At 40.2% G+C, this 271,566-nt stretch overlaps 6 protein-coding genes across 22 annotated transcripts; 3 read left to right on the forward strand and 3 right to left on the reverse strand.

Annotated features, from left to right (window-relative positions):
- Positions 1-1,866: 1,866 nt before the first annotated feature.
- OCIAD2 (OCIA domain containing 2) lies at positions 1,867-23,316 on the reverse strand. Its single transcript, XM_071807482.1, has 8 exons — positions 23,074-23,316; positions 14,531-14,666; positions 11,920-12,013; positions 11,022-11,075; positions 8,912-8,959; positions 7,833-7,938; positions 6,523-6,610; positions 1,867-4,079 (listed from the first exon to the last, which is right to left on the reverse strand). The coding sequence occupies exons 2-7, from the start codon at positions 14,588-14,590 to the stop codon at positions 6,529-6,531; spliced, it is 444 nt and encodes a 147-aa protein (XP_071663583.1). The 5' UTR covers positions 14,591-14,666; positions 23,074-23,316; the 3' UTR covers positions 1,867-4,079; positions 6,523-6,528.
- A 130-nt stretch (positions 23,317-23,446) lies between these two features.
- On the forward strand, positions 23,447-55,339 carry CWH43 (cell wall biogenesis 43 C-terminal homolog). Of its 2 annotated transcripts, XM_065837209.2 has the most exons (17): positions 23,447-23,679; positions 24,465-24,656; positions 28,706-28,826; positions 28,976-29,130; positions 30,482-30,683; positions 31,613-31,701; positions 33,599-33,853; positions 37,520-37,645; positions 40,112-40,191; positions 41,421-41,526; positions 43,799-43,934; positions 45,111-45,260; positions 47,516-47,660; positions 48,326-48,387; positions 49,431-49,586; positions 51,103-51,228; positions 54,119-55,339. In XM_065837209.2, exons 1-16 carry the CDS (start codon positions 23,637-23,639, stop codon positions 51,224-51,226), a joined length of 2,142 nt encoding a protein of 713 aa, XP_065693281.1. In that variant the 5' UTR covers positions 23,447-23,636; the 3' UTR covers positions 51,227-51,228; positions 54,119-55,339. The 2 variants fall into 2 exon arrangements, with proteins under 2 accessions (XP_065693281.1, XP_071663581.1); XM_071807480.1 differs by lacking the exon at positions 54,119-55,339 and having other exon boundaries at positions 51,103-52,069.
- Positions 55,340-58,674: 3,335 nt separating this feature from the next.
- DCUN1D4 (defective in cullin neddylation 1 domain containing 4) lies at positions 58,675-119,322 on the forward strand. 11 transcript variants are annotated; one of them, XM_071807486.1, is made up of 12 exons: positions 58,675-58,774; positions 68,672-68,742; positions 69,615-69,654; positions 75,527-75,556; positions 76,818-76,932; positions 86,562-86,653; positions 89,062-89,132; positions 90,652-90,743; positions 91,613-91,721; positions 95,628-95,732; positions 96,187-96,289; positions 113,479-119,322. In XM_071807486.1, the coding sequence occupies exons 1-12, from the start codon at positions 58,750-58,752 to the stop codon at positions 113,520-113,522; spliced, it is 897 nt and encodes a 298-aa protein (XP_071663587.1). In that variant the 5' UTR covers positions 58,675-58,749; the 3' UTR covers positions 113,523-119,322. The 11 variants fall into 11 exon arrangements, with proteins under 11 accessions (XP_071663587.1, XP_065693142.1, XP_065693143.1 ...); XM_065837070.2 differs by lacking the exon at positions 113,479-119,322 and adding an exon at positions 96,400-100,702; XM_065837076.2 differs by lacking the exons at positions 58,675-58,774; positions 113,479-119,322 and adding exons at positions 58,833-58,974; positions 96,400-100,702.
- On the reverse strand, positions 103,496-113,592 carry LRRC66 (leucine rich repeat containing 66). The gene is made up of 4 exons (XM_065836964.2): positions 112,729-113,592; positions 110,189-110,358; positions 109,300-109,630; positions 103,496-107,997 (listed from the first exon to the last, which is right to left on the reverse strand). Exons 1-4 carry the CDS (start codon positions 113,222-113,224, stop codon positions 105,575-105,577), a joined length of 3,420 nt encoding a protein of 1,139 aa, XP_065693036.1. The 5' UTR covers positions 113,225-113,592; the 3' UTR covers positions 103,496-105,574.
- Positions 113,728-122,678, reverse strand: SGCB (sarcoglycan beta). The gene is made up of 6 exons (XM_065836140.2): positions 122,524-122,678; positions 120,227-120,436; positions 119,137-119,322; positions 118,833-119,024; positions 117,444-117,575; positions 113,728-116,561 (listed from the first exon to the last, which is right to left on the reverse strand). The coding sequence occupies exons 1-6, from the start codon at positions 122,548-122,550 to the stop codon at positions 116,358-116,360; spliced, it is 951 nt and encodes a 316-aa protein (XP_065692212.1). The 5' UTR covers positions 122,551-122,678; the 3' UTR covers positions 113,728-116,357.
- Positions 122,679-122,739: 61 nt separating this feature from the next.
- SPATA18 (spermatogenesis associated 18) lies at positions 122,740-145,175 on the forward strand. Of its 6 annotated transcripts, XM_065836135.2 has the most exons (13): positions 122,740-123,105; positions 125,611-125,716; positions 125,831-125,946; positions 126,532-126,650; positions 129,365-129,460; positions 133,919-134,053; positions 134,712-134,949; positions 135,944-136,102; positions 136,693-136,868; positions 138,696-138,819; positions 139,161-139,235; positions 140,002-140,047; positions 140,526-145,175. In XM_065836135.2, exons 1-13 carry the CDS (start codon positions 123,019-123,021, stop codon positions 140,531-140,533), a joined length of 1,485 nt encoding a protein of 494 aa, XP_065692207.1. In that variant the 5' UTR covers positions 122,740-123,018; the 3' UTR covers positions 140,534-145,175. The 6 variants fall into 6 exon arrangements, with proteins under 6 accessions (XP_065692207.1, XP_071663585.1, XP_071663586.1 ...); XM_071807484.1 differs by lacking the exon at positions 139,161-139,235; XM_071807485.1 differs by lacking the exon at positions 133,919-134,053.
- The last annotated feature ends 126,391 nt before the right edge of the window (positions 145,176-271,566 follow it).

The raw sequence follows: 271,566 nt of genomic DNA on the forward strand, positions 1-271,566 counted from the left end.
AAAAGCCACCTTGCGCGCACAAGTCACGCACGGCACCAGCAGGAGCCTCTTCAGCCCGCGGAGGAGAGGGCACTGATCTCACGTCTCGCAGCTACACAAAACTATGCAGAATGACTCCCGGATCTCAGTACTGAGAATGTCAGAGTAATTTAAAGCCAACTGTGTGATGCAGTTAGTATTTTTCACTATGACAATGAAGCTTATTATTCATACTCTCAGTACTGAGATATTTTCCTTGCTCTATCATTTTGTCTTCAAGAAACTTAGTCATGTTTTCCTTTGTCAGAGTATCTGTTAATGTGTTGACCGGATTTCCCCTAGCATGTCCCCAGAAGACCTCTCAAGCTTTCTAGATTTTCAGCTGGCCTTGAGAAGAGTGTCATTTATTCCTCAAGGACCTCGTTTTCTTGGGAGCCCTATCAGAAAAAAAAAAATAAAAAACCAAGGCAAAAAACCCCAAACCCCTACCAAAGCATGTGCACAGTATGGAGTAGATCCCATTGTTCCCATGCCCACTCTTCCAGAAAAACATTAATAGATTTGTAAGGCAAAACATCCTGCTGTGAAAGCTGTAATGATTCTTCATAATATGTCATAGATATACGTATGGCACTATAGGACTCTATAAATCCACCTATTTTAGAGGTGATTCATCAAATGAAGTACACACTTGGGAAAACAGTACACTTTTGAAAAGCCAGCTTTCTAAGTAAAAAAGTGGTTTAGTATTTCCAAGATGCAAAACTACAGCAATACTGATGTCAGAAGCTGGATCCTTTTTTTTTGTCTCTCTCAAATGGAGCTCCTGTGTGCAACGCCAAAAACGACTCGGGTGCGTGGGACAAGTGACCAGCGGCTCTTTCACTGGTAGAAACAGGAGGAAGAAGCTGCTGCTCCCAAATCAGCGTTTCTGTGGGAGGGACCAGAGCGGTGCCAGATCCAGCTGCCCCTTCGTATATGGACTTCAACTAAGCTGTGATAATTCCTAAGCACACAGTTAAACTCCCTCATCTCTGAGTGAAGACAGTAAGCTCTACTTTCCAGATACAAATGATTACTAAGAAGCTGCGTACCATCACTGGATTTTTTTTTAGCTTTTTTGTAAGACCTTCCTGCCAAAAGGGAATGTATATCCTATTATTAGTACAAGAAACTACTAAGAAAAATTTTGGCACTATATAAACAATGCTTGATCCTTTGTAAGGTGAACTATTTTTCCTTCTGGGGATCTTTTCCCCTCTTATTCAAGACTGAAATAAAGATTATGGAAGCAGCTGATTACCTCAAATCATTCCCAATTTTTTCAATAGGTCAGCCTTAAATTCAATGTATTCAACTTCTGCTTCAATTAAAAACAAATTCTTTAACTGACTTGCATGGAATGCATCATCGTAATTCTCAACATAGGTTAGCTCATTAAATTGTGCATGATTACTACAAAACAGCTGTACTAACTTCTAGTTTTTAGAGGAGTCTTTGTTAATCATCAGAAGCTTGTCTTCCCAAGTAAAAAAATCATAAGGGTCTGGCCATGAGAGTACATGAAGATTTGTCCAGCTCTTCCTGTCTCCCTTTTGCATAAAGTAATAATGTAAAATAATCAGTATGCATTTAAATGTTCCTTTCTGCATCATGCAGCACAACTGCTAATACCCCAACACCTGATTTCTTCTGGAAATTCTCCTGTGAACTAGAAGGCGCTTTTTTGTATTTCTTCGTGAAATCTTAAGAAGCTTAAAAGTTTAATTAAGTCCTATAAACCATCCAATTCTAAAAAATCCAGCATCTGTCTGACTCCGCCCCTAGAACACACATCCAGCCACCAGGAATATTCCAACACGCCTGTAAGTCACAGCACAATGAAAGTCAGTTGACTCCAATTTTATTAAATTAGGTAACATGGTACAGAATGTGTTGTGAGTCTTCCCTGTCCTTTCACAGCTGGTGCTTTTGGGAGAGACAGTTAACTTAAATTTTACATTATTTAAAAATGTTTAAGTTATATTTAAGAAATATAACAACATCATTACTACCACATGATAAAGGTTTGTAGCCCAGGGTGTACATTTGACTAGACTGTTGGTTTAGGAATGCAGGAGAAATTGTATTTTAACAAAATTAAATAACAACCTTGCCAAAACATACCTGTTATTCCTCAAATCAAGGAGTATTACGTGGAGCCTAACACCTGTCAGGCTTATAAGTTATTTGGCCATAAATCCTCCAAAGTACAGGAAAATGCTTTTAAAGATGCTCTAAAGAACGGCTTGCCCATAAGCTGTGCTTATTTGTCCTTTGTTATGCACAAATTTAGTGTTAGTACAGCTTAGATTCACAAACAACCTTTTTTTCACAACAGTATCACAGTAACTCATGATCTCAGATGCACACAATTAGCTAAGCACAGTATTGCCTCTTGCAAAGTATGGAAAAAATTAGGAAAAAGAAAAAGATACGATAATTTTTTTATACCAGCACATTTATTACAGGTAAGTAATAGGAAGCCTGAACAAAATCACATTTAAAGCAAAGTTAAGCAGCTAAGTGGTAACCTCAGGAGGTAACACTGACCACAAGAAAAACCTCTGTGGGTCTGACATAAAGGGTTCTGTCACACACATGGTTCTCCTCAGCACCACATGGATGTGATGACCTGCCCCAGACAGCCCAGGTGTGACTAACCCTGGTGCACGTGGTTGTTGTTACCTTGAGAGCAGGTGTCAGGTGAAGGGAAAGTAGCTAAGACATAGCACCACACAAACACACCTGTGATAATGATGTTATATTCAAAAGGAGGCTGACTTCTCCGTGGCTGTGTAACCCTCCTGCCTTGTAGCCCCTGCTGAAGGTTGCCCTGCCTGGACATCAAGCATCAGCTCTGATTCTGCACAGCTCAGACTGCTGATAAACAGCTGTGGAAATGGTCTGCAGAAAGATAAAATCTGTAAAATTAAAGCCCCTGTTGAGACAGTGGTTCTCAGTAGCTCCAGAATTTAAGAGGGCAAACACCGGCTTGGAAAGGTATAAAATCTTAAAGGAAAAAAACAAGGTAGTTAGTCTCACCCTTCTCCTCCAGCCTAGCTAGGAAAGCCTCTCCAAATGCCTTATTGAGGTGGTGTACATTTAGCCTAACAGCTTCTTTAACCCAGGATGTCTTTTGTGTGTAGTAACCAACCAATAGTTACTTTGTACTTCTACATTTTACCTATCCTGCCTGCAGAACCTCTTTGTGCCCAGGTAAATATGCCCAAAGAAGCCGGTTCAAAGAGGGGGGCTAACAGTAGGCAGAGTATAAAAGCAAACAAAAAGCCCCCGCAAAAAACAGACTCCATTGAAGGCAGTGAAGCCCAAATTTTTCAGTAGCTGTATGCTTGCTTTCCATGTGAACACCATCACTGTGTTCAGGGGAAGCATCTGCTTTTGATTTCCTGAGATACTTCATGGAAGTCTGCATGTCATGCTGTTCATAAAGAGAATGGGCCACCTAGCTTTTTCTCAATACGTACTGTATCTTCTTGTCCATTATGAATGTGGCATGTGCTTTTGATAACCCTGACAACGTGGACTTCTATGTAAACCCGGCCTATCAAAAGTTGGCTTAGCACAGTAACTGCAGTGTGACAACACCATAATGGACTTCTAGCTTTGTGCTCCTAAAACAGTCCATAAACAATGAGGCAGCACACAGATGGAATAGCTGCCTAACTCTGCAAAGTCATTTAAACATCCTTGCAGTCTTTCATTTTGACATGGAAGACAAACATTCCAGTGTATGCCTTTTGCCTTGCTACACAAAGTATTGCCAGCACCCAACTACAATAGACAAATTTATTTTTTCAGCACTAAGAGCTAAATTGCACTGAAGGGATGAAAATAAACCAAAACATGCTGAGAAGAAAGAAGAGGAAAGGAGTGCATTACAAGAAATTGGTATTTACTATGAACAGAACTAAGTAACATTATGCAACTACTTCAAATAAGCAGATTTACACCAACCCAAAGTAATTATTTCTTCTTTACAGAACAAAACCTTGAACGAAGAAGCTGATCCGTAAGATTTTTTATCATCTTCACCGCATCTGTAAATGCAATGAAAGGACCTGTTATTTAGCTGAGTGGCACCTTGTTTTCGATTTGAAATGTGCAGCTTCTTGGTGATTTCTCTGAGAGCTTTGCAAAGCCCCTGAGGATAAAAGACATTACCTTTGGACTCATAAACATCAGTATAATTTTATCTGGGTGGTCCTCCTGGGCAATGCCAGATCTGGCAATGTATGCTTGGCATGGATAGTGGTGAGATGCACTCAGTAGGGTCTCTGTACATTTTTAGAGCGTATCATGCTAAATGAATAATTTTTATTAAAACATAAAAGAGGTTATGAGGTTATTATTTTCACTGCTTAACAACACAGAAAACAACACAATGCTTACAGTATTTGTTTTCCTATGTTTCTAAAACCTGGCCATCAAAACTGACTTCTGGCTAATTCCAAATATCACACTGGTCTGAATATAAAGGCTTTTTCTTTCCAGCAATTAAAATTTGAAAGAAATACACTTGTCTTCCATTTGTTTTTAGACTATATTTCTGACTAAGCTTTTTAGCCCTTCCAGAAAACAAACAGGACCTAAGTGGCTGGTAGAAAGCGCAGCAATCAAGGTCTTTGATGAACAAGTGAGCTGGAACAGGGAAGAGGTTCCACAGCAGAAATTCCAGGACATGCCGCAGGAGGCAAAACACCAGAAGGGCCTGTGGCACCCTGCATTCTCCCCTTCAGACAGCTACGAGACTCCTTAGTATTTGGGACAATTTGGAATTTATTTAAAAGTGAATTGGTATTTATACACCAGAAAAAATATTGTCATCTCACAGAGGAAGGCTGAAAAAGGGAATGTGTTTGTACTTAAGGTTCAGCAAGCTCCAGTTCTGACAAACAGTGGAGGTAAATCCCACCATCGACATTTGATTCCATGACACAGGTAATTGCTAGTAAGTGACCATCCTCAATTAAATATGCTTTGGAGTCCTTATTTGAACAGGTGAGGATACTGGCCTACATAAGGAAACACTTATTTAAGAGAAAATCTTTAAAAGCACTTAATTAGTACAGCAATGAAAGGGCATCATTAAGATCACAACTGCTAATGGATTTAGGGTGTCATTCACTCACAGCCATCAAAGCTTGGCTCACTGCCTCCTTCCTGCTGGCACTAGCAAGTTACCCTTCAGAAAGGCTGGATTTCCCCCGTCCCGCTTTCCTCAGGGGTCTGGTACTCAGCCAGAGCAGCAAGATCACCTGGAGGGCCACAGTGCTTCATGAAGATCTGCTGCCCATTTTGGCAGCTACCCTTTTAGGCGAGCCTAACCCAAAGTGTGTTTTCTGCTAGTGGCTGAGCACTTGCAGCTCCTGATATAAAATCCTCAAGTGGTGACAAAGTTGATCAGAACCGGGAATTTATTCTAATGGCTTCTTTCAGGACAACCCTTACTGCCATAATGTATTGTTGCATCATAAAAATCCACGCAAATCCGTCTTCTGGGTAAGCAAACAGGTTCTGCTAGGATATCCCCCCTTGTAGACTGTCTGCAGCCATGCACTTCAGAGCAAGAAAGGGACCATTATCAGTATCTGTGTTTAAATTCCAACATACTATACGCCAAAGAGACTCAATCCAAGAATTTCTGCATCAGGGTTTTGTTCCAAGCTACAGTCTGAGCCACAACAAACTCACAGGGCAGGATTTCAAACAGGCCCTTTGCTCCCCTCTCTTGCAGGCAGCCAAGCTATTTGCAAACACTTTCACACATTCTCCTGCCTGGGAGAAATGTAGGCCACAGCTTACCACAAGCAGAATGTGTGAAAATGCTTTCTAAAAGCCCAGCTGCTGGCCTGTTTTTCACAAAGAGTGAAAGTGCTTTTAAATACCCTCTGCCTTCCACCCTGTAAAATCTCCTTTTTCGCGAAGGGGACTTTCCCCTTTTTGGAGTGAAAACATCCCACAGTCTGTCGCCCCTGCCCCGGCTTCAGCACCACTCCTGTGCTGCCCTCGCCAAGGCTCTGGCCAAACCACAGCACTGGATGAACCTGTCCCTCCCCAATAAACAAACAAACCCACCCCCTAATGTGTCTGCTTTTAGATTCTCGATATTTTGGTGTATTTTTAAATATCAACACTATCTATAATTATTTTATTAAGTAAAAAAGTTGGAAATTTAGAAGAGTTAGATTTGTTTTCACACAAGTAGTCAATCCAAATTAATTCCAATTGGGTGAATAAACAATACTCTGCTACAGCTACAGCAGAAATTTCTAAGAAATGCGGGATTTAAAACTAGCATAAAGGTATATAAAATAAAAATGAAGAAACAAACCGAACTACAAACTACAGATAAAGAATATTTCCTTGAATAATGCTCAGATTTTAATCCATCATTAAAATCCATGTTTTTCACAGGTTTCAAACACAAACACCACTTAACATGGAAAATAAAATGAGAATTTATATTTCAAGGTTGCCTACCTGGGACTAAGATGCTGAAGGAACTGAACCTTCTTTGTTATTTGATCTCTGTTTTGCTTCACATTCTTTGCAAGTATGATGACAATGCCTAGAATATTGAAAGCAGAAAAAATGGGCAAGAATTTTGCTGGATTTCTTTTAGTACCACCATATAGCATGCTGGCAAACGTTCTTTAAGAAGTAATCTCTTGTCTATGTTCTCCAATTATTGTAACTGCTTTCTGGGACATAAACTGCAGAAAATGAAATCTAAATAGCTCAATCAATAAACCACCATTAATCATTATTCTTAACGACCATTTCCTGCAATCACCAGAATAGAATAGGATTTTCTAAAACAGAAAAGACAGTTCTTACCATTGTACCTATTAATAATGAGCAAACAGAGTTAGGAGCAAGGTGTATAATACAAGCGAGTGACAAACAGCCACTTTGTGTAACACCAAGTGAGGAAAGTAATAGCTTTGTTATGCGGGGGAAGAATAGAAACAGAGAGAGATGTGAATAATGAAGAACCTTCCCATTATCAGTCAGGCATTTTCATGGGTGTAAGAGCTCACATTGGTCTGGAGGAAAGATGTGGAAAGACAGAGGAGAATGATTTTGTGGGAAGGATTTTTGGAAATGTGTCTTGCATGTGAAAGGTGCACATGAGAAGCCATACTGGTAATTAAAAGTGAAGAGTATGATTTGACAGGAAAAAGTACTTTATATGAAGTTTAGAAAACAAGGACTAAAACATGCAGGTGACAGGAGGCAACGACTGAGATCTATTGTATGGTTAGAGTTGCAAGGTGGAAAAAATCCCCTTGCAGTTTGTGCTCTTCATGGCTTGGCATAACAGTACGAGGTTGGGCAAAGCCACAGAGGAGGAGGCTGGGATGTGAGTTGAGACAGAAATCGTTGTTAAAATATGGGGATAGTGTAAAAACAAATCTGCAGTACATTTGGCTGGATGTATGGTACAATGGAGGACTGAAAGGGCTGAGCAGTAACATAGAAGATTGTGAGACACTCAGAAGCACAATACTAGATGAAAAGAGAACTAGTAACTATTGTTCCATCACACTTAAAAGTATGATAATTTTATTTAAATAATGGATTTCCTAATGACAGATATTACACTGTGTTTAATTAGCATTTTCTGAGGAATATTTAGTGGTTTCTAATACTGTCATATATAGGCTAAGAATATGAGTAGTAACTCATGACCTGATCACAAAATTTAAGTTCATAGTTCTGCTGTGTGTTATTTTTACTATTGTAAAGACAATTTTGATCTAGGATTAATGCTTTAAATAAGCACAAACCTTTTTTGTTGCGGACCAAATGGTACAATACCAATTTTCTGGAACTTTTTTCTGCATTCTCCTATGTATGACATCTTTCCAATGGCAAAACCTAAGACACCAGCAACTATAAAGACAGATAACAAAACATTGTCAATACAAGAGCCTAAATCAAGAGTCTTGGCTCCATACTAATCGTATGACAAATTGTATGTAGCATATCTTCTCAAAACATGTCACAAACACATGTGAAGTTACACAGGATTACAGGGATGATTTCAATAACTACTGAAAACCAGCCACATATTGTGAGACATAGCAACTGCAGGAAAAAGATACTGCATTCAACTGGGATGATAAGATTTCAGATTTGGAGGAGGAGATTATGGAGAAAGCCCACAGCAAAATTAAATCACAATGCCAGCACTGATTTCTCTTGCCCTTTTATGTGCACCATGGTATTTCTGATGATTGCACTTTTAACACTTATCTTCTCAGGGATTTTGGGAAGCTTGACCATCAGTCTGCCACACTATCATACTGAGGCTTTCACTCATTATAGGGTCAGAAAAAAAATATTATTTCAACATTCTCCATTTTCTCTTGAACTTCTTCTGAAGAAGGAATCAACTTAAATTCTTGCAATTTAAGAGCCATACTTCTGTACAGTTTCTGTGCTTTTATTTGGTTTCTTTATCAACATGGTCATGAACTGGACAGTTAAGATAAATCAAATGAACATATGAAAAGGAAGATACTATTTTATATATACTGTGATGGGCCCTTGATACCATAAACTATGTGATTTGCTAAGCATGGCTGATCAATAAGGTTGACATTATTTATAAAACAAAGGTGAGACTCGATTTTTTTACCAGTTCCAGAGAATATATTAAATAAACATAAGCTGCTTTATGTTAAAAGAACCTTATTTCATACATTTATCTTTAAACACAGCAGAATTCTGATTTCCTAAAGCACTGCAGTACATCTCATAAATTCCAAAAACAGAAAGAAAGAGATTCAAAGACATGCATCTAAAGTCTGCAGATTGCCTGTAAATAACCCTTCTTTTCCTTTTAGAATAGGGTACAACTTACTTGCCATCTTAGGTAATGCACCAAATCTTGGGCTTGCTGAGAAAATGCCTAAAATAAAAGGGAATATTAAGAAAGCTTGAGGAACTCACCAGCACTCAAAACCAAGACAGTATTTTTTCTACAAGCTTTTGCATTTCTGAAGGTGAACACTGTACAAAAACCATAAAAGTTCATTAACTCAAGGCACTTTCTATTCCACTAGTTCTTAGTGAATCTGGTTTTGGGCAGTCCTAAGCCATAGGAGAAAAGCCTGGACTTTGCAGGATTCAGTTCAGGGGTTCTGAGTGTAAATCCACATGAAAGCAGCACAGCTGCCACTGGTGACACCCACGGCACTGCAGGCCCAAACTATTCTTCAGTATTTTTCTGTGGCTATTGATTAAACTCCTGTTAAACTACACCACTGGTATCCAGCCTCCTCCTCTGGAGATGAGAGAGCAAACATTTTGGCCTTTAACAGGAGAATATAGTGTGCTGAACAAGAAAACCAAAATGTTATCTTTAGCCAAAATCTGCCTTCCCAGAGTTAACACCAGCAGGTGGAACCAGTACCCTGCGAGCACGTGTCTGTGGCAGAGGAGCACTATGCTGCAGAAGAAGGCTCCGCATAGCAAGATGAGCACGGCGAAGGGAGCACTGTTTGCACCATTACATGCATTCAGTGTGAATGACGGGCAGAAGCTCCAGCTTCTTCCAGAGCCCATGTACTGTGCAGTGAGCAGAGAGTTCAGACAGAACAGCACTCTGTCTATGCTAATGGCAAGGGCCTTTGCCTACTGGCATCTATGCAATTTTACAACGGGGAGGGAGGAAGAAAATTGGTTTTGTTCCTAAGCAGCCCCCCCTTCTTCCAAGGGTTGACTCACAGCAATTATTATTTAATACGGGCATTTGTTATTTCACAGATGACAAGAAACGTCCAAGTGCAATGGAGAGAAACTGAGAAGAGTACCCAGTGCCAGAGGGTGGGATGTGAGCTACTGAAACCCTGCCCGGTGCCCTTCCTACCATTGCTCGCCCTTTTCCAACTGTGAAATCCTTTGCTGTCTCTCACACACTCTCCTGTGCTCCTTCCCTCCACATCTGCCTACAAGCTCCTACATCAAGGATGCAAAAGGGAACCCACACCAGCCTCTTGAGGTATAGCACACCTTTTAGGTTTTCTACTATAGTCCTCCTGATCATCTTAGTAGGAAAAAAAAATTGATGAGGAGGAAATCTGGTAATAGCTGCTTGAACAAAACAAGGGGCTCGCAACCATACGCAGTGAGAAAAGGCTGAGCCATTTCCACCTCCTCCATTTGCTGTCTCCCATCACCCACCTCTTATAGCCCCAGAATTCTTTTCTGCTTCTTGCTTCAGGTCCTTTGATTTTTCTCTTCTCCTACCCGCCCTTGCTGTAACTGGCTGCTGCTGCCAGCTGAAGGACTGTCTGATTTGCTCCTGTGGGACACTACCATCTTAGCGGTCTTCAGGGTGGATGCCTTTCACTCTTTACCCAAAACACAACCTCAGCCTCATTATTAAGGACCCTCAGAAGGGAAACTCCACATTGCAAAGTGCAATGTGGAGAACCAGGCTCATCCACCACATAAACAGAATACAATTCTCTTTTGTGTTAGCCTGCAGATTGCAAGACATCTCTATGAAAAGCTCTCTGTCTCCTCACTTGGCAGCGTTCCTTGTCTCTTTGCACCAAAGCTGCATTCATACTGAGACGTGGTCACTGTGAAAACATTGCCAGCATTTTTTCAAATAAACCAAGAGAGCTACAGTACCTGATGCTGATGCCCCTGCTCAGGTTGTATGATGCTCTGCCTTACAAGCAGCCCCAGTGAAGACTCTACTCAAAGACATGTGACCGTGGTGACAGAATCCAGTCAGCCACCACTCTTTAAATCCATTAATTCTCTTTTCAGTTCATGTTATTTTAAAAGAATGACTGTGGCAATGGATACATAAGGATCAAATCATTATAACAATGATAGTGATGAGTGAGAGAAATATTGATCTTGAAAAACACCAGGCTTTAGGGAAACTTGCATTTCAGTAGTAATTCCAGAGTCTCAACTTCATAATTTGGGACCATCCTGTATTTTTTTATTTTTACCTTTTGAGATTAGCCCCTGGGTGACAAGCATGCTCCCAAGAGACAGAGGAAGAGCTGTAAAAATAAAAAGTAGTACCTGGTATTAGCCAGAATTTTTTACCTATTTGTTAAACACATTACTCTTTTTTATGTTAGATGTTTTATATGTTTATAATGTTGAATGCATTACTCATCTTCTGAACATTAACTTTGCATATTGTCTTAATCACCTACTCCATCTGCTCATTCAGATTATTATCTCTTCAAAGTGAGGATGTGCTCACACAGCAACAGACATCAGATGTGCTGTAGCATCTGGAGCTAATGAATTATATACATTTATTAAACAACAGCTTCCATAATCTGAATATCTCCTCTCATCCTGCAACACTAATAATGACAGCAGCTCCAATTAAATGCTGAAACCCTTCTCAACCTTCTTCTTTCAGAAAATGTCTGATTTTGGAAGAGATTGATGTGATGGACTTGAAAGGCACTAGAACACTGAGTAAGTGATCTTTTAGACATCCTAACAGCTAAAGAATTTCACAAAACCAAGACATATAGCCATGCCTGCCTTTCATTGAAAGGCAAGAATAAGTATGTAATAAACTAAAACAATACTAAGGTTGTTTTAATAATGGATTTCAAGACTAGAACAAGAACTAGAACTAGAAAACTAGATTGTTAAATTAAGTTCGTATTAACAAAGCGCTTAATTCTGCCTTTACCTACAATTCAATTAACCCTATAATAACATATTGCTCAACTTAAAATAAGGTGACAGAGTTAACCCACAATAATATTTCAACAAAACCCAATGTATTACAATAAACAACACAGCATTTTGCAGCCAGTTTTGCATAATCATATCAAGAAGTCATTCTCAGTGTGATACAAACAAGTTTGGATCACTTACCTCTGTACCAGAAACTTTCCTTTTTGCATTCTTTACGGATCCTTGCAACTGCTCCAGAATCATTAGTATGTGAGATCGGACAATAGAACATTGGCTGAAAGGATAAACCTGGGCTAGCTTATTGAAGTTAATCTCACAAAAAGAAAACAAATCAATTAAAGAAATTATTTAAAACCAAATAAAATACAATGCAAAAAACCACAACCAAACAAGCAAAATTCCTTCTTCTGTTGATAGCAGTGTTACGAAATACTCGATGCCCCGATAGAGAAAGAACTACAAAGGTCTTAAGTTAAAACCACTCATCTTTTTAGTCTGTACTTTCCTAAAACAGTTCAGCTGCTGCTTACCCCAAAAGTATATTGCTTTATTTCTGTCAGCCATTTCATTCTCGTGAGCTACATAAGCTTTCTGCAAAATAAATGTCAGGAAATAAAGGCAGAGTGGTAGCTTCTAAAAATGAAGTTCTGCCCCTTACAGAGGTCAAGTTAAACTCATTAAGGGCAGATCTTGCAAGTATCCAGAAGAGGGTCACCATAAACGCTGTTGGATTCCCCCAAGTAGCCTAACTTTCTCTCTAAGCAGTTTAAATATATTCACGACATTAACTGAACTCAACCATACTGGCTTCACCTTCATAATAATTAGCTTGTAGACAGGCTTCTTTTAGGCTAATGGTAGCTCTTTTTTTTTTTTTTTTCCATTTTGACTGTGAAGAAAAAAAGACAGTAGTCTCTCTTGCATTCTGCTATCCAGGGTATTGACACGATTATAAACAGATTATTTTTCTTCCTTTAAGAGACAACTGTTATCAGTGTTAGCATTTGTGGTCTCATTATTGGACATATGAAATATACAGGTGTGCTGGTTTTGACTGGGAAAGAGTTTATTTTCTTCATAGTAGCTGGCATGGTGCTGCGTTTCGGATTTGTGATCAAACCAGTGTTGATGACACAGGGATGTTTTAGTTATTGGTGAATTGTGCTTGCACCACGTCAAGGCCTTCTCTGTTTCTCAGGCTGCCCGGCCAGCGCAGAGCTGGTGGGGGGGCACAAGAAGTTGGGAGAGGACACAACTGGGACAGCTGGCTGCAAGTTACCCAAGGGGTACCCCACACTATGTGATGTTGTGTTCAGCAATAAAACCCAGGGGAAAGAAGGAATCATCTCAAAGTTAAAATTAATTGAAATGTTCCCATTTTTCTGTAAAAACATAACATCTAAAAACACACTTATTCTTGAAAGCAAAACCAGAATTCATAGAGCAAGTAGTGTCTCGGGAGAAAAAAAAAAAAGCACATTAGTCTATCACAGGATTCTATCTCATTTTATGCCCGACTGATCCATGATTTTGTAACTGTAATAATGAAATACATTTATTGGCTGCAGCCACACATTTCACATTTTAGCTAATTAATATCTCCATCCTCCTTCAAGCACTGGCTCCCACTAAAGTGAATGGCGGTGCTGCTTGGGTAAACCGGAGAGAACTGACTCCACTCCAGGCCCTAGAGAACCGCTCCAAACCGGTTTCACAGCAAGGTCAGAGCAAATACAATAAAATCCAAACAAGCTGAGTGAAAGATAAGGAAATGAGTGTCAGGGCCCTAAGTGCACCGACAGGCTTTGCAACTGTTCTGCCCTTATACACACCCCGCCAGAGCTTTAGCTGCCTGGACTCAAAGTCAGCTCTAGCATGGCACAGTTGTATAACACATTAATAGATTGCTGTGAAAACAGCAAAGCTGGGAGCAAGAAGCTTTGCCCAGTGCCTTTGTTCCTGGGCTCAGGAGCTGCATTTAAGCTCAGGCCCTCACCTTAGCTGTGTGGCAGGTATGCCTGTACCTGGCCTCTTACCACAATGATCCCTACCGACCCTCGCTAACTTGACGTCCTGGCGGACCATCAGACTGGCCTTATTCCTATGGACTCGCCCAGCAATCACTGTACTGACTGTTGGCTTAGCCTGGTTAATGTCACTGCATCTGCTCTGCTCCTCTTTTTGCAGTACTGTGGGACTGTTCTCCTTGTCCCTGACACCACAACCCCTGCCTGCCTTGCTGTCACTCATGGCTCCTGGGTCACCTTTCCTTGCACATCAGCCCACTTAAACTGCTCTCTGGCAGTGACTGGAGGCAACAAGGTCAGACCACATTTAAATTCCTTGCGGTTAATTACATGCTTATATCATAAAACGGTAAAATCTGCACCCCTATGGGTAGCAGAGGAGAATGCTCAGCAGCTGTAGAGCTGGAAGGCAGGTTCTTGTGCAGTATTGTTCCTCTCTCCCCTTCTGAATACACACACACACACGTGCACACGTGCAGCTTGACAGGGACAGGTTATACTGGACTAGTACTCAGACACTAGGGCTCTACCAGTTCATAACTAGTTTAACCAGCATAGCATAATTCAGAGCCCACTATCTTAAAACCCAAAAGCTCCTAGCCTCTGAATGTAGTGAATTAGGCAGAATAACACATAGCACTTTCTTCTCTCCATTTATATGGTTAACAGATATCTGTTTCTGTCTTCAGTAAGCATGACCAATGTAAAATCACAGTTATTCACTAGCAGTAGCATCAAAAAAAGAGGGAGGAAAAACAGCTTACCCATCCAGTTTGCTTTAATGGATATGTCTGACTTTCCCGTTGGGTTGTTTCGGAAGACATTGTCTCTTTCCTTGTATTCTGCTGCTGATCTCGGTCAGCAGAAATTGTGTTTCATGCCCAGCTATTTCTCTTTCGCCTAAGGACAAAGGTAAAAAAGCCAAAGTATCATATTGAGACTGTAAGTTCAGTGATAGCATCCAGTTAGCTAATGATTCACAGTTTATAGCACAGCGTATCACTTATTAGCAATACAAAGGTGTTTATTTTTCAAACAGGGAAGTAAGTAAGTATAATTAGATGCTGGATCACGACCAAGCACAACACACCCAATCATAAAGAAATGAGAACAAATGTGAACAAGTAATCTAAAACCTTTCTAATTTTTACTGTACTGCAGATCAAAAACTTGGTTTCTTGAGCATGCTGTCCAGAATCACTGTACTACTGTCCTCATTCCTGTCATTTGAAGCTTTGACTCCACAGGACCCACAATGCAAGCCTACCACAAACCATGTCTGCGTTTCCAATAAATACAATCCAGTTACAAACATGCTTAAAAAAACAAAATCAAAACAAGCAAAAAACAAACTAACCCACTATAAGAATAAATAGATTACAAAGAGTTTTAGAATTGTAGTCTTCCATGCCTGAGAATCACATTGCTAGGGAAAAGCAAGAAGGAATCCCATTTCTTTCTGGAGTAATTCAAATATCTAAACTATGGTTTTTACTTAGCACTTTGCTGCATGGTCTGACACTTTAATTATCAACATACAGGGCACTGCAGCTTTTAAAAAGGTACCTTCTGAGAATGGTGGCACTGAGCAATACTAATGTCACTGTGAAGGACAGAGTTAACAGGAAACATATGCAACAAGTTAATAACCTGAATGCTTTTCTGCATTAATAATATTACTATGTAAACCACTTCCTGTACTTATCTGGGGGTCAGTTACACAGCTATAAAGTTCAAGCAAAGTCTGCTCCATCGACACTAGATATTCAGACACCAATGCTTTTTAAATGATGGAACAGAAGCAACACAACCTCCTCTACCCTTGGTAAAAAGACCCGAGCACTGCATTCACACCAATCTGCACTTTATTCTCAGTCACTCTCAAAAATGACAATGGGATTTGAAAAAAAAAGTTTGAAAATCCACATAATGTTGGGAAAGCCCACAGCTCCTCACTGCCTGACTCACCCTAAGAGCAATTTAATTTTCCATCAGTCTTTTGTCACTTAATGCAAAAAATGAGATAAAATATGAGAAAAAAAGCATAAAACTTTAAACATGTTTACCTCAATCAAAGACAAAGATCTGTTTAAAAAAGCATCACTGGGAAGTACTACTGACTGATATGTTTCCTAACTGCTGCAACAGATTTTACGTGCTCATCTTTTTCATGAGGATAAAAAAGTTGAGTCACTGGCAAAAAACAAATTAACAGAAAAAAAATTTAAAGAGTATAAATTAGGTTATAAAAATTTGCAGCTAGCCATTAACCTCCTGTATTGTCTTCAGCATACATTTCTCCAGAATCATAAATTATTCAACTACACTTCCGCTGCAACATAACAAAGAATCCCCAAAACATGCAGCCCTTTAAGCAGCTTCGTGGTACCCCTCCCACTTGGAATGAAAGCTGAAAGCTATGCTGGCAGGAATGAAGCAGAGAGACAGAGGTGAAGTCATCAAAGTATTATTTAATCTAATTATTAATATTAGTACGTAGCACACATGCTGCCTCCTGAGGACATAAAAGGGTTCACATACTTTGGGGCATTGTGTCTTGGAATGACAACCGTCATCCCAAAAAATAACTTTATTTGCACTGACCTATTGAAGGAACATATTTTTTACTTTAACACTGATTGCTGTTTTCTCAACCTATGTAACTGTTAGTGTAACAGTTAACTGTATATTTTCTTAGCTGCCTTTGGAAGAATTCCTCAATTATGTTATTCTGTTTAACTGAAATACCTATACATACAATCAATGTGGTTTGCAAGGATCAAATATTCAAAAATCTTCTTCCTATTCTACAAGAACTGTTCTGCATCACTTACTTATTTACAGAAGAAAAGGCTTATACAAGACTCCTGAAAGATCTCATGGTTTTGATTTGTCTAAGGGGTTGATAAGGAACCAACAGGCAAGAAGATAGCTAAGTTTTTAGTATGTGAAAATTACCAACTTCGTATGTTATTTCCAATAAGAAGCCTCCTTCCAAATAGGAATGGTGACCTTATAATTTCTAAGATTACTTGGGGAAGAAGGTGGGAGCCAAATCAGCACGTCATAGCTGGTATATACAGTTGACTGTGATCTACAGTGGAGATACTGTGCGTTTGCCCAGGGCAGGTGTGACTGAAGTACCATGATCCATATGAACCCTAAAACAACTCCTTAGGACTTTGGAGAGGTCCTTCGAGAACTGAATGTCCACTATGAGGAAGAGGGGAAGGCTCGCTAAGATGTTTCACACCTATATTCTGAGCTGTTGCTTTATTTTAAATCCAGGCTCTTATTTCGCAGTAGAGTCAGCAGAGCAGCTGCACCAGGTGTTGGCTGAAAGCTCCTCACCAACAGCTGGGTGGACACCACCTGCTCAGACACCTGCTGACAGTCCGTCACCCAGCGACAACAGCGTGTTACTTCGCGCTCGCTGCTTGCTCTAATGACTAACGATGTGGCTGGGGCCATGCAAAACGCCGGGAGCTTTGCGTTTTGTAGGAGGGGAGAGTGGCTGAGGGGACACTCCCCATGAACCGCCGCCTGCCCCCGTGTCCCGGGCCGGCCGCCGAGAGCTGCGCCAGCCCCGGTCTTCCTACCGACAAAAATACCCGGCCCCGCGGAGCTCAGCCCCTCCGGCACGGAAAGGAGGGACCGACGCTCCCCGGGCGCGGCGCGGAAGGTGACTGGCGGCGGGCCAAGTCGCCGGGCAGCGCTCACCCTGCCGGGCCCCGGAGGAAAGGGACGGCCCAGCCCATCAGCGGCGGGGCCCGCACTGCCCAGCCCCGGCAGGCCGTGAAGAGCGGGAGCCTGGCCGCACCACAGCGCTGGCAGGGGGGGCACCTGTTCTGTCCCACCGCTCCAGCCCTCGAGGGCGGAGCTGCTGCCGGGGCCGGGTGTCCGCCCGCTGCCCCCACCACGGGGCTCCACCGCCACCTCCTGGCGGCTGGCGACAGGGCCGGGGGTCAGCCAGCCCGGAGCGGCCCGGCAGCGAAGGCGAAAGGCCGCCCTGGCCGGGGGAGGGTGCGGCAGCACCGGGCAGCTCCCCTCACCCCCTGGCTTCCCGGTCCCACGCGTGTCTGTCACGAATTGAGCAGTTCACAGCTCCTAGTGGGCTGTTCCGGGAGAAAAACAAACAGCGAACGTGCTAAGCAGGCTCCTTCTGGGTTCTCTTATTGCCCCCAAAACATTCATAATATTGGTTTTCAGGTTAACAGTCACCTAACAGTGTATGACATTCGGTGCTGGTTGGGTGTCCTACTAACTGAAAGAAAAATATTTTGTAGAACCACAGAACGGGTGGGGTTGGAAGGGACCTCTGGAGATCATCTATTCCAACCCACCTGCTATAGCAGGTTCACCCAGAGCAGATTGCACAGGAATGTGTCCAGAGGAGACTCCACGGCCCCTCCGAGCAGCCTGTTCCAGTGCTCTGGTACCCTCAAAGTAAAGAAGTTTCTCCTCATATTCAGATGGAACCTCCTGTTCTTCAGTCTGTGCCCACTGACTCTCATCCTATCACTGGGCACCACTGAAAAGAGTCTGGTCCCATCCTCTTGACACCCACAGAAATGTAAATGAAGTGTAATGGAATAATGTTCTTTAAAAAAGAAGTGACAGATTCAATTTTGATCATTTTGAAATGAAAAAGCACAGCTTACCTACTTTGATTTTAATACTATGATGCCTATGTACACAAATCAATACATTTTGATATCAGTATTACCAAGAAGTAAATAAAAAGTAAATAAATAAGAAAAATACTTTGATCAATCAAAAATAATCTTGCAAGAAAAAATTATTCTGAAAATGTCAGTTCGGGGGGTGGGCGATTGTTCCTCCAGGAATACTGAAAAAAAAAACTTGTGCCACTTTCCCTGAAATGAGAAATGCAATGCCTTTCTTTAATGATAAACTTCATAAAACAAAGCGTGTAAACCTGAGGTTTACTTTTGCATTTCATCTTTACTCTTTTTTTTTTTTTTTTTTTTTAGTGAAACGTAGTTTTCAGTAGGGTATGGTAAATGGTAATATGACACTTTAGTGCTTATCTTGAAATGAACAGCTTGTGAGATCAGCATTATACTTCCTCCTCTTGCATGACCTTGGCATCTCAATTTCATAATGAACATTATATAAGTCATAGTTCATTTTCTTAAGTCCGAAAAGGCTTTTACGTTCCATAAGTCTTGGCTGCTTGAAGCCCCTTTCCCCAGAGTATTCGCTCACTCTTGCCAGCCAAACCAGACCATTGGGCTTTGCTGCTGCAAAATGTGCTCTTCACATGGAGGTTTGGCAGAAATCATGTCCTAAAACAGCTCTCAAAAGTGTACCTATATCTCCTGTAATCCAAGATCTATCCTTGAAATCATATCTAAAAAAAGATTCAATAGACACTGGCTATATGCTATTTTGAAAGCTACAATATACAAGAAAATGCCACATGAGGGGAGTCCCTAATAAGCCATTATTTCTTAATTGTTTCATCTTAAACTGGTCATAAAATGAGAGAACACCGGAATGACAATTTCTTCATGGGGCATATGCATGCCTGGGTATAGTGGTTGCTTGGATTTTTGCACCTTCCTGGGCAAAAGTGTCCATTAAAAAGAGGTTAAGACTTCTTTTTAATTTTAGCTTTAAAGGTAAAGTTGGTTATCACCATTGAATATGTTCCTCAAACACTCTTTGTTCTTGAGATTTACCTGAAAGTACTTCAGACCTATGAAAATGGCGATAAGTTGGTGGACAGAAACCAATAAATGTTATTGCTTCAGAAAAATAAACACAAACCAAAAGAAAGATCTTTAACCCTCCCAGAATAAAATCAAACTTACACATCAAAGAAAAACAAACAAACAAATAAAAGATACCAAGAATAAAATAACCAATCAGCTGCTAAGGATAATAACCAAAATAACCAATCCTGCTAAGGATTTTTCTACTGTCAGAGTAGAAAGAGGTCAAGGATTTGAGACCTCAGAAACTCAGGGAATGTTTACAGGCTCTGGCTTGCTTGTCACAAGAACTTTTAGAAAATGCTGCAGGGTTGCCAGGATCCTGAGGTTCACCACATTCACCAAAGACAAAGCCTTCCCAGTGTGCGTATTTAACAGAAGCACGCCATGTATGCATACAGCACGAGAAGGAGGAACTGTTACCAAGTATGATACATATGGTTTGTTTGTCCATTATAAAATTACAAAGACTGTTAATGGCTTAAAAATTCCCCAAGAAACAAAGACATGGAATAATGGAAGAACAGTGTGGTTACAAAAAATGTATCAGTAATAAAAACACTTAGAACATGGAAAACCACACAAGAATTGCACTGTAGGGCACTGTTCTCATGCTAATGGGAGTAGGAGTTAAGGGTGAGTGAAAAGGCATGAAAAGTCACAGCGGGAAACAGTCAACATACTTCTGAGTAAAACATTAAGCTGTCCTCACTATGTACAAGAAATCATGTAATAGTTTTCTATGTCCTGCCTGATTCTTGGATGTACTTATTTCTATTTTACACTTGGCCTGGCCTATTGTTTAGAAGAAATGAGTGCCTGACAATTATCAGATGTGCAGGGTTTAGGATTTCTGCTTCTCAGCAGGAAGAAGCCAGTTAAATGTCTGCAGAGTTTTCTCTTAGGCTGCACAGCTATATGCATAATTTCTACAGTAAAGACCTGCAACACTAGCTGATTTCAGTGGGGTGACAGGTGCTTAGATCCTGTAATCAGACTTGAGTGTACCTGCCATTTCTAATACATATTGAAATGAATCAAGAGCTATTATATGGAGGACATTAGTGGAATTACTCTGGGGCAATGTTTTCGTACTATGTCCCACAGAACATTTTACTGAACAAGGTCTTCAGCCAGTCTCAACATTTACTTGTCCTATGTGTTAGGGCTAATTTACAAGAGATGAGGTTACACTCCAGCCCAGGTGTAAAAAATGAACAGTATTTTCAGCCAACATACTGTAACCTTGAGAAAAGAACCACCAAATTAATGTTGAGTATGAATATGCATATAGAGTTTTGTGTAACGGGTATAAAGGTAATGATTAAGAAGCTTACACTGTTGTGCAAACAGAATAGACATTTAATGACCTGCAAATCTCTGTTTTCACTGTGACTGTGGCATGTACCTAACTAAACACAACAACCTCAGCTTTCAGAGTTGCTTTCCTAATGCTAATTTGTGCTTGTATTTCTGTGCTTTTATTCTCTGTTTCTTTGGCACTTTCTTTTGCTTCTTAGCTATGCCCATTCAGGCACATCTCTACTGGGCAATAAGCAACGACAACTTCTCCCAGGTGTCTTGACAGTTCTTCTAAATTCCATGTGTTTATTTTGGGTTTCAAAACATGCTGGTATTATAGTCTGACCCCAAATAAAACATTGTTTTTTACAATCACTACCTTTGGAGAGATTTACCCGTGTCAATGCAAATATAATTGTGGGGCTGCAATTTATTTTCTGTTAAATTCAGATAATTTTTTATGTCTGCCTTAGATTATGGGTATATTAAACACTATTCTAAAATGAAGATGCTCCTTTTTCTGTGAGTGGAAACTCCTACTGTAGTATGCGATCTTGGTTTTGCTGCTTCGCCAACATTGTATTCTTGTACAGATCAAATACCACTGCTTTATTTTTTATCAGATACACATGTGGCACTCAAAGAATTAAACAAATATAGTGAAAGCCACTCCTACACATATGTGTAAGAAAGCATCTTGTAAGCCTCGACTTTTGTATTTAAGGCATGTTTGTTTTCATTTCAAAACACACTACACCTGAAAACTCCCTCCTCTTGTGCCCAGATGCTTATCTGTGTGCCAGGTCTATGGAGACAACTAGAATGTAACCTTGTTATGTTTGAAGCCAAACTTGGTGGTTAGTAAGAATCTCAGAGAGCATACCCAGAATGCAATGGCTAAATCTGTCAGGAATTGCATTATGAGTTTAATGGAAGCCACACAAGCAAGTCAGGTTCATTATTCCAGTCGTGTCTAGTTTTACTGGAACTCCACCTCTCAACCATGAAGCAAGATACTGTAGCTACAAAAGTGTTGCAAAATCGTTTAAAATATTTATGGTTGAATACATCCTGTGAGCCTCACACTCCTGCTATGCAGCTACAGAAGCAGCCATGTTCCAAGTTTACTCTCGCCAAGGATCGCATCTTACAAGTTCCATTTGCGTCACACTACAGCAAGATGAAATGGTGTCATCACTTGCGTAATCCTAAACCATAAGTGAACTTGGTGATTAATCTGGGATGGCTTTTCTTAAATGAAGAAAACAAAACATGCCTTTAGTTACATGTAACTTGGAGAAAAGAGAAAGAAAGTCATTAAACCTGTGAGTCTCATTCTTCCTCCCTGAGAGAGGTCGACGTTTCCATCAAAATACTTCAATTATTTCACGGACATTTGAAAAACATATGTGTTCTCAAATACCAATCAAAATTCAACAGAGTTTCTGTAGGTAGCCAAACACCATTATGCTGCAGGGTTAATTAATTACTGGATTGTGAAACTACTGGGACAAACTTGTCCTTAGTACTCTGCCTCTCAAATAATATATTGTGTTAGGAATGTATTGCTACTAATAGGTCATATTTATCAGGTGTCAGGGGTTTACTCCTATGAATGTGGAGTTTCATAGGTGGAAGGGAAAGAAAATGCAGATCATAAGGTTTATTTAGGATGGGGTAGCAGGTTTAACGCAAATGAGAAAATATAGCTGGCAGTTTCATAGGGGGGATGTATAAGGATTGACAAAACTTAAGAAGATGACACATTCCAAGAGCAAAAGGGCTTTTTAGTTCTTAGTTACAAATTCACTTTTCATGCCAAAACCAAAATTCTAAAATTCAGATTTTGCTTATGTAGTCCTTGTGCAAGAACTTGGCAGTTGTGATCATGGTTGGGTTCATATACCTCAATTCTAAAATTAACAAATTAAGCAGCTTAAGTCTCAACACAGGAATCTCAGCAAACAAAATGTTGCTTTTGGAGCTTTTTGCACACAGGATTGCTTATCACAAGTCTTTAGTCTGCTATAAAGCATTATGATGAGCACAGCAACAATCTGAACACCCCCCTCTCAACCCTCTAAAAAGACAGGTAATAGCAGTTAACCAACCATGTATTTATGTAACCAGAGAGTGGGTCAGCTCCTCCGTTTCCCGTCAGTCTGCAGGATGACAACCCTTCGTTTCTGTTTAGCTACTTGGTGTGACTATCCAGTGGATAAACACTCCTTTGCCAACACAGCAGTGAAGAGGCAAGATCTACTTACCCTTCCTGGTCACAGGGCTGTGAAGAATAAACTCCAACACGCCTGGTTTAACTGGATGTCTCTTCACTGCCACCTCCCGACACGCCATCCTCCATAGCTGTGGAGCCATCTCGGCATTGGCTTTGCCACTGTGACCACCTCTGGACTCGATGATCCTTGTGGGTCCCTTCCAACTCAGGACATTCTATGATTCTCTGTGACCGCACAGCCACCGGCGCTGTGTGGCCCTGCTGGGGCTCAGCCGGCTCCCCAGCCACCCTCCATGCTCGGCCAGAGCATCAGTCTTCTCCCTCGCCGGCCAGGGCACAGGGATGAAAGGGACAATTGCCCCTCAGCAGCCAGAAGCCTAAGGGAGTCACCATTTCTGTCAGCGAGGGCAGGCGGGCCAAGGCCGGTGTGTTGAGTGGCGGTGACCTGGAGACGTCCCTCGCACCGTAGCGCTCCGCCAGGCGGCGCTGCGGCGGGCGGGGTGAGGCGGGACGGGCGGCAGCGCCTTCCCCGCACGCGGGCGTCGGCTCCGGGCGAAGTGCCCACCGAGCCGGGACGGACGGTGCCGCGGGGCGATGTTCCCCCTGTGGAGGGCCGTTCTCTCGGAGACCTTGCTGGGTAGGTAGCGGCGCTGCTGGGGCCGGCGGGCTGTGCGGGATCGCGGTGGAGGTGCCGGTCAGCCTCCCTCAGCCCCGCCTGGGAGCCCTGCGGGGGGCTCTCCTGGGAATGCCGTAGCGGGGCGTCCCCGGCAGCGTGTCCTGGGGCTCGCCGTCCGCGGGGAGAGACGACGGAAAGCTCCTCCGCTGAAAGTGAGCGAACAGCGGTCACTGCTGAGGGTTCTTTTTGCTCTCCTAGCGGGGAGAGCGGGGTCCCAGCGCCGAAGGGCCTCCTGGAGCCCGGTCCCCGCGGGCGCTGGCGGCATCTCCTGCAGCGCGGAGGGGTGAGCACAGCTGGTGTGCCCGGACAGGTGTCCTGAGGGGAGAGCCGCGCTCCGGTTTGCTGGAATGAAGCGGTTAGACACTGATCTGGCTTCGGGGAGCCCTGAGACTGTAGGTGGACTACTTATGTAGCCAGCGTTGTTCCCTCTGAACCCCAGCCCTTTCCTAGCTGGAGCGCTCCTGCGCTGAGCATCCAAGTAGGAACCACTACCTGAGCAAATGAAGAGCTGTTTTCTTCTCTTCATTCTGATCCCGGGAAAATGTGTTTATTTAACTTGAAATAGCAAGTGTTTATTCAGAGAAAGTGGCTACTGTTACTTGAACTACTTCCAAATACATTTGCTAATCAACATTTGATATTCTACTTTGGAAGTATAAATTAGTATATTTTAAAGTAATCTCCAGGAAACCATGCTGTTGAAGACCTATGATTTTTTTCTTTCTTCCTCTTTTTTTTTTTTTTAGGCTACATTTCTTGGTCTCTTTACCATGCACTGCCACCAATGATCTATTACTTCCCTCTTCAGACACTAGCACTCACGGGCCTAGAATTATTTGCTGTTGCCTTCTTTTCTCCAGTATTATTGATATTTGCCCCTTTTTGGACGTTGGCTAACAACAAGTACATCCTAGCCTTTCTGAGACTAACTATGGTTGGTAAGTATGCACCATAGTGAGTTATAGATTCCATCTGGGCATCAAAGCATAAGCATAAAGATTTCAAATGGCCTCAAAATTAAGATGATTCTGAAAAGAGACAGGAATAAGAAGTTTTTGCTCTCCTCGAAGTCATGCTTTTCTTTTTCTCTCAAGCTTTTAGATATGGTCAAAGGAATATTGTTTCCATCCATTGTGTTGGTTTTTAGACCAGTACTGCATAATTAAAGTAAAATCTCATTTCACTATTATTTCTAGAAGCTTTTAAATTAATACAAATCGTGCCCAATAGGAAAATAGTTTTTGACACTGCACAGAGATAGGCAGAGTGGGTGTCTTTTGTATAGCAGTTTTGTATCCGTGGCAATGAGCAGAGACAAGACATTACAGAACAGCTTGGGGCTATTATAAAAGTAATCTGCGGTGAGCAATATGTTCTTTTTGGTAGACTTACTTTCTGAACCAGGTTTTTATTTTGTTAAAGCATATGTTTTTGTTGTTGTTGTTAAATATGTCTATATGCCTGTAGCATATTGATGAGATTGCAGGCTCATCCTGTCTGTGAGATGACTTTCATATTGTCAGTTGCACAGGAAGAAAGTTTGATCTTATATTCAAGATAAAACTGCCTCACTACCCATTCCACATGCTCCCCTGTAAACCAAGACTTGCTGGGATTCCCTCTTTGGTCTTCAGCTGACTGTTGCAAGTCTTGGTTTTTGTTGATTTTCTGGAAGTTTGTTGGGAAAAGGTTGGGCAGCTACAGCCACATTCAGAATCAAGTTATTACTAATGAGTTTGCAACACCTGGATGAACTCAGAGGAGACAAAGGTCTTTGTCCTGCGATCAGGGCAAATGCTGCTGGTAACTGATGTCTTTCAGAAGCAGCAGCTTTTGGCTTCTGTTTCAAAAGCAGCAGTTCCTGGCTCTTCATTTATCAATATAAGCAGAGAATCACTTTCCATATAATCATCTTCTTTTATTGGAAGAAGACAGAACAGTATCTTCTGACTTACTTTCACTACATGACTTTAGTTTTAAAAATAATTCTTGTTTTTTATCTCTAAAAGATATTAGAACTGAACACAGCTCATTGGTTTCACCAGTTTAGATGAAGCATGTTTTTACCATGTTCTTTTATTTTTCTACTCTTTCTGTCATAACCGTCCTAATGCTTTTTTGGTTGGCTTTCAATAAGGTTTTCAGTGAGGAGGCTTCTACTTCAGCTTTCTGCATCAGTGCTCAGTGCATTGTTTTCTACAAGATCTGTTAATTTAGAAACTAGTAATGAGTGTAAGCATTTCAAATTGCACCCTGCATTCCTTCAGATATCACAGTCACAAAAAATCCTTCAGATTACCTTGCTATGTTTACTAGTTCACTTTGCCAGAAGAGATGGAGATTGCTTAAATGTGTGTGATTTTTGTTCTGCTAAGTACAAGAGCGATGACAGTCCTATAATGGTATGTAAAATCTGTTGGTTTATGCTTGTTTGCTTCACCTGAATCACAAGCTCCTGAAGATATTAACTACAAACAGAAAGCCAGCACCTTCAGTAGTAATCTGGGGAAGGGGTGTGTTAGTGGAGGTGCTCAGAGAAGGACCCCAGAGCATGGGGAAACTGAAGCTGTGCTCACCCTCACTTTTGGGCTAACCTGAGCATTGCTGTATGTAGGTATCACAGAATCACAGAATGTTAGGGATTGGAAGGGACCTCAAAAGATCATCTAGTCCAGTCCCCCTGGCAGAGCAGGAACACCTAGATGAGGTTACACAGGAATGTGTCCAGGCGCATTTTGAATGTCTCCAGAGTAGGAGACTCCACAACCTCCCTGGGCAGCCTATTCCAGTGCTCTGTTACCCTCACTGAGAAGAAGTTTCTTCTCAAATTTAAGTGGAACCTCTTGTGTTCCAGTTTGTACCCATTACCCCTTGTCCTAGCATTGGTTGTCACCGAGAAGAGCCTGGCTCCATCCTCCTGACACTCACCCTTTACGTATTTGTAAACATTAATAAGGTCACCCCTCAGTCTCCTCTTCTCCAAACGAAAGAGACCCAGCTTCCCTCAGCCTTTCCTAGGTATGACCTCCCCTTCGTTCCTGCCAGAGCAGGAATTGTTCCCATAGTCACCATATTGCTTTGCTGTTTCCATCTCCCAGACACTCCAAGTATTGTCCACCCCTTGACAAGTCTACATAGTGTTCTCTACTATACTTTCTATTCTCCTTACCTGTTGCCCTATAGCGAGCATTAGCATTTGGGCAAGATGTAAGAGCATGTTCCTCACCCTCTTTGTCTCCAGCAAGATGTTTAGCAGCCAGTGGTAAATCTCACTCTTTACTTGCCTCCCTACTGCGGGTTCTCAAATTATCCAGATGCCCTTGCACAGGCAGCACCGGGCTTTATGACTTCCCATTCACTTGGTTCTTATTGCTTCATCCTATCTTCTAAATTATTTCTGTCCTATTATGCTGTGCTCCTGTGTCTCCTGTTCCTCAATTTTTTGTGCTTTCTTTCCTTCTTTATACCTCGACCTTTGAGGCTTGTTGAACAAAATCAGGCAGAACAATCTATGCCATGTGTGCTCCACCTCATTCCACTGGGAATATTCAGTCTTCAATTTCACAATAAAAAAATCTGGGAATTCTTCATGCTTAGCTAAAACCAGAATATTTTGAGGGTTGTTTGTTTGTTTGTTCATTTTGAAAGAAAGACTATTCCTTTAGTCATCACTGTCTTTCTTTTTGCCTTTTCAGGAAGTTTTATTTTCTCTGAAACCTTTGTTTTAATTTCTGCATCCATTCATACTACTTGATTTTGTGTTCTATTAAAAAAACAAACAAACAACAAACAACAAATCAGCAACAATGAACTACCCCTGTGTTAGTGTCCATTCAAATCTATGTCTTCAGACAATACACAGTAAATTTGGATAGGTGTGTTCACATTTTGGGTGTACTTGCGCAGCAGCAAAAGGTGTGTCTGCTGTTAGCAGGCAAACCCACGCAAGCTTTAATCTGGCTAGCACAAGTGATGAAAGATTTGAAGAGGCAGAGTTGCAGATTTCAGCACAATTGAGCAACAGAAATCAGTGTGCATTGTACGTGCAATCTCTGCTGAAGTCCTTACCCAAACATCTTCACTACATCTTGATTTCATGTTACCATCTTTCCTCTAAGTTTTCCACCTTTTACTTTGAGCAGAATGAGCAAATAGACAGTTGGAGGGTTCCTAGCATGCATTGCGAAAATCAGTGGCTCCTTCTCTGGCCTCCCTTGCTTAATGTCTCTTCAGGTTTGACTCACGCTCACTTAGCAAATGGCTGGTAGCAAAATGATGTTGCTTCTCCTGCTGTTTGTCCCTGTTTCTGGGTCAGAATTTGCCACACTGACTGAAGTTAAAAGAATGTGTGTGACCCATTGTCACTTGAATTGCAAACCTGCTAGCAGTGTTTAAAACTGGTGATAAAAGCAAGATCACTGTGCCCTGGAAAATGACAGAGATGCATGTGCACGGTCTCTTCCAGTGACTGGGGGAGTGACACAGGCTGCTAATGACTCCTCTGACTCCAAATGCTGGGCCAGAGGAAACCTTGTTCACACACACCAAGGCAATTGCCTTGTGCAATGTATGGTGACTGCTTCTTTCTAAAACAACATGGCTCTTGCCCCAGTGCACTTTCACAGCTTTTGAGTTATGTAGATGTGCTGTTGAGGACTATCTGTATGCTTAGATATTTTATCCATGTGTCCTGTTTATGGAGTCAATGACCATAAATACTCAAATTGAGGCAATCACTGGGATAATTGCTTCCTGTTATTTTTTTTTCCTAAAAATGGTAGCTGCTATAATGTTGTATATACCCAGTTTCTATCCATACCTACATTTCTTTGGTTTGTTTAAAAATGTCTAGTGTCCTGTGTTTTCAGATGAATGGTGCAGCCATCCAAATTACAGACAAGATTGAACTAATGCATAGAAAATCCTTATTACCTGATGTCTATTGCCCATTAAAGCAACCTCTGTATGTGTGTGTGTTTGTTTGTAGGAAGCTTAGCATCATACCAGGCACCAAATGCTTCAATCAGACTATTCATCTTGGCTGCAGGTGTTTCTACCTCACTGCTGGTTCAAACAGTAACGTGGTGGTCAGGAAACAGTTTACAAAGGTATTTTTTTCATACTGATAGGATGTCAACTGGCACTTCCTTATATTAAAAAAGTTGTGTGTTTTGGTTTTTTTTTCCTTCCCACGAATTTAAGATTTTTTTTTTTTTTCTCTCAAATGCACCAGTATTTCTAAAACTAATTCTTACAGGTTCATCAGGATATGGGGCTTCATGCTAGGCAAGATAATGCTCCTTGTTCTTCGCATCTGGTACACATCACTAAACCCAGTCTGGAGCTCACAAGCTGCCAATACTGTCATACTGATAATTGGTTTTATAGCAGCAATGGAGCAAATTTATTCAGGTAAGCATATTACAGCAAAGATGGCAGTTAGGAAAACATACTAAGGTATACTTATCTATATCTCACTAGGTTTTTCTGATTCTTTCCCCACCCCATCCACACTCCCTCTGGTACAGTCTGTTTTCAGACCTGATGCATGAGCATTACAGACTTCAGAAACCACGGGGTTTCTACCATCTACTGTGGGAGAAACCATCTATCCCTAACGTGGCGGAATCGATAGCACAACTCATACAAGCTGTAGTAAGATGGTGTTGGAACTGCCATCTAATTGTGGTATCTATAATGTGACAGTAAACCAAAGGCATAACCTAGACCAATAAAACCAGACTGGGTTGTCCTCATTCCAACATGAAAAGTCTGTGGTATTTGTTATTTTCTTAATTCAGCCTGCTCTTTGAGTTTCTTTGCCAGTGCATATTCTTTGACAGAGAACGGGCAACAGGACAAAACTGGGGATGTGGCAAAATAAACAGAAAGAATAAGAAGAGTAGACAAGCTGTCCTGGTCAAAATTTGTCTGAGTTCTTGGAGAGTCTGGACAGAGTACACAGCAGTGTGGGTGGCACAGGCTGAGCACACTGGGAAACTCTGAGGGTAGTATTGCCAATGAAGACTATGAGGTTGGCTTAGTTAGCTAAGGCAGCTCATGTTAAGTTCTCAGAAGTTCCTTCCTTCTCAGTATAACCTGAATGAATTAACTGAAAGACAAGACCTTATCTGCGTGTAAGTAGGTATGAATTGGTATCATGTGTATTGTTTGTAGACTTGCATTGCGTGACATAAATTAAACCCAAGCTTTCATCATAATTTGGAAAGGGAATCTACCGCAGGGCATTAGGAAGGGAATCTGTCTTCTTCCCAGATAACAAAGCAATATATCTGTGCAATTAAAGGCACTGTTTTCTCCTTAGATGAGAGAGGATCTAAAGTGCACGGAAAAAGGAGAAGGAAGGGAGTTTATTTTTGGCTTCTTTCAAAGTGTTGGGTTTTGTTCTTATCAGAGTTTAGAGTTACAGAGAACAGAATCCTCTGAACAAATTCTAATAACTTTTCTGCTGATTTTCAAAGCCAATTTAATTATTTAAATTCCAGTACTATGAAGAATAATCATATGGGCAGGTTTCCATTTTTGTACACTTAAGGTGAGTAGCTTTTCCTGACAGACATAGGAATGTTATCAGAGACTTTTTTTGTCTTATCGATTTCCACAAATGATCAGATAAGCTAGTGTTTGTCTGAGCCAGTAATTTATTCTGGTAATTTAGTGATCTTGGCTGTTTCTTTTTCACATTAACCCTTTCTAATAGGATTTGACAGTTTTCTCAACTACATTTCTATTCTTATTCTAGGTGGAGATGAGAGGAAGCAAGAAGCAAACAAAACTGGTAATGCCGTTAAAGAGACTGTTTCCCACCCTCGTTGGCTTTTGTCAGGGGTTGCTTTTGGCAGCCTCCTGTTCCTCACCCTGTGGATATTTGGGGAAGTCTCTTTAATTTCTAGATGGGCAGTAAGTGGTCATCCCCATACAGGTCCGGATCCTAATCCATATGGGTAAGTATCTTTTAATTATTATTATGATAATTTAAACAAAACAGTAATCAAAAGCTACTGCTCTTTCAGTGACAAATTAAAACTCAACCAGATGATGGTATAGGTACTTTACATAGAATAAAGTGGGTACAAGGTACTTCACACAGAGGACTTGTGGATTCATTCTTGATTTCAGATACCTCTGGGCATTGTGTCTAAACCAATAAATCTTAAAATTTTCTAATGCAGCATGATTTTTATTTCAGCAATGAAAAACTTGATTTGCCACATTGCAAACCCATTTTTAAATTAGGACTGAGGTTTAAGGACTTGTAAAGGAATTTCTTCTTTGACCATCCAGATGGTCATGTTAGAATTGATCTTCCTTTATCATCTGCATGGCTGGAGCCACACATCCTGCCTTTCCCACAGTCTTAATGCTGTGTGTTGCTCACCTGGAATCCAAAAATCTAGAAAGAGACCAGGTTAGTTATTCTGAGTCAGCTACCTGTAGCACCAGGTGAGGTAGTTAATAATTTGGAAGTAGTGTAGACAAGAGCTACCCAATACCAATAGCAATGTTAGATGCTGTAAGATCCCCTATTTGACGTGAAGAAAATATTTCTTTTGGGGATGGATTCCTCCTTCTCGTTTTCTCTGAGTTATTTTTGCGTTTTGTGCCTAGTATTTCAGTGGAGTGAATATGGCTCACTCATTCATTATGATGAACTGCCATTATTTTCAATTGGATATTATGTCCAGTAAAGGGGAGAAAATTTAGCAGAGTGTGAAGTAAAGACAGTTTGTGCTCAAATTGAGCTCTGTTTAAAATAAAAGGAATATAAAATATTGCCAAGCATCCTTGTCTGTACGTCTAGAAGGTTCTTTTTCAATGCCAAGTGTTTAAAAAATTGCATTAAAGTATGATTTGTTTTTCCTCATTGTATTAGAGGTACAGTTCTGTTGGGTCTGGCTCATGGACTGATGCTTTCATTTTGGAGCTGGTCTTCTGTCACCACTTTTGCCTGGTTTCTTGTAGGTAGGTGCAAATCCTGAGCAGAATTTTCATTTCTGTTATCCTATTCCCTTTACTCAAGCCCTGTGACCCTACACCACATCTCAGAAAATTCAATTGCTAATCAAAGCAACCTTTTCTCTGTCACTAACTGCAGTATGCATGTCTGACCAGTGGACTAAAGGTTACAGGCCAAATGTCCAGGCCGTTGCAGAGCACCATTGTTCCCTTCACAGCCCCTGTTGAGGTTCTCTTCACATGAGTAGCCTCTCAGTTCTCACTGTCTGCATTGTGTAAGGCTACATCTGGGGTTATGGGGCTGAGATGACACAAGCTCCTCGATTGTGCAATAGGTACAATACCTTGTAATTTAATGAGCAGTTCACCCAGAGGCAAGCTCACTTCCTGTCTCCTTAGGTGTCAGGAACCTCTGGCAGTAAAATAACATGAACATCAAAGCAGTTCTGCTGGATCAATATATCCATGAATCAATCTGCATACAGTGAATCTTGGGTGCTGGGAAGAGGGATTAAAGTGCTGAAACTGGACATCCATTTTCAGGAGAATGGTATATCTATGCTGTGGAGCAAGTAGGAGGAGATGGAAATAATTCTGCTATTGAACTGTGGAGACATGTTTTCCATACCTTCTCAGAATGGATGGATGGATGGATGCAGCTTGCTTTAATTTGTTGGCCCATCTGAGTGAAATTTAGTGGTGTAAATGCTGTTTAATAAAAACATAAATCTGCTTAATTTTTTGCCTTATCTAATTGTTTGCAGATGTTTATATCAAGAAGACAAAGCAGTACTTCCTACAAATGTTTAATAATAAATTGAGACATATCAAAATGCAGAAACCAAAGGAAATGATGAGTTATGTTTGTCCGTGCTCTTGTTCACCTTCTCTTTTGGAGCACTTAAGAGCCAACAGTTTCAAATAATTTTCCACGACCTTGAAGAAAAGATACTTAGTGCAAACTGAGTTTCTACTAATCAGGAACCAAAATATAATACCAAATATCAGGAAAGTCACAATAAAGGCACAAGAGGTGGCAATGTTTAAACCATCAGTTACCCAAATAATTTACCTTTTGCTGCAGATGTTAGTTTTAAGAAATTTGTGTGCAAACTGTAATGTGAGTATGAGCATTTCATTTGTGATGTACGTACATTGCTAATTTGAAGCAAGTACAGAATGGTTCTTCAGCTGATTCAAGCATTGTATTCCAAAATGCTCAGAATCTTGCTGCAGAAGAGTAATTTAAAATGTTTCTATACATTTGCTATCATAATGTGAAAGTAAATAAACATTTTCTTACCTACAATAAAGTTTTAAAACAAAGTTATCCTGTTATAGAAAGTTTCTGTAGTTGTTAATTTTCTGTTTGGGGTCAAATCCCATCACAGTCAAAGACAGTGTGGTAAATCAAGGATCTTACAGTCAGTAGAAGAATAATAGTTGTTTTCTTGGCCATTATATGGTTATCTAAAGGAGACAAGATTGGGGAAAGATACCTTCTCTTCACGTTAATATGTCTGGTTCTTTCTATATTATATTAAAGGAAGTTCATGACAGGCAGACCTGTTAACCTCTTAAAAACTGCATCATCCCTCTGTTGTGCTGGGAGAGGTCTGTGTAAGAAAAACTGTTCAGTTTTGGCTCTTGATAATGTTTCTTTGCTGTCTTTTTGCTGCAGTGTTTTCAGCTGAATATGCAATCTTTAAGACAGTAAGATATTGGGAAAAGTAAATCTTTGGCTACTGGGAATAACTGTGCTTCTAGTGATGCGGTTCTCAGGGCTGCAAAGCACAGTTACCTTTCCCAGACTCTCTTTTTTTCCTAGTCACAATGTGAAAAAGAAGGTGGCGGATAATATACTTGACTGTAACTTAACCTATTATCTTCTATCCCTGCACAGGTTTAGCGTCTTCGGCTGGGCTCCTTTATTTACACACCTGGAGTGCTGCTGTTGCAGGCAACATTCTCGCTGCCTTTACTATGTGTGTGTGGCCTCAGCTGGCTGGACGCTTTATCAGTTGTCTGGATCCAGGGAAAGCCATGAGTACAGCCGTGTTTACCTACGTTCTTGAATTATTCTTCTGTGTATGGTGTACAGCTTATAAATTTGTACCTGGAGGAATTTACGTTAGAGAAAGCTCTCATCTTCTTTTAGGTACATTTGTGACTATGAACAAATACAAATATGTTTGCTTGAGACTCAAACAGATGCTTAAAATGTATCTAGTTTATAAATAGTCTTTCTGAATGCGCAGCTCCTGTTTGATTTCCTATGATAAGAGTTTCTACAAGAAAATAAGTGAGACATCAAAAAAATAATCTACTTGTTTCTTTACTGTTAGAAATAGTTTTACATGTGGGCAGAAAATGGAATTATTCGAGGGAAGATGACAAAAGGCAGAAGTCTGATAACTCAGTACACAACTGAGAAAGAGATCTATTAATCAGTCACCCTAAGAATACGGCTGCACTGTGGTCCAGGGTGTGACTGCACCTGTGTGTTGGCTGCCTGAGATAACAGTATGATACTGCAGATGGCAATGTAGCTTCTGGAAACTCAGGGGCTTCTGAAGGCTGTGTTACTACAACTGTAACACACTTCAGTGCGTTATTTAGCCCTACTCTGAAGAGCAAAGCACAGCACCCTGCTGATCTAGCTAATCTGCACTTGAGACTTGAGCTTCATTTCCATGTGGCTCTACCTTCTGCTTTGTGGACACCACTGTGTTTTGAGAAATGTTGATAAGCCTACGGTGTCAAAAACATGCAAGCAGGAGAGGAAGATAAGAAATTGTCAGGTATTTGACAACGAGGAAGAATTGAGGTGAGCAAATACAAAAGTTTTAGCAAAATGATCCCTTGATGAAGGTGGAGAGGTGGAAATGAACCCAACCCTTTCTGGTTTTGTCTCCACAATTATTTTCTTAATAGGTACTAATGTGTTTCAATACCATATTTCAGTAATTATATTTAAACAATGCCAAACATTGTCTTGGGCCAAGTATGTGGCACACTTTAAAATATGAGGCATTATCCTTTATTTTGTTTGAAAAAAATTAATGAATGCTGTGCTTGACTTGTTGCTCCAATGGTTTTAGATTTCCTAAATGTCTTTGCAATCAGTTTCTTAGTCTCCACATGTGTTCCACATATTACACCAATTACGTGCAGGATTTCAGTTTATCATGTTTTGAGGAGAGTTCCTGTAATGTCTTGCACTTTTCTTTGTTCTGAAAGCATTCGGGAAGTCCGCAGAAACAGTAATCTCAGCTATTTTAATTTGATTTTTTGAAGTTATATGAAGAAAGCATGTGGTAGAGGACTGTCAATTGCTTTCTTGAGTAATGCTTTGACAAAAGACAAGCTGTTACATCAAATTCTTTTCTCACTTCCTTTGAAATACACGCTTGTGATTAATTCACTGACGTGATCACTGGATAGTAACACAGAGATGGCCCTGAGTTTCTCCTTGGTGGAAAGAGAACTGTGACCTGAACCCATCTCAGCTGATGGTGCTATATGAGTTTATATTCCATCTGAGAATCCAGCTTCTCTCTTTTTGATGGCTGCCCCATTGCTTATCAAAGATTTGCAAATTATACCATGAGATTGTGTATTTGTTGCTGTGCTTCTTCCCTTACAGCTTGGCTTTCTGGCAAACTGCTTGTTTTCTTCTGGTTTATTTCAGGTGCAAGTGCTATTTCTTGCTTTCTCCTCCTGTCCAATATCCTGCCTTTCTCTTGCCACAGTTTGGGTAGGGAACCGCACCAGGGAAAGTGACAATGAAAGTAAGATCATTATATTCAAAACTTCTGTGCCGCTTCACTGTGATGTAACATGATGCTGAGGGGTCAGATCCCTGGTCTTCCATCAGCTTTCACAGTTTTAATCAGTCTGCCTTTGAGAAGGGTTTTGTGTGTTCTTCCTTCTCCATTGCGCTAGACCCAGCTTCCTGGTTTGGAAAACTTCACTACAACTAGTGTAACAAGTAAGGGCAATAAGAAGATACTGAGTAACGGTTATTTTATCCTCAGCTATACCTCTGAAATAAAGCTTGACTTCTATAGTTTATTAACTATGCCACAGAGATATTAAGGACATACACCTTCTCCAGCAAAGCTCTAATCCAATTAATTATGTTTTCTTTGTGGGTGATTGGATCTTTTAGCTCATAAGGGTTGGGAAAAGAGCTTGTATTGTTAGTCTGAACTACCTATTGAAAAGATACCCTCACAGTGCAGTGCAACAGTAAGCTGAAGTCATTTACTAGCTTTTAGAATATATCTACAGGCATGCTTAGTTGCCTCTTCTTAAGAAGCACAGCTGGTTCTGTTGGCTCTGGAGCTCAAGAGTATAAGATGCTACCACATTAAACCAGCCTCCCAGCCTGCTGCAGTGTGCTTACACTGTTTTTAAAACAAACTGTTGAGCAATTACTTTTGTAGTTCCTGTATAAAAACGTGTTACTTCTATCTTGGTGACAGAGCAGGTCATCTGCAAAGATAATAGACATCTACAACCAACAATGTATTTTTTCATCAAGCTGTTATTTTAAGGTTCTGTAGTATGTAGGTGTAACTTAATTGCTCTTGTCTAAATTAATTCCACTGAACTTTGAAAGCACTGGGCTGAGCTGAGAGTCATAGCCCTCAATAGAAGCCTGGAAGCATTTTAGCATAGTTCTCCTACGGTGTGCTAGCCGTTTTGATATAATATCCTGAAACTCCACTGCAAATCAGTCTTTGCTTGAGAGTGCTGGCTAAGTGTGCTCTAGGTTCTGTGGAAGTTGGTGTTGGGATACACAGAGGTGAGGGGGTCTGCTGCAAGATTTGCTACTTTGTCCCAGATGAAAGGATTAAAATATTTTGGGTTTTATTGTTCTCCCAATCAGTACATGAATGGAGGAGGGGCAAACATGGCTTTAAGCAAATATTTCAGTGACAGAAGAAACCTGATAAAATGTGCAGTAGTGGAACCCAGTAGTACCAGCAGAGTTAAAATATCTCTGTGTTTCCATAGTGAATAATGAGACAGGTTCTGAGGGTTGCTTGATTGGCAGCCTGATGCTGGGGACCAGGAAAGTGTCTGGTAATGTCACGATCCTTTGGCTGCTGGGTTGCAAGGGAAGAGCAAGAGCAGCCTTAGTGGCAGCAGCCCCCATTGTGAAAGACCCAAAGGTGGCCTGTATTTTGGAGCTCACCACAGTCTGGAGTAGAGAACCTAATGTGAAGGGGTCTTTGGCTGGATACTTTTACTATTAGTTCTGCTCTTCAGTCATCAGCACAAAACAGGCTTATTAAGGCTGTTTCAGGTGTATTAAATCTTAGCAGCAGCTTATTTGAAAAAACAAAACACAACAAACAATACAATATTGAGCTTCATTATTTTTGTGTGAAAAAGGCATTTAGTGGCATTCTAATTAGCCTTTTAGTTTTTAATTCTTATTGTAATACTCCTAACTTGAATTTTTTTAAAATATCCTTAGTGGCATGTTTAGCGTTACTAGCTCTTTTTGTTGGAAGCAATGCTTATGTCAGCAAACACAACAATGTAAATTAAAAATTTTTGAAGTGCTGCAGACATAGGTGAGGTGAATACTGTGACCATGATAAGTAGAAACTTCTCTGTCAAGAAAATCTCATATTGCCTGCTTTACTACATTGAGTATGGGATTTATCTGTGTTTGTGCTTTGAATTGTCTTTGTTGGAGCCATAAGGTTGAATGTAACACAACAGCTGAGAGTTTAGAGATGGTGCATTTCTGAGCAATGTTTAATATGTTAAAGCTCTATGAAAAAGCTAATGACTTATATTTTTACAGGGTTTATCATGTTATGTATTGGGGTAGACTTTCTAACAGGACCCAAGAAGGACCTTAGCTCTGTCTTTGAAGTGAAAAGCAACCAAAAGGCACTATTCAAAAAGAGTAAAAACTATATTAAACTACGTAAGTATAATTTTATTTCCTTTCTTCCCTGACTCTATTAATAGTGTCTGAGGAAAAAGAGTAACACAGTGGAGTGTTTTGCTCAGGTATATTAGAAATGGTTGTTTGGTGCTAGTTTTAGAGCTAGGCTTGTAGTCGGTATTGCCCTAGTTCCAGTTTTAATTATGACATAGTCTTACTGAGGAGCGGCTTCATTATGATTACAGTTGAGAGAGAGGCTATTTCTCATGGAATGAGTTAAATGGAAACCAAAAAAATGAACCAGGGAAAAAAGAAAACGTAAAAATGGATTTGGCATCATTTGTGATTTCATTTTGGCAGTTGAGGGGGAGCTGTCTCTGGATCTTGGGATTTATTAGAAGTGTATACAAAAGATATGAATGATTTTTCAGCCCATTTGGTATGTTGATTTTGAAGCCATTCAGTGTGACACTCTTTACCAGGCCGCATCAGCTGGCTGGCCCAGGAGCTGCTGTATAACGTGACACTTCTCCTGTGTGAGGGGGCAGTCCTGCAAAATCTTCTGTGCTGACATCTCTGCACAATCGTGCCACACGTTCAGACCAGGCCTGTCCTCAGGAAACCTTTTTCATCTCCTCCCTGTGAGCTGTGCCTGGAGATCTCAGCTTTCCTGATGATATGTATGAGGCCTACTTTTTTCCTTAGGCTTTGAAGAGAAATTAAAATGTTTGAGGTTTTACTGCTTTTTGGCTTTTTAACCTCTGGAATCCATCCAATTCAAGTATTTCTCTACAATCACAGAATCATAGAATAGTTTGGGTTGGAAGGGACCTTCAAAGGTCATCTAGTCCAACCCCCCTGCAATAAGCAGAGACATCTTCAACTAGATCAGGTTGCTCAGAGCCCCGTCCAGCCTGGCCTTGAATGTCTCCAGGGATGGGGCATCGACCACCTCTCTGGGCAACCTGGGCCAGTGTTTCACCACCCTCATTGTGAAAAAGTTTCTACCTCATGTCTTGCCTGGATCTCCCCTCCTTTAGTTTAAAACCATTACCCCTTGTCCTGTTGCAACAGGCCCTGCTAAAAAGTCTGTCCCCATCTTTCTTATATTTGAGCTTCAGGTTTGTTTCCATTGTTAGATTACTTTTGCTAAGGAAAAAGTCTGCCAGTATTGTGAATTTTGGTAAAGGAAATAGGCATACTAACCCCATAGAGATCAGGACGCTGAAGGTTCAAATTCCTGCATCTTCTTTTTTTCCCTGTGACTCTGGATCAAATCACTTACCTGCATATCTCATTTTGGCACATTTGAAAACTGAAGACAATAGTGCTTCACCACTTTTTAGGGCTGTTTCTGAAATCTTTATTAAGGTCTTCACCCTACACACTCAGGGGCCAGAGGAACTTGGCCCCTGAGAGTTTGTATGTTAGAGGCAATGTGAGCACCAGTGCAAGTGGTTTAAATATTACTACTCAAAAACATTTCACAGGAGTAAATACTTCAAAATTCTGTCTGTCAGAAAGCACAGTAAAGCTCAGCTGATTTTGTGACATTACAACAGTAACTCTTGTATTTCTTCATCATGCCCAGAATTGTATTGTTTCTCAGCTTCCCCTTCAAGCACCTTTGCATCTTGCAGAGTATGAAATTGCTTGACATTTACTAACGTAAAGAGCATGTATTTTCTTCTGACATAATCCATGATAAAATTTATTTAAAGTTTACACAAAATTATTCTAGAGAACTTGCATAAAAGTAATTACATATCTGTTTAAAGATTTTATGAAATAATAAACTGGAGTTCCTGAAATCATTGTAGATACCTTACGCCACGTTGTAAATGAAATAACTGCAGAGGGGTTTGATCATCAAATTACAAAGTGCCAAATCCTGAGAGCTCTCAAGTGTCCACTGTAGTTATTTGGAAGGCTACAGGAGCAATGGGAGAGCTGGACTGGGATTCTCTGAAGCTACAGTGCCTTTCCAATAATGTGTCAAAGGACTGCTCTGGAGGTCTGGCAGGGATTACGTCTTTCTGACATCTAAAGGCTTGTGAAGTAAACAAAATTTTCTTGCACACATTGTATTAATACAAAATAAAAATTATAGGCTACAAATGCATACCTGGAACACAGAGAGGAAAACACTGGAATGTTTACATGATGCTCTTACTTATCTCCCATAGTGAATGCTTCAGTAGGCATCATTTTTACATAAATATTCCAAGGAGTTTTGGTATATTTTATCTGCTCAGTCTGTTATGTTTTGGAGAATGTAAGTGTATCTGCATACATGTAGGTATTCTGCATGTGCATAGACTCTCTTCAGTACACTGCTCTGAAACGGTGTTATCACTGGCATAGATGGAAATTTAAATATATTAATTTCCCATTATATGAATAGTATATCTTACAATGACGGTTTACCCAGTTCTGTTTGACTGCAATAATAACATTATTTTCTCTTGCTTTAAAAACAACTTTTCTGTATTCTTCTGTTTCAAGTATTGTGGCTGTTTGTTGGTGTTGGTTTGCTTGGATTGGGTCTACGTTATAAAACTTACCAGAAGAAGTTAGGGCAAGGGGTGAGTAGTGCGTTTGTGAAAGTGATAACTTTCAAATATGCAGTAAAATGTGCGTATGGTATTCTAGGTGTGTTGGTTGGTGCTGAAGAACTCTTTGTACCAGTATCCTAGTCTTCAGCAAAATAAATGCAGAAATGGAGATGCAAAAACTTTAATTTGTAAATTCACATTGAACATGGGAAGTGTCTGGGTCTTTGGAGATTTATTGTGCTGCTATGAAGGAAAAAAAAAAACATTCTGAAAACTTGAGAGATGCTTGCCTCATATATTCAATTTGAATGTTACTTTTATAAATGAGTTTACTTGAATTTTATTCAAAACTTAACTGGACAATGCTGTTAGCAGCCTGAGGTTCATTCCAGCTGAAGGATGCTATGTTTTTATATTTATAGCTCTCCATTTGACCTCTCTGAAAACTTGGTTGACTTAGACTAGTTATGGAAATTAGATAAAAATTGTAAGATTCCAGTTTTCTGTCTGGCAAAAAATTAGGTATTGCAATGATAACAATTAAGATTAAGATGCTTAATGCTTGCAAAGTTTAGCATTTAGATGACTTACAAGTTGTCCAAGTGTGTTGCTTGCTTATGTAGTAATTTTTATTTAATATTAGATCTGTTTTGATCAGATATAAATTAACATTTTTTCTGTTCAATGATTTAATTTAATTGATGCAGTTGGTTGCAATTATGAATTAGGCTTTTTTCTTTTGGTGGCAGTTCCGAAAAAGTCCTTTGAAACTTGCTTTTGATATGTATTCCTGTTGGTAATTTTTTTTTTTGTTGTTAGAGAATTCACTCACGACAAATGCAGGAAAAGAGGCAGAGAAGGTGATGAGAGCTAAGTGGAAATTGTGTGTGTGTGTGTGTATGCACCCCACGCATGTGTGTATTCACACGTGCACACAGACATACACAGTTGGCTTTCTTTTCAGAACTCATCTGGGTTTCTATTACCTTATAATGTGGAAAAAAGTGGGTAGTCCCTCTTAGATGAAAAAGTTAGTAATCTCTTTCATGTTCACTTATTTACTGTTCCTTGTACAAATTCATTTTAACTATGATGACTTTTCTCCTCTTGTTAATAGCAGGTTTTCATTAGGAAAATGTGTTGGTTAAACATCTCTTCTTGCGTGTCTTTTATGGCACCATGTATCCAGTGTTGTTGACTGCGAAAGTATAATACCTGAAAGTCAAATTGTACCTTTTTTTTCCATTCATTTTTTTGAGGTTCCAAAAAGAGACTTCTCTGCTATGATCTGGCCTTTTAGATTTGGATATGACAATGACGGATGGTCTAATTTGGAAGGATCAGCCGATTTGCTTAATCAGACAGGTAACAATTTTTTTTCCCACTTCATTTATATTTGAGAAGGTTCATCTGAAGAGACACAAACAAGAACACCTGCTGGGTAACTGAGTACCCGTTAACATAAGAATTAACACATTAACACAAAAACCTGTGTTTAGTGGCTTTGTCCTGAATTTGTGAGCTGTTCCAATACAATAACTTCTGTTAAAAATCCATTTGCAGAGATGATAATTTTTTCATGTATTTTAGAGAGTTTTCTGGTTGGAGGAAGCATTTTGTTTCTTATTTGGATTTTTTTTCCTCATATTGCTGCTGAGTTCCTTGTCTATAGAGAAATTCTTTACATAAATGAAATAATGATAAATATACTTTTAGATAAAATTTAATGCTTTATAACTGGTCTTTTTTTTCAGATGTGAAGCATTATATAATTCCTAAAGGGTCTGAAATTAAGATGCCCTAAACAAGGTGTACAGGGGAGAAAGACAAGTGTGTTCCCATCACTGAGCCAGAGCAATTTATGAAAGAAAATGAGTGACCGTAGCCTAGTTGAGTTGTCACGATTGTACTGTAAAGAAGAGTCTCTAACGTGTTGCTCATGGCTATGATTTTCATTGGAAAATTAGCTATAGGAAATGAAGAATTTGGACCAAAGACTAGTGCTGCTGCAGGGTGCATTGAAAGGGATTGATCAGTGGTCAATACCCACGTCTGGGTATTTGTTTAATCTTTGCGTATTTATTTTTTAACTGTAATGAATGCATTTATTTCTGTTACCTATAGTTTAAATTCATGAATATTAGAAAAAGAGATTACCTGCTGAGCATTTATTTGTGGAAATGAAGTATCACTTCTAAAAGAAGCAATTGGTAAGTCAAAAAGGCAGCAAATTCCAAAATATAAATGAATAAATCTTAATTCCTAATTGCTGGAAACAGTATTCTAGAGTTTCATGTTACATGTATGCTGTTACATAAAATACCACATTATAATTTCCAGGAAATGCATCAATGCATTCAGAGTTAAGCTGGAGATTCTTAAACGGTTTGTTTGCTAAAGAAGAGTAGCTGATTTTGAGAGCCACAAAAGAAGGGCCAGCTTCTTCAGCATAGGGGTTATCTTCAGAGGTGCAGAGGTGTGAGTTCCTTGGGCTGATCTTCTCTCAGCTGGAACAGTGAAGATGCAACATGCCATGGCTTTTGTGACTGGAACTCATGTCTGCCCTGCAGGGAGGCAAGATCAAGCCCTCTTGATGGGTTCAGTCATAGTTTCCGTGGCCAGCTTACATGCTTATGATGTAGAAGCAAAAATCTGGGAATCCACTTAAAAGTACTCTGAGCTACCATTTTCCCTGCTAGCATGGCTTTCACAGTGCTAAATAAGACATTTCAGAGCGGTCTTAATTCCTTACAGAAGGGCTGCGGATGAAGTGGTGACTCCATCTGCCTTCTAGAGTAGGAGAGCAAGAGGGGAGCACTTGCTGCTGCTGCAGCCACATCGACCTGCTGCTGAAGCGGAGCCTGGATGGCTCAGCCACGTGCCCAGCTTGCAGACTCCCACCTTCCGTCAGGCATGGGCAGGTCTTCCTTAGCTGCCAGTTCCTTGAGGGACCACATAGCTCTTCCTATATCCTGCAGCTAAAATACAGGAAGACCTGTCATGTTCCCCTGACAAAACCATACCTCAGCATCTGAACAGGGAGGGACCACAGTGCCCTGAGAAAGTGAGGTGTCAACAATTCACTAGAGCTAGGAACCGTTTTCTTACCATGCCTGGTGGCTGACACTAGGTTGCTATGGGCTGATTAATTGTTTTGGCAGCAGCCACCTGCTCCCTCTTGCATGGGACCCTTTGGAGCAGAATGGGATTTGGTACATGAAGTGCAGATGTGCTGTGTAGTGCTTGTTCATCAAGTTGAAAGCAGTAGACTTGCTACCGTGCTGTTCATCTGTGTATGCACATTATGTCTAATGCTTTTGAAATGCTCTGCACTAGGTATGTGCAGACCAGCTGGACTGTGCCGTCTCACGTGCATCTGGTTATGCACCAGGGAGGTGCTGTGGCATACAGACACTAAGTGTCTGTCCTGCTGAGGCTGTGTAGCCTGCAGTGACTGAGAGTTTGGGCATGATTTTGTTGCCAGTGAAAGATTTGCCCCAATTGACTCCTGAAGGGCTTGTGTCTGTCCCTGTGTAATCAAAAGAGAAATTATTACATTACGTAGTCATTTATAAATCACATGTATAGGTCACAGCTATGAATTTGGAAATATTTTATTTTTTCTTCCCCACTTTAGGTGCAGATTTTATCACTATTATAGAGAGTGATGCCTCTAAACCATTCATTGGAAACAATGATCCAACAATGTGGCTAGGAGAAAGACTAGGATTTTACACAGATTTTGGTCCAAGCACAAGAGATCACACTTGGGGGTGAGTCATCTTTATATGCACAGTGACAGTAAATATATGTAAATACACTACCCAATATTAACTCCATTAGAACACGGGCAAAGAATAACTGGAATAACAACCACCGTAATGACTTGTTAGGGCTTGTCTTTAAGAATGTGCCTTGATTCCCTTTCATTACAGTGCAATGCAGATTAAGTTTTCTCATTGTTAAAAATGATCAGTTTTTGGTGCCTGGTCATACGCTACTTTGGCTGTGGTGATGCAGAGAATGACATCCTGCCCTTTGATGTACAGAGTTGGATGTCTGGCATTCCACGTACTATATCTGATTTGCTTTTCTCATTATTTTAGCCTATGAAAAGTTTAGATTTCAGACTTAAAAACGTGATAGCAGTTCAAAAATGTAACTGCACCTGGAGTTAATAGAAATGTTTAATTAATTAAATCCAGCTTGGGCTGTATAGTGGGAAATGGGCATAGAAAGGTGCATGTCTATTTGACCTGACTTTTTGTGTCTGATTTTACTTCAGTGCTTAACCAACTAGCAGCTGCATGTCTTTGCCCTCTGGAAAATAGTGGCTTATGATGTGGCTTTTTTTCCAGGAGGATATGCAGATCTCTGTGGCAAATGGAACTTCCTAGTGATGTTGCAATGGCTATTTAATTTTTTCCGTATGTGAGGGGAATTTAGTAACTTTCCTCTTCCAAAGCCTTTGTCTTTAAGTGATGCAGAAGAGTCATTCTCAGAAATTTTCTTCAGGAAATATTTTGGAAAAACCTCACCCAAAATCATTTTGATTCCAAACAGAAGCCGAAAGGTTGATAAATCTCCTGGTTTAAAGGTGTATTTATACCTGCTTCTACTTCTAATAAAACACATTTTAATTACTGGTAGTATAAAATTCTGTTTTGTCTGAGGATAGAGATTTTGAAAGGCTCAGTGTAAGAATCCATATACGTGGGATCGTATTTCTTAGTGTAGGAAGGAATTTGACAATACATTTTTAGACATGTACTTAAGTAATATTTTAGAGGAAAACCTAGATTCAGAATAGTCCGCTAGAGATGGTTTGTATTCTGGTCTGATGGTTTGAGTTCAGTGACCATTAGTCTTTTGCTCACATTTAACTGCTTGGTTCACACTTGTCATGCTTGTGAACTATGAAATGTAACTGTTTCCCTTTTCTCATGTAGGATTATGGTGCTATCAAGGTATCCAATTGTAAAATCTGCCCATCACCTCCTTCCATCTCCAGAGGGAGAGATTGCACCTGCCATCTCCATGACTGTCAACTTCACAGGGAAACTGGTTGATTTTGTTGTTGCCCACTTTGGAAATGAAGAGTGTGTATTTTATTTTTTGTCACATTATGTCGTGTAAAGCCATGTAACATAATTGTAATTTGTGAATTTCTGGGATTTCTTTTGTACCTTTTAAAATATGCTTCTGTAATACTGTTCTAAGAAGGCACATTGGAGGAAATTCTATGACATAGCTACTGTTTTAAACTTTTGAATAATTATTTTAAATGGACAAACATGTCACCCAACACTCAGCTGAACCTAATATCTGAGTTACTAGAGATACATAGTTCTGCAAAACCACAGCACGTAATAGGGCTACAGATACATTTCAGTGCAGGATAGCATGCTTCTGACTTTCTGCATGTGGAACAGATCTATTACATTCCACAACTGCAGCTGGTTATAGTTACAGTTAGGTAGCATTAATGGACAATTGATGTTTATTAAAATAAAAAGTAAGAATTCTGAAAACTCCAAGAAAAAATAGTGTTGAAAAAGCAACAAAAATATCTATTCACTGTCCTTCTGACTAGATGAAACTGGAATATCTAAATTGATCCCTGGATTCTGAAAGGAAGAAATATACCAATAACTCAAATATGTGACAGAAAAGATTATGGTGTATATTTCAGTTCTTTGGGACAATGCCTTGATTACTTGTGTGTAATGAATACTAATAAGGGAGAGTTTTGTGATGCTTCATGTAGCTGTATTTTCTGTTTCATTTGCTGCAATATCTAATATTATATTTGTGATTATGTAGTAAGATTTGGACTTTTTGTATGTTGTATAATTGAAGGAGAAGCAAATTTATGGATTGGGTGCAGAATATAATACGCAAAGAAGCTGCTCAGAAAGCAGTAGGAATTCTCATTATGTCATACTGAGCTTCCCTGTTTCCTTCCCCTGTGCAGAAGCTGTGCACCAAGCATGCAAATTGTTCACAGATTTCCCTTTTATCAAACATATATAGTTGTCAGAAACCACTCCTAGGCTGAACTCCAGAAAAGAATTTCATTCTGTGCCTCACACAGATCATTTAGACTTGTTTCTCCAATAAACTGTTTGTTGGCGTAGAAGAAAATAGCTCTGTATTTGCCCCTCAGAGAGATGAGATAAAGATGAAGGAGAAAATAGGTGGAGAAACATGGGAAACAATTACAATTAGATTGTGTTTTGAGATGAGTGAATTTGTAATTAAATGGCACATACAGATGCTTGTTTTTGTTTTGTTTTTCATCTGCTGCTTAGGATGAGATAAGCTATATATACACTGCATGACTAGGGATTTTTTAAAATACTTTTCAAAATGTAACCATGTCTGTGTCATTTAAAAGAACCCAACTTCTAGAAAGGTGTGATTCTAGAAGTAGCAGCTATCTGAGCAGGCAACTTCACCTATACCCAGGTCAGACTTCTGTTTAAATGGTTGGGGTTTTTTGTCTCCTGAGTGTGTGCTTTTTCTCCCCAATGCCTTTGCTTCAGTCAATTTCTGCTATTTAGGAAACACAGTAGCATTTGAATTCTTGTCTTCTTTTGGGATTACAGATTCCAAAATCAGCTCCCTCTCTCAATGGTATTTAGCCCAGTCTATCAAAATACAGAAGAAAACACCCTCTGCACAGCTGTTTAAAGTTATTAACGTGAAGAATTGTAGAAAGAGAACTGTATTTACATTATGTTATGACAAATCCAAGGACAGGGAACAGGATCCAATGCAGTATTTTACCAGGTTCCACTTACACTGTGACTTTTGGTCTCGTTGGAACTGTTGTGTAAATCTTGTTAAAGAGATACAGAATACCTGCCAAATGTTATTAAGTAGTGTTAATGGGATGATGTAGCTCTTAAGTTATGTTTCATCAATTATGTGACCCAGACTTTAAGATTTTTTTCTTTTAACCATGATCTGTCCATTCTAAAAGTTTTGTTAGCATGGGAGCTCTTTGTTATGCACCACTCTGCTCGCACAATTACATTTCAAGTGCAGGCAGAGACAAAGCCTTACATGCACATTTCCTAATGATGAGATCAGTATTAAAAACAAAACCATAATAGAAAAAGTTGTACCTATAATGGTTAGAAAGAGAATCCTAATTACATCTACCATGACCATGTGGCTTTTATCAAACATAGTGATCATTCTGAATCAGTGAGCTTTCTATAAACTTTCATACTCTGTAATACCGAGCAATAAAAAAAGATGTCAGATTCATTTGTGGTTGAATATGTTATAGCAAAAAAGATTCTGAGCTAAAACATACATATGTTAAACTCTTTTCCATTTCTTTCAGAGAGGACTTGGACAGAAAACTCCAGGCTATAGCTGTTTCAAATCTATTGAAGACTAGCAATAAGCAAGTTGTATTTTTAGGATACATCACATCAGCTCCTGGATCCAGAGATTATACTGAACTAATAGAAAACGGAAATGTCCAGGTAATGTAAAAATACTGCTTCTTTTAGCTGTTAAAGATAATGTGTATTTGAAACATTAAGCTTAATATTTCAAATGGATAACTTGGAAAAAGACATTTAAGAAAATACATGCACATTTTCAAATAAAATCTTCAGCTACCTCATGACTTGTTATAGAGAAGGTGGAGTTACACAGTGAAAGGACAAGAGGCAATGAACAGCAGTTGCCACAAGGAAATGTCAGTGAGAATAGAAGAAGAAAAAAATAAACAATCACAGTTAGGGTTGTCAAGCATTAGAACAGAGGCCCAAAGAAGTTGTGAAATCTCCATCCGTGGAGATATTCAGCAATTGGCTGCATAAGACCCTGAGAAACCTTCTTGAAGTTACTCTGAGTGTGGGGTTGATAGTGGGTGACCTCTAGATGTCCCTTCCAACCTCTAATTCTGTTATTATTTTGTTTTAAAAGTGAGTTCTGCAATTCCATTTTCTGTCAGGAAATGTAAAAATGTTGTCTAATTTGTCTGGCAGTGGGGTTTTACCTTTCTACCTTATTACAATGTTTTAGGCAAAATATTTTTCTGTAGCAGGTTTACACATTGGTTCTGATACTGATTTAAAGCCTACCCATAAGGAAAGCTTGCCTTATTTTCTTGATCTTATTTTTTTTCTCCTTTCACTCGTAGGATATTGACAGTACAGATCATGACAGATGGTGTAGCTATATTATGTATCGTGGAGTTATAAGGTATGCTAAAGTGGATCATTATTCATTAGTTTTAAACATCTTTAAGACAATCAGTTTTACACTCTTCTTTAGGTAATTGTGAAAGAGTGTTATATCCGTAAACAATTATGTATGGACAGTTAGATATATCATGAAATAATGTGAAACATCCATCTCAGGATGAATTGGTGTATTTCTGAATATCATTCACAAAGACAGTATTAGAGTTTTCATCCTTCTATGTCAAAAGCCTTCAGATCTAATCTGCTTTGGTAACATAAACCTACTTTTTTCCAAAGCTCTGTCTTTGCAGCTTCATTCTAAAATGTGAAGACTAAGCCGTAATTAGTATGTGACACAGAAGATACAAATTTTGAACCATGATTGTAGGGTTTGTTGAAGCAAAATGCTGATCTAATCCAGCCAAACTTTATGCTGGATTCAGTGGAAACTTTAACTGTGTAAGCCCACACTGAAGCACTTTCCTCTGCTGGAACCTATGCACTCCATATCTTTTAATATCAAGTTGCTGGTAAATCGTTCTCTTGGTGATATATGTACCGAAATGGAATTCAGTTTATTCTGAATAAACTGCAAATTCTGCAGTCTTCACAGAAGTAAACCCAGTAAACTAGATAGCTGTCTTAGGTAACAGTATTGAGTAGGAAAAAAATAAGCAACAACAAAACCCCTGCTTGCAATCTAATTTTTCTCATTACTCATTCCACTGATGCCTGAGTTCCTTTCTTGAATTTCAGAATCTCTTCAATGAAAAAAGTTGGTGATCTTGTACCAGTATGCATATTCTAAAACTAATTTTAAAAATAGGTTTCTACATCTAGAACTTATTTTTGTTGTCAAATTTTCTCAGTTTTTCTACTCATGACATTTTGTTATGAAGCTTGTGTTTACAGAGTGCTTTAAGGTTTTTGAAGGCGAGATTCACATAAATGAAGTTAGGTTGATAGGTTAAATAATAACTCTTGGAAAAAAAGATACATGAATTAAGAATGTGGTGAAATTGCCTTGAGTTATTTTTTCAAACTAACTCTTGTATCCAATAGGTTGGGCTATGCCCGCATATCTCATGCTGGCTTAAGTGATTCAGAAGTCCAGATGGCCAAATTTAGGATCCCAGATGACTTGGATAGCTATATTGATAATGACAGAATTGTCACTGATCCCAGCCAAGTTCCCGAGGACATCCATTTCAATCCCAGGTCAGTGTATCTCATAAGAAATTAAGGGGATTAGGTACATGACATCTTGTAAAAGAGAAGTCTCGGAACAAAAGCGTTCTTGAAGTGGGACACACTGGTCATTACCAGGCTAAGCAGAAGATTAAGAAGCAAGAACTTCTGGTTTGGGATTCAGATTTTTTTCCACTGGGTTGGCATGTGCCTTGGGAAAAATCAGTCTCCTGTGTCATAGCGTAAGTTGAAGGTAATGCTTCTTTCACCCAGGTGATTAATTTCTGAGATTGTTTGATAGGGATATTTGCCAAGTGGTATGGTGACTCATTTTGTAGATGATGAGACATCGCCCATGTTTCTCAGCACTTTTGAAGATCGGGGTCTTAATGTATTATTATTTAGAACATAAAATACAATATATATGTTAAATACTCTTTGCATAAGCATTTGAAAACATACTATGTAACTGGAGCAAAAATTAGGAGAATGCATGAGGCAGTATGTTACATATGTCAAAAAGAAAAAAGGACTAGATTTTTACATAAAAAGTGATTTATTTCTTTAACATGGTCATTTTTTCCATGGGCATTGCACGAGGAAAATAAATATAGAGAAAGGTATTTATTTTATATTGAATATCAGTGGAAGAGTCATGAAGTTTGAGATAGATGTTGCTACACAGGGACAATTTCCATCAATGCTGTATTTACTACTACTAACTTGCATAATACAGAATATCTTAATGTCTTCTATACACCTAACAGTTGAGCTTACTCATTTTTCATTTAGCACTCAGTCACTGGCTTCCTGTTTAAGCAAAAGTTTGCCCAGTGTTTTTCACATGATGAAACTTGCCAAAGTTAGCATTTGCATTCAGATTTTTCTCAATTGATTTCAGCCCAGAACATTTTTGTGATCCTAATTTCTTTCATGTCTGCCTAGAAACAGAAAGAAAATTATACCTTTTAGGAATAAGTTTAACTTTTTCCAATTAACTGTAGCTCTTTTGAAGTATAATGGCACTACTTTTAAATGCTATTTAGCGCTGCTTTTTGAATAAGTACTACATTTTCCTTCTGCAAATCTATCTACTGTAATAGACAGTAGTAAAAACTTTCAGATTTTAATATGGCATGAACAATTACAATTTTTACCATAATTTTCAAAAGAAAGAGGTGCAATATTAACAGTAGGGCTGAGTATTTGGTAGTACGTGGGGTTGAATTCTATCTCCACTGAAATCAGTAGAAAAAACTTACAAGGGCATGGGATTTTACTAGATAAATGCACTGCTCACCTTTGTCGGGTGGAGTTCCATTTATAGAGTGCCTGTAATTAAATGTCTCCATTATACTCAAAGACCTGTAGTCAGATAGTGTATATAGATTATGATTTTTATGTAAGTAGGGTTGCGGCCTGTGTCTGAAATAAACCATCTAGAACATTGGGAAGAAGTGTTAATTATACTGCATCAAGTGTATGATTTAATTGCATGGGTTAAATCATGTTGTAACGGTTTTGCTTTCTTGAATATTTTTCTTAGGTTTGGATCTTATAAAGATGGACATAATTATGAGCATATTCATCACTTTCATATGAGCACTCCTAAATATTTTAAACAGACAAACTCGAATGAGAAACTGATGTATAATTGGGACCAACAATAAAGGTTTGTTCCTTGAAACTGCATTGACAGCCAAAAAGAGGACATTGTGAATGTCTGTGTAATGGCTGGTGACCCTTTTCTTTAATGAGTCGTTATCACTGTGAGAGAGGGAAGACATCTGCATTTTGATAAACCAGTGTCTACCTGAGCCAGGTACCTGCTTTGTCCACAGCTAAGCAAGGGTGGGAACTTGCTTTGCTGGTAACTTCTTCAACTTTTTTGGAAGGTATCCTATATCGTGCTGTTCCAGAGTTTTCTTTAGGGTCCAGATACAAGCCCTTTCCCCCCATAGGAGCTCACTAGAACAATCATGAACCAAGAGTTTCAGCTGACTTCCCCACCTCTGATGACTGAGGCAAAACAAAATAACAGGGTGGTGTAGGTAATCTGGTGATACAAGCTGCACTGATGCTATTGCAATGAAAAGGTTGGCCTTGTGCTTTTTCAAAATAGGGATGGGACTAGTGTGTTTCTTCATAGGGAGATACGGAGTAACTGTGTTTGAAATGGGCGCGTTTTTTACTTACTGAAACATTATTTACATCTGCTGCTAGTCCACATTGTATTCTTAAATGAGTTTTATTGTAACAATTTGCAGATGATTGATATTCATAATATTGGAGAAGACACTGTGACTTTTACAGACTTTTGTTTTACAAGATGTTAGACATTGCAATGCTTTTACAAAGGGAAGGGTAAAGTACCTCCAAGTAGTTATGAGACACTTAAAGTGAACACACTGCAGAAGAATTTAAAAAAAAAAAAATCACACCCAACATGACAAGGGTTCTCAGAAGGGAAAAAAGTCGATTGTAATTTTTATTTAAAATAAACTGTAATAAACCAAACAAAAAATGCCTTGCTCCTCTGCTATGACTACATTTTTTAGCGGGACCAAACAGAAGTGGGGCTCTTTTTTTGGCCTAGGCAGTGAATTACCTACTATGTAACAAACACATAAAACAAGGTAAAATGTTTTTTCTCAGGATCTCTGGGCAATGTCTTTTATATTTAACTCCTGGTCCTTCAGTGTATGTACAGAACTTCCTTTAAACGAGCACATCTTTTGGTGTTGGCCAAAGGAAGTTTTGTGCCTGTGAGAAAAACATTAGATGGTTTATTTAAGTGACCCTCTCGGCTTGGAAACCACAATTGTGGTGTTTGCATTCAGTACTGTATGTCTTCCCAGCAATACCTAAACATACGATAATGGACACATTGTAGGAAAGAGGTGGTGGTGTGTTTTATTTTTTTCCCCCTCCTTCTCATTCTCCACTATCTGCTTTTGAGAACAGCTTAAGCTAACTCAATTTTATTGTTTCTCTATATACGCAAAGACCAGATGTGTGTTTACCCAGGCTTTCTTCTTCTGTGAAGTGAGGTAACTCCTGCCATCACCAAGCTTGTCACTTTATCCTGGTTCTCCCTTGTTTTTAAGACTGTTTTTCTGTGAATAAAACACTTCAGTGATTTTTTTGGGCAGAGGATATTTGAAAGGCACTTGAGGAATACATAGCCACCACAACTTCATCTCAGATGATATTAGAAAGCCTGACTTTATTAGTTATAATTAACCATCCATTGTTGAACTAATTTACTTCTCACCTAGAGGTGTTTGTCTTTATAAGCCCAAGGAAGTCTAATTAAACATTCCAGTTTCGGCATCCCTTAGGAAGGATTTGAAATCCTCTGAACTTGTTCTCTGTGTGACTCTCCAGCAGGACAGGATAAGTCAGGTTTCAGAGTGATGGGAGTGACTTTCTTGCACTTTGAGCAGTTTTCTTCTGCCAACAGCAGTAGCCGCTCGCTCTCCCTTCTCACAGCCTGCAGGAGCAGCTGGCACAGTACCAACATTGCACAGGGGGCTGAGTATCCTTAGTATCCTAGCTCTGATGCACATCCAGCTACAGGTTTGCCTTTCCATGGCCTGTATAAAACACAACATTATCTTCCCACATTCTCCAGAGGCTGTCTCTGCAAATACGTTGTGATATGAGTAGTTTATTCATCTGAGATGCAGGAAATTATACTCATAAAAAGCTTGAAACCACCTTTTTTTTTTCAACTATTTAATAATAGAATGAGGGTATTTTTCAATAAGTCAGACACCAAAGCATGACTTGTGCAACAGATCAGACTATACATCATCCCTGTGTGTAATCTTTGAAGTCTGTGAGCATACTTGGATTCATTTTCACAGAATTTAGAAAGTTTCATCCCATTAGAAATGTTCACATAGACATTGACAAAATCTAAAGTTCAAATATTCTCTTTGTCTGAGTAGCTTGTGTAATTTAATGTTGATGGATCCATACCTGATAATGCCTAATATCAGAAAACACTCGATGTATAATAAATGTAATGAATAGCAAGTATTGGTTGGCATTTGCATTATTTTATCAAAATGACTAAGAGAAACTATGACCACGAACTGTTTGTATACTGCTTCTACTACTGTAGTTATAATTGGGAAAATAAAACTATACTTTATTTGTCCTTGAATCTGCACATTGATCTGATTCCCTGGATCTGACTGGTTTAGAAAAAATGTGCAGTAGATCTCTTGCAATCACTACGTTTCAAACTATGAAAGAAATGTGCTAGAACAGGTCCTGCTGCAGGGGCATGTGACTAATCTTGCTGTTCTCTAATCTTATTCTCTTCATCTCAGCTTTCATAAGACAGTATGTTATGAAATAAAAAGTTTGCGATATCTTTAACTATGCATTCAGAGACAGCATGAGAAGATAAAATGTATTAAAAAAACATGTTTTATTTTCTAAAGGTTTGAACTTTTCCTGGTGGTAAAAGGTCTAAATGATATATATTGGACATCTAAATAATATGTATTCTGTTGTATTTCTGATTCCATCCTCTTTGCCATTCTGTGCAGGTCAGTTAAAGTTTCTGGGAACATACAGGAGGAGACAGCAGCCCATCAGGAGCCCACCAGTTCATATCTCAGAATAAGAAGGAAAGAGACTAGGTGTAAGACAGCAACTTCTGAGGGTAACTGTACAGGATTCTTCAGAAGGGTGGAGACTCAAGTCTCCTCTTACATATACTCCTGCTTTGGGGCTTTGGCTCAGGCATTTCTTGTGTGTGTTGTAAGCTTAGTTTCCGGAGCAGTGGTGTTGTCCCAGAGCACACTCACACCTGGGAGCTGCAGTTCAAACCTCTGAGGCTATGAAGGACCTGAATTTTTTATTTCCCGTTTTCAAAAAGGGTGTCGCAGCTACAAGCTTATTGAACAACAGTTGGGGACACCCTTTGGTTTTGAACTGGAGTTGATGTTACTGAAACAAGTTGGGTGCAGGTTAAGTGTGCAGGTGCCCAGCTCCCACATGTCCCACTAACACAGAACACGAAAACGTTCAGGGAGCTCTGTGGCCATGGACAATGGTGCTGGTTGTTTTGATGCACTTCCAGGGTTTGGGCAGAAATACTGAGCTGCTCTCTTAAGCTTGGCTGCTTAGAGCTTCCTAATTATGAATTAAGCAGATTTTTTTTTTTTTTTTAAATTTCAAACTGAAGCTGAAAACAAGAGCAACAACCTATAAATCCAATTTAAGGATTTAAATATGAGCTACCAACAGCTCTGAAACATTTTTTTCTCATGTATGTAAAATTACATTTGTTTGCAGTGTGTTACAAAAGGACCCTTAAAGTCCTGTGGAGCAAGTGTTACAAAACCAGATGTTTTTACTTAAACAAGGACCATAGTATGAGTCCATGGGACAGGGCAATTGAAATTATCCGACTTACTTGATGAGGAGTGATTGGAAAGCAGTTATATAATCTGTAGCTGTTACTTTCTGCCACCTGAGGTCCTCTTTTATCCCTGATCAGTACTGTTCTGCTGATGCCATGCAACACTATTGAGGTGTTTCTCTTCATGCTGGGGGTGAAAAATGTTTTCAGAAGCATTACATAAAGCTGTTTGAATTGTCTTTGGTATCAGTTACTTTTTCATATCTGCAAAGATTTAGAACTGCAATTGCTGGTAGATAATTTATTTTCTTACAATGCTCTGTACTGTGCTTTGTTGCTGTTTTATCTGCTTTGTTAATGTTCAGCAAATTCTACTTTGCAAATGTTTTTGTTTCAATACAGTTCCCCCTCTGACTTGTCAAACATGTAAATGGTTTGTGATTTGGGTGCCTAAAATTAACTTTCACGCTTGTTTCTAAGCAAAGCAAGATGAACAAAGGTATTTGGAGATGCAGTGGCTTTAGCAATTTGGAGTCTGGATACCCTTTTGAAAGAGAGGGTATCCACTTTCTTAAAATGCCCTCTACACCATGTTTCTGATAGCGAACAAGATAAAACTAAGTAAATGGCTCATCTTGCTCATTATAGTATTTTCCACAGTCTATGGTGGTTTTTTAATGTGGAGGCCATTTTAGCTATCAATTTAAAAAGTGCAAAGTCTTTCTCCTTAAAAAAAAAAAAAAAAGTTTGCAGTTTTAAGTTTGGCCCAGCAGTGTGTAAATTGGCTGAAGCATTTCCTGCCACTCTCCAGTTCTCAATTTATTATTCCTCTCCTGTGTGTTGATAGGAGCATTTGCACGTATGTGAGCCAAATCAGGATATTCATCTCACTGGGGAAACAAGCAAACAGATGAACAAACCCCAAAAATGTTGATTTTTAGGGTTTTTTTGCCTTTTAGGGGTGCTGGGGGCAGTCTTGCTCTTTGATTTGCCTTCCTATCTAGCTGTCCAAATGGTTGCGTTGGCACAAAAGAAAGGATACCAGGACGACTAGGATTAAGAGACTAATGCTGGAACTGCTTAAACTGTCTCTGTCCTTGAGACGGTGCTTGATCAAGCATAACCTGATTGATCTGCTCTATGTAAATGAAGTATTTCTGCATTTTGTAAACTCAGGCTTCAGAAAGAAAATATGGGTGTGAATACATAACATCTGCCAGCCTGGAGACTTGCATAGTGGTTTACAACTAGTGGTAACAAAGGAGATGTATTGGTACCTTCTCAAGGTTGGAATGAAGGTGGGTGTTGCAATGGGCCTTGCTCTTGTGCGGCAGGCCTTTTCTGGCTGAAGCATACATTCCCTGTTTAGCAGGCAAAAACAGAAAACAAAGTCTCTTTTGTGCTTCTTTATGGATTTATTTGCAGATCTAGTTTTTAACGGTCAGAGACTATACTTGCACATTCAACTATTCAAAAATATTTTGAAGTTTTGTTTGTCAAACTTACAGTATTATTTGCTTTACGCATACAGATAGTAGTGCTTACAGAAGCTATAGTCTAAGGAAAGATTTGTAAAGCCACGTAGTAGCTTTCATTATAGACTAATATAAATGGGGGAAAAAATTACAAACCTTTCTTTAGGTCCAAGTGGCTTCAGATACAACCATACAGGGTTTATGTATGCCACCTCTTTTTTTTTAGATCCGTATCAGTTTGCAGCTACTTAATGCATGGGAGAAAATTTCTTTTTTAATACATTTTTATTCTAAACTAGCAGTCTATGTGCTTTTTATGGTCAATGTGAACAAACAGGCACCCCTAAAGGAATTGTTCCTCTCAATCCAGAATTAGAACAGATCAGATGAATTGCAACTCAATGGTGCCCCTACTGGGTATAAGAGTTCGGGATGACACGCACAGATGTGAATGTCTGGCATATGGGATGTTAAAACTACCCAAGAAGTGAAACCTAGCTTGTACTGCTTTACTCTGAGATAGCTTATTATTATTTTTCAAGGTGGTACCGTAAAATACATGACAATTGCTAAGATAAAGAAAAGATGGTGTCAACAGGAAAATACCAGAGATGGAAGCAGGAAGTTCTACAGAAATAATTTCAAGGAGTTAGTGAACAGGCAATAATTTCAAATAATGGGGTCTTTCATTGCTCTGACATGGCCTTTGTACATGCCTATTGAAGAAATAACTTTCTCAAGGACTCCATCTCCTTCTCTGTAAAACAGGCAATTGAAAACACAAGATGTTGCTCTGCAAAATAAATTGGCTGCACTTGCACACTCTGACTGGTGCACCGAATAAGGCACGAATCATAAAAAAAAACTATAGCAGGTATGTGATCAATTAATTCAGGACTGTATACTAATATATTGCTCTAAAGAGACAATTACCTAAAATGTGGCACTTCTTCAATTCTGAGTCCTTGACTTTCTTTTAACTTAACCTCTTAAAGGAAGTGCAGGTTGTGGGTTTTTTTTTGTTTGTTTGTTTTTTTTTAAATACGTAATTTCTGTTTTAATACTCTATTGTGCACAGGTGGTGCTGTAGCTGTCTCTTCTCACCTGTGTTTCAGCACTGAGTAGGGCAAGGAAAGGCTGTTATCTCTGGAAGGAGAGAAGATGCTGAGGTCACATGCTAAGCAGCTATGACCTGAAAGGTGCCTTCCTCCTCTGCACTGCAAGGAGGGGAGTGCAGGGTGGACCCGTGCGCTGGATTTTTAGGAGCAGAACAGTAACTAGGAGGAGTGATGCAGTCTCATCTGCCTGCAAGGAGCAGCCTTTGGCCTGCGTGTTCCCCACCCCCCAGCCCGCTGCTGTTGTGACATTGACCCGACACTCGGGTGCGTTCAGCAGGCGAGGGCAGGCTGCCATTTTTCTCCTTAGCAGAAACAAGTAAATCTTTCTAAAATAGTTGGCGACTTGGCTATACTGAGGGTGGGTATCGCAGAGCAAAGGGAGGAGTTTGTAGCCCAGAAATCCTACTTCCCCGGCGCAGCGACCTGCTGCCGTCCTGAAGACACGGTGCCAGCCCCGGGGCCGCGCCTGACGTACGTGTGCGAGCGCTCGTTGGCCACAGCAGAGCAGGTGAGGTGTGGCCAGCCTTCGGGCACACAGCGGCCTCGGCTGGTCCCCGCAGCGGGGGATTGCGCCGAGGAGGCGGCACTGGGGCCGTGGCTGCCTACCGTACCCTCAGGTCCCCGGGCTGCCGCCAGAGCGCCCTCGGGGCCGAGCGCCGTGTAGCAGTCGCCAGCCTGCGGGCCCGGCGACAACCCGGGACGGCTGCGGCAGAAGGACCCTCCCGCCGCTCTTCAGCCCCGGGCAGCACAGCGCTCCGAGCCCGCCCTTCGGCGGCCCTCTGCGGGGCGGGGCAGCCTGGGCGGCCCGGCCCCGCCCTCTGCCCCGCTTACCCAATCGCATCACGACGTGGGCGCGGCCCTTGGCGTCTCTAGCCAATCAGAGCCACGGGTGACACAAAGTGGTGTTCTTTACACGCGCTTTCAAGGCCAGGAAAAACTGGCACCGGCAAAGCCCAGTCAGAGTGAAGGGGGCGGGGTCGCCTCAGCCTTGAGCCCAATAGGGTATCGGGAGCGGGCGGGGCAGGCGGTGGGGGGCAGGCAGAGAGAGAATGGCAGGTGCCTCATGCAGTAGAACAGCAGAACGTACGGCCTCTCAGGGCAGCCAGAGCCAATGGGTCCCGCCGGTGGGCGGGGCGGGAGGTGTCCGTGCTTGGGCTCTGTGATTGGGAGAGGGGCAGAGGGAGCCGGGCCGGGCAGGGCAGTGCGAGCGCTGCACGAAAATGCACTCGGATGCCGCCGCTGTCAGTGAGTAGCGGCAGGGCCGGGCCGGGCCGCGCGCTCACGCCTGCTCACCGGCGGCACCCGGCGCCACCAGCCTAGTCTTTCCGCCGGCAAGCGCTGCCGCCCCGTGGGGGCAGCTGCTCCTGCCCCTCACCGAGGAGGCTCGGCCGAACGCACCGCCGGGGCTCTCGGTGACAGGGGAGGCCGTCGGGGAGAGAGGCGGTGTGCGTACCTGGGGTCACGGGACCCGTGGGCCGGCGGGTACCCGCGGCTCTCGGCGGGCTCCCCCGGGGGATAGGAGGGGCCGGGGTTGGATAGGGGCGGCCCGTGCGGTGACGGGGGCGGGTGAGGGGCGCAGCAGCGGAGGGGGCTGGGGGCGCTTGGAGGGTGTGACGCAGTTTCCCCGACCCGGCTTGCGAGCGGGTGAGGCCGCGGCCGGCCCTCGTGGCTCCCTGCGAGGGAGCCGGGGCTGCCGAGAGGAGGGCGGGCGCGGCCTGCGCCGCTGCCCGGGGGCTTCGCTGCGTGGGAACGGTGTGTGTGGGGGAGGTGGGGTGGGCGGCGGTTAATTTAGCGGATTCCGCCGGGCCGGTGCGGGAGAAACGGGCTGTGAAGGGGAATGGGGGCCGCGGCGCATTGTGGGAGGTGGAGTCTCCGCTGCGGCTGTTTCGCGCCACGAGGCGCTGGGCGGGAGGCTGGGCGACTATAACTCCCAGCAGACACTGCGGCGGCACGGCGCGCCACCCCCGCGCGGGGGTGCGAGTTGCAGCCCGGCACCCCCGGCCGGCGCGGAGACCCGGGAGGGCCCGGGACCCGCCGCTCCCTGCCCGCGGCCGGGGCCCGGCGAGAGCTGGGGCAAGGCCGTTTGGCCGTGGGGCAGCGGTAGTGGGAGATCGCGCCGCCTGTGCTGGGGGAGCGCAGGGAGGGCTTTGTCTCTGCAGTATAGTTTCTGGCTCTGGTTTCAGAGCAGGCGGGACCGTATGGTGTAGGCAGGTTGCCTGGTGTGGGGGGATTACACACTTGCGTGGGTGTGGGGTAACTGTGGGGTTCGGAATAGATTCCATCCCGTGTGCTGGAGAAATGAGGATGATGTCCCGAGCACAAAGGTATCTTGGCAGAAGGATGTTCCCGATTCCTGTGAAATCTCCCAGGGCTGTGTTCTCACTGTGCAAGGAGCTGCAGCCCTGAGACACTTCATTACTGCAGAATTTGCTTATGGGAGAGATAATCAAAACTAAAGCTTTGATCATATGTGAATGAATGATGGTCTGACTTTTGGACAAAGTCCTGAAAGCAATTATGGAAAGAAATGCTGCCTAAGGCCTGGATTTTCTTGAATCCTTCTGTGTTTCTCAAAATGAGGAATTGGACAGGAACAGCTTGGTAAACACTCTGCCTTGTAAGGTTATATAATTTCTTTAGTGATTATGATTTCTTTTACCTTTATATTTGGGGATCATTATATATCGATGGTTAAGGCTATTATTAAAGCACAAATAACTGCCTCATGTCAGAAATGGAAGCATAATTTTTCTAGAAAATGCCTTCTGTTCAGTCTTTATGTGCCCTGTCCAAAAAAAGGTGTAGGTCTTCATTATACACACGTAAGCTACAGTTACAGATATTCCAGTGCTCCCTTATGTAGGATGTTGAAGACTATTTAGTGCCTTTTAAAAAAAATTCTTATGCAGAAAGCAAGACTGCTGTTTCTCAGCATTCAGCTGTTACTGGCTTCTTCAAAAATATCCCTTGGAATTATTGAATCACCCACCTGAGTATATTTTTGGGGCAGTTCACGGCCTTGTATATGTGTTATTTTAAATAGAAATGTTTTCCTTAATTAGCTAACATCGTTATCTGTAGCTTCATGGTAGCTGTGGGTTTTTTTCCTAATGGATTTAAATGCTTGAGTCAAGAGGTGTTCATGGTATCTTTACAAATTCAGAAGCTGGCTTATGATTGTTTCCTGACTGAACATTTCAACCTTTTGTTTGATCCTTCTTAGATTATTATCTGTTCTTGTGATATAAACTCCATTAATACATTTTTGCTGCATGTCAGTTTTACATTCTGAGACTGAATGTACACTTTTCATATATGAGAGACATCAACTTTTTCCCATTGTAAACATTTGCTTAAAAGCTTCTTGCAATGCCAGTAACTATAATTGAAAATGTCTTTTCTGGCAAGACCATACAATGAATTGAGTTAGATGAAGGAACAGTCTTCCTCTCATTGCTTTTCTTTGTTTATTTGTATCAGGATGCAGTTTCATTTGTGTAATTTCAGCACTTGATTTAGGTTTATTTTTGTCCAAGTAGTTTTTGTGTGAACTTTAAGGGAATTCTTATAATGTATTTTCTTTACCTTTCCCCCTAAATTTGGAGATACTGAAAACAAAGACTTTGTTTTTTTTCCAAAGCATTATTTCCTAGTTTTGTTTGTGCCTTCAAGCAGAAGAGGAAAACTCGCTTAATTTGTCTGTGCTGTGCTTGCCAAAAAGCATCGCACTAGGAAGTACAGTACATCCCATGAAAATGTTTAACTCTTGTATCCAATTTAAATACAGAGCCTTTATTAGTGTGGTTATTTCTTCTACAATAAGTAAGACTACTAACAAGGACTTCAAGCAGAACCCTGATTTTTAAATGTGCCAGCACTTTCCTTACACTGTCCAGTTAAGTTGTTTTATTTAAAATCATAGGTCTGAGGTTAAACAGCATTTCTTCTTTGGGCTTATAAAGAGACAGAAATAACTACTAGTTTGCTCAGTGTTTTATATATAGTAGTGTCTATATCTAAGTATATGTTTATCATTGTTAGAGCTACAAGGCTTCAGGTTGCCCTTGGGAACCAGCTAGTGTGGCACATGTTTTTGTGTCCCTTGGTGCAGATGTGTGGCTGCACAGACTGTGGGACTCTGCTGTAGCTGCTCCTTTCTCCCCATTAGCTGTAGGTTACCACTTCCCTTGCTCTCCTGGTAACGAGGTTTGTAGGAGCACTCTAATCCACTCAGTCAATGTGTCTGGGTTAGGTCTTGCCACTTACATAAATTGTCTAAACTGACAGGGTTGATTTTTGCCTGAAGTGGACTAGGGAATGTGCCCATGACCTGTGCTTCTGGCAGAGCTGTGGGGTCTGTAACTTTTGGCAGAGAGGAGGAAGCAAACACTGGGGCAGCAATGCTTTTGAGTGGCTGTTGCAGGCCCATCGTAATATGTACCAGATCTGCATGGTGCTGGTTACCCTAGTAGTGCATACTTGATAGGGTTGCATTTCTGCTGAATTAGCTAGAGCATGAGATACAAAGTTTTTATTAGCTTTATGCCCTTTGTAGGAAGACAGATGATACCTAATCTGGCATGAAATTAAGAGTAGTACTGGCAAACAACTCTCAGACCATAGTAGCCAACGATGCAAAATTAATTCACTGACACTTTTTGGAATGAATTTGATGGTAGAGTTATGAGTTAGACTGGATCAACACTTTGCATCAAATGGATGTAAAATTGGTCCTATACTAAATGAGTTGTAGCTCAATTTCTTGTGTTTTTGAATTGTAGACTGAAAGAGTGTCTGTTCACAGTCTGAATAACTTGAAATCACTGAAAGGCTGTTTGATTTGGTAGTACATGCTTTAGAAATAGATTTAAATTAGCTCTAATTGTCCACTACTTTTACTCATTCTTTTCCAACTGGCTGGTCACTCCAGCTTTATTATATTCTGGCAAGCATTAGGAATGCTTATCTAATACACAAGTGGTATTTGCAGCAACAGAAACAGCCGTATTGCACCAGAAATGCAGTTAGTGTTAGGTCTTTTCTATTAAAAAAGCCCATTGAACCTACCCCCCAAAAAACCCACCCAACCGAAAAAACCCAAACCCACAAATCTGTAAAACCCTTAGTGAGCCAGTGTGCAGGGTTTTTTAATCTATATGTTAAGATAGCATAAGTTAACATAGCTCTTATTTGTTCTAAGTCAATTTAAAGTAAATGGAAGTGCATTCAAACTGAAGTAGCAGTTACACAACTTTTGCACTGCTTAAATTGCTCTGAAATCCTCAGTGAACTTTAAACTGCACTAGCTCTTTTTGTAAACAGGCCTTCAGATCAGGGTGATTTTTAAATACCTAGGTAGAATAAAGTAGAATAAGGATTTGTTCCGGGGGGTGGGGGGAAGATTAACACTTTTCACTGTCTTCATAACATGCAGTAATTTTAAAATATTATTTTGCAGATAATGTGGGTGACTGCCTACACGTGGTAATAGCAAATGTTACAGTTGACTCTGAAGTCTGACCTTAAAATGATGAGGTTTTAGCGTGTTGTCATTTCAACTGCATTTTGTTGTTTACGTTTGGTGTTTTTTGTAGTTTTTTTTTTTTTTTTAATAGCTTAAATCACTTTTGTGTTTTGCTTCAGAACATTTTAGGCTGTTATGTTTGCAAAATATACACAAATTTGCAACTGTGGATTAGGATACCACTGGTGTCAGCAGTAGCTCTGAGTCTGGTATGGCTCTGCGTGCACGTGTGCAGGAGAAATGTCCTGCGGCGCTGTGTCTCTAGCTCTAATGGCTGGGTCCTGTTGCTCCGCAAGCTAGGTGCATCATCCCACTTTCCATGTAATTGCATGTCCTCACTATCCAGGCTGGAATTAACTTCTGCTTTCCTTACTTTCTGAATCATGCCTTGTGTTTAATCCCACCAAATGAAGGGAGACCCTGCTTTTCAAGCCTGTTCTACTCTGCCTGCCCTTGCCCCTTGCAACCTTGCTGTCACATCTCGGACGGGAAGAGGGCTCTTCTGCAGGTGCCTCTGCTAAAGGTTGTCACTGCCTGTGTGGCTTCAGCTGCAGGCACACTGGAAATGAATTCTTAATCCTGTCTTGGGCAGGAATGCAGAATCGGCTCCTGGCTGCTCTGTACTGTAGTTTCGGAACCTCTGTTTTTAGGTTTGTTGTGAAGTTTTTGAGTAAATGAAAGCAAAAACTGCCGCATGTTTTTCTTTTGTTTTCTGAACTTAGTAAGGAGTATAGAAATTCTGCTTCCTGAACATAAGTATTAAAGGCTTTCACCAAATGTACGTTTCAGATCTGAACTTCCAAGTTCATTAATAATAGAAATTGTCTTACTGTTAGGATAATTATGTAAAGAGACTGTAGAGCATGAAATGGTGTAGTTCACAGAATGTTAAATGATATTTTTTTAGATAAGTAAAGTTTATTTATTGTAAAGCTAATTAAGAAGGCAGTACTTTGAACTGTTATTTCCAGTACTACTACAAGTTTTCTCCAGTTCTATTATTTGAAACCAAGGAAACCAATTAAATAAAAAATAAAAGCATAAACATACAATTTTCATTTTCAGGAATCCGTACCTAGCGTGTGTTTTCTGATTTTTTCTTGAGAAGGTTACACAAAATTACCCACAGTTTTTGTCAGATATACTATGACTATTTCCATACTTAGTTTTTAATACAGAGTTGTATTTATAGTGTTTATCTGGCATGTCTGTCTGGGATAAATATTTTTGGGCCTTCTGTTACTGTGAGATTTTTGCTCAGAAAAATAATATAGAAGCTTGTAAAGGAAATTTGGAGTCAGCTACGTATCTGGTGTAGTACTATTGCTATTTTATTGCTAGGTTTTTAGTAGTGTTTTTAGCTGCACCGTGTAGTTGTGTTTTGTCCAGGCTTTAGAGTGATAGTTCTTTTTTAGGTATTCATTTGTAGTTTCATTTGAATAGTTCCCTCCATTAAAAAAAATGACTTGACCTTTAAAGTTTCTTCATTACAGATAACAAAGCAGAATATTCAAGTTCTGTTCATCCAAATATTTTGCTTATATTTAAGATATACTGAGGTTTTTTGTTTGTTTATTGTATTTCATATGTTTGTCTTAATGAGGGGGTATAGAACAATTTTTGTCTAGTTTGTCAGGGAAGCAGGCCAAGCTATCTGTTGTTTTTTTTTTTTCCTCTGTGTAACTTTCAGGTCCATAATGTAAACCATAATCTATAATATTTTAAAAGGTTTTTAAAAAACTGTTTGTGTTTTACATTTAAATTGTATATGATTGTGAATAATTGACTAACCCAGACTTCAACACTTGATGTTAAGTGTTAATGAGAAACCGCAAACAAGGTTTAATTTCCATGATATTAGGTTGGCTCTGGAATTTCTTCTGGATTTGCAGTCCCTTTACTCAGACTTTTTCTCTCTAGCTGTTACATTCCGAATTATTGCAAAGCGTTTAATACCATTTGGAATTTTCGTTGCTTCAGTCTTTGCTAAAGATAAGCTAACATCTGCATGAAGAATAACTTCATCAAGAAAATATGCATGCTTGTTTGACATACACGTCTTAAAGTCATAGCGAACATTTCAGTGCACCTCTTTTCAGGTCAATAAATTGTGTGGCACTTTGCTATAAAATATTTCTCTGCAGGACAGATGTACACTTGATCTGATTTAACATGTTTCTGCTGCCACAAGAGACTTACTTTGCTCCCACTTGGGAGGACCTTTGCTGTGTCTTGCTTTAACCCTGCTTATCTGGTGTTACATCTCCTTGGTGATCTCATTCAGGCCATGGAGCTGGCAGGATTGGTTTGTAATTTTGGGAGTAGGATTCCAGGGGCAGGGGGTTGACAGGGGATCGGGCGGGCACAGCTGGGAGGCTGAGGCAGCAAGTGAGGAATTTGGGGCAGTTTGGGGAGAGAACACGTCCCTGAAGTGCGCAGTTGCAGCCAGCTGCTCATCGCTGGATTGTCGTGTTGACTATGCCATTGTCCCTTGGGTAATTCTCAAGATGGTGTTATTTGAGCTTTGGAGGTGTTTTTTTTTTTTTATTCTGTTTCTTCAAAAACCTTTTTTTTTTTCCAAATATGCTTTCCAATAGCATAGGACAGTTATTGTAGTTATAGCAAATACTCTGACCAGTTCAGGAGGTGACTGGAGCTATAATTTAACGTACCTAATTCATTGGCTGCTGCTCGTGCTTGTTTTTATGACAGTTATTGTAGAAGAAGCCTGTTCTTGGTGTTGGATAATATCCCTGTTTTGCAAGCTTCCCCTGTGGAAGAGAGAAAACTTTAGGCTCTGGTCCTCTGTATTTGTGTGGATAAACCGTTATTTGTGGAACTAAGGTTTGAAGCTTGTTCTACATTTGTGTAAACCCCCTGAGTCCATCATAATTGTGTAACCTATTTTTGAAGTAACAGTTTAAAATCGTAAGGATATTTCCAGTAGATGTATGAAACATATTGGGATGAATGATGTATTTTGCAGTGCCTAGGAATGTTGTATTTCAGAGACAATACCTAATATATATACAATCCTAACTTTAAAATATTTTTTCTATTGTTTTCAAGAGTACCATCTAAAATTACTGTTTAATATTAGTTTAGAATAAAATATTTGGTCAGTGTTCTCAGCTTGTTACCTCCAGTTATAACTGGTTTCTCTAAAGACTCATGTTCCTCGTAGATTTCAGGCTGAACAACAAGGAAAATGTTAAAATTAATGTTGAAGAAAGCTTAGTCTGGTGCAACAGTTTACAAAATAACTATAACCTTTTAATCTTGCCCTTCTCAGAATGGCTATTATGTCATCCCCCACTGCCCTTTTCTAAAAAAAAATCCTTTAAATGGAAGGTTGACTAAGAAACTTGTGTGTTGCATTGTTTCTTTTCTTTTCTTTTTTTTTTTTTTCCTTCCAGAATGGTTCTACCTAGTATTGTTTGACTAGCAGAAATTGTATTGCTGTAGTGATGGGTTGGGGACAAATACATTAAGAATTAGGTAGCAATTAGTGAAATGATACTCTCTAGCTAAAATAATAAATGAAACATATGATTCCTAAAGGTATCTTTTTTTTAATTCACCATAACAAGGGAATTCCGTAGTGATGTATGTAACAAATACACTTAACAGCAGGTGGTTCCTTCAGATCCACTTTTTAACTTCGTAGCAGATGATCCACTTCAGATGCACTTTTTAACTTCATAGTTCACTGACCTGGGGATCTGTTATTTAAAGATTACTTTGTTTATCCTTAGATTCTGGTTCGTCTTAATTCTATTTTGAGAGCATTCATTTGAAATGCTAGGGATGGGAATACGGGAATTATGTTTTTGACCTTACTTGCATCATGTATCAGCTACTGGGGAAAGCCAACTGAAATGTTTCCCCGTATAAATGCTTTAATGCATTAGCTGGGTGGTAACACTAGGCCTATACAGCTTTTAAGGTATGGAAGAATTGTGCTTGAAACAGTTTACTTGTCATATACTACTTGTCTCTATTTAGAGTGGTTTTGTGCACGAGTTCTAGTGGAGTAGTGTCGAGGGTTAAGATAGCGGGGTGACAATCAAACCCTGGCAGATGTATTGTTAACCTCCTCTCCCCCCCACTTCCCCCTTTTGCCCCTCCCTCTCCCCCCTTCCCACTCAGGACAGGCGATCGGGAGGGAAAGAAGGACAGAGAGAAGAGAGTTGGAAAAGTTAAAGATGTTTTACTAATGCTACTAATAAGAATAGAGAAAATAATATAAAATATACAAAACCAATCTTGTAAGTCTCAGCAACTGCAGAGCCAGCGCCCAAAGTCCTGGATTGGACTCTGTAGCCAACCGGAGCTGGATTCAGTCTGTCACTAGGCCTCAGTTCGCAGGGACGACCAGCAAGGTCCTCTCCTAATGTCAGCCATGAGGAAAAAAGGGAAAAAGGAAAAAAAGGGACAAGATCCTCGTGATCTCCCACTTTTATATGAAGTATTCACGTGAATGGAATGTTATACACAGTTGGTCAGTCTCTCGATCACCAGTTTCTCGTTGCCCCTCTCGCGAGATGTCCATCCGTGCTTATCAATAAGTTTGCATTCCATTGCTAGGTTTAACCAAAACATGTGTTGGGTTCTCCAGGAAAATGCAGCTAATATGAAGGCTTTAGCTGACAGGCAAATTCACTAAAAGAGAAATTTGTTTTTAACAAAACCAGGACAAGTAGCTAGTTTATTTTTAATTTAAATGGGAATATTGTATAGTTGTTGGCTGCCTTTGATCCCTGTCAACTGCTCTGTGTCCAGCTTCTGAGATTCTGGTTGGTTTCCATACTCTTTGGCTGGATCACAGTGGATTTTTTTTGGTAAATTACTTATTTTTCGGTTTTGTCCTGGACACATTTCTAGCAGAAACAGGGTGTTTAAAATTATAGAGAAAAATGACTTTCTCACCTTATTACAACTGAAGCAAACTTGTGTGTTATTATTGGAACACAGAAACAAAGGTAACATCTATGCTGTGGCTTCTTTCATGAACTGTCAGGGTATTTTATTTTTGGTTTTATTTGCTTGGGTCTTAACAGCTGCTGTATTGCGACCTTTGGTTCATTATACAAAAGTCATGTTTCAGCTGTGCAAGTGTATTCCAGTTACTTAGTTTTGCAAGGAAATTAGTATAAAGGCAAGTATGTGTGTATTAATAAAATTATTTTTTAAAATAGCATTCTTAGTAATGATTTTAGAATGTTACATGATACTTAAATTGGTTTTGGAATAGATGGAACAGAAGGGCTGGGTAGCATGGGAACTATAATGATTCCCAGTTTAAATAAAAAGAGTTGTAAATATTTTTTAAAATATAATTTTGTACTTAGCTTATTGTTAGCTATAGGTCTGTTTTGCTAGGGGGTCATCCATGCCTTAGGAAAAATGCATATGTAGGACATATTTTGCAGATTTCACTTACTGATTCCACTTGGTGTTGAAAATGTTGATGCTGAAAAAGTGTTTGACATGGCTTTTATTTCATAGTCATGTGACGGCTTTATTAAACTACTAGAACATATGAAGATCTCTGTTGCTACAGCTGGAAACCAGAGAATTTAAAACTTTTGCTTTTTTTTTTTTTTTTCCCCCTCTAGATTTTCAACTGAATTCTCATCTATCAACACTGGCAAATATTCACAAGATTTACCACACCCTCAATAGGCTGGTAATGACTTGCCATTTTCTCTCAGCAGAATAGCTAGGGCTTTAGTCCAGCATCGTTTGTGACTGAAATCATTAAGAGATTACACTTTAAAAACTATGACTGCTTTTTGTATGAGAGACTGTTGGTTTTGAATCTGTTAAGAGATAAACAGTATTAGTAAAAGGTAAAAGATTAGTCAGAGTGGTGTTTAAGCACTGTTCACTGCAACACTGGATTTAGATGTTTTCTCCATGTAAGAAGCTTTTCTAGATATATCAGATAATGGTAATCATCATCATCATCATAATCCTCCAGTTTCTTACAGTTCTTGTGGAAAGCACATTGAATGAGCAAGCTGTCCTCTTAAAACCATGTGAAGAGTGAAACAAGATTTTTATGAAGACTGCCCCTACTTGTTTGCTATGCATTTACATTTGTTTTATTGCAACTACAGCTGGAAATGCTGATTTTGCTTTGTACACTGCAAATGTAGTTAAAAACACACTGCCTAAAAAAGGGGGTAACTTGTTTCCAAGATTTCAGTTATTTTAAAATAATTTTTCTTTAGAACATACTGTATTTATTAACGGAATTGTTCAAACCAACAATGCAAAATTCCCCATCCAAAGGATAGTTATTTCCACTCTTGAAACGTAATTTGAGATCAAATATATTTTTCAAATCATCTAAAGATTATCCTTGAACTTACTAGATAAATTTGCAAGGGTAGTTTTTTAGATAAATATGATCTGAAAACAAGAGGGCTCTGCAGTCTTAGCTAGCTGCTTCCTAAGTAATTACGATTAATATTAATATCAAATAAAGGTTAAAAACGTGACTGAACAGTGAAGATCACCATCTTGTTTAACTGTATCATTCCTACTCTCTTGCAGAATCTGACAGAGGACGTTGGTCAAGACGATCACCAGACAGGTATTTATAGGGATGTAGCAGAAATCAATTGAAACAAGTTAAATACGCTTCATCAAAGAAGTCTTCCTAACATCGTTGAAAAATATATTTTAGAAAGCTAAAGGAGTTCTAGAAAACAAGTGCCAGGATTTTTTAAAGTTTTCTTCAAAATAGATGTTTGTGCTTTTAATTTATCTGGTTGTGAAGTACTTGCTCAGGTTTCAGCTGTATCTGTCATTTTACTATTTCTTAGTGTAAGTACTTTAGAAGTCTTCAAGAAAAAATTCTCTCACTCCTTGGACTCAACCGATTAGACTAGCAGAATATCCATGTTCTTACAGTGTTTTGACTCTTGGAAGAGCATGAGTGAGAACAGAGCAGAAGCAAGACCAATCTTGTGGCTATTGTGATGCCTGTGACCGAGTTTAAATGCTGTGCTCCAAACAACCCAGCTGTTTTCTTGAGTGGTTTTGATGCAGGCTGTTCCTGTTTCTTGTGCAGATTTTCAGGCAGTGCCTAAGGATTATTTATTATTTCCAAATCTCTTTTCTGTTCAATAAAATGTCATCATTTTTCGAGGCTTTCATCTCAGGTGGCTGGTACTAGCTTGCTGCCATTCTTGATTCATCAGCATTTGTCCTTTCACACTTGTTACTTGTGAGCTGGTGTCTTCCTTGATTTCTTTTTCTTCCTTCCTTTCTGTGTTTCAGGCATGATACCTAAGGAGGAAGGAAAATATCTTACTGGCTTCAAGCCCCTGTCACTCAGGAGAACAGTTCTTTAAAACTGACCATATCTATCCTACTATCTGTCTCAAAGTTTTTCTCTATCCTGAGGTGCTGGCTGTGTTTGCTGATGTTAACCTGAGTGCTTAAGGAAGTGGAGAGAGCTGTCAGCTCCTTCTTGAGATTTCTTGGACACACTGACAAATCTAGCACACTCTTAGCCTAGAGCAGTGAGAAGAGATGCAGAGGACTGCGTTGTTTGGGATCGGACACAGCTCACTTAGGGCTCGTGTGCTTTCCTCCATACTGTGTTATGCTGTTTCATAGTTAAGTATCTTACCCTAGCCACGAAAGGCTTCTAGCAGATGTTTTCCTTCGGTGTGGTCAACCATTTGATACTTGAAATAAGCTGATGATGTAAATGAAAAACCTTGTCAAGAGAGGTTGAGGCAGGTAGTTCAAGACAGTCGGAGGTTTTATCATCCATATGTTAAAAGTGATGTCCTCTCCTATCTCTCAACGAAGGCCTGGAATTTTCTTCTTTGTGATCCAGGTGCTCAAGCTAAACACAGATACATACTGATTTCACGTGTGAAAATACATTCTGTAATCTTTCGTTACTTTTGATCACAAAGAGCCGTTGTGAAGCGTTGAGGTAGTGCCCTTCTGTTACTAACCAATCAATAAGAGTAAGCTTGGTTCAGGTATTGGGAATTTGTCGTATCGCTTTCCTAGCACTTCTGTCATAAAGGTCAGTAGAAGAGATTATCCTCAGAGCTCTCATTATGGAAAGGTGTTTGAGCGTGTTGATTTCAATGAACTGCTTTATTCTGGCAGTCGTGGTTATCCTACTGCCTGCATTGTGTTGGTTGAATTAAATTATTTCAAGAGTTTAAGCATGCCCACTGAATGAATGTGGGCATAAAATCTCAATAAATAATGTAATTTTTTTTTACAACAGTGATAAAAGAACCTTTCAAACTAGAAACAAGTGCGAAATCAGAACTGAAAGTAGAGCTCACTACTGGCAAGCTCCTCATCTTCAGATTTCATTCCAGTATTTCTTATGCTTCTGTCCTGTTGTAGAGGAAGACAAAGCCCTAATGTTTGCGTAACTTCCAGTCTAATTCAGTCAAAATATGTACTTGGTTTTCCTCATATGAGGACAAATATATGTGCAAGGGGCTATTTTGACCATTGTGAATGTAGTACAGTGCAGTCTCCTGTGTGCATTTGGTATGAGACTTGACACTTCTGAAACATCATAACTGGAGAGCCATATGGAAATCTTTAAAATAATTACTTTTGCAAATTGTTTTATTTTGATGTACTTACGTTTTTGGAACTTATATTTTTCAGTATTACTGACCACATAATAAGAAGTGTCAACACCTTTTCATTTTGTTACGCAATTTAAAGTACTGCTTAGATGCTGTGAATTTGATTCTATGTCCAGAACTGATTTGAAAGTTATAACTCTCTTACCAAAGATTCTTTGAGTGTTGCCAGACTCATCTGAAGAGGAATTTTTGGGTTTGAGATTTCTCTCCTTCTCTCCTTCCTCCCTCTCCCCCTTTTTCTCACCAAATTCTCTGGAGCAAACTTCATCCTTAAAGATTACTGTTCATTTTCTGACATAACTATCCTGGTTAATGTTATTACATTGTGAACCCTGCTTTTGGGATGACATAATAAATGCATATCTAAATTTGGTTGAGATCTCTAAAAGCTATTTAGAAAGACTGAGTATTATAGATTAATATTTATAATGAGCTTTTAATGCGTATGGCATTTATTTCAAAGCAGTTGTTTCTGATCTAACGATGAATATACTAGATATCTAAATTACTTTAGGCAAATTGTATCTTTTTGAAGTATTAGCCAGATTTATAATTCTGGAACCAGATCTTAAATATCTGAGAGCTAGAGGGTGCCAGTTTAAAAATGCCTTCAGTTATTTGGGAGCTAAGATGAAGCTCACTTCAAAATTCCAGTCACCTATATGATTACAGTCTCATAAAATATGTTAGCATTCAGTGTGTGTATATATCTGAAAAAGAAGGCAGACTGTAAATGTGTCATGGGACTTTGCCTTTTCAGCTGTTGTAGGGGTAAGAAAAGCAGCTTTTTAGATTCTCTAAAAAATGTCTTTTTTTCCTGGTATGTATATGCATTAAATTGGAAAGCTCTCTCTAGAATTTGGAATAATAGTTCTTGCTATGTCATAACTGGAAATCTATCTACTTTTTAATAGCTTAAAGTCATTATTTGTGTATTAAATTGTGACTTATTTACCTATTCAGACTACAATGTCTTTAAAAGGAAAAGTACACTTCCTTTTGTCACGTGGCTCGTTTAAAATAACGAGGTAATGTCTTCAACAAAAACAAGGCTTTATTGCTGTTTTTGAAGCATGATGGAGGGGGGGGGGGAAATTACTTTTGCCTCTACAATTTTTTGTGTTGTTTTAGAGAAGAAAACCCTCCTGAGTCCAAAGCAATTATGTAGTTTGGAATTCAAGGTAGAGAAGATGGTTTTTCCTTTTACAACAAGATGGCAAGCTGTTTGATGTTTTGATGAGTATCTTCGTTTTCTCATCTTGTATCTGAAAAATTATGATTATTAACTGTGCTTGTGGTGGTCTTGTTGCATCATTAAGTGAGCACCTATATCTTTCCAGTTGCTCCAGCATTCACAGTTTCTAATTATTTTTCTTTTGAAACATCCCTCTATTTAAGCATCCGAAGAGCAGGATTATTCACAGGCATTATCTAGAGAGAAGGTGAAAATTACATGTCTGTAAATCACTTCTATAGGGAAATAGCTTGTAGAATTCTTATTTATTGACCTCTGCTCTTGAGTTGATATTTCCCTTTGGTAGCTTTGTCTTCTGCAAATTGTCTCCTGCAAAGTTGGAAGTGCTGAATAGAACGTTTGGCAAACAACATTTATGCTCGGCAGGCTTTTGGCTGATGGTGGCCTATTCAGCAACCATTTGGAGGTTCTACCTTGCAAATGCTAGCTTCAAATGTCAAAAAAAGTGAGAACTAGGAGGGTTCTGCCAATCTTGAGTTGAGACCCAGGAGTAAGAAACTTTGAAGATAATCACATCAGAGAAGTTGCACTTGGTAAGTAAAGTTCCTGTCAAACTTTGCATGAAGTCAGAGGGAGCTGCATGTTCATTTGCAGATGATCAGACCTTTGAGAAGTAAAATTAGTTATGAAAGGCTAGACCTAGAAGTTACATCTAGAATTAGAAAGCTCCTTGTAGGAAAGGCTACTATTGATGCTACTTAGTGAGCTATACTGTAAAATAAGAAGTTGCAGGAATTTAAACAAAAGCCTCAAACTCTGATAATTTTTAGCTCTAGATGGAAAAAAAAAAAGATAGAAATATTCCTCTGGTTTAACTTTCATATTTTATTACAGGGAAATCATAACTGCACTACAAATCCCATATGCTCATTCTAGTAACAAAAGGAAATACTTTTAAAGTAGCATTCTTGAACTGTGTGTTTTAGTAGTTTAGAGATCATTCAACAATTAAAATACAGTGAAGACTTGGCTCCAAACCTCAGTCATTAAGATGTTAAATCTCTGAAAGCATGTGTAATATATTTGTTCGCCTGGCGTCTGTGTGTATGTGTTTGTGTGTGAGAGGGGTGTAGCTGTGCATTTAATAGCCACTTACCAATTTCTGAGCTACCTTTTCTTCCTTTTCCTGTCGGTTTGAGAGCTGCAACTAGATCCATTCAAACCAAGAAGGGGTACAAGTTTTTCATATGAGTCATTGGAGAAATTTGGTTGTGGTGAATTCTATTGAAGGTTTAAGTTATAAAACAAGTTCAGTGACCTTCCTAAAAATGTCCTATCATTTAATGAGGAAAAGATTTCAAGCAGGAATTCTTGGGTTAAATTATTTGGTTTGTATGGGGTTGCAGATCTGACAAAATTATTTTCCTGTTCTACAGCTGTTGTATTTTTATTTATTCTGTCTTCATCTTTTGCTATGCTTCTCTTTTCACAGAGGCCTTGTGTATTTGTTTTGCCAATCAAATAACCAGTAAACTGGACAAGCCCTGGCGGGGCAGGGGTGGTGGGTGTTCTTGCATTCTACCAGCCTCCAGTGCCTGTGGCCATCATAATTAGATTTTTTTTTTTTTTGATAGAAAGGCATTTAAAAACAATCAAATTGCTCTCAAAGGAATGAGATAGCTACAGGTTGTGTTCAAGTGCATGCATATTTTCTAAAACAAGGTGTTTATTAGCACGTTTTTATTAAGTTTAATGTGTGAGTCTGGCTGCCGCTAGCTGTCTGTTAAGTTCTGGTGTCATCTTAAGTGTTTTTAGTTTCTGTCGGTTTTCAAAAAATACTTACTGGCAAAGTCTTTAAAAACTCAATCTACAAAGCCATAAGGCATCACACTTTCAATAACTTATGGGAGTACAATTTTGCAGTATCATTAATTTGCAAGCATAATCGGGTGGAACAAATGACATTCAGCAGTTCAGGTTCCTTAGTTTCTTTGATCTGGATAGTAAAATGCATCAGGCGTGCTGTGAATTTTTGATGGTTCTGGCTTACCTGTTTCAGATATATCTGATATTGGTGAGGAGTAAATAAATATTCTTGTTGTTAATTTCCTTTTGTAACAGTACTTCTAGAAGTATATTCTTCTGATGCAGCCATTATGATTTTTTCATGTGATAGTTGTTTATGGAGTATAATGCTTGGAAGTTTTTTGAGAACTAGTTAAATTATAATTTGAATTTACAATACTTTTAAAACTTTATTTCTAAAAGATAGTGTAACTATGACCATACTTTCCTGGGAAGATGCTGGGGTGGAGGAACTTCAGGGTTAAAAATGAAAACCATATATATAGGAAGGATTTTTGAACTGGAAAGAGTATTTCCTCAACTAGAGAGATTAATTTTCTTCTTAAAAGAAATGAATATAAAGGCAAGACCAAAGAAGGCTCATTAAGTGAAAAAGCTTTATTAGCTGAAACCAAATCAGTTCATCTTGATGTAAAAATTGGTTTGAGCATCTTGCCTAATTCTAGAAGACTCCATACTTTCATATGCTTAATAGTTTCAGTGCATGTTTACATGTAGCAAAGCCTATGAGGCTGTAAGGTTCCTTACATGTGTTTCTCCTATAACAGGAGAGAGACTTTCAAAGATACGAAGAATAGGTAAGCAAAAGATTGCCGTTAGTGTTTGTTGGGAATTGGGCTCTGATTTCAATCTGCTCCCTTGGTGTCAAAAAGTAGTCAAAGTTGATTGCTTGCTTCTGTGCTATGATTTTAAAATAAAAGATTTTGTGGGCATCTTAGTAAAGCATAGCTAAGAGAAGGTAGTGTAGGCATGCTGGAGTTCTTCATATTTTCTTGCAAGTTTCTTTGGCATTGCTTTGTGTCTGGAATTTTATACCTCACCTTTATCTTCCTTTCCTTTTAAAATTCTCTGCATAAGACTTAGAGCTTTGATAGCTCTTTGAGGTGCTCTTACACACACCTTTCTCAGTTGTCCATGTGGTCTTCAGTATATGAAACTAGGACAAAATTTTGCTTGGAGTGTTGGCTTGCTGTTTTCATGAGACAGTGAAGGCAATTTATCAGCTTGGTGTGGTCAGAAGGGCTGGTCCTCTGCTCTTTCTTGTGCTAATGTACAGAAAATTGATTTTTTTTTTTTTAGCTTAGGTTAATTACCTACAGGTTTGGTGAGCCGGGTTGGCACACTGAAGAGTCACCAGTGCTGACAAAACAGAGACATGGGAGCATGTGGCTGAGAGAATGGGAGGGAAAGTCTACCACTTGATTGGCATCTGTCTAGAACTGGTTGTTTCCCGCTTGGAGACCTTCATTATTTAAGAACTCTCCAGTCCAAATGATACAGCCAGCCACTTATTTTTTCCCATAGTGGTTGCTGAATGTCTCTCCTCCCTGCTCCTGAAAGAAAGAAAAGAAATAAACAAAGAAACAAACAAAACCTTTCCTACCCCTTGCTGTCTGTATCATTAAAAATTTGGGGCTTAAAAAGAAAAAGGTTTTGCTTTCTAGAGGTAGGTGCTCTAGTTTTTGAGTCACATCTGTATTTATAAAAGTAATGAACAACTCTTAGAAGTTCTGATCTGAATAAGTGACTAAAAATGAGGATGCCTTTTTGAAGACTTAAATACTTCTTCAGGATAGTCTCAGTTCTTGACTTTTGTTAGGCTGAGGTAGCACTACTGTATATTTTGGTATAGTACTTTTGGCCTTAACTGAAATCTGGTCATAGAACAGCATGTAAAAGCGAGATGGATTTTGGTATTGAAAGGAGACCATTTCTTCTGTCATTTTTAAATCCACTAACTTCCTCCCTTGCCTTTGTAATATGCCTATTAGTGGACACAGTTTATCTGGTCTGCAACAGTTTCACTTCTTGTACTGGTGTTTTTAATTCCCTCTGTAGGAAGTCTCCGGTCTTGCAGTTCATCAGACTGCTTTAGTAAAGTGATGCCTCCAAGGAAAAAGAGGAGACCTGCAGCAGGAGATGATTTATCTGCTAAGAAAAGTAGACATGATGGGTATGTCATCTTACCATGAGCTAAGATTGATGGAATATCTAAAGTTGAATAGCTGATATGATCATGTTTTTAAATACTAACGGAAGTGTTATTCAAATTTGCTTGGTTTCTCAATGTGGAACCATAGCCTGTGATTGAACTGTGGGATATTGATAAACACATTTAGGTTCAGTTTTTATTTCACCTTTTTCTAGTCATACAAGAAGCTTGTAGGGAACTTCCTCTTGTTTGAGTTGGCCAGCTGTCAAAATAGACATATATTTGTTTGTTCCAAAACAACTTCTAAGAAATACAGTGATATTTTCCTGTATACATGTGTAAGATCTGGATTGGGCATTCTCAATCTACAGTCTGTCAGAAAAGTAAATGTCGTTGTAGCCCACTCAGCTCTTGAAGTCCTGCTAGTCATGTTGTGATTTGAAGCTCATCACGTACAGGGAGGGTGAAGATTGCCCAGGCGCAGTGATAGCCAGTGGTGGAGCAGTGATTTAGGTGGTGCTGCTCAGCTTCCCTCTGGGCAACAGAACTGCAAGTGGGTTATAACTGTGTGCATGAGCACTGTAGTCTTTTGGCCTAAGTGTTGCATAGCTGAGACTTCTGCAAGTGTTGAATTTTCAGGATGTATATGTTCATTCAGTCTCAGTCATTCAGAAACCATCAAATTACTCCTCATGTGCAAGATGGTCACTATTAACATGCACTGAATCAGACCTTGTGGGAGTACAGGACTGTACACTCCTGCATGATAGGTGCAGGACTGTCCTCACGTTGAAAAGTGGGGTATACAGCCAGAAAACTTGGTTGCTACTGCGTCAGTCAGTAGAATAGGAGCTCTATTACATTCATGTATTATTTGTGACTCAGAAAAGACATGCTTCCTTAAGAAGTAACTTCAGGAAGGTAAAATGATGCATTTCTCTCCTAACTGTCAGCCTGAAATCAAGCTGGGTGCTTTCCTTTTTATACTTCAGCATGAGTAAGAAAAATGCTGGTAGCCAAATTAAGCTTCCAGTTATGCCTCTCTAACTCCATTGTGTTTAATAGGGTTGCACAATTGTAGCTGCACTGGAATTTATTAAATGATCTGTTGATGCAGAAGAAGAAAGATTTCAACTCTCCCTTTCACTGCTTTGCATACGTAACACTAGCAAGAACAAAAAAGCAGCACATGTTCTTAATATTTTTTTTGTTGCTGTTTAGGAATAATGAAATATAACAGCTCAGTAGTTTATAGAGAACGTTACAGCTTATTCAAAGATACGCGTACAAGATGGAAGCAAAATGAGGACAGAATGTTTCTAGAGTTGAAATAGGGAGGTTCAGGAAATTTAACTCCATCTCCCTTTGCAGGACCCTGATAATAAAACAAAACAACCCAAAACCCCTAGAAAGTTAGATTGTCTGCAAGTAAGACATACTGATTTATGTAATTCAAATAAGAAAATGATGAGAAACTGATTTCTTACTCTATCAGTAGTATATATATAATAATTTTCAAAAGTTTATTGAAAACAGTTTTTGAAGGATTTTTTTTTTTTTATATCTGGCTTTCAGTTTATAACTACTGGCTCTAGTCTTCATTCTACTGCTGTGTGAGACTTTATTAAAAGGAAGACCTCAGCCTGCTTTTAGAAGTGGAGGTGAAACCAGATCTGCCAGTCATGGGCCACAGGGAAATATCCTTCTCTGATGTGGTTCAAATTTTTATCTGTCTTCCTTCTTTCTCTGCTTCCCAGTGTATAAGTTTCCTTTGTTTTGGTCCTCAAGAAAACAGTTTTTATTTCAGCCTGACTGGCAATATGAAGTCATTTGCTGAACAATCAGCTCAGTCTTGGAGCTCCATTTTCTTTCAAGGAAGGATTTCTTCTGATTTGGCTTATGCCCCTGTAACCTTCTGTGAACAAGTTGGACAAAGAGCAGGCTGTCTCCTGCTTCCATGCTTGTTTGTCAGGCGGAGCTCATGCCTGTCATGTTTGGGCTTTGGAGGTCAGACATCCCAGTTTGTCAAGCAGAAATCAGTCTGAAATCAGGAACCTCTACAGCAGCGTACTCTCGCAGACCTAGTTATTTGCAACACCATTTCCTTTTATACCGGATGCAGAGAATGCTGTATACAATAAAAACAGTATGGATAGTGCAATCAATCCCAGTTTATGGAGTAAGAGGCTTCTAGGCCCTGGTTTTTACCATTCCTTCAATTTTAGAGGCAGACTCCCTAGAAGCTGCATACTAGTAACTCAGGATAAGCCTCCAAGGGACGTTGGCCTTTGTGGATTCTGTATTAAGGAAAAAAGAGTAGTCAGTGTCTGTTCTTGAACGTCTAGTGGAAATGAAAAAATATAGTGTGTGCTCTCCAGAAGAGGCTGCCTTTCCTAACAGAGGTGATTTGCCACTTCAAATACTTACGATATGATGTAAGTTTTGTATGTTTGTCAGTTACAGTGGCAAACTTACAGGAGCAACATTAACAAATAAATTAACTAATTTCAAGTGTCCTATTTGCTTGCAGTGCAAAAATTTTAAGTAGTAGTCTGAAGATGACCAAATGTCTGTCATCATTAATGTCTCAGCTGTGATAACATCTAAATGTTGACGATTCCTCTTGGTTTGTCCACATAAAGGAGTTCTTTTTCTTTAATCCTTATGTGGATAGTTTTGTTGGGCGATATTTTCAGTCTTTGCTATTTGTGATGTGTTCTTATAATATCTTCAACTATGGTAGTAATGTTAAGATACGTATTCTTTCCAGAAAGTTTAGTTCAGCAGGGTTCTGTGCTGAAAGGGAAGATGATTTGTAAAGGCTCTTAAACTCATATGCTTTAACATATCTGATACCAGGGAGCTTGTGATAGTCTTCACCCTCACTTCCAGGCTGTGAGGGATACAGCCTTATCTTGGAAGGATTAGTGGGATAATGAGACTGGCTATTGAGGAAAAAACATTTATAGAAACAAATCTAGTCGTTAGTGAAGTTATCTGGAAATGCTGATCTCATGCGTGGACTGATTATGAAAAAAAAAAAATTCCAAACATGTTCTTTAACATTCTATCCTTATACAAAAAGAACTTGAATTCTGTTAGTGTTCATGACATCACTTTGAACCATGAATACTATATTTTGGTGGGAGGGAATTTTCATACCAGATGATATATAATGTAAAGAACTCAGTGCATTCATTTCTGGATCACAGTAAGATTTATCTTGCCTTGAAAAGCAGCTGTTGGAAATGAACAGTTTAGGACACACTCACTGGAACATAATGACTTGAAGACTTAGTTTGTATTTTCCTCTCGATATCACAGTCTTGACTTTATTGTACTTAGAACTCTCACAATGTAGGGTATTCTCAAATTTGAGTTAAAAATACATTTTCTGTACATTGCTCTTCCATTGCTGTGTTAAGAGTCTTAGGAAAGGTAAAACAAGTTTCCTGTAAAGTTATTTGCTAGGTAAGAGTATAGTCCTCACCGTGTAATTATCTAATGCTGTGTATCTGTTATACAATCTCCAGCCAAATATTGGCTTTTTCCTTATGGAAAAATGAACTGTATAATGTAATCTCTTCTTCCTGATAGTCTCATTAAAAAAAAAAAAAACAAACAAAAAACTATTCCTTATTCCAGAATCATGCTGAGAGCAAAAGTCTTACAGTAGTGGAAATTTTGGCCTTAGAAAGAAGAAAACTAGGAGTATTTATCCACTTCCCTGTTTTCAAGCAATTAGATCTAGAGTCTAATTTATCCTGGATGTGTGTATGGACCACATAAGGGCCTATTAACATGAAAAATAGATTTTCTTTATTCAGTAATAAGCTCTATGCTCTATAGTGGAAAAATGTAAGTTTTGGGAACATAGTCAACACACTGTTAATAACATGGCTAAGTAAACTGGGAGTGTACTAACGTTGGAAGTTTTCAAAACCTTCATTATTAAGAGGTTTGTTCTGTTGTTTACTAGCTGGTTTGGCCATGCTCCATGCAGACAGCCTGTGTTACCAACTGTCATAGATTCCTAGACCTTGTTCCTTGAAGTAGAGATTTTTAAATATGCACAAGTATAATTTTCCCTCTTTCTATATGTTCTCAGTGAATTTCACTTAATGGTTCTTATGAAACTTAAACTGGACTTGTGACTATCAGCATGTATGCTGTTATACATACTGCTCCTTAAGTAAGCCAGACAAAGTTCAAAACACTAATTAAAAGTTTAGAGATGATTGTAAGTCTTTAAATAGGGAGAGATAAGACACATTAATTTGTAAAACCTACCAGTCAAGTAAATCTGTCCTGAGATTTGCTTTAGACAGCCTTTGTCACGCTGTGCAAATCCTAAAATCTCTCTCCCGACCCCCCACCTGTTTCTACTACAGTATTTATGAAACTATTGCTAAAATCATAATTGTGAATGAATAGGTAAGGCCTTAAAAATACTACCATTTTGCTTCACCAATGAAAATTCTCAGCCAAAATTTTAAATTAATGGATCAGAAGTAATAGAAGTAGTAGGGCACATCATCTTCAAATAGAAGTTTGCATCTTTCAAAATATAAATAATCTGAAAGCAATTAGTTACTCAGTTTGAAGCTCAAACAAAATTAGATAAAAGTTTTGAATAAGTTCTGGTTGCATAGAAACAAAGCTGCTGTTGGTAAATTTCTTAATGTTTTCATTCAGTAAACACCATGTGAAATGAGTAGGCTGTAAATCTTTACAAGGGATTAACTTTTGACTTATGTACATTTTTTTTCTTTTCTCAAGTACATTTTTTTCCTTTTCTCCCCTTGAAAGATCTATTATGAGCTTCCACATTCAAGAGAATGTTTTCTGTGACCTAAAGACCATGTTTCACTGATCTCAGTTTGAAAATTCTGGAGCCATGCAGCCCAGAGTTGCTGCTGTGGCTGGTGTAGCTCTAGCACATTCCAGCAGAGCTGAAGCATGTGCAGAGCAGGAGTAGATACCCAACTTTGAAGAAAATTACCATGACCTTGTTCTTTTTGCTGGAAGTGACCATGTACTCTTTGGATCAATTGTCTAGTCACCCCATAACAGCTGGGTGGAATTTTCATGCTTTTGCTTTCCCAGCAAATCAGTTACGAACAGAAGTAGAATAATCTGGAAAAGATATGGATGATTATGTATTTAAAGAAACATCTAAAATTATTTTGTTTACATCTACCTTCCAATTATAAACCACATTGTCTCATCTTTATTGCAGGGATATAACAATCCCCTAGCTAGTAAGATGGATGATATTAGTAATTATTAGGTCATGATGGAGATACAAGTATTTTTGAGAAAAAAAAAACTTCACATAAGTGTGGTCAAGTAATTAATATCACTTTTCCAAAATCTAGGTAGATCAGTCTCATGTTGCTTTTTCCCTGCTCTGTCCCACATTCTTTCCTCTCTCTAGTTAGTAAAATGTAAAAGAGATGCTCCTTAAGGCAATATTGGTTATAATATAAAGAAACAGTTTTTGAAGTCTGCTGTCACTGTCCTGACACTGACAGTGCCATGCTAAACTAATAAAAACTATTGTTTTTCAAGTGAAGATTTTTTTTTTTTCTGAGTCATTGTACCTGCATGTATGAGAGACATGCAGGTATGCATCTGAGAGACAAATATATACTCTTCAGATTTTTTTTCCTTGCTGTTCCTGAGGGGCAGCTTGTCAAGGTTCAGAAATGAAAGGGTAATTTGAAACACAAAGGCTTGGAGTCTGCTGTTGTCCAGTAGTGACTGGTATAGCAGACATTCTGGGAAAAAGTTCTGCACACGCCTTTCTAGCTCTGATGATGGTGAAAAACACCCTTTAGCAATCCTGTTCCAGTGTCAGCATTCTCTGACAGTAGTACAAATTCTGGTACCAAAAGTACCAGGTGTACTCATTGGCCCTTTGTTTTTGTTTTGTTTTTTCTCTTTTCTCTTCTCTCCTCCAGACTCTGAGCAGTATGTTCTTTTCACGTCTGGTACGTAGCTGAAACTCTGCAGGTTCCTTTTATGGACCATCAATGCACAAGCAAATTACCAAACTGTAACATGGTTGGTGTAACGGTTGTCCATCTGTTTCAGGCTACTGGTGCTGGTCATCTTGAGGAAGCTGTGATCTGTTGATGACTTGCTCTTTAAAACTCAGACCTGTTCAGTATATGTTCAGTGCTCCCAAAGTATTCAGATATCTACCCTGTGCACTGTGGCGGTTTGTTTTTGTCTATGTAGCAAGAGATACTGTCCAAAGACAAGACGCATCATTTTGCAGTATGTATAGAGAAATTCCAGAGATATGAGAAATAATCTGATGCCCGATGTCTCTGACAGTTTGTCTTTTTCTCCTGTGCGCATACAGTTCTTGAGACAATAAAATCTCTATTAATGATAACTGAGAGGACACAGTCTTTGGAATCACCTTTTACCCTGTGCTGTCTTGTTGGGCTTGCTGTGATAATTGAACCAAGTTGTCCTAGGCTGTAATCTCAGACACTTCTACTTGCTTGCATGGATCTCCCTGCTCATCTCGCTTCACCAAGCACTTCAGGGATTAGGAGTCTCTCACTAATAGAACTGTCTGGTTTGACTAGACTTGGGGGAGAAACTCAATTGGTGTTTGGAGTAAGCAGGGAGATAACAGGCTTCGTCTACATACATGAGAGGTCACTAACACCAGATCTGCAGTGGTGTTACTTGTTTTTGTTGTATTCCTTTTCAAGTGATCCTTGTCTTGCAGAATATGTGATCTGCTAGAAGGTCCTTTAGGTTGAGAAAAAGGCATCTTGAGATTCATCCAGCCATTTTTGTTGAATGGCTTTATACTTCTGACTGTGTGTAGTCTGTTTTCGTTACAAATGTGATATGATATCACCTGCACTTTTAATGAAAGTCTGGCTAATTAGCTTATAGCAGGGACTGGAATAGCTCAAGAGTATATCCTTTCTGATTTTATTTTCTGAATTTGTGAAGTAATTTATCTTAGCGTCACAGGTTGGAAGTTCTGTAATCAGTTCTGGTTTCTCAAAAATCAAACTCTAGTGGTCAGATATTGAGCTTTTTGAACAAGGATAGGTTTGAGGCCAGAGGGTTTTGCTTGGAGTTACTTGGCCGTATGCTGGACACATGGACTCGCTAATGATTTTGTTTCCTGCGATTTCTAAACAATTACCTTAGCCTTAAGCACGACAAATGACTTTCAGTCTGTATCAGTCCTACGAAAACTTGCTATGAGTAGATGAAGTGAATGTATAAAAAGGGCTGGTTTTCTTTGTTCTTGTTCACCATTCCTTTGACACATAATCTTATAATTGGTATCTTGGTTCAGGCTACAGTATTTAGCTCTGCAACTTGTAGATGGAGAAATCCTTTTTCTGAAATACCCGGATGACCTAGAGCTCTGACAAGAACTCTGTTTCTTGAGGGTTCCTTCCTAAATCTGCTGTTCACATACTGACAGCTGATGTGCTGATGAGTTACGTGCACAAGCAGGGTAAGGCACTTGGTAGTCATCCCTTCATAAGAAAAAACAATGAGTCATGTGATGAATGTCTGTCTTTGGGAACCACATTAGCTTTGCATGCCCTAGGTCCCAGCAGCACTCTTATAGACGAATAGAGATGTTGACTAGCTCCTGGTATAATCAGTTTTCAACTTGTTATTCCAGTTGGTGTTTGTCACATTTGTTTGCTACAAAAAAGGGGATAGTGAATAATTAGAATTTTGCGAAAGTGGCAGAATGCCTCCTTTCTTTATATCAAGAAATTGTTTTGATTCCTCTGAGTTCAGAATAGCCTAAAAAAACATTGGATAGATCTTTCATAATCACAGTTCATTCTGCAAGTATAAGAATGTTAAGTTATCAGACTTGAGGGTTTTTTAAAATAAAATTGATCCAAGTGGCTTACACCTTATGTCTTAGTTGTTTACTTACTGGGCAGTGCTGTCAGCCTGTTCCCTTGCAACTGCAGTAAAGCTTATACAAAGTAGGTAATTCAAATAGAAAAAAGTGTTTTCAAAGTCAAAATAACAACCCTACAAATTATAGGTATATGGCTATCCATGTTTCTGAGATGTGTGGCTGGCGTTCTTGTGCAGTATTGCAGTTTTTTGCAGATCAGTGTGTTTCATTACAGTGTTAATATTCCTTTCCATCTTGAAATTTCTTAAGACCTGGTCAGTATAAGTGTACTACTCCTACATTTATACAGTCCTATAATTACATCCTGCCCTTTGAAGGCAACTGCGATGCTGATGTGGCCCACGGTGAAAATGAGTTTGACACCCCTGCTTTAAAGGGACTATGACAATAAACATTTAGTTCTCTGAATTACTGTCAGAATGATCTGTGTGCTGTTAACTTCTGTAGCTTCTTATAGCTGATAGCTGGGCTAGGTGGGGGACAGTGGGATCACTGTACTCCAAGCTTCTAAATACAGACATTTTTTACTGCATGTCCTTCTAGAAAGACAAAATGGTGATGGAATCAACTCCAAATTAATTTCATCAAGTTGTTTGAGTTCTCCTTGAATCAAGTAGCCGCTGTGTTGTCCTCCCCCAGCAGGGTTTGACCCTGCAATTGGAAGAACTGTGTGTTTGGAATGCTGACAGAGCCATTCTTGGCTGCCTTCTTTAGTCACAGCCACGTGTTGCTCAGCTCTGCTCAGCCTGTGAGTGCAAACTGCTGCAGTGGTGCCAGTGGCTCAGAGAATGCGCATGCAGCACTGAGCAGCTACTTGGCCTGCTGAGTCTCTTTAACAGGCACAAATGGGATAGTCTGTTTCAGAGAAGTCTAAACAGGGTGGAGTAACTCCTGAATTTCTGCTGTGCCTTCTGTACTTTAGGTGTTTCAGATACCAAATTCAGGAGAATGGTACTGAAGTGTTTCCTGAGTGTAGTTAAAATTCTTTACACTTCTTGTCAAAGGGGAGAGCATTACCTTGCTGGTCATCGCTAGGGGGAAGAGGTGTTATCGATTGAGGTTTTCACATTACTGTTTACCCCATGATGAATGAGGCTCCTTGAGTTATTGTCAGTGAGGATCTATAGTGTGTTCTCTGTGTTTCTTTTGTGTTACCAACTTACTGACTATGCAATAATCCAAGTGTGGGTCATATCTATTTTGGCCTTTATGCATTTTATAGGATTTTTTTAAGGAGGCAAAAAGAGTATGTGAACATCTCCTTAGTTAATAATTCAAAGTGTATGAAGTATGTGTGCACCTACAGGTAGGACTTGTGTTGACTGTGACGTTGAATTGCTCTGGGTTTAGACCCACAGCCAAGTTGCAGCCCATCAGTTGACTGTGGTAACTAATGGTGTGCACAAGTCTTAATTGAACTTAAACAAAGCAGCTTGGGGTTGAATTTGAACTAGTCTATATTTGTTTTAAGGAAGGTTCGTGTACATGGATAACAATTATGCATCAGTTGAAGTGTGACAGACTGAGCACACACAATATTTAGGTTCAGTGATTCTTACACTGTTAAGCAGTGTCCCAAAAGGCTGGCTATGTGGGCAAAATGATAGATAAACTGATTCATGAAAGGAAAAATGTTGCTGCTTAGAGTGGCTGTTGACTAAAAGATTGCTTTTAAAAAAAAGATGAATTAATTACTTGTTTCTCTTTCTTTTTTTTAAAGTATGTATAGAAAATATGATTCGACTAGAATAAAAGCAGAGGAAGAAGTCTTTTCAAGTAAGAGGTGCTTAGAGTGGTTCTATGAATATGCAGGTAAGGATGAAATGCAAATTTCCTCCTAATAACAATTTAACCTACACTGGAATACTGAGCTTTTCTAAGACTTAATATAGGGGCTTTTTTGTTGAAGTCTTAAAAGCTTTGCTTATGTTCTGTGTAGCATGAAGTTGAAGAGTTCAAGGGGCAATTTTGTCTTTGTCTCTATTCTATAAAAAGAATACAGAAGGTGTGTAACTTAAAATACTTTGGAACACATATACTTTACTATTCAAATCTGTTTATAATCAAAGCTGTCCTTCTGTCCAAAATGTTGTAACCTCTCTGGCTTTAGAAGTTCTGTTGTCTGCCATGTTAGTCCTGAATAGTACAGAAGAGAAGCGTGTCTTCAATTAAAAAAAAAACCATACATAGAGAGAGAAGGTAGAGGAGGTAGTAACAGTAGTGTTGTTCCTGATGAATCTGGTGCTTATGGTCCCCAAAAAAGATGTGAATAAATTCAAGTATCCCATACTAGTCTTGTATTTATATAGTTTTCCATCACAGGGTATAGGGAAGATAGACTGAATCATTTATTCTTGCCCTTGCATATGAAAATTTTCTTGAGGCATTACTTCTAGGCTAGTTAATTTTGATCTGCAGTCACAAGGAATGATCCATTAATAGTGAAGTTGGTCATTCTGTTCACTTTTTTACATGTGTTTTTATGAATGGGAGAACTTGAAGTACGGAGAAAAATGATCTAATTACTGTAAAAACCAAAAGGAAATTAAATAGGTGATTGACAGAGAAAATAAGATCACCTTGCAGTTTTCTGATGCCTTGGATAACGTTGCTCACAGCTTGTTCTGTCTTGTCTACTTACATGTAATGAAGAGTGACTTAATTTGATGTAATAAAATAATTTTTTCTTCTAATGAAATTATATAAACTAAATTAAATACTTTGAGATCTCACTTGTCTGTGGCAGTCTGTGAGAGGAGATTCAGATGAATTCAAGCCAAATCTAACCTGTTAGATTACCTGTCTTTCTGACCATCTTGGTTTATTTTTTTACTCTAGCAACAGGGATAACTCATTTTTGTCAAGACTTTAAGTGAAAGAGAGAATGAAAGGAAGGCTCTATCTGAAAGAACTTTCGGGTTTCTGTTGGATGCATACATCAAGATAAAACGGAAAAGCAGAGAATATAACTGTTTACAGTGTTAACTTTCTAAAAAATGAATTTTCAAAGAATAATCTCATTTTTGTTCTTGCTTCATAAGCCTTCTCCTTTATATATGCAGACAGTTGACACTGTTTTGTGAGGTCTTTTTTATTGTTGTTGGTTTGGTTTGTTTTTTTTCCCTAGGCTGTCATTATTTTAGAGAGCGAGTCTTTCTAAAGACTGTTGTGTACACTCAGAACTGTGAGAGGATGTCATGAGAAGATGGGGAAAGATAGAATGAAACAGTGTTATTTCTAGAATAGTAGGTCAACTAATAATAGATCATAGATTGCTCTTCCCTTTATAAAACCTTTTTCTTGCATGTAATCTTTATATTGGGTGAAAGTGGGCATTTCAGCCTCCAATGTTTATTTTTCCCAAATGAGCCCTTTTAAATGTGAGTAAAATAATGCTAATAAAATAGTCCAAATACTTAAAATATGCTTAAAAATATAGTTGCACACTACAATTCTTAATGCCTACATAGTTTTTTCAATAGAGTATTTTAGAAGTTACAAATATCTTGATTTAACAGCATGTTTCAATAATAGTTCATTCTAATAGCATCTGTGTTTGGAATATTTTTTTCCTTTTAAGTTGGCAAAGAAATAACTGTTATTCACGTCTTCCTTCCCTTTGCAGTTACTAAAATTCAGATACTGTGTAGCCATAGTATAGCAATATGAATAAACAGAAGCACAAGATTTTATTTTAGGCTATTTTTTTGTAGATAACATTATATAAAGATAGTATATGAGACAATAAGGCATGAGATTCTAGGAATGATAATGTCTTGCATCATGTATAGCTGTGTGTCACATTTTAATGTGAAATCTTGTGATAACGGTAGAGATTCAAGCCAAAAAATTGATTTCATTAAGCATCGTCCACTCATTTAACTGTGGTAGTATTATGTGGACGTTCTGCTACTCTTAAATCCATTGCTAAAGATGTTATTCATTGACTCTACCGAGATTATCTCAGTAAATGGGTAGAATAAAGGATGTTGTCAGGAATGAAAAGCTGTTTTACAGTTTTTCTGTTTCCAAACGTGAGATAGAGATTTAGGCGTATCCAGGTCTGATAGTAAGTGTAGAAATATTTATTGCATGTCAAAACAAACAAAAAAGCACCTGTATGGAATTTCAGGTTGTACTGCGTGATTGCGTTTCTCTTGTGCTGTATAGGTCAGACTGTTTTAATTTTCAGAGATGAGTAAAATCCATTTTGTTTGCAGGCACTGATGACATTGTAGGGCCAGAAGGTATGGAGAAATTTTGTGAAGACATTGGAGTTGAACCAGAAAATGTAAGTTCAAGGTCCATTCAAAAATCTGTAATCAATTATGATGAACATGAGCCAGTCTTATTACTCTTAGTTTTCCATCAAGAATTAAAAAATATTTGTATTTTTTAAATTAAAGAAATATAAACCAGGGAGGTTTATATACACATTTGGAAACAACTTGGCTTTATTTTAAATCACAAACTGTTAACTTGAAAAACCTCAATGTGCTTTTGCTGCCATCCATTCTCTTTCACTATCCCACCCGCCCAAAAAGAGAGATTAAAAAAAAATGAAAAAAGAGCTTATGGTTGTCTTTTCTGAAAGAACGTGACAACACTGGAGGTTTAATATGTAGCAACTATCAAGTAATGTTTTCTCTGGAATTTCTAGGAGAGAAAGGGATTTCAATTATTGTGAGCAATATTAGCACTCCCGTTATGCGATTTCAAAACACAAGTCAGGAATATATAGAATTACATACGTATTTTGTATGTATATAAGTAAAGAAAATTTTAAAAGGAAAAATTCTGCCTTGTAGAGACTTTTTCCTAGTGCCTCATTTCATGCTCTTTAAATGTATATGCAAGTCCTATCTTTTGTAAAGCATCATCTCTGACGAAGTAAAGTAAGAATTGCGGTTTTGAAAGATTTACTAGAAATACAAGATAGAGTTTAGTAGTATTACAGAACCTTGAGATCGATGCAGACATTAGCGTATGTAAATAGGTATTCTGATTTTGCATTAAAAACTGTTTAGAGCTGTACTAACATTAGCTTCGTAACAACTGCTTCTTCTAGTCTGCAGGATCAGTTGTCCTGCACGTTTTTCCATGTATATCGTGAACGTGTTTTCTGAAGTTCCTGGATAAGATAGTCATCTTATGGTATCACTTCATCTAAATTCTGAATTGCTTCAGTCTTTTGTGTGAGATGTGAAAAGGATTCTGTTGTCTTTTGGGCAAAACTGAAGTATTTATGTATCAGCCTCTGTTTGATGTGTGTTAATGTTCACGTACCTTTACTTGAATGTTCAGAGCTGCAAAATTAGGTAGGCTGATGGTACCCTGGGGTAGCTTGATTCAAGTAGGATCATTATTAGCATTAGAGTAATTGGATTTCACAAAGCTTATGGATTGCAACTGATGTTCATCTAGATAAGAGTTTAACGAATGTCAAATATAACTTGTTGTCAAATTGGTACTTAAATTTTGTAGTTGTTTTGGGAAAGCCCTTCCATAGCTTTTGTACCAACTCATCTTCCTCATTGCACTGCTGGCTAGATGAGTCTGTGTGCTCCCTCGAGGTACTGTAGCTGCTGGTGACTTGAGTGGATATTCACTTTGTATTTTTGCACAGTTATCTTCTCTTTGTTTGGTACAGGTTTGTCACTTTCAGGTTTTTTAACTTACAAAATAGTGTAGCAAAGATCTGAACATCCTATTTATATGTGTAAAGTATTCATAGCCTACTAAACAGCAGTTATTTAAAAATGTGTGAATCTTTTTGTTCCTTTCAGTCTTTTTTTTTTTCTTTAAAACAGGTAGTTATGCTTGTACTAGCATGGAAGTTGGATGCACAAAATATGGGCTACTTTACATTACAAGAATGGTTAAAAGGAATGACGTCACTACAGTAAGTGCTTCGAAAAACCTCTTAGGTTTCTTATACTAGACGCATTTTTTTTAGAAAAAATACACTTTGGTATTTTGACTCATAACACGTAAAGCAGAGAGTTCTACTGTGGAGGAGAAGTCATACATTTCTGGTCCTGTTTATGGTGGTACAGTCACTTAAGAGAGAACTTGAAACCTGACAGATGCATGTTTAAATGCAGATGGATTAAAATGTCTGCAGTCTAAAGAAAACAAAAATGTGATGAGATTGGACATTGTTTCTATCCAATCTATGAGATATTGGTATGTTGCTAGAGCATATGTAGTTTAAAATGCTACATTATACAAACCTTTTCTGTGACTCTGCATTGTTGTGTTCTAAGAGTTGCTTTCTCCACTTGAGAGCTTATCTTCATGACATAATTAACATAAATGTAGTTGAATAATCGTATGTTTCATAGAGAGTTGTATTATTAATAGAAAGAACCGTGTTTTGACTTATCTTGCAGAACAGAATCACTGAAACTGTGTAGGATGTTCTGTAGTTTCAGCAAAACTAGAGAAATATTGTTTCACTGCTGTGGTTTGTTGCTTGTTTGCCATGTGCAGACAAGCTCTTAGTTTCATCTGTTGGAGAGCGCACTTTCTACAAAGCCAAGCTATTTTTAATCAGAGTACCAGTGTAAGACTTTACTATTTTATCTAAAGCCATTTCACATTGTGGGTTTAATTGAGGCATCTTAATGCAGACATACTCATAAACATGCCTTTGTGCGGAGTGATGTGTTTTGAACAGAGCAATGGGGATATATGTTAGGTTCTTTTCTAAGACCTCAGACATCTCTATGAGAATGCAGACTCTAAATTTACTTTGTGCTTTTCTTGTAGATGTGATACTACAGAAAAATTGAGAAATTCTCTGGATTACTTGAGATCTTTATTAAATGAGCCTACCAATTTTAAACTTATTTATAGATACGCATTTGACTTTGCACGGGTAAGTACTGTTGAAGACTAGCATCTGAAATTAAAACTTCACTTTCCTAAGTAATAATTGAAAGAGACTGCATGCTTCTGTTTCTTTTGAGATACCACTCAAGATTGCTTCTAACAAATGGGACTATTAATGTTCTAAAAAAGTATATGCAGAATGCCAGAACTGAAAAAGAAAAGCGTATAAGATGCTTGATGTTCGGTGATTTAGTGTTTTGACATGTTTTGTTACCTCTTTGCTTCAAGGAAATAATTTAGACCCTTTTTCTGTTTTGTAGTGGAGCTTTGCACTTCTACTGGCTTTATAGCTACCCTGGTTTTCCTTCTTACTGTTTGAATTTTGTGAGAATAAACATATTTAAAACAGGAAGGCACTTCAGGCACTTCTGCAGGTGGTAAAAATAATTGATATGATGAAATCTGAATATGATATAAATACTGATTCAGATGACTGTTGGAATGTCATTAATAATGCCCTCAGCATTTATTAAACAACATCCAGATATCAGTCTTCCTGCTATAAAAAACATACTGATAAAATTGTGCTTGCTATTAGAACCCATTATATGTATAAGACTATTCCTACTTAAAGGGAGCAAGAAAAGAACTTTGGTTCTCTGAGTTAACATTTTGACATGGAATTTGGACTTTCATCTTGCTAACGTGATGGAAGGTACAGAAGATTTGACAGAAAGATGATCACAGGCAAAACTGAAACTCAGATCTCAGTGCCAGAGAACCAAAAGCACCAAGACAATTTGCAGGAAAAAAAAAAAAGTAACATGAGAAAAACAATAAGAACAAGTTGAACTGATAGCAATTCTGGTAGTTAAGTCTGCTATAAGGAGCTCAGGTTTGTGTTACATTAGTGCTTTCTGCATGTCAGTGTGCAGAGATTTGCTAGTAGTTCACTTTAACCAAGGAAACCTACAGCTGAATATGACAGAATGCATGGTATTAGTTAGTATGAGAGAAAAAAAAAAGCCATATTGATATCTTAATTCCTCCATTGCTTTGTGAAGATTTATTCTGCCAACTTTGCTCAATGTAAAATGCAAAAGCTGGAAATAACTAACATTACCAATGAAGTTCAAGATAGTGATGAAAAATTTGGAATTGATTAAAAATGTTTTACCAGTAGCAAATCTGTGCCAGCTGATGGCCTGTCAAAAGTAAGTTAGATAGAGGAAAGTGGGTGGAGTATTTTCAAGAGGTACCAAATTGATGTGACAAACAGTGTGACAAAAAGAATTAAAAGAATTTAAACACAGATGTTGTGACATTGTTTGTGACAAAAACCCCCAGACTGTAGAATTGCATATCAACAGGGTAACTGTCAAAACAATATTACATTAATAAAATTATTGAACTTCTAATACTGTGGAGCCAGGGGAAGTCTACAGGAGAATGGCATCCAGTAAGATAATAAATGAATGCTGATGAAGGCAAATATATTTATCTAGGTGCAGCAGATGAATCTGTACATAATTTTGATCAGAATAATTGAAGTGATTGATAGAAAAAAGCTGATGGGAGCAGATTTCATTTTCAGTTCAGAAGATTGTATCATTTTCATCCTAAGGGGAGTGATTTCAGGGAAGAGCTCCTTGGCAAAAAAAACACTTGTCTAAATTTCTGAAGTTTTGAGAGTGATTTTTTTGAAAGCATCTGTTGTGATTTGGTATTTAGAGTTAATTTGTCAATAAAAATAAGTATCATCAAGGTTTTGTATGGTATGCACAATGTAAGTCAGCATGGATTTGAGGAAATAATTTAAAATGCCATATGTTGGTATTAAGCACAAATACATTCCTCACTCCCTCTTTGCCGTTGTCACTGCCAAGTTTGAGAGCATACAGATGCATGTATTTCATGGCTTTAAATAGGTCTTTCATCTGAAATATTGGAGAAAAAAATCTGAGACTGTCTATCATCAATGTGAAGAAAATACTGGAATTTATCAGAGTTTGTCAATATTTTCCTTCCATTGTATCCAAGAATGAATATATAAGTGTCTGGAATGTATGTTAAGAGTGAAGTTGGAGCATCTGTCATGGCAGATATGCCATTAGGGAGTTGGAGGTGGTTATAAAGGACTTATCTGAACAATTTGTTCTGAACAGTAGTTGGAGAGGGAGAATGTAGCAACTTAGCAATGTAAGGTGTGTAAAAACAACATGGCCAGAGTAAAGACAACAGAGCCTGATTTCAGTAACACTTGAGTGTGTGAGAAGAATTTTAGAATATAAGCAGCATGGAAAATAAAATGTATTTTAACAGTGGTATGATTTCTGCTTAAAAGTGTGGCAGAGGTGTGAATGGGCTTTGGAAGAAGGATTAGTTGTTAAAACTGTTTGATGTTGGAAATAAGTGAGAGAGTTGTATTATATTGATTGAATAATGCCTTTGCAGGTTTGTTTTTCAGTTTTATTACTGACTGAAAAACTTTGTTCATCCTGCCTTTACTTTTTTCCTCTAGATCAGATTGAGGTGCCTCTTGTGTTTAGTGACCAAAATGTAGAACAGCTGGTGAGGTTTTCAGAGTTGCTGGCCTCCTCACTTTCCTTCCAAAACAAATCTACATTCAATTCTGTCTACACAATCTTAGAAGTGAGGTGTATTTTGTATGAAATGGGTTTCAAGACAAGAGGATAACCATGTGGCTAAGGCATTCAGTTGTTGCCTGGGAACTGGGATCTCACTCTACCACATTCTTCGTAGATGGTAGAAGACAATTCACTTATGTTTTGAGCTTTTTTTTTTATTTTTAGTAATTATGTGTATTCCATAACATGTACAGCTGCACTTGCACCGGTGAGGCATAGGGCTTAATGTGCTTTGTCTTGGGTAGCCGTCTTGTGCAGTTTTGGTAGGCACTCCCTGTATCCTGGATACCCCTGTATCCCTGTTTTTTCTTAGTTTGGACTTTGCAGTCAGCAGTCATGAGTACGTATAGAGAGATCAGGTCTGCAGTAGCCAACATGGAACTTTATTTTTTGTGACTTAATTGATTTCTGAGTTTGTAGCTTTATGCTATAGCCAAGGCATAAAAAGGTGCTATTTTACATGCCATCTCTCACCAAAATTTGTTTAATTTCAAGACAAAAATGTAGATGGATAAACTACTTAAAATAACAAAATGGAATCTTACACATATGCGTTACTTTTGAGATATGCAGAAGTTGTGCTGTCAAATACATTAACTTTTCCACTGATCAGATGTGATGAATCTGCTACGTACACATGGTGCTTCTTAGCAGGAACAAAAAATCCACCCCAGAGCATTAATATACTGCTGCTACATTGAGCTAAAATTGGGACAGTTCTGACAGGGGTCTCCATGTGCTACTCTATTATGTTCCATTTGCTCATTTGATAATTCATGTAATCTGAATTTCATGTAATCAGTACAATACCAGAACTGAGAAATTCCTTGTCTCACTTTTGAAGAGTCAGCGTGACTTGATAGCTGTTTAACTGGCAGTCATGTACTTGTAATAATATCACAGTAAATATGTGCAGCGATACTGTTTGAAGAGACGTATGGCTGTGCAGAGGCATATGTGCAAACATGGGTGTGGGCCTAATGGTCATTGCTTCCCTAGGAAGGCCTGGAGTCCCAAACAGGAGTGTATGCCTCATCTGCAATAGCGGTGACAATTTTTTCGAGAAAGTTTATAGGAAGCAGCATCTCTGTATACTGTGCCATTATTAGTAAGGAAGGAAATTTTATTGGAAGTTTGTTGTAGTAAAACCCACTGTTATCTACTGCTATTTATTATTTATTTGTTAATTTATTGTATGTGTGGGTGAGCTGTAAGTACAGGCAATGGGGGAAGTGAAAAATCCTGAAATCATGCTCTTTTTTTTCCTTGCTGACCTTTTCCTTTTTATTTTCCTTTTTATGCAGGAAAAGGACCAGCGCAGCCTAGATATCAATACTGCCAAGTGTATGTTGGGCCTTCTTTTAGGAAAAACATGGTCCCTTTTTCCAGTATTTCACCAGTTTCTAGAGGTATGAAGTTTGAAACAGAATTACATTTTTTTAAACTGTATTCTGTGCTACTTTAACTGGAGGTAGAATGAACAGCTAAGAATTTTTTATTCTGATTTAGATTATACTGACCACCAAAGCAGCACTTGTAACTGTTTATCTTTCCTTTCTTCCTTTTCCCCAAATCCCTATGCTGTTAAGGCTTATTTAATGCAGGACAAAGTGTAGAATATTTTTGATTTACTTTTGGACTTCGATTTTATTGCTGTATGTGTGTTCACTAAAATATGTCTTAGTCAGGAACTTGAGTTATTCAGCATTAGTTTGACTACTTAGTGGTTTCTTTAATCCTGTTTAGTTTTAGATGGCACACAGATGAAAGTAGTAATTCATCACAAAGTTTAAATCTTCTGTAAGAAAATCTGAGTGTGAGGGAGTTTAAATTTTATTAACTTCTGTTTCTTGCCTTAAGCAGCAATCAAAATACAAAGTTATCAATAAGGACCAATGGTGTAATGTTCTGGAATTCAGCAGAACAATTAACCTTGACCTCAGTAATTATGATGAAGATGGAGCCTGTAAGTACTACCATATGTTGGTGTTCTAAAATAATTGATTTCTCTGAGCTTAATCATTCAGTGTCCTTTTGCAAAATTTTGTAAAATACAGTTATTTGATCTCTCTACAGGGCCAGTGTTGTTGGATGAGTTTGTGGAATGGTATAAAGGAAAACAGATGACATAGGAGTTTAACTATGCACAGCCACTCAAGAGTCACTGTTACCACAGTTATGTCAACCATTAGCCATAAACTGCTATTTGTATCAAAGTGCATGCTGCTTTTCTTGCACTGCATCCCTTTTGCAGGGGACTTTTGATGTTTGCTATTTAACAAGCTAGCTATGCTTGCTGTGTAGCATTGTTCTCTTTGAAGGCTGCTTTGCATTTTGTATTTACACTACGAATTGGTGAACTTGCCAGCGTCTTCACTGTGATTATGTGTATATTGCTGTCTAAATTTTGTATATGTGTATAAAAAAGAAGCTTCACCTAGGGATTATTTCTGCAGAACTGTATTGTAAAAAATAATTTTGTGGCATATTTCTAGTCATCACTTATATGTTTGTTGAAACTCTAGTTATTTTTTTTCCTTTTGGTCTCAAATGTAGCATTTCAGAAAATGAAATGAACGGACTGCTTGGACATAGTTATGTGAAGAACTATTGTCAATTTTAATGTTACTATTTGAGATGCCAATTTATGAGGGGAGAAGACATGCTGTAACTTTTTTTCACAGGAATTCGCCAAATCTGACCTATTGCTTAATAGGAGCAAAACATTCATGTCTTAAGAAAAAAAAAGTAAACATATAAATATTAAAACACTGTATTACTTGTACGTGCCACAGATGATTTCCATTTGAAGAAAAAAGTACTGACTTTTTAATGTTAAAACTGCAGTAGTAATTACAGGTACAAATGAACAAATTAAAGTCCCTTTAAAAAATGGGTTTTAGACTTCTGTAAATTGCCTTTGGCATACTCCTTTTCATTTTGGTGAACCAAGGGTGTTTGGTCTATGCTGCGATCTAGTGAGATTGAAACTTCTAGCTAAAATTAGTGGTTTGGGGAATAAAGTCTGCTCGCTCCTAGCACACAGACAATATAGATTTGGGGAGGGGGGGGAGGTTTGTTTGTAACATTAGTCTTTCCCAAGGTCTCTGTGTGTTTCTAAGTAATTAAAAATATTATGTTGAATAGTCAAAATATTACTTTTTTGTTCATGTTGGGGATTGGAATTTCCTTGCAGAATGTCTGTTGCGGGCAATGGGCACGTTCAACACCAGCATTAAATGACAGTACTTTTTAGTAGGGACCACTGCCTGTTTCACTCATTTCTTTATCTGTATAGGACAGTTCTAGCGCTTATTTTGGGGAAGATGAGTGAATGGAATGATGTTTCAGTTCTGTAATTTTGTCACGTTGTCTTTGCCTTACCGTTCTTTATTAAGTAATGTTAGTGTTGTTTTTTATAAATTAGGTCCTTGAAGTATCCGGTGCTATTAAACTTTGATCCCTAAGGATTTGTTAAAATGTTCCATATTGATTCATGGAGCATTTAACAAAAAAGGGCCAGTGGTTGTTTTGGAATGAAGAACAACATCACTTTTCTGTAGAAATATTTTACAAGGTATTGGCAGTTTTGATATTTCTCTAGAATGCAATCCAGGGGAAGCGGGGCGGGGGAAGCGTTTTAGGTTGAATGTGAAATTTTCAGCTGTATCAAAGGTCCTATATTCTGCCATCACTGAAGTCAGGAACAACTGTTATTAACTTGACTGCTTTCACAATTAAGCCTAATTTAGCAAAAGCACAGTAGTTTGCTGCCCTGGGCTGGGAAGCTGGAATTGTGTTGCTACAAGTGCTCAATTTCTGTTCAGATTTGGTTTGTTGTTGGTGGTTTATGTTTGTCAAACTCAGCTGCCAAAGACAAAAATTGTGTGTGTTTGTGTATATTTGTATATACATAAATATACAATATGTATGCATATACAAAACCTAGGAAGAAAATACTACTTTTTTCCCTGTGAAACAGTCATGTTTGGATTTCCATGACACTAAACAGTGCTCTTTAAGGTTAGTAGTGGTAAAGCATACATAGTCATTGCTTTTTCATGTACTAATACGCATAACCTTAATTCCATGTTTGATGCCAGTTTGCACAAGAAATTAATTCAGTGGAGTGTGGTATTTAATGTTTACAATAAGCCTCTTACTAAATCACACACATTTTATTAAGACTTCTGATGTAAATGTGTATATTACCATAATATAACCGTAAGGAAGTATCAGTGGAGCTGCTGGTTTAGTTCTTAAAAGAATGAACTTTGAAGCAATATAGCTTTTACCATTAGGCTAAATTGTGGTGGCTAAGATTTTAAGTGAAGTACTGTAATTGTTCTTAAATGTTAGGCTAGTTATTGACTCTAGAAAACTGTTTAGCACAAATTGGCATGAATACTGCAACAAATACAAGGCTTGCTTAAAAGGTTTTGTATGTCACAAATAATTTGGCTTCCAATAACGGAAGCAAGCGCCAAAGACACTTTTAATCTATTACTGTTGTAGGTATAACTTTCATATAGCAGGGTCAACAGAAATCTGTTCAGCTCAACCAGGTGCTCTTTTTCCAACTTTTGCTAACATTTAGCAGAATACAAAATTTAATTAAAAGCAAAGAAAAGAGAGGAAAGGAAACCTCAGAAAGTGATTGCGCTAGGTAAACAAACTCCTCACTTTTTGTTTGGGTAAAAATAATTGGGAGTGATGGAAAGGAGGATTGTGTTTGGAAATTAATCAGATGCTGCATATTTTTTCTTCCAGTTGCAAGCAGGATGAGTCTGTAGTCTTCAGCTGGTTTATAAATGTGCCTCTTCATAAAACAAACCACAAATTCAATTACAGCTAGGAGACAGCTTTACTGACATTTATAGAAAACCAATGGACTGAAATGGAGCATATGGCTTGATAAGCTTCCCTGTGCTGTCCATCCTCCTGTTTTTGCTATGTATGCTGATAAGCAGAGGATCCTAACATTGCCAGCTCTTGTATTTTGGAGAAATTCCTTCTCATTTTTAAGTAATTCTGTAAACTTAACTAAGCTACTCAGTTTATCTTGTATTTAGTACAAGTTTGGAGTTTGCTTTTTTGTTCATTATGCCATCATGTAGTTGATGAAGGCGGTTTTTTCCTTTTGAAAAATAATATACAGAACATGCTCACTCTTGGACAAGACACTGAAGGTCATTCTGGCAGAAGCGTCATGAGTCTTATACTAATCTTTCTGGTATAATATTTCCATCCTTATAGCAGAAATTTGCTCTATGTGCAATTCATGGTAGGTATTTGAGAGACGTAAAGTGGAAAGCCAGTTAATGAAAGGAAAACAGCATCCAGAGATGCTAGCAGTAGACATTCTGATAGATGACAAACATTTGGAGCTCTTTATTAGAATAGCTAGAGAGAATATTAGTAACAGAAACATTCCATAAATTGTTTCATTCTACAGCAAAATAATACTAAGTATTTAAAATATTAATGGAATTCTGTGTTACTGTTGTTTTTTTACTTTTTAATTTTTTCAAGGAAGGCAAGCTGAAGAGGATGGAATTTACTGGAATCCTTTATGCACTTGAGTTTTCAGTTAAAGCCTCTTTAAGGTTGTCTTTAAGCTATGATAAATATTTGGGTCACCTTTGTGTAGCCTTTTCTAGCGTTTGTTGAGGACTGGAGGCTTCTCCCATTTCACCACAAATAACACACATTTTATTTCATTATAAATATGCTCACACAATCAAAATTAGTTATAGCTCATTGCTACTTCGTTATGTTCTGAAGTTACTTTTCTGTAGGGCAAGAAATGGACTTGAGTTGTGTTAACATTTTCCCAGATTTCTGTTGACCCTTGGTCACAAGTCTAACAGATTGTTCAATACTCTTGGAATTCATGTAGACAGCTTTAAAGGTTAGCTTGTGCCCTGGTTTTAATTATAACTGCTAAAATACCTCTTTCTAGGCCTTAGATTTTTGTCCTTTCGTATTGCTGTAAAAGTGTATAGAATCCATCCACCAACTGAATAGTTTGTTGTCTGTAATTGAGACCAAAACTTGGCTTGATTTTTTTTTTTCTTTTTAATTTTTTTTTATTTTTTTCCCCCTCTGTGTGTGTGTATACATGTCACAAAATAGTACTGACTGACACTGCTGTTGCAGGAACAGCAGTTAACCTGTAAATGTGAATGCTTTATGTCTTAGTTAATTGGGTATTACATACATAAGGTGTGCTAAACTCCTGTGACTCACAACCTGACAAAAATACTGTTATGCCATCTAACGTGAGTTCATTCAGTTGATTTTAATTTTTTTTTAGGTATTTTGCTGGTGTTGATGTAAAATGGCATCCCACAAATAAACAGTATTTGTGTTGGTTTCAGCAACTGACTTCAGACTTTTCTGTGATTCACTCTTCAGAAATCCTCATAGCTGAACATGTATCACTTCAGCTGGCAACCTTTATTGTTTAGTAGCAGAGAACTTCTATGTATAACCTTGTCATCCTTATTTCCAATACTACGGCAAATCAGTATTTTAAACTTTGTTGGAAACAGGAATGTTTCAAATGGGGTGTGTGGGTGTAAAACAGTATTGTAATACGGAAGCTTTAACAAAAAGAGTCAATTTGAGCCAGAATGTCTCTTGAAACAAAATTTTACAAGAAGCATGATCACCTGCTCATTTTGGAACAGGCTTTTGACCCATGAGGTCCTTATAGAAAATCTGTGACACGTGGGCTGGGTGCACAGGCAGTGAGTTGGGCTGAAACTGGCTAAAAGGCTGGGCACAGGGCACGATGGTCAGCAGTACAAAGTCTAGTTGGAGGTCAGCGGCTAGTGGTGTACCGTGGCATCCAGTCCTCTTCAATATCTTCATTAATGACCTGGATGATGGAGCAGAGTGTACCCTCAGCAAGTTGGCCAATGACGCCAAACTGGGAGGAGTGGCTGATACACCAGAGGGTCATGCTGCCATCCAGAGGGACCTCCACAGGCTGGAGAAACAGGAAACTCATGAACTTCCCCAAGGAGAAGTGCAGAGGCCTGCACCTGGGAAGGAACAACCCCAAGCAGCAGTAGATACCGGGGGCCACCCAGCTGGAAAGCAGCTTGGTGGAGACTGGGGTTTCTGGTGGACACCAATTTGAAGATGAGCCAGCAACCTGCCCTTGCTGCTAAGAAGGCAGATGGTGTCCTGGTCTGCGTTAGACAGAGTATTGCCAGCAAGTGGAGGGGGGTGATCCTTCCCCAGCACTGGTGAGGTCACACCAGGAGTCTGGTGTCCTCTTCTACTCTCCCCAGTACCAGAAACAACCCAACATACTGGAGAGAGTCCAGCAAAGGGCCACAAAGATGATGAAGGGACTGGAGCATCTCTCCAATGAGAAGAGGCTGAGAGAGCTGGGACTGCTCAGCCTGGTGAAGAGAAGGTGCTGGGGAAGATCTTAAATAATACGTATATATCTGAAGGGAGGCTGTAAAGAAGATGGAGCCAGACTTTTCGTTGGTGCCCAGTGATAGGACCAGGGGCAATGGACACAGACTGAAAAACGGGAGGTTCCCTCTGAACATCAGGAAACACTTTTTCACTGTGAGGGTGACTGAGCACTGGCACAGGTTGCCCAGTGAGGTGGCTGAGTTTTCCTTCTTGGAGATGTTCTGAAGCTGTCTGGACATGGTCGTGGGCAGCCTGCTCAAGGCTGACCCTGCATGAGCAGGGGGTTGGACCAGATGACCTTCAGAGATCCCTTCCAACCTCAGCCATTCTCTGATTTCTAAAAGCACATGCTAAAGAAAATTTTCTAAATTACTCAAATGTAATGCTGGAAAAGAAGACCAGTCTAGTAGTATTTGAGTGTGGTGATACTCTAATCCAAAGGTCTGTCCATGACCTGAAACACTTGTGTTTTTACTTTTTTGAAGAATTTTTCAGTTATTTGACTCATAATGAGCTGTTGTGTTGATCTTTTAAAAGCGGAAGTGATAGTATCTAAACAGAATAGTAGAAAAGCTGCTAGCAATAAGACATGAAAATTACAGCCTAAATGTCCATAGTACATTCACGAATTTAGTTCTTAAAGGAGCCATTATTTAATCTTATGACTTTGTATTGCTTGCAGAGTTACAAATCTGGTCTTGAATAGGAAACAACCTTAAAAGCTGGCAAAGATAATAAAGAACATATGTAAGACAGATTTCACAAGAATTTTTTTAATATATTTTGCACTATTTGAGCTACCAGTCCTAAGGCTCTTGACTTAAATACATTCAACTTTAAACACCATTCTATGTTACAATTACAATATTGTAATGCAGAGCCCATTCTAGAGATGTGGTTCATATTTACTTTCATATTGGTGGTGAAGGCTGGGACTTGTGTGCAGGGGAAAAAAAATCCAAGGTGGTGTCTGTATAATGAACACTTAAACCCCTATTAACTGCAACTGGTACTAGCTGTACTAATACAGGTATTCTAGAAAATTGTCAGTGACCAAAGTAGCTGAACTAGTGAAGTTTTCAGTGCAAGCAAGATAGTGGATTGATATTAGCTGAAATGTAAAGTAAATTGAGCAGATACAATCTCAGAAGGAGTGGATGAGTGGGAGACTGTATAGATATTGTATGGAGAAGAGCATGGAGAAACAGGATCCATGGAGAGGAGTGTGAAGAGTACTGCTTGAAAGCCACAGAAAATAACAAAAGGTTTTGTATTAACCTCAAGAGCAATTGCTAGTGAAGTGAGGAACTAACACGAAGGAGAAGCAGCTGAGCATTTGGGTTTGAATGAACAGGTGATAACTGGAGTGTCTGGAGTCATCAGTAGCAAAGGAAAGGTGCAAGATTAGGCAGAAATCTGAAGGTAAGTTTGAGACACAACATCAGTGTTCTGACAGTAGAATAAAATGCTTTGTCCCATGTTAAAAATCCCCTGATGAAGGAGCAAATTTACTTTCTCGGATGAGAACAGCAGATAACCTTTTCCTCTATGGCATAAAGGGAGGCTTAGAAAAGCCACAGCTTCTCACAGTTTGTGTACGGTCAGCATTGCCCCTGCAGCATTCCCATGGTCAGAAAAAAGATGAGAAAATAGTTTTCCAATATATATTTTGAAAGTCTGCTGAATGGCACCAGAAACAAATAACAAAACATTGCTGTGTATGAGACATCAATAGAGCCACTCAAACTTTTTTTTCCCACAATCCATTAAATTGTCTTGCTTATGTAGTTGGGTTTCTTAACTTCTTAGCAGATGGCACAGCCAAAAGGTGACAGATGTTGGAGAGGTCTGTCAACATGGTGTTTGAAACCTTACACATACCATAAAGAGCAAGTCCATACTTTTTTTATGTATTCCATTTTTGAAGTTTCTTTGGCCACAAGTAACTTCTGTGTGTGATTTATAATGAGCTGGTTATGGGTCCTAAGAAAAGTGCTGGTGTTGAGGAAACACTTCTATTTTCTGCTCCTAGCAGCTATGTAGCTGTTCCTACGAGGAATCATGGCCAAATTATCTAGTTCTTTACTTACAGCCTCAAAAACCAGTTGTTTTTTATGTTACATACTGTTCTCTGAAAACAGCAGCCTTCAATTCAATAGAAGCTAAGGCATTACATGAGTATTGAGGCTATGCGGGGATTAGGAGAGAAAAATTGCAGTAGAACAGGGTATAACATTTACAGGCATATAGATAATCAAGGAATGACTTGTACTGAGAAACACACTTTATTTTAGAGTTACTGTATTTTTAATATTTCTGGGAATGCTGTGATTTTTGCAGATTTGAGTGTTTTGTTGCCTAGTTCTTGTCTACTCAGACTGTATGAGCAACTCTGGACAGTTAAATGTGTAAATTTTTTCCTGTGTTTGAAAACCAGAAAAAAACCTAGACCCTTAAACTCATGAATAATTTAATGACAAATTATTAATTTATTCAGAAAATTATTTCATCCTTGGTTCTTGAGCGGACTTCTGCTGAAAGAATGAAGCCAGTACCCACTCTTAAAAAAACTTCTTAGTTATTGGTTTAGATATCACTGAGTACTGGAGCAAAAAGAACAGAAATCTTTCAAGAACTAATTGGAAAACAAGAAGATCTGTGTGATGACAGCAGATTGATTCCTTGTAATTGAACTGCAGATGTAACTGAGTAGTTATTCGCAAATACTGTGGTGACCTAAATCAAATTCATGAAACACCTGCCTGAAACTGCCATAGAAGCTATTCTGAGCTATGTTACAGATTTTGAGACAATCAGCGAGAAACAACAACAAAACCAAACCAAACAACAACAAAACCCCACCAAAAAACTACACCACAAAAAACCCTAACAACAAACAAGCCAATAGGAGATAAAAGAGTAGGTGACTTGGCTCAGTAAACGTATAACTGATAATTGTGACACTAGATGTGTAAAACAATTATTGAAAAGAAACTCAAGACATTAGAGAAAACATTTTTCAAAAAATAGTATCAGCACTGATCTCGTTTAGCTGCTCTTTCTTGCCTCTTAAGTTTTTGCAATACGCGGGGTTTTTTTAGGTCCAAGTACATGAAGTTAAAAAAAATGATTGGCTTCTGTCAGCATCTCTTTGTTCTTTCCTAGCTTTCTCTTCACATATAGTTTCAAAAATGTACCGTGCCATTGGACTTGCTCCTCATCTGATGCAACTGAAATGTGTTCCTTCTGTTTGGAGTTTTTAGTGAATTGTGTCTTCATCACAGTTTTCCCAGAGCTGCTGGCCAGCATCCTGCCTTTCCAGGGAGCCTGGGCCTGTTCCCCTTTGTGGCGGCATTCCCCTTCAGGGACTATATCAATGATTCTGTGTATGGTAAAAAGGCCTTGAGCCATATTCAGAGAAAAAATTGGTTTACGTTTATTATCTTCTTGCTTTGAAAAAGTTACCATATATCAAGCTGTTGATATTCTAATACAGCAGTTTTGAGCTGCTCTTGATTGTCCCCTCTCAGTAAAATTCTGAAGTGGCTATAAGAGCCTTTTTATATTACACATCTCATTGTTAAGTCTAATCCACAACTTGGCATTTCTGAAGTTAAAGGTAGATAGATAGTTATACTGAGGGGAAAGAATAAAAAACACAACGAAAACAAAAAACAAAACCCCAAACCCCAACCAACCATGGTATTTAACAGTTATTAATAAGTCACAAATTTCATTTTAAGACATGATTGGTTTCTTTGGAGCTACTGTATGACATAAACACTGTGGGAGTTAAGTATTACACTCTCGTGTCTCAACTATTGAAGTTTGTTCTGCTTTGCAAAATATTAGCAAATCCATCAAATGCTCTCTTCTTCTTAACAAAAAAGTGTCCCTGTCCTAAATGGGTCTGACTTTTCTGACTGAGCTTTTCGCTTGAATTTTGGAGGTTGACAGCTGTTGTAGAATTGTTCGCCTGTCCTGTCAAAGTAGCGTCATCCTCCGCCTCGCTGGAATCGGTGCTTTTGGAGATTGGATCTCCTGCAGTCTTTTCTGGGAATGAACATGGACCGTATCGTGTGCTGTCATTGAAGAAGTCTTGTGGGACTGAGAAGGAATATGCGTTCTTGTAACTCTGATCCAGCTGCAAACAGTCTTCTGTGTTGAAGACTGATTGTGGTTTCCCAGAAGAGTGAAGGTGCAGGAAATCCGCCATCGCATTGCAAGCCTGTGTTTCTTTGGATGGAGGGCAGTTGCTGGTATCCTGTAATTCTGTATATCCGTTGCAGTCTTTCTCATTTAAATCTCTTTGCGTTTTATCTGCACAGGCCTTAGTTGTATTCACCTGCATCCCCTGTTGTAACAAGTTTTCTTTCTCTGTAATAACCATAAAATGTTCTTCAGTTGTGTGTTCAGGCAGAGATTGAAGAGGTGACTCATTGCTGGAATGCAGTAGTGATGTTTTTTTAACAATTTCATTCAAACCACTATCAGCGGGAGCAAAAATAAAATCATCATCATCCTCAGATGTGCTCGTGTTCCTTCTTAATGTAATGGCCGCTTCACCATGATTCTTTTCAAAGGAGATCCCACCTATGTGCTCGTCTGGACTTCCCTCTGGTGCATTTTCTTTTTGTTCGGTGGGGCTGAATCTGAGGGAATGCTGAGGTTCAGTGGGAAACCGATATGCCTGCAGTTCCGCTTCTTCAGGAGAGTTCTCTGTACCTGTGTCACTTGTGGGAAAATGTTCTAATGAAAGTAACATTTTACTGAAGTCTATATTTTGTTTGTGGAGAGAATCAGAAATGGAGTTTTGTACTGTTGACTCTGGGTTGGTAAAATATTCAAATGTATCAGGAACTTCTTGACTTGAAGAACTAATTGTGTCTGAATCTGGCATGCTTGCGTGGTCACTGCATGAATCAGCATGAGGTGATGCTGCTTCAGGCATGACAGTATCTGATCTGTACTTAATAGTGGTCTCAGAATATGCATTGTTTTTGTCTTCAGTTTTCCCAATATGCCGAAGTTCAGCATCAATGTTTGGAGACTCAGGTAGTGTTGAGAACTTCCCAGTTCCACAGTTCACGTCAGCCCCATCTAGTAACGACTGACAGGCTGGCAGGTTGTCGCTAACACCAGGTTCCTCCAATTCAAAGTCTGCTAAAGAACTGCAGTCACTCATTGTGAATGGAGTCCCTTCATCTGAAGAACTGTCACCAAATACACCTGCTGAAACTTCAGATTGCAGCAGAGCAGAGTTGGTGCTCACCTTGCTGCTGCTGGGCTCTTGTGCAACTGCCTGTGTTGGTATGGTGGGGAACGGACAGCTGGTGTCTCCTGTGAAAGATAAACCTAAATCTGAAGAGTTGGTGTGATTTGAGTATGAGTCACTGTTCAGTCTCCTGCTTATGGGAGCGAACCTGCTCTTCTCCAAGTCTTCATTATTTGCATATTTTGCATCTTCCTGTAATGAAATGTCATTACTCATTAATTTTCTTGGTGTTACTTCATAGATGTTCTTGTAATCTATCCTTGCAGAAAATAATCTGTTATCATCAACATTTACATTTTCATCATTGCTGGTACTAGTTTTGTTATCTGAAAACACAGGGCTTTTTTTCACATTGATCTCATTGCTTTGTTTCTGGTACTCTTCAGTATTTGGTGCATGTACACCGCTATCAGTGACATTTTTATACAAAGTTTCTGTAGGACTGACGTATGTGTTTCTAGAAGAATTCTCATCACAAATGAACAAACGAGTCTGCGTATTTGTTGGCTGGCTTGCAGAGTGCTCTCTGCTCAAGGTTTCATCTGAAAAAGCTTGATTAGAATAAGTATGTTCTGAACTTGAATTTTTGTTCCTTTGCATGCGCCTCCACAGGCTCACAAGGTAGGGTCTGGCAAAAGCACCCAGACAAAAAGCACAAACAAATGTAATGAGCACCGAGAGGCTGACGGCCAACGCGAGGTCTTGCTCTGTTCTCTCTTTTCTGAAAACACTGTTAGTGTCCCGGGCTCTTCTAAGCAAAAATGTTGAAACACTTTCTTTCACCTGTAGATTGTAGATAAGATATTTCTTCTTTGTTGTATTAAGAATACACAAATATAACCCTTCAGCAGTTTTCTCAGCACTGTATATTACTAAATTATTCGTATTATCCAGTGTCACATGAGGAAGATTGTTATCTTTTGAAATTCTGCCTTTTGGTGTCCACCAAGAGACTCCATTACCTGAAATAAAATAAAATACAAATTTAATCTTTATAGATACTTGATTTGCAAGTTATTTCTATAAGGATATACTCTGACATATCTTTGATAATTTTAACTATCTGTTATAAAATCAATTTTCTTGTTATCCGTCCATTTAACATAATACCAAATATCTGTTAAACCATCATCTGTTTCACCCCCCCCACATTTAAAATGCAGGACAGATGGGGTCTTAATAGCAGACTTTACAAGAAGAATGGTGTGGGTGAGGGATGAGGTCACCGAAATCATGTAAGTATGTTCTGGGTGACCCTGGAAACATCCACTGGTCTCCCTCATGCGAGATCTCTGTTTCCAGCCAGCCCTTCTCCAGCATGGCCGTGCTCCCGTGTGCAGCTGTGAGGCAAAATGTCACTGCTGAACCGTCAGTGTTCCAGCCACTGTTATTGACCTGTAGTTACTGCTTTGACTACCTCAGGTCTGAAAACCAAGGGTGTTTCTATCTATATTGTACCAAACTTGAGCTACCGTAGGCCACAGCTGCTTGCTGGCTTTTGGAGTGCTTTTCAGGGTGTATGTACACCTTTGCTTTTGGATCAGCTCGTGTTCCCAGTTTGGGTCTGGTGCCATCCACTGCACTGTTTTTAATCCCATGATCAGAGTTTACTTGGCTTTCCTTGTTAACAGACAAAGTGGGTGGCATTTCTGATAGACCCTGGGTATTTTCCTTTGGGGAGAGAGCGTTCCAGGCAGAAAACCTTCCCATCTCAAAGTGCTGCTAGTCCATTAAATGGTTTTGTCTTATGGCACATGACAAATACACTTTTGTGTTCTGTATTAATTGCAAGTGCTGGATTAATTTCTTAAGTGCGCTGTGTGCTATAGTAGCTGTACCTTTTCAGAATAAATATAAATCATTTTCCTCACAAATAAACTTTCATTTTGCTGTGACTGAACACTAGAAACACTATTGTATGCTTCTCAGTTTTCTATGGGCCCCAGAAGTGCCACCCCACTATTCTGTCCTTTGTTTGCATTCCAGAATTAAGTGGTAAATTTGCAGCATGCTACTTATTGGAATTTATCTGTGTGTAATTTGGCATCACTTACTAGTTTAATTAAGGAAGGGAATGGAGACTTTTTTGTGACTTTCAAATATTCTAACTGGTACACCACTTCCTAATGAAATGATTTGTATGTTAAATTGTTCGGTTATTTTTAAACAGTATCTTTAGAAATCTACTTAAACCAGATTTCTCTGATAATTCTGCATGCATTTGGATCTTAGCAGCATACGGATAGAGTCCCTGTTCTACATACCCCTGGCGGTGTCCGGGTCACAGTTTAGCACCGATGTCTTCCCCATTGGGATTACAGCCCGCTTGAGCGAAACACTGTCACTGCAGTTTAAATGGGAACTTGAAAGGTATAGCAGAGGTTTCTGTGAGTTGTTGGCAGATTTATTGTATGAAATCCTCCATGTTTTCCTCGTGGAGTCAAAAAGAAAATGCAATAAATGTTTGAAGGCATTTAGCCTGCAGTTAAATATCCAGGCGTTACTTGACAAATCCACTTCAAGTTGAAGGAAGTTCAAACTGATCAATACCTGTGGCAGAGGGGTTGTCAGAGCGTTTTCACGGAGATCCACGACCTATTTGGAAATAATTCAGAATTAACGTGATAAGCATTAAAATGGAATCCTAATTGCAATGTCAACAATAACGTTTATTTTAGTGTACAATGACTTTTGCAGTTACGGGAAAAATATGTTTGGTTAGGATTTCAAGAATACTGTCCTAAGGTTTTTAATTTAAATGAAAAGTTTAAGTGGTGGTATACTTAGAATTCTCCCGTTGTAGACTAGCCCTGTGTGAATGGGAAGCTGCAGGGCTCTTGCCATGGAAGGGACGGGGTAGAAAAGGATGCATGTGTGTTTAAGCCAGTGATGGGTTGGTTTGTGGCATAGATAAATGATGAATGTATGGTTATATTTTGTATATTTACAAGTCTGTCTGTTTCCTTATATATGAAAAGCAAATATATATTATAAACAAGTAATGATTATTTTCACCATTTGCTTCAGTTTTTATAATATACTAATATAATAATCAAAGGCCAGTATAATAATGCTGAATAGTTGATAATTAATATATTTAATAGTGATGAACACAGAACATTGGAACGGTTGCAAGTAATTTCGCTTTACCACCTGTAATTTGTGGAGATCCCTGAAGGCACCTGGATGAATTTCAGTTATCTTGTTGTTTTGCAAGTCGATGTCCTTCAGCTGTGAGCAGTTTTGAAAATCCCCCAGCCCAATCTGTTGAATGCCATTGGATGACAAATGGACACTTTGCAGAGATGGCAGCAGGCCTAGTCCTAGGAAGAGCAAAACTATTTCACATTTCATGTTCATGTTTTCCCAGGTGTGTCAAGTGGCTTTTTAAAATTCTTTGTGACAAAATTCCTATTCCTGCAATGAGGAGCTGCAGGGTTTGAGCAGTTACCAGACTTTTCATATTCAGTGGTTGTCCTGCTCTAAAAGTTGTGTAGCATCAACAGCAGGCACGTAATGCATTCACAATCAACGCATGTTTTAGAAATGCACATCTCCATAAAGGCAGTAACATTCCTTTGGGCTATCAGAATTATTCTGACTGTGATCTCTGTACTTGGGGCACGCTTCTCTGGGCAGCTGGAGGTAGGAAGGGAGGAGTGTGAAAAGGATCGAATACACTCAGTTTAGAAAATCCAAATACGTTAATTGTAAATAAAAGATGGAGATGCAAAATATGATACAATATCTCCTATTCATTGCCATCTGCAGGTTCATGTTTTTTTTCTTATGTGGAATTATTTGACCCATATTCATAGGATGTCAGCTTGGCTGAGAACAAAACCATGTTGCTTATGCCAGTCTGCCTGTGATTTATCAAGCATGACAGCATATTCTTCAGCATATATTAGATACAACAGCACCTGTCTTGCATAAGTTGCCCTTTTGAATACTGGAGACACCTCATTTTTGTTAGGTGCTGTGCAGGCAGCCCCAGAGCTCCAGCCTGCAAGTTCCTGGCACCTGAACACTCAGCATCACCACAGTTTGTAACACCTGAATGTCACTCTAAACTGATTTATCATAAAGCACTGTTCAGAAGCTACTAATTCTTAAATTTTTTGCCATTGGTGTTGTCTGGTTCACTGGAAATCTCTTGTTCCGGTTTGCTGTTCTGTTTGCTGAATTACTCCTCTTTGGGTTTATTGTGAAGAGCAGAGAGAATGATTCATTCCTGCTGTAAAACTACGGGTAAGTGATAGGACAGGCATTCACAAGTTCTGGCAGTTCCTCAGTTCTTCCTTGTACCTGCATGAAGAGTTGTTGTTTGGGTGCTTCCCTGAAGCTCAATTGGTGCCAAAACCAGCCCCCGGTGCCGCAGCGGGGGCAGCAGCCCAGCACCAGGGTGGTGGCTCTGGGAATGGTTTCTCTGTGGCCAAAGCCCTCAGCTTTAGCACTCGAGTTTGTGTTTTCTTACAGGGTTACAGACTAGAATGTTAGTGAAGTACTTCAGAGCAGGGAAAATAGTTCTGAGGATGTATTTAAAGTATTATGGGATTTAAGTATAACTTGGAGTATGGTAGGGTGACGCATGGCAATTTGACTTTGAACATCTAAAAACTGAGTCTCTTATAGAAAAGAGTTGATCTGTCTGACCCACTGAGGCATCCTATAATGTATAGTTATATCAAAACAAAATCTGTATCAATGTATTTTAGAATGTAAGCTTTTCTATACTGTCTATATGGAAACCTTACAGATACTACAGAATGATTAAGCAACACACTTTCCTGCATGCCAGAGAATTATTTGGTACGAAAAAAGAAAAATAGAACTTTGAGGACCTTGTGTAGATGCAAAATTATTCCCTTTGACTAACTTTGTCAGAGAAGTGGGGTTTTGGTTTGCTGCTCCCCCCCCACCCCAGTATTTTCAAAATCTAAAGCTAACGAATCTGATTATGTTTTCAGAGATCAGTTAAATTCAGCAAACAATATATAGGATCGTGTTGCTTGTACTGCAGCTTCTGCTTCATTCAAACACTATTTGGACAATGCGAACCATCTGTTTCCAAGGACAGAGACTGTCACAAAAGCTGTGATGTCTGGCACAGTTCAGTGACGAGCAAACACTTTCTAAATGTTTAGTGAAAACTTACAGCCCCCTCTTGTTACTAGAAGGTGACACTTTCGTTGGATGTCAGACTGCATAGAGCAAAATTGTTTTGACTGAACAAAATGCATTTTCCTGTCTTTGTGAAATACCGAAATTTGAGCAGGGTTTATTTAAGAGTAGTGACTTTCTTCTGAAGAGTAATATGAAACTCATGATTCATAATTTTCTTGCTGCTAAGGTTCACAACTGGGTTGTGGAGGGTGGTGTTTTTCCGAAGATCCTTATCTCCCTTTCTATACAAGGAAAATGACTGCTTGGGCTCTCAGAGGATAAATGTGGTTATATTTGACTGACGTTAAGGCGTTATGATTGCAAAGGCTGTACAAAAAACCTCAACTGATTCAAACCAACCCATTTGCTTCAGTCTCCGTATTTGCACTCAGGTGTAACTAACTTACCCTCACCTTAAGCATAACTACATGAGAGCCACATTCCAACTTCAGCAAGATGTACTGAACCATACCCAAACCCAACTTACCCCTTTGGAGTGAGATCCTTAACAATTCTGAAGTGCTTACCTCTTGGAACTGTGTTAAGATTATTTCTTTCAACTGACAATACTTTCAAAGCAGGCAGGACACAACAGCCTTTTCCATACTTATTAGACCCGTGTCCAGGGATGTGTGTGTCCAGCATGAGGGTGTGGATGGCATTGCCATTGAGGTTTAGAGTTTCTAAAACAGGTAAATTTCTAAAAGTAGTTAAGGAGAGTTCAGAAATCAGGTTGTTACTGAGATTCAGGTGTTTTAGCATCCATTCTTCATTTCTTCCATCAGTGCATTTAAAAGTTTTAATATTATTGTAACTAAAATCAGCTGTTATTGCTGTTCGTGATAAGTCTTCTGGAATAGCAGATATTCCAGTAAAAGAACAATTGACTGAGAGCTCCCCGTCCCACCGGCAGGCTGAGCGGTCATGTGTGTCACGAAGAATCCACTGGGACTTGGTCCCCGCCGATCCAGGGAGATTAAAGTAAAGGATCACAGCTATGACGCTCAAGTGAAGGTTATCCATAGTATCTATATATAAAATGTAAAATTATGGTAAGTTCAGCATAACAAGAGTTAAATAGAAAGCAGAAATACTTTGACAGGAAAAAAAAATCAGCACCAAACAAATAATACTCAAAGCTTTGCCAACCGTTTGCCTTAAACATGCAGTTCTGGACTCTTAGGTATGTTTCAAAAAGAACATTCATAAACTGGTAACCTTCCCCCTCCCTCCACCTTTCCCGAAAAAACAATCCAAACCTTTTCTTTCTTTTCCAGCCCTTTGGTCAAGAAACACAGCTTCTCAGGAACTTGTGAACTAACAAAAGTGAAGACTTTTGAACTCCACTTCAGGTATCATACACAATTACCACTGAGCAAAGTCCACCAGATATAATCCATGACAAATAGGTGTGGAATGATTTTCATACTTACAGTTAATAAAACACTAGTTTCCCTGTCAATAACACAACAATGTATTTGTAATGAGAAACTATAGTCTTACAAATAACACTTCTGCACCACAGCTGCATGTTAGAATTTATTGTTTCTTTTCAAAACAAAGATTAGAAATTCAATTGTCTTTCACCTATTCAAACAACCACCAGCTTTCCATATGGTGACAACTCTTCACATGTACATTGTTTTACACGGAGGCATGTAGAATGTACTTTAAACACACAGCATCTTAAGTGCATCTGTGGGACTGGAATAAGGTGCCACACAATGTTTAAAATATGTATAGAAAAATGTACCTTAGGCAGTTAGAATACAAACACAAATAAATGCACAGCACAGGGCATATGTGGTGCCAAGATTTCTCAAACTGTGTACAGAAGGCAACAAAATATATTAACAGTACATAAATAGTGGCAAACAAATTGATAATTTATTTCATTTGGTATTTGTATAATTGGTTTTGCTAAGTTTTGGTAAAAAAATCCACACTTCAAAACCAATTCTCCAGACCATGATTTAAGAGTACCTTTGTGACACATCCCTCAGCTACGCTGCATACAGTATTGTAAACAGAACTCTTGATAATGGCAACAACCCAATACTAGCAAAGGTATAGCAGCATTAACCAATGAGCTTTACTGTGCTCTTCCTGTCTAATCTGCCTGACTGAGGCAGTATCTGTCATTTTCAAGATCTATTTCAGCTTCAAGAATTTGAATTTGAAGAATTTCTGCTCATATTTGTATAGGTATGTGTGTATTTATATATGTAAAAGTGACAAACTTCCATTAGCAAGAGTGAAAATTCTAAAAATGTTATAGTTTATTTCCTCCTCTTAATTGTAACAGATAGCTAATTGGGGCATTACTTAGCAGAAAAGATATGTGTGTGTTTTCAGCAAAATGTGTCTTGAAGTGGTTAATAAATATTAACTGCAGTAAAACTGTGAAGTTCATGAAGGCAGTATGCAAAATGGTAGTACCTTCCCATAAGCTTTAAATTGTGCAATTCAATGGCTTTTGCTACATTTTATACTGTTTATTCTGATTTTGTTAGAACAGCACTGCTGTCCACCCCCACAAGCCCCAGCAACTACCGAGCATCAAAATCTGGCTTTTGCTATAGAGCAACGAGGGAGACGTGACCCCCTGGGCTCCCATGTCACATAATGCCTGACCTAAGGATCCCCCGCTAGAAATCACTTCCGCCCCTACACATCCTGCATGAGCACAGACTGACTGCCAGGAAATACTGCAAAGTTCTCGTTGCAGCAGGAGCTGATTCATAGTTTGTGGAATTTTATGTACCGTGAGAGCTATAAAACAAGGGTAAATAGTTTATCTTCCCATAGCAAATGACCAATTCTGAAGTTAATATGTAACATTTGCTCAACTGTTAGGAAGAGAAGTGTTTGCTTATCTAGAAAAACTTGTAAAAAGCTACTTGGAAAGTCACCTTTGTGGCCTCCATTATTAAGGTTACTTGATGCTACTGCAAAACAAAACTATTTTAAACAGGAGAAAACACATGGGATGGGAAGAGTGGGAAACTTATAGTGAGCAGATCTATTTTTAGTACAGAACACCTTCCCTCTGCAAAGGCAGTTACAAAGCTGTAAGAGTTTCTGTAAGGTCCCAGTTTGCCACAGACAGTTTCACTGTTGACACATGGATTTACGCTGTTGTCATAGGATTGATACCATCACATTAAGAATTATAGACCCGCACTTTAACTTCAGAATTTAATTCTGAGTTTCTCAATAATACATCAGTACTGACATTTACAGGGAAAAGGAGATCTGATCTCAGATGCTGCTGCTTACAGTCATGCTTCAGATTACTATGTGTTGAATAATGAATTCAGACACTGTTCACACCCAGGAAAATACTTTTTTTGGGCAGCGAGCAAGTTACAAGTACATCTTTAAAAGATATACTTCTAATATAAACACATTTCATAAATACTTCACATAAATTAAGCAACTGTAGAATCCCTGAACTGCACAAATAGAACAGGAACTCAAGCAACACTTCCATAATCGCAAGGCTATTTCAAAATTAAAGTTACATTTCCACACTTGGTATTAATTTGCAAATATTATTTGTGCTAACATAATTTTTTTCTTTAACTACATGAGGATATATGGCAGAAATAATGCAATATTTTAAAGCGAATCTGCCATTACCCCTCTCTTAGTACACATATGGTAAACCACATAATTTGGGGAAATTATTATATCAACCTTTGGAAAGAAACGAAGACAAAAATTTGCCTCTTCAGCCATCCCAAGCAAATCCACTTGCAAACAACAAATCGACGTTCCTCTTGAAGTAATTCAGATTGCAGTTGTGTTCTCAGCAGACCCTCAAGGTCTTGGGAAATACAACAAGAAGCTCCTTTATAGGCAAATAAAGGCAATCGAGATTGTTGCTAAGATCACTTTCTTTAAATATATTCTACTGATCCCAATTCAGGAAGGTACTTCAGTATGCATGCAGACTGAAAGCTTGCTGAATCGGTGTCGCTGTTATGGCTGACAGGATGATGCCACAATACTGCTGAACGTAACAGCCTTTGCTTAAAAGTATTATATAATAAGTGTTAGTATAAACCGCTGTAAAACCAGAAATCCTTGAAGACATGCAATTACTTCATACAAATATATGTAAACACAAGAGAGAACTCTCCTGGTAGTGGCTTCAGTGCGTGGTTCCACACGGATTGACAGAAGTCTGACAACCCATGTTATGACCTGTCACCTGAACCTTGAACAGCGTCCCATCCGCACACATACAGAGCTTGAAACGCAGCCAGTTGCCGTTATTGAACTGATCCCCATAAGATGAACTTGGCAGTCGTGATGGGCTGACCATCACGGTTCCGTTCAGGATAATACTGTTTTCCTATTAAGAGAGAAAAAAACCAAAACAAAACATCAAAGCTTCTAGTTTAAACAAGGTAGGTTGTTTTTGAAAAGAACGAGATGGTTTAATGAATCAATGACATCATTAGGCTGGCTGTAGAAATCAACAGAACAAAAAAAAAAGTACATATGACAAGGTTTCATTTTTTTAATTAAATTTGTGAGTAATGCCCATTAATTTCTCAACTATAATCAGCAATGTACTTTGCTATTCCAATGGCAGATTGATATTGAGAGAGACAGCAGTGTGGCTTTTCACTTGACAGACCTACTAGCAAATGCAGTAAATCTAAAAACATGTATGTGAAACGGTAATCAGTGTTTGAATTCATAGACGGAATTAATTCACATATTAAAGTGCATTTATCCCTATTTTTATCCTCTGTTAACCTTTTTATCATTCTGTATTCTCTGCAACCTCAACAATGTCCAAAAATCTTAAATAAATGCTGGTGAGTTTTGCTGGGGCAGCACAGAAGGTTGTGCTCCCACCTGTGTGCTCTGCTCGTCTATCAAAAGTTGCTGTCTCCAGTAAAACATCCAGAAGAGAAGATTAATTCCTTTGGTATTACTTTCAGCCCAGAGGCCAATAGCTCAGCTCTAATTGCATTGTGGGTTTTTAGCGTCTTAATAGCAGTAAATCATCTTTACCTGAAAACTACTGAATCGCTAATTAACAGCAATAATACAACAACAGTAATAATCCATTTCTTAAAAACCTTACTATATACAATGACCGCAACTAAACTTTTATGCATGACTACTTAATATAAAATTTGAATCCATATAAAACTACATCAGTTTATTATCAGCCTGAATTTGCAACTAAGCTGATCAAAAAATGCTGATTTGAGATACTTACTGCTTTAAGTTCCATGTTACCTCCCATTCGAAACTCAATGGTCTTGCCTGTGATGAAAACACCTTCGTTTCCACGGACAATAGCACGGCCATCAACCTTGATGTTTAGATCACTGGTTGCATTGCTGGTAATCTGAGAACATAAACAAAAGAAGTGTATTACGGATCAATGAAAATGCTGCTTAGGTTTGTCTGATTAACTTTAATTACCTTAAAAATATTGCTATACAATTTAATTAAAACCTTCACTGCACTTTTTGCCCTTCTCCCATTATGACTGTAAAACTTCTGGCCATTTCCACATTCATGTTTGAAAACAAGGATTACTTAATTTTGGAAGGTAGGTAAAATGGTAAAATAGTTTATGTCTGCATGTTGCTTGTGATTAAAAAAAATAACAATTCATATGATTATTTTATGGGATACACAGTTAACACCTGAAACACTGGTAGCAAATATAAGCTTGCTGTTATGAGTGACTATGTAAACTTATTCCTTTGTTTTCATTTAATCTGCTCCTCCTATGTATTTCAAGTTATTGGTCTGAGGGGTTTTGCTGTTGCTGTTGTTGTTTTTGTTTTTCTTTTTTTTTTTTTTTTGAGCATGCTATTGAATTGTTAGCCTGCAGAGAAAGCACAAAGAAGAGCAAAGTATATTTTCTCTTCTGTTTATCCTTAACAGCTCAATGCTTCCTAACACACACTCAACCCTCTACACAAGCCCTGATACTACTCTACTAATGTTATACAAAAGAACTACCAGCTGTACTCTGTCTGTAAAGCCTTTATTATAAGTGATGATACGCAAGAAAGAAACATCAGTCTGACCTGACATTTTAAATGTACACACACAAATATTCAGATTTTAAAATTTTCTGGTGAAGCATATTTAGTGTAGAAACCAACTAAGAACTTGTTTAACCTAGAAGCCATGAACTAATGTAACTCCTATAATGCTGTGATTACTCTCTACACTTCTACTCAGACTTCAGAAATCTGATTGTATTAACATTTATCTCTAATAGAGAGAAAATAATACATGAAGTTGTGGTAATTATTTTTCTAAGTTCTTACTAGAAACAGAGAAGCTTTTCATAGAAATTTATTTCTGAAGCAGTTATTGAGGTACAAACAAATGGATTGCTTAATAAAAAGACACACAGCCCTACTTGGTATGGTATTACAGATCAACACTCATTATTGTCAGTTTTCATTTCTGTTCTGATTTTTAGGGAGATTTATGTTTTCAGAGCTGCATTTTAAGCTACATTTAGTCAAATTTCTAAATATGCTTGAAAGATTGTATTAGAAAACTTTTTTCTTATTCAACAACTACAGCAATTCTGTAATGAGCTTTTACAAAAAATAAGAAGTAGTTAAAAGAGACAAACCCTCTCTGTAGAGGCCTTTTGTACATTCAAGATTTTAACTCCGTTTGGCAGATGAAACTCATGAGTTTCATAGTCTGTGCTGAACAAGGTATTTTGTGTCCGTGGGTCAACAAATTCCATGCCAATATCACTGGTAATAGAAGTTTTGTCTTTTTCCACACTAAGCTTGGTTGTTCCTTGCTGAAACACAATCTTCAGAAACAAAGTCATTAAGTTAATGATGTTTCAGATATAACATTTATTAATAATGTGAGTGTAACTCCATAGCGTTGCTCGCCAACTTTCAATTAATGATATAACTTACAGGCTGATTATTTCCAGTGATCACCAAATCTTCATTACGTCTGCCTCCTACGGTGCTTTTATATAAGGGATGTATAACGCCCATGTCAGAAACTTGCTTAAACCGCAACAAGCCGCTCTCGTGGAACTCCATACTGTCACAACCGTTGGGACCGATTCGAATCACTGCCCAGATAACTAGTGTTATCTGAAAGAAAAACGGACATTTTCAAATATTACTTTGATAATTTGGATCTTCCCACAACAAGTATTGTATTAATTAGATGTTTTATTTGACATAAATATTAATACTGGTGGTTAAGTGAGCTTTAGGTGTATATTTACTTTAGTATGTGTAATTCCTGCTGGAAACATCAGAATACATTTCATTATGAAAAGCACTTTGCATGCTTAGACTCATCTGAAATGACAGCTAAAATAATTTGTATTATATATCTATTTGAAATTAAATCACACCCATAATTAAATATTTTTCTAGTTTAAGGGTAACTGTGATATCATAAGATAAACAAATTTTCTCAACAAAGTAACTCAGGATATATTTACTCTTCAACTATGAGAAAGCACTTTCTGATGTGGATGAAAAATAATTATGCTATGAAAAATAACTCATTACTTGTCATTGATCAAGCAATGAAGGGACAGCGGTAACAAAAATGAAGGTTTTGAGTGCAGTGGCTGATTAATTCCAAATGCTCACATGCAGCTCTGTTATTCTATATAAAATATTCATGGTGTAGCAGTTTATCCCAAATGCATTTGTACTGCACTAAATAACACTTTGCACATTTGCTGTGTTTGAGTGCTGTGAATGGAGAGTCACTTTCAAGGTTCCTACTCCTGTGCTCCAGAAATGGTAGGTTCCTTGCTGAGGCCATGATAACTGAAATAATAATGACAGAACCAGTATGATTCTTCCATCTAATCTTGCCCAGACTATAAAAGAACAAAAAAGGAAGGAGATAAATGAAATATTTCCTTCAGTGCATTCTAAGTCCTTTTCAGTCACACTGAAATAAACTTAATTCCTCTAGTAAAGTGTCAGAATGCAATACGTCCTAATGTTGCTTACAGCCTCACAATATACTCACAATAAGGTTGATGACGGCCAAAATAAAAAGAAGAACAATCACACAAATGGCCAAGTTGCCTTTCCTGCCACGTAAGCCTGTTTTATGGAGACGGTCTTCATCAATTGGAATGTATCCCGCTTTAAAGTTACTGTTGTGCTCCTTATTAACATTCCTGCGCTCCACAGCCTTCTCTCGCATAGACTTCTTCACTGGGCCATTAGAACTTTGCTGTAATACAAAGCATGCATTATCTGTTAAAAGGCATGTAAATCTACCAGAATGATACACATGTATGTATGCAAAAAATAATACATCTGAATGAACTAGTGGAATATATTACATATTATATTCAATATTATATTTCAGTCTGCCACTCCGCACTTAGAATACACATGTACCACCACTGCAATCTCTCCTAACATTCTGACTAAAATTAAAATACAGGTATTTTCAGGCAATGTATGTTTTTATATGTAATCTTTAACATGCCAGGTAGGAATTATTAATGATAGAGTTGCAGTAAAAAAAAGTCAGCTGTAAAGAACCATCAGGTTTTTACCTCTTAGGGATGATACAGGACATAATCCTGCATGTCACTTACCAATACACAGGATTTTAGTTCCCTCCATGCTAATGCGGGACAGACCCTCAATCAATCTATCCAAAAGGAGTGTGGTGGATACAGTTACTTGATAGCACACAGCTTGCATTCAACCTTTATTACTTGCATGCAGCATTAAGAAAAATACTGTAAGGCTTCAAAGCTGGCATGGGGACCTTGGCCAGTCCAGCTTTAGTTTAATCATTTGAAGTGACCAGATTCCAAGGGATATCCTTTCAATGTGACAAATTAACATGCAGAGGAAACTCCTGTAGATATTCATAGGAAAAAAAACCCCCTTTGATATAGTGTCATAACTTTGTCCAAAATTTTTTTCCACCTCCCTTGAATGGAAAAGCTTGATGCCTAAGGGTTCAATTCTTCAAAGCAGAGGCTTGATATTCTTGATGGGATTATGTTTGCTCATCTGAAATGAATGTTGATGCTGCACCTTAAGCTTATTACACTTCTATTTGTCTACATCCATGTGAAAACGTCTTCTGTTTTCTTCGCCAAAGAGGTGGTATTGAGAAAGGTGCTTGACTTAGGTTTATGGAAGGGCTTCCTAGATGATGTTCTGGAAGCCACTGTAACCCTGCACAAACTCAGAATTGAAGGGAAAACAGAGATCTGTACTCTGGGAAAAAGGAAACAGAAATCTTGTACAACAGCATAGTAAGTATCCTGTCCTGAGGACAGTGTATTCCTGAAAGGATCTGATGGTGAGAGAGAACTCCAGTGTAGTTTTTTCACCTGATAAAGGCAGCACAACAGAAGACAGCACCAGGACTGGGAGACAGTGGTTACAACAGCGATTGCTGGTGCATCCCTGCAGAACCAGGCGGTGCTTCCTGAGACCCGAGACAAGGCTGGTACTGGACTCCTCAGAATCTGGGATTTCCTACCCACTGCCGCCACCAGCGCGCAGGCACGCACACGGACTCGCTCTGATGAGAAGTCCCGTGGAGATGCAGAAGCTCCTACACGATGCAACCTGTTGTCTCTATTCTCGTGCGGCGCTGACAGTCCCTGTGCCGCCTCTCCGACTGGGACACCCCTCCTGACAAATTCAGCTTTCGCTCCAGTGTGAGGCCTCAGATGGTGAGGCTGAGCCCGAATCTGATCTTCAGTCTTATTTATACCCCGTCGCTGAGCTACCATAGTTGTGCGCTGTACCCAGCCTGACGGCGCTCCTATAAATACCAACCGCCCCGCCCAGCTGCTCCTCGAGTCCCTGACTAGCGGCAAGTGCCTGCGTACGCAAGACGGTTACATTCCTGTGCAGAAATGCCACAACGGTTTATTCCGAAAACAGAGAGTATTTGTCAGAGATTTCACGCCTGCGGGCAGGGCGGCGCGGACCGGGGCTGCACCGCGTCCCGCCCGGACAGCGCCGGGCCCGGCTCCGAAGCGCCCCCCGCGCCCCGCTCCGCCTCTCCCGGGCTGGGGCAGGCGGTGGGGAGCGACGAGGACAGGTGGGCCCGTCGCGGCCCCCACGCCCGCTGCCCCGGAGGGCTCCGGCACCAAACCAGCCCCGTCAACCGCCGCGAACATGGCGCCCCCGCCCGAGTGCCCCCTCCTCAAGCAACGCCCCTCGGCCGGAGCAGCGGCTCGGGCGACTTGCCGCGGTCACCGGGGCGGGCCTCGCACCCCCCTCGCTCCCGCAGGGACGACCCTGCCGCGTCCCCGTGCCTGTCTCCCAGCGGGGACAGACCTGCTCAGATGCCGCCGCCGCCGCCATCTTCCTGTGCCGCCGCTGTTGCCGGTGCGGCGGTGCCCGCCGGCGCCCCCTTGCGGCGCGGGAGGCAGCGAGCGGTGCCGCTGCGCGGTGTGACGCGCGTCGTTACCGCCGGTTCGGAAACGCGTTACCGGGCGGCGCCACCTGGCGGCCGAGGAGCGTTCCTCGCGGGCAGCCCGCCGGGCCGGGCTCTGGGCCCATGGGCGGCTGTGACACCCGGCGTTGCGTTACCACAACGGCGGCGCGCCAGCCTGCGTCGCCCTGGCACCCGCCGCCGCGCCGGGCCCGGCCCACGTTACAATCGCGACTATAAAGGCGGCGCGAACGCGGCGCTGCCCAGAGCAGCGGGGCCGGAGCGGCGGTAACCAGCTCTGCGCCGCCCGCCCGCGGGGGCTCCCGGGGGGCGGGCCGGGGGACCAACGCAGCCCAGCTCATCCCATCCCAACCCCGGGAGCGAACTGACAGCTGGCCATGGCCGACAGCTTGAGGAGGCTGGTGTGCGCGGAGAGCTGCCGGGCGCTGCAGGAAAAGCTGGAGAGCTGGTACCGGGACTACGAGGTGGGCCGCGGCCCCGGCAGGGGGATCCGCGTCTGCCGGGGGCTGCACGGGGCCAGCCCGCCTCCCCCGCGGGCCCTCGCCGCGGGGAGGCCGCCCCAGCGGCGCCGTTGCCGCGATGTCCGGGCCGGCGGCGGTTTCCGCGGTGACGGCGGGACGCGGAGTGGCGGCGGCCACACCGGCTCTTGGGAGTGACCCAAACCCGCAGCTCCGCAGTCCTGGCCGCGGGGAGCGGCCGCCGCCTGGGGTCCAAAAGGAATGTTTGGCCCACGCGTGCACCCAGTTACGGCGATGTTAACACCCAGTGCCTGTAGCAGCCGCAGCTTCAGCTGTTTTCTTTCTTTGCCAGCGACAAGGTTCTCTGAAAGCCGGGAGTGGAGGTTAAAAGTGATATTTGAGCTGTAATGGTTAAGTCTGGACTAGAAAAGAGCAGATGGAAGGACCACGGGTGAGGGTCTGCTCAGGAGGAATCTCCTGTGGCCTGGGAGCAGTCAGGAAAACATGAGGAAAAAGGATGTTGGAAGTGAGAATGGGCTCATCCAGCCTCCTGGCTCTTCTAGGTGGGAAACCTGAGAGAGCCGAGAGGTGGCTGCAAGACAGCACTGCTGCAGAGGGGCTGTGGAAGGGGGGACACAGGTGTGAGGAGAGAGTTTTGGGTATGGCCAAGGAGAAGGCTGCAGGTGGATGTAATAGGATGCATGGAGGAGTAAGAGGTGACAGAAGACTGAGGAGGCAAAACAGCAGAAGCAAGAGAGGAGGTGTAAAATTAGGGAAAGATGAGACCTCTGGAGATCATCTATTCCAACCCACCTGCTAAAGCAGGTTCCCCCAGAGCAGATTGCACAGGAATGTGTCCGAGTGGGTCTTGAATGTCTCCAGAGAAGGAGACTCCACAGCCTCTCTGGGCAGCCCGTTCCAGTGTTCTGTCACCCTTCAAGTAAATTTCTCCGTATATTCAGATGGAACCTCCTGTGCTGCAGTCTGTGCCTGTTGCCCCTCATCCTGTCATTTGGCACCACTGACAAGAGTCTGGTCCCATCATCTTGACATTCACCCTTGAGATATTTATAAACATTGATGAGATCCCCTCTCAGCCTTCTCTTCTCCAGGCTGAACAGACCCAACTTACTCAATCTCTCTTCATGAGAAATGTGCTGTAGGCCCCTAATCATCTTCTTAGCCATGAGCCTGTAACCATCTACTGTGTTCTATGGTTGCTGAGAAAAGGTGCTGAGCAGAGATGCAGCCTTTTCAAAGGAAGTCAGTTCTTTTTTTACTTCATGGTAGGCAGGAGTTACAGCATATTCAGTGTAACTCTCTGCAAGACTCATGGCAAAGGACAGTTTTAAGGAGGAGTTTGAGAGTAGCTGGTAAAGCTACCACAGAGTGCAGGACACCAGAGGAGGAAGAACAGAGATGTGCATTTAAAAATCTTGCAAATGGGTGGTGGAGGTAGAACTGGGGAGGCCTGAGCAATAGTGAGAGCTCAACTCTCCTGAATAAATGAGGTTGGGATACTGTCTGATATCTTGGGAAAGAAGACAAGAGCAATTTCAGGCTGCCATTGCAGAAAAGGAGGAGCTGGCAGATGGAAGCACCATGGGTGTTATGTCTGTGCAATGAGCTGGAAAAATGCACTTTGCTGTGGTGTTCTGGTGGAGGTTAACGGGGAGACTCTGCTCCTTGAGGCCAGGGGACAGCAGGTTGCAGCAATCAAAATGCAAGCTGACAGGAGCATGGTTGGGAGTTTTAGCTGTCTTGGAAGCTTGTGAAAACCATATGGAGCCATTAAAGCCTGAAGGCCTAGAGGGTGATCTATGCTGAAGATGAGACACAGGTTATGGATAAAGATTAAGGAAGCAGGTACAAATTATGTGTTCTCCCGGCAGGTGCAGTAGTGTTCTGGACAGACTAACCCTGTCAACTCCTTTTCAGAATTACATTTGCTGACAGTGGTGTTGTTTTGGTGTTCTGTTGTTATCTAGGCATGATGCTGGACTTTGTCCATTCTTCAGTTGTATTTGTTGTAGTTGGTAGCTCTTAAAAATTGAAAAAAATTGCATGGAGGCTCCATGTGGCTGTTGACAAAACTAGATAATAGCCTTATAGGTAGTATTTCAGCTAATACGGAAAATCAGATTTTAGACTAATATGTTTTTTTCATCCAGTCTCCCATCTTATTATTTTAAAAACTCTGTGTTGAAAGATTTTAAAACAGATTCACAGTTTTTATTATTCCTCTTTTAGAGATATTTGTGGCTGTATCTTTATGGGTGGGAAAAGGAGTAAGTTTTCTCACATAGTGAATTAACTGGGTGATACAAGTCCTGATGTCTTGTTTGTTTGCCTGTAAACAATGTGAACCTTTTAAAGATGAGTATTCTAGTGGATGCAGTAAGAAAAGATGGTGAAGTTGTAATTATAGGAAAAAAAGAAATCATGATCATAACAGGAATAATTTTAAGTAGGAAAGCCCAGGCAGCTGTATTAATACACATTAATTTACAGATTAATTCCTGTGATCAGAATCTCAACCGATGCTGTGAAATAATAGAATTGAACTCTCAGATTCAAGGGCAGCTCTTCACAATCCTCAATGAGACATCTAGAGAAGGTAAATCAGTGCCTTGCCTTACTAGTAACACATTTCACAAGTGTCATCTTTTCAAGCTCTGGCTGTTTCTGTAAGTGTTCTCACAGTTTCTTAATGTATGTATTTTTTTTTTAGGTGGGCATTATGCAGGTGTGGAAACAATAAAAACTCGTCTTCTGCCATGGCTAGGGACCTGTTTTTCCTGTGCTACTTCAGGAAGGCACTTTGAAGACAGCTTCTCTCTCACTCAGGTATGTAGAAAATTTCTTTTAAGGAAACAGAATTGTGTGAATTTATACCTGCAGGAGAACTCTTAGCAACATTCTGTTAATAACAGCCTCCCTCCCTGATTTTGCTTAGTGACATATGTCCTTAGTTGCTCATGGAGACAACTATGCTATTTCTCTGTCTCATCTTACATTTCCTCTGAAAGGGAAATCAAAGAGGTCATTGAAGTTACTTTTGGCCTTCTAGGGCTTATGCTGTTTCACAGTGAGTGACAACATGGAGGAATTTGCTTCGTAAGAGGAGCTATGTTCTTCTACTGCCTTCCTTTTCTAGGAAAAATGCTACATTTACCTTTGCGAAGACATCACAGAAGTATTTATACTGTATCTCTATTAGTAAAAACCTGCCACTGTGAAAACACCTATGTAAGCTGAGGGTCTGTATAAACTCTATGCATTTATCTGTGAACTCCTTTTATTTTTTTTGAAGAAAACAATCTTTGTTTAGTATCTGAGCATTATAGTATCACCAGAAGGGGGGAAAAGAAAAGTTCTCATGTCCATCATGATACCACATTCAAGCACTGTGATTTTTGTGTTTCATTGTAGGATTCAGTTGAGAAAGAGAGGCAGCTGAGAGAGCTGGCCAGCAATCAGACGTTTCAACTACAAGAGCTGCAGGAAGAACTGACTTCAACTCGTCTACAGCTCAGCAATGTGCAACAAGAGTAGGTGAATTAACTGTGATAATTTTTCTTTTTTTTTTTTTTTTATTTTTTTCAACAAGCTGTGTGTTTTTCTTGACATCTAAATACTGATGGAGATTTGTAAAATGTTTCATTTCTGGCTTAAAAGCAGAGATTCAAAATACATCTGGGCTCAGGATTGTCTGTGTGTGTCCAAAGTGGGGTACAAATGATGCAGTCACACCCACATTCATAAATGGACTTGATAGGTTTTGCTTCTGGCAGGGGAGTTGGAAAACATGCCAGTATTCTGCATGAAAGGGTTTTCTACAGTGCATGACCATCCCAGTGGAATTACAATCAATGAGTTGTTGCCTGCGGAACAAACCTTGATAAAAATCCGTTGAGTAGCTATAGCGCAACACCTATCGAAGGACCTGTAACGTGTCATAATTAGTTATGGTATGTAATTGTTATGTGAACATCTAAGGTCAAAACCCACTGTGGTAAGATGGAGGAAGAGACAGATTTTCAAATAAGTGACTAGGACTAAATAATTTTTGTCCAGTTGCATAAAACACATTTTGTGAAGTGCTGTGTTCTCAATTTATTATACTAAGTGATATCAGGAATATAAAGTTCTCAGAACTGCAAACTGTATTAGCTAGATTGGAGGAAAGAGGGTCAACAGAATATTTCATCTTGTATCCTAATCTTGCAGATATCTGCTGTTTTCATAGAAATTTCATAGAAATTGTCCTGTCATTAGGATAGGGGTAAGAAGTGAAGTCTCTCCATCTTTCTTATAAGCCCCCTTGAAGTATTGAAAGGCCTCAATAAAGTCTCCCTGAAGCCTTCTCCAGGCTCTTCTCCAAGTCTCCTGTGAAGAATGGCTGAGAGAAGTGTTGCAACACTGATTGTTTTTGTGGCCCTCCCCTGGACCTGCTCTAACAGGTTCCTGTGTGTCTTGTACTGGGGACGCCAGAGCTGGAATGCAGGGTCCTCTCCCTTGACCTGCTGACCGTGCTTCTTTTTATGCAGCCCAGGATGTGGTTGGCTTTTTGGGCTCTGAATGCACATTGCCAGCTCATTTCTAGTTTTTCATCTACCACTTTCTCTACCTCCTTCTCCACAGGGCTGCTCTTAATCCATTTTTCTCTGCAGTCTGTACTGATACTGGTGGTTGTCCTCACCCAAGTGTGCTTGATCCTGCTATCAGTGTCATTAATAAAAGTATTGAACAGTACCAGTCCCAACACAGACCCCTGAGGGACACTGCTTGTCATGGATCTCCATTTGGACATTGAGCTGTTGACTGCAACTCTTTGGATGTGGCCATCCAGCCAATTCCTTGTGCATCCATCAAATCCTTATCTCTCCTACTTAGAGAGGAGAATGTTGTGTGGGACTATGGCAAAGGCCTTACAGAAGGCAAGGGAGATGACATCAGTTGCTCTTCCCATGTTCACCAATGCATATTAATATCTTTAATTTCTCATCTTGGATGAATGCAGGCATTCCAATTTTTTGCTATGAAAAAGATCTCTCAGTCAACCTTGAATTAAAGATCAGTGCAGCATCCCCCTGAAAAGAAGAGGACAAAAAGAATAAGCAAATGAACTGTTTTCTGTTGATATTTCTTAACTATAGAGAAGACATATTTGAGATTGGTGGATCTTGTTGATTTATATACCTGAAGGAAGGGTCTAAAGGAGACAGAGCCAGACTACTTCCAGCAGTGCCCAGCAACCAGACCAGAAGCAATGCACACAAACTGGAACACAGGAGGTTCCCTCTGAACATCAGGAAACACTTTTTTACTGTGAGGATGGCTGAGCACTAGCACAGGTTGGCCAGGGAGGTTGTGAAGTCTTAATCCTTGAAGATATTCAAAAGCTATCTGGACATGGTTCTGGGCAACTAGCTCTGAGTGGCTCTGCTTGAGCAGGGGGTTGGACCAGATGGCCTCCAAAGGTTCCTTCCAACCTCAGCCATTCTGTAGTTCAGATATAAGTGAAGGTTGATTTAGGGGTGAGAGATTTCAGTCCATGCTCCTGTGTGAATAGAAAGAGATTATTTGATGAGATGGAGAAAAGTGTGAGAAGTACAAGGAAAGTTAATCACTAATACAGAATGGAGTGTGTGTGTGGCAGTTTGCAGGACAAGAAAAAGTCATTCTGGGTGATCTGTGAGAAGTGGGAAATCAGTGGTAAAGCTTTTGTACAGTTTTGTGGGTTGCATTTCTGTGTGCAGTCGGGTCAGAGGTGTTGGCTGTGGTTTGCAAGGCAGAAGTCCGGAAGGTGTAGGGTTGAGAAGAGGTAATTCAAGCAGAGATGAAGTCATGCATGAAAGTTTCAGAACTGATCCTTTCAAGGTCATGCAGTACGGAATCATGATTTTGTACTTATTGGCAGACAGGGGGCAAGTGCAGGAAAAAGAGAATTCATGTCCCAGGATAACCCATCTATAGACATTGTAGTCATTCTGAGCACTGTAAATTGTTGAAATTGATGGAGAGACTGCAATTGAGTCTTAATGTAAGTGGTGGGTCATAGCAAGATAATTGTGTTATTGCATAGTCAGATATGACTCTTTATAAGCTATTTGTGTACTGATAGTCTGCACAAAACCCACTGTGATTGTTTTTATATGTTAAATTGGTGTGGGCTTGGTCTGCTTAAACAGTCAGTTTGTCATATTAAATTCTCTGGTAGAATCTCTGCCTTTACCATGAAGGTTATTAATTTTTCTTGCAGTCTGGCAAAAACCCAGTTGGCTCTTGAAGACACAAAGACCAAATCAATCACTACTGCTTTGGCAGCAGAAGATGAAATTGTTCAGCTAAAAGCAGCGTAAGAAAAATTGGATCTTGGGGTATTTGTGGCAGAAGGTCAGCCGGCAGAGACACAGTCTGTGATTTACCTGAGTGGGTTCTGTTTATTCTGCATTGTCCTATGCTGTGGCAAAAACTAAGTCTAGCTCCTTGACATCCTGTGGCTTTATTTCTTGGTGTTATATAAAGAGAATTAGCATAAGTAGATCCATGTGAGAAGAACCCTTATGGCTGGACAGAGGAAGGATTACTTTGAAACTAGCAGCTTGATAGCATAAGAATTTTGTATATGAAGTTAAGTAGGAGAGAACCACACTCTGAATATAGCTGGAAACTGTTGTTTGCAATTTGCTATCGTGCTCTTGGAAGTAGTGTGTGTCTTAAACAAATGACACTTCAGTCAGTCTCTCTTAAGATAAAGTTCTTTACATGGCTTTTTCTTTTAGACCATTTTGCCAAATCCTTTTGTCTGTCTGCACAGAAGCAATGGCTATTGGCAATGTCAGTGCTTCTGGTTTAAATTTTTTTTTTTATTTTTTATTTTTTAAGTGTGTTGGTCACATCTGAGAAGTTAATCTGGATCAGTAAGGGTGAAACTGAGGGAACTAACCTTTCAGTTTCAATACAGCGGTCCTTAAAACTATTATATTTTCCTTATGTGGCTTGACCTACAGGCAGTTCCAGAAGCAGTAATAATTCTTCACTGTTATGAAATGTAGTCTATGTCTCTATATTTGTTTTGTTTGGGTTTTTGTGTGTTACACTACCAGAAAAGAATACAAAGGTAGTTGAAATTAATTCCAACAGCGTGTGAATTCTTTTGATAACTGACATTTCAACCATGGAAATTTAACAAATCATACTTGTTAAATAAATGCTTGCAGAGTTTCAGAAAAATAACATTGCTGCTTTCAAAAGTGGAGGGAATTTGACTTTGCTGCTTCACTGCAGGAAAGGACATAACTGTACATGAGTTTATCTTTCCTTTTAGGGTAACTGAGAGGATGAACTACTCCTGATAAAGATGAGCAAATGAAAAAACCTCAGGCCATTAGAGTTTCTACTTCCAGGATCAAATTGAATCTTACATGTTCATCTCTGAATGATAATGTTGTCAGATTTCATCCATGGGTTTTCCTAGCAAGGGTTGATCACTTGGATTTTAATTTTTTGGTATACAAACTCATATTCTTATAAAATGGGGTGTTTGGATTTGTTGGGTGAAAGGTAGCTCTTATAACTTCTTGCTTCTTAGATATAACCTGACTGCTGCCTTCCTGATTAGAACTATTAGTAGGAGATAAAACATCTCAAAGTTCCCATATGTAGGTCTTAATGTAGACTGGACAGAAACTCACATTGCCATTTGTACTACTGAGAAGGACAAAACATTCCTATCTTCCCATGAATTCAGAAATTCCATAATTTCTACATACTTATGGTTCATGTTTGCTCACAGTTTAGTTGATACTGTACATTTGCATATTCTGCCTGGGTAGTCAACTTTTGGTTTGATCAAATGTGCTACTTTTCATATTCTGTGAATTATATTTTCAAAATTTGAATCCTTTTAGTTGGGTGAAATCAGATTTGCCCAGTCTTCACCTGCCTGTCAAAACCAGAATCCTTCTAAAAGTACAGAAAGTGAGGTCAGGACTGATCTGTGACACTTAGGGATGGATTTATTTTTTGCACAAGATACAGTTTGTCAGGAATGCCTTTCACACTTTTATCTGTAAACTTGGTTTTTGAGACTTTTGGAATAGCTGATGATCTCATTCCTCTTATCTATAGTCTGTCTGCCTCTCTTGCGTACTTATATTGAAAAATGTTTTGTTAGACATCTTGGTCTGCTGGGCTGTTAGAGCAAATGTGGTCTAGACTCAGTATAATTAAGCTCTACAGCCAGTATATGCTTTTGTTATATCAATATATTAATTTTAACAGGATTTAGCTATTTCCTGTAGAATTATGAAGGAAAATACACATTTTTTAAATTAATAATGTTCAACATTCAAAAATATTGGAAGTTATTCAGGGAAGGACAAAAAGTTGTGCAGTAAAAGCTGTTATATGCAGACTGAACAAAATCCTATTAGTACTGTTACAAATGGAAGCTTATTACTAGGGTGCTTAGACTTGGGCCAAGGTCTGGTTAAACTTGAGCAAGTCAGACAACTCACTTGAAGGTAAATGAGGCCAACAGGACTTTTCTTTATTTATCTGCTGTACAGAGGACCTATTATATAGATTGGCAGGAAGAGATTTTGATAAACATGATTGTAATTGATAACAGCCAATATGGGAGCTTGAATTAGCTGCCTGAAGACCTTGTAGTGTCGCTGTTGCAGGAGGCTCTTAAAAATAGATTAATCAGGTATGTGGCCAGAAATCACATAGGTGGAATTGCTCTTGCCTTGAATTTCAAGGCAGTCTGACTGAATGAATCAGGCTTAGCCCAAGAACTGGGATGGACTTTAGCAGTGATGAATTGTTTGAAACTGGAGTGTAGCCGTGGGCTTCGTTATCTAAACAGCATTAAGCAGAAACTTCACACAAATTCTCAAGGCTGTCCTTATTTTCTCCTGAGACACTGGCTGAAGATGCCTGTATTATTTTTAAATGGTTAGATGGCGGCATTTAAAACACTGGTTATAGCCTTAAAATAAAAGTGGGTTATGAAAACTCTTCTAATTTTTCTAAGAACTATATTTTGCCTTTTTTGTTCCAGTTTATTTTTTAGCATCTACATGTCTTTAACAGAAAAGTGAAAATACTCTCTTCATTTCAGATTAATATTTAGCAGTAGAGTGAACGAACAATGAAACAGGGGAAACTCTGAATACTGCATATATTTAATTAACATAGAAAGGATTAGTGTTAAGGCTTACAAAAGTCAGCATTGGTAATTCATAAATGTGTCTGTCTTAAAGTTGTTTTTTTACTTTCGGTATTTAGTTTTTCTTACAAAGAAAGAAACATTTGTTTTCAGTGGTGGCTTTTCCTGTTTGTGCCTTACCATATGACTTGTGATGAACGATGAAAGATGCAGGTATTTCTGCTGGTTTAAGTCAGTTATAGGCTTTCCTGTTTTTCTTTTTTTTGTGTGTGTGTGTGTGTGCGTGCGTGTGTGTGTGTGTGTTGTTGTTGTTTTCCCCTCTCCTGATTAAGGTAGACCTATAATTAAGCATCTGTTTGTATTTGTAATCAGTGTCTGTTGTCACGCTGAAAAGATGGAAGCTTTGTGGATCTCAGAGCAGCGAGATAAAGACCATCAAAAATTGCTTTAGAACTTTCTGAAAACTCCCCACGTGAATAGGAGTAAATAGCAAAAAGAAAATAATAGAGAAGTACTTGTATTTATCCTTTCTGTTGGATAGTTACTAACACTGCATGCTCTGTCTGCATTGTCTATCATGGCAATTTAAGGAAAGCATTTTTTGTGGTACATGATTCTTCCCCATCTCTAGAACTGGTCTTCCCAAATCTACTTTCCTTTTGCAGTTGTTCTTTATATTAGAATTCTTTAGCCCTCTTTTATTGCTATTCTGCTAGAAGTCCCTGCTGGAGGAGATGACTAAGGATGTCCATGGGATTGTAGGATTGTAATAGTATCTGCAGCTTTCCCTGGCCAGGTTAGAAGGCTGGTCTTTCCTCTTAGCAGATGCGCTGGCCTCATCTGTGGTCTCTCAGTCAGCACGCTGCTTAAAGGATTAGAATGGGAAGCTTGTCAATTGATAGGTGGTTCAGAACCTGAAAAATCTTGCCAGGGTCCTTCAGTAAAGAAAAAGGAGGACAGACTGAATGCCTCCAAAATGAATTGAAAGCTTTTTTTTTTTTTCTTTTGGAAAATGGAAAACAACAGTAATATCTATGTTTGGAGGGGAAACAGATGTTGGGATACTTTCTAACATTAAGTAAGAGTAAAGGACAGAAGGTAAACTTGCCTAACTGGTGGTCTGCCAATGTTTAAGAAACATTGCTTCTCCTTGGGTGAGCAGAAGAGATATCTTTAGCTTTTGATATTACTTGAATAACATCATTGGTTATACCCTTTGACTGACTAATATATTCCAGCAAAGAAAAGAACCCAAGGACCTGATACAAGAAAATACCTAGAGTCTTGAACTCTAGGAAATAGAACTGAGCTAGTTTAGTTTGCACCTTAAATATGAGACAGAAACCCATTTCTTTCTTAGACCTCATCATCTGAGCTAATGCAAGGACACCAAATGTTAACTAGTGATCTATCCAGTCTCCTGCCACACCACACTTTTACATTTTAAAGGGTAATTAAGAGTATGGTTTGGAGTACGCTTTTTTAAAACTCTTCATTTCCATGTATTTCAGTATATGGAACATGCTCAGTATTTCTGCTCTTTTTTTGTTCTTTTTGTTTGATGATGAGGATTAACTGATTGATGGTTTGCACTGGTAGAAGGACATCCTGTGACTGACTTTATTCTGTGTGGTTAAGTCTGAAGACATCCCGTGCCCAAGAGGAGGACGCTCTGAGGAAGTTAAATCGTATGAATGACTATGAGCAGCAGATTCAAATACTGCGGGATGAGATTACTATCCTGGATGCCCAAAATTCTGTTCTCCAGAGCAGGTAGAGGTGTTATTCAGGGAAGTCACTGAATCAGAGAAAAAGCTAACGTTAGACAGCATTCATTCTCTCCTCATTTGAAGTATAAACAAAAGCTAGGCTTTTGTACTTTGCTATGAAGCAATGTAAACTCTTAAGTGATTTCTCCTAGTGCCCAAATGTTTTAATTTCAGGCAGCTATGTTAAGTTTCTGGCAAAAGTGCAAAGAGAGCAGCTTCATAAAATACATTGAGAGCAACCAAATGGTATAAAAAGAGATGGCTAGTTTATTTGTTTACGTCATCTTTGGATACTATACCATTGCATGGTGGAACTGGTTACATTCTCACTTGTTTCACTTTACAACTCTTCAGTGATACTGAAAGAGGAACAAATGTCCAGACCATTACTAGTTAAAAATATGTTTCCCCAGAACGAAGTGCTTGGCTATACACGCTTTAGGAGTTACTTTAATTTTGTTGTTCAGGCTCTAGCACATAAAATGTATTGACACAAATGCCTTCATATTAGACTAACCAGCTGCAGCTTTACTTCTTTAATAATGTTGGCTCAAAATCTCATCTTATCCTGGTAATAATTAAATTAACACAACTCTGTGTGCTGGACAAAAGCTTCTGAGGATGGTGAAGTGACCTTTTGCTTCTTTCCATGTCTGTCACAGGCTTGCACGGAGCCGTTCTCCTTCCCCAAGGCGCAGTGAAATCAAGTCATCGAGTCTGCTTCCCTCAAGGAGCTGCTCCCCAGGCCGAGCCAGGCGCACAAACACTTCGCGCCGCGCCTGCCTCATAACTCGCTTTGGTGACATTTATGCTCAAGAACGTTTGGATGCAGAGACCCTTTTGAGGACATACATCAGTGACATGGAGATGGTGCAGAGGATAATATACATTGCAGCTGTGGTAAGAAAAATATATTTATTGTTTTACAGGCCGGAATAATTTTTTAAATAAAATATTATGGCTGGATTGGATTAAATTTTGCAGAAATTAGCATTTCTGTGAAGTATGGAGAAGAAAACTTCTCTTCTTTTTTCTCTTTTTGTTTCCCCTTCTTCCCCTCACACTTCTACACTGAATTCTCAGTTTAGTGTCCTTTTCTGACTGTCGTGTCCCACTAGTAGGACAGGGTCAGTGATCTACAGTACAGCTGCTAAAAGGGGCACATAAGAATGAATGGCTCTGAAAGGTAGATGATTCCTGCACTGAACACCACCGCCTCATTTAGATTAATTATTTTGGGAATACTACATTTTAGAACGCTAAAAACCTTTCCATGTCATGCCTTCCTCTTGTAGCTATGTGCTTTTCTATTAATAGTTTTATTTGGTCCCTTGAAATTACCTAGATACCTCACATTTACTAGGAATCTGAAGAAATTTTTCATTCTTTTCTATAAAATTGATGTAGTACAAACCTGTGTCAGAGAGGCAGTGTGTCTCTTCATGTGTGTGATCCCAAGCACACTGAAATTACTGAAGTTTTTTTCCCACAGCTGTCATTCAGTTTACACTCTCCAATTCAACCTTTCTGCCCAACAGACAAGATGTGCTCCTGTCTGACCTGATAGGCTGTGCACATGAAATGCAATTATATTACTGAATTCTGCTCTTGATATTTTTGCATGTGATTCCATTGATTGTGAGTGTGTGATGGAATCTTACATAAAAATAGAAAGATAGGTGGGAAGCTTTTCAGTCCTGTATTCTGCAAATAAATCACACTTGATTTAATCAGAGAAGTCTGCCCAGATGAGTACTATTTTTAACTTTCACTTTTACAGCAGCATTTTATGTTCCTCCTTACAATGATAGTACTGGGTTAAGTTCATACTCTCAGATAGCGGATAAAAAATTAATCTGTCTTCTGTGTTTAACTAGATGTTCTTTGTTTACAGGAGTCTTTTAGTGCAGCTAAGATGGCCTACAGGCAGTTCAAAATACGTGTGAGAGACACTCTGTCTCTAGGTCACTCGGGGCCTGAGTCACTTGAAGACACTGTCCTGGATTACATAGTTCGCCATGAGGATCTGTATGACGTTCAAGCCAGCGTCAATGTAAGTCAAGGGCATTGAGGAAGTGACATGTTGATCTGTTTCAGTAGCTCATAAATTCAGAGTGTGTAAACTAGAAATGCACTGTAACCTGAAGAATGAAAAAAGTTTACTGCATGGATTTTGTGTCTTGTAGCTCTTTCTTTTCCAAAATAATATTGTGGTATGGCCCAGTAATCAGTTGTTTTATTTGCCAGTGCTTAGAATGTCTCTGTCTGCCAGAATAATATTTTTTGCAAGATACAGTGTAGCTGTCCTGATCAAATAAATGTAAGCTAAATGTAATATTTTTCTTAAATTCTGTGCTCTGCTGAAAAGCTGCATCTCACTCCTAAGGTTGATACACTCATACTTTATTTCTAAAATAACAGCATGTTCTTTCTGAAGCTAATATTTTCTGGAATAGCCTAAGACAACATTGCTGGGAGCTTCTTATGCTGGTTTTTTTTGTTGTTTTGTTTTGTTTGTTTTGTTTGTTTGTTTGTTTGTTTTTTAATGTAGAAAGCTGAGAGGCCTGTTGAGGAGGGATTTCCATACTACCTGTGAATAAAAGTGTTAATGAGCTCAAATTACTCAATTGTGTTTATTTTCAGGAAGTAATTCGCTCCATGAACATCAACCCGAAGATTTCATTTCCACCAGAAATTGATTTCATTGTGATCAGCACTTTGATTCGAGAGTTGTGCCGTGTGGCTTTTTCCATGCAGACACTCTTTCCTCCTCTTGATATTGCCTTTGGTACTGACGGAGAACTTTTCAGTGAGACCAAGTAAGAACTCTTTATTTTCAGTCAGATTATTACTGTTTGAAAAATCCACCAAGTTGTATAGTCTACTTCTTTCCTAATTAATATAAGGGTTTGAGATTGCTAAATATTAATTTGGGGAAAATACTTCTGGTTTGTAGTGAATTTGATATTAAGGTCTATGATGGTATATAAATGCCAGAATGTAGACCAGTGTTAACAGCTTTTTTAATGAACAGCAGAGCAATTTTCTGGATAAACTTCGGTCTCCAGAGCATGTTTAACTGGTCATTTAAGAGGAAAATGATGATCAGCTTTCTTTTCCCTGTTTAGTCTCTGTCTGCCTCCAGGATCATCACCATGTGTGCTGTGATCTCCAGGCTGTGGCTGCTGTATGACATATGGATCTTAATACACTCCTATCTCTTCTGGTTTAGAGATGACCAAAAAGAAAAATGCCTTTTAAAAATGGGAATTTTGTTTAAAAAATGCACACCATATGATGGTTTTTGGTGTTGTGGTTTTTTTTTTTTTTTTCTGTAGGGTCAGGGCTGGGTGCTTTGCTAGCTGGCAGGTAATTGCGGGGAACTTCATGCCTTCGAGAAAACTAACAGGATTGGTAGCTCCAAAAAAACTCCTTTCAAGAGCAAGAAAAACCACAGCAATAAGGAGGTTTCTAATAATAATTTAAAACAGAGTGGAACCCAGATGGGGAAGAGCTTGAGAAGCCAAGGAGAGAAATAGAGAAGATAAAAGTAGCCCTTTAACAGGAGAGTGAAAAGCCATAGGTGCCTACTTAATGATCCTGCCAAAGCCTGGCAGTGAGCTGGGTGATACCCAAATTGGCTGAGTTCAGAAGGCAGCAATGCTGTGCTGTAGGCTTGGAATGCTTTCTCCACCCACTTATGTGTGTGGTCTTCAAAAAACAGGCGTAATGTTCTTATATGTGCTTCTATGGGAGACATAAACACATCTATCCTTCTGTATAGATAGGTATGTGGCATATATATATGTTTACATGTATAGCATATGGATGTGATACACAGAGGCGGAGCAAAATTTGTAGAGATTAAAATAGCTCTGTTAGTTATGCATGATACTACTCTATAAAGGACTGGCCAAACCTCATCGTACCCTATACCTTTCTCCATGCAGAGCTTCATGCCTCAGTTTACAACATTGTTTTATGTAAGTGACTATTGTATGTAAGTTACTAATGCATTGCTGTTTGTTCTGAGTTTGAATCCACAAAACCAGACGTATTATTCAGTCAATATTGCACACTTAGGGAGGTAATAAATATCTGGTATGTTAATACAGGCCTTCAAAATAATTTTTCTTAGCTAAAAAGTCACAGTTTCATTATCAATATCTGAAGGTCTTGCTAATAAAATTACCTCATGTCTTTTAAGATACTAGGATTTAACTTGATAGTTGAGAAAGAGTATTTCTGTAATATCTTCTATAGGGGTCTTGTTTTAGCAAGTTATTTCAGGAAGATGGGATGACTATGCCTGCCAAAATGCTGCTTAGGAGATTTAATCTGTCAGTAGGCCCAAGGACCTTGTGTGTGGGTAATGCAAGAATATGGTCTAGTGGCTTTCTACAGTGTGAGATGCCTTTGCTGGAGTGTCTCTCAGTAAGCAGAAAGTATATTCTGCTTAGTCTGTCTTACAAATGCATTTATTTACAGGTTCACTTAATACTTATTTTTGTGATATGGAAATATTGTCAAGAAATGTGCTTATGAGCTCTAATGAGTATTCTGCTTTTTATCAGCTTTCACAACTTGAAGCGTCATGTTTCTCTTTTGGCACTTACATACAGACATTTCTTGTGCTGTTTCAACAGGTACTATCGTAGTTTTGACTCTGATTTCACAGCTCTCTTGGTGGCCTATCATGTATGGCCTGCTCTGATGGAAAAAGATGTTGTAATTTTGAAGGGAGAGGCAGTCACAAAAAGAGGAGCTTTGGTATGTACTTTAAGGAACATGTTAAGGGAAGTAATAGGATCTAAACACTGTTTTAAAATTTAAAACCATAAATTCTTCATTGTTCCCTATATAGCTGGAGTTGTGCATATCAAATATAAGTTAGGTCTTAGTGCCTCATCCTGTATTTAGGATGAACAGTTCCGTTTGCCTTAATGTATTCATTATGCAGATGTATGATTGTCAGCAGCACTTATTCTAAGGAGGCAGTTTACTGTGTTTACTCTCTGTCCTCAAGCCTTGTCTCCAGCATGGGAAATCTGCTTGCCCAATCTGTTAAATGCTTTCTCTCAAAAGAGGTTTGTGAAACTCTTCTCTTGTAGTGGTCTCGCAGAAGTAGAAGTAGCAGCAGAGGCCGAAGCCGCAGCAGTAGCCCTGGTCCTCTTCTAGCCCACCACGTAAGCCCCAGCTGAATGCTTGTAGTATAAACAGCATCAAGTATTTTAAACTCAGAATTAAGGCAACCTTTTAAAAATGCTCATGTGCCACACATACAATTTAGCATTGGGAATAAATGCCTTTGCTGGGTCTGGAATGAGGTGAAGTTGAACTGACAGTTATTGCCTGGTATAATTATCAGTGGAGATACTGTATGAGAAGTAGATCATAGTTAAGTTCTTGGAAGTATCAACTGTGGATCTCAGAATGCTTTCCCCTACTCTCCCTTGCCTCACTACCCTTCTGAATAACTAATTGAGTCACCTGGAAGTATTTTCATCATCTTACAGTACGTACACAGCACATGGTTCCTGCCTCCTGGAATTAGTAATGTAACTTTACCCTCTAATGCCTCAGAGGAGCAGAAAATCAGTGTAGGGTGTGCAAAAGGGGAAAAACTGAGGTGGTACTAATAAGTTATGTAAAACCTTAGCAGAGTTCTGTGTATGGTATGCTAACACAGTATTTTTAATTATTGATATAGGTGCCCTCAACTTAAAATATGAATATTAAAAATGTGACAGGCTTTGGTTAAGACTCACTTTTTTGTGCGTGTGCAGGGTGTGAAAGAACAACTAGGAAGATTTTGAATTTGACTTTTTAGCAATGGAACTGCACTGCTAGAGTAGCATGTGCAAATTTTCTGAATGTTGGTGTCTCCTCAGGTGCCTTTTGTGGGTATGTTTCTTTAGCACACCTGAGTTTCCTTTTCTATTTGTCTTGCAGTTGTCTCGAAGCCGCAGTCCTTCACCACTGAGGAGCACAAGCCCAAGTGAGTGAGCATATTAGTTCATACTGACTCACGGTTTTCACATTAAGCTCTTGAATTGACTGAGTAAACAGAAAAATAACATGCTGAAGGTCTTTGACTCTAAAATACTTGTCCAAGTCTTATTTTCAAAATGGGTAGCACCTCTTTTTTTTTTTTTTTTCTGGAAAAAGGCTGAAATTTCTGACTTGGAGAAGAACTTGTTTTTCACTCTACTTGGACCACTGCCATGAGTTCTCCCTGCTGGTTGCCTTTATTGTGGCCAGTTTATATTAAGTAAAGCTTGTTTTCTTCCCTACACAAGAGACAGTTATCTGCATGCCTGTTGGCTCCATGCCTTTCAGAATCCAGAGATACCTAAGTGGTGATGGTGAGGTGAGGGATTTCACACAGTATGAATGTGTGCCCATCTTGAAGCCAAGCCAGTTTGGAGGTTTAGAAAAAAAATAGTTGTACTGAAATGTGTCTCTTTCTTCAATAGGGCGTTAACAGAACACATTCCTGTAATGCAGTTACATCTGGATTCAAGAACTTCCCTGGTGCCTTTTCCTGTCAAGAATACCTCAAACCTCGCAATAATGTGAATGGCAACTGTCACTCCAAATGGAGTTTGTGTTCAGTGTGGTTTTTAGAATTATAGGAGGCTTATTTATGATTTTAGAAACTAATTCAACCCTTCTCATTTTTTAAAAAAAAAAAAAAAAAGTGTGTGCAATACAGGATCATACTCATTTGACAAAATTTGCAGAGCACTGAGTAGTGCATGCTGTAGTCCTGCAGATGAAATTATTGCATCTAGAGTGTTTTCAACAGATACCAAGTGATGCAGTTTAGAGGATGTTTAATATAACCTAAATGGTGAACATTGCAGAATGTTGAGGTTAGCTTTTACTTGAAAACAATTTCATTAATTGGTGCTTATTTACAATTTTAGAAAATAGCAATAATCTTAGGATGTGCCAGTCCCACACAGCAGGATTTGAAATATGTCCTTGTGGCAAACTGACTTTTCTAACTACAATGTAAAAGTTGCACAAAACGTTCATAAACTAGCAATACTTCAGCAATCCCCAGGACTCTATTGCCATTTACTTATGAAAGCATGGGAGTGTGCTTTGGCAAGGCAGTAATAGTCCTTGTTAAATTCGTTGTTACTTAGAAATGAATATCATAAAAATTTGTAGTTTGGAACTTGAAGTATTTTGAAAGTGTGCCACTGACTATTTGTAGGCTTGAAATGCTTGCTTGAAGTGGCCTATTTGGTACCACTTTTAATGGGCTTCCATACTAGACTGATAGATTGGTAATTCTTGTGAACACAGTGAAAAAAACCTGTCCAGTTAGCTCCTACTGTGGGTGTTTGTTACATTTTAAGTGTAAAAGTTAGAGACCCGAAGAGATTTTCTTCTGGCACTTTAAATAGTATGTTCCCTTTGTAAATGTTGATTTTAATATCAGCATTTTTGTTTTTGAGAGAACTGATACTGTCTTCCTCTCAGAACCGCATCTGTAGGGCCAGCCTTAAATACGAGCCACACAAGTGACTGCTTGTGGCCTCGTGCTTTTACACGGAAACACAGAATTTGTCGTAATGGAGCTGATGTGTAATTCACCAACTCCACTGGCTCATTCCAGTCAATACCTGATGCTTCAAAGGTATGTGGAGCACTGCCCAAATTCATCTCCACAATTGTGGAATATGTACAATCAGAAGGAGGAAAAATTCCTTTCTGCCTCCTCTCTTAATCAGCCTGTACCCAGGAACATGATGTCGCATTAGCAAGACTGTAATAACACGAGCACACGTTTTTATTAGTTCTGAAACTATTTAGTCCTTAAAATTAAGGTACAGGAGCAGATTTTGTCATCCTTTTCCAGGGATCTTATGCAGATTGACACATCCATGCTCTTTCTCTCTACTTCTTGTGTGGCTTAAGACTTTGGCACAAGGCTCTTTGGCACAGGATCAGATTTCAGGCAGACTTTAGTGCTGGTCCCCATGAGCCATGGGTCAGCTGTGACTTGAGTTCTACAGATGTATTTTCATTGGAATTAGGCCATTAGTAACTGATGAGAGCAAAATGAGGCTCTGTGTGTAGGGAGTTATTTCCAGAGCCACTCTGACTGACCTAAGGGGACACAAAGGCACATGCATGGATGTGATGTGCTTTATTACCTGAGAAAATCACAAGAGAAAATGCAAAGCAATGTATTTCCTCATCTAAGAGCCTGATTGTTGGTCACAGCTATGGATCTGAGCTTGAAGCAAACCTGCATATTTCTGCACTGATCTCATGGCTAAAACCACCACAGCTGTGGAAAAAGTGAGCACCTGCAACTTGTGTGGCAACAGAAGGCAATTAGATATCTCGAATATGGTTTTGAGCAGAAAAATGAAGAATTTCTCGAAATCTTCTAATTACCAAGGGCTAGGGAGGTATGTTTTGTTTTGTTTTGTTTTGTTTTGTTTTAAAACCTAGCTGTTGTGTGTTTGTCTTCTGCATATAATGACCAAGACACGTCTCTCTTATGATTTTAAGTTGAAGTAAGTTTCCACACCAACTGTAAGAAAACCAAGACCACACCAAGGAAATATGTTTTTTCTTGACAAACGTGAGAGTCAGGGTAGTTCCAGACTTGCACACACCTGTGATTCCACTAGGAACAAGTATTCCCAAAGGTCTAAAATTGCCATAAAAGACAAATTTGTGGTGCTTGGTTGACCATCTCATCTTACACCCCCAGCAGGTACCTAGAGAACTAGTTAATCTCAAAGTAAAAAACTAATGAAATGACAGCCAGTGACTTGTTTTGGTAGGGAGAAAGCAGCTCTAGGATTTTTTTTTCATTATGTTTTAGAGCAGAGAAAACTCTTTTCAACAAAATAAGAAGTCAGTCCACAGTATGGTAACAATTAGTTAAACAAACCTTACTCTACTCAGTTGTACTCTGCAGCCCATTGTCTTTTTCTAGGAATAGACTGTTTTGTACTACTTGCCTGCGCAGCTTATTTATAGCAAATCAAATCTGTAGGTCAGATAGAAGTTTGGTTTTGGTGTCAAGTTAGACACTAATAGCTCTCGTGCTGCTTTTTATCCACGTGACAACAGTGCAGAGAACGCATACCAATAAAGATTATACGAAATGAACCAGCAAATGCAAAATAACTTGTAAAAAGGGACTTCTGCATTTGCTTGTAAGACCCTATGAAAGAATGGAACATTAATGTGAAATCAATGACTCAATACTTTAAGAAGAGTTTTAAAAATCTTCAGTAATATTTGTTTTTTGGTTTTTTTTTCCTCTTTCTTCTCTCAACCACAAGCCTGGATAATGGCACGCTTATAAATACAGCACAATAGAAATGGTAATTCTAATACGTGACAAATTCTAGTAAGTGACAAAAAAAGCCAGTAAGGCTTCTGTTACAAGATATTTTTGAAACAGTATGATCATGATCAAAGTGTTAATAGCAGGAAAAAGAAAGCTAGATTTTGAGCTAATTTAATCTCTTTGTAGATGGACTGATGGAAGTCAGACTGCACAGGATGTAAAAAAGCACCAGCTTTGGGCCGAGGCGTTCATGCAGAACAGCACATGTTTGTGAGGGATTTTGAGATTGCTAGAGAATTTCCCTGCATGTCAGCTCTTTGAAGGCTGATTTTATGTATCTCAATTCAAAGGCTGTCCTGGAGTCAGTCTAAACATGTGGATGTTTTATCCCCCATTTCTGGGAAAGTACAGTGTCATCAAAATATCTTCAGTCTTCAAGGTTTGCAGCTCAATAACATAGAGACTCATGCAGAGCCAGTGTATACTGAGGGTAAATGGCTCAGCTAAATTTGCTACTGCAAGATGAAGATTTAAATTCAGAAATTATCTTTGGTAGATTCACCCAGCATCCTGAGAGGAGAAAGAAAGTTGGGAGCAGGAGGCTGGTGGAGTCCTCCCATCTAATTTTGCTGGCAGTGAGCTGTGATGCTGATTCAGTCTTGTAGGAGTCTCTGGAGATGGATGGGAAGTTAAAGCAAAAATACTTTACAGCCTGAAGAAAGTAAATGTGAAGGCTGAAAAATATCAGAATACTCACTGGAAAACATATGCCTGTACATCCTCCAGGATTTGAGCCTTTTAACTTCACTTTTATATTGCATGTATGTACTGCAAAAGTTTGTCATCCCATGGAAGTGCCATCAGAATTACTGTCTTTCAGCTTTATGTAACCTTTGTCAGCCATTTTTGATTGGTGTTAACTGCACAATGCTTTTCTTACTGTAGTATTAAATAATCTAGCTTTGTATTAAATGAATGAAAATCTGTTTGCTATGGCTTGCGGCCACATTAGCATGTGTTCAGATTGAATGTTTGAAGTTTTAAGACTGTGTTGTGTTTCTTCTAGTCTTGCAGCGTACTAAGCAAATACACAGAAAAAATGTACATTTCATTGTATCCAGGTTTTTGAAGGTTTAAAACAACACGTGTAAGCAAATTTGTCACAGGCTCTTGCTGAAATACAGCTGTGTTGTTTATGAGCACTTGGTGTCATTTTACTGTTAGCAGATGAAGGTATGAATACAGATGAAGTGGGTGGTGTATTTATGCTTTCTTATGGCTTTGAGAAGGCCACACTTCTGCCTTGCAAAAGCACAGTTATCAAAGTAATGTCACCTGCTTGAAAGGACAACGTCAGCATAGAGCAGCTATGTAGAGTACAGTGTCAGCTATTAGTATTGCTTCCTGTGCAATTGTTTTTTCCTAAAGGACTTTGGCCTGCATTCAGAGATGTTCATTTGACAAGAAAAAAATTTATCAAGAGAGATAGTTTTAGGCTAATTCCTTCTCTTCACAGTAGCTGGCATTTAGCCTTGTACATTAGAGGACTATAATCTGTCACAAGTAGATATGACACCTACCTTTGTAAACTGCATTCAGGACCTTCAGTGAAAACCTGTCTCTTTGTTGATGATACATGTGCCTGCAAAACAGCATGAACAAGACAAACATTTGTTATTTGGAAGCATCATCCTCTATTCACATAAACCATTTTGCCCTATGAACTTCTATTCGGTTTGCGCTTTTTATGGCTGACTCATTTGAATTAATAAAAAATAAATGAAATTTTTAAAATGTGGCAAGTATTTTTCAAGTTTTGTCTGTTTTCTGGTAAAGTGTGATTCTCAGGTACTTTGTTAGTGAAAAAATAAGGCAAAATGTTGCAGTTTAGAAAAATCGCACAAAGTTTATTGCATAAACTTACTATACTTAAAAAAAAAAAATAGACTATGCAGTTATGTCAAATAGCTTTCTGTTGAGGTTTTGATTGCGGGGTGACAATAAAACCCTGGCAGATGTATTGTTAACCCCCTTCCCCCCCTTTTCCCCCTTCAGCCCCTCCCTCTCCCCCCTTCCCACTCAGGACAGGTGATCGGGAGGAAAAGAAGGACTGAGAGAAGAGAGCTGGAAAAATTAATAATGCTTTACTAATGCTCCTAATAAAAATAGAGAAAATAATACAAAATATACAAAACCAATCTTGAAAGTCTCGGCAACTGCTGGGCCGGCACCCAAAGTCCTGGACTGGAGTTTGCAGCCAACCGGAGCTGGATTCCGTCTCTCACTAGGCCTCAGTTTGCAGGGACGACCAGCAAGGTTCTCTCCTAATGTCAGCCATGAGGAAAAGGGACAGGATCCTCATGATCTCCCACTTTTATTTGAAGTATGACATGAATGGGATGGAATACTTCAGTTAGTCAGGTTTTGGTCACCTGTTTCTCGTTGCCCCTCTTGTGAGATGTGCATCCCTTCTTAGTAATGACCTCGCATTCCATTGCTATGTTTACCAAAACATGTATCTGGCTTTTCTGGAAAGCAGCTAATATGAAAGCTTTAGCTGACAGGCAAATTCACTAATAGAGAAACTTGTTTTTAACAAAACCAGGACACTTACAAGAAAGATTTTTATTTTTTTTTTTCAAAATGTCTTGTGAATGCAAAATTCAGAAAATCTGAAGGGCTACTTTATGATTTTTTTCTCTGTTTCTTCGGGCTAAGTTTTATGACAGCTTTCAGGGTAGCTTGTTCATATTGTGTTTAGTGCATGTTGTGTAGACAGACTTCCTTTCCCAAAACCTTTATGCATGCTTTTTGGTTTTATGTGTCAATCAGAAATTGAATGTCTTGTGCTTTAAAAGCACTTTACATACCACAAGTAGGTGAGTGACTATTGCTCAGGCTGAGGTGAGTTGCTTACATGAGGGCATGTAAAGTACTGGCTGGTTCAGTGCAGAGCCCTCCCCAAGGCACATTGTTGCTGCCTTCAGCTTTAGCCTCAACATCACACCTTTGCTCAGAAAAGGAAACTTGATTATTTCTACATGCTGCTGTAATTTGGGCAGGAATCTACCCAACTAAAACCAGACACAGATAGAACTATGCTGGTCCTTTAATATAGAAATACAATTAGTGTTTTCATTTCCAGTCTGTGTTTGGTGTATTGCTCAACCTGAATAGCCTGTGGTTTAAATGAAGCTATTAAATTGATGACATGCATATGAAATTTTGAATTTAACCATTTCCAGTTGATTAATACCAGTTAGTACCATATATTTTTCTCACCCAGAGTAGAATTTCAGGAATGACTAAGTGTGATCTTAAACGATGTGTCCATTTCAATTTTTCTGAATAAACCATGTGTTTTAAACCAGTACCTCAGAACTCTATTGTAATTTGGTTATTTTGTCAGAAAATTAATAAAACACCAAGCCTAAGCTCTTTGTATCTTACACTAACAGCACCTGACCTGCTCTGAATTCAGCTTAAACCAAATTAAACAAGATCTCAATTGCTGTTACTGCAAATAGACATCTGATGCCAAACCTCAAGGTGACATCTGTTCTCTGTAAGCTTATGGCCTTTTTTTGTTGATACTGTTGTAACTATACTGGCACAAGTTATCGAGCGTTGTGATCGAGTGTCCATCACAGGAATTTTAAGCTTGGGAGTGCAGGTTTGTCTTACACTGCATCTGTAACAGTCCAGGGAAACAGTCTAGAGCCTCATAGAGGAAGATGAAACAGATAGGTGTGACAGTTTCTTCTCATTTTATAATACTACTATTATAAAATATAAATACTGGTTTGTTTGTTTGTTTGTTTTTTTTTTAAATTATACTGGCAAGAATGTACAAATGATAAATGAGGGTAACATTTGACTGTTTTTCTTGATGCTTGGCTTCATTGGCAGTGCTGAACCAACAGCATGAACCAACCAGCCTGAGGTTCGTTATTGAACGAGCCTTGAAGCGCTGAGTACAGGCTGCAAAAATAAATTTACTGTGACTAGAGGATCCTATTTAATTCCTGTTTCTGGTTAGCGTCTATCTGATTGATGTCTCCAAAACTCACGACCTTCAACAGGGATCTAGACAAAAATACTATGCTGGTGTTTACCTTTATTTGCTGACAAAGAAGCAGGCTGCCGAGAGCCCCGGCGGGGTTACGGCCTTCTGTAATTTTGGTGGGAGAGCTCTTAAACGCTCTGGGGAGGCAGGGCAGACCAGCATGGTGGGAGCAGGAGAGGCCTTGTGAAAAGGGCTGGAGTCCGAAGCAGGCAGCTATTTAACACCTGCTTTGTGAAAAAGAAAGCCGATTTGAGTCAATCAGTTCCCTTCTGCACCAAGCAGCCCTGCACATGGAAGAAAGGGCCTTGTTCCTGGCATGCTTCTTCCACCGCTTCTGCAAGAAACAGATGGATCCTTGTTGTTTTCGATGACATTTTGAAGGTAAAAAGGTTTCCAGTGCTTTGGTGTGTGAAGTGCTGTTTGTGTTTTGGCTCTGCAGAGGCTGAAGCAAAAAGCCATTAAAAAGGCAAAGAGGCACAAGATCAGACGAAACAGACCCAAAATGTCGATAGCGGGGTTGAGATGTGGCTGGCAGGTGTGTGTGTGTGTGTAGCACACGTGCAGCAGACCTGAGGACTCAAAAGGCTGGTGGGCACTTCAGGTGAAATTATGTGTGCTAACCTGAGGGAGCCAACTTAAAAAAAATTTACACCTATTTTTCTTGAGGAGATATTAATATGAAGAAAGACTCCAAGCTCCTTTGCCCACCACAAGGCATGGAGCAGAGCATATCCCACGAGATGGCACTATTGCCTTACGCACAGAAAAAGCAGATTTTAGGTTCAACTGCAGTTTTAAGCAGTGATTGCCAAAGTGAGTTTTGCAAGTAAGCGTATAAATGTTACAGATCGGAGCAGTATCAACATATGTCAAATGGAGAATTAGCTTGCTGACTGATCTGTTGGAAGCTGCTGCCTGATACAGATGTGAAAAATTCCTGGCATGAGTGATGAACACCACTTTCAATCCATTATTGGAGAAACTGGTTTGAATTTAGGTTTTTTGGCGGTTGATTTTTCAAAATGAATGTGGCCGTCTAAAGCAAATGGTCTTTACCTGATCTTCTCAAAGATCTTTTACTTCAAAACCAAACCAAACAAAAAAATCACAAACCCTCAAAGAACAAACCCCAAACTGAAAATCACGTTGAAAATTAACTCCCTTTAACATTTGTCTAGTTTTTATTATTTCTAGTTTTTGTTTAGTTCAAGAAAACTTCAGCTTGCAAAATAGTTGTATTTTGAGTGATTTTTCAGTTGCGCTGTCTGGCTGACAAGCTCCTCCACTATTCCCTTTGTCTATGATTGAAAGAGCTTTTTTCCTAATAAATTCTGCAAAGTCTCTGAATCAGAATCATACTGCCTGTCTTTAGCTACACCTTCTGTTGATTTTCTAATCAAAGACAGGGTAAATTGCATCTCCTGAACCATCAGGGTAGAGCTGGAAGGAGTCCTGCTGTCACAGCGACTGCTTTGGATGATCTAGTTCTTAGTCTTATTAACTGCTGTTTTAAACCCAAGTTTGTTTTGCACCACACTGTCTTACTGCAGCGTTGTTCCGGAATTTCACTTCCCTGATGCTTGGAAACTTTCTTCTTATTCCCAGCCCAAATGTATTGACTTCCAGGCTTTATTTCTTTATTCTTCTGCCAGTATCAATCTTTATCTTCAGAAGTCCTTGTTCCCTCCTTTGGTATTTGCCCTTCTGATGTGAGGAATCATCTCAGTTTTTGTTTCTCTGGGCTAAAAAAGCCAACTGTTTCCATCTCCTCTGAAGAGAGAGGCTCTTCATTCCCTTGATTATCCTGTTTGGGTGGCCCAGGGTATATTTCTGTTTCAATCCATCTTTCTTGAGCACAGATAACTGGAAGTGGTGTGCAGTATTCAGGATAAGGCCTGAAAAGAGCTTTGTATCGTGCATTTATCAATTTCATTGTACCATTGTAGTATCTCTGTGGGAAGTGGCTCAATGTTTGCGATCAAATAATAAGCTTTATTATTCTGAGTTGTTTTGGACTGATGAGTCTTTTTCCCCTAGAATGCCACTTCAACCACACACTTTTTTTGTGGGCTCTTGATTTTCCATCTCTAAATGCCTTTCATATGGGTGGCATGGTTATTTTAGAAATTCTGAGTTTTGGACATCCATTTGCGCACATACAGTGACAGTGGTGTCTGTGGATGCCATGGTGCTTCATGGGCCGTTCCTCTGTTACTAAAAACTGCTGCAGGGTGATGCCTTGTGTTAAGTTGCCTGGGTTTTAGTAGCAGAGTTTTAGTAGCAATAAAACAAACTGCTTGGAGCTTAATGTTATGAAGGAAAGGATCTTATTTAGCTCTATTTATATCCACTTTGCCAAGGGAAGAAATGAATGCTAAGAGTGTCACTATAAACCTGTTGAAATACAGAGTACTGACAGGTCTCTGTCAGTATTAACAGAATTAAATACTAGAAATTTCCCAAGAAAAGGCTGTAATATGCACACCTGATGATTTGCAGCAAGAGCTTAAAATAAAAGAGACATTTTGTAAGTTGTCTAACTCCTTACCTTTTGATTGATCAATGATATGACTCTCATTTATTGAGAAATGCTTTTTTTTTTTCATATTTGTCCATCTCTTGAATTTGCTGAGGGCCATCATAGCCATTGCCACAATACATGTATGTCACTTGTCACAGACCAAACACCCCAGTGAAAATATTTTCTGCGATGCTTCTGGTTTTGTGCTGTTTCTGTGTAAGTCCTGGGCCATCCAGAGCTTTGAAGTGTGTCCCCTTGGTTGGATGGGACTTTCCCCAGGCAGGGGATGATTTGTTGCCATCATTTCATGTCTGAGCTACGCAAGCAGCAACAGCCGAGTGGGCAGCAAGTTCGGGGCTGCTTCTGCCACCGAAGTGCCCTGTTAATGTGTCTAAGTCTCTGTGCACCCAACAGGGTGGTTTTAATGTCCCCACAATTCTTCCTCAACATTTTTTCATGCCTGTTGTGGACTAAAATCTTTGGGGCGGGGACAGTTTCTTACCTCTGCTTGTGCAGCAAGGCTGAATTTTGCAGGTGATGTGTCTGCGCAGCAGATTCAGCTTTGCTGTTGTCACCGCTCGGTGCAACGTGCTCCGCTGGTCCTGCCTGTAAACCCATCCACCCTCCCATTACACGGCATCAATTGCTGTCTGTGACTGAGTATTGTGCAGTTTGAACAGCTCTGTCATCTAGCGTAAATAAAAACAACCCAGGCAGCTGGGTGAGTGTTCACACGCACCAATTCCTGTGAGCAATAAAGGTGGGGAGCAAGGATTAGAGGGAATATGATCAAAAGGCAGATTGCGTCTACACAAAGAGCCTCCCTAAGCCACCTCTGAAATACAAGTGTGCGTTTAAGTGTTCCTGCAGGTACTTGTCCACTTGTTTTTGGACAGACTTAAAGGTTGCCTCCTCGTGTCTCCCTGAAGCACATGCGGGAGCAAAGCTGAGCCAAGGACAGGAGGTTTTTCACAAGGCAAGCTCTTGGCCCCAGCTGCTGTGTAGGAGACTTCTCAGGACCTGAATAGACAGACTGTTCTTGGAATTTTTTTTTTTTTTTAACTGGCCTTGTAGTAATATCAGATAAATGAAGATTTCAACGAATGGTGAAAGTTGCCTGAGAGAAATTGCTTTTGGCAACTGTTCCTTCTAATTAAAATGAAAGTCTGAAAAGCCTCAGTCTTTGGGAACAACTAATAAAATGCCAGCACTAGATAAGATACAGATAATTCTTTGTGCCTATTAACTGCTTCCTATAATTAGCCCACGTGTGTTCAGCCGAATGCAGCCTGACCCTGGTATGGTAGGAAGGAGAGGTTCTGATTAAAATAAGGGCAGCACCTGTCACTTGCCCTGCCGAGCAGGCCAGTTCTTTCCCACCTTCCTACTAGCAACAATGAGAATAATTAATAGAAAGTTTCAATACTGAGAGACTCCCAAACTCACCCCAGGACCCTGCAGTGGGCAGCAAGGGACTTTTTACTGGTTGCTTAGGTGCGGCAGCTGCAACATCTCTGTAAGCATTTGGGTGGATGGCCAGACAGAAAGGCAAGAGAAATTCTCTCCCACTAGGATTCAAGGTTCCAGTTTCCCCACTGAGGGCTTAAATGCTGATCTGGAGTAGTCAAAGACACAGTCATGCAGGACCTCCAAGTTGTGTTTTGATCTACTTATTTCTCAGCCTGTTAAGTAATTAGCAGTCCTGAGGATGTCCCATCTGCCCCCTGAAGTGGCAGCCTCAAGCCCAGGATGCTTGTGTTGCAGTAGCATGGGGACAGTGTGTGCTGAACCCCCTGGTGACATGGGGGCATGTGGAGGTCCCGGGGGAGGCTCTGCACCCTGGGCTTGGCCCAGGGACCTCACAGGCTGTACCTGTCCTCTGTCCCAGCCTAGGAGGCCAAAAGCACATTGAGGAAGCACTGAGCAGAAGCAGCAGACAAGACCCACATGTGCACACGCGTGCAAGAGTTAAGTGAATCCCCCGGAAAAAACATGCAGCTGGAGGCTTTGGGAGGTGTTGCTGGATTTACAGCAGCCCAGCAATAGGAGATGCACCCACAAAAACTGAAAATGGGCGTATGGGGGTAGTGCACAGGCAGGCACCTCGAGGAAGGCTCTGGAGGACAGCCATGGAGCTGCACATGGGGAGGGGATGTACTGAAGCCTGTGAGACCCAGATGAGGCAGAGACAGGCAAAGAGGGACAATGTATGAGCCAAGCGTGTGAGAGAGCTGAGGATGCACATGTGTGTGCATGAAAGTGAGAGGGGCAGGGAGCAGCGAGCCTGCTTGTCTCAGAAACAGTAGAGGCAGCGCGTTCAGGCGATGCCTCCTCAGTGAAACCAAGTGTAAGTAGTGTTTCAGATAGCATGGACTGAGAGTTGAAGATGACAGACCCAAGTCATCATCCAGGCTGTGGGTGCAGACCTCAACCCCAACATGGTGTACCCCATGGGTATATAAAACCAGTGAGTACTGAGAAAATAAAAGCACAGTACGAGATAAAGGGGTTGGCTGACATATCCATTCCAAGCAAGGCAAAATGCTGTTGCATGTAGAGATGTCCATGTGTAGGACAGACACCACTCTCTGGGGATGGCAGCCCCATGGGAAGACCTGAGCCAGCCCTAGAGAAGCTCGGGTGCCATGAGCCATCTTGCCTGGCCGTCTGGGTTGCAACCCAGGCAGATTTCCTCAAGCAAGGCTCAGAGACATGTAGAAAAACTGCAATGAAGAAAGCCACATATAGAGGAGTATTCCCAGAACTTGCCTTAGCCACTGGCACAACCTAATGGTTTCAGAAATGCTTGCAGAGTAGCTGTGCTGCTCCTCCACTGCTGGGCTTTGGTTCAAGGGAGAGATTTACTCTGGCTATACTATAACTCAAGGTGCTTGCATAAGCCTGTGTTTCCTTTGCTTTGTGTGCAGGAGTGAGGGTCTGGGCCCAAGGTTGCTCTCTAACTAGGCTCATTCACAGAATAATTCCTCTCCCAGTCTCCTCTGCCCTCCAAGAAAAAAACAAAACAAAACAAAAACAAACCCAACCCAAAAAACTTAATCAAATATTTAAACACTGGCAGCTTTCAGGTTTGTGTTTCTTTCTGAGCTTATTTTAAATGCATAACAGACACTTTATGGGCTTTTCCAAGTGAACCTACAGGGGCTTATTTGCTCAAGTCTGACTTTCTGACAGCTCTCTACAAGTCTAATCAAAACCAGACTTAGTCTCATATGAAGCAGAATAATATATATTCATGCAGCTACAAAGAACCAGGCTAAATGTAGTAAGTCTGTGAAGGGAGCAATCATTAAATCATGTGCATTTACCACACTTGGATTTTGGAACAAGAAGTGCATTTGTTTTGTTCCCATTGTACGAGGAAAGTTGTAGTGGCGAGAAGCCAAGTAAACATGCCTTTTGTCTAGAAATTGCCCCATCTGTGTAACCTGGACTTTGTAGCTACAACACAGAAGATGCCTCGTTGCTCCTCTACCCACAGGCAGGAATGCTGAGCTGATGTCTCTTGAGGTGAGGTTCACTCAGGTCCCTTAGGGGAAGCTGCTGGGGGGAAGGGGATCCCTTTGAGCTCAGCAGGACTAACTCTTGGACCCAGCTTTATTTAAGGGAGGTTTGTCTTTATCATCTTTGCAGTTTGTCATTCTTCAATACACAGACCATATTTCTGAAATATTCCCAAGGCTTCCTTTATTTAGACAAATTCTGGATGGCATAGTTAGGGTAGGGAACACCACAGAGACATTAGATACTTAAGATGTCTTGACCGAGAGGTAAACACTAACCTCTGAAAGAAGGCTTTTTTCCTAATTATTCCACGGTCTTTCCATCACATATTCATAAAATCACCTCTCTCCATACAAGGATGTGTTCATGTTCAGTTTCTCACATCTGGAAGAAATTTGTCCTTATCTGGCATGTGCATTTTCAAGTGAAATGTGAAAAGAAGTGCTTAACTGATAAAGCAGGGATGTACCTTTGGGCTGGATCGTAGAATCATAGAATGTCCTGAGTTGGAAGGGACCACAAGGATCATTGAGTCCAACTCCTGTCCCTGCATATGACAACCCCAAAATTCACTGTCTGAGGATGTTGTCCAATCACTTCTTGAATACTGTCAAGCTTGGAGCTGTGACCAGATGGTGAGATGCTGCAAAGGAGAAGGCATTCTGCCCAAAACAAGGAGGAAGGGAAAGAACATCTGCAGGACTGGGCCAAGCTGGAGGAATGGTAAAACCTCATGCCCATCTGGGAGTCATCAGGCTGTTTAGTCTTCCTTCACCTTCTAACAATGTTCTTAGGCTTGCCTGAAGCTGGAGAGACTTCAAGCAGCTTTGGATTGTTTTTCTGTCTAATTTACCTTTCCATGTTCACAATTTCTCTGTTAAACTAGTGCGTGACTGAAACTCTTACCTGCTAGAAGACAGCCAGCACTGGCCAGGGCTAGTATAGTATGGGCCACCTGGTTTCCTTAAACCTTTTGTCTTTCAATAAAGACCAGCTATTCTGTTCTGATGCCACAGTTTAACACTTGATGTATTGCCTTAATGATTTTAGGTTTGATGATAATTACTTTTGCCTAAAAAATCATAGAATGTCCTGAGTTGGAAGGGACCCAACAAGCTTCATCGAGTCCAGCTCCTGTCTCTGCATATGACAACCCCACAGTTCACACCATGTGTCTGAACACATTGTCCAGTCTCTTCTTGAACGCTGTCAGGCTTGGGGCCGTGACACCTCCCTGGGGAACCTGTTCCAGTGCTCCACCACCCTTTGGGTGAAGAACCTTTTCCTAATGTCCAACCTAAACCTGTCCTGGCACATCTTCCTGTCGTTCCCTCGGGTTCTGTCATTCGTCGCCAGAGAGAAGAGTTCCACACCTGCCCTTCCTCCTCGTCTTGTGAGGAAGCTGCAGCCATGATGAGGTCTGCTTAGTCTCCTCTTCTCCAGGCTGAACAAACCAAGTGACTTTAGCTGCTCCTCATATGGCTTACCCTCCAAACCCTTCACCAACTTCGTAGCCCTCTTCTGGACACTTTCTATTAGCTTTACATCTTTTTTATCCTTTGTCTCCCAGAACTGCACACAGTGCTCCGGGTGAGGCCGCAGCAGTGCAGAGCAGAGTGGGACAATCACCTCCCTGCCCAGCTGGCAATGCTGTGCTTGCTGCACCCAGGACACAGTTGGCCCTCTTGGCTACCAGGGCACCCTGCTGGCTCATGTTCAACTTGTCATTGACGAGAACCCCCAAATCCCTCTCCATGGAGCTACTTTTCAGCGTCTCGGTGCCCAGTCTGTATGTACAGCCAGGGTTGCCATGTCTCAGGTGCAAAATCCAGCACTTGCTCTCGTTGAACTTCATGCGGTTGGTGATCGCCCAGTTCTACAACTTGTCCAGATCCCTCTGCAGTGTCTCTCTGCCCTCGAGAGTGTTGACAGCTCCTCCCAATTTTGTGTCATTGGCAAACTTATCAAGTATTCCCTCAAGTCCTCAGTCTAAGTGATTTATAAAGACACCGAATGGTGCTGGCCCTAGGATGGATCCCTGTGGAACCCCACTAGTGACTGGTCACCAGTCCAACATAACCCCATTTACTAGAACGCTTCGAGACTGGCCTGTCAGCCAGTTGCTTACCCACTGCATTGTGTGTTTACCCAGCTGAATGCAGAGACAGTATCAAAGGCTTTACTGAAATACAAAAAGATCATGTCACACATTATTTGCAACTGTCTGTTGCAGTTGGTCTAGGGGAGAGATTTCAGCTCCTGGACTGAGATTCCTTCACACATTGTGCTTGTCCAAAGCGTGACTATTGACACAGGGCTTTGAAATCCCCTTTCTGCTGTCTCCCAGTGATTTGGAAGGAAATGTCTGATCCTAGAGAAAAATTGCCTTGTCTGACTCTTTCAAAACCAGCCCGTGTTTGTTACTGTTGTGCAGAACACATCCATATGGGCTGTGGGGATTTGGTGGTATTTGAAGTCCATCTGGCACAGGATGCAGGAGAACATCTCCCATGGAGAGCAGTAACAGGACCAAGGCATGGAGTTGCAGCATGTGGTCATGTTCAATCACCATAGGGTGTTTTGGGTGGATGTACAACTGATAACAAACTCTTTTTTTTTTTTTTTTTTTTCCTGAACACTCTTTTAGAGTGGTCAGTTTGGCAATTTTGATTCAGGTCCTGTTTAAATGAAAAATTCTGGGGGATGTTATTTTTTGATTGTGCTGCTTAATTTGTAAAAAGCCAGCACAACATACAAACGGCATGAGCTACATGGGCCAGGTATTTTGTCTGAAGTAACTATTTTTCACTACTCTCTGCCAAATATTATGACAGATTTTTTTTTTTTTTTAATATATTATAACCATTTGATATGTTTCCAGATTTGGTGTCTGTCGGCACAATGCATTGTGGTATAACTTGCTTTTAGAAGGGTGGATGACTATAGATAAACCTTTATCTTTCTTTAAAAGTATGGAAGTGCCTTTTATTCTCATTTTTATGAGTAATATTCAGTTTTGGCATAAGAACACCCATGCAGTATAAATCAAGTGCTTTTAATACTTAGACTTTTCATCATTTTACTAAAATGCGGATGTGCTGACATTTTCTGAAACCACCTTTAAAGTCTTTTTGAATGGACCATTTATACTGCGTTGTTTTTTAGGCTTTAATTTTAATCTTTCAGCCTGTCCAGTTTTCTAGGTGTCACCGTGACTCTTGGAAACAGCAATTTCTATTTCTTTTTGTTGCTGTCATAAACAGACAAAGTAACAGTAATAATAGGTGGCTGAAAAACATTGGACTTTGGTAGTTTTTTTTACCTCTCTGGGTAGAAGATGGAATAATTGGAACCCTCTGGATGGCTTTTTGGCAAGACTGCTTTTCACTCTGGACAGGAAAAAAGACTCAGACAGAAGCAATCATGGCAATCATGGCAATCTTTTATTGCATAAACTTGTGGAGGTTTAGTGGTGGCTGTTGCACTGGATTGGAATAAAATGCAAACTTATTAAAATTGTAGTGCTCAGTTACACATGAATTTGATCAACATTCAAAAAGTTTCCCCAGGGACTGGTTTGCAGCCTGGCTTCTGCTGCCTCCTCACCACTCAAGCAGCCAGGGCAGTACAGGCAGCTGAAGACATTTTTACAGCTGTGAACTGAACCGTGTGTCATACAGGCTCATGGAGTGCAAAAATCCATGTTTAACAAAAGAAAAGTAATTTTCCAGGAATGTTGAAAGAGTGGCACTCAATATATTAAGGGTTTTGTTTGCAAAAAGTTGGCTGGGTAAGACACCCATAAAAATGGATATACAGAAGAATCTTCCAGTTGTGTGTGCACCTGGCTACATGGAGGACCCCACTGATTTTTGCCCTGCCTCCTATGAGAGGAAAGTAAAAGGCTTGTACTAGGTCTTTTTATGCAGAAAATCATGGAGTCAAGCTTCAAATAGCCTTTCAGTGAAAAAGAAATGATTTGTATTAATGATGAATATTTAAGTTCTGTGTACACTTGAGGAAGTGACTTTTAGAAATGGAATGCCTTGGCTAATGGTGGCATAGTGGAACATATAGTAATCATATTAGATTACATTGAAAAAAGCAGATCTGCGTCATTTGGAGACAGCAGATTTCTTAGTAAAGGAGGGAGGCATAATAATTCACAAGATCAAATTGATAAAACCAGCAACCTCATGGACTGGATTCAGCCATTCCCTTACCCAGTTACTTCTCACGGGAAATCCTGATCCCGCAGAAGAAAGTGCAGCCACAGAAATGAAGTGTGAGCGAGTTTGCCCCTTGCCAGCAATAGCAACCATTTCTTTGTTTCATTTGAAAGTGATTTTTAGATCCTGTCTGGATAGGTCCTTTTCCTTCTTCTGTAAATAATCTTCTCCTTTCCCATCATACCAAAGCAGAGTCAGAATATCAAAATCCATACTTTTTTTTTTTCTTGCAGATGGCGCTGGCAGTCTTTATCAGTACCTGATTATTTGCAGTGATGTAAATGCTGCTTGGGTGCTGTGTCATGGCAAATCACAGCCCAGTGGCGACCTAATAGGAGAATTGTCTAGCTGCTCCTTTCATAAATGGTTGGTTAGTGAACAGTAACAGGACACAGAGCATCAAGGTATGTGGTTTTTTTATTTTCTATTTAGGCATACTCCAGGTGTACTCCTTGCTGCTTGGTTATCACTGCATTCCTCAGATAACTCTTCGATAATGATAATATTAGCAAAATTCTAGTTACTGATGGTGCACAGCAGCTTTCAAGTATCTGCCAATTTCCTGCTTTGGGTGTGGGTTTTTTTTGCGTTATCTCACTATGGGGATTGTCTTACTTATGTGTCTTTAAAAAGAGGAAAAGAGAAGGTGATACATGCACAGACTCAAGATGTAGGTTTCACTACTGCTATGCTATTTTTCTTTTAAACCTGGATACTGTGCCAAAGTTGTGTGGGTTCTTTTTTTTCTTTCTTTTTCTTTTTTTTTTTCTTTCAGTAAGGTATATGTAGGAAGTTAAAGTTTTCTGCTGAGTTATTTCTTGCCAAGCTTTTTCAGCTGCAGGATATAGTGAAGGCCAAACTCTTTGGAACTTATTAGGACTGTCAGTATAATCAAGGGGAATTACACCATGATAAAGTTATGAATATATGCCATAGCATCGGTGTGTAATGAATGTCTGTAGACGTATGTGTTTATTATGGCAGTGTGCTGTGGTGTAGCTCCATATTTTTCTTCAAATGCAATTGCTCTTGGTTGCTGTATATGTAATTTACATGCAAATACACACAGGAGAAAGAGAAAAAGAAATATGTCCTCCCATCTTATTCTTTGAAGGCAGCATCTGCTCATAACGACATAGCCATTGACAGACAGATGTTCCAAAGCTGGGTCTAACTTTACCATAAAGCGAGATTTAAACAATTCCTTTGTATTTGGATATGGCACACCACATAGTTTGAATTTAGGAAAGACAGAAATGTAACTTCTTTAATTTTATCTTAGACTTTAGCCAAAACAGTGGGCTTCTTTACTGATGAATTCCTTTTTCAGGAGCCACATTCTCTGGTGCAGCCACAATTCCCAGTGGAAATGAAAGCTGTGATTTGGGTCATTCGTTCAGAGCTGTGGTTGTGCAGGCTCTCTCTGGCTTGGCTGGCATGTGCAGTGCACCAGCGTCCTCACAGTAGTTCCCACCAGGATTTACAAGGAGATTTTTGTTTACCAGAAGTGCTTAGGAGGAAGACATGGCTTTCGCTCAAATGAAACATGTAATAACACTCAAAGCCAAATCAGCTTTTATGAAAATAGTTTTAAAGGTCCTGCTTACAGCAAAACACATCAGGAAATGTACATTTGAGTCAGAAAGTCCAACTGATGTTGTTTTGTCTGACGCCACAGGAAGAGAGAGATGAGGACAAGTCTAAATGTAAAGGGGTCACAGGAGAATCTGTGTTACATCATCTTCCCTTTCCCACTGTGAATCTTCCTGTGGGGACAGTACAAGCAGAAGGTTTCAGTCTGTGAAAGGGGACAGGACCCTGACCATGGCTGTTTGGCACTGCGCTGGGCTCTGAGCCTTGCTTGGCATCAGCCAGCTGAGTCCTGGCTCACTGTCTTCCTTGGCTTTTCTGCCATGTGCTGTGAGGGAAAACTCCTGCACACAGCTTGCCTGGTGCTTAGGTGACATGTGGGATGGGCACATGGGCGGACAGAAGACAGCTAAGGGACAAGTGTGCCCTGTGCTCCCAGGAGCCCGTGCTTTGGCCCAGGGGCTCTCTGGGCTATTCCACAGAGCTGAGATTAAGTGAGGGAAACGCGTTATCCTGTGTAGTTCCCAGTGGGCTTGGATGGGATGCAGGTGGGGAGCAGCTCCTTCTGCTGGGACAACCTGTCAGACAAGGACGTGCTCTGGCCCGAGGAGACCATGCATTGCACAACATCTTGGGCTCCACTCTAAGGTGAAGTAGGGTCAAGAGACTCCCCTCTTTTTAACCTAAGGTTTGGGGCACTCTTGGGTTTTGAGGTTTGACTCAGAAAGTAACATGCAGTTTAATTGTGAAGCTGCTAGAGTTTTCCAGAGTTACAAAGCTATACAAGATGCTGCAGTTCTGTGCTGTAGAGCTACACAGTACACATGGCGTGATTCAGCTGGGTGAGCTCCAAAACAACATTTTGTCTCTTACTGATAATTATTTGTCATAGATAGATGAAGGAAACACCCTCTACCCCCAACAAACCCTGGTTAACTTTTCAAGCTGGGAGATAATTTGTCCATAGTTAAACAGAAGATATTTATAGAGACATTAGCTGGTTGTACAAAACACTTCAGAAGTTTGTTTAGGAGTGATTGAAATCAGCTGTTACTGAACTGAAAAAACAACCACACAAGCTAATTCTACAGCTCTTGGTCTATTTGTTCTCTGTTAATGTAGTGCTTTCTTCTTGCAGCAGCATTACCAGTTCAGGGCAGTAAAAGCAATCTCCTGCCTTTTGTTGGTGGGTATTAATGATTCAGGGATTAAACTAATTACTGAAGAGGGGAAATTTCAGTGAGTTTTAAAGAGAAACTGCTCCAGCTGTTATATTAAAATGTTGCCACATTTGAGAAGTTGAGCACTCCTGCATCAGGAATACCAGTGTAGGCCCAGCCAGTATTTCCTTTTCCAGCAGATTTAAAATGGAGCCAAAAGTGAGTGATATGGGAGGTAATGGAGGGCCTGTCCCTGGCAGGGTCCTGCAGGTCAAAATCTACTACTGCAGTAAGCTATAATTAAGAAAACGTTGGAGCTGGTGTGAACCAGGCCGTTCTGCCTCCACCTACCCTACTGGCTGCCCCATGCGAGCGTTGATTTCTTCTGTTCTTACAGCCCTTCTTCTACCCCTCAGCAAGTTGTGGGCTCAAGTACAATGACGTGTTTTGTACAAGCTGAGTGCATAGAGCAAAAAATGTCATTAGGGTAATGAACTGAACCTGTCTCATGTGGAAAGGAGCTTTCCAGACGATGCACTTCCCACTGAAGGCAGCTATGCTCCACTGGTGCCCTTCCTCTCGGCCATTTCTGGAGTATATTGTTAAACAGAACCATTGCTTTAACTCCTATAAAATACTAAACCAGATCACTAATTTCAGGGAATTAATCACTAGGTTGATAAGCATCGAGTTGGTGATTTTTTTTCTTTTCCTCTTATATTTAATTAATTACCATCAGTTAATTAGCATACTGAACTTGCCAATGTTTAAATGCCCCTAGATAACCCCTCTTACAGCATCCTCGTCACAGAATCACAGAATGTTAGGGACTGGAAGGGACCTCGAAAGATCATCTAGTCCAATCCCCCTGCCGGAGCAGGAACACCTAAATGAGATTACACAGGAAGGTGTCCAGGCGGGCTTTGAATGTCTCCAGAGAAGGAGACTCCACAACCTCCCTGGGCAACCTGTTCCAGTGCTCTGTCACCCTCACTGAGAAGTTGTTTTTTCTCAAATTTAAGTGGAACCTCTTGTGTTCCAGTTTAAACCCATTACCCCTTGTCCTACTGTTGGTTGTCACCGAGAAGAGCCTGGCTCCATCCTCATGACCCTCACCCTTTATATATTTGTAAACATTAATAAGGTCACCCCTCAGTCTCCTCTTCTCCAAACGAAAGAGACCCAGCTCCCTCAGCCTTTCCTCATAAGGGAGATGCTCCACTCCCTTAATCATCTTTGTTGCCCTGCGCTGGACCCTCTCCAGCAGTTCCCTGTCCTTCTTGAACTGAGGGGCCCAGAACTGGACACAATATTCCAGATGGGGTCTCACCAGGGCAGAGCAGAGGGGAAGGAGGACCTGTCTCGATCTACTGACCACCCCCCTTCTAATACACCTGAGGATGCCATTGGCCTTCCTGGCCACAAGGGCACAGTGCTGGCTGTCATCCTGCTGTCCGCTGTCTATAAGATACCAGTGACATCTTCACAGCACAACCAGGCATCTGCAGTCCTGTTTAATACCTGAGCAGCTCAGAGGTGTGCTCTTCCTTGGTATACTCCCTGGTGGGAATTTCATGGCTTTGACCTCTAATGGGGGTGTCCTATGGTTTCATGTCTCCCAGTGGTTGCTGGATTCCTGGGGACATACTTCATTGATGAATAGCGTGCAAAATGCTTTCATAAAAAAAAAAAATGCCAAAGATACCTTTAAAATATCTCACTGCACGGCGCCTGAACATGGGGTAAAAGGAAAACCTCCCCATATTTAACCTCAAAGTCAGAAGTTTATTGCTGATGTTTACACAGATGCCATAGAGTTGGAGCCACTGCACATCTGGGGAGTAGGCGGCTAAATCTCCCTTTCAGTTTTTTACTGGAAACACAGTCAGAGGAGTTTGCCTGACAGCATGAATAAATCAACATGTTGTTCACAGGAAACAAGGAGATAGCTGGAATGAGGCATAAATAATGTAGTACTAACATGGAGAGATTATTTCATACCTTTTTTTCAGAGGACTATAGTGAATGGTTTGCTGGAAAAATTCTTAGAGATCTGCTGTAAGTGTACAGTTATGAATGATCTTTTCACCTCCCTGCAAAAGGCTGGATTAGCAGGATTCCACATGGCCGCAGACAGAGAGGCAGGGGAAAATACAGGAGACAGAAGACAACATGGAAAGATCTTTTGATATGTTTTGTCCTGTCTTTAGTTAGGGGAGTGAAAGAACAAAGACTTTTTGGTTTCAGCAACATGAAAAAAATGATTTTATCTTTTTCATAAAACTTTCCAGATTATAAGAATGAAGAGGTAGGCCGATTTTTATTAATCTGTTTTTCCCCATAAAAAGTGTTCCCATGTTTAGTTGGAACATTTAAAAACCTATTGTTCTCAGCATTTTTTGTCTCTGAACTGAAGCTCTGTCTCCTCTCTACTCACTTGCACTTGGACACTGAAGGAGAGGTACCAGTCCAAGGGCAGTGCTATCAGGAAAGCTGGATTGACACCGAAAACTTGGCTGTTGTCAGCAGAAGCAGCCAGAAGTGCTGCTAAGAGGGTGTCTCAGCAGTCAGAGTGGTGGCTGGGTGCAGTTTTGCCTTGTGTGCCCACTGGTACCTTCTTCATGGTGTGGTTATACTGCTCACAACCTCAATGTTTGCAAAACATCTTCTGGAAGCACTGACTTGGCACGTACTTCAGGAAGACTCCCAAAAGCCCAGGAAGGTGGTGACTGGAGAGCACAAGCTCCTGTTGTTTCCTAAGAAGCTCCAGCAGGTCCCAGGAAATCAAACCGTTCACATGATCTAATCTTGATCCTTGCTGAGCCAGAAGAGCTCCCGGTGTCAGCACTTTGCAAATGCATTGCAAAGCAGCTGCACAGAGTCGGAGAGCTGAATCACCCAGAAAGGCTATTGCAGGAAGTTACAGCTGAGATTTGAATTTCAATCACTTCCCTTTGGATTATGGGCATATTGTTAAGCTTCCTGGGCAAAATAATTACAGCAGAAAAAAGTGAGTTTTCTGAATTACTGGAGTTGTACAAGCTTATTAAAATACAAAGCAAATGCACAGACCAAGGGAGACTGCATGAAAGACCATGGGACAGGTTCAGCATTAATTCATGAGAACTGCTGCTGCTGTCAGTGTCTGTTTCCTGCTTTATGTGTTTAAGGCTATTTTCTGAAGTAGCCCACTCCTGCGAGAAAATACTAGAGGAACAATTGGTGGAAGCAATTTCTGGTTCTACAAATAGCATCAAGGGAAGGCAGGACCATTTCTTCTCAAGCCCACCTCCTCCTTTGAGAAACCTATTGATTCCTTTCCTCCTGTAAAAGCACCTTCAGCTCTTACCAGCACTGTCTGATTGATGCTGATGATTCCAAAGCTTTTGTGTGACTCTAAAATGACAGTGCTCCAGTTTTTCCAGAGAGGTTGCAAATTGTTCCTTAGTACTCCTGAAGACAAAGAACTCTAGCAATGGAAGAGACTCTGTCCTGAACATAAGACTGCTATGGAAAAGCTGTGCCACGAGTAATTTGTACTCAGATGTTTCTCATGAGTGGCACAATTATTTATCTGTGGGGTCCTACATTTTATTGTATTGTGTCCACCATTCTTTAATGTGTTTTTTTTGTGTTCTTGTGTCATAATGATGCCCCCAAACCATATGTGGTAGTACCTGAGTCCAGTATTACAGTTTTGAGATACAAGAAGATGAAGACAGGAGTGGTTATGAGGGGTTTTTTAAATTCCAGAGAAATTTCAGTGCATTCAGGTGATCAAAGAAATGCTCTCCCATTTTAACTGTGTGCAGTTTTTCCAGGATCCTGTAAAAGCCCCAAGCGAACTTTCTGTCATGGCAGAGCACTACAAAGCTCTGCACATCTGTAAAGCTGGAAATCTGGCCAGTTCTGCACAGTCTTATTTTGCTTTTACTTGTGGAAATTCCCTCCTTACTGATTATGCTTCTCTGAATGTTGATTTTTTGTTTTCAATCAAGCAACAAGTTTGAATTTAGATGCAGCAAAGAGAGATCTGTCATGCAGTAACTGTTAGCTGTTTCAAAGTGATCTCTGTGTTCTATAAGTTGCTGTGACTGCAGTCTTTTCTATTGACTCAGACACTGTGCTATAGACATTCTCCCCTTTTCTGGGTTCACTGGTCATTGCTTCCTTCTAAAATCCAGCATGTAAAAACAAGTGGGCCCACTACAGCACCCAGGGTAGCATCCGTGTGAGGTACAGCTTATGATTCCTTCCCAGTGACTTTGTTTACTTCTCCACGGCCAACCCTAGATGGTCTCTGATGCCTTTGTCCTTCAACAAGTGATGGCCAAAGGCTCTTGAAACAATTTCTTATGTCCTGTAAGATGGCTTTCCCCTTTGCAATTACTGAATAGTGAGGCAGTTTTTTACTTAGTCTCTTCCCTCTGCATCAGTCTTTGCTGAACCAATGCTATATAGTTGATAACACCTAAGATAAGGACAACTCCTAAACAAAAAGTATCTTTGAACTATGTTGAAGGCATTCATGTAAGATCTACCTCATGCTATACTGAGCCAAACTGAATCTAAACTGAGTTCTTTCGAGTGGCGGAGGAACACGCAGATCGACTCAATATGAGTGATAAAGCATAGTTCAATTTATGAGCCTGAATAGCATATACTTATACAGTTCACGATAATTATGCATACCTGTCACCTACTAATTGGCTTAAGCTCTAATAGTCACATTTGCATGGTCCTCCTACTTGCAGCTGCTAGCTATGCTTATTCTACATTATTGTGCTCTTGAAAGCTGTTTGTGAAACTCTACCAAGGTCTCAGTAACCTTGCTGATTTTACTGAAACAGTCAGCAGTTCCCACCGCGGCCTAACCTTCCTACTTATGCTAAAGTCTTCAGAACAGGCTCTGCTCGTACAACTGCTCTGCAGACCCATGTCCCTTATTTTTAAGCCATTTTCCAACAAGATCTTCTATCCTAGATTTTCCTTTCTTCTTTTTCCTTTAGTGTTTTTCAGAGTTGACATCCTTAAGATAGATACTCCTTTCTGTTCATCTTTCCAGCCATTTACATGGGCTGAATAACAAGCTGAGAGAAATAAGCCTTTTAGCAAATGGTCGCCTTAAACTAGCAGATGTTTTCCTTATTTGAGCTGAGACAATCTGATCTCTACTTCCTGGATCTCTGTAGGTTGCAAAAAAGTTGTGAAATTCCTGTCCTAGCAAAGTTGTCTGGTGGGTCCAATTCATTATGCAGGTGGTGACTTTTGACTGGGGTTTTTGAACATTAGTTTCTTTGCAGATCTGATACCTCCTGGCTCCATTATCTCATCAGCAGCTCACCTCATCAGTGGGTCTAGCATGTGTGAAGAGAAGCCCAGCAGACAGGCAGGCTGGGGTTGAGTTTGTGATGAAGACAGAAGCGGGGAGACCAGGAGAACCATGATGAGCTCAGGCATAGAGCAAGGATGTTGCTGAGGGTTGGGATGTTAGCTCACCAGTTGCAGTTGTGGTGACAAGCATGAACCATAGTAAAGGTTAAATAAAGCCTCAGTCAGTGGGGTTAGTCAAGTCTGATGCAGAAAAGTGTTTGAGCTGAAGCACAAGGAGGGAAGGTCACAGCAAAGTGACAGGGTCTGAGCAGACAGCAGGGTCTAAAGAAAATTCATGTGGTCATTGCTGGCTGTGAGCTGTTGTCTTGCCGAGGATTTTTCCTTGTATTGAAGGGAGAGGAATGGCTGCCTGAGAAATCAGTCACTCCAGTGAGACTCAGGTTTGCAACTTCCATAATTGACATAAAAGCTCTTGGCCTCTTCTGTTTCTTGGGAAGTCTGTCCCTCAATAGTTAGGTTTCTGATCATACCAGTGACTTGCCTCGTTCCTTCTACCTGCCTTACTGCTTTTTCTGGTGAAATATCCTTATTTTTAGAGAGCCTACAAAGCTCATTGGATTGAACACAAGAGCAGTCCAACAACATATGGTTATTTCTTTTCTTACAGTCCCAAACCACGTTTCCTAGCACCTATCCCAGAAAACTCTGTGGCTTTCTCCCAGGGTCACACACAAGAGACTCTGTGACTGTGCCTGCATTCTGGCTGCTGCCTTTCTCTCTCTTCGTGCTTCTTTGGCCAATGTAACGCCAAGCCCCTACATGCACATATTTAAAATTTTGGAGTAGCCACTCCTGTGTCCTTACCTGGCCAAGAGGACACCTGCTGAGGCTTGAAGTGGCCTCTATTGACTACTTGTTTCCAGAAAATGACAAGAGGCTATAGCTGTCTTCCACTTCATGATAAGACGCTGTCATGATATGAAGATACGTGAGCACAGAATTACGTGGCAGCATCTCTCCATTCTGCATCACTGAGGGTTTTTAGGATTACGTGACCATCATCAGCTACATGTTTGGAGAAGAGTGAAAGAACACAACAGCCACACCTGATGAAACAAAGGCCAGTGTGGTCTCCCTCTAGTCGTGCACTGAGTGGTTGTCTAAGGAAAGGGAGCATGGAAGAGGAGTGATTCTTCTGTACACCCTCACAGCTGCTGGGATCTGCAAACCAAGCTGTCCCAGGTGAGACAAGGGAATCAGACCCTTTGGGCCCAAGGACAGAAAAATCCAGTGAATGTCCTGCCCACCCTGCATTATGAACCGACATCCCTCAGGCTGTTCAGAAACCCCAGATTCATGTCATTACTGAGTTGAAGTCAGACTCCTAATTGTGTTCTGGGTTGAAAATAGTATTTGTGGTTTGGTAGGGTTTATTTGAGATAGTGGCCATAATCCTGATGATGAATTGTCTTCTGGTGGTTTGTATGCTCGTGTTGACAGCACTGTTCTTTCCCAAGAAATGAGCAGTAACGATACTTTGTATTAATTTGCTTTGAGATATTAGGCCACAGCTAATAATTCTGCTCTCTCCAGGCTTTTGTTTTCTTTATAAAACAGTTTAAGGATTGCTTGGTACCCTTGTTCTGGTTTTGGCCAGACTCCAGCAAAACAAAGTCTAGAAGTTACACTCTAATTAAAGCAGTCCTTACTGAGACATATTAAGCTATGAAGCATATCTGTTTTCAACTTTGAACTTCCTTCCCGAGGACTTTGTATGTATTAATGAAAAAGAACATTTCTTCAGCATTTTTTTTTCTCTTCATGAACCACCAAGATAAGGTCTGTTGCATACGCTGTATATCAGAGAAGCACTCAAACAGTTAAGAGTAAACCAGAACTTTTCAGTCAGCCTGTTTCATTTTGATGATTTCTTTATTTCTTTGGCAAAGGGAGGGAAATAACTGAAATTAGCTGTGGGCCCTGCCAAAACAGACATTTGTTTTCCGTTAGCTGCACATATCCTTTCTTAAGGGCTTACTATGAATTAAGACACAGCTCTGGGCATAGATCTGGTTTATGTAAGGCATTTTGGATAAGTAAATTTCACACTCAAAAGTTTTCTGTCTCTTTCTCTAATTCTGTATGGATTATCTCTCTACTTAACACCTAAGGCCTCTGTGTCCGTCCTACCTGGGAAGAGGTGTCCCAGAATAGGAAGGTGTGATGGAGTTAGGTGGCACCAGGCTCTCAGAGATCCTACAACACTCAAATTTAAGAATAATATGCTATTTAAAACTTTGATGTCATTCTCTAGGCTTAAAAGATGCTCCATCTGGGCTCTGGTGGGTGCTATAGGGAAAAGCATAATTCCTCATCTGATCTGTTTAGAAAATTAGAGCAAGGGGAAGAAAAAGATATTGCAGATGTTTTTTATTTTTAGCTGAAGTGTGAACTGGAAGCAATCCTTCGGCCAGTCTGTTACCAGCAACCTAGTGTGTGCATAAGCAGAAACTTCTTTTGGAATCAGGTTTTCACACGTTCCAGGTGCAAGAAGCCATTCATGGCCACATGGATGCCAGAGAGCTTCAGAAGTAGTTATTATTTATACTTTTAGACTGAAAAAGCCTTTGTAAAAAAAACCTCACCACAGACTTCAGCAGCTACATTTTCTATGCTGCTCAGCAACACAAGGGCTGTGAGAAGTCACTGTTTCTGAAAAATCGAGTCACTGATTCCTTGGGTAACACAAACACCAATATAGAGAGTAAGAAGAGAAACACAGTAGTTCATCACTGCCACAACCCCTAAATGAAAGCAAACTGCTGGAAAACGGAGGCTTAGAAACACCTCACTGGTCCACAGGCTCCCAGGGTATCTCCTGTTCCTCATCACAAAGGGGTGGAGGAAACAGTGTTTCCAGCCTGTTCTGGAGGTCAGTAGGCTTGGATGCTCTTCGACTTCTTAGGGACACGATTTAGTGCTACACTTAGGTTATGCTTGGACTTGATGATCCCAAGGGTCCCTTCCAGCTGAAAAGGCTCTATGATATGATTCTATGACTGAAGAAAGTGAGAGCCTTGTGCAGCTGTGAGATCCATACAAGCTGTGCCCTGCCAGCAGATCCCTCCTGAGAAAGTCCATGGGAGGCTCCTGCTGCTGGCTGGAAGGCGAGCAAGGGAAAGCAGACAGGCAGGGCCGTAATACAGTTCAAAGTAGACAATGTGCTTCACAGGGTGTGTGGCTTTAATCATGTCCCTCAGCTGCAGGGTAGTACCTGAGGTTGGCTCTACCAGCCATGCCTGGCAAGGCCAAGTGGAGGAACACGTGCCATTTCTGTCCGCAGGGTCTCTTTACAGAGGTTTTGGTCTTCGCTTGGAATGGTCAACATCTGAAAATCAGGTGTGAGACTGTGGCTGAAGGAAGGCAGTGCAGCGTTACAGAAGTGTACTGTGTAGAAAGAGTTGGAGGAGAGGAGCACAACCAGAAATGCCTTGCTCACCTCAGGAGAGGTTTCACTGTGGGCAAAGACACATTGGCTTGTGGGGTAGCCCTCGGGGTGCCCCTACAGACAGTATTTAGAAAATGCATTGCTTAGAATAGGTGTTAATTGTTTTCCAGTGTTGCAGTAGAGACACCAGGAAGACATCAATGACCTCTATGATCACATGGGAAAATCTGTAACCAGAAAAGTGAAAACTTTAGCAAACTGTAGCTCAGCCTCCATTTTGGCTGGTATAGTATGATATGGGCAAAGCTGGCCAGATCAGGTTCTTTACCATTTAAAATCTTGATGAGGTTGATATTTGACATGCTCGCTGCATGTGTTATAGAGAACTTGGTAAGTTAATGAAATCACAGGCATTTAAGAGCAGCTCCCAGAGCAAGGGAAATTCTACCCCAGATAGTATTTTGATGGCTCCTCATTTTTTGGACTGTTTTTAATTGATTATTTTAAAATGATCATTACAGTGTGCGAACAAACAAGGAAATCCTTCCCTCACCAATCTTACAACCTGGAGTCAAATGAGACTATAGTTATAGTGGGTTTTGGTTTTGTTTCTTGTGGTTTTTTTGATTTCTCTGTCGTAAGGTCTGTTGTACTCATCAGTAAAGATTCATACTGTGAGATAAATCAAGAGTCATTGTATCTGAGGCATGTAACTAAAATACAACAATTAAAATATAACAGCTTTTTTTCTTCTGTAGGTTGGCTGAGATTGAGAGGATGAGATATTCTTGTTTATATTTGATTTTGGTTAAATCTCCTTTGGAAAAAAATAGGATATTGATCCCACTTCATGAGTGGCTTTAACCATCTAGATGGGCTACACTTACTCTGATGCCCATCAAGGGTCTGTCTGCTGTGGGCTGTGTTGTTTCCTCTGATTTGTTTGGTCTGGCAATGGACTTCTTCTCAATCTCCTGTCCCCCAGGACAACACTTTTCCCTGCCTGTGCTGGAGCAATCTCCAGCATATCAGTACATTGAATAGATTCTGGGAGGATAAAACCAAACCAACCTCTGTGTAGTATCTAGTCTGATGAAAAAGTGTGGAGGACGTGTAAGCAAATTGCAGTTATCATGACTAAACATATGGAGAGGGAAGGCATTTCAGAGACAAACTCAGACAAGTATAACTTGACATAAATGCCTCAGAAAGCCCGAGTGTTCAAAAGCACTTGAAAATATGTTTGCTAAACAACAGCAAATGCTTCTTTGGGGATCCAAATGGAACTTTTTTAAAAATTATTTTTAATTAAAATGAGTATTTAAAGGAATATTCTGTTTTCTGTAGTGTTTGGTTAAACTGTGGTCAGCTATACAATTACAGCCTAATAGGCAATGGATACAAACTCTCTAGCATTTGAGTACTTTTAGCTTAAGGAATTTTATTTCATCTTTCAATGGGATTTTTTGGCAAATTACACTTTCCCCCTGTATTCAGTAGCAAAGACTTTCTGCTTTCCAGGGCAGTAACTCACATAAGATCATCCAAATGAGATCATGAAGTTTTTAATCTTTGGCTTTTTTTTTTTTTTTTTTCCTAGGCACACATGTTCCCTTTCTTAAAACATGTTCTGTCTGAATAACCCATGCCAACTTGTCTTCTGGCCAAAATGAAGATAGCAAAGCTTATTTCAAGAGCTTAACTTTTTTTTTTTTTTTTTTTTAAACAACTTAAATCTTGCATTGAGGCCGTATAAAAATGTATATTGTATCATTTAAATGCATGTGGAGTCTTAATTTCTACAAACTTAGGCTTAAATCAAGTGTCATTTTAACTCAGCCCTCAGTTGCACCTGTTCGTCCCTGAAGTGCAGTTTCACCAGTGTCCTAGTGCTTCGTCCTGAGAGCACCAGAGCAGGTATCTTAGAGGCCATGCCTGATGTTTGCTCTTTAAGCCACCTTCATGAGCACGTCTCAGGCTGCCACTGCTGTGCATGGGGATCGTGCTGTGGCCAGCTCATCAGCCCCTTGGTGTCACCCTGCCACCATGGCTGGCATGACACACGGCGAGGATTTTGTGGGTGATGTGCTCCTATCGACTGATGTTGCTGCAGGGAGATGTGGCACAATGAATGGTTTGTCTGAGTCTATGCTGGCAATCTCCTAAACCTGAGGAAAGAGGTGCAACATTTTTAGAGGGTCCCACTGGAGCTCTGTCCTGCTCTTTGGCCACCCAAGCAGGATGGAGAAAAACCCAGGGCACACTGCTAGGACCAGGTCTTGTTTCCAGGCTCATGCTAATATCTTTTTCCAGCATGAACCCTATTGTTTAAAAATATAGCACTTTTAAGATGTGCATGGATCTCAGGCTGCATACAGAAAATACCTGTGCCTACCTGTAAGCCCACATTGATGCTGTCAAGTCAGAGTGGATCATCTCTGTTGGACAACAAAGCTAGCCCTCTTCTCTGCTTTCCCCAAGGAAGAGGGCAGTAAGCTACCATTCTCTCCTACACATACCTGGGGAATGCGGCAGAGGAGCAGATGGCATATCTGCTATACCCAGGACCTCCCTTCTGCAGCAGAATGGAGTTGAGATGGCTGCTGTTCAGAAGGAAAATGGGAATGGGGACCCTCAGGGGTCTCTGCAGAGCAGTTTGCCTGGCACGGGGTCAGCGTACCCAGCAATTTGTGGGTGCAGTGGGGCTTCCAGGTACTGAGCACTGTGAAGCCTCCTGACAGTTGTCCTTTATCACTTGCTCTGCCAAGAAACCATCTGGGCACACTGGGCATCTTGCTGCCTGATTTCACCAGCTCCTGAGGGATCCCGACAGATGGATTTACCTTTAGCAGATGGGTGAGGGAACATCTATGATGTTCTCAGCCTCTATGGAGGTCTGTCTCCACCCCAACGAAATCCCTTGGTAATGGTGCATCTGGGTAACAAGGAACCTGCTGGATGTGGAGGCTGAGAGGGGATCCTGACAGTGATTAATTTTTCCTTTGCTTTTGCCTTTGTGGGTGAGGCTGTTGCAGCCACAATTGTACACGTCGTGGTGATGGAGACTTTCAAGGAGGCGTGCAGTGAACTCCAGGGGACTGGTGCTCATTTCTGTGAGCTGTAAATTCCACAGAGCGCTTCAGGGCTGAGACACTATGGAGTCACTTTTTGGTGACCACATAGCCTGTCCTTCTCCAGATTATCTGCCTCAGAATCATCTCCTATGGATGTCCTCAAAGCCTGACAGACTCAGAGAGATTCCAGGTGGCCCCACCAGTGTGGGAGAGGTCTGTCTAAATAAGTGTATGCCTGGGATAGGGCTGTCCCCCATTTCTCTTGGTCAGAAGAGAAAGTGCAGATTGCTGTGAGCTTATCTGGCCAGCCGTATAGACATCACCTCAGTGTTTAAATTTGCATCTAATCTGAGCTGGCTCTAGTGAATAATTGTTTCTCTAGCTAAGGACTCCATGCCTTGTGTCCCAGCTCCAGCACGTGGGACTGGCCATTCACCACAGTTGCTGGACCTAGCAAGGGCTGGCCCGTGTCCTGCGCTCGTTCACTTCCCAGTCTCCGAGGCTGGTGGTCCTCGCTGTGCCAGGAACAGTGGGTTGACTGTCTGGGCTTGCATCTTGCCAGCAGTTGGAGCTTTTCAGCTGATGTGAGTAAAGATTGAAAGAGCTAAAATGTCAGTTCCACACCTAACGAGTCAAAGACCAAAGCAGAAATCCTCTGTATAGACATGGAATTTAGCCAGTTAAAGGACTTGGGTAAGACATGAAACTTTTATAAGTTTCCTACTCTATTTATAGCTTTCTCTGCTGCAGAGGGAAGAATTCAGATGGTTACAGCTCATAACTCCTTAACAGGTTTATTTAATGTCAGTACTAGAGCTCAAACAAATGTGTAGGAGAATGGAGATTTTTTTGAGCAATTCATGTGACTTGTAGAAGGAGCCTACAGGAGATCCTGGCTTTGCAGAGGCAGAAACTTCCAGAACCTGAACAGGCTTTTGAGCTCACCAGTCCAGGAGAGGCTGCCTGGGGGGATCTCCCTGGGTGGAAAGGCAGAGAAAAGTCTCAGGGACTCAAGGTGACTCCTTGTTCGGTTTGACTTCAGAAAAGTCATCATGAACTTTTTTGTACTTTCTGGAACAACACCTTCTTTATGCAGGAAATTACCAAATTCTGAGTCTTTGTTCCATTTAGGAAGTCAAACTTAAAAGATTTTTTAAAATTTCTGACAAACTGGAAAATTTCATTCCTTATGCTACAAGACTGCTCTTAAAGTACGAAACAAACTCCTGTTTTAAAATTAATGGCTGCAATAGAACTGGGATTTTTCCTATTTTGTATTGCAGACATAGATGATTTTACTTGGTGTGCCATAGTTACTATGGCAGTCCTTTATGTACAGCAGTGAGCATCACAGTTGCCCATTATTCACCTGTCACTGTTGGGGTAATCTTGTGAACTGCCATTCCTCCACAGGTGTATTCACACTTGCATCTTATGGAATTGTTTTGTCACTGAGGATTTTTAAAAACATTTCCTCTGAAACTATGGAAAAGGAATATAATAATGAGTGACAGCTGTGGTAGTTCTGGAATGAAGTCCCTACACCCAGTTTTCAACACTTGAGAGAACTGATGGTTGAAGAAGACATCCCACCTCCAAATGCTGCCTGTTGTCAAGTAGCCTCTTTTGCCTGAACTTTTCTAGAAGTGAGCAACATTGCAAAAATGGGGATTTTGATCCATTAAACAGCTGAGCACCTTGGGAACTCATTCAGCCAGCAGCCGTGCACCAGAAAGTCAATTAACATAATGATGAAATTATAAAATGCAGCTGTGTGTGTGTTGGTCTGTTGCTTATATCTTCTGGAGGAAAAGGAGCTTCTGGATTGGGAAGCTGTGAGATAAGGTATGCAAGGGAGCATGGATAACATGAGGAGAGGATTGCCTTGTAAGGAGTAAGTATGGTACTCAAACCCATTTCTAAGAGAGAAAAGGAATGATTAGTCTGAGGTGGAGACTAGCTGAGTGCCCTAGGAGGTGAGGACTTGATGGCCTCCTGCTCTAGGACAGGAGGCCAGTCCCAGATCTGGTTGTGGATGCAAGTGTCTGAGCAGTTCTCAAAACTCCAGATAGTATTGTTCTGGTGCTGTGGGAAGTGCTTGAAGAGAGCTAAGGAGAGGTATTACAAAGTGTGTTGCTGGTGAGTAGAGTGTGAAGAAGTGTTAGGGGCATCATGATATGAAGCTCTGGCCTGTTCACCTCTCCAGTGTTTGCAGTGATGGCAGCAATTTGGAGCCAAAGGTGTATGGTCACCTTGTCCTGTTCAGACCAGTGATAATAAATAACTGATACTGTCTTTCTCCATTGTGCTGCAACTGAAATAGTACTATAGAGGAGAAAAAAAATAAGTGAACAATTTATTAGTCTTTAGGAATCACTGCAATTCTTAATTAAGGTGGGGAAAAGTGAATTTGAGCTGGTTTTGCCTCATAGATTCAGTATAAGGCTAAAACAAAGCACCCAGACAACCAAAAGTGTTGTGTGTGTCTTGGCATCCAGTTGGTCCTTTTGCTGGCAGCTGAGCTTGCTGTTGAGATGCAAGACCCAAGGGTGAGCAGCTCTGCTTGGGGCTGAACATAATGAGAAACTTGGAGGCATTATGTAGCACAGAGGATTGCCCACATCCAGGAATTTCAACTGATTGCAAAGCCAAGAAATGCAAAATAAGAACATCTGCTGAATGGTATGAATACAGCAGGCATGTGAACTTCTGGTAACACCTGTGCAGCAACTGATCAGGAGTTGCTGATTTACAACTAGAGGACTATGTATATTTTTATCATGTCTAACTAATAATGGCAGTGAGACCTCTCGTGAAGGTGTGGTGTTGTGTGTGGGTTTTCTTGTTTTTGTTTTTAATCTCCTGAGCTTTTTGTTGTCTACTCAGGTTCTGGGACTTCCTCTTGCATCCTTGAACTAATACCATCTTAATTTCCTGCATTCTCTAATTATTTCTTCCTTCATGCTGGGCTCCTATAGAAATCCTGGTAATATGCGCAGAAGTGATCTTAAGATTACAAGAATAGGAAATTTTTCACTCTTGGATAACAGAACTGAGTACTGGGAAATAGCCTTTGAATAGTGTTTAGGTTCTTGTTTTATGGTTCTAGCTGTTGCAGATGCGGAGTTGGAAAAGGCTTTTACAGTAGTCTTTAGCCGCCTGGTAAAGGTTACTCACACATGGAGAATTGCTGCCCTAGGTGTTTTGTTTGGTGTATGTTATTTGATACTTCCCTGTTTTGGGGTTTCTGTGCAGCTGGTACCCATTTTATACCTAATAGAAGAGACAAAGGGAAGAAGGTATTCTCCCTGCTCTACCAAAGTCTCTAAAACCTTGGTAAAAATGGGCTGAAAGGATATGTGTGCAAGTCAAGAACTGTTGGAAACCTACACAGACCTTTGCTTGGAGGAACACTCTGACACCAGACAGATCTTCTGGTGGTAGGGAGTGACACCTCTCATTTGCTGGCAGCAGCTTCTGTGGTTGGAGCCTAAGAAAATGAGGGAGAAGGTGAACTCACAGCACTGGGGTACAGGGTGAGCTCTTTTGAAGCAACTCAAACATCTCCTTCCCAATTAACCAGAAGTGAACTGGAGTGTGCAAGCTTGGATCAGATTTAGGTGGCACCCACATTATACTTAGTATACAAGCACATTTAACTCATATTAAAAAACACTTGAAATTGCTTAAGGACAGTTGACAAAATATCTGTCTTGGTGAGATGTCGTTCTTAACACGCTTGAGTCTAAATGCAGTTAAGCTTCTTTGTGTTATCAATGAGAAGCCTTTTTTTTTTTTTCCCCAGGTTGGCAGCAATTTATATGGCTATGGCTGTTTCTACTCTGAATTTCCCCAGGAAGGGGAAATACATCATCATTTAATGATGAGCAGTTTCTCTTGGACCTGAGAGCTGGTAGCTCAGCCAGGTGTTTTGTCTGTACAGACTTGTACTATTTCCTCTGTTAGGCTGTGCAAGAGCTTCTCTGTGTGCACAGTTTTTGGCCTGGAGACAGAGTAAACTCATACTAAGGGCTACTTCAGTATATGCTATAACATTCTAAAGTACACATTTTGAGTAACATACTTCAGTGTTTTGAACCAAATGAATACATTCACATTAAATTACTCCAGAGGATTTTTATATAATAAAAGTGGAAGATAAGAACTCAATGATATTTTTTTTCCAAATTACTTTTCCACTCCATACAGCTACATACTATGTAATAGTATTGCAAGTTATTTAGCTTGTCCTTACTGCTATGTTGGGTTTTGTTTAGCCATGAACTGGGCAGGAAAGGAACTGTTTTAGGACCAACCTCATCAGGGCCTTATAGGCCTCTAAGTAATGCAAGTAGTGTGTAGACATCTTCCTAAGGTGGAATGAGACTTCTTTGACTATTCATGCTCTCAGACAAGGCAAACGTGGCCTCATAGTGCCTTGTTCACTTAGAGTCTGCCAGCCCTGAGATCATGAACAGGATGGTCTGACTTGCTCATGGGACCTTGGGGTACTCTTGCATTATTTTGCAGTGTCTGTTACAAGTCAAAATGGAAATATGGAGCCAGCTGGCAGAATCTGATACAGAATCTTTGATCCTCAGGAGGGTGTCCTGGAAGCTTGTGCATGCTGTGCACAGCTGTCTGGCTCTGCACTTAATTGTCTGAAAAGGGACATACAGGTTCTTGGCAAAACCTTAGCCCTTAAAGAAAGTTTCAAATCAGTGAAAAGTACCTTTTTAAATTGAGTGTGCATACCTAGCTTTTTTGGAAATCACAAAAAAGCAGAAAACTCCAGGACCCTCTTGAAGTGCCTGTTGTAATAATAATTATTTCTTTCTTTTTTTTTTTTTTTTTTCAGATCATGTGGATTTCCATAGCATCTGGCATGCAGTTTTCTGTGGAAGAACAACTATAAAGGGCCTTATTTCCCTTAGGAACCCAGATGCTAATTAAACCTGCACTACTACAGTTTATCTGAGCCAGATGAAATCAAAGCATTGAGTCCATACACCTTAACTTTGAATGGCTTCAATTTTCAGGGACTAGATCAATCTGAAGGCTTCAGAAACCATCTGTAGCTCCTTGAAAGCTATAAAAGGTGAGGGAAAATATGATTTACACATACTGAACAAGCTATAAACAATTGCAGTTTGCCAGCTGTCATCCATTTTTGAAGCTGGCTTCAAAGTGCTGTATGGTACATTCAGTCCTCTCTTTGCTCCCTTTTACGGGCTGTGTATTATGAGTTTATCCCCCTTACTATTGTCAGTAGTGATACTACGTTATGATCATGATGCTCTTTAGGATGTATTGCTTCTTATTCTTCTTAGAGTTGCATACAACTGGCAGCAGAAATATTTCTGGTCACAGCTAGGCAAGATGTTATCTAATAGTGCTTGGCATTCCTCTTGCAAGCCTGAGGCTTTGAATTTTGAACTCTAGTGGATAAAGTCTGCATAACTCTCTGGAGAAAATAAAGCCTCCGTAAGTGAATTTGATCAGCAATTGTTCCTCAGTAGCCTCTAAAAACACCTGGACACCATTTGGTCCTTGAATAGCAGGTATGTTTGTGGTGCCACAGCTGTGATCCAGCACTGGTGCAGGGTGACCAGCTGAATTAAGATCCAGGTTCATCACATCAGGGTAACAAGAATCAAATGCTTTGAATGAAGTGCTTAGGGTAGAGTTGTCCAAGCAAATTGTGGGGTGGTGTTGAGCTGAAAAAGCCTAAAACCTTCTCTGCCAGGATACTGCATAGTTTTACTCTTCTAATGCATAGCTAGGGGAGATTTACATGATGTACTCTCTACTTGCAGGTAACTTTGGGAAGCCTTGAGAGGAGTGATATTTGGAACACAGGCACAGTGTGTTTTCTCAATAGTGTCCCTTCTGAAAGGACAAGATAGGCAGAAATGTTGTCATAGCATGCAACAGTTACTGAGCTGTACTTTAATTTTATATTAAAGGATAAGAAAAAGAAACAGTAAATGAAGGGTTTAAGGCATAAGGAGGATAGTTTACCCTGTGTGTAACAAAACACACTGAGATGTGGTGCTGCTTAGGAACATCTGTGAAAATGTGACTTCAGCACAAGCTGGATGTAAAGCAGGCTGGTAACAGACCCTGTCACCTCAATCATTTTCTGCATGAAAGTGTGTGAAAAGTGTGCTCTTGAATTACTTTTAAGAAATGGCTAGAGCCAAGCCTTCAAAATTAGCTTCAGTTCACTGTTCTCATTATTTGCATGAAGCAAATATTATTTTACTTCTGCACATTAATTTTCGTATCTGTAAAAGTGTAATTATGAATACCTCTACATTGTACAAATGTTCTGGTATGTAGAAAATCGAAGTAGTCCTGAGCTGGTGATACCAGAAGTTGATATTATTCAACGTCTTGTCCCTGGATGTAGCCAGTACAAATGATTCGTGGGAAGATGTATGAAATGCTGATGTGCTTTATTAAATCCCATTTTGGATTTTAGGTTTAGCTTGGATCTTGAAATGAAGAACTTAACAGTGTAAAATATGTAATGTCTTTACCAAAATGTCTAACTAAAGGAAGTTCTGGGTATTCATATGAATATCTAGCTTCTTGAATCTTGCTCATTTCTTGGCCACAAGTTCTGCAGCTGAATTATGTAATGTATGAAGAAGGATTTTTTTAAAACAAACAAAATAACCCAAACTTACATCCTTTAGCTTGACTGAAATGACCTCTTGTGCTTTTATTCACATATGTTCTTTTGCAACTCTCACTTAAGTGATCTAAAAGCGTACAAGAACACTTTTGGCACTATATCCAAAGCAATATGCTGGATTCCACATTGCAAACCTGTGAAGATACTATGCCTGGTGTTGCTCTTTTCTGGGTATACAGAGGAAAGATGTGGTGGAGATGCAGGAAAGAGGAGAGGAGGGTTTGAGACATAGCTAGTGCCAAAGCTTGTCTTGGATGGATACAGCTGGACTATATACTGAACCTGTTTTAATACTGGTCTGTAACTACTGTGCTGCTTTTGCTTCCTGAGGGTCAGTCACACTTTGAGATGACAGAAAATATCTCATGGGGCTTTGCTGGCAAGTAAAGCTTAATCTTGTGTTTTTTCTCTTTCATTTTAGCAGACACTCTCAGAAACAAGAGGTAGTCATAATCTGTTAGTCTTGACAAGGCTCTCTGTCTGTACAGCCAATGACATTCAGATGGGATATCAAACTGCATGTAGGTCCCATGACTAATGGTGCTAATAAGTGTGCCATGCAAATTGAATTTGAAACAGCCTTCTCAACTACTCATTACTGCTTAATAGTGCTGAAATGATTATATTGTACGATTCTATAAAATAGTTGATCTTTTAACTGCATGGCTTTTGCTACATTTTCCTGTGTTAGATTCTGAGACAAGGTAATATTTTTAAGCTGCAAGCCTCTGTAAGTGAACTCTGGTTCCCTGGGGACTGGTTTTCTTCAAGCTGTCTGCCTGTGTTTCCCTCCCTTGGAAAAGGCAGATATCTGCTTAGTCCCTATCCATTCCTGCCTTCCCTGTGGCTTCTGCCTAGGGCCTGGTTCTGATACCTGTGAAGAGCTGCTGGATCTCATTGTAGGACATCGTTTTTGTAAGCAAATGAGGGACACTTTCATTTTGAGTATTTGGAAGGGTAAATTGTAATGTGACTAGCTAAATAGAAGAGTTAATTCTGACACAGAGTTCTCTTAGACTCCTGCAAACATGTTATACAAATCCATGAAAAGCTGGAATTATGGATCTCAGTTCACTTTCTTGGGGAAAAGAAGGATTATAGTATTCATTTGCTTAGTCACAAATGTCAAAACAAAGCACTCCGAACAGGGTATGGTAAGAAGACATAGTTATTAACTTGTTAACGTCTTGGTTGATCAACTACTGCAAAGAGGAGAAATTAAGCTGGTGTGCCACATAGATAAATTATGCAATGTTATGAAACAGATGTTGAGGAACTGATTGAATGCACATATCCTTTGTACTTAGAAATTATTTCTGAAAGTTCCCAACCCTAGCCATGGCATATGGCAGCTTAAGAATCATGGGTCTGGGATCTAAATATAGTGAGCCAGAATCTCTGCTGCTGGATCAGTATCCAGTGATCAAAAATAACAAAGGACCTGCTGTGCATGAGGATACTCCTTTCTACCTGTGCCTTCTGGCCAGTACATTTATGGATTACTTATTTAATGACAATTAATCACTAAATAACTTGGTTGTTTGAAAGCCTGTTTATACTGATAATTAGAGCTGCCTGCATAGCTAGCTAACCCATAAACTTATCTGGGTTTCAGATGCAGCTTGTGAAGTGTTAATGTGTGATTGCCCTGTATGAGGAGTCACTGAAACTCTTGTCTGTGAAATCACACCATTGGTCAAGGACTGTGCACTTTTGCTCTGCATAGAGAAAAATTCCCTGGAGCAAACTGACAGTTTTCCAACAGACTCCCCACTGCCATGGAGGTGGCACAGATCCTGCTGGTAACTCCTTTGGTTCAGGCATACTTTTATGATAGGCCCCAGAGTCTCTCATATTATTCACTCCAGGAGCAGCTGGTTAAGTCAGACTACCAAGCTGATTTTAAGTGTATAGAGTGTTCTCAGACGTAACTGCTGCCCTATTTAAGGGCAGGTAGGGAGAAGCTGTTCCTCTGTGAGTTCGATGGCCTTGCAGTAAGAGCACTGAGGGATAATTCCCAAATTGGGTCGCAGGGTTCTTCCCACTAGAAAGGTGACAAATAGGGAACCTTAGTACCCTCATCTAATACAAACCATAGAGAAGGAATTTTAAGATTTTTCTCTGGAGGAACCCATTTGTGACTAAGCCGAAAGCAAGAGGTTTTATATGGTATCTGTGTGCCAGTGATGCATCATCTAGGCTCCCCCATGGCTTAGGGGGTTATGGACAATTTGCAAGCACAGCTGAAGTGCCACAGGCCAGTTGGTAGCTCTCTCTAAGACAAGATATTGGGAGGTACTTATGACTGGATACAATATGCTATGGTTAATATTCAATGAAGGAAAAAAAAAATCCTTTACGTTTTGAATGTATGGCCTCTTGGGGTATAAAACTAAAGAGATACTGGACTCTACTCTCGCTTATTATTTCTGTGGGCAATAAATATTTGAACAGTTCTGCTTTCCAGTTTACCCAAAGGGGTGGAAGCACTTTCTAATAAAGCAGCTCTAGAAGCTGCTGGATCTCTACCTGAAGTAGAAGAATTTCCAATGAAGTACAACCTCTGTTTTCAGTCTGCAGTCACTGCAAGTCTTACATCTGTAGTATTTTTTCCAGAAGAAAATCTATATATAAAACTTATTGTCAGGCAAGCAACACTGCTGAGTAACTGGACAAGAGATCTTTCAGTCAGGCAAAGGCTGAACCATATGAAATTAAAGCAGGACAAAATCAAGCAATAACTTTGGGAAAGAATAAACCCTTGCAACAACACAGGTTGGGGATCAATCTGGGCATGAGCAGTAGCCTGCCCTCACAGCAAAGGCAGGCAACAGCATCCTGGGCTGCATTAACAGGAGTGTAGGCTGATCCAGAGGGGTAATTATCTCTCCCCATGCCAACAAAAGAAAGATGGTAATAAGCTGGAACTAGTCTGGAGGAGAATCACTGATTGGTCATGCAGGAGCACTTGCTCTGTGAGAAGAGGCTGACAGGTTGTGGCTTGTTCAGTTTGGAGGAGAGATGGCTTTGGGGATAGCAAAAAACAGCCCCCCAGTATCTCTGGTAATGTTGTCCAACAGGATATAAGGAACTCCATGAGGACAGTTAAGAATTGGAGCAGGTAGCCTGGAGAGGTTGAGCAGGCCTCCATCCCTGAAGCTTTTGAAGACTGAACTGGATCAAGCCCTGAGCAGCCTGGTCTGATCTTACCAGCTGGCCATGCTGGAGGAGGAGAATCGGCTAGAGACCTCCTGCGGATCCTTCCGACTAGGGTTACTACCCAAAAAGTAGTTGTAGCAAGGAGGGTGTTGCTCACTTTTCCCAAGTAGCAAATGATAGGATGAGAGGAAATGGCCTCAAGCTGCATCAGTGAGGTTTAGATTGGATATTATGAAATACTTATTCATTAAAAGAGTTGTGAGGCACTGGAATGGGCTGCCAAGGGAAGTGGTTGGGTCACTGTCCCTGGAGGTCTTTAGAAGATGTGTAGATTGGATTCTTTGGGACATGGTTTAGAGGTGGACCCTATGATCTTAAAGGTCTTTTCCAACCAAAACGATTCTGTGACCTACCTCTTGATCCTATGATCATTGTATGTTAATGTTAGTAACACCTATGAGTCAGTTGCATCTGGTTATTTCGCCAGATCTTTGAATGATGGACCCAAGCGCTTGAGCTGTAGTATATGCTCATGCTTGGGTTGATGGGAATGCTGTCTCAGGTGACATATATGAAGCCCAGCTAGCCAGATCCTAAGAAGAACTTAGTATTCTTGCAGTTAAACAGCTGTGAGAATCTTCTTGCAGACTATGTATATTAAAAAAATCCCCCTCATTTGAAGGCACATAAACTACCATGAATGGAAAGCAACTAGGATATAGTCTTGGCAGAAAGGACTGCATTTTCCCCTTTGATGTAAAAGCTCTATGTAATCAAAGAAAGTCATATTGTTGAAATAGTTATAATGTGCAATAAAATAAAACCTTAACTTAGGGAAGCAAAAACTTCAGTTCTCTGAAAGGCAAAAGGTACTATTGAATTACCTGCAGTGACAGCAATCATGTTTGTCATGAGTTATAATACGGTCAAGAAGGAAGATAAACTTTATGCTACATTGAGGTTATCTTCTTAATATGGCTTAATGTGGCTTTCCTATCTGACATATGACTATTTTGTTGAACTACCTCATGGCAAGGTTTTCTGAAGAAGAGAGAGTCAAGAGTAAAGATTGGATGTTCAGGCTGTAATGTTTACAGTCCCAACAAGAACAGACACTGATGCCTTTGTAGATATATCCAACTAGCATTTAATACTGTGGGCTCTGTAGGTTTATCCTGCACATGGTTACTCCTGTTTAAAAAACCATCAATGATAAACCATCATGAAACACTATCTTTGGTTCTGAGTACATTATCGATTTGATGAAGGAACTTGGAGATTGCACACAATCTCTCTCCCAAAATGGTCATATAGCAAAATGCTGGGAAACAAGATATGTAGAAGCAGCCAATGTCTTGGTGGCAACTCTCAGCTTTTCAATTTACCTAGCTTTATAATCTTGGAATGTAACATAGCATACTAAACGTTCAGCAGCTTTCCAGAGTGTGTATATTTTTTCATATCTTTTTGTGGGACTTGTTTTGACCTCAGTTCAATATCATTAAATTGAATTAATGTGCTTCATCTGAAAACACTCATTTCTGTGCTGTCTATGCTGACTTTATTCTTCATAGTTTTCTTTTTCTGGCTTGTAATTTAAGTCAAAGGAGTCTTTAACCTAGCACATCTGTCAGGGCTCTGTTGCTTGCTTGACATTTACATGGGCTTTTAGGCTGTCATCAAATATACAGTGGATACTTTTACAAGATTTATAAACAAATTTTTTGCTTGATTATACTAGCATCAATACAATGGACATATAAAATCTTATTCACTGCATTTACTTGCCAGAGACAAGACGACTTGTTTGCAGAACAATTGCCTCTGTCTCACGTATGAAGTGTCTTTCATCTGGTTTTCTTTTCTGTATAACAAGTTTGTCTTTGCAACTTGTTTTTCCTTCACTTGAAGGGTTTGTTTAAAAACAAAACACAAACACACGTTTCCAACCTCCAGCCAACTCATATATGTATTTCACGTACTTCAGTTCCCTGACCTCTCATCTGTGTTTGGGACATGGCTGTGAACAAATTCCTGACTTTTACCAGCATACTGCTCTTGTTCCAAGCAGGGTAGGTTCCCCTAAATTTCATCTGATCTCATGCATATTTTCTATCAAGCGGTGCTCTACCACTAGCTAGTTTTTGTTCAGGAATAACAATTGTGTGTGTAGTGACCTTGCACAGTTTGGACAAGTAGCAGGATCTGTCAGTGTGATCTTGTTTACAGTTCCTGATACTGTCAGTGGGCTGAAATCACTCCTGAAACATTCCTGAGTGTTGCCAGCCCTGTGCTTACAGACCAGCTGCTGTGGCCATCGTTGTCCATGGCAGCCAATACTGTGTTCTGTTCACCTGATGCTCTTGGAACTTAGTAATTTTCACATCTCCATTGGAAAGGTAGTTGTTGAATATATATGAATACTTTTCCCTCTCCATTTGTCTGGGAACAGGAACTTGATTTTTCTACTCTTTTTTGTTCATCTTTGACTTATTTCTTCTCCACTACTCTGACTTTCTAACTTCACTTACCTGCAGGAAGCTGTTCTCCTCTGCTATCTTGCTCAAGATTCAAGGGTTAAAAGGGAAGGGGGGACATGAGGTATTCATATTGTATTCCTTCCTTACCATATACTTTCTCAAGGCCTTCCTTCAAGTATTGATATGTAGTCCCAGATCCACAGCTACTCTAACACCTAGAAAAGTGGTAGGGGAGTCCAAGGCTTTGGCAGGTGCAGGTAAGTCTGCCCTGGGATTTTTCGTTCAAATTTCAGGTATTGCCTGTATCTGCTTAACTGAGCTGCTAGCAGGCACTTGGAGTTGTCTCAGTGGCTGAGTGAAGGCAATGCAATGTTTGACAGATGGAAATAACTGACTACAGCTGGCTTGCTGTTCCTCCCCCAAAAGCCATGCAGAGTGGCTTGTGCAGGGATGGGACTGAGTCAGTCCCCACTCCTGTCTCTTGTGTGGGTAGAAGGGCAAATCCTTTAAGTCAAGGATAGGAGACAATAACTTTGTAGTATGAAGATATTCCTTCCCCAAGGAATAACAATTGACCCTTGGCCTTAATGAATTTGCAGTTCCTACTGTAAAGCAGTTACTCAAATCAGTGCTGGAAAACACTCAAACCTGGGGCAAACTACAGGCCAATAAACAGGACTGAGTAATACGGTACATGGAAAGGAAAGGACCAATCTGTTACAACTACAGACTTTTTCACCCTTCTCTCTGTTCTTCCCTCCTGCTGCCAGACTACTCAGTGCCAATGAGGTTGAAATAGCAATAAAAAGGATGTTGTTTGTTTCAAACCTTCCTTAGAGCAATAAATGAGGGAATCTGATCTGCCCAGCTTTGGTCCTTAACATTTGCACTAATTCACCAGCTTTAGCTGTTTGGACTGAAGGTGGGGACAGGAACCAGAGGACCCCTTCCTCTCAGCTCATGGGGAAGCCCTTACTTAGACACATCACATCTCCTGGTGCTGATCTACAGAGGTACCTGCCTCCTCCTCCCCTGGCAGCATGTGGACCTGAGATACCTCCTGATGATGTCCTTGTTCTTCTGAGGAAGAGATTTAGCTCTCAGTTCACAATGTAGGGTCTTATAAAATATTGCATATCTGCTCTGACAGGAGACAGTCCACACAATGGTGAGGCTACTGCTTGTCCCTGGTGTACTGCTCCATTGGTTACAGCATTGGTTTCCAGCTTTGGCTGACCCTGAAGTGAAATAAATCTACCTGTTTCCTGTCCCAGCTGGGTGCCCTGATCACCAGGACACAGTGAAGTGCTGCTTGGTGTCTGCCTGCCTTAGACTGGTTTGCAAGGAGTTTTGGGCAGAAGACAAATGTCTCTTTCTCCAAGTCAGACAGCTAATGAGTTTATCACCTCCATAATTGTGCAGTAATCTTTAGAGAGACCAGACTATCATTTAGGATGTCAACAGAGATAGCTAAAATCCATCCTGTCATAAATGTTATTCAGGTGTCCTGAATCCTTCCCTGTAAGTTTCAAATGGTGGCTACTACTGCTATTTTTGGCAGTGATTCATCTAGCATTTAATTTTGTCAGTTGTATTTTGAGTTTGATATACTTGTTGGGTTGCTACTGCTTTCTCTGGACTGGTGAATCTAATTTATAGGCAGCCTTGACAGCTTAACCATGAAGACAAGGATGAATCCTGTGCTTAAACAAAGAGAAAATAGTAACTACTAACAGACTGCTTTCAGTCTTAAAGTCTGGGTCAGATGTCATTCGTAAGACCCAGATTGTGTCCTGTATAAATAACCTTGATTTGAGACTTTACCAGCTTCATCATTAATAGAGAAAGTTAAATACAAATTCTTAAAGCTATTCTTGCCAGTAAAAGATGTGGTCTTCCTTCCAGAGAGTGGTATCAAAGGATAAACTACATAACTCTCCCTTCTTCCATGTCCCTGCTGTGACCAGACAGATAATGATAACTACCTAATTCTACCAAAGGATCTTTAGATGTCATCAGCCAATTCTGTGTATGTTGTCAAGGCCAGAAATTTAGAATATAAATGTAGGGCTCACTTATCTATTTCTCTTTGTCTGTCCCACAAACCTCTAATTCCAGGCAGCAAGTTTGCATGAATAGAAACCAAACAAGAGCCTTGGCATTTGCCCTTTTGCAATAAAAATCTAGATACTTATCCTTTGATGCTTATTCTAGTCTACCACAATTGTTTTTCCTATCCATTCTGCTGCGGCAAGAGGGAGCTCCAAATGCTTAGAACTAAAGCTTGTTTTTGTAAATTTGCAGGTAATAGCGTGTCATTCATGTAAGTCCCTACGTGGTTTTACATTACAGAATTGGCTGGCTTGGAGCTACCTGGTCCACTTCCATCTTCCTGTGCAGCACAGCTGAGTGTCTGGCTTGATTTCTTCTGCTGCTCCTTGTTTTTTGCTGTTCCTGAGTATGAGTAGGAGGTCTTCAACATATGTACGGGTTGTTTTTTTTCTTTTTTTCTTCCCATTTACAGTTGACTGCACCTGCATTTGTACTGCCTCAGAGCTGCAAGCATGCCTTGCTCTTGTGTTGCATTCAGAGCACTTGCATTGCCCTGGATCTCCCTCAGTGACAGCTGCTACCTCTTGGCCTGTGTTATCACTTGGGGGAATTCCTTTAGTAAATACAATAAAAGGCATCAGTCATTCCCATTGCTTGCTTGAGTCCTACACATTGGAACTTTAGCAGTGGTCCAGAGGGCAGTAAAATATTTGCTTCCAAAATGGCCTGCTGGCAGTTCCCCAAGTAGTGTGCACAAGGACCATGACAGCCTGAAGGAAAGATTTAAGACAGGCTAAGCCCCTTTCTGCGTTTGAACTCAGGACCAGGCGCTCCTGATAGCAAGTTGTTGATGATGAGACTGTGTATGTAAGACTCTACATACACTTCTAGTCAATTTACGGACCTAAAAATAACTTTGTCAGGCTGTTTTTTTGGGCTGTGTTGTGGGTCATTGTACAGCCTTAGGTTTTCTCTCAACAGCAAGGTATTGAGGTACGTATTTCATCATAAGCTTCTCTGCTGAGATCTTAAGCGAGACTTACTGATTTCTCTCTGACAAATAAGTATCTGAAATCAGAAAACAAAAATATTTCCAACAGTGTCTCTCTACCATTAGAAAACCTAAATGGCCAAGCTGTTTTTTTCATGTTTAAAAACATTTATGAGTTCACCCAGCCACACTTACTGATAGAATTGCTAAGACAGATGCTTGTTCAGCAGTTTGCTAAGTATGATACAACCTGCACATAGCATGTGAATTTTTAATTTTGTTAGATTTCTAATTGCTTTCACATATTTCTCTGAACTTTCTGTACAAATGTACTCTGTGTCCAGCAGAACTCTTGACTGGGTTGCTGCAGGAGACTGTGACAGTTCGCAGAACCGAAATATTAAGGTATTGTTTCTAGTATAAGTTGTAATTTGTGGCAACTTATTTCTGGCTTAACTAGCAGGATTTGCGGTGCCAAGCTTCCTTTTTAATGATGCAAACAATCCAGACTGTGGCCTGACTTCTAAGTAATTTGAAGCAAATTAAATGATTATTAGAATAAAATTCTTCAGATGGAAGAAAACAGATTAGTCTGTTCGTACTCTCTGCAAATTGCCACCAGATGACAGTGTTCCATCAGATTTTAAAACTATGACTTCAGTTTTTGTTGCTGCTGAGAGGCTGTCTGGCTGTATTTTATTCCTCACTATGCTGTCAATCATTTGGCAGCAGACATCTTAGTGAAGATTCTGTTCAAATTTCCAGTATAGCCCCTTTTATCACACCTCAGTTTTGTTTTGTTTTTAATTATCAACCTAAGAATATTGTGAAAGTAAGGTTGAACCTAGAGTGATTGCCTTGAAGCACTGCAGATGTGAAAAAGGAATACTCTCTGTCCAGTCAAAAACCAGCTCAGGTTTTAAAGGCTGGGAAGATGGGCCATGAAAGCACTACCATGAATTGAATGCTGTAGTCATGGTTAGCTGCCATAGAGATGAAGACTTGAGAGCAGTGTTAAAATATTTATATTAACTGCATGTGTAATATTATTTGTAGGAATATAAACATGACTCTGTAAAATAGCCCATTAGTGTTAGTTATACAATTATGTCTCCTGATGGATATTAAGGAATAACACATTCCCATCAATTTGATTTGTTTTCCCTCAACCCAAAAGGACAGTCAGTTCCCTTAAAAAATTGAGCAATGTCTTAGATGACTTCTAGAATTTTCTTCCATCTTTGTTTTTACTTGCCATTATGACAATTGATTGAGCAGCAAACAAGTATGAAGTTAAATGGTAACAGCAAGAATAAGCAGAAAGCCAAGATGCTAGGAATTCAAGGTAACTGCACACATCTGAATATTCCTAATTACCTGATGATGAAATGCCATTATTATGCTTTTTGCACTCTGTAGAGCATACATGCTATTATTTTTATGACCACCAGACTAAAATAACATACTGAAAACATAGAGTAGGCCCATCATGAAGCAGTTAAAATTCTGAATCATAAATTCTAGTGCAATCCTTTAGCACTGTAAGTGCTGCTTACCTTTCTGTTCTGAAGGGGTAAATTACTGGCTTTAATTGTTTATGTTTCTTCTGTACTGACGTATCAGCTGATGTCTACTGAAATTCAGAAAGACAGGCTTGATATCTCTGGGTAACTATAGAATGAAATACTCAATTCCCTTGGTATCTTCCTTCTTTCTTGGAGACCTAATTTATGGAAGGTTCCTGTTTCAGCTGAGAAGGCAATGGATATTTTTGAATGTTTTCCAGAGACTTAAATAGCTTAGAGTCAACCATAAATGAGCCAAAAAAAAGGCTAACATGAAGGCTGTGTATAAAGTATATTTTTATTAACAGCGCTCTCTACCCATTACAGTACAAACTATCTAATGATGCCTGCAATATCAATTCACAGTGTCAAGGAAAAGTGGTTGGAATAGCAGTGAGGCATCCATTTACCTCTTATGATCCCATCCTTAACAACTACCTAAACTAAAAATAATTCAGTCTGGTAAATGAGTCATGAACATTAGAGGAAATGGATGACTTTTCCACAGTGAAAGTAAGCTCCCCAGTGAAAGCATCTTCACTTTTCTCCAAGCATCTTTTCGCCTTTATTTTACCTACAGCACATTCCCCAATGAATAGCTTACAGATGGTTGAAGCTCTCAAGGGCTAAGCCAGCCTGAAGCACTAAAGGCAAACTCTTTGAGAAGAGATGGCTAAAAAATACCAGGAGGTCTAGGAGGAGCACTGTGTCTCAGCTGGCCAGAGCTGTCTAGCTAGGGTTCAGCTCTTAGGGCTGTGGATGTGGTCTCTTGTTACCCACTGCTTTGGTTTTAATCCGAGGTAAACTGTTTTAAACCAATGCAGAAAAGATTTAGCAGCCATATCAGCAGCCTTCTGTACACTTCCCTTCCAGCTTTTCTCCCTCATAGGCTTTCATAGTCTCTTGTAAGAAGATGGAAAACATTCATCGTTTGCCTGCTGTTGTTCCCTACACCCATCCTCGTTGCTGCTTGGGTGTCCTATGTCTTTAGCTAACCTAATCCTGCTGCTCTTTTTGTGCTCTTTAAGCCCTTTTATAACATTCAGGTGTCCCTTGCTGTTACAAACAGCTTTGATTTGATAAAAGGAAAGAATCTGAAGACATCTGTATCCGTGTCCAGAAACTTCAGAAACAAAATTTGAGGCAGCGTTTTGGGTCTAAACCATTTGATTTTGAACAGCAGAAGTGAAAAAGTTGTTATTGTTGGGTGAAGAACGCAAACCAACCACAGATTTCTGTTGTCATAACAAATCAGTTGTTCCTACCTGCCTTGCTCTGCTTTGAGCTGCCACCACCGCTTGCTGGGATGGAAAGGGTGGACAGCTTCCTCTGGCTCACCCAGAGAGGAGACTCACCAGCCTGATGAGAGCTGACCTCGAGCAGTAGGAGAGCTTAAAGTGCCACAATAATTTACATTGGGATTTCCAAAATGAACTCTTCAGGCAGACAAAAGACAGTCAACGGCACTAATTCATATCTAATTGGGAATATTTAAAACATCTTCTTTACTTTCTAGTCTGTTTTTCTTCATGGCCAGTGTTTATGCCGTGTCTCAGCCGATGGATCTTACATATCCTTTGCGATGCTTGAATTAATTTTGGTAGGTGTGTGTCCCTCTAGGCACAAAAAACCTCTTCAGTTTCCTGTTTATCTATAGTTCTCACCATTTAGAAATCAGGAAGGAAATTAAAACCTTTATAGGATGACTGGTGACTGCTATCCTGCTGCTGCATGAAGTCAGTCCCCTGGAATACAGCCAGCCGATATTTTGGCAGTTTTCCTGGAGCAGCAAGAGGACTTGCTGACCCTGACATCTGGTGCACCGTATGAAATCCAAGCAATTAATCGTGATCCAAGGTAGAATCTCTCCAGACTGGCTAAGAAAGTCTATTTAGCAGAAACCTTGTGGTATTCATTAGGACCCTTCCAGATAATTTCCAGCAGGTAATTCTCCTAGCCTTGAACAGCATTAGGTAATATGTTATCCAGACCCTGTTCTAACATTCATCTGTGTTTTTTGGAAGGTAAACCAGGAATTATTTACCAGGGGATACAATTGTTTTCTCTCCTCAGTCTTGTTTTCAGTCAATCTTCATACTACGGTCCAAGATCCTCTCTAAGAGGAACAAGGCGAATCTTAGTAGGGTTGCCCTGCTGAAAAATCGGTCTTGGCCCTTATTGTTTAACTAGTCATACTGGGTATATGGTGATTGTTGCACTGGAAATGGGTCATGGGTATCTTTTTAGCAAAGTTGTTTTTTAAACTGGTACCAGGTCTTGTTCTTGTTACAGATGAGCAAAGAAGAACAAGTGCAAATTTTACATCTCTGAAAGTGAATCTGCTTTTGTACTCTAATGGGGAAGGGCAACAAGCCATTCAGGTAGAGGTGCACATGTTTTGAATGAATATGGCATATTTTGAGTCACTCTCTGCTTTTCGTTCCATTGACAGGGTTGCACAGGGGGCAGAGACAAATATTTTAAATGCCAGGAGATTCCTGTTTCCACTCATGAGAATTGTGACCTGGTTTCACTGGCAGAAACTAGCTAACACCCACTGTGATGCTTCCTTTGATATCCTTCTCTCCCACACATCACGGTATTTGGTAATAAGATTTTCTGTATGCTCATAAATATATTAGTTATAGTATAAATGCAACATTGAGTGTCTTTGTCATTCTGGCTTACTGTGTTACCTATACATAAAGGAACCCATGTGGCAAAATTATCCACAGTGGAAGCAGCTATGACCCAGGTGAAGTTAAAGCTGTTTATCTTATTTACACTACAACTGAATTATACTGCACTGGGGCAGACCCAGTACAAATGATTCACTTTGCGAGATAAGGTACAAAATGATAAACTTGTAATATTATTTTAATTACCTTACAGAGACTAGGGTTAATTTGTTGTTGTTGTTTGTTCAGTGTTTCCAGAAATTTTCTAAAAGGTGTAACTGGTTGATTTTGTATCAGGTCATATAAGTCTTTTAACTCTCAAATGACAGTTCCCTAAGGTCTAGATGGCATGAATACAAACTTTTAAATAATACCTGGGTTCTTAAAAAAATGGACCAGGACTAAGTGGAATTGATTATTCCACAGTTTATGCTTCAATTAAATGTCAATACCCAACAAGTAAGCACAACTTGCTCTGGTCAGGTTTGGAGATCTTGCAATGCAGGTGCTTGCTTAGCCCAGTTGCTACGCTGGGAATCATGAAATCTCAGTTAATATGTGCAAAAGCAACTCATCATGCAAAGAAAATTCCCAGTTTGCAATAAAGCATGGATTTTCCAGCATCTGAGGTTAAATTGTTCTCAATAGGATACTAAAGAAAAAAAGTGCTTCGAAAAAGTGTTTAAATTTCCTGTTCTTTTCAAATAAGTGTCATTTCACAGTCCCAAAGTAAATGGAAGGCATATTTCTTGGCACTGTGTTTTTTAACAGTCAGCTGGACTTTTAACTTCCATTCTCTTGCAGAGAGTGAGCTGATGTTTTAGGGCAAGGTCATGCATAGAAACCTGGACACAGTCAGATCCCATTCAGCCAAATAAGAGCTTAGGGTACCCAGCTCCTGGAAGAACCTTGTCTTGTACTCTTGGACACAACGTTTAGAAAAAAATAAAATGAACCAGTTTCCTTTTCACGCATGCTCTCTTTATATGGATGAAAATGCATTAGGTTTCTCTCCCATTACTGCTTTCAGGCTGTGGCGATCACTTATTAATCTATTTACAAGTGACTTGGTTGGGTGTAATACTAGTACACTCATATGCAACCAGAGAAATAGTCAATATTGTTTTGAAAATGGGGAGAAGATAGTTCTCACTTTCCTGTTTGTATGTAAGGTCCTTTGGCCAAAGCTTCATACATAAATTAATTGCTTGCTGTCAAGAATTGGGGTAACAGCACTGACTAGAAAAGAGTTTCATAATTGTTCATGAAGATGTTCAAGCCCAAGTGATAACTGTGATGCTCACTGAAAGGGAGTTGAACTGGAGGCAGTTAGTGCTTTTTGCTTTTGAAGAAAAGTGTTGTGGCTCTGATTTTGAAAAAGTCTCTTTGACACCAAAGACTTCAGGGAATGACTCCTGCCTTGCACTGATACAAGTGAAAAACAAAACAGGATGTTCGCTCCAGAATAACTGCAGGACTCATTATAGGTTCTATATTTAAGTGGTGTTGCAGACATTCATGCGATACAGACAATACATCTTTGTCAAGGTGACAGATCTCTTTTGGAAGGAAGATTTCTTCCCCTACTCACTATGAAGTACTGTATGTTCTGTATGTAATGTACACAGCACTGTCTGAATTTGTAAGCTTTGTAATTCCCTCTATACCATCTGTACATCTTGTTGGATGATGGGATGCTGATGAGAACTCTCCTGTGCTTTGCATGTGCGAAAATGGAGCTTTTAAATCATCACCTCTTTACAAAGAAGGTGATTCTTGGTATTCTGTCCTGTTGCAAGACTCGCATCAGCATTGTTCCTCTGAAAAATCTTTCTTAATACGCTTGGGAGTCTGTCAGGCACTCCACAGTTGCATATGGGTAGAAAATTTTCTCAGATTATAAAATAATTGTAAGGCAAACAGAATATTGTCTTAGGGAAAACAAACAGACAAATCCAAACCCTAATATGCATTTGCCATATTATTTGTGTGTTACGACAAAGAAAACTAAAAACAATGTTAGCTATATGCCAAATTACGAACCAACATGTGAAACAGGTGAAATTAAGGATGAAATTAAGAGACAAGCCTTTATTTCTACCTCTATATCTTGTAAATATTTTGCATTAACAATTCTGTTGACTGAGGGGTGGTGCTTATGAGTAAGAAAACCAGAATCTGTCTTTTCTGCCTTAGTCATGAGTAACATTAATAACTGATGAGTAAGAGAGGAGAAAAATTGCTTCTCCATTTAATTTTGTAAAGGAAGCTCAGTAGGGTGAAGCTGGTAAAAATGGCAGGGAGAGATGAATGGGTGCTAGAGAAGCAGAGATTTGTCCCTGTCAAGGTCACTGAGGAGTATAGGAGAGAGGCACATGGAGACATAAGCATGTGTAAAACTGGGCTATGGTTTCTCTATGGTTAGCTCAGGGAATTCATAGTCACCATTTATCTTACTACTTGGCAATCGTGTACATAATGAGGGCCATCTTTCTGGGACTGTTCAGTCTCACAATTGCTTTTGTATTTCAATCTCTTTTTATCCACATTGCTTTTTAAAATTTATTTATTTATTTATTTATTTATTTATAATTTTTATTTTTATTCTGATGGAAGAGGTAACTTGGCTATATCTGTTTCTGTTGGGACACTACAGCCTCAGTCTGACATTTTCTTTTTTAATTCATAGAATTTAAAGCATTTTACAGAGTAGATCAATACAGAGGCAGAAGCACAAACATGTGGATGAAATGGCTGTGCAGCTGCTAGGACTTTGTGTGACCAGAGGCATGCCGGCAACACAGAGCAGCACAGCTGGCTTAGCCTCCTGGCATGTTGTAAGCAGATGAGTGATGTTTAGGGAAGAAAATGCTCATGCATGAAGCTAGACTAAAATACATCTACATTACCATTTTAGTCTCAGAGTATGCAAACTGCATCCCTTTGGGGAGAAGGAACGGGAAGGTGTGCAACAAGAGAGCACTTCTTGTGCTGCTGGTGGATGTCCTGTCCATGCAGCTGGGCTGCTAGAGCTTCTCTGAGGTGGTCCTCCCCCTTGAACTGGGGCTTGTGTGGTTGTTGTATCCTCAGCACCAGCTATTTTGCTCTATGGACCTGCTGCTGTAGTGCAGCATTACTGAATTGTGTATGCATAGTCCCAGTGAAGTCACTGGGTTCAAACTATGAGATATGTGTGGAATACAGGATGCTAAGTCTTAAAGATGAAGACTTTCTTTGTAGTCATTTCCACATTCCCCATGCAACTTTTGTTGATACAGTGAATTAATCCAAGAACTTCAAGTGGGCTGCATTTCAATAACTCACTTTTTTTTTAAATGTCTGGGCATTTACTGAGCTTTAAGAACCCAAGGAAAAATTAATTATACTCTTTTAAAGTGACCAAATTCTGCCTTAAGATGTGCTTCCAGGAGAAAGGAAAATCTACTCGACTTCTTTGCAACACTTGTGCTTCACTTGGAAGGCCTAGAACCCACATGGAGCCAGTTCTGGGAAGGATTTGTGTCTTTCTCTTAGCCATCCAGCAGCAGCTGAGGAAAAGTCCTCCAGAGCAATAGTACAGCTTTTCAAGCAAGGTCCTGGCAGTGACTTGCTGTGGGTGAGGTGTGAGGAGAAGCCAGCACGCCATCTTAGAGCTTGCATTTGCGAAGAAGACATTCGTAAAGCCTGTAGAATGACCCCTTGCGTATTCCATATTAGGTACTGTGTCCCATGTGTCTTCAGTACATGTTGCAATAGATGCATTCTTCAGGTGAGAACCTGGGGGCTCACAAGGCTTGTCATATAATCTGCTTTTGTGAAGGCCTCACCCTGCCAAAGATTCCTAGGAGGAAGTAATTTGATTCTGAACATGCTGTAAGTCACGAAGAAAAAACCCCACAGTTACCTGCCACTAGATGTCAGGAAAGCTACATGGTTCAGCTGGAGAGGCAGCTCTAGCTGTGGGGTTTTGTTCGCTGTTTATGCACTTGCACAACACTTTGGACAGGGCCCAAGGAAAACAATTAGACATTTGAGTTTATTTTTGTTTGCATGAAATAGTAAATATGCTGTTGGGTCAGACTCTCCTCTCATTTCCCCCAAAGGAAAATGGAAATAAACTTTTTTTCAAGAGTTATGCCACCCTGGAAAACAGTAATTGCTTTTAGTCTCATCATAAATCCTTCTCATCTAGAGTGCTGTAGTTTTGTATTCTTTGTATAAAGCTAGTCTCTGAGTTTTAAGCAACTCTAGTGGAAATTCTGTGGATGGTGAGTGGGTTGGTTCTGCTTCAGCAGAAATGAAAGCTGTTGTGGTTGGGATGTTTGTGCATGTGCAGTAAATATCAGATACGATGTTTTACATAGGAATACCCACAATTTTTAGTTCACTAGGATGAAGTTGGTGCAAATTTGAAATATTTATTATGAAGAATAATGCCTAAAACCTCCGACAATGAAAAATGGTGTCACAATCTCCACAGCACAGTGTAGACTTAAGAGTAGAATTTATCCTTTTTGGCTACTGTTCTGCCAATTCACTGATGCAGCTGCAGAGTTTGGTTTGTATAGACGATTGTGATTCAGTACATAAATAGTCAAAATTATATTTACTTGTCACGTAGAATGTGAGTAGGCAGGTCATTGTTTTGTGCGTAAATGTGTATGTATCTGAATACAGGCTAGAATCCCTTTTGGAAACAGCACAAGAGTTCACATTCGATGTAATGGTTTTATATGCTAATTCATGTACCTTCCTCTGGGAGAAAAGCACATTCCAAAGGAAAAAAGTATATGGCTTGTCAAACATGAAGATTTCTGAAGCAGTTCCATATTTCTAAACTCTTGCTTTTTACCAGAGACGTGCGGTATTCAGTATTTAAAGATCGGACTGTGACCTTTTACAGGAATATTGCCAGGAAAACTAGAGGAATAGTAGACCAGAAAGAAAGAGTCTGAGGAATGAATATAGAGACATCCAATTTACTCAGCATCTTGAATTTCTGACTAAATGGTTGTGCTTACTTGTAATCTATGATTTACTGCATACATGTTCTAGTAGCAATATAAAAAAGTAGAACATGAATTGAATACAGGCTGTATTCTCTCTATTGATAATTGTTAATAAAAATAGCATTATTTACATTTGACTTTCATGTGTTATTCTTAAAACAATTTTAAGATCCTAAGCAGTTTCAGATATATTGTAGGCATGAGATATTAGAAGACTGATTCATGGAAAATTATTTTTGAAAGGTTTTAATAATTTGTCTGAACTTTTGAAAAGAGTACTCTACACGATGAGGTTTAGAGATTTACATTTTGTAACAAATCTGAGATTCTTAGGTTCTATGTGACTTCAGAGTTAAGAAAATCTTTAAATCTGGTAGACTTGTGATGTGATTACGGATCAATGACAGCACTTATTAGGGGCCCTTATCCTTCAGATGGAAGGTGTAATTTTGAGGTAGCCATATAAAACAGATGATTTGGCATCATAAACTGTCTCCCCACTCAGCAATGGAGTGGTGGGTGGTGAGAGAGGTGCAAAGGCAGGGAAGGTTGTCTTGCACCTTTCCTGTTGTGGCCACCGGCCGGCAGGAGGGACGTGCATCTCTGACACTTCTGCAGGGACTCTCCCCAGGAGCCTGGAGACAGTTGCTGACTGCTTGTAATTTGGCACGGGAGAGCAAATTGCACCTAAAAGGTATGGCCTGGGACTGGCGATGCTCACTAGGTCAGAATTTCAGGTAATCACAGAATAAATCTGAAGCGCATCAAAATCTTGGAGCTAATTCCACAGTGGTTTCTGCTTGGGTTTTCTTTTAATCAAAGAAGAGCTGAGGTCAGGGCACAGCCAAGCTCAGGATAGTCTTGTGTTTAATCCCTCCTTTAAAACTCTGTATGTGAGGCATTGTGTGGAATTTACACTGAAATATTGACTCATACAGAGACATTTGTAGTTGTGTTTTAGGGCAGATGAGCTGTCTTTAAGCTTTTGTCCCTCATTTTAAGTTGTTTGTTCGCTTTTAGTTCTCTTGTGTATTCTGCTCCCCCGTGTTGTGCATAATAAGAGCTGGGAAATACCATCTTGTCCTCTTCCACGTGTGTTTGCAGTGCACAGCTTTTTAGTACTTAGAAGTGGCAGCCAAATAGTTGCCTCTTCTACTACATAGAAGTGAAAGACACTACTAAGCTGTGCATCACACTCAAGTGAAACTGGAGTCACTTGATGTCAGTGTCATTCTAAGTTACATCTTTTTAAAAATAAAATTTTGTTCTGATTGGTTGAAGAAAAGGAATTTATTCAGGTGTAGATGTCAGCATTGTTAAGCCCAGGGACTGTTAGAGAAAGTTCTCAAGTTGTAAGCATATTGTGCATGTGGTGAGATTTCAGTACAGAATATATTTGCTATCTGATTAGCAATTGTATGTGATAATAATACAGTGCAGAAAGTGCAGTCTTCTGACTCCTGTGATCTCCAGACAGGCTCAGGCTTTTCTTCCTGAAGGTGCTGTATGAAAAGAAACCTCACAGATGATTTACAGTGGCTGCTTGATTCATTCATTGCTTCTTTTTTATGTCTTGCCTACGTTATTACTTTCTTAATATAACTTCAATAAAAATGTCATTGTGGCCCCTCTGTTATAACATTTTGCTGGAAGATTTCTTCCTACTGTTGTATGGACTTTTTAAATGAGAAACCTGCAGTAGTTTTGCAACAATGTTTAGAAATGCAGTTTTTCACAGGGGGTTTTGGGGAGGGAATTTGCAATTAAGTGTCTGATCGGGGTGCTCAGAAAAGCCCCTTGAAGATACCTCTCATTTTCCATTCGCACATTCACACCTTGTGCATTTTGAGTTCTGCCCAGTTTAGATACCTAAAACCTGCAATGTGTATACCTCCTTTTCAGAACCACAAATGCATTATATGGCGAATATACAGGGAAATGTTCTATATGATTTAAATGAGAAAGCTTCAAAACCTGAAGGGTTTTTTTGCTTTATACATGGAAAAATAAAACAATTCAAGCATAACCTGTGTAACTGTAGCTTTGTTGACAGGGTGGAATTACTTTTGTTCCTACACTCCCTGATTTGCTTCTGAAGATTTTTACTGTTTCATGGTGGTGTGGGAAACAAAGATGACTGTCTTCTGTTGTGCCAGAATACCCATTAAATCCTACCCAGCAGCAGTGTTCTGGGTAGGGGATAAACTTTTGCATTTGGACTTCCTTTGCAGCAAAACAGATGTTTCTTCTTGGGAGCTTTTAATCTGTGAGGACAGTGCCCTTTGAATCTCTTATTAGGATCTAGATCCAGTTGACTAAGTGAGGTCTCGCTGTGAAAACCACCTTGTAGAAGTTAAATGACACATTTCTAGAGGGTGAGTGTATGCATACTTGTATATAGACATGTGCATATATATGTGCCTATTTTTTTAAAATTTGTACATAAGTCCCCTCTTTCTCTTATCTAGCTCTTAACTGTGCAAAGCTAATGTGACTAAACTAGAAATGAACTGTTTCATGTATTATTATCTATAAGAAAGTTTTGGAAGTTAGAGGAAGCTTTTGGGTGATATTTTTAGTTGTTAAGAAGGTCTGTTGAGGATATCTAGGAGGAGCACACTCCAGCTCTTGAGTTGCAAATTGGATTCTTGCCATGACTTGTTGTCTTAAGGACAGCATGGATGAAGAACAGTGAAGATGTATTTTGAGTCCTTAAGCCACCAGAATGGAATTTAAAGGCATCAAGTAAGCACTACTGTTAAAAGATGTCAGTAAGATGGTGATATCTTTCATGATGAGAGATATGCTCCACATATTGTGCATCTTTTTCCAAACCAATGCAAAGACCCCAAGTCCCATAGGCAGAAGACAATCACAGCAACCTGTAATTTTCAGGAAAGGGTTGCTGGAATAACAAGCATGCCTAAATCTAAAAGTCAGTGACTGAATACAGATTCCTTCTTGCTAAGTGTAAATATGAAAAATTAGAAATAGTGCAATGCTCTGAGATCCATGCCCAAATCTCCTCTGGAGATGTTAATTAAAGGGACGTCAGATTGGAAAAAAAAAAAAAGGCATGCAAAATCAGTCCAGGAAAAGACTGCTGCCGGTAGCTGTTCCCGTGTTGAAATTGTAGACAGTGCCTGGAGATAGTGGAGAAAAAAAATTCTGCTGTGATTGCAAAAATGAACAGTAACCCACTAAAACCAAGATTCTGCCTTGAACATGAATGTCCCTTTCTTTCTCCAGCTTTTTTTTTGTACCTGAGTCAAAATTTTAAATTTCACCTTTATATCTTGGTGTATAGAAGAACACTTCTGATTAATCTGTCTTGGCAGATACATAATTTTTATTCACATGATGTTGTTCAACACACAAAATGTAATTATATCTTGTAGTATTTGTACTTGATGTAAATTCCATTATGTAGAACATGCACTAAACAATCTATTGGCAGGAATTAATCATGTTGGCTATTACTAAATCATGGAATGGGAAAGGTATGCATAAAGATTTCCTGCGTACCATCAAGGAGGCCAGTGATGACAATGCTGCAGATTGTGCCCCTGCAATGTCTTTGCATTACATTGTGATCTAATGCTGTTATTAATTCTCGATAACATTCAGAATATTTTTTTCCTCAAACCTTACAATGCTACAGCTGCAGGGAGGATCAGGCAAACTTTTTGTGAATGAAGAAAACCTAGGAAAAGTGAAGACTTTAAATACACTCATGCATTCTGCATGTGCTAAGAGGATTTTGAGTAAATATCCCAGTCGTGACCTGAATCCCTATCCAGAGAGTACATCAACCACTGCTTTTAAGAAGGCAGGTGAAAAGAAAACATATATATGCATATAATTGTGGCTGAAAATGATACAGAGAAGACAAAGATGTTTGCTGGGCAATAGGAATGCATCAAAGAAATAACAATGTCTGTCACATTCCCTGAAGAGGCTGCACTACAGGTGTTCTTGGATACCTCTGTGTGAATGTGACTTCATGGGTGCTCTCAGCCACTGTGGCTGGAAATAGCTCTCTTGGGCAACTCTTCTGGCCTGCCAGAAGAAAGATTTCCTGCCACCACAGGCAGACAAGGTTTGCTACATTCCTGTGATACTGTTATAGATGCCATACATGTCTATTCGTTACCCTCAACATATGTCTCCCATTGGCAGCTGCTTCTATTGACTGTCAGATGCATTCAGGTTTAGTTTATGTGGCTATTACAACCCATTGGGATTAGGAATGAAACTGTCTGCCTAAGCAGAAAGGTAAATGCAACTTCTCCAGCTGGTTCAGAAGAAACCTCTTGCTAACAGTTTAGGACACCTCTTCAGCACTTGTTGGAGATGAGTGTCCAAGAACATTAATTTGCTATACAAGCATGAAATGAACTCCATACTGAAATTAATTCCAGGTTGAAACTAACTTCATGCTAAAAAAAATCCTGACAAAACACAGTGGGGGGGAAACAAACAAACAAACAAACAAAAAACAAAAAAGAAGAGAGATTTAGAAAGTATGTACCTCAAAGAAAGAAACACAGATGAAAATGTCAGGTACAAAGGTAGATGTAAGTAGGAATTCAGCAGATCGCTAGCTTGTAAAAAAGCATCTGGGATGTAAAGCAAAACACCATAATAAAGAACAAATGATTATAAATGTTATGTTTCTTCCCCTCTTTGCCAGGATAAGTAAACATGAACAGATATGCCAACTTGTTGCCTCCATATGTTTTCACAAGTGCATTTTTGTTTGATATGGAACAGATCTTTTTATGTGATCTGATTTTTATAATACTGTATGTGACTTTCATCTAAGAACTGATTATTTCTGGGAAAAGGAAAATGAATGTACTTAGCTGTATCCTTTGTGGAAACAGAGAGGACAGTGTTGTTGGGCCCTCCTATTACTTCTGTGAAGGGTTTTGCTAATTCTTTCAGCTCTACACCTTTTCTTTGCCATCCCTTAGAACTGTCCTGATCTTTGTTGATCCTTTTAAATGGTGGAAATGGTCTTTTGGCTCACATGAAAGCTTGTAGAACACATATTTCTGCCAGGCCTGTTTAGCTCATTGTAATAATAAACCATAAACGGGTTCCAAAAAAAAAGTGCCTCTGCATTTCAGTTTGTTTTCTTTTAGCATAACTTCAGAGATCAGAATGTAAGATGAAACACAAATCTGCTTTTGTTGGCCTGTATCCTTGGTGTATTATGACAAGTGAATTATTGCAGGCTTTGTGGGAATGCATTATGGGGTATATTATGGCCCTGAGAGTCTGTAGAGATCTGGAGGAAGAGAGAGATTTAGCTATTTAGTCTATGAGTCGTGTCGGGACGTGCCGCTTGTGGTGTGGAGTGTCTTCTATGGGGAAGTGCAGGGACCTTGTTGACACACAAGCTCCTTCTTGGACTCTTGCTGCTGGCTTGAAATATTTGGCTCATGGTCATGAAACCCGTCAGTCAAGCCCTGGTGTCACTGGTGTCTGCTGCTTTGCTGTGGGTGACAGTCACTTCCCAAACCAACGTCCACTGAACTCACTTGTCCCCATTGGTCTGGCTGGTGGTGGCTTGGGAGAGGGACCTGCACGCACAAGGCCCTGTTCATGTGTTCGTGGGAGCCTGTGGTTTTGGGTGCAGGTATAGCAGGACCTCAGGGCAGGGAGAGGTGCAGTTACCCCCACCTCTATCACATTGGTTATCTTGTGGCTTTAGGTGGCCTGGCAGCCCTGTTAGCCAGGCTGGTTATTATTTCCCACAGTTAAACTCTGGTCTTCATTTTCCACAACTTTTCCAAAACTTCCTTTAGGCAAGTTTTCCATGCCTTGGGCAGGTTTTTATTTCTGAAAGTATCAGTCAAAGCAGTTCTGTTGTTTATGAGAACAAGGCAAAGGCTAAACAATGTGTTGGTTTCCAAGGCTAAAAAAGGTTAGGTGACTTTTTCTTTGGGAAGTTCAAGTGCCTTGGAGCTTTGCAGTAGGGGCTCTTGGTTTGGCACAAGAACTGCTTTTATGTCAGGGATGTGCTTTTTGGTCCTTTAGAGAAAATCCACTCATGCTTTGCCAAGTTATAAACAGTTTAAAAATTACAGTTTTTTCGTACTCAGAAGAAACTTGTTAGAATTTAGCAATGAAAATCTCTGTGGTATGTTGGAGCCTCCAGAGCTTTGTGTGCTGGACAGACCTGGCACCGCCTGCTCCAGGCTCAGGCTGTGGGGTTGATGCCAGAAGGACTTTGTGATGGTCATTTCCCACTTCTTGGTCTGTAGTGTGGCAGGAGGTGATGTACACCTGTCTTTCTTGTGACTCTCTTCTCCTTTGCACCCAGACAGGCTGGAAGAGGAACAACAGTGTAGACAAAGAGACTGTGAAATCAGATGAGGAGGCTGACCTGCCAGGGTGTAGGATGAGAAAGGGACAAAGTGGACATGGAGATTAGGATGAAATGCTGGGGAAGAGGTGATACTGAAGAGGTACTGGGTCTTGAAGTCAAGTTCTAGGGTGTGTACCTGTGGGAGATGGCTATTTTTAATACCATGGAGATATAGTTCTTCAGCAGAGCAAATTGTACTCATTTATACTCCTTCCAGAAGCATCTTCACATTGTTGTTTGACATCAGGTTGAAAAATAATATCTAGATATTTATTACTGTTGTTGTTATTTGTTATTTTTATTCTAATGCTACTGGTGTTTTGGAAGTATTCATAAAGGTACAGTAGCCAAGTTATTTTTATTGCTGCCTCTGTCATTAACATATATATGACATATATTACAGACGTTAACAGCCTCTTGTTTTGGCCTCTTTTGTGTAGTGGGAGATTACATTCATACTTGGCTTACAGTTAAACACTGATAATTATCTTATTCACTGTTACAAGAGCATCACCAAAGAGCAAAAGGTTAATAAGCAGAGTGTACAGGTTCTGCATGTGTATCGTTTTCACAGGCACACGTTGCAGGCTTGGGAGAATGGACAAGACATTGCACAAATTTTTGCAAATTCTTTTGTGAATTTATAGCAACACAGATTCCCCTCCTGCTTCCACATTTACTCAGGACACCTGCACACTGCTGTGTTTATTTTGCATAGCTGCTGCTACCCAATGTTGTGTTTCACAGGGCTGTGCTAGCAACCTGCCAGACCTTGATCTTTGGAGTGGACTCTTGTCTGTGGTCTCTTCTCCTTTGCCATCATGAGTGTTGAATAGCTCTTAATGTCTGTTCCTCAGCCTTCTCTTGGCTATCAGCAGTCTGCAGTCCCAGTTCTGGGCAATGCTTTGCTGGTTCGGCACGGTTCCCCCCAGGGCTAATACACTGACCAGCTGCTGGGGAGCAGGACCAGACCCCAAGGTGCAGTGCTGGTGCCAGCAGCACTGAAGGAAGCTCCCTGTGGGCAAACAGAGCCGGCACATTGCCTAAAAGTCCGTGGGGCCTTGTTCAGTCAAAAGAGAGCTGCTGCCAAACCTCTAATTGTAGCTCAATTTTTTCCCTCCTGCCTTCATAGGTGAAGAATGGAAATTCACCCCTTTGCAGAGCGCCCTGCCTTCCTGTAGCTCTGGGGGGACTCCAACCCACTGCCACCTCCTGTAGTGCATGGCTCGCTGTCTGACAGTCTTCAGCATCACTTCTTAAGACATTTTTCTTTTTTTTTTCAAATGCTTTCCTTACCTTGGCCTGACATATGGTTTTGCTTTAAGAGCAAAATGGTTTTTCATAGGCAGCTGGTGAAGTCCCTGAACACATGTTCCTCCAAAACACAAAACCCTAGAAGACATCAATTCCCAGTAGAAAGGTTACTTACACACAGCTGCAGAGCACTGCTTTAAAGTTTTGGAAAATAATATTGCAGTCAGCTGACATCATTTAGTCACTTTGATTAGTTTCTTGTGCCCGATTGCCAAAAGTCCTGAATGACAAACGAGGCTCCTTCGAAGATCCCATCTATATGCACTTCAGTAACAACCAGAAAATAAGTCATCATTTGTTTCAGAGCTAAAACCAGGGAAAATGGGCACAGGACCTAACCAGCTTAGCTGGACAGGATTCAAACCAAATGCAATTACAATATACGTGGATTGTAGCCAAGAGTATTGTTTGAAAAGAGGGTTCTTCCATGCTTCCAGTCTTTAATAAGGTGAAGAAAATGTTCTTTCTGAAAAGGAAACAAGGGAATTAAAGAGACAAAGGCAAGCTTAAGAAACAAAACCACATCCATTCACCCATAAGCTTTCTCTTTTTTGAATGTGTGTGAAGAACATGCAGGTTGTAAAGTCAGAAGAAAAGAATGTGTTTCTTCCCAAGAATAGGCACTGGACTTGGGTAAGGTGATCCCATTTCTGTGTCTATAGACAGAAACTTGCTCATTCCTCCAGGAGCTCTGTCTCTGCCACTTGCATCCCACCCTGCTGTAGAGTCCATCAGCTCTGGCAGCACATGCTGCTCCTTGCCAGTCACTGAGCTGAGCTTGAGTAAAGGCTGGAGAGGGAGCACAGGCTCTGCATGGGTGTTTGGCATCTCAGGAGCATGCTGCAGGATCATTTTTCTAAGGGAATGTCTGACCTGGCTATTTCAGAAATCTCTTCTTTTGGTTCTTCCCCTGCATTAAATAGAGCCATTCATGACAGCCTGCTCACATACTGTGCCTTTCCTGTCCCAATTGTATTTTTAAGTGGCTGCTTGAGCCAGCCAGCACTGTTCCTTTTCAAGTGTAGGACTCTTGGTTTTCCTGTATGGTTTCTTGTGGTCTTTAATGTCTGCACTCATAGTATATGGCTGAGTTCCTAACTAGAGGCACTGAAAAAACAGAGAAAAAGAGAAGTGTTCCATGGATGGCAGTCGTACCTGAGGGAGCACCCCAAAGGGCAGGAGATCACTTTAGGGGTACCCACTCTTCCTCCAGGGAAGCTGGATGTGCCTTGTAATAACCTAAATTTCCACATTGGTGAAGCAGCTCAGATGGATGACAACCACGGAATCTGTGAGAAGGCTCCATGACAGTATGATTTGCTTCTTTCCTTTCTCCTGCACTCTGGGGTGCAAGAGATTGTGGGAGGTACATGGTTGTGTCTTTGTGGCAGGTCATGGTTGGTACTGTGGCAGCTGTGCTGGCCCATCACAGGAAATCTTGGCACAGCCACTCATGGTTTCCTCAATTCTTTTCCTCTTTTCCTGGGCTACCCTGGATGGAGGGCAGTAGTCATTCAAAGTTCATGTGTTTGAATTTCTGTCCCACTCTCTCCAGGGTCTTCTCAGCTGGGCGAGTTACTATCAAAGCAACAGCAATGCTATGTCTGTTGTTTTTATTTGTTTGTTTGTTCGGGGTTTTTTTTGGTCTTGTCATGGGTTTTTCCATCTTCTTTTTTTCATCAGGTTGCTGCTGGTGAGAAGGCTGAGAGCAGCCATAGCTCAGGTCAGAATTGCAATGGGAAAATGTTTTCAGGCTGTGACTAATCTAAAGGCCAATGCACCCAACAATGAGAACTCATAAATGCTAGCTCATACCATTGGGACAGTAGCTTGTGTTTGGAGCTGGAGGCTTTGCTCAAGAGACTGCGCACAGTGATAAAAACAAGTGGTTAGTAGCACCTATAAATTTGTAATTACTTTTTTCTTTTTTAATTGTGGTAAGGCTCATTTGAAAAGAAGCTATGAGGAAGCAGGTTAGTATTTTTCTTAGCCTTCCACTACTGAGCTTCATTTGCTTTAAAGCACTCTTTTGAGATGAACCAAATGTTTGGTTTTAGCTGAAGAAAATTTGAAGTATTAGTAGAGGCTTACTTGTTATTTCGGTATTAAACTGTATGAGACCATTTTCCTTTTAAAGCCAAAGGTTCATGTATGCATCTTTATTTTGTCTACATGTTGGACAGTGATTTTTGTGATGGGCACATAGAACATGTCAACAACCCAATGATACATTACAGAGAAACAGATTTTCTGTCTTTATTTTTAAAAAGAATACAGAACCGCTCAGTTCCTTCTGTTAAATAGAAGTCTTCTTTTTCCTGAAATGCCTAAAACTTATCATTGAAAATTGTGGAGGAAATAGCTAGCAGTTTAGCATTTTAAAATATTAGATTATACTAATCCAATGTCAGTTTATCTTCAAATAGGACCAGATCACAACAGATCCTTTTTACAAAATGTCAGATACTGATTAATTCTAGAGCAATATTTCATTTTAATGGTATCAGACTCTAAAGATAAAGGCTCTTCTTGTTGAAAGCATTGAGATATGTAAGGAAAAATAACAGGAAAAATGTACCGTGATTTCTCAGAGTGAAAATCTCCAAAGAATGGCTCAATGGATTTTCAAACCTCTGTAAGAAAAAAAGAACCAGCCACAGCGGACTGAATACTTGTGTTTTAAACTTGAAAATGGGATTTCAAGGTGATAAAATCTGCAGGATGATTTTTAGACAGGAAGCTGAAACTGCTTGCATCTGAGGTGCTAAAATGTGACGACCATTGCCCATATTCTTAAAATGGGCGTGAAAAATCACAGCTATCTGCTTTCAATAAAGAAAGAACAGGAAATTCACAATAAAACAATAAAACCATAAACCTTAAAATGTGCGCATGCAACAGGTGCTGATATGTACAACAATGTTAGAACGCAATAAAATGTCTCAGTATTGTCCAAGAAAAATACAGCCAGGAGACGGCACTTGGCTACGTTCTGCCCTTGGCATGAATTAGTTCAGACATCCAAAGCTAACATGTGTTAGATAAAGAGAGGAAATTTTCTTTGGGAAAGAGAATAGAAAGCATGCTCTGGTTCAAATCACTCGCTTTGCTCTGTTGAGAGGCCTCTATTGTTTGGGGGTTTTTAGCTCTTCTTCCTAATGAATGGTTCACCTGGAGTGTGGGTTTATCGCTCTTTCATTCCCTAAATTTCTTTGACTATGATTAATTCCCAGAAATGCAGGTGAGGTGAGTATTGTACACATCTGGCCCACCATACAAAGCAGCAAAAGCAAACAGACTTGGGTTTCCTCATCTGTGAGAGCTCCATCCTGCCGCCCTGCTCCTGTTGGAGCTGGTTTGGCTTCCTGGCATCAATTGCAACTCCAAGAAAAGTTTGGCACCTCTTGTGGTCTCCTTTTTGTGCAAAAACATGAGTGGTGTGAGAGTGGGGAGGAGGTCTGCTCAGTCACCATCCACGTCATAGAATCATTTCAGTTCAAAGAGACCCTCAGGAGCCAAATCCAGTTGGTGGCCGATCACAACTGCTGTGCCCCAGGGCTCAATATTGTGACCAGCTCTGTTTAATCTCTTTATCAATGATCTGAATGAGGGGATTGAGTGCACCCTTAGTAAATTTGCAGATGACACCAAATTGGGTGGGAGTATTGATCTGCTGGAAGTTAGGATGGCCATACAGAGGGATCTGGACCAGCTGGGTCATTGGGCTGAGGCCAGTTGTATGAGGTTTAACAAGGCCACATGCCAGGTCCTCCACTTGGGTCACAGCAGCCCCAGGCAGCGCTACAGATTCAGGGAAGAGTGTCTGGAAAGCTTCATGGCAGAGAGGGATCTGGGGGTGTTGGTTGATAACTGGCTGAATATGAGCCAGCAGTGTGCCCAGGTGGCCAAAAAGGTCAAGAGCATCCTGGGAGTACTGTGGCCAGCAGGACTAGAGAAGTGATTGTGCCACTGTACTTGGCACTGGTGAGGCCTCATCTTGAATACTGTATTCAGTTTAGGGCCCCTCATCATAAGGAGGACATTGAAGTACTGAGAGAGTGCAGAGGAGGGTGATGAAGATCAGTGACTATCCAGCTGCTGACAGCTGGGCTTGGGGGGCTGGAGATCTGAATCCCTGCTTGGCTCACTCTCTGGATTTGTCTCAGTATGTAGTTGAGTAGATATGAACACAGAGTGACACTCAAAGAAAGACTGGAAAAGGAAATCAGTTCTGCAACCTCTTCCTATCCAGGCTGGTAAAGTATCCCTGAAGCAGTGTCAGAAGTGTGACTGCAGTCTCCAAACTGTCCTTGATCCTTTATCTTCATGTCATTGCTCACTGAAAAAACAAGTTCTCAGTCCTTATTTTCAAGGTTGACTGTGAAAGTCTATGTAAATGTCTTTGATTTCAGAAATGATGGTGGTCTCACCAGATGTTCTCTGAGTTATCTGTGATCTAGACTGCTCTGTGTCTCAGTTTTATCAGCTGGTGCAAGGTTACTGTTTAGGAGAATAGCAACCTAGAAGCAGATCCATTTTTGGTGCAATGTGAAGATGTACATACGTGGTGGATGCCATTGGAAAGCTGCTTTTTCCCCCCCCCCCCCCCTAGATTTATATGTCTTTACTTTTAGAAAACCTCTGTTGTGTTTCAGGCTGAGGGATCATCTAGATTCCACAGACATAGAGTGGAAGCTATGGATCCAATCCCTTTCTTTGTAACTTATTCTAGGCTTGCTTTCTGGGCTATACTAGAAAGAGATAACCTCACCATAAATATAACCAGAAACTATATAATAATCAGCCTTTTATAGTCCCTCCAACTTAGGTGAAGCAACAGCTCCTTTCTGAACATCGTGTTTTCTAGTGCTTCTGGCCAAGACATTATAAAGCAGTTATGAAGCAAAGTTAATGGTGCATACTTAAATAGATCCAATATTCTAGTAAATGGAAGCCTAGAAAATGAAAACTGCTTCTAAAATTGTGTCTTTACATTTACACTATACTCCCATTTCCAGAATTAAAAAAAAAAAATAAATTAGCAGAGTGATTAGAAGAATATACAACAGCTGGGTCCACTTCCTTGACAGATGTCCACAGTTTCAGGTCCTATGCATGAGAATTAGGTTTCATATTAGAGATATATTTTTCATCACAGCTGAAATGGTCATAATTGTGACATATATCTTTTCACTTTGAAATTAGAGACTGTTGGTTTTGTAAGCATTTATGAAATATACTGTGCATGTTCACCTGAAATGAGGGTGAGGGATGTCCAAAGATGTTAATGATGAAAAAAGTGCAGCATTAAACTCATAGTGGCCAATCCACTGCTCAGTGAGTTTATGGAAGAGCTCTCTTGTCAGTGGACACTAACTAATCAGTTTAGGATCTGAAGGGATTATAGAGAAAAAAGAGGCTTTGTCGATAAAAAACATTTAAGCAAAATAAAGATCAGAAGATGAGGGATGAGAGGTTTTGCCTTTTCAAGGTCCTTTTTTTAACTGTTTGATTCAGCCTTTGGGTCACTACCAGAAACTACTTGAACTGATCAAAAATAGTGGGTTTAAATTTTAAATGTTTTTCTTTTATCTGAACTACCTACTCATTATTACCTGTATGATTTCAAGATGGAGGTAGTGCAAAAGTGTGCACATGAGTACTTCAGTATGTGTCCCATGGGCAAATGAAACTTCTCCACCCTACTTTTCTCTCTGTACCTGCACCCTTGGTCTCACTTGACCCTAAGTGAAACAAGGCTTTCAGACCTCTTTACACTGAATTCTTTCAGTGGTGTGTGGCTAAAGCAGCTTGTACAAGTGCAGCTATAAAAGCTCTTGTCCCTTTTCACAGTTTTTGGTGGGATGCCATGCTGGTCGGAGCACTAGTACTGTGATAAAACAGCATCTACACTGGCAACTTCTGGCAATGTAATCATGCAAGGCAACAAGACCTCTCTGGTCCACAGTGTAAATAAGACCCAACAAGTATTCTATATTATAAACAGATTGAGGACCACCATTGACTTTCCTCCCCATGGGTTTGTTCATTCTTTCTCTGTTAAAATTACCAAACCACTGGCTGTAAAACTTCTTCAGTTCCCGCTTTATTTTTGTGGTGGGTGCCACAGCCTTATCAATATGTGCCATGCACAAACACAGTCATGGCTACTTTTTTTGCCTTACCAGTCTTTTGCTACTGAAACCCAGCAGTGTTATCCTCTGTACAGGAGCAGATCTGCATTTTTTTTTTTTTCCTGATCAGCAAAAAGCAAGGATTTTTCATGAGAAAATCTGTGTGAGAAATAAGGGAAGGGGTGTGACACCTTATTTAAAAAAACTTGAGCTGAGGAAAAGAATCTCAAATTTCTGTTATTCCTTAAATACGTCCAGACTTGTCTGTGCTAGCCTTTGTTGGCAGTGAAACATAACATCACTCATTGCATTGGACTGTTCTGTGGAGGCTGCAAATTTGTTTGCCTTTTACTTTAAAACGTTAATGTAACTGATACTTGATTTTACAAGCATCGGAGTGAAATTGCAGAGGCTCTCTCTTTCGGAGCAACAAGCTGGAGGGGGGTGTATCAGTGTGAAAAAAAGAGTCAGTGCTGCTGCCATGGGGTGAGTATTGGTGAGCGATTGTGATGCACATCTGGCCCGCAGTTCCCTTCTCTGGGAATGGATCTTGGTCACAGTTTTTACACTTGGCCTGTGTTGACTTAGGAGCTCATTTGACACACATATTTGAATGGCAAAACTGATGGAAAGGGCAGGGCACACTTTGAATAGTAAAAGGAGGAGGAAGATTTTTTTTTCGCCCCAGTATATTGCAAAAGAACATTCATGTTGGCTAACCAATTTGAAATTTTTGCATCAGAAAAGCTGATACAGTATGAATCAATGGAGTTAATAACAGAAGATGATATTCTGAAATTGGCAAGAAGAGGTGATATGCTATCAGAAACAGATATATAATGTTGATCTGTCATATTGTGTATTTTCTTCATTTGTCTTCCCATCATTCCTTGGGATTTAGTTTTGACACCTGTTTAATTTCTTTCCACAAACATCTGTTGATTTCTATTCTATTTTTGTTGCAAATTTCTTACATGTGTACGTCTTGCAAAGTGAAACTTAACCCCTTGATATAGGGGAGCAGGCTTCCTTCTCTTGGTTACAAGCCACAGTGTCCCCACTTCAACAGGTACTTCCAAAGTACTCCTGGTTTCTAATGTTAGAGCTTGGGAGAAATATGTTCAGCTAAACAACACCAGTGCGTGTGTAAAATTGTAATATTTTATATAAGCTTTATGTATGCTTTATGTTATTCTCTCTCTTTTTTAACCAAATTGCAGACTTGGCACTCATTTCAGGAAATCTGGATTGCATCATTTGTTGTTGTATTTGTCTCTTAAAGAAGAGGACAAACATCAAGAATCACACCCAGAAACATCACGTTATCTTTTAATGTGGACACTCAGACAAAAATCCAGACATTCCTGTCACGTGTAATTATTAAAAAGCTGAACTTCACAATCATCTTGTCAGCCTTCATATGGCATAGTGAGTTTGAAGTCCTGTTCACCAAATCATCTGTCTGATCTTGCTGAATGGCCACTCTGGGTAGAGGGTATTTGATATAGAGACACTCAATTGGTAGCATTTGTTTTACAAAGTATAAGGACTGCTCAGTTACACGCAGTATTCTTTTAGATGACACCATCTTTTTATCCAGTTAATTTTTGCCTCTCAGTGCTGCGTAGCATTGCAGGAATGACTGTATAATGGAAATATGAGGATGGTTTCTGACTTCACATATATAAAGAACCTGACAATTTAAAGCTTCTTAGTGTGTGGGGTTTTTTGTTGGCTGGTGTTTTGTTTTGTTTTTTTTTTTTTTTTTTTTTCTTCTGAGAAAGAATTTGCTGTGGTGGACTGTTTTAGATAAAAAGGCTGAAGGAATCTGGTAGACAAGTGCAGATTTTTTTTTTTCTCCCTGTGCTATTCTTAGGCCTTGCTTTTCCAGCGGTCTCTTTGGCATATTTTCCTGTGAACACTTGTGCCGAATACTGATAGGATGAAAACTAACCTGGAGTTTTGTCTGCTGGTTCAATTTCTGGTAAAATTCCTCTTTCTACCTCATTTGCCTTGTTCGGTTTCCTATGTCATGTCCAGTCCTCTCCTCTTATGCATATGGAGGCTGTAGCTGAAGCTTGCTCATTCTTCATCTCTTGTGTGTGGCATGTTTCCTTCCAAGCCCATCGTGATGTGATTTTTCTCACCTAACTTTTTAGAAGTTGGATATTCAGACTCCTCTCTCAGCAGTCATCCTTCCAAAACATCATTCTTCCCATCCGAGTGTAAGAATGATGGAGCAGGCTTTGCAGACAGCCATGGGAATCCTGTTACACATGCCTTTGCTCTAACTTTGGCTTGGAGTATCATGTGCTGGCAAACAATGCCCTTTGGCTGGTGCAGTACTCTCCCTTGCTGCCTCTTACTCCATTGTGTCTCTGGTCCTCCTACATCCAGCTCCTGCTTACATTGTCCATCAGGTTCAGTCTTGCTCTGAGCACCTGTTCTGCTTCCATCTTAGACCTTCTCTATTCCTCTTCACCTGTCTTTGCTCTCACCCACATCTGATCCTGGGCTGTGCCCGAACACAGAATCATCCCATCTTCTGCATAGTCCCAGATATTCACAAAGTGGCTTCTGTACTGGCGTGTCCATCTCTTTTGCTGCAAATTATTCCCAACAGATACTTCTTACTGGCAGGTGTGGTATCCTTACTATAAATGAGTAGTTTGGGCATATGCTGTATCTAAGTGAATCTGATTTCTAGTGGATTTGAACTTCCTCATTGATCATGATTTCAGTGGGATTATGCTAAGACTGTTGCAGGAACATGCCTCAGCATGCTCCTATGGATCGAGATTTGGTGAATACTGTAACACCTTGGAAAAGCTTCAGTCTGGCTTTTTGGACACCAACAAATCTTCACCAACAGGTGAGAAACCTGAAGAACTGTTCTCTCTGGTAATTTCCAAGAGTGATTCTCTAGTAATTTATAAAATGTGAAGTCTGACTGAAGGTGTTGCTGAAGCTAGGGTGGTCGTAACCATCCTTTTTCTGTGGGGATGCTCTGTGTTATGTTGTAGATTGCCCTCACAGCATTTTTCTATTCATGCGAGGTCAGAGAGGGACTTTGTCCTCTGAGTGGTTTCTGCCTCTCACCAGCTACGAACAGCTTAATTCTTGTATTGGCTAATGGGGTCAAATCTATTGGGATGAGATGAGGTGAAAGGGTCACCTATTGTAAACAGTCACACAAGCAAACAGAACAGGATTCCTTAGGAAACCAGGCTGAAAAATTAAGAATGACCTAGAATGAAGTGACCTGGCTCCAGCACTTTGGTTTGTGTACAATATTTTCTGTGCTGCTTTCTTACTGTAAACATATTGGAACAGAAATGTCCACTTATAATTCCACAGAACATAGCAGAGGCTTTGCATTCATTAAACAAACAGAAATATAGCAAAATTAATTAACTGGCCATTTTGAAGTATGAGTATTTCTAGCTGAAATGAGAGCGACACCAAATATTTTAAGGCCAAAACCAATAAGTCATTTTTCTATAATACATAAAACTGACTTCTTAAAATGATTGTTCATAAGTACATATGAATTAAATGCCAACTTCTAAGTTGGTGGAAGTTTTCTCTGCTCCAGATCTCGGGACTTTTGGGTAATTCACTTTGATTAATCACCAATGTTACTTTGAAACTTACTTGGTCCACTTTCATCTTCTGTCAGTTTTATCAAATCTTTACAGCTGATAAATGCTGGGCTTGGTATCTTACAATTGAAAACATGTAAAATGCCCAGTAGAGCAGCAAAAATGCACAGCCATCTACCAGATATGGTGCCATACTGAAACTCAGAAAGTGCAACTTTCGAAGTTTTTAATCATCTAAAAATATCTGCTTGATTGAAGTGATTGATGGTGCTTGTCTTAGAAAGTGTATCATATCTCACTCCCACTGAGTTCAAAACATTACAGCCAGCTACCTCCCAGCTGGAGAAGGCCTTGAACAATAGTGGAATAAATCATGGGAAAAGCAGAGCTTTTTTGGAGGATTTTTGTGTTGTTTTGTTTAAGTACTTTTTTCCTTGTGGTGCGGAATTAAGCAGCAGCTGTGGGACCAGGACATACTCGACTGGGTGCCAGGGGGGCATCCTTCAGGCCAGTTGAACTTCTTATTGAAGAGGTTCATTCTTGTTCAAACTTGGTTCTTTGTGGGTTTCAAATGTGTGATGCTGCTGGTGGCAATGTTTTCCTTTGTAAAATGTTTCTAACTGAGGAATATTGGAAAAGAGGGAAAACAGTTTCCTAATGACTGTCTTAAGCGAAATAAAACCTGTGAACAGCATAGGTCCTGCTGGGATGAAATTGCAAATTAGTCATCCAAACTAATGGTCTTTTTTAGAAATCTACTGAAAAGAAAAGCCTTAAAAAGTTATGTGCCGTAATAGTCATAGTGCACACAAACTTTCCAGAAGTTATTGCATATGATGGACAGAAAACCAGTTAAATCCTGCTTTTGTTGCAAACAGTTTGTACTGTTTGGATAGAACCTAACAGCAGAATGGGGAGAAAATGCCATGTACCATAATTCATGTCTTAAAATCACAGTTTGGGGATTTTGCCTTTGAGAAAAAAAGGACAAAATTGTTTTCTTTCACTTAAGAGGGATCCTTTACTTCTAGTAAATCAGGAAGACAATTTATACAGAAGTGCAGTGTGTTTCTGCCTCCTATTTCTGAAATAAATAGGAAGTAGCTGCACTTATTTCAGGCTTGCACCAAGGTGAATGAGAACAGCATAATATCACTCTTCTGTTTGCTCATTATTAGACATACAGCCATCTTTTTGTGTTGATTTTGTAATACATCCTCATATGAAACACTAGTGTTGGCCTGAATCTAAGGGTCTGGAACCTTCTTTCAGGCTTAAAGTATTGTCGTGCTAATCTTAATTTACTACATCTATTCACCTGGGTTTTAAGTCTTAGGTTACTTCAACTTTTTACGATCATTTTAATTTTAAGAAAGTCCATTGATAAGATAATAGCTGCTGATTACACAATTGTAAATGAAAACAATGTAATGAAAGGTAATCATTTCAGACTGAATCCTGTAGTTTCTTGACATGTGAATGGTTCCTCTTTTGTGTACTTTATCTTACCAAAAACTACTGATGTAAAATTATGAATCTTGAATTAGAAGACTGTGAACCTTCTACAACCGAGTGTTTTTGGTATTATCATGATACATCAAACTACCTAAAACTAGCAATAAAAAGCTATATCACATGTAAACTATAGCGGTATAAACTACCACTACAGAGATGTGTGAGTCTCCTGTTCACAACAATCCAAGGGAAATGTTATGTGGTAGGTCAGAGGTGTATGTGAATGAAATTATTGCTAAGTTAGGTGATTAATACTTTTATTATTACCTTGGCCTGCTCGTTGTATCTCTGGTCTTTGAATTCTGATCTGGAGGCATGAAATGGACACTTCCTCTCCCAGTAAATCCTTTTGTATTCAAACAAAACAGGCCCTGAATGGGGAGACACAATCATGGCTCTTTCAAGAATAAAACCATTAACCCTGCCATATTTCTGCTGGCTCAACAAACAGCTGAGTGGGTTTTATTTGCTGGCAGATGGAGGAGACTAATGATGTAAGCAGAACTTCTTTGTGTGGGTGACCTCCAAATGTTTAGCTAAATGATACCTAGCAGGAAAGGCAACAAGCGTCAGATCCATTTTTAAAAAGGAGTGTTCTTTCACATTTAGTACTTTGCTTGGTTACTTTTTCATTTTACTTTTGTTTAATTTTATGACATTTTTGTGACTTTTTTTTTTTCTTTTTTTAATATTTGCATCTAGACATCTCCCTTTAGGCACTGTGTCTGCTTAATACAAATTTGGTGGCACATATCCATCTCCAGTTATAGCTGCATGCAGTTACTCCTTTTGAGAACAAAAGGGAGAGTGTTCTCACGAAATAGCTCTGATGGCTTGGCTGAAAGATCCAGAATACATTACAGAGACCACCAGGTTTTATTGACTGTACTAATCCTCCTTAATTAAACCCCTTGTGTAAGGCTGGTGTCTCCAAATTTGTGAATGTGCCAATCAGAATAAAATGAGGTTTCCTATGGTGATCAGTCATCTCCATGCAGGACCTGAACCCACTAAAATGAGCCAATCTCCAGAAATTGTGCTGTCTTAACCCATTTTGAAGACCTTATTCTATATCGGATGCTGAGACTTGAGCTGGCTCTGCTTTATAATTACCTTAGGAGACTCTGGAAGATTTTAGTCTTTTATCCAGAAACCTTATACTTTCTAGCAGCAGCACTTTCCTTGAGATTGTCCTATTTTCTCCCATATTGAAACCACCTTCTGTAGGTTCTTCTGGAGAATCCTATTCTCCTAAGATGGTGTACAGGTCCTCTGGAAGAGCACATGCTGTTCTTCAAAGGTACTGTTGACTTGTTGCAGTTCAAAGACCACCTCACTGAAATCAATCCCAGGGTTGCAGGACACCCCTCAACATGGAGGAGGCCACCCCACCCCTGCCTGGGTGAGTCTATGGCACTGGGACAGCAGCAATGCAAGCACCCAAACTCCAGCCCTATAGCAGGGTTTTGGCTCATCATTTTCTGGTTGCGAGCAGCCATCCTGCTCTGTACCTTAACCCGTGTAGGAACCTAGAAATAGTTAAGGATTTTTTGGAAACAGAAGAATGAAGTGTTTCAAACCTGAGATGTGACTGTGTATTGTGGACTCGTTTCCTGTGGTGATCAGAACTGCAGTTCTGCAGACCAATGGTGCACACGTATGTTATTTCTGCCCTGACTTCTTGATTGCTAGCACAATGTCCTCTATCGAGGCTCCACAGACAGTTCAAAACTATTGTTTTCCTCAGTTCTGACCTTCTCTTTCACTGGTTTTGATCTCTCCTATTATGAGGCTTGAAACAGCCTTAATCAGTTTGATGAACATGCTGAAAGCATTCATGCTGCAGTGAGTTTTGCTTTGTGGTTCAACTCTCATGTGTCCTGAACTCAGTTTTGTGTGTTACTAACAAGTAACTCAGTAATTGCTACTCTGTGTGACTGTCCTGTATTTGCAGCACCTCTGCATGCAGTTGAAGCCACCTCTACCTATGCTTCCATATTCTTGGATATTGTGCACTGTTTTCTTGATTAGGCAGCATAAATATACTGGTATATTTGTATTTTTATTATGTCTTTATGGGGAAATAAATCCTCCTTGCAAAGCGTGGTGATGGATTTTTGAATATCCCTCAGTTCATCCTCCCACCATTTATCAGAATGTCTGTAATCTCAAAATCTCTGTCATCATTGGATATTTTATTCTCTAAATGTTAGTTTATGATTTGGATGTTATTTGATGGATAATTCAGGAGATTATTTTTAACTGTTTCTGTTCATATTGCATTTTGAGCTGGTATTTAAATCAGTCTATTTTTCTGTGCCCAAATCCCACTGAATTTTACTTGAGTACTTCCCTCCCTAAAGTCTCCTTGGCAAATTGCTTGTAGTGATGTTTAATTGCTGGCTAAATAGGTTGAGTCGAGATGAAACAGCATTAATTTTTTGCAATATACTTTTCCCTCACCAAGCAGCCTCTCTAAAAGTTCAGCAGTAAGTTCTGTTCCAAAATGATTGAAGAACTTTGTTCAATTATACAAATTTGCATCCATATCTAGAAAAAATATACAGACTAATATTAAAGTCTATTGAATTTGATGAATATCTTTCAATTTCCATTGCATTTTTAAATTAGTCTCTGGCAGACAGATGAGAATCTTTCAGTTCAGTTCCCCAAGTATATGCGTTTTCTCTTCAGGATTATAAGTCTATACTCTTCCTTAGGGAACTGAGGTCCTGTCTGGTGTGTTTTTTGTTTGCAGAAGATAGTTGAAGACCTTTGACTTATTTATAGTTCTCCTTCATGGGCTCATCCTGTTGTGTATCATCTGAAAGGGAACTTCCGCCCAAGCAAATCCTTTCAGTGATGACTTTGGAGAGATAAACATGTGGCAACAAAGAGTTTTTCATGAATTGGATTTACTCAAGAACGCACGTTCCTGATGAGTCAGAAACTGCCTTCCCGATTTGTTTATTTGGATATTTGTGGTATTCCTAGAATGGCAATGCATGATAAACTGTTTAACTTTCTTGCTCAAAGCCAGATGAATGGATTTAAATTAAAGCGAAGTCCAGCCTATTTGTAAGTGAATGCAATTGGCAGACGTGTCACACACCAGCCCTGTAGTGTAGCCCCAGGCTGTTACCTAATTAGCTCTGTCTGTGATTAGAGGAGAGCCTATCACTCACATAGGAGTGCTGTCTCAGAAAGGATTTCTTACTGATGAGGTAGAGGGCAACACTGATGCACCTCCTGGGAAATGTCACAAGTGCTGCTGTCCTTGGGGAAAGAACATTTCTGAGCTATATGAGGAGATAAAATACCTTGCTGCTGTTGGAAGCAATGCTTGGCAGCAGTACTAAAACAGTGGCTACCTTCCATACCTTATGAGAGTGTGATATTTTATGCTTTTGTTTCAAAGAAAGTTGAAAAACATCACTGGGCAAGTTTGCCTAGCTTATGTAGTACACTAATAGTACTCTCAATTAACTTTTATGTGAAGTCTTGAGTCTTGTGCCAATGACATCATTGGTGCCAGCCCCAAATTTTACATAAAAATTAAATACAGAGAGGACAATTTAAGCCTCTGCTCTACCATTGAACAGCTTCAAGTATCCCAGAGCTCCTGAGAGCAGCAGGAATAATTCAGGGGTGTACAGAAAGACTGGGAGCACCCTCAGCATGCTGGCAGCTCTGATGTGGTTGGGGTAGAATTGTGTGGCTCCAGGTAGATAACAAAATGAAAATGTGCATTTTGCTCTGGCTAGTGCATTGGGGTATAGAGAGAAACCTAAATCTCTGCTGCGCCCTCATGCTGTGGTTAATTCGTGTTCCTCATGCTTGTGTGAAATAAGTAAGTCTGAAGGTACAGAAATACTTCAGGGGGTTTGTGCTCTGTGTCTACTGCTTGTTTGCAAATGCACGTGGGACCAGTACAATACAGTTGTTTGTGCTCATTGCTCATCTAGTGGGAGCTCCCTCACCAGAGCAGGGGAGCAGAGGTTCTTTACAGCCCTGAAACCCAAAACTGTAAATCAGACCACTTGCTTTTTCCTTAGAGAGAAGAGTGACTCAGAGCCAGGTCCTCACCTGGGGATAGATGGTGAGATACATGTTTTTTCAGTCAAGTGGAGTGATCGCTGCTGCCAGCGAGCCTTCCTGACCCAAATGGCATGTGTCGAGCTCCGCTGGTGCTTCCAGTCACAGGGAGCAGCTTTGGCGAGCACCATGGGTGCCAAAGTAATTTGCTTTGGTCCTGTGTTGCTTTGAGACAGAGACAGACATTTAGTCCCACATAAAGTTTACTAAGAGCAGCTCCTGTCATCTGCTATAGGTATATAAAACTGGGTTTAAATGCATGAAGGTGGGACACTATTTTGCCATTTCCTTCACTTCTCTCAGTGCATATCACAATAAACAATATATTGAGAGGTTTAATCTTAAAATACTGTTTAATATGAAAAATGAAATTGGCAGATAATCAACCATGTCTGTCAGCTGTCCAACAAAAAAAGCCCAGCCAGTTCCAGAGCTGAGGCTAGCTGAGGTCTGTACATAAGGGGAAAATTAGTGAGCCAGAATATATGGTTGAATGAAATAAGGATAAAATTTGCCTGGCTTTGGGCCACAAGTAAAAGATTTTATGACTTAAGGGCCCAAATAACAAACATAGGCTTTTAGATGTAGGTGTGCATGAGGATTCAGATCTTTAGAAGACATCCCTGACAACAAAAAAGAAAATAAATGCTTGTTCAGTAGATACTGGCAAAACAGAAGGAATTGTTCCTCAGCTTATATTGAATTTTTTACTTCTCTTCTATGGTAGATTGTGGCTACAGGTGATGCCTTTCCTCTGTCATATATACTCAATGTTCAGATGTACTTGGTACTTGTGATTGCTGCCTCAGTCTCTGTATCACCAGGGATTTCTGCATCTGTTTTGGTTTGGATACTGTGTTCAGTTTTGGGCACCTCACCACAAGACAGACATTCAGGTGCTGAAGAGAGTTCAGAGGAGGGCAATGAAGCTGGTAAAGGCTCTAGAGACCAAGACCTATGAGGAGCAGTTGAGAGAACTGGGGCTGTTTAGCCTGGAGAAAAGGAGGCTGAAGGGAGACCTTCTTGCTCTCTATGACTACCTGAAAGATGGTTGTAGTGAGGTGGATGTTGGTCTCTTCTCCCGAGTAGCAAGTGACAGAAGAAGAGGAAATGGCCTCAACTTGTTCCAAGTGGGGGTTAGATTGGATATTAAGAAAAATTCTTTTATGGAAGGGGTTGCCAGGCATTGGAACAGGCTGCCCAGGGAAGTGGTTGAGTCACCATCCCTGGAGGTGTTTAAAAGACATTGTACTTAGGGACATGTTTTAGTGGTGGACTTGGCAGTGTTAGGTTAACAGTTAGACTTGATGATCTTAAAGGTTTTTTCCAATGAAAATGATTCCATGATCTTATGTTTTGCAGCTTGTAGAGCTTATACACACATATAGGATTTAAGACACCTTTGTTTAAAATTTTTGCTGTAATTTAAACAAATGTCTTTCACAGAAATAGAGGTAGAGTTGATGTAGATTTTATGAGAACAACCTAACAAAAAGCTTCTAATTGTGGAATATGTTAGAGGTCCCAAACCATCTTCATTTGGAGCATTCACAGTATCACTGGAAATTAATTAGGAAAAAAAATACAAAATGAAATAGTGAACTTCAGTGCTTAAGGCGTATAAACCATAGTAAGACCGTGGGTCTACCTTATAAAACGGTTACAACCTCCAGCAGTAGGAGCAGGAAGTTGTATTCAAATATTCAATATTTGAAATCTTTGAAATGAGAGAAGGGGGTCACATTGTTTTCTGGATGACTTTAGGCCCATGCTCCATGTTTGTGAAAAAACAAAAGCTTTTGAGTAGGTATCTCAAAGTGTCCTACAGAAAGGTCAGTATTTCCCCTTCGCAGCTGCGGGAAGTGGGAATGTGAAGGAGTTGAGTCACTTGGCCGGGATCTCAGAGGTCAATAGCATTGCTAGGAACAGAAACAAGATCTTCTGGTTCTGCTCACTTTTATGGGTTTCTATGTTGCTGTTTTAGAAAGGGTTTAGCAATGTTTTCACTGCTCTTAAAGCAGTAGAATGTGCTAAGAGAACAGCCAGGACAGCTTTATTACACAGTGTCTCTTAGCTGTGGTGCACCTGTGTTTAAGCCAATATAACCCCCAAAATACTAAAATCTAAATTTTGGGTGCTTGATCTGAGCCACTTCTGTATTTTTTTAAAATCTTTCTGAGCCTTGAAGTGTTTCAGATTGCACACCCAAAGGGATAACTAAAAAGAGGTGGGGAAATGACTCAGAATAATGTCCTACCACCTGCAGTAAGAGCTTTCACAAGCCAAATTTCATGACTGTGTTTTCACATTTAATGAATTGTAGCACTAGTGAATAGAGTAACAGGAGCAGATTGCAAGATCCTGTGGTAAGAAAGTTCTGCTGAGGTAGGGAGGTGAAAGCAATGGTATTTATCAGCCATAATGACTAAAGTTTACTAGTATCATCTTTTTTTCTGTGCTAATCAGTTAGGTGGTAGAATCTGTCATGTTTGGTTATGTGTGGCAAGCTATAGCAGAGCTGAAGATTCCAGGGCACTGTTCAAAAAAATAATTTATATTTTTGCTTAAAAAAAAAAAGTCCAAATCTGAACCCCTTGGGAATCCAACATCTGTTTTGAAAAGGGGCTGAAGAGGTTACTCCCCAATCCTGTCCCCTGCAGGTTGAGATAGGAGAGGAAAACAGGAAGTTTTATTCATCTTACTTTCTCAGTTTTCCATGTTACAGTCTCCAGCTGTTTCCATCAACTTCATTTTCTGAAAAAAATCTAAAAATGACCTGTATAGAGCTCTTTAGCTTTCTTTAAAGTGGCTCTTTGTTGAAACCTGTGTTGTATTTTCTTCAACAGTTCCAGAGTAGTCTTCTTTCTTCTTTTCCCAAAACAAACATCTCTTACCCAGCTTCTCCTCAGCCTGAAAGAAAAGAAACAAAAGCAAAACAAGAACACTGGGCTTGGGGCAAAAGGAGGGGAAGGGTGTCTACAGGAAGCAATGTGGCTGTGCACTGTCAGACCCGGAGTCTCCATCGCAGGTGACAAGTGGAAGCCTACCAGCAGGCAAACAGCAAGCGTGCCTGCCACTTTGCCTCAGTTCAGCAACATTTTACAGGACGTTCCCAGATGAAGACTGACCATAGCACTTAGGGACTGGCAGGCTGGTATTTTAAGTGGCATTCATCACATATTCTCCAACCCCTTTGCAAGGCAGGTTAGCCCAAGTATCTCCCTTGCCAGAAGTGCATTAAACCACATGGACTGTAAGTTGTAGAAACTGGCTGCTTTCCTTCCTTGCCTCCCTGCAAATGCTGGGGATCAATTAGCCGTCTTTGATGAGGTAGTTGAAATAGCTGACACTGCTGTTCCTGCCTCTCTTTCTTTATAGCTCAAGGAAATGAGATTTTTGGTTATTTTTCATAAAGCATCTGGAAGCAACTATCTGAAGTGGATACTCTATAGAGATGACTTTTTGTTTTGCAAGTCTAGTGCATGTTTCAGGGCTATGTGGCAGGAGGTAAAACAGCAAATTATATATACAACTAATACTCCGGTGTTCAGGCCAAGGTATGAATACCCTTAGGTGAGAATTTGAATACAGTCTCTAATGCTTTATCTTTTTTTTTTTAATGCCTTCTATTAGCATAACTATCATCAGTACAGGGTGTTTAAACAGTTGGAGAAATAAGGAAAGGTTTTATACAACTAACTTTTATTCATACTGGAGACAGACCTCTTCTTGTCTCCTGAAAGATCTCCTGTTTTTCAGTCACTTACAATTTTGTGAAAAATTTACTCTTCCATTGTTAAGGGTCTTCTTTGGACTGATTTCTCTTCTTTTGGAAACTTTCTGTAAAGTTATTGCTAAGAATGAAGCAATGAGGAAAAAAAGATTGTTTTGTTGACTAAAGATTTGCTAAAGGAGAAGCAAGGAGCTTCAAATCAAAGTCAACAATTGAAACTTGAGGGGAGAAACTATGGCTGGCTGAGTAGCTGTAGATCTGCCAAGGAATGCTACACCTACACAAGTAGGAATGGGACTGGCTGAGGGAAAGATGAGGATAAGGACCCAACATGGCTGAGAGAATTAAGAAGAGGCTGGTGAAAAAATGAGACAGGCATTCAAGGTGCATGTCCCAGCTCTCTGGGACTGCTCTCTGACACTGACCACCATTTTCTGTCCTGTCTTTAGCCAAACAGCAGTGATCTATCCAGTGAATTTAAAGGCCTCATTTACCTCCTGGTAGTCTTTGTGAATGACAGCACAACATCACACAAGGAATTTGTTCCTCTTTTTAAAAATCAAGAACAATACATGTCAACTGAAGAAAATATTACTAAGGCTGAAAACTTTGGTACTTCTTGTGTTTATGCAGGTTGTCTTTTATGACAGCATTCATTATACAAGCAGTACAGAAAGTTCTGGGAACTGATCATGGTTATACAGTAAAAGACACTATGAAACCCCTTCCCACTTAATTTTTCCCAGAAATGGGAAAAATGTGAAGCAGTATAGACAATGAGGTAGAATTTCAGAAGAGACTATATGGCAAGACAATGAAGTTCTACCCTGGAGAATTAAATACTGTCCCTTTTTCTGTCATACAGCTCCCATGTGATGATAGCTGAGTCACTTGAGCCAATATTTTCAAAGCTGTCAATAATTTCACACTGTTTTTATTCTTGGTGCAGAACTTCTAGGTGTGCTGAACTTTCACAGCTGCAGCTGAAGTCAGTGGGAGCCATGCTCCGAACACAATATAGTCTTCAAAAAAACTGTTTTGGGGAATTTAAAATCATGTTCAACATGGTTTTGTTTGGCCTTAATCTTCCTGGGACCCAGCAGTTTTCTGCATGAAGGGATACTGCCAAGCCCCTTCGCTTCCAAGTGATACCATGCAGGAAGTTTGTTGTGGAGTTCCTTGTTGTGAGGGAATAGTTTGCTCACAAAAAACACCCACATGGAAACAAAGGATACTGTTTTCAGAGCAGATTTTGAACAGCACCCAGGAAATAAGGCAAGTGCAAACTGTGTTGAACTGCAAGAACAAAAGAATGTGGTATAACCTGCTTATCTTCTTGGAGTGCTATCTTTTCTGTGCAGTGTGGTACATGTATGTATATGTCTTGCCATCTACAAGCTCCTCCAGATTCTCTCTGCTGGTTGTATTCTGTGGACTTTTAGAAGAGGAGAAGGTGTGTAAATGAGGGAATGTTGCGGTTGAGATGGACAAACAACATGGACCCAGTTCTTCCAGGATGAAAGAAGTAGATGCCATTTATTGCTACAAGTGCATTTTTATACAGTTCTACCAATTCATGTGTCTCCTCACTATTGGTTACAAGTTACAGCAGTAACATCTCATTGGCTAATTTTGCTATCATCCATGTTACTCTTCTACTCCCTTCTCTCTCATGGGTACATCCCTTCTCTCTCACGGGTACAACTTAATATCTCCGGATACTCCTTTACTCCCATCCTTCTCAAGGGTAAACCTTAATATCTTCAAGGCTGATCTCTATTCCCATACTCTCCATCAAGGATTCCACAGACCTGCTGTAGTTTCCCACAAGGGAACAGGCATTTTCGCCAGTTTAGCCCACTTCCCAAAGAGGAAGCACTTTTCTCACTTCAATTGCAAAGAGTCAGACTGTCAGCATTACAGCAAAAGGGCTTGGCCATTTTTCAGGTCTGACGGTGCCAGCGTTTCCTCAGGCTTCACTCTGATAAAAACAAGACAAGATGAGAAAGAAGCCACTCAAAAGCATCCCCACCAGCGCTCTGCCCTGCATTGCAGATTCCTGCTCCATTATCTGACTTTTACCGGCTTGTCTGAATCCTTCCTGAACTGCAGCTCTTCCAGTGTTACAGCAATATGCATGTTAGAAACAAAATTGACTGACCGCTGAGCTGGCTGCTCTGCTTTAGGAGTAAGTAGATCAATACTACCACAGTCCTAGGTGAAACTTATATGAACTGGATACATACCTAAATAAAAATCCTGAGCCACAAAGATTGCTTAAGCTAGGAAGACAAATGGATGTTTTCTGAAATGAGGTTTCTCTGATGCAATCCCATTTAATTGTAAAGAAAAGACAAAGCCCTTTTTCTCTTTGCACAGCAAGAATTGCAGAAGAGTCATGGCCTCTGTTTACAGCTCAAGTCTATTTTCCATTAAACACTTAGGATAAAAATTCTTTTTCCCTTTTCTCTTAGCTGTTCTCGGAGGCATATTCCTGGCCCTTGTTGTGTCTGTGGTGTTGGCTTTTCCCCTGCCACCATCTGTCTCTTCTTTTGATCTTTTTGCCTCTTTCTTATAGACACCCAACTGCTCACAAAACAATGGCCATTAAAACCTTTCCACCCACGTGTCTTGCAAGTGCCCTTGTTTTAGACAGTGACATGTGCTGGTGGTTGGAAGGAAAGCTACGGTAATTTAAACTCTCTGGTCCCATAATGATGTTAACTGTTTCTTACAGCTAAGGGTTATAAGGGCAATGTTCACCCTGATTTAGAGAGATTTTTACCCCAAGGTCTAACAAAACTGTTGGTGAGAAATTGGACTGTTTCTTAGCAGCATTGAGAAACACTGAAAGCATAGCACTTGAGGCTGTACCAGAGAACAAAGGTTCTTTCATCTTCCTCTGGTTAGTGTCTGTGCTTCATCTAGCCACAAACTTGATGTTGTTCCTCAAAGCTGTTGAGATTTAGAAGTTCGAAGAAATGTATTTCATGCATTTGAGCATTACTATACTTCTTTTTAATTCATTGCAAAGTTGTATTTAATTGCTAAGTATGAGTTGTCTGAGAAAATAATACCTAAGTCTAATATATTTATTTTCATCAGCACTGTTTCTTGTAGGTGGCTTTGAAGTTTATCCTCTGGATTATGGAATAGTAGAAGTGCTGGCTAGAACATCTCCTGGAGGTCTTCAGTTAAACCTCCCACCCACAGTAAGGCTGCTGTCCAAGTTAAAGCAGGTCAGCCATGGATTTGTCTACCAAGCCTTGAAAACTGTCCTGAGTGGAGAATCCTGAACCTCCCTGGGCAATGTTCTCCAGTCCTGCACATGCTGCACTGCCTTTCTCCTGGTGAAGCTTCTCCTAGGGTGCAGTATATCCCTCTCCTGACACCATCTGCCACTATGAAGAATTTGACTTTCTCATTTTTGTCACTCTCTTTCAAGTAGTTGTGTGCTGCTGTTAGCTTCCCTTTGACTTTCCCAGGCTAAACAAACTAGATTTCCTGCCCTGTCCTTGTATAACCTGCAGTCTTGCCCCCTGATCATCTCGGTCAGCCTTCTGCTGGTTTCTCTCTAGTTTTGCAGTATCCCTTTTGAACTGGGAGTCCCTGGACTGGACACAGTATATATCAAGTGCAGCCCGAGAAGTGCTGAGTAGGGAAAGAAATAATAATTTACCTCCATCTGTTTGCCATCCTTTTCCTCACGTAGCCCAGTATGAAGCTTGCTTTATGCTATTATTCAACATGGTGTCCACTACAGTGCCCAGGTTGTTTTCAACAGAGCTGCCCTTCAGCCACTTGGTGCACAGGCTGTGTCGATGTGAAGGACTATCCTGACCCAGGTGCAGAACTTTTTGTTGACTTTTGGGGGGTTTTCCTAGTCCCCAAGTTTCTCAACATCCTTCTGGACTGAAACTCTGTTCCTCTTAATGTTAAATTTAGTATTGTCTGGAAATTTACTGTGTGTGGATTCAGTCATCAAGGTTGTTGAAGAAGCCACTCAATATCAACCCCAGTGCTGACCTCAGGGAGTTGTTCCAAACTGCCAGCCAGCCACCATGCCGTTGATCACTACCCTCAAGCCTGGCAGTTCAGCTAATTTCCAGCCCAATGACAGTCTATTTGTCCATGTCAGAAGCATATTCTATAGCTGATTACTCTTTCCCTGGTTTACTTGAGTAATGCTTTAATCCATGCACTATTTATATTTATTCCAGTTGTGAATTAAGTTGTGTGGCTGTTGTGTATAGGTGGTTTTTGTGAAGTTTCTCACTGTGCTAAGCAGGGAGTAACACGCACATGACACTATTAACTTCTAAAATACAGATATAAAATAGACAGATCACTGTATCAATAGTCATGAGTGAAGACACTTAAATAATGAAGGGAAGTCTTATCTAAAGCTCACTGCAGTCTCTAGTTGAAACTAAAGTGTTGCATTTTATAAGTTTTATATAGTAAAATATCAGCAAAATGTGAGATCCTTTCAAAAACAAGATATACAAAAAGTATTCTGTTGCAGCATTGAGGCAAATTAGCAATATGAACAGAAAGTCTGTATTCCATGTAGAAAGAGCATATAGCTATCACAAAAACTAAGACTTCACTTCCTCAAAATAGAAGTCATTCTGTTAATAATCAGATTTTTCTTTGGACTCCAGCACCTTCCTACAAGTTCAGTGCTTAGGCATGTGCTGGATATTGGGCTTCTAGGACAAACTCGAGATATTTTATGACAGAATTGGTTTTATTATTTTTCTGGTTTAGCAAATTTGAGTAGTTCTGCTTTTCAAAAAGAACATTGACGTATTGGAAGCTTTTTAGAAGAAAAGTACAGGAATGATTCAATCTGGAAAATTTCCTTACAGTGAAAGATTGAAGAAAAAGTTAATAGATTTCTGTCTTGATCTCAAAATACTTCTGTAAGGATATTATTTTTTCTGAGAATAGGTGACTCACGATGTCAGAGAGAGATTTCAACTAGAGCAGAACTAGAGCTAGAAAGAGATTTCAGCTCTAGAATCCAATCCCAGACAAAAATTTGCTGGAAATACGGTGGATGTTTCTAATAGCAACATTCACATGATGAATTCTTAATACTGGGTGTCTAGAAGTCAAGAATGTATGTCTTTCCATTCATTGCACATTAGCAGCAGTGGTAGGGCCAGGTGCAGGAATGACCAGCAGAGAAATTTGCCTGGCCCATGCAGAAAATCAAACTAAAAAGATAGTTACCAACAGCTTTTTCAGCCTGACATTCCTCCTGCTGCCTTCTCTTGTCCTTTCTTTGCTTCCCACTGCCTATATTCTTTCCTGCCAGCTCCAGATGCTGCTTCTGGTCCTCCTTGCATTGCTTCCTCACCAGTACCTCCTCATCTCCCACATCCCCAACAGCTCCACAGCCGATTTGAGCAACGCTGGTGGCTTTTATCAGCACTTATAGCTCTTTTTTACCATATAGTTTCAGACAGCATCTGATCTATGTGCAGAAAACTGGTGAGTTAGGTACAAACAGAAAGACTACAGGCACATGTGGATTTGATCCATAGATAGCAATGATATCTGTGGCTAAAGATCAAGGGAGGTGGTTTAGGGTTATTGCTATTTTTTCCATCTGTTCGTGGCCATTTAGAAAACTCTACAACATTTCCTTTCAGAAATGTTGGTGGAAAAGAGAAGGAGTATCCAGGCACAGAAACACGACACGTTCTGATATATCTAGTGTAAAGTAAGGAGTTTTTTCTTTTTTATTTTAAACAATAGCATTGAAAACAAATGGATACATGAAAAGAAACAGTATCCTCCGTAGAGGTTTCAGCTTTGATAAACCACGTTACAAAATTCAGGTCCTTCATCATATGGTGAGACCTGACACATCTTCAATGTTTCCAGTGTCTTTTTGGACAAAAATCAAGAGTTAAGGACCTGGCAAAACAAATACATGACTGAAAACGTGTGTGTTGTTAGCATGAGAATGCTTTTGGCAGGCATGTTTTGGTATGCCTGCATTGGTGTTTTACTGGCTCTCTGCTGCTGTAAACAAATCTGAAAGGGGAAGAAGATTTGGAAGTTAACTAATGAGTGTGAGCGCTACAGAAAGGAAATTAAGTTGAATGGTTATTGACCCTGCTCTCGCTTATTAGGCAGCAATTAATTTTTCAGCTGATAAAGCCCCATGGTGGAATTACACAGTGAATACTTGGGGGCCTTTGTTTCCCAATATTGTCCAAAGGGCAAGGCTTTTCCATCCATCTGTGAGTCTTGTCTGGCTTTCTCCATGCCGGATGCCTTTGTGGTGGCCTTAGGATAAGCCTTTCTCTTAATTGACCATCTGGGTGACGTCGAAGGATGTTGGCACTTCTGTTGGTTCTGCTTGATCTTGAAATGGGGAAAGTAGAAGGATGGGACTTGGAGCCAAAACTCAATGAAAAGTAGATTTTCACCTCCAGAACAGCGTTACAACAGATTTCCATTATATAATGCATGGCAATTATAACATCGTGTATGCTTTGTCTGGAGTTGCTTCTCCAGCTGTTGAAACAGTATATTTTTACGTTAAACTAAACCAAACTACAGCCAGCATCAACACTGATCTCCAAAAATGTAATGACTTAAATCTTTCAGGCCAGATGCTGATTTCTGAAAGACTGGTGTGAATCTAGAGAAATTCCAGTTTTATGCTCATGTATGTGAGATGGAGGAGCTGATCTTGAGCCAGTGTCTGCTTTCACAGGTGTGCCTTTAAGGTGCCATCAAACTAGCTTCTCTCCATCACTCTAATGCTATTGAAGATGAAATATGAACATTACTGATAAACAAAGAAACAAAAAAATACTGGGAAAAGGATACACCTTTATTTCTCAGTTAAATTCTAGTTAAGGAAAAAGCATTTCTGGGACGTTTTTATCAGCCACAGCAAAACTCAAACTAAGCTAGCGGAGTACAATTACAAATTGCTGTTTCTTAAACACCAAAAGACTCACACAGACTTTTACACTGGAAACTTTAAAAACTGTGTTTGCTTCACTCTCTTTTTGCCATTATGTATAAATCTTCAGTTTTTAATTAAAGACAACTGATATAAAGATTGTTCCATTGCACTCCCTATAATCTTAGCCTGGGTGTGCTATGAGAAATCCTGGGGGAACTTGGTAAGAAACTTGTTATGGTGGTGGTATTTGGTTTATTATTGCATTTGTGGGTGTGTTGGGGTTTTTTTTTGTGTTTGTTTGTTTGTTTTGTTTTGTTTATTTGTTTTTGGGTTTTGTTTTGTTTTGTTTTTCCCGTTCAGTACTAGACACCCAACAACTGAGGAGAGGACAATGGAATTAAAATACACTTTCTTCAGTTCAAGGAATTTTATATGTGGATGGGAGCCAGGCAGGGTGGGGGGCTCTGTTTCACACTGCTATACCTCAAAAACAGCTGAAGGCAATTTTCCAACAGCTTCCACATACTGTGCACAGTTCATCCCTGGACTGGGACCAAACATGGAAAGGATCATTCCCCAAATGAGAATTTAGGAGGGTTTTAAAGAATATGTGAAAACTCACAGTGATAATGGGAAGCTGCCTGTAAACCGAACTTTTCTAGCCTATGTTGAATGAAATATTGCCTTCAGGAAGATTTTTTTTTTCATTACATAATAATATTTAAAGTGAAGTACCCAGGTAACATTGTACCTCCCTCACATCCCCTGTGTTTGCACCCAGCCTGGAGCGCCCCAGCCCTGTGTTTGGCACATTTGCAGGCAGAGCTGGACCAGCCCAGTTGCGATTCCCAGGCGCGTGCTGGCTGCCTGGGCCGTCCTCGGGAGATGTGTGTAGAGTATGATACAGTACAGCGAACAAATCACCTGTTACAGCCTTGGCTTGTGTTCACCATCCAACCTGGAGTTCCCTGGCCAACAGCCTTGTTCCTTTCTTGCTGTCTGATATCATGCTCTGGCATTGCATATGGGGATCATGTTGCTCCTAGTGATCATTGTCTTTTGCAATGGGCAATCAGAGCTCCACTGCCAGTTTACCCAGGTATGGTGAAAGGAACACAAATCCCATGCACAAAAAGTTCATCTGTCCCTCACCTTAATTTAAACTGATCCACCTCAGTTGTGGGGGCAAAAAAGAAAAATACCTTTTTTTTTTTTTTTTTTACTACGTTCCTTATACAAGATCATCTCCCATTTTTCTACTAGGATGAGACTTTTGTCAGTACAGTCTATGTAATATGATTATGTATTTATGCATCAGCTTTTCCATTTTCTGTCATTTTAATAAAAAAACCCCAAACAATGGGATCACTTAAGCCTTTAGTATTTGTATTCTAGCAAATGTTCCAAACAAGCTCTAGCATGTTGCAAGACAGATTCAAGTGTTGCCTCGATGATTTGCTTTATTTCTTAAATGGTGAGATACTTATCTGTTTCATAACAGAAAAAAGAGGAATTTATCCTCCCTCCTCATTCCTTTCCACCCCAAGATATTTTCTTATCCTTTAATTTAGCACCATGATATGTAATACATGAGGCTTGAATCCACAAGCATGGTCTCATTGATTTCAGCATGAATTATGCTTTGCAGGTTTGTATGTATAAATAGCAACACTAAAACTAAAATGATTTCTGGGCCAAAACCCCTTAAGCAGCATATTGGATATGGTGGTTGTAAAGCAGCCCAGGATAACATTGTATGAGAAATGTGAGCTGAAGTGCCTTTCCATGTGCATTTAAAAATTTACGTGTTAAAATAAATGACCCACTAAATCATCTATATTCTGTTTTATTATCCTTCAAGTAATGCCATACATAGGTACCCTGGCTAACCTCATTCTTATTTTGTAAAGGTGCACATGCCAAGAACAGCTGGCCAAGAGTAAATTCTACAGAGGAACTTACCCTCATTCAGAGGGAATACCCAGCCAGCTAGTGATCCGAACGATTCCTCTGTGAATGTGAGTGATTTTGCCCAGGACTCTCTTTACAATATTCTTTTGCAAATGCTCAGCTGTTGCATATTTTCATATAGGGCCTCTCTTGCCTGGGATAAACAAATATGACAGCAAACTCCAGAAGAAATAGGAAACTCAGACTGAAGAATTAGACCACATATAAAATAAGCTCTAAGTAACATGTCAAGGCAGTACCTATTCTTCAAATGTTTATTATTTATTTGTATTATAACAGTGCTTAAAAGCCAGGGCTACTTTATGAGAACCATTATGCAAAATTAATAAAAAACTAAGCTCCAAGGGCAAGCCTGTCTGCCTCTATGTTTACATTTACTGGTGTTATATCACTCATTTGACTTTGGAATATCAAAGCTTTAGAGGAAATCTTATCCACTTTCCTTCCTTAAAGACCTGAAATCCCAAGAGCTCCAATTTAAATCTTCTCATGTATATTCATTGCTTACTAAATGAGATACAGGAAAGGATTATAATTCAGACTGCAAATTCTACCTTCAAAAGCTAGGAAATGCTAGATTAAATATGTAAGAGCAATTCAGTCCTCTTAGGTACTATATACATTATGACACAAGACATAATTTTTCCTTTCCTCTGGCAACCTTGCCTCATGCAGTGCTGGCAAACAAATCAATGAGCCTCAATATTCCCTTCTATTCAAGTGGCTGAATGTGCTGTATATGCTTCATTCACTGCACACTACTCAAAGTCCTGGGGAAAACTGAGCGTGTAGTTCCTTTGTTTTTCTGTGGTGTTCCTTGTTGGTGTATTTGAGGGCTTCATTAACATTTGTACATTTTTCTTCAGAAAAGCCTTGAGGGTGATTTTGTTTTTACGTTACAGGCAAAAAACCAAAGTTTGGGACGGGGGCGAGAGGCAGACTGGAACTCTTGACAGATGGTGTCATGGATGTTCTCTCACTTTAGAGAAATAAAGACATTAGGGAAACTGAGGTAGCTTTCCAGGGTCTGGAGTCAACTGTGCCCTCAGAGCACGGCCTTCTTGCTGTTCTCTGAAGCTTTTTCATGAGTTTTCTCCAATCATGGTTCATCTCATACTCCTCCGTGCTTCCCCAGTCTTCCTTCCTTGGGCATTTCCTCTCCGCCCAAGCTCCTTCAGTTTTCTTATCTGAGCTCACAGCCCAAGTGACAAACCATCACCCAGTCTTTCCCCCTCCGATTGTAATGGATGCACTTGACATCTTCAGGGAAAAAAAAGTGACTGAGATTTTGACAGGAGGGCTCCAGCGCCTCAAGGACTAGACCAGATTTCCTGTAGTGCTTTTAAAACCGAAGTCCAGGACTGGAAGTGTATTTCATTGGCATCCAGCTAACACTCCAGGACAAGAATGGTTTTCTGGCAGATATTCTTTCCTCCTTGTAAAATTCCCACCGTTTCTGAGGGATGTCTGAGAACAAACTGCTGAAGTATCTATTTTTACTCTTCACTGTTGTAAAAAACCATACAAATTCCTTGTCTTAAACTGCTCCACATAATTTGCAGTGCCTACTCCAAATCCTGGAAGAAAAAAGACACGTTAGAAAAAATTGACAGCTTCCTAGCTTATTGCATAAGAACTGAAGATTCATCTTCTGTGCTTGAGAGTGCTTTAGGTATTTGGTGATTCGTGGGTGTTACTGTAAGACTTATTTCCTAATGCCATTTCCACAGTAAGAAATACTAAATGGAAGCAGGATGTGTGATAGAGGAAAAGAGTGGGAATTCTGTCAGGGAGAGTCTTAAATGTCTCTTGGGCATGCTGTAGCTCTAGTTACAGTCCAGGTTTTATTTTGTTGTTTTGGGGGTTTGTTTGTTTGTTTGTTTGTTTTTTAATCTAGGAAAACCTTGATGCAATCAAGATGCAGATGAAAATAATGTTGCATTAGAGCTGCATTTGCACGAAGATTTTCAGTGTTACCTCTATCTTCTGCAGGACAGGTTTGCTAAACAGTGCTTTGTAATACATATAACAGAGAATGTATCAAAATGAGCATTTAAAGAAACCTAAATCTTGTTGAGGAGTACCCCAGCTCTTCGTGCAAGCCTTTGTTAAAGGAGCAGCAAGAACATTGGTGCCTGAAGCAAAGGTGAGGGCATGAACCAACAGCTGGCTCTGGTTATGGTTGCCCTGAGGTGGCCTCCTCTGTATCTCAGTGCCTGGTGAGTGCTGCTGAACATCTTGGTGATGTGTCTCTAGGTGGTACCATGCATCAGCTGGAGCTGCAAGAGAGCCCCACATTGAGTTCATAGGTGTTCTACAGATCTCTGAGTTCACTCAAGCATTTGGAAAGCATTTGAGAAATACCCCTGAAGCCTCAGCTCTGTTCTGCATAGAAGTTTTGTTGCTGTAAAAAGTGCGTTTTCAGAAAGACGTGGCTGACCCAAGAAATTCAATGAAATGAGTTAACACAGTTGTCAGTTTGCCTTTGATTAAAATTGTTAAAGGTGAAAGTAATATGTCTTGAACTTGTTGGATTCACTTATATTTCTTGGACTAATTTATGTGCTAAAAACCTTTGAAACTGTTACAGTTGTGACCTGGGATTTTACAAGGGCTGTCAAGTGCCTACAGGCTCCTTGACTCCCATTTGCTCTTCCTTCTCAGGTCACCACATAGGACCAAGCCAATGCATTGCCTTGCTTACACATGACATCCAGCATCAGATGTCCCATGTGAACAAAGCACAAGTAAACTCCCACATGGGAGAAATTTCTGAGCTGTTTCAGAGTGACTTGGTTTTGAGACTCTGTGGCTGGCTTCTCCTGTCTGCATGCCTGGACTTCACCTGTTGTTATTTTTCCCCCAGGGGCAGTTTTTCATGCCTCGGGGTAACCAGCCTTGCTGTGGCTCCTAGCCGTATGCGACTCCTCCAGCCCTGCATCTCTGCTGCTCGCAGCTCTCTCGGAGCTGCCAGGGTTTGTGACAGCAGAGGGCAGCAAGAGACAAAGATAATTTCATAAATTGGGTCAAGTTCCACTTCTGACATTTGCGCTCTGGACACAGTAGCTGCAAAACCTGCCTGCAGTCCCTCTCCCTGCCCCAGGCTGCCGGTCGGTGCACTGGTAAGGGGCTCGGGGCCGGAGCGATGCCCGTCACAGGGCCATAGCGGGCAGGAAGGCATGGCCATGCCTCACCAAGTGGGCCAGAAAGGGAATCATACTGGTTTTGAAGACTTTGCTCAGTTACAAGAGCACCATATGGTGTTTTACCATGCTCATGTTGAAAAACTATAAAAATCTGAAATTAGCTATGGTTAACTTTCACCACACAGCTAAATGTTTCACTTACTTTAACTATGAATTAATAATTTCTTATATAATGATGAGAGCTGCTGGGCTGCATTGCTTTTCTCCTCTGCTCTGCAAATAGCTGAAAGGAGATGTACATTTGGAAAACATTTTGTGCTGAAGGACAAAGCAAAAGGGTCACTGCTACTATGTGATTTTTAACAAACGGTGTTTTTTTCTTCTACAGATTCATGGAAACAGACCTTATTGCTTGCCTAGCTAGTGTTAGATAGACAAAACCTGAGGTAACGCAACTTTCCATTCACTCTCCTGCCATCATGTACCCTAAATGGGTCGTGTTGGTGCGGGATGGAAACCCAGCTGCTGGTGTCCTCTCAGGTGATGGCACTAACAAAAGTGGCGGCTGCATCTCCTGCAGGGGTGAGAGTAGCTGCCCACAAATGTAGGGACTGAAACTGCTGTCCCAGTTTGTCTTCATGCCTGGCTGTAAAGCACCAAATTGGTAACACGTGAGCAATAACATGTATGACTCCAGGCAGGTACAAATCAGCTCTGTGATATGGCATAAAACAAGTCCAGTGGGGTGGCTCCTCTTCTTGCTTGCCCCTACCGTGACCACAGCCATGTTCAGCTTTACATGGTCTTTAGAAATGGTGCCATTATCTGCAAGGTGAATGGTCTTAAGCTCTTCACATCATTTTTCTTGTCTGGTCAGATTAATTATTTCCATGCTGAACAAACATTTGCAAAATTCAGCAAAATCTTCATGTTAGAGAGACTTCTTACATAAATAGAATAATTTAGCAGGTTCCCTGCTATATGATTGAAAAAGTGGTCAGGTTTGTGATCTTCTAAAAGACTGTTTCTCAAGTGTTGGGACAGAGGTGATAAAGAAACACAGCAGATGGTTCAGCTGGATTTGAGAACTGTTCATGGAAGGTGGTAGAGGAGAAGGTAGACTATGAAAAACAGTATGAAGAGGCCTTCACTTTTAATGAAAATATTTAATGGAAGAAAAGAGTACTTTTCACTAGTTTGTGGTTTTAATTGCTTTGTGATATTGTAAGCTGAGACAGAGCATTGGCAGGTAATACGGTGAAGCTGGCCGGTCTAGTTTCACTGAAACTCAAGAAGTTCATCCTGCCTCAGATTCTCATTAATCAGTTACTGCTAAACACTGTTTCTTCTAAGTAATCACAAGCATGCTATAGTTCATGGTTTATTTTTTACAGCTGTTGCAGAGCAACACGTCCCTCTGTTGAGCATGGGGCCAAACCCTGGCAATTTTTCCTGCTATCACTGGCTGGCAAAGTGATAAGGTAGTGCTCAGCATGACAGAGCACATTTTGATGGCACACAGCAGAGACAGACCTCCAGTTTGATCCAGTGAAACTATCCTTATGTTCTTATGTAATGTAATCCTAACATTTATTTTTTATTTCAACACCTTCAGTTTGGACCATCTTCCACATTAATTCCATATTTCAATGTGAAATTATTTGATAAAATTAATTGTATTCAATGCTGCTTTCTATAACCTGCTGTAGAATGTAGAGCTTCTGTCTAAAAGATCCTCTGATTTTTTTTTTTTTCTTCCAGTTTTGTAGGAGCAGGATTTGGCCCTAAAATACAGGGAATTTAGACTCTATATTGAAGTTAAAGTAACCACAACCTTTTCATAAACAGGCTGTTGTTGGAGACTATGGTTGCTTATATTCCACAGTAATGAGCACCACACAAAAATCTCAGATGGATGCATCTTAACTTCAAGAGAAAAAGGTAAAGAAATGTTGGGTGACAAATATCTCTGTTTAGTGTAGGTCTGCTCTTGGTGCCGTCAAGTGTCATGAACCAGACAAGCACCTTCTTGACCAGAGCTGCCACTGCTGAGACAGCTGTACAGAATAGCCCGGGATCCCTCTCAGGGGCCGTTCTTAGAAATTTTTACATAATGGTGTGCTATCAGACACCACGTATGCTGATTTTTTTTTAAGTTCAATATTACTCTCAATTGAGAACTTTTCAGGTGGATTTTAGAAACACTTCTTCTTCTAAGGAGAAAAAAAAAACCAACACATTTTTTATTGACCAAAACCCCCATCATGGAACCACATTCCACTTTATATTATCCGTTGTAGTTGTCATTTTCTGAAGACTTCTGTGATCTAAAATAAATAGTAGAAAGGAAATGCAGTTTTAAATTAGAAGATAATTGATATCTTTGAGAGGTTCTAACATAAAACAGGTAGTAGACTGAAATTTTTGTTCCTATGTTTCTCATAAATTTGGAAATACATTTGCCAGTTAAATTACACATCTGAGAAAAAAAATACATGAAAAGAGTCTAAGCATGGAAAGTCTTAGTCCTGCCACTGAACAGAAATCTAGCCCTAGATGAATTTTCACAGAATTTAATCCATTTTAATATTTTGTAGAAATCTATGAAAAATACCACAGAATGTATTTTGCCAACTGCATTGTTTCTCTGTTGTTTATATTTTCCTTAATTATTTTCATCCCCATTTCCTCCCTGAAGTATTGCTGCATAGTAAAAGCACCTTGCTTGTTAGTGAGTTGCAAGAAGTGCAGCGTACCTTTGCCTTTAGGCATAACACGGTAACATCATCCCATACAATTAACTGCTTATAAAATGCTTCTTTCTCTCTCTCTTCATGGCACATATTATGGATTACCTGCTGAAATTTGTTTTCTCACCTAAGGCAGGAATATGCTGCTTGGTAAATTTCCAGAACATGTCAAGATAAGCTTACACCTCTTAGAATGAAAAATACTTTTTCCCACCTGGAATTTCACAGTGATTGATTTTCTACAAAGCACCTCACTCCAAAGTGAATTAAGGACTGGACTCACCTTCTTCTTGCTTCAGGACCCAGGGGTGTCTTAATAGTCAAATCCTTCTGCTAAGCTATGTTTCTCCCAAAAGGGTTGGGCTCAGACAGCTGGAGGTGCAGCCGTGGGTCCTAATTTTACTCCTTTGTTCACTCCTGCATTCTCTGGGCTTTACCCAGCCCCACAAGCTTGGAGACAGGGATGGGGAGCAGAATGAAGCCCCTGTAATCCAAGGGGAAATTGTTAGTGACCTGCCACACCACTTAGACACACACAAGTCTACGGAGCTGTATGGGTTCTGAGGGAGCTGGTGGAGGTGCTCACTAAGCCATTTTCCATCATTTATCAGCAGTCCTGGCTAACCAGGGAGGTCCCGGTTGACTCGAAGTTGACAAATGTGATGGTCATCTACAAGAAGGGCCAAAATGAAGATGTGGGGAACTACAGGTCTGTCAGTCTGACCTGGGTACTGGGGAGGTTATCAACTTGAGTGCCATGTACAGGACAATCAGGTGAGCAGGCCCCGTCAGTACAAGTTTATGAAAGATAGGTCCTACTTGACCAAGCTAATCTCTTTCTCTGACAAGGTGCTTTTTGGATGAGGGAAAGGCTGTGGACATTGTCTGCCTAGACTTTAGTAAGGCTTTCAAAACTCTTTCCCACAGTATACTGCTGGAGAAATTGGCTGCTTTTAGCTTGGACAGGCATAATCTTCACTGGGTAAAGAACTGGCTGGATGGCCAGGCCCAGAGACTTGTGAGGAATGGAGTGAAATCCAGTTGGTCATGAGTGCTATTCCCCAGGACTCAGTATTTGAGTCAGTTCTGTTTAATCTCTTTATCAAAGATCTGGATGAGGGGATTGAGTGCAGACAACACCAAGTTGGGTGGGAATGTTGATCTGCTGGAGGATAGGATGGCCATCCAGAGAGTGGCTGGAAAGCTGTCCGGTGGAAAAGGACCTGGAGGTGTTGGTCTGTAGCCAGCTGAAGATGAGCCAGCATTGTAGCCAGGTGACCAAGAAGGCCAACAGCATCCTGGCTTTTATCAGGAGTAGTGTGGCCAGCAGGATTAGGCAAGTGATCGTTCCACTGTACTCAGCACTGGTGACGCCCCACCTTCAATTCTGTGTTCAGTTTTGGGCCCCTCACTGCAAGAAAGACACTGAGGTGCTGGAGCCTGTCCAAAAATGGGCAATGAAGCTGATGAAAGGTCTGGAGAACAAGTCCTGTAAGGAATTGCTTAGGGATCTGGGGCTGTTTAGCCTGGAGAAAAGGAAGCTGAGGGAAGACCTTATTGCTGTTTACAACTACCTGAAAAGAGTTTGTAGCATGGATGGTGTTGGTCTCTTCTCCCAAGTAACACGTTATAGGATGAGAGGAAATGGCCTCAAGTTTGCCAGGGGGGGTTTAGATTGGATATTAAGAAAAGTTTCTTTACTAAAAGAGTTGTCAAGCACTGGAACAGGCTGCCAATGGAAGCAGTTGAGTCACCATCCCTGGAGGTGTTTAAAAGACATGTAGATGTGGTGCTTAGGGACATGGTTTAGAGGTGGACTTGGCAACGCTAGCTTTACAGTTGGACTTGATGATCTTAAAGGTACTTTCCAAACGAAATTATTCTATGATTCTGTGGAACTATTTGAGGTAATGTTTTTAAGCATTCCCTCATTTTGTCATTCCACACAACTGACATTTATGTAGTAATCCCTTTTTTTCTTTCCTCTCACCTCCCTGTGCAGGGCTGTTTTCAGAAGTGACCAATGAATCTAATAGGTGTCAATCAACAGTTCTTAAAAACAGGTCATAATTCTCTGTTAATCCCTCTACTTCTAAGCAAGACTAAAAGCCTCTTTCCTTGTGTTAGCCTCGCTGGCCCAATCAGTGTTTTTTTTCCAAAGCAATCATCTGTCTCCTGGTGAGTTAAGTTGATTTCTACAATAAAACTACCCCGGTGGGTTTTCTTTTCTGCAGTCTGTTAACATCAGGAGAACAGAAATTTCCAAACATTTGTCAGAGAAGCACATTCTCCTTATAAGTATTTACCTAAGGAAAAGGAATTAATACTCTCCTAGATTTATTTTGTTAATGGTGCCTAGAAACAGTGCTGTTTGGTACACTGGAAATTAACCTAAATAGAACTGTCCTGGAGAATTCATTTGGAAAATAACTGAATCCTACTAAAAAGGTTTAGAGATGAAGATGCAACTTCACAAACGGTTCTTAATGGGCTCTATTTCATGTTTCTATTTCATGTTTCATTCTGATTTTGTTTAAAAGTGGACAGAAAATGCTTGAATAAAGCTTTACAATTGTTTGATTATTTAATGCATTTTTTTAATGTTAGCAGGTAAATGGAATTTGAAACCTAAGAACATACAGGCAGACTGCACAGGGAGGGGCAATTAGTATGTCAGTCTGGCACGTGGGGCAGGCATACAGTGCTTGAAAAGCATTCCCAGAACCTCAGTATTATAAAATTTGGCATTGTTTGTTGGCTCAGGTGTCTAAACAATAATAAGAGTCCCATAAGATGTTCTTCTTGGGATGGGAAGATGATATGGGATCCAGACCTTCTCTGATGTAAAACCTACAAACTGAACATTGGACAAATCAAATAGGGGAGTATTTCTTTACCAAGAAAAGTTCCTGGTCTCTTCAGCTAGTGATGGAAACTCACCTGGGCTGCTGTGTTTGGGGTCTGAACTGTGGAGCTACGCTTTTCTATGCTACCTTTCTTTGTCCCAGCAGACACCAACATGGACTTTTTCTTGGACCTTTCCAGTGCTCTCCCAGGTCATTCCTGTGTGCTCACTTTTGTGTCCATGCATGTTTATGGTTTATACCATTTGGGACACAAGTGTTTCTAAAACAGCTTTTTATTTCAACAGCCTGAGATCAGTAAGGATCTAAACAAAATAGTAGATTACCTGTATGTACTACCCCATTTTTCTCAAAACATGACGTAGCTTTTTGTGTTAAAGCTATCCCCCTTAGCTGTGGAAATCAGCTTCAGTAAAGGACATGTCTGGGTGATCTGGCAGCTAGTCACCATCTTACCATGCCACAATTTTTTCTTTTCCACCCTCCCTCTTCGCCCATTCTGTGGGAACAGGAAATTATCAGAGGTTCTTTGAATTTCTGTTACTGACTTAGTACTGGGTTGTGTAATTTTTCTTGGCATTTCTTGGGTGTTATAGAACAGCCTGGAGCTATTTCACAATCAGCATCATCTTAAAAAAACTGACTGTAGAAATACTTTGACATTCACAAATCAATCACAGCTATCCCTTAATCCTAAAGCTCTCTATCAGTGTTTGTACCAGATGACATGATGCATCTGTTTTTGTCTGATGTGTCTTTGCTGCCTTTGTTCTCTGGTATTTCTTACTCTTTTCATGAACACCTGAAACCCCTTCTCACAAGAGCCATGAGAATTCCTCAGGCAACCCATGCCTGCCTTGTGCTTTTTGTTGAATGCTGACACATGCCTCATTTTGGCGAAATTCTATTGTTGCAGCTGCCTGATTTTTGAAGTGGAATTTCATGGCTCCTAGAAATTCTTGCAGTTATCGTAATTTTAGCAGTAGTCCCTCCTATAGTGAGATGTCTTTCCCTATTTTCAAATCCCATCTGCTCTTATATGAGCAGATTTGAACAAAGTGGCTGAGTGCTGAGGGTTACAAGCATTGCTTTGTGTATTTTACAGACAGCAGTGCAGTTGTTTCTGAATAACCCCTCAACTGGATTGTTTAATCACTGCAGTGTGCCCTATATTCCACTGACGCAAACAGGACTGCAAGGTTTGCCATCTGTTGCTCTGGCATCTCAAAGAAGCCAGAAACTAGAAACAGAAAACTATTAGGAAAATATGTTTTTCCTGCATTAAAACAGCTGCAATTCAGATTGCATGGTGAGATAAAAATAAAATTTTGATGAATGTTTTGAAAAATCTGAAGAGTAGGTATTAAATATTGAAATTCCTCCTTATTCCCTTGCTCTCAAAATACAGGAAAGGCCACAAAGGTGGGGCTTGGGTCAGTGTACTGTTTTGGGGAATAAAATGCCAGGGCAATTCACAGGGCATTTAAGTGAAGCTTTTTGGCTCCCACATTGCATTCCAGTGAAGGCAGTGAGCTGTGGGGAGCATACCAGGTAATTCATACTCAAAAGAACTCAGAAGTGAGGCAGAAAAACCTATTTTTCTGAAGAGCAGAAATTCTAATCCTAAAATAAAAGAAGGATTGTGGTGATCAGGTTTCTACGGATGTCAGTGGTTTTGAATTAAGCACTTGGTGGTAGACATTAAAATATACTCAAAGAGATGGAAATAATTGTTTTAAAATCTGAGATGGTTATGGTGCAAGAGTATTTCTTTTACAAGCCTCTCTGTTTATGCATTTCTGAATGCATGCAGGAAAGTTCTCCTTTCAGATCTGAACTTCACAAGCTTGACACTTGTGCTGATGAAGTCTTGAGTTCACATTTGCATGTAGTGCTACTGCAATGAGTGAATCCCCTTCTGGGCGTGGAGATATATTGCATTGGACCATGGCAAAATATCTATAGTAGATGGTGCTCCAGATGTACCAGAACTGTCTTAATCTGTCCTTTCCACATCCAGTGTCTTCTCTGCTGAAAATTCAAAAGTATATATCTATTTATTCATTTGCTTTGCACCCTGGGTGCGCACATGGCTGATATAATTTTCATAGTTTAAAATTGTGAATCACATATTACATATCCTGTCTTTCTCTTATCTCAACTCACATTCTGGGAAATTACTCATCCCACTGAGATTAAGGTCAAGAAGAAAAAGCAGCTCAACAGTATATGACTCTCTATGAGGAACTTCAAAATTTTCACCTCTCCGTTTTCATATTAGTCCAAAAACTTTAGAATGAAGCTTTTCAGACCACAAAGATTGAATTTTATGGCCCTGGGGTGAGAGCAGATGATATCTCTGATCCCTGTTAGTATAAGCTGAAGAAAATTCCTTTCTGATCCCAAATCTAACACAACTGCACTCTGAGCAGATTAGTAAGATGTACTGCAGGGTTTACATGCCTGTGCTGCTTTATCCCTTGGAGTGAGGGGAGAAAATCTGACACACCAAGCCATGTTCATGGCATTTTCACTCCACGCTGTACAGTGCTCAGTGTCATGGATACTGGTCCGCATCTGGGCCTCCTTAACAAGTGTCTCAGTCATTGTGCACCACAAAAATGCCTTCCTAAGCCCCACAGGAGGCCAGAAGAGGCCTGGAGCTGGAGCTGGAGCTCTGATTTCAACCACTGTTTTAGTATAGCACTGGGAATGCCAGGAACAGGATAACCATGTTCAAGATGGGCACAGGGAAGGGGTCTGTAACAGGGGGAGCCTGGCCACACCTGCCTCTGTAGATTAGCCTCTTCCTCTGGAGCAGTGTCTGATCTCATGTTCAATTCTGCCAGGGTGAAATCCCACTGGAGATGCCCTTGGGCATCTGGAACAGGCAGAGGGCTGGCCCATATCTGGTCACTGGGGCTGCAGGACACCAGTATCCTCCATACCGGCATCTGGGGATGCCCTGGGGCATTTCAAAATACCACATGCTATCTGTGTTTGGGGATCTGATTTGTGCACTTGGCAATAAGTTCCTTGTTTCCCTTATAGGCTGTTTTGAAGTATAAATATTCTCATATATCTAAGCTCAATTCTCAGACCTTAAGTCTTTTCCAGCATGAGTAAACCTGTGCTTTCTTTCTCCTCAGACTATCATAAATCTTTTATATGGTGTGTCAAGTCTCTTTGAGAAGCTGGGTAAGTTCAAAACATTTTTGTGAACTTCTTCTGCTCCCTCTTGTATTCCCACCTACTTCTAAATGTACAAACACAGAGAAATAATTTCTTAGTAGCAGCTTTACTGAGACTGTGCATGGGAGCAAGTTCATTCTGCTACCTCTCTTCATTATTTCTCTCCATATTTAGCAAAGGGTAACAGTAGCCTTTAGTAGCAGTATTGGCAGTTACTTTCAAGAATACATGAGTCACAGCTGGTATCACAAGTGTGAGTCTCCCAGTCCATGGCTGCATCCCCGAATCCTAGGTGGAAGTTGGATGGTCACCATCTGACCTTGCAATTCAGATCACTCTCCTCCACAGTCTGCAATTCTATTTCTCTTTCTACAGTGAATATCACCAGCAAATGTTTCTTGTTTCTAAATGACTGATAAACTATTAGTGTTGGTTCGGGGACTGGTTCCTATGGACCAGCCTGAATGGCCTCAGTGGCAGATACAACTCCCTTAAGACATGATGAGATTCACCAATGAGGCAATTTTTAGAGATTTTAATACGTTATTTCTGCATAAAATATTTTTTAAACAAAATATCACCTTGTGCTGGTTTGGCTGAAAATGAGTTAATTCTCTTCATGCAGTTAGAAATCTTTCTTTTTCATAGCTAGCACAGCCATTTTCTGCATTTAGTTTGAGAACAAGAGATAACACCCCAGCACAGAGCTAATGTTTTTAATTGCTCTGGTCTGAGAGCCAAGGACACTCTGAGCGCTCTGTCCACAGGTCTGAGGCAGCGGGGAAGGGGGGCAGAGATGGGGCAGAGCTTGACTGACATCCATACTGATCAATAAGACTATTCCATACCATTATTGTCATGCTTTGTATTTAAGGAGAGTTGGGATCCTCCGGTCTCTCTTGGGCATTTCTCACTCTTGCTCTGGCTCTTGGGCACTTTCTCTTGCACACATTTTTTCTTTGCTCTTTTTGTTGGAGCTGGGAGAGTTTTGGTTTGGGACGTTTAGTTTGGCTTTTTGCCATTTTGCAGGTGCCTCTGGGCTTCTCTGCTTTTTTTTGTGGCTGCTTGATGTGGCTGGAGTTCGTGAGGAATTGCCTTGAGTATCTTTTATTTTATATTCTATTTCTATTTTATATATATTAGTATTGTATTAGTATTTTGTTACTTTGTATTTTATATAATCAGTGTTTATCTCAATCCAAGTTTCTCCTTTCACTTTCAATTCTCTCCCGTATTGGAGGGAAAGATGGAAGGGTGAGTCAGCGGCTGCTCCTAAATCAAATGCCTTGCAGAAATCCAAATAGACTATATCAATATGCATGACCTTATCAACTATGCCTGAGATTCCCTCCAAAAAAGGTAATATTTAGTGCTTTGATTTTCTGGCATACGTGACAGCATGAGTGCCATTTCATCAAGCATATGATGTACAGCCTGAGACACTCATAGTTAGTGGTGTGTGAAGCTAATGCACTGCTCTTAAAACTTTGTTTTAACCATGACTAAAGAGCAATATTAATGCTTTGATGAATGACTGGAGGTAACTGTGTTTCTGCTTTGGCTGAAATTATCTTAGCATGTCATGATTTGCATTTTGGAAGTGCAATAGATGAAAACAGGCCAGTCATTTACAAATTAATTTGGGTTTAAAATCAAAAAAGGCTGAGCTGAAAACAAGACTCTGACATGTCAGGTCTGGCCAGCTTTGCTAATAGATGGTCAAGCATTTGTATTTAGGGCTGGCTGGCTATTTTTGCCCTTTGAAGTGATGATGACCCCATAGGGAATATTTAGAGAATTATTCTTCATTGTACCTGTTTTCTTGTATCTGATTTCTATTTTTATTGCTAGCTGTTTCCTAGCAAGGTGTTAGCTTGGAGGAAATTTGGCTAATATTGCAGTTCTTTAGGTATCAATGCCAAATGCTTTAATAAAGTGTACAGAAGGCTTTAGCATAGACTAGTGAGCCAAATTCCACTTGTATAAAGCTGTCTCCCAGAGGTCTGCAATCTGGACCTTTTTCCAATTGTCAGTTAAAATTCCAGCAAGCCAGTAGACTCTTATTCTTAGGTCTGTGGCTGTAATATATAATTTTATATTGTGGCAGGTGCACTGCCTGAAAGCAATAGAAACTTCTAGGCTGATGGACCACTGTGGTCATGCACATGCCGTTGGTCAACAGACAGTGCCCTTGACCACTGAAACACCTCATTCAAGAGAAGTTTCTGGACCGCTACCATAAATGACCACAGTTCACATTAAACTAGGGTGTAAATAGAGCCCACCAGAGACCCCCTTTGAGTTGGTCTTCCTTGGAGTGATGGGTCTGCAGTTCAGCAGCCTCCTCCCTAGACTGGCCATCTAAGGAATATTCCTGGGGGACTGAGACACCTTACGACCTGGTAAATGATCCGGGTACCCTTGAGAGTCCTCACTTTGCAACACCGTGTGAAGATGCACATTTTGAATCATCAATCTAGAGTTCTGGGATCTGATCCCATGAGTTTGAATCAGCTGTGTAGTAATTGAACTCCTAACTGATATCTGAACCTGTGTTTTATAAAGTTGTTGGAGTGCTGAGTAATTTTTTGAAAAACCCTTTTCTAGTTTGTTTTCCACTAAACAGTTCTGGTTAGAATAAAGTCTGTTTGACTGTCTAAATCAACTTTTGGGGTGCCTCCATGACGTGTACTTTGAGGGTTCTCTTTGAAATTAGAACAAGCTTTATCCTAGGTAGATATGAAGTTTGTAGCCTCAAGAGGTAAAACAGATGATATGTCTTAGTTTTTGTTATTCTATTACCATCTATTTTTATCCCAGACATAATTTGCATAGAGACAATGTAAGTGAACCAAAATAAGATGAAAGAGGAGTCAAATGGAAGGTAATTGAATTGGTGAGACCACGAATCTATTTATCAAGTATTTGCATTTTAAATGGTCCTCTAGCATGCTTTTTGTTTCTTTATTATGCCTTTTTCTGTAGGGTGGCATTTAATCAGGCACAGCAAAACTTTGGAGTAGGCTTAATCCCATTTCTCTTCATCTTGGAGATGGAGAAGGTCATCTAGAAGAGCTATTGGTAAAAATTGATTCATAGCTTGAGGAGCTGCATCCCCTGGCAGCCAAACAACCTGCTCATCCTGTGTGCAGAGTTACAACACTCCAGCCATCCAGACACTAGGAAACTACTGTAGAGTTACAGAAGACTGCAACAGGAAGATGATAGTCAGTGAAAGTTAGAGGCTGAAATAAAAGACTGAGGGTTTTTTGCTTTTGTTTATCCAATGCTATTAAAATAACTTGGCAGGTTAGCTCATTCTTTCAAAGACACATTTAAATACTTAACAAAGACTTGAAACTCTGTGAAAGTATTTATCAACACCTTTACTAAGTGATTGTTTGCCCAATCTTTTGCTGGATTTTGTTGCTGCATTCCTTGCAATCACTCAGTAGTTTCACAGCAAGAAACCACTGAATTTTTGCATGCGAAGGCTAAGACAGTGGTGCCTCTGTGCCTACAGACCAGAATTCTTTCACTTAAATCTCCTGTGAGGTCTCTGGAAAATCCCACATTCAGTAGGCCAGCTCTGCAGTTTTGTGCCTCGATAATGCTAAAGAGGATGACACTGCTTCTACACCCATGGGGTTTTTCATAGCCTATCACTCATGCCAATGGCTCTGTCCTGGAGAGGTTTACTTGCTTAACTGGTAGTAAAATCATATGGGAGTTAGAAAACAGAGAGGAGCACTTGAAGACACTGCCCTGCTTCCCCAGCTGTAACAAAAGGGATTAACCAGAGAAATGTAGCAGACAGCTTATTTAACAGCTTGAGCAAGCTCACAGAGATTTCCTCATCATCCCAGCTTGACCGGCTCCAGTCCTGGTTAACGGAAGCAGAGTGTCAGATGATGAATATGGCAAAACATTGCATAGTTTGCCCTGGGCTGAGTGTTCCCTGGATGTGATTATGTGTCTGTGGGAAACAGGTTCCTTCAGGCTTCCTGGCCAATTATGGGAGAACATGGATGGGATGTTGAATGTTATTTTTACCAAGAGGTTGCTGGTTCAAATATCATCCCAGGTGGCTTGTAACTAAATATTGTTACCATTTGGTTAGAGCTCTTTGATATCAATTAGCCAGTGAAAGGGGAACCTGTGGTTTTACCTTGATTCTTACTAGATAGATATCCATATCATTACAAGTAAGCCCTGCTCAGCTCGCCTATTGTTGTGAGAAGCCCCAGGTGAGGTAACTGTGCTGGAATGGACAGTGAGGCATTTGGGGAAGGAGCTAACCATAATCCTGGGGGAAGTCTTTTGATATCAGAATTATTGAGTGTTGCTGTACTCTTTGTGGTAGAAGACTTGACTTTCCATAACTTGACTTGACTTTCCATGCTTTCATGTCTGATCAATCCTCTTTACTTACTTGTTTCTAATTAAGAAAGGAAAGGAAGCACAAATGAGGTAAAAGACTGATAAATCTTTCACTAGAAGACAAATCCTTCACCAGTATAAATTGTCATGGCTCTAATGGCTTAAGGGCTGTGTCAATCATCTGAAAGTCTTCCCTGTACATTTGGACAAGTTAAACCCACAAGCCTGTTGCAGTCCACAATAATGATTACCATGCAAAAGAACTGGCTTTGGCCTCTTGGTGATGATGTTTGATTAAACTAATTGAAGTCAAAGTTCAAGGAATGGAGATTAGCCATAGACGAGAACAAGTGCAATTCCTATTTGCAGGGTGTTTTCTTCCAGGTGTATTAAAGCCTCCCACTGAGAAAAAAATGTCGTAACTTGGATGACGAGATAATGCTGTGAAAAATAATTGCTGAAAAGACTTTCTCTTCTTTGTCTTGCTTTGTATAATCCTCAGCTCCATAACGGGAATGCTATGATCAAAGATCGACCACCTTGAACCAAATACTGTATAAACTGAGTTTAAAAGGGATCCAAGGGAAATAGGAGCCTTCCCCCATAATGTTAATCCATCATTTTATCTTGTAAGTGGAAGGTGTTTCCTGCATTCACCTTGGGTAACAGACCACCTCCAAGACACTGAGCTGAAAACCTGAACACTCTCCTAAGCTGTGAACATCAAAGACCACAGTGGAAGATTTGAGTATTTGCTCATGTGTTTCAGATTCATGCTGCAGAGTAGAAGCTGACAGGAGGAAAAAGAACCCAAACCGCTTAGTAGCCAGTTGCAGCAAAACCCATCAGGGTTTGTTTTTATCCTGTCCCAAACTTTTCATTAGTCAGAGTCCCTGAAATAATTTTATACACTGGAGACAAATATGATTATATAAACATGGGAAGAAATCTTCCCTTTCCTAAGCAGAAAAATATGGCCTTTTGTAAATGTTGACTTTTCTTTAGGTAGTCTATAATAAATTAGTGTTGATAACAAAAGTAACCAAAATCCAGTACAAAGAGCAAGTGGGTGGTCTGGAAATAAGATAAATGCAATATGGATTGATTTAATTTTTTTTTTTTTGTAGAGTGTCTGACAGAGTGAGACTCTGTGAGATGTTTTAGCTACACAACAGTTTGACTTTTTAAGTTTTCTGATTATTCAGCATCGGACAGTAATAATGGTTGAGATATCTCTGGAAGCTTTGCTGCAGAGAAAGATCTGAGACATCCCAATGAACTCGGTTTCCCAGTGTTTATCAGGACAGCAAACACATTCATGGAACTGGACCAATTATCATTCAAGAAAAGAGTATAGGAGGTTTTTGAAGACATATGGAAGACTTTGCATATTAAGCAGTTCATGCAAACTCACAAGAGCTACAACATCACTAAAAGAAAAAGTGAAGTATGAGGCACACAATATAAGTTACATTGGTTGCTTTGAAGTGTTGATCTTGGTTAAGCAAAACCACGGAGAAAGAGGAAGGAAAAAGAACTTCTTATCCATGACTGGGTACTTCCAAGGGGTTGGTCTTGCCAGAGGTGCTAATGCTGCTGCTGGGAGAAGGACACTGGGGAGTCCCTCAGGGCCATTAGAAGGGATCTAAGCAGCTCCTACCTGCAGCTGCTCAGACCTCTTCCAATGGCCCTGGGGAATGGTGTGTATGAGAGAAAAATGCCTTTTTTTTTTTTTCTTCCCCACAGACATGCTCAGAGAAATACAACGTATTGATAAGACAAATACAAAGAACCCTAGGAAACATAGGAGAACTAGGAAAATTGGAATAACAATGGCTGCATAATCTATGTACTCTTGCTTATATCTCAGTGAGGCGCTGTCTGAACTCTTGGAACTCTCGGCTGTTGATCGTTACAGACTAAGAAATAGTAAGGAACAAAAAGTCCTGGTATCCAGTTACTTCCTGTCCTAAAAAAAACTGTACAAAGAAGTTGTCTCATAAACAATACTGTTGTTTGAGTGCATTAACTATTAGACTGATAAACTGTTTGATATATAATTCAATGAGAACTGTGAAAAATCAAATGTCTCTTTCCATGTTAATTATTTATGTTATTCATAGGCCATTATAAGTGTCATTCAAAGAAGATAAAGCAATTTGATGAGTGACAGTTTTAGTATAGACATTCCTTAGATGGAGCTGAATCCATAAAGATAAACTGAACCAAGCATTAATCAGGGTTTGCTGATAGTAATGAAGAGGAGTAAAGTATATATGAATAAACTCATGAACACCAGCTTGACTAGACACATGAGGCAAATTCACAGGATTGGTCTGTATTTTGTAAGGAACCTTGAATTAGATAATACATGTTCTTTTTGATCTACCAGGTATTGTGGACGTGGACTGAGCTGAAGACTATTGAGGGGAATGTTTTACTATTTGAACACAGGACTTCATGTAAATATCACAGCTGACCTTGACACCTGGTTTACAGCTGGGGCAAAAATTTTACGCTATTTGACTTCTCCAGAGGTGAAGAGGAAATTGAAATCCAGCTCAGATTGTAAAGGTCAGGTTCGTCTCTAAAAATAAACACCATGTATAACTTTCAGATCACAGCAGCTCACAAAATCACCAATCAATCAAACAAGATAGAGCATCAAGTGTTTAAAAGCCATCATTTATTGACAGGCATTGAATGGTCAATGCACGGCTGAGGATGTACGTGCAGGAGGGTACACCTGCAAGGGAGTAACTTAAAATTGCATTAAGCATTTTCCCCCTGTATTCAGACATCAAAAGACTAGGCACATTCTGTGGACACAGGAATGGCTGGAGATGACTCCATCACTGATGTTTTTTTCTCTGCCTCAACTACTTGCTCAAAGAGTCAAATTTCCATATGTTTGCAAAGCAAATGAGCAGAGCATTCCCAGTACTGTAGCTGCCCCAGATTGAATCTCCCATGACTGGAAAATGTTTGCATGGAGGCATGAGGGCAAGCATCTTCCTCCAGGTGGATGAGGAGGGATGGCTGGTGTGGTGAGGAATGGTGCCAGGTCCCTACAGGATGTGTGGGCAGGGCATGTCTCAGGCAGCCTTTGTTGGCAAGGCAAGACATTAGCTTGCTGCTGCCTCCAGCAGCTCAGTCTTCTCGGCTGGTGCAGTGAATGTCCTTTGTACCACTACTGTATTTTGCAAAGGTGAACCTAGTTTTCTGGTTTTATTGAGATTTAAAGCTGCCATACAGGGAAAACAAGACACTCATCTATTCAATACAAAGTCATCAGTAGTTAGCCCTGGGAGAAAATTTTGTGGGGATTCTCCCAGCATCTCCTCTAATATTGCCCAAGCTTTAACAAAAAACTCAAGTAGGATCGTGGGCATCAAAATTCACTGCTTATTTTCATGTAGTTGTACAGAGACATTGGGAACTGGATTAGTTGGACAAAAATGTAGGACAGTTACATAAATCACCAGAATTTCAGTAATAAAATCAAGCAAAGTTGTTAGGCAGATACCATCAGCTCCCTTTTAAGGAAGTTTAACAGACCAGATAGGATTTTTCAATCCCTTTATGTTTTGTTTGAATGCTAAGTAAACATCTGAGCTCTAGAATGTATGCAGGCTGTTTCAGAGATCAATGTGGAAAATATCAGTCTCATTTACATACATCTGGAAACAATTATTGTGCACTTACTACTGGGTATAGATATTGTCCTAACTCCAAGCTCAGTGACACAGGAGCCATGAGAGCTCATTAGCTTTTCCCTTTCAGAGAGGCAGGTTCAAAACTTGCTTTCCAGTAGAAATGCAAATGGTTTTGTTGATTTCTGCTTATTTACTCTTTACTTGAAGAGTCCCAGAAACCTGGTCAGTCTCTGCTGTTACAGTCAGACCTCCATGACTGTGACCTTGAGGCACGGGTGGCAGCACCCAGAGAGGAGACCTGCACAAGGGGCTTAACTGGGGTGGTGAGCGAACATCAGGGGAAAAAAAAGGGAGGCTGTGTTTTGACCAGGACAAGTTGGCTTGCGACCACACAATGGCAGGCTATTTTTGCATTGGACTATTGATGAAGTGGGCACAGGGTCATCTGTAACTCTTGCAATATTTTAGGACAATGAAAGGTAATGCTGGCAGCAGATGTCAAAAATTGATAAGAAAAATACTTGTTAGACAGTTGTTCAAGTTTAAGTATACACTTACACGCAAACAGCACAATAAGTGAATGCTTCATATCGATCATGCTGTAGGTGGTTTAGAACAAGGATATGTTCTGTATTTCAGCTGCACTTGACATGACAAATCTTCCTCTTGTTTTCAAATGCAGCACTGTCATGGTCATGCTTTGTGATCATTCACTTCCTTCAAGAAGCAAAAGCAAGTCCTGTGGAGGTTTCTTGATCCCATTGCAATGCATCAAAAACAACAGATATGCCCGTGGTCTTTCAAGAAGAGACATGAATGTTTTCCCCTCAAGGCATCTGAAAGCTTGGTTCAAATTTTAAATGAGCAGAATGCTAGCTCATGAAGCAAAATAAAAGACCAGAAAAGACACATGGAGGGGTTAAATGGCAGGGTCAGAAGTAAGATGAGAGCCAATGTATTGATTTCATGATAACAAAATGATGGGTTTCACAGAAAAGATTAATTAGTCTGATTTTCAGAATCTTGGACAATAAGCCTTGACTTTAATCTCAGCTGCAAAACTGAGATATAAAGTAATACTTTCCCCTCCCTCTACCCCCAGAGTTGTTGAATTTAGTCTGGATTTTGATTTATCCTGTAATAAGAATAGAATCTAGTGTTGAAATTTGGATCCTGACCCAGACACAATGCAGAACTGGACCACATTGGAAGGTACGAGATTGAGATATTCTGGCTTTATATTCTGTGGTCAGGTTTTCTATTACATGTAAAAAATGGGAACAGATCCTTCTGTGTGCTGCTACTAATACCCCACAAGGGAAGAGAGTGGTCATTTGATCATGTATGGGCAACCTCAACTGTCTGTGCTGCAAAATCCCCACACTGGCCTCACAGCCTGTTGTAGTCTATTACATCAAATTTCACCTTGCCATACTTACAGAAAACCACATGTACCAACAAATCAGGTCTTGCATTTGGGGATGCTCATTATGCATATCTTCTGTGTTGTTATTTCCCCATTTTGTTCTTTCAGTTTTTCAAAACTGAGGAAAGAAAGTGCCGTGGACCAGAGAGTGTTTTTTTGCATAACGGAGTAATTTGACCCTGATATGAGTGTAAACCGTGTGTCCCACTCCTTCCCTTCCCATGGTGTGTACCAGAGCTACCCCTCTGCACTGAAGTTCAGCATGTGTTGCTCCAGACTGTGGAGCAGTTTGGTGAATGTAAGACCAGGTTCCTTTCAGAGGAAACTGGATTGGAGGTTCTGCTCCAGGTGGACACCTGTAACCTTCCACCCCTCAGGAGAACATTAGAGTCTGATGCAATCTTTGGTCCAACCAGATACATACTGCGAATATTTGGCTCAGGAAAACAGTTTACAGTAGAACCCTTGAACTGCATACATCATAGCTCCAGCTGCTTCTCTCTACTGATCTGTTCCTCATGGACGAAATTACTTGCTAATGTAGATTTACCACTGAAGCCTTAGAAGTGCAATCACATCTGATTTTGTGAATGCTCAACCAAGCAATCTGCTGCAAAATCATATCATGGAAGGGAGGAAGGGAGCCAGGAGGCCTGTGTGGTTGAATAGGGATCTGTTGGGTATGCTCAAGCAGAAGAGGAGAGTTTACAGGTCATGGAAGCAGGGGCTGGCCATTTGGGAGGAATATAAGGCTGCTGTTAGAGGATGTAGGAAGGCAGCTAGGGTAGCCAAGGCCTCCTTAGAATTACAGCTGGCAAGAGGGGTCAAGGACAGCAAAAAGAACTTTTTTAAATACATAGCAGATAAAACTAATACCAGAGACAATGTAGGCCCACTGATGAATGGGGTGGGTGCTCTGGTGGCAGAAGATACAGAGAAAGCAGAATTACTGAATGCCTTCTTTGTCTCTGTCTACTCTGCTGGAGGCTGTCTTGGGGAGCCCTGTACCCCTGAGACCCCGGATGAAATCAGGTTAATGGAGGAGTTTGCTTTAGTCAATGAGGACTGGGTTAGGGAGCAATTAAATAGCCTGGACATCCATAAATCCATGGGTCCAGATGGGATGCATCCGCGGGTGCTGAGGGAGCTGGCTGAAGTCATTGCTGGACCGCTCTCCATCGTCTTTGCCAAGTCTTGGGAAACGGGAGAGGTGCTCGAGGACTGGAGGAAAGCAAATGTCACTCCACTCTTCAAAAAGGGCAAGAAAGAGGACCCAGGTAATTATAGACCGGTCAGCCTCACCTCTGTCCCTGGGAAAGTAATGGAACAGCTTGTCCTTGGTGCCATCTCAAGGCAGATCAAGGATAAGAGGGTTATTAGGGGCAGTCAGCATGGCTTTACCAAGGGTAAGTCATGCTTGACCAACCTCTTAGCCTTTTATGAGAATGTAACAAGGTGGATGGATGATGGATGATGGCAGAGTGGTGGATGTGGTCTACCTTGACTTCAGTAAAGCCTTTGACACAGTCTCCCACAGCATCCTCACAGCTAAGTTGAGGAGGTGTGGTCTAGACAATAGAGTAGTGAGGTGGGTTGCAAACTGGCTTAAAGAGAGAAGCCAGAGAGTGGTGGTCAATGGGGCAGAGTCCAGTTGGAGGCCAGTATCTAGTGGAGTGCCTCAGGGGTCAGTACTGGGGCCAATATTATTCAATATATTCAGTAACGATTTGGACGAGGGAATTGAGTGTACTATCAGCAAGTTTGCTGATGACACTAAGCTGGGAGGAGTGGCTGACACGCCAGAAGGCTGTGCTGCCATCCAGCAGGACCTGGACAGGCTGGAGAGTTGGGCGGGGAATAACCTGATGAAATTTAACAAGGGAAAGTGTAGAGTCCTGCATCTGGGCAGGAACAACCCCAGGTTCCAGTATAGGTTAGGAAATTACATATTAGAGAGCAGTGTAGGGGAAAGGGACCTGGGGGTCCTGGTGGACAGCAGGATGACCATGAGCCAGCACTGGGCCCTTGTGGCCAGGAAGGCCAATGGCATCCTGGGGTGTATTACAAGCGGGGTGGTTAGTAGATCAAGAGAGGTCCTCCTTCCCCTCTACACCGCCCTGGTGAGACCCCATATGGAATATTGTGTCCAGTTCTGGGCCCCTCAGTTCAAGAAGGACAGGGAACTGCTGGAGAGGGTCCAGCGTAGGGCAACAAAGATGATTAAGGGAGTGGAGCATCTTCCTTATGAGGAAAGGCTGAGGGAGCTGGGTCTCTTTAGTTTGGAGAAGAGGAGACTGAGGGGTGACCTTATTAATGTTTATAAATATATAAAGGGTGAGTGCCACGAGGATGGAGCCAGGTTCTTCTCGGTGGCAAACAATGATAGGACAAGGGGTAATGGGTTTAAACTGGAACACAAGAGGTTCCACTTAAATTTGAGAAGAAACTTCTTCTCAGTGAGGGTGACAGAGCACTGGAACAGGCTGCCCAGGGAGGTTGTGGAGTCTCCTTCTCTGGAGACATTCAAAGCCCGCCTGGACATGTTCCCGTGCAACCTCACCTAGGCGTTCCTGCTCCAGCAGGGGGATTGGACTAGATGATCTTTTGAGGTCCCTTCCAATCCCAAACATACTGTGATACTGTGATACTGAGATGGGAAGTGGATCATTCAATTGCTCTTGCCAAAATATAGTGCATGGCAAATATTTTCCTTCATGTGGCTGTGCTTTTGTGGCCAAACTGTTGAGTACAGGGAGGCCATAGTGGAGAGACTAGCAAGAGAGTAAACAGCAGTTCTGTACAAAAATGAGCACTGCAAGTGATCTGCCACTGTCTGCAGGGCAAAGAGATCAAATGTCGTGCAGGAAGCAGAGTTGTGCAAACGCAGATAGGATACAGAAATGAAACTGTAGGATTTTGGCAGAGGATTTCCTGAAACTGGGCCCTGAAGCTTGCGTTACACTCCAAGGAGGCTACAGATATGTAGTGAGGAAGGTGTTCTCACATCCAACAGTTTAGTAGAGATTATGGTCTTCTGCTGTAATTCCCTCAGGATGTGGCTGCATTTATTTGCAGTGCGGACAAAAGCATGACATGAACATGGACCTTTCAGGTATGTGCAGAGGCAAAATTTAGGGCATCTTTTCCTTCTGTGGTCTGAATAGGCTTTTCAGTCTCCTCCTGTGGGGTTGTAGTTCACCACTTCCCCAGTGTTGTTCTAAATGCTATAATTATGCGCACACAACACACAGTAGCAAATCTCATGAAACTTAGTTTCAAGCTAAGTCGGTCCTCAGGGTGCAGGTTTCCCATTTTCTGGGAGGAACATAGCTTTGGAGAAATTTTTTTGCAGTGCTTTATGGATAAGATCATAAATGGTAATTATGAGATTAATCTAAAGCCTTTTTCTCATGAGTAAAGAACAAATTCACTGGGACTATGGTCAGCCTGCCTGAGGACATCCCTACTGGTCATTTAACAGTAGCAATTCATGTCAAATGTATGGTTGTTTATCTAGCAGGGGAAGATTTTGCATCAAATGCTCTTTCATGTGTGCTTATGCACATGGTTGGTGTTTATTCATCTCTTTCAACAACTGCATATGAAGAAATGGCTGTTGAAGCTTTCTTTGCTAAGCCTCAATTTTTCCCTTTTAATTTTTAGATTGAGAAGATCTGGTAACTGTGCTTTCTTCAAAAGAAATAGCTCCTGGCAACAACATGCATGAGGTGAATTATTTGTTAATCTGAAGGAACAAAGAGAGCAAGGGGAACGTGATGGAGCCACAGAAAGAAGTGGCATGAGGGCCAGGATTTCACCACTAGAGAGTGGAATTCTACTACATAATTTGACCTTTTCTGCTCCCAGAGAAACTGATTCAAGGTGGGGAACTTAGAAATATGCAACAGCCTGAGCAGCATTGCCTGAAGTACATTCTTTAGGTCTTTAATCAAAAGGCACATCAAGGACGTACTGTATCCTTGGAAGATAAATGCATTACTTCCTCTGTGCATTACTTAGCATGAGTTTCAGGAGGCATTTTGCAAAGTAAGATGTATGTAAATTGGAATAAGAGCTAATATAAAACTTATCCTTGAGACAGATGGTTATGTATTCAAGTTTAAATTTCAAGCACTTTAATAGTATAAAAGAAGCCAGCTGAAATGCATTTATATGTATTTTTTAATTTTGTTTTCAACTATGTGTGTTCTATCACTATGCATTTCCCTTGGGCTGATACTGCAATTTTTAACTTAAAGATGGTTCTTTGAAAAAAATTTGCCTTTGCTTCTGCTTGTGTGGCTCCAAAACTGCACTGCCAAAGTCACTGCTGTGCCATGGCATTATGATAAGCAAACCAGGCATCTAATGGTTAGAGAAATGGGGGAAACCAATCACTCATTCATACACGATGTCATTTCTGTTTATGTATGTGCATTTTTGTCATGAGGTTCACATGAGGATTCTTCACTTGCCTACTGCAATCTGCCCGTGGCAGCATTCACGTGTAGCTTTAGGTCTCTTTCAGTGGTCACACACTCAGGCCTGTCATATCTCACCTGTTATGCCTGGGACTTCTCTGCCTTGCTGCAGCCTCACTTCTCCTTGCTGAACAGAGGGTTGAAGCTGCAGCTGGCAACAAGAAGAAATTGGCATCTGCAGGGCCTGCTGGAGGGTGTGAGCCCTGAGAGGGCTCTGGGAGCCCATGGCGTGGGGCTAGTCACATATGGGCAATGGTGGAGAAAGTAAGAGATCTCTCCTGCTGTCATTAATAGGTGATGTGAGGAGCCTGTGAAATGCAGAGTCACTGCTCTCAGGGGCTGCAAAGAGGAAAAATTGCAGCTTGATATCATGCACACGGACAGCCCTTGTTGAAACCAATCTCCAGCTGAGCTGGGATCACCAGGAGGAACATTGAGCCTGGGGAAGAATAAGGCAATTAAGTATACTCCAGGGATGTACTGCCAAGGGATTGTTAATGGCTCTTCCGTATGTGTATAAATGTGTACACAAAAAATACAGTGCTGGTACCTGCAATTTCACAGGTTTAGGAATAGGCTGACTGAATTGTGTGTGCATAGTATCTGTTCCTTACCACTCATCTCCCATAAAGTATACTGGGAAAGGATTTATATAACAGGTTCCATCAAGCACTTAAATGCTGTCCTTGCGAACCTGGGAAAGGGTCATCACATTTGCTGAAACCTGGGCCAGGCTGTGAATGTGGTTATGTCTCTAACAACATCCTTGAAAAAATGTCTCAGTTCTGAAGCTGGTGAAAGACATTTATTTTAAACAGTACTGCATTTATTTCAGCTGAGTTTACTATGGGATGAATCTGACCAAGTATTTCTCTACTGGAATTTTAAAACTTTGCAGTGAATTGAGATATACTTAATCCAGAACATCCACTGGTGTTTCGAAAGTTTTGTTCCCTTCTTTCATAACAAAGCTGGTATAAACTTCCATTTCACATACAGTAAATGCAGTGATAACTCAGTTATAGCGTGTTCCAAAGGACATGCTGTTCCATGACTGACCATTAAAATACCACACCAGTTATGCTCAATTCATGTACTTAGGCAACACAAAGCATTTAAGAAAGAATAGATATTAAAAAGTAAGTTTTATATAGTTACCATGGTGATTGTACAATAACAATTGACTTAAACATGTTTTCATTTAGAATATCTTCAAAAGAACTTGTTTAGTTCAGACATGCTGTGTTTATTCTATAATTTGTCCCAAATCACCAATTATTGGAAAAAGCTAAATTGACATGGCAGTATTATTCAAACACTTGAACAGAGCACCAAAGTAGTTCAAAGCTTGTTGCTCAATATTTTTGTGACAGCTGACATGCACATTAGAATGGGAAAAGGTTCCAGAAAGGCAGTAACATTATGATTTAAAATCGGTGCCACAGTTTTGCATTAGGCCATCTTCCGGAGTACATTTTGCTCTTGCTGTTTTATTGTAAAATTCAGGAGCTTATTGAGAGAGAGCTAAACTTTGTACAAACAAAGGCAATGTCTTGGCAGCTTCTCATAAACCTCACAGCAGCTGAGAATTGTGAGAATTCCTGTACTGGTAAAGGATGGGGAGAATAATCAATATACAGGATTGTACTGTTAGCTCTTACTTCAGCCTTCTTTTAAAAATAATACAGAAATTGCTTCATCTTTGAGTCCACTTGCAAGAAACAGCATCAAGGAATGGTAAGTATAAAGTAACGGAATGCAATGAGTATAAAGCAAGGTTCAGAGATCTGTGGGGCTTGTGCAAAGTAAGATTTGCATGTTGAACATCACAACTTATACAACTATTTCAGTTACTTCTTGCTAACTGCAGGATGAAAGCCCCTTGAAAAGCTTTGCTGCCTCTCAGAGTGAAGTAACTGAGCTACCACCTGTTATGTCTTCTGGGTATAGCGAGCAAAGTTTGATGTTCAAAGCTATGCTTTCATTTAAGTGCAGTGACGTTTTGTTCTAGTATTTGTTTTCTGGATTGGGACCAACAGATTAGTGAAAGTAGTATTTTGCAGTAAAATTGTCCTCTCACTTTCTGGTGACCCAAGCTAACACTGTATCTTTGAAAGGACCTGCTTTCTTCACTGAGCTGGGAAGCAGCAGCTGCAGGTAATTTGGATAAGAGAGGTAATTCTCTAAAGCTGCAAATTGCCCCTTATTTCTGAATTGCTCTCTGGCAGGCCTAAGATAGGGAGAGCATGGCCTTATGAAACGTATCTTTCTGAGCCCTCTCTTTGGTAAAGGAACAGAAATAAGCTCACCCAGATGACAGTCAGGAGCACCTGAGGCTTGGTTTCTGTGCTGGATGGCCTCCTGTCTGATTCGTCCAGCTATGGGAGGTGCCGTGGAGATCAGCCTTACCAAGCTAAAAATAACATTAGCAACTACAACCCCTTCGTCTTGCACATGCTTCAAATCATATCTAGAACTACGTCTCTGAGTTTAGCTGAAAAAGGGAACAAGGTACCTCTGAAAAGCAACTTGAAGTGAGGATTGAACAACCTGGTCTTGGCTTCCCAACTTATGGTGGTGGTCTGTGAATTATAAGTGCTGCAGCCACAGTTAGCTTCCAAGACATCGATCAAGCCAAATGACATCTGGACTCTGAGGTAACATTAGATGAAAATGCTGCTTCTGTTCTCGACCCAATGTTCTTGGAAGCTGCTCCTCCATAAATGTTTAATAATGCGCAGTAACCGCAGATACCTGCCAGCTGGGATGTGGATGCTTTTGTTCATATCCAACTACTTACTTTGCAAGATTGAGACAACGCTAGGAAGACAACAGTGCTTGAACTGTGAATTATTCATGGTTGTTTCTCCTTGATTCCTACTCCCACACATGACTTTTGGCTGTCTTTCCTCAAGTCTGCATGAAAATCTGCACCTTCCAAAAGAGCTGAGTACAACTGTGTACAGGTGTGTGCAAATGCACCAGGATGGTTGTTCAGAAAAATATGTGCATATGTTCTGAGACAGCAGGAGGGAGAAGCAGGAGCAACATTGGTTTAACAGTTGCTACTGCAGTCCGAGCTTCTCACCAGAAGAAAGTTTTGGTTTAGGAGAGCTCTGAGATAGGAGTTCAATCCTTCTGTTCCAAAGCTGTCTCTTGTTTAGAGCACATTTACTCAGGGTTTTCCAGAGAGGGACACAGTTTTGCTTTTACATAGGATGTTGGATTTTGGCTGATGTGCTTCAACTGATTGTGATGGGGTTTTGTATGCAGAAACTTATTACAGTTCATACAGGAGGCTTACAACCTACTCAAGAGAGTGAGCTACTGTTACGTGGTGAAGTTCTCCATTCCCACCCCATAGAGGTCAAACAGCCAAATCAGATTATTCTTGCCAAAATTTATTTTCTTGATTTCTGTTTTTAGCTTGGAAAAAGGAAGCAATGATTACATGGTGATTCTAAGCCCTTTTGAGTTCTCCGTAGCTCCCTGGCCATGGCCACAGGCTCTATGTAAAACACTGACATCTTGGCTAAAGGTTTTCCAGGCAGTACATCTTTCCCTTAGACAAAGTCTACCACTTTTCGCATCTATGTTTGTCCCACGCCACCTTTGCCATGCAGAAGACAGCTCATTTCCCCTAGTTGATGCTCACCCCACCTCTACTTTGTACAGGGACAAAGTAAGAATTAGTAAGCTTTGGGAAATCACTGGAGGCTGATGTTGATGAGAAAAAAAAGTGGTGTTTTGGCTCTCTTAGAAGCATCTGGTGTTTCCCTACATCAGCCCGTGCAGCAAGACAACTTGGGTCAACACTTTCCTGCAGCTCTAGTTGCTTCACCCATTAGTGAAGCACAAAGATCATAGAGAAAACTGTCTACTAAACGTCAGAGGGTTGGGGTGACTCAAATGAGAGCCCATACTATCAATTATTTGTTTAGATGCAGAGGATCTGAGGAGTTACAAATGGCCTTTGTTTCTTTTATAGCAGGAGAAAAAGAAACTTGTGATACTTCAAGCGCTGGTGTGTGTGTGTGGTCTTTCCCTCACGCAAGCTCACCCGAAAAGTCATTCCTATGTTCATAAGCAGTCTGCAGTTATTTTAACTTATTTTTCTTGGCTGTAATTCTAATACACCTTCTGCCCAGGTACGTGTGCCACACATGTAACTACTCAGACAGCAAATGTGATTTATCTCAGACCACAGAGCCAACAGAACTCATGCTGGTTTTCACTCCTATCTCTAATACAGACAGCCTTTGCCTAACGTAACACACCTTTGCTGCATAAAAAACTGACATACCTTCAATAAGCAGTAGTGATTTGCAATAAACTGTAAAGCGCAAAGCAACTGTCCTAATTAAAACACAGGAAAAAAAGGCTTTTAGATTTTTACATAGAATTATATGTACCCTGAAAGTCCTTGAATTAAATATTCCATGGAAATTACTTGCTGTCTAATTGCAAGCAGCAGAACATACAATAATGATAAACCCTTGTTTTCTTACCATCTCCATAACTACATGGTAATAGGACCTTCTGCTTTGTTTTGCTCTGACATCTTCAAATAAAACAAACACAGGTGCTTCCAAGCTTTATTTTCCTCTACTTTTATGCAGATTTTTATTACTGGATAGCTTCACGGTGTTGTACTTTGTGTGTGAATGTTGAAAGTGAACAGCAAATAAATGAAAGTAACAAGCCAAATCTAAAAGTACATTTTTCTTGCTTTCTGCATCTTTAAAAAATACTTAAGTTTTACACCAAAAGCCATTATCACCCTTTCTGTTTTACTCGCTCTAGTGCCGGGGAGAGAGGGCAAATCAGACTCTGCATGAGACTTGTGAAACTTCTGAATTTGCCAAGAAGCCATTGCTATGGTTCTCAAATGATACAGGGGGAGCCATCGACTCAATATATTGCCACTGGCATTGGTGAGGCTCTGAGTGCACTCACCACCATGCAGGTGGGCTTCAGGTTGAGGAGACACTTGGCTTAACTTGCCATATGCAAGGAAAAAACCTGTGATCAATACATCCAGAAGCTTCTTGAGTACCAGAGGTGTGAACCACTGCCAGTCCAGTTCCTCTTGCAAAGTTCTTGCAAGATAAATAAGAAAACATGCTCATACGGAAGAGAAAGAAATGGGCCTTTGGAGCCCAGGGCTGCCTGCCATTTTATTTGGCCACTTTCCTTGATTTTCATTCCAGGCAACCAGTATAGATGTGGGCCAATACTGTGATATGCAGAAAATAAGCTTACCTTTCATAAGGCAGCCTGGTTCAATAAGACCATGTCAGTTTAAACCAGCAAAGAATTTTACATTTTTCTCTCACTGATGCCATTATCAGCCCTCCAGAGCACTGTGTTATTATTTTTTTTCAAATAGAGCATGGATCACTTTTGAAATGCTGCTGCAGTTCGTCAAGGCAATGAGGTTGGTTCTCATTTATAGAAAGAATTCTTTCTACAACTAAAGTTGTGCAGAGGAAGCTTTCAGAAAGTAATAACTGAGGCCCAGTGCCTTTAATGTGCCTGTTATTTTTTATGATGAGTATATGTTACTGTCAGCAACTTTTATAGCCAAGCTATCGGACAAAATGTTGCATGTAAACACACTAAAGCCTTTAAGGACAAGGGAATAAATGGAAACTATGATGGTTATACGCTTTGTAACAACTGTATCCCCAGCAATATTCTCCACCAGGCAGTCTATTTTTGTCTATTGATCAGAGATCTATGTGCTAAAAATATTGACTCCTTTGATAAAAAAGCAAAAATCAATGAAGTTGAAATCAGGGATAGTTTGATTTCTGTTAGAATCTCAGCATGACGCAAGATGAGTTTTCTTCTACTGATTAGCGCACCCGACTGAAATGTTGGTGACTTTTGTGAGGAGAGGATTTATTGTTTTAATAATCACACTTGGTATTTAGTCTTCCTATGTCTCCAGGCTACTTTCAGATACAACAATGTTGAGATAGGAAAGATGTGGCTGTCTAATGCTGCAGGCAGATGTGATTAGTTTTATACTTATTTTTCAAGTGGTACATTGCAGTATTAAACTTGCTAAACACCCTTGGGAACAGGAGACAGGGCAAAACAGCTTGTAAAATCACTCAGGTGCTTTCAAGTGGCATTGTCAAAATTTCCAGCCACTTAACTCCCTGAAAATGATAAAATATTGGAAAATTATCTTCACAATTGTAAAGACCTTCAGATAATACAAAGTACTATCTTCCTGCTGTTGTAGCAGTTTATACCACTTGAGGACATGGGCCCTATGTTGTAAACCAAACCACCAGACTTCTCAAGCAGTTCAAGCACTTGCTGGTTGGAGGTGGAATCTGAAGTAGTGGTCACAACATGAAGAGTCTGCATTAAATTCAAGCTCTGTGTGTGTGCTCACTTATTAGAAAACCTGAAATCACTTAATGTTTCTTATCTGGGTTGTTTCTCTTCTTTCTGAGCAATAATGTCAGCAACTAATTATTCCTGAAGAGTGATCCCTGGAGAGAAGTCTGACATCTGTGTCACACACTGACTGCTCTATTAGGAGTCTACTGTTATAGGCAGTCGGTGTTTGATCAGATTTCACATCCCTCGAAAGCCAGACAACCCGCCATAGGATATTCTCAGGCAGTTAAATCACATTAAATATTTAAACATGGAATTTGACATCATCCATTAGGTCTATTAAAGAATCTCACTTATTACTACCAGAACTAACCACACAGCTTAAGAGTATGACTTCTAAAATGACTCTTTCTGCTTCTTATGGCCTCCATGACATACTAGAGAGAGTGCAGAGGAGGGCGACAAAGCTGGTGAGGGGTCTGGAGCACAAGTCTTATGAGGAGCAGTTGAGGGAACTCGGGCTGTTTAGCCTGGATAAAGGAGGCTGATGGGAGACCTTATCACTGTCTACAACTACCTGAAAGGAGGTGGTAGCACGGGGAGTGTTGCTCTCTTCTCCCAAGTAGCAAGTGATAGGACAAGAGGAAATGGCCTCAAGTTGCATCAGGGCAGGTTCAGATTGGATATTCAGAAAAATCTTCATAGAAAGGGTTGCCAGGCATTGGAACAGGCTGCCCAGGGCAGTGGTGGAGCCACCATCCCTGGAGATCTTTGAAAGGCATTTAAATGAGGTTCTTAGGGACACAGTTTAGTGCCTGAGTTAGGTTATGGTTGGACTCGATGATCCTGAGGGTCTCTTCCAACCAAAATGATTCTATGCTTCTATGAATAAGTTTCCACGGTAGTTTCCAGTGTTCCCACAATACTGCCAGGAGTTTCTGTGAAAGTTTCTAATGCCATTTCCACTAAAGATAATTAATTTTGTGCTGTATGAGAGAAGGGAAATAATATTTTATGGCAGAGAAATTAATGGAAAAAAAAACGGATGAAGGAAGTCAAAACTCTCATAATTTGTCAGTAAAATGTGAATTTATCAACCAGAATGTTTTATAGCAAGACCTCTTTGGTCTCATACAAAAAAACTGAGAATGCCCAAAGGGGGACAAGCATTGCAGTTCTTGCAATTCACTCCAGCATAAAAAAATTAAATAATTTCCTTGTGGCCACACACTGATTCCAATGACAAAGATGAGGCTTACAGTCATGTTTTCTGAGTGTCAGTGCTGTCTTTTGATTGGTAAGGATGTCTTCTGTCTTTGTAAAATGCCATGGTGTTTTTTCTCAAAGTGCTCTATTTTGCTCTAGTTCTGCTCCATCTGAAATCAGTTAATATTAAGCCCATTCTCCATACACAAAGTAATGATATCATACTGAAATAGTATTTTACTTTACTAGAAAGACTGGCACCATGCTATCAATGAAAGCCCTCTGCATTGTGGATTTCTGCTTAAAATATTTAGGAGTTATCTCTAGGTAAATACCTTTGGTGCTTCTTAGATCGTAAATTCTTCCTGTGGCTTTCATCAGAAAGAAAACTTTGTTCCTATTTTGTCTGATTTCATGATCTTGTAGTCATCTTCATTGATTAAAGATTGCTTTATGCTCATCCCATTGTCTGTTTTTAAGGCTCTTCTACGTTTTCACAAGGCTCTGCAAAAGAAACCTTTGTAGATTGCCTACACATTAAATTTAGTATCTCCTCTACCTTCATGTCCTGAGAAATTATTCCACATCAGAAATTATTCAACTTTCTTTACTCTGTTATCATTTAGGCCATTTTCACTGTGTGATTTCAACAGGAGGGTTATATTAGTAAGAAAGCGGAGAAAATACCACGATACTATAATTTTTGCTGGATTTGCAACAGATGATGTGGCAGATGAACTTCCTTCCACACCCTCAAGAGCAACAGAAACTTCTAGGCTGATTGACCACTATGGTCACGTTCACACCCCTTGGTTGACAGACAGGGCTTTTGACCAATGAGATGCCTTAGTTGAGAGAAGTTTCTGGACCATTACCATAAATGACCACCGCTCAGATTCAGTTAGGGTATAAATGGAGCCTGCTAGAGCCTCACATGGAGTTTGTGTTCCTTTGAGCAGTGGGTGTGCAGTTGAAGAGTCTCCTTCTTAGACTGGTCACCTAAGGAAAGTTCCTTAGGGATTGAGAACCTTGCTGACCTGGTAATGGATCTGGGTACCTTTGAGAGTCCTCACTTTGTAACAGAATGGGAAGATGCACATTTTGAATCATCACTCTAGAGTTTTGGGACCTGATCCTTTGAGTTTGAATCAGTTATGTAGTAACTGAGCTCCTAAATGATACCTGATTCTGTGTTTTATAATGTTGGAGTACTGAGTAATTTTGGATAAACCTGGTTTGTAGTTGGTTTTCTGCTAAACAGTTCTGGTTAGGATAAAGATGGTTGTGCCCTGTTGCCAGCCTAACATTGATTTTGAGTTGACTCTATGACAGATGTCTAATGTGACATTGTGATAACTTTGAAGCAACATTGATGTTGAAGTTAAAAAAATGCTGCTTTCTGTGGATGTTGACATAGAGCATTTGTATACAAAATGATGCTGTGTCAGAAAATGTGGTACTGCACAATGATAGCAAAAAAAAAAAAAGTTTAGGAAAACACAATAAGGGTTTTATTTAAGGTGAGAAAAATTGATATGTTGTGTTTTTTTCAAAAAGCATTTGTCTGAAGAAAGATATTTTAAAGATTTATCTGAAAGAAGTGAGCAGTATTGCTCATGTATTAATCAGTGTCATGGTTCTAACCTCATGATAACTGAACTACTTTACTACTGCTTCATCTACATATTCTGACTAAGAACCACTTTAGGATGAGCTCTGAGGTGACTTTGCCAGTGTATCTGGGAGGAAGCAGAGTGTATCCCAAGGGACACTTACCTACTCTGGAGTGGACCTTGCTAACTTCACTTGAGTTTTTCTTGAAAGCACTGTGGCATCTGTCCTTGGAAAGCTTTCACAGTGGATGTGTGGGACTGAGTAACCTCAGAGTAAAAAGAATTCCAACTGCCTGCAGGACACAACAGGGATGGTGGCTACAAACTCCTGTGAGTAACCTGGAATTCACTGTGCTCTTGGGATTGCCCAATACCAGGGGTGTCAAACTCATTTTCACCCGGGCCACATCAGCCTCGCGGTTGCCTTCAAAGGGCCGAATGTAATTTTTAGGACTGCATAAAATTAAATAAATATTGGAGTAGTTACATTTATACAGTCCTAAAACTACATTCGGCCCTTTGAAGGCAACCGCGAGGCTGATGTGGCCTGGGTGAAAATGAGTTTGACACCCCTGGTATAAAAGGTATGATTGGTGGTGACCTGTGAGTCTTCATGGTCAGCTGTTCTCCCTGCTCTACAGGGTAACTGTGGTGAGACTAGAAGTCCTTCTAGACAAATCAGTTTAGGAGGTTTCCTTCATGTCTGTGCTTCTACTTGAAATCAACTTATCTCATCATTTGGTAAAATGGTTTTTGTTTGTTTTTTCTCTGGCTAATACAGACTTGACCAATCGTTTTCCTCAAAGGGAAGATGTCTGTAGTTTCTCACAAAGCTGAGGGTGATAAACAGAAAGAAACGTAGCACTGATGCATGCATTTGGGGGGGTGGGTGCAGAAATCCTTAGATTATACAAAACTTACCATTGGAATCAAATACTTTAAAAAAAAAATAGATCAACTTGAGACCTTCCTAAGAACCTTCTGGACACAGGTTACAGATAAGGCAGTAGACTCAAGAGTAGACAGAGAAATATCTTTGGTCAGTATGGTCACCACAAGGAAATATATTAACCCAGATTCCTTGCTTCTTCAAAAGTTCATCTCTGCCCTCTTGACCTTGAACCTCTGCAGCTTTCTCTCTCTCCTGTACCTCCAGCTCCATTCTCCTTTCTGCAAACCTCTCACCTTCCCCATCTGGGCTCTTCAGCCTGCCTCAGTGCTTGCCACACACCTAAGGAATCAGTGCAATGCATAATCTGCTCCTTTCCTCACTCTCCAACACTGCTCTGGAGATGCTGTTTCCTCCCCACCTGTTATCTTTTGCATGTTATGGACTGGTCCAATGCTCCTCAAGGAAACAAATCTCCTTCTCTTGATACTGGAACTGGAATTATACTTTTTTTGGCAGAATACAAGTCTGATTAAAACCTTCTGACGTTATTCAAAGTTATCTGAGATATAAGAAATACCAAGATAACTGATCTCACTTTTATCACTGTAAGAGTGGTAAAATATCTTGTCTTCCTTCAACTATAAGCCATTACTTACAGATGTAATTCCATCCTAATTGCATTGCTCTTCACTGTAATAGAGATTTTCCTTTTTTTTTTTTTATATATTTGGTTTTGCCTAAACTTTTCCAGACTTCAAGTTTTGTTCTACTTTTGCTTTTCTGAGTAATTTTGCTTTATTTGTTCTTCACTTTTGAAGCTCTTCTGCTAGTGCTCTGCTTCAATATCTGAACAAAAATGACCTTTGAGGAGGCAAACAATCTTGCAGTCTTTGCTTACTAAAGAACTGATTGAAAAGTGGTATCCCATTTCCTCTGAAAATGTCTGGCTTTTTCCCCTGCTAAGCTTTTGCCTAAAAAAGAAAAACATTTTTTACCTTTCTAGCACTGTGCTGTGTCTGTGCTGTTTGCTGTTGCTGCATTCAGTCTGAAGTACTCACCATTGCTAAGGGATTTCATATTATGCATTGAAGAGAGAACTAGCAAAGACAGTAACAGCTTCAAATACATTGAAGTGGTGAAAAGGCACAGATGGAAATAATTACCACTTTATTTGTGTTATTAGGCCAGACCGACACAGCCCCTTTCAGCAAGCCATCTGTCTTTGATTAAAATGGAAAGGTTTCTTATGAAATAATGTATTTGCAGGGGATTCACAGCTGTAGAAACAACCAAATCTTTTAACATCTGTTCAGTCCAAAGAGATCTGGACCTAAGGTATCTTTGAAAGACTATTCTGGAAATAGTGCTTTACTTCAGGTATTCCTCATCTGTGGTCTCAACTGTTAATAGCACTGGCAAGCACATAATCTGTTGCCTGGAAAGGTCAGGACAGAGGCTGATGTGACCCTGGCCAGCTGCCTGGAAAAATGGCCTTCTAAAGCAAGGCCAGAATGGATTGTGCTTTACTTTTTTTGGATTTTGTTGTTCTAAATTTACTAATGGGATTATCAAATGAGACTAAAAGGAACACCCAGTGGAGAGAGTAGGTTTGTGTGACCTGAGAAGGGCTGCTGTCCCGGCATCTCTGGGCTTTTTAATTTTCAAGTCCATTCTAGGTTTTCAGATCTATACAATGTAAGAGCTTGAAATTTTTATAGCCATAAGAAGACTATGACTATGCACAGAGAAGAGCATTATGTGATCACCGACATTGCTTAGTCATGGATCTTGCTTTGCCACCAGGAAATAATAAATGGTAGTAACAGCCATAGCCTATGTTCAGTCAGTAATGAATGCATTTCAGACGACAACAGTTTTGTTCTTGTCAGGTTTACTCTGTGTTTGTTCACTGAAGGGAATGATGAGTTTACTCTTACTTGAGCATTTATTTCAAATGTGTTTGTGTTTAGTAATCTCTTTGAAGCACAGGAAATGACTGGGTGGCAAAAAAAAGAAAGAAGAAATATTTGTATAACAGTCCAGAAAGTTCACAGCATTGTGCACAGGGATAAAGATAATCTATCTGTGATCAGCTGCCTTATTTAAAAGGCAAGCAGCATGGCCGCCTCCAGATAAGATTGATACGGCTGTGCAACTAGATCATGCATGCATGGTTGCTCCAGGATCAGGGCATAACAAAGCTGCTGCTGTGCCATGCATTTACACACAATTAATCCAGCAGGTCCAGCACATGTCCAAATAGACAGGTGTGCACAGATCAATATTATGGACATGCAGAATAGCACTAGCACATCTGGATCTGGGTCTTGCCATAAAGGCCTGGTTGTTCTCACTGCAGGTTTTAGACCAGTCAGTGAGACCTGCTCTGATGTGAAGACACTGTAGGTGCAGGCAGGCAGCTCTCTTTGGCATCAGGCTGCTGGGAGCAGTGGCAAAACAACCTCAGCCCCTTGGGACTGAACCTAGATTGCCATGGAAGATGGGCCAAACTGTGTGGGGCAGCGGTAGAGTAGGACAGTCATATTGCTCAGCAGGGGAAGGGGTTCTCCTACCCAGCCAAAGCCCTGCAGCAGCGGAAGTGGCCAACCTGTGTCTCCTGAGCTCTTTGTACCCTGCCTGTTTCTCCGTTATTCCTTTCTTCTTCTGTCCAGGGGATGTATCAAGGACAGCTTGGCATTAAACCATCATCCTTGGGACAGGACAACTAAGTTTGTGCTATGATGTTACAAACCTGTAAGTTGGCTGTTATGTTCTGCTACTGCAGAGGTCTGGTCTTTGGTGTGATGCAGAGAAGCGGAAAGGGCTCATTCTAGCAAGGCATGATCAACTCGATATACATAAGCAGTCCTGTTAAAACCAGCAGACCTAACTGGACAGCAAAGACAAGCACATGGAGTGGAGGCTAGAGAATCTGGGACTGCCTTTTAAACAGCTTTTTAATTTAAGGATACTC

Source organism: Patagioenas fasciata, chromosome 4 (genome assembly GCF_037038585.1).
Source record: "Patagioenas fasciata isolate bPatFas1 chromosome 4, bPatFas1.hap1, whole genome shotgun sequence".
Classification (NCBI taxonomy): Eukaryota; Metazoa; Chordata; class Aves; order Columbiformes; family Columbidae; genus Patagioenas; species Patagioenas fasciata.

What these genes read in the sequence shown, in the direction of transcription:
- LRRC66 (XM_065836964.2), bottom strand. Translation starts at nt 113,224, where the DNA reads ATGGATAACCTTCACTTGAGCGTCATAGCTGTGATCCTTTACTTTAAT. An exon ending in TCTTAACACAGTTCCAAGAG is followed by an intron (nt 110,359 to 112,728) that starts GTAAGCACTTCA and finishes TGCTCTTCCTAG; the next exon opens with GACTAGGCCTGCTGCCATCT. An exon ending in TGACCCGGACACCGCCAGGG is followed by an intron (nt 107,998 to 109,299) that starts GTATGTAGAACA and finishes ATTTTATTTCAG; the next exon opens with GTAATGGAGTCTCTTGGTGG.
- CWH43 (XM_065837209.2), top strand. Translation starts at nt 23,637, where the DNA reads ATGTTCCCCCTGTGGAGGGCCGTTCTCTCGGAGACCTTGCTGG. An exon ending in TCAGGAAACAGTTTACAAAG is followed by an intron (nt 28,827 to 28,975) that starts GTATTTTTTTCA and finishes TAATTCTTACAG; the next exon opens with GTTCATCAGGATATGGGGCT. An exon ending in GACATCCATTTCAATCCCAG is followed by an intron (nt 49,587 to 51,102) that starts GTCAGTGTATCT and finishes TATTTTTCTTAG; the next exon opens with GTTTGGATCTTATAAAGATG.
- DCUN1D4 (XM_065837070.2), top strand. Translation starts at nt 58,750, where the DNA reads ATGCACTCGGATGCCGCCGCTGTCA. An exon ending in AAGAAAAGTAGACATGATGG is followed by an intron (nt 76,933 to 86,561) that starts GTATGTCATCTT and finishes TTTTTTTTAAAG; the next exon opens with TATGTATAGAAAATATGATT. An exon ending in ACGCATTTGACTTTGCACGG is followed by an intron (nt 91,722 to 95,627) that starts GTAAGTACTGTT and finishes CTTTTTATGCAG; the next exon opens with GAAAAGGACCAGCGCAGCCT.
- OCIAD2 (XM_071807482.1), bottom strand. Translation starts at nt 14,590, where the DNA reads ATGTCTTCCGAAACAACCCAACGGGAAAGTCAGACATATCCATTAAAG. An exon ending in CCAGGGGCTAATCTCAAAAG is followed by an intron (nt 8,960 to 11,021) that starts GTAAAAATAAAA and finishes CTTTTATTTTAG; the next exon opens with GCATTTTCTCAGCAAGCCCA. An exon ending in TGCATTACCTAAGATGGCAA is followed by an intron (nt 7,939 to 8,911) that starts GTAAGTTGTACC and finishes CTGTCTTTATAG; the next exon opens with TTGCTGGTGTCTTAGGTTTT.
- SPATA18 (XM_065836135.2), top strand. Translation starts at nt 123,019, where the DNA reads ATGGCCGACAGCTTGAGGAGGCTGGTGTGCGCGGAGAGCTGCCGGGCG. An exon ending in GCTGGTACCGGGACTACGAG is followed by an intron (nt 123,106 to 125,610) that starts GTGGGCCGCGGC and finishes ATTAATTTACAG; the next exon opens with ATTAATTCCTGTGATCAGAA. An exon ending in ACAGCTTCTCTCTCACTCAG is followed by an intron (nt 125,947 to 126,531) that starts GTATGTAGAAAA and finishes GTTTCATTGTAG; the next exon opens with GATTCAGTTGAGAAAGAGAG.
- SGCB (XM_065836140.2), bottom strand. Translation starts at nt 122,550, where the DNA reads ATGGCGGCGGCGGCGGCATCTGAGCAG. An exon ending in CGGCGGCGGCATCTGAGCAG is followed by an intron (nt 120,437 to 122,523) that starts GTCTGTCCCCGC and finishes TTTGTATTACAG; the next exon opens with CAAAGTTCTAATGGCCCAGT. An exon ending in TCACTGGAAATAATCAGCCT is followed by an intron (nt 119,025 to 119,136) that starts GTAAGTTATATC and finishes TTGTTTCTGAAG; the next exon opens with ATTGTGTTTCAGCAAGGAAC.